Below are 288,358 nucleotides of genomic sequence, written 5' to 3' on the forward strand. Positions count from 1 at the left end.
ACTCTACTTTGTGCATTTCCTCTATAATTCCTCCTGGAAATGTAAGAACTTTACTTTATGCACTTCCTCAGTAATCCCTCCTGGAAATGTAAGAACTTTACTTTGTGCACTTCCTCTGTAAATCCTCCTTTAAATGTAAGAACTTTACTTTATGCACTCACTCTGTAATCCCTCCTGGAAATGTAAGAACTTTACTTTATGCACTTCCTCTGTAATCCCTCCTGGAAATGTAAGAAATCTACTTTGTGCACTTCCTCTGTAATCCCTCCTGGGAATGTAAGAATGTTGTGCATTTCCTCTGTAATTCTTCCTGGAAATGTAAGAACTTTCCTTTATGCACGTCCTCTGTAATCCTTCCTGGAAATGTAAGAACTTTACTTTACGCACTTCCTCTGTAAATCCTTCTGGAAATGTAAGAACTTTACTTTGAGCACTTCCTCTGTAATCCCTCCTGGAAATGTAAGGACTCTACTTTGTGCACTTCCTCTGTAATCCCTCCTGGAAATGTAAGAACTTTACTTTATGCACTTCCTCTGTAATCCCTCCTGGAAATGTAAGAACTCTACTTTGTGCACATCCCATGTAATCCCTCCTGGAAATGTAAGGACTCTACTTTGTGCACTTCCTCTGTAATCCCTCCTGGAAATGTAAGAAATTTACTTCATGCACTTTCTGTGTAATCCCTCCTGGAAATGTAAGGACTCTATTTTGTGCATTTCCTCTATAATTCCTCCTGGAAATGTAAGAACTTTACTTTATGCACTTCCTCTGTAATCTCTCCTGGAAATGTAAGTACTTTACTTTATGCACCTCCTCTGTAATCCCTCCTGGAAATGTAAGAAATCTACTTTGTGCACTTCCTCTGTAATCCCTCCTGGAAATGTAAGAAATCTACTTTGTGCACTTCCTCTGTAATCCCTCCTGGGAATGTAAGAATGTTGTGCATTTCCTCTCTAATTCTTCCTGGAAATGTAAGAACTTTCCTTTATGCACGTCCTCTGTAATCCCTCCTGGAAATGTAAGAACTTTACTTTATGCACTTCCTCTGTAAATCCTTCTGGAAATGTAAGAACTTTAATTTGAGCACTTCCTCTGTAATCCCTCCTGGAAATGTAAGGACTCTACTTTGTGCACTTCCTCTGTAATCCCTCCTGGAAATGTAAGAACTTTACTTTATGCACTTCCTCTGTAATCCCTCTTGGAAATGTAAGAACTTTACTTTATGCACTTTTTCTGTAAATCCTTCTGGAAATGTAAGAACTTTACTTTATGCACTTCTTCTGTAATCCCTCCTGGAAATGTAAGATCTTTACTTTATGCACTTCCTCTGTAAATCGTTGTGGAAATGTAAGAATTTTACTTTGTGCACTTCCTCTGTAATCCCTCCTGGAAATGTAAGGACTCTACTTTGTGCACTTCCTCTGTAATCCCTCCTGGAAATGTAAGGACTCTACTTTGTGCACTTCCTCTGTAATCCCTCCTGGGAATGTAAGAACTTTACTTTCTGCACTTCCTCTTTAATCCCTCCTGGAAATGTAAAAACTCTATTTTGTGCACTTCCTCTGTAATCACTCCTGGAAATGTAATAACTTTGTGCACTTCCTCTGTAATTCCTCCTGGAAATGTAAGAACTCTACTTTATGCAATTCCTCTGTAATTCCTCCTGGAAATGTAAGAAATCTACTTTGTGCATTTCCTCTATAATTCCTCCTGGAAATGTAAGAACTTTACTTTATGCACTTCCTCAGTAATCCCTCCTGGAAATGTAAGAACTTTACTTTGTGCACTTCCTCTGTAAATCCTCCTGAAAATGTAAGAACTTTACTTTATGCACTCACTCTGTAATCACTCCTGGAAATGTAAGAACTTTACTTTATGCACTTCCTCTGTAATCCCTCCTGGAAAAGTAACGACTCTACTTCGTGCATTTCCTCTATAATTCCTCCTGGAAATGTAAGAACTTTACTTTATGCACTTCCTCTGTAAACCCTCCTGGAAATGTAAGAAATCTACTTTGTGCACTTCCTCTGTAATCCCTCCTGGAAATGTAAGAACGTTGTGCATTTCCTCTGTAATTGCTCCTGGAAATGTAAGAACATTACTTTATGCACATCCCCTGTAATCCCTCCTGGAAATGTAAGAACTTTACTTTATGCACTTCCTCTGTAAATCCTCCTGGAAATGTAAGAACTTTACTTTATGCACTTCCTCTGTAATCCCTCCTGGAAATGTAAGAAATCTAATTTGTGCACTTCCTCTGTAATCCCTCCTGGAAATGTAAGAACGTTGTGCATTTCCTCTGTAATCCCTCCTGGAAATGTAAGGACTCTACTTTGTGCACTTCCTCTGTAATCCCTCCTGGAAATGTAAGAACTTTACTTTATGCACTTCCTCTGTAATCCCTCCTGGAAATGTAAGAACTTTACGTTATGCACTTCTTCTGTAATCCCTCCTGGAAATGTAAGAACTCTACTTTGTGCACTTCCTCTGTAATCCCTCCTGGAAATGTAAGAAATTTACTTTCTGCACTTCCTCTTTAATCCCTCCTGGAAATGTAAAAACTCTACTTTGTGCACTTCATCTGTAATCCCTCCTGGAAATGTAAGAACTTTGTGCACTTCCTCTGTAATTCCTCCTGGAAATGTAAGAACTCTACTTTATGCAATTCCTCTGTAATCCCTCCTGGAAATGTAAGAACTCTACTTTGTGCATTTCCTCTATAATTCCTCCTGAAAATGAAAGAACTTTACTTTATGCACTTCTTCAGTAATCCCTCCTGGAAATGTAAGAACTTTACTTTCTGCACTTCCTCTTTAATCCCTCCTAGAAATGTAAGAACGTTGTGCATTTCTTCTGTAATTGCTCCTGGAAATGTAAGAACATTACTTTATGCACATCCCCTGTAATCCCTCCTGGAAATGTAAGAACTTTACTTTATGCACTTTCTCCTGGAAATGTAAGAACTTTACTTTGTGCACATCCCCTGTTATCCCTCCTGGAAATGTAAGAACTTTACTTTATGCACTTCCTCCTGGAAATGTAAGAACTTTACTTTATGCACTTCCTCTGTTATCCCTCCTGGAAATGTAAGAACTCTACTTTGTGAATTTCCTCTATAATTCCTCCTGGTAATGTAAGAACTTTATGCACTTCTTCTGTAATCCCACCTGGAAATGAAAGAACTCTACTTTGTGCACTTCCTCTGTAAATCCTCCTGGAAATGTAAGAACTTTACTTTATGCACTTCCTCTGTAATCCCTCCTGGAAATGTAAGAACTCTACTTTGTGCACTTCCTCTGTAATCCCTCCTGGAAATGTAAGAACTCTACTTTGTGCACATCCCCTGTTATCCCTCCTGGAAATGTAAGGACTCTACTTTGTGCACTTCCTCTGTAATCCCTCCTCGAAATGTAAGGACTCTATTTTGTGCATTTCCTCTATAATTCCTCCTGGAAATGTAAGAACGTTATGCACTTCCTCTGTAATCTCTCCTGGAAATGTAAGTACTTTACTTTATGCACTTCCTCTGTAATCCATCCTGGAAATGTAAGAAATCTACTTTGTGCACTTCCTCTGTAATCCCTCCTGGAAATGTAAGAAATCTACTTTGTGCACTTCCTCTGTAATCCCTCCTGGGAATGTAAGAATGTTGTGCATTTCCTCTGTAATTCTTCCTGGAAATGTAAGAACTTTACTTCATGCACTTCCTCTGTAATCGCTCCTGGAAATGTAAGAACTTTACTTTATGCACTTCCTCAGTAATCCCTCCTGGAAATGTAAGAACTTTACTTTATGTACTTCCTCTGTAAATCCTTCTGGAAATGTAAGAACTTTACTTTGTGCACTTTCTCTGTAATCCCTCCTGGAAATGTAAGAACTTTACTTTATGCACTTCCTCTGTAATCCCTCCTGGAAAAGTAACGACTCTACTTCGTGCATTTCCTCTATAATTCCTCCTGGAAATGTAAGAACTTTACTTTATGCACTTCCTCTGTAATCCCTCCTGGAAATGTAAGAAATCTACTTTGTGCACTTCCTCTGTAATCCCTCCTGGAAATGTAAGAACGTTGTGCATTTCCTCTGTAATTGCTCCTGGAAATGTAAGAACATTACTTTATGCACATCCCCTGTAATCCCTCCTGGAAATGTAAGAACTTTACTTTATGCACTTCCTCTGTAAATCCTTCTGGAAATGTAAGAACTTTACTTTATGCACTTCCTCTGTAATCCCTCTTGGAAATGTAAGAACTTTACTTTATGCACTTCTTCTGTAAATCCTTCTGGAAATGTAAGAACTTTACTTTATGCACTTCTTCTGTAATCCCTCCTGGAAATGTAAGAACTTTACTTTATGCACTTCCTCTGTAAATCCTTCTGGAAATGTAAGAACTTTACTTTGTGCACTTCCTCTGTAATCCCTCCTGGAAATGTAAGGACTCTACTTTGTGCACTTCCTCTGTAATCCCTCCTGGAAATGTAAGGACTCTACTTTGTGCACTTCCTCTGTAATCCCTCCTGGAAATGTAAGAACTTTACGTTCTGCACTTCCTCTTTAATCCCTCCTGGAAATTTAAAAACTCTACTTTGTGCACTTCCTCTGTAATCCCTCCTGGAAATGTAATAACTTTGTGCACTTCCTCTGTAATTCCTCCTGGAAATGTAAGAACTCTACTTTATGCAATTCCTCTGTAATTCCTCCTGGAAATGTAAGAACTCTACTTTGTGCATTTCCTCTATAATTCCTCCTGGAAATGTAAGAACTTTACTTTATGCACTTCCTCAGTAATCCCTCCTGGAAATGTAAGAACTTTACTTTGTGCACTTCCTCTGTAAATCCTCCTGGAAATGTAAGAACTGTACTTTATGCACTCACTCTGTAATCCCTCCTGGAAATGTAAGAACTTTACTTTATGCACTTCCTCTGTAATCCCTCCTGGAAAAGTAACGACTCTACTTCGTGCATTTCCTCTATAATTCCTCCTGGAAATGTAAGAACTTTACTTTATGCACTTCCTCTGTAATCCCTCCTGGAAATGTAAGAAATCTACTTTGTGCACTTCCTCTGTAATCCCTCCTGGAAATGTAAGAACGTTGTGCATTTCCTCTATAATTGCTTCTGGAAATGTAAGAACATTACTTTATGCACATCCCCTGTAATCCCTCCTGGAAATGTAAGAACTTTACTTTATGCACTTCCTCTGTAAATCCTCCTGGAAATGTAAGAACTTTACTTTGTGCACATCCCCTGTAATCCCTCCTGGAAATGTAAGAACTTTACTTTATGCACTTCCTCTGTAAATTCTCCTGGAATGTAAGAACTTTACTTTATGCACTTCCTCTGTAAATCCTCCTGGAAATGTAAGAGCTTTACTTTATGCACTTCCTCTGTAAATCCTCCTGGAAATGTAAGAACTTTACTTTATGCACTTCTTCTGTAATCCCTCCTGGAAATGTAAGAACTCTACTTTGTGCATTTCCTCTATAATTCCTCCTGGAAATGTAAGAACTGTATGCACTTCTTCTGTAATCCCACCTGGAATTGTAAGAACTCTACTTTGTGCACATCCTCTGTAAGTCATCCTGGAAATGTAAGAACTTTACTTTATGCACTTCTTCTGTAATTCCTCATGGAAATGTAAGAACTTTACTTCATGTACTTCCTCTGCAATCACTCCTGGAAATGTAAGAACTCTACTTTGTGCACATCCCCTGTAATCCCTCCTGGAAATGTAAGAACTCTACTTTGTGCACTTCCTCTGTAATCCCTCCTAGAAATGTAAGTACTCTATTTTGTGCATTTCCTCTATAATTCCTCCTGGAAATGTAAGAACTTTACTTTATGCACTTTCTCTGTAATCTCTCCTGGAAATGTAAGTACTTTACTTTATGCACTTCCTCTGTAATCCCTCCTGGGAATGTAAGAATGTTGTGCATTTCCTCTGTAATTCCTCCTGGAAATGTAAGAACTTTTAATTTATGCACTTCCTCTGTAATCCCTCCTGGAAATGTAAGAACTTTACTTTATGCACTTCCTCAGTAATCCCTCCTGGAAATGTAAGAACTCTACTTTGTGCACTTCCTCTGTAATCCCTCCTGGAAATGTAAGAACTTTACTTTACGCACTTCCTCTGTAAATCCTTCTGGAAATGTAAGAAATTTACTTCATGCACTTTCTCTATAATCCCTCCTGGAAATGTAAGGACTCTATTTTGTGCATTTCCTCTATAATTCCTCCTGGAAATGTAAGAACTTTACTTTATGCACTTCCTCTGTAATCTCTCCTAGAAAAGTAAGTACTTTACTTTAGGCACTTCCCCTGTAATCCCTCCTGGAAATGTAAGAAATCTACTTTGTGCACTTCCTCTGTAATCCCTCCTGGGAATGTAAGAATGTTGTGCATTTCCTCTGTAATTTTTCCTGGAAATGTAAGAACTTTACTTTATGCACTTCCTCTGTAATCCCTCGTGGAAATGTAAGAACTTTCCTTTATGCACTTCCTCAGTAATCCCTCCAGGAAATGTAAGAACTCTACTTTGTGCACTTCCTCTGTAATCCCTCCTGGAAATGTAAGAACTCTACTTTATGCAATTCGTCTGTAAATCCTTCTGGAAATGTAAGAACTGTACTTTGTGCACTTCCTCTTTAATCCCTCCTGGAAATGTAAGGACTCTACTTTGTGCACTTCCTCTGTAATCCCTCCTGGAAATGTAAGAACTTTACTTTATGCACTTCCTCTGTAATCCCTCCTGGAAATGTAAGAACTTTACTTTATGCACTTCTTCTGTAATCCCTCCTGGAAATGTAAGAACTCTACTTTCTGCACTTCCTCTTTCATCCCTCCTGGAAATGTAAAAACTCTACTTTGTGCACTTCCTCTGTAATCCCTCCTGGGAATGTAAGAATGTTGTGCATTTCCTCTGTAATTCTTCCTGGAAATGTAAGAACTTTACTTCATGCACTTCCTCTGTAATCGCTCCTGGAAATGTAAGAACTTTACTTTATGCACTTCCTCAGTAATCCCTCCTGGAAATGTAAGAACTTTACTTTATGTACTTCCTCTGTAAATCCTTCTGGAAATGTAAGAACTTTACTTTGTGCACTTTCTCTGTAATCCCTCCTGGAAATGTAAGAACTTTACTTTATGCACTTCCTCTGTAATCCCTCCTGGAAAAGTAACGACTCTACTTCGTGCATTTCCTCTATAATTCCTCCTGGAAATGTAAGAACTTTACTTTATGCACTTCCTCTGTAATCCCTCCTGGAAATGTAAGAAATCTACTTTGTGCACTTCCTCTGTAATCCCTCCTGGAAATGTAAGAACGTTGTGCATTTCCTCTGTAATTGCTCCTGGAAATGTAAGAACATTACTTTATGCACATCCCCTGTAATCCCTCCTGGAAATGTAAGAACTTTACTTTATGCACTTCCTCTTTAATCCCTCTTGGAAATGTAAGAACTTTACTTTATGCACTTCTTCTGTAAATCCTTCTGGAAATGTAAGAACTTTACTTTATGCACTTCTTCTGTAATCCCTCCTGGAAATGTAAGAACTTTACTTTATGCACTTCCTCTGTAAATCCTTCTGGAAATGTAAGAACTTTACTTTGTGCACTTCCTCTGTAATCCCTCCTGGAAATGTAAGGACTCTACTTTGTGCACTTCCTCTGTAATTCCTCCTGGAAATGTAAGGACTCTACTTTGTGCACTTCCTCTGTAATCCCTCCTGGAAATGTAAGAACTTTACGTTCTGCACTTCCTCTTTAATCCCTCCTGGAAATTTAAAAACTCTACTTTGTGCACTTCCTCTGTAATCCCTCCTGGAAATGTAATAACTTTGTGCACTTCCTCTGTAATTCCTCCTGGAAATGTAAGAACTCTACTTTGTGCATTTCCTCTATAATTCCTCCTGGAAATGTAAGAACTTTACTTTATGCACTTCCTCAGTAATCCCTCCTGGAAATGTAAGAACTTTACTTTGTGCACTTCCTCTGTAAATCCTCCTGGAAATGTAAGAACTTTACTTTATGCACTTCCTCTGTAATCCCTCCTGGAAATGTAAGAACTTTACTTTATGCACTTCTTCTGTAATCCCTCCTGGAAATGTAAGAACTCTACTTTCTGCACTTCCTCTTTCATCCCTCCTGGAAATGTAAAAACTCTACTTTGTGCACTTCCTCTGTAATCCCTCCTGGAAATGTAAGAACTTTGTGCACTTCCTTTGTAATTCCTCCTTGAAATGTAAGAACTCTACTTTATGCAATTCCTCTGTATTTCCTCCTGGAAATGTAAGAACTCTACTTTGTGCATTTCCTCTATAATTCCTCCTGGAAATGTAAGAACTTTACTTTATGCACTTCCTCAGTAATCCCTCCTGGAAATGTAAGAACTTTACTTTGTGCACTTCCTCTGTAAATCCTCCTGGAAATGTAAGAACTTTACTTTATGCACTTACTCTGTAATCCCTCCTGGAAATGTGAGAACTTTATTTATGCACTTCCTCTGTAATCCCTCCTGGAAATGTAACGGCTCTACATTGTGCATTTCCTCTATAATTCCTCCTGGAAATGTAAGAACTTTACTTTATGCACTTCCTCTGTAATCCCTCCTGGAAATGTAAGAACGTTGTGCATTTCCTCTGTAATTGCTCCTGGAAATGTAAGAACATTACTTTATGCACATCCCCTGTAATTCCTCCTGGAAATGTAAGTACTTTACTTTATGCACTTCCTCTGTAAATCCTCCTGGAAATGTAAGAACTTTACTTTGTGCACATCCCCTGTAATCCCTCCTGGAAATGTAAGAACTTTACTTTATGCACTTCTTCTGTAATCCCACCTGGAAATGTAAGAACTCTACTTTGTGCACATCCTCTGTAAGTTATCCTGAAAATGTAAGAACTTTACTTTATGCACTTCCTCTGTAATACCTCCTGGAAATGTAAGAACTTTACTTTGTGCACTTCCTCTTTAATTCCTCATGGAAATGTAAGAACTTAATTTATGTACTTCCTCTGCAATCCCTCCTGGAAATGTAAGAACTCTACTTTGTGCACATCCTCTGTAATCCCTCCTGGAAATGTAAGGACTCTATTTTGTGCACTTCCTCTTTAATTCCTCATGGAAATGTGAGAACTTAACTTTATGTACTTCCTCTGCAATCCCTCCTGGAAATGTAAGAACTTTACTTTGTGCACTTCCTCTGTAATCCCTCCTGGAAATGTAAGGACTCTATTTTGTGCATTTCCTCTATAATTCCTCCTGGAAATGTAAGAACTTTAATTTACGCACTTCCTCTGTAATCTCTCCTGGAAATGTAAGTACTTTACTTTATGCACTTCCTCTGTAATCCCTCCTGGAAATGTAAGAAATCTACTTTGTGCACTTCCTATGTAATCCCTCCTGGAAATGTAAGAAATCTACTTTGTGCACTTCCTCTTTAATCCCTCCTGGAAATGTAAGAAATCTACTTTGTGCACTTCCTCTGTAATCCCTCCTGGGAATGTAAGAATGTTGTGCATTTCCTCTGTAATTCCTCCTGGAAATGTAAGAACTTTACTTTATGCACTTCCTCTGTAATCCCTCCTGAAATGTAAGAACATTATTTTATGCACTTCCTCAGTAATCCCTCCTGGAAATGTAAGAACTCTACTTTGTGCACTTCCTCTGTAATCCCTCCTGGAAATGTAAGAACTTTACTTTATGCACTTCCTCTGTAAATCCTTCTGGAAATTAAAGAAATCTACTTTGTGCACTTACTCTGTAATCCCTCCTGGAAATGTAAGAAATCTACTTTGTGTACTTCCTCTGTAATCCCTCCTGGAAATGTAAGAAATCTACTTCATGCACTTCCTCAGTAATCCCTCCTGGAAATGTAAGAACTCTACTTTGTGCACTTCCTCTGTAATCCCTCCTGGAAATGTAAGAACTTTACTTTATGCACTTCCTATGTAATCCCTCCTGGAAATGTAAGAAATCTACTTTGTGCACTTCCTCTGTAATCCCTCCTGGAAATGTAAGAAATCTACTTTGTGCACTTCCTCTGTAATCCCTCCTGGGAATGTAAGAATGTTGTGCATTTCCTCTGTAATTGCTCCTGGAAATGTAAGAACTTTACTTTCTGCACTTCCTCTTTAATCCCTCCTGGAAATGTAAGAACTTTACTTTCTGCACTTCCTCTTTAATCCCTCCTGGAAATGTAAAAACTCTACTTTGTGCACTTCCACTGTAATCCGTCCTGGAAATGTAGGAACTTTGTGCACTTCCTCTGTAATTCCTCCTGGAAATGTAAGAACTCTACTTTATGCAATTCCTCTGTAATTCCTCCTGGAAATGTAAGAACTCTACTTTGTGCATTTCCTCTATAATTCCTCCTGGAAATGTAAGAACTTTACTTTATGCACTTCCTCAGTAATCCCTCCTGGAAATGTAAGAACTTTACTTTCTGCACTTCCTATGTAAATCCTCCTGGAAATGTAAGAACTTTACTTTATGCACTTACTCTGTAATCCCTTCTGGAAATGTAAGAACTTTACTTTATGCACTTCCTCTGTAATCCCTCCTGGAAATGTAAGAAATCTACATTGTGCACTTCCTCTGTAATCCCTCCTGGAAATGTAAGAAGATTACTTTATGCACATCCCCTGTAATCCCTCCTGGAAATGTAAGAACTTTACTTCATGCACTTCCTCTGTAAATCCTCCTGGAAATGTAAGAACTTTACTTTGTGCACATCCCCTGTAATCCCGCCTGGAAATGTAAGAACTTTACTTTATGCACTTCCTCTGTAAATCCTCCTGGAAATGTAAGAACTTTACTTTATGCACTTCATCTGTAAATCCTCCTGGAAATGTAAGAACTTTACTTTATGCACTTCTTCTGCAATCCCTCCTGGAAATGTAAGAACTCTACTTTGTGCATTTCCTCTATAATTCCTCCTGGAAATGTAAGAACTTTATGCACTTCTTCTGTAATCCCACCTGGAAATGTAAGAACTCTACTTTGTGCACATCCTCTGTAAGTCATCCTGGAAATGTAAGAACTTTACTTTATGCACTTCCTCTGTAATGCCTCCTGGAAATGTAAGAACTTTACTTTGTGCACCTCCTCTTTAATTGCTCATGGAAATGTAAGAACTTTACTTTATGTACTTCCTCTGCAATCCCTCCTGGAAATGTAAGAACTCTACTTTGTGCACATCCCCTGTAATCCCTCCTGGAAATGTAAGGACTCTACTTTGTGCACTTCCTCTGTAATCCCTCCTTTAAATGTAAGAACTTTACTTTATGCACTTCCTCTGTAAATCCTCCTGGAAATGTAAGAACTTTACTTTGTGCACATCCCCTGTAATCCCTCCTGGAAATGTAAGAACTTTACTTTATGCACTTCCTCTGTAAATCCTCCTGGAAATGTAAGAACTTTACTTTATGCACTTCATCTGTAATCCCTCCTGGAAATGTAAGAACTTTACTTTATGCACTTCCTATGTAATCCCTCCTGGAAATGTAAGAAATCTACTTTGTGCACTTCCTCTGTAATCCCTCCTGGAAATGTAAGAAATCTACTTTGTGCACTTCCTCTGTAATCCCTCCTGGGAATGTAAGAATGTTGTGCATTTCCTCTGTAATTCCTCCTGGAAATGTAAGAACTTTACTTTCTGCACTTCCTCTTTAATCCCTCCTGGAAATGTAAAAACTCTACTTTGTGCACTTCCTCTGTAATCCGTCCTGGAAATGTAAGAACTTTGTGCACTTCCTCTGTAATTCCTCATGGAAATGTAAGAACTCTACTTTATGCAATTCCTCTGTAATTCCTCCTGGAAATGTAAGAACTCTACTTTGTGCATTTCCTCTATAATTCCTCCTGGAAATGTATGAACTTTACTTTATGCACTTCCTCAGTAATCCCTCCTGGAAATGTAAGAACTTTACTTTGTGCACTTCCTATGTAAATCCTCCTGGAAATGTAAGAACTTTACTTTATGCACTTACTCTGTAATCCCTCCAGGAAATGTAAGAACTTTACTTTATGCACTTCCTCTGTAATCCCTCCTGGAAATGCAAGAAATCTACTTTGTGCACTTCCTCTGTAATCTCTCCTGGAAATATAAGAACGTTGTGCATTTCCTCTGTAATTGCTCCTGGAAATGTAAGAACATTACTTTATGCACATACCCTGTAATCCCTCCTGCAAATGTAAGAACTTTACTTTATGCACTTCCTCTGTAAATCCTCCTGGAAATGTAAGAACTTTCCTTCGTGCTCATCCCCTGTAATCCCTCCTGGAAATGTTAGAACTTTACTTCATGCACTTCCTCTGTAAATCCTCCTGGAAATGTAAGAACTTTACTTTATGCACTTCATCTGTAAATCCTCCTGGAAATGTAAGAACTTTACTTTATGCACTTCTTCTGTAATCCCTCCTGGAAATGTAAGAACTCTACTTTGTGCATTTCCTCTATAATTCCTCCTGGAAATATAAGAACTTTATGCACTTCTTCTGTAATCCCACCTGGAAATGTAAGAACTCTACTTTGTGCACATCCTCTGTAAGTCATCCTGGAAATGTAAGAACTTTACTTTATGCACTTCCTCTGTAATACCTCCTGGAAATGTAAGAACTTTACTTTGTGCACTTCCTCTTTAATTCCTCATGGAAATGTAAGAACTTTACTTGATGTACTTCCTCTGCAATCCCTCCTGGAAATGTAAGAATTCTACTTTGTGCACATCCCCTGTAATCCCTCCTGGAAATGTAAGGACTCTACTTTGTGCACTTCCTCTGTAATCCGTCCTGGAAATGTAAGGACTCTATTTTGTGCATTTCCTCTATAATTCCTCCTGGAAATGTGAGAACTTTACTTCATGCACTTCCTCTGTAATCCCTCCAGGAAATGTAAGAACTTTACTTTATGCACTTACTCTGTAAATACTCCTGGAAATGTAAGAACTCTACTTTCTGCACTTCCTCTTTAATTACTCATGGAAATGTAAGAACTTTACTTTATGCGCTTCCTCTGTAATCCCTCCTGAAAATGTAAGGACTCTATTTTGTGCACTTCCTCTGTAATCCCTCCTGGAAATGTAAGGACTCTACTTTCTGCACTTCCTCTTTAATTCCTCATGGAAATGTAAGAACTTTACTATATGCACTTCCTCTGTAATCCCTCCTGGAAATGTAAGAACTTTACTTTATGCACTTCCTCTGTAATCCCTCCTGGAAATGTAAGAGCTTTACTTTATGCACTTCCTCTTTAATCCCTCCTGGAAATGTAAGAAATCTACTTCGTGCACTTCCTCTGTAATCCCTCCTGGAAATGTAAGAATGTTGTGCATTTCCTCTGTAATTCCTCCTGGAAATTTAAGAACTTTACTTTATGCACTTCCTCTGTAATCCCTCCTGGAAATGTAAGAACTTTACTTTATGCACTTCCTCTGTAATCCCTCCTGTAAATGTAAGAACTTTACTTTATGCACTTCCTCTGTAAATCCTCCTGGAAACGTAAGAACTTTACTTTATGTACTTCCTCTGTAATCTCTTCTGGAAATGTAAGAACTATACTTTGTGCATTTCCACTATAATTCCTCCTGGAAATGTAAGAACTTTACTTTATGCAAGTCCACGTAATCCCTCCTGGAAATGTAAGAACTTTACTTTATGCACTTCCTCTGTAATCCCTCCTGGAAATGTAAGAAATCTACTTTGTGCACTTCCTCTGTAAGTCCTCCTGGAAATGTAAGAACTTTACTTCATGCACTTCCTCTATAATCCCTTCTGGAAATGTAAGAACTTTACTTTATGCACTTCCTCTGTAATCCCTCCTGGAAATGTAAGAACTTTACTTTGTGCACTTCCTCTGTAAGTCCTCCTGGAAATGTAAGAACTTTACTTTATGCACTTCCTCTGTAATCCCTTCTGGAAATGTAAGAACTTTACTTTGTGCACTTCCTCTGTAAGTCCTCCTGGAAATGTAAGAACTTTACTTTATGCACTTCCTCTGTAATCCCTTCTGGAAATGTAAGAACTTTACTTTATGCACTTCCTCTGTAATCCCTCCTGGAAATGTAAGGACTCTACTTTGTGCATTTCCTCTATAATTCCTCCTGGAAATGTAAGAACTTTACTTTATGCACTTCCTCTGTAATCCCTCCTGGAAATGTAAGAACTTTACTTTATGCACTTCCTCTGTAATCCCTCCCGGAAATGTAAGAAATCTTCTTTGTGCACCTCCTCTGTAATCCCTCCTGGAAATGTAAGAAATCTACTTTGTGCACTTCCTCTGTAATCCCTCCTGTATATGTAAAAATGTTGTGCATTTCCTCTGTAATTCCTCCTGGAAATGTAAGAACTTTACTTTATGCACTTCCTCTGTAATCCCTTATGGAAATTTAAGAACTTTACTTTATGCACTTCCTCTGTAATCCCTCCTGGAAATGTAAGAACTTTACTTTATGCACTTCCTCTGTAAATCCTTCTGGAAATCTAAGAACTTTACTTTGTGCACATCCCCTGTAATCCCTCCTGGAAATGTAAGGACTCTACTTTGTGCACTTCCTCTGTAATCCCTCCTGGAAATCTAAGAACTTTACTTTCTGCACTTCCTCTTTAATCCCTCCTGGAAATGTAAAAACTCTACTTTGTGCACTTCCTTTGTAATCCCTGCTGGAAATGTAAGAACTTTACTTTATGCAGTTCCTCTGTAATCCCTCCTGGAAATGTAAGAACTTTACTTTATGCACTTCCTCTGTAATCCCTCCTGGAAATGTAAGAACTTTACTTTATGCACTTCCTCTGTAATCCCTCCTGGAAATGTAAGAAATCTTCTTTGTGCACTTCCTCTGTAATCCCTCCTGGAAATGTAAGAAATCTACTTTGTGCACTTCCTCTGTAATCCCTCCTGGAAATGTAAGAATGTTGTGCATTTCCTCTGTAATCCCTCCTGGAAATGTAAGAACTTTACTTTATGCACTTCCTCTGTAATCCCTCCTGGAAATGTAAGAACTTTACTTTATACACTTCCTCTGTAAATCCTTCTGGAAATGTAAGAACTTTACTTTGTGCACATCCCCTGTAATCCCTCCTGGAAATGTAAGGACTCTACTTTGTGCACTTCCTCTGTAATCCCTCCTGGAAATGTAAGGACTCTACTTTGTGCACTTCCTCTGTAATCCCTCCTGGAAATGTAAGAACTTTACTTTCTGCACTTCCTCTTTAATCCCTCCTGGAAATGTAAAAACTCTACTTCGTGCACTTCTTTTGTAATCCCTCCTGGAAATGTAAGAACTTTGTGTAGTTCCTCTGTAATTTCTCCTGGAAATGTAAGAACTCTACTTTATGCAGTTCCTCTGTAATCCCTCCTGGAAATGTAATAACTTTGTGCACTTCCTCTGTAATTCCTCCTGGAAATGTAAGAACTCTACTTTGTGCATTTCCTCTATAATTCCTCCTGGAAATGTAAGAACTTTACTTTATGCACTTCCTCAGTAATCCCTCCTGGAAATGTAAGAACTTTACTTTGTGCACTTCCTCTGTAAATCCTCCTGGAAATGTAAGAACTGTACTTTATGCACTCACTCTGTAATCCCTCCTGGAAATGTAAGAACTTTACTTTATGCACTTCCTCTGTAATCCCTCCTGGAAAAGTAACGACTCTACTTCGTGCATTTCCTCTATAATTCCTCCTGGAAATGTAAGAACTTTACTTTATGCACTTCCTCTGTAATCCCTCCTGGAAATGTAAGAAATCTACTTTGTGCACTTCCTCTGTAATCCCTCCTGGAAATGTAAGAACGTTGTGCATTTCCTCTATAATTGCTCCTGGAAATGTAAGAACATTACTTTATGCACATCCCCTGTAATCCCTCCTGGAAATGTAAGAACTTTACTTTATGCACTTCCTCTGTAAATCCTCCTGGAAATGTAAGAACTTTACTTTGTGCACATCCCCTGTAATCCCTCCTGGAAATGTAAGAACTTTACTTTATGCACTTCCTCTGTAAATTCTCCTGGAATGTAAGAACTTTACTTTATGCACTTCCTCTGTAAATCCTCCTGGAAATGTAAGAGCTTTACTTTATGCACTTCCTCTGTAAATCCTCCTGGAAATGTAAGAACTTTACTTTATGCACTTCTTCTGTAATCCCTCCTGGAAATGTAAGAACTCTACTTTGTGCATTTCCTCTATAATTCCTCCTGGAAATGTAAGAACTGTATGCACTTCTTCTGTAATCCCACCTGGAATTGTAAGAACTCTACTTTGTGCACATCCTCTGTAAGTCATCCTGGAAATGTAAGAACTTTACTTTATGCACTTCTTCTGTAATTCCTCATGGAAATGTAAGAACTTTACTTCATGTACTTCCTCTGCAATCACTCCTGGAAATGTAAGAACTCTACTTTGTGCACATCCCCTGTAATCCCTCCTGGAAATGTAAGAACTCTGCTTTGTGCACTTCCTCTGTAATCCCTCCTAGAAATGTAAGTACTCTATTTTGTGCATTTCCTCTATAATTCCTCCTGGAAATGTAAGAACTTTACTTTATGCACTTTCTCTGTAATCTCTCCTGGAAATGTAAGTACTTTACTTTATGCACTTCCTCTGTAATCCCTCCTGGGAATGTAAGAATGTTGTGCATTTCCTCTGTAATTCCTCCTGGAAATGTAAGAACTTTTAATTTATGCACTTCCTCTGTAATCCCTCCTGGAAATGTAAGAACTTTACTTTATGCACTTCCTCAGTAATCCCTCCTGGAAATGTAAGAACTCTACTTTGTGCACTTCCTCTGTAATCCCTCCTGGAAATGTAAGAACTTTACTTTACGCACTTCCTCTGTAAATCCTTCTGGAAATGTAAGAAATTTACTTCATGCACTTTCTCTATAATCCCTCCTGGAAATGTAAGGACTCTATTTTGTGCATTTCCTCTATAATTCCTCCTGGAAATGTAAGAACTTTACTTTATGCACTTCCTCTGTAATCTCTCCTAGAAAAGTAAGTACTTTACTTTAGGCACTTCCCCTGTAATCCCTCCTGGAAATGTAAGAAATCTACTTTGTGCACTTCCTCTGTAATCCCTCCTGGGAATGTAAGAATGTTGTGCATTTCCTCTGTAATTTTTCCTTGAAATGTAAGAACTTTACTTTATGCACTTCCTCTGTAATCCCTCCTGGAAATGTAAGAACTTTACTTTATGCACTTCCTCAGTAATCCCTCCAGGAAATGTAAGAACTCTACTTTGTGCACTTCCTCTGTAATCCCTCCTGGAAATGTAAGAACTCTACTTTATGCAATTCGTCTGTAAATCCTTCTGGAAATGTAAGAACTGTACTTTGTGCACTTCCTCTTTAATCAATCCTGGAAATGTAAGGACTCTACTTTGTGCACTTCCTCTGTAATCCCTCCTGGAAATGTAAGAACTTTACTTTATGCACTTCCTCTGTAATCCCTCCTGGAAATGTAAGAACTTTACTTTATGCACTTCTTCTGTAATCCCTCCTGGAAATGTAAGAAATCTACTTTCTGCACTTCCTCTTTCATCCCTCCTGGAAATGTAAAAACTCTACTTTGTGCACTTCCTCTGTAATCCCTCCTGGAAATGTAAGAACTTTGTGCACTTCCTTTGTAATTCCTCCTTGAAATGTAAGAACTCTACTTTATGCAATTCCTCTGTATTTCCTCCTGGAAATGTAAGAACTCTACTTTGTGCATTTCCTCTATAATTCCTCCTGGAAATGTAAGAACTTTACTTTATGCACTTCCTCAGTAATCCCTCCTGGAAATGTAAGAACTTTACTTTGTGCACTTCCTCTGTAAATCCTCCTGGAAATGTAAGAACTTTACTTCATGCACTTACTCTGTAATCCCTCCTGGAAATGTGAGAACTTTATTTATGCACTTCCTCTGTAATCCCTCCTGGAAATGTAACGGCTCTACTTTGTGCATTTCCTCTATAATTCCTCCTGGAAATGTAAGAACTTTACTTTATGCACTTCCTCTGTAATCCCTCCTGGAAATGTAAGAACGTTGTGCATTTCCTCTGTAATTGCTCCTGGAAATGTAAGAACATTACTTTATGCACATCCCCTGTAATTCCTCCTGGAAATGTAAGTACTTTACTTTATGCACTTCCTCTGTAAATCCTCCTGGAAATGTAAGAACTTTACTTTGTGCACATCCCCTGTAATCCCTCCTGGAAATGTAAGAACTTTACTTTATGCACTTCTTCTGTAATCCCACCTGGAAATGTAAGAACTCTACTTTGTGCACATCCTCTGTAAGTTATCCTGAAAATGTAAGAACTTTACTTTATGCACTTCCTCTGTAATACCTCCTGGAAATGTAAGAACTTTACTTTGTGCACTTCCTCTTTAATTCCTCATGGAAATGTAAGAACTTAATTTATGTACTTCCTCTGCAATCCCTCCTGGAAATGTAAGAACTCTACTTTGTGCACATCCTCTGTAATCCCTCCTGGAAATGTAAGGACTCTATTTTGTGCACTTCCTCTTTAATTCCTCATGGAAATGTGAGAACTTAACTTTATGTACTTCCTCTGCAATCCCTCCTGGAAATGTAAGAACTTTACTTTGTGCACTTCCTCTGTAATCCCTCCTGGAAATGTAAGGACTCTATTTTGTGCATTTCCTCTATAATTCCTCCTGGAAATGTAAGAACTTTAATTTACGCACTTCCTCTGTAATCTCTCCTGGAAATGTAAGTACTTTACTTTATGCACTTCCTCTGTAATCCCTCCTGGAAATGTAAGAAATCTACTTTGTGCACTTCCTATGTAATCCCTCCTGGAAATGTAAGAAATCTACTTTGTGCACTTCCTCTTTAATCCCTCCTGGAAATGTAAGAAATCTACTTTGTGCACTTCCTCTGTAATCCCTCCTGGGAATGTAAGAATGTTGTGCATTTCCTCTGTAATTCCTCCTGGAAATGTAAGAACTTTACTTTATGCACTTCCTCTGTAATCCCTCCTGAAATGTAAGAACATTATTTTATGCACTTCCTCAGTAATCCCTCCTGGAAATGTAAGAACTCTACTTTGTGCACTTCCTCTGTAATCCCTCCTGGAAATGTAAGAACTTTACTTTATGCACTTCCTCTGTAAATCCTTCTGGAAATTAAAGAAATCTACTTTGTGCACTTACTCTGTAATCCCTCCTGGAAATGTAAGAAATCTACTTTGTGTACTTCCTCTGTAATCCCTCCTGGAAATGTAAGAAATCTACTTCATGCACTTCCTCAGTAATCCCTCCTGGAAATGTAAGAACTCTACTTTGTGCACTTCCTCTGTAATCCCTCCTGGAAATGTAAGAACTTTACTTTATGCACTTCCTATGTAATCCCTCCTGGAAATGTAAGAAATCTACTTTGTGCACTTCCTCTGTAATCCCTCCCGGAAATGTAAGAAATCTACTTTGTGCACTTCCTCTGTAATCCCTCCTGGGAATGTAAGAATGTTGTGCATTTCCTCTGTAATTCCTCCTAGAAATGTAAGAACTTTACTTTCTGCACTTCCTCTTTAATCCCTCCTGGAAATGTAAGAACTTTACTTTCTGCACTTCCTCTTTAATCCCTCCTGGAAATGTAAAAACTCTACTTTGTGCACTTCCACTGTAATCCGTCCTGGAAATGTAGGAACTTTGTGCACTTCCTCTGTAATTCCTCCTGGAAATGTAAGAACTCTACTTTATGCAATTCCTCTGTAATTCCTCCTGGAAATGTAAGAACTCTACTTTGTGCATTTCCTCTATAATTCCTCCTGGAAATGTAAGAACTTTACTTTATGCACTTCCTCAGTAATCCCTCCTGACAATGTAAGAACTTTACTTTCTGCACTTCCTATGTAAATCCTCCTGGAAATGTAAGAACTTTACTTTATGCACTTACTCTGTAATCCCTTCTGGAAATGTAAGAACTTTACTTTATGCACTTCCTCTGTAATCCCTCCTGGAAATGTAAGAAATCTACATTGTGCACTTCCTCTGTAATCCCTCCTGGAAATGTAAGAAGATTACTTTATGCACATCCCCTGTAATCCCTCCTGGAAATGTAAGAACTTTACTTCATGCACTTCCTCTGTAAATCCTCCTGGAAATGTAGGAACTTTACTTTGTGCACATCCCCTGTAATCCCGCCTGGAAATGTAAGAACTTTACTTTATGCACTTCCTCTGTAAATCCTCCTGGAAATGTAAGAACTTTACTTTATGCACTTCATCTGTAAATCCTCCTGGAAATGTAAGAACTTTACTTTATGCACTTCGTCTGCAATCCCTCCTGGAAATGTAAGAACTCTACTTTGTGCATTTCCTCTATAATTCCTCCTGGAAATGTAAGAACTTTATGCACTTCTTCTGTAATCCCACCTGGAAATGTAAGAACTCTACTTTGTGCACATCCTCTGTAAGTCATCCTGGAAATGTAAGAACTTTACTTTATGCACTTCCTCTGTAATGCCTCCTGGAAATGTAAGAACTTTACTTTGTGCACTTCCTCTTTAATTGCTCATGGAAATGTAAGAACTTTACTTTATGTACTTCCTCTGCAATCCCTCCTGGAAATGTAAGAACTCTACTTTGTGCACATCCCCTGTAATCCCTCCTGGAAATGTAAGGACTCTACTTTGTGCACTTCCTCTGTAATCCCTCCTTTAAATGTAAGAACTTTACTTTATGCACTTCCTCTGTAAATCCTCCTGGAAATGTAAGAACTTTACTTTGTGCACATCCCCTGTAATCCCTCCTGGAAATGTAAGAACTTTACTTTATGCACTTCCTCTGTAAATCCTCCTGGAAATGTAAGAACTTTACTTTATGCACTTTATCTGTAATCCCTCCTGGAAATGTAAGAACTTTACTTTATGCACTTACTATGTAATCCCTCCTGGAAATGTAAGAAATCTACTTTGTGCACTTCCTCTGTAATCCCTCCTGGAAATGTAAGAAATCTACTTTGTGCACTTCCTCTGTAATCCCTCCTGGGAATGTAAGAATGTTGTGCATTTCCTCTGTAATTCCTCCTGGAAATGTAAGAACTTTACTTTCTGCACTTCCTCTTTAATCCCTCCTGGAAATGTAAAAACTCTACTTTGTGCACTTCCTCTGTAATCCGTCCTGGAAATGTAAGAACTTTGTGCACTTCCTCTGTAATTCCTCATGGAAATGTAAGAACTCTACTTTATGCAATTCCTCTGTAATTCCTCCTGGAAATGTAAGAACTCTACTTTGTGCATTTCCTCTATAATTCCTCCTGGAAATGTATGAACTTTACTTTATGCACTTCCTCAGTAATCCCTCCTGGAAATGTAAGAACTTTACTTTGTGCACTTCCTATGTAAATCCTCCTGGAAATGTAAGAACTTTACTTTATGCACTTACTCTGTAATCCCTCCTGGAAATGTAAGAACTTTACTTTATGCACTTCCTCTGTAAACCCTCCTGGAAATGCAAGAAATCTACTTTGTGCACTTCCTCTGTAATCTCTCCTGGAAATATAAGAACGTTGTGCATTTCCTCTGTAATTGCTCCTGGAAATGTAAGAACATTACTTTATGCACATACCCTGTAATCCCTCCTGCAAATGTAAGAACTTTACTTTATGCACTTCCTCTGTAAATCCTCCTGGAAATGTAAGAACTTTACTTCGTGCTCATCCCCTGTAATCCCTCCTGGAAATGTTAGAACTTTACTTTATGCACTTCCTCTGTAAATCCTCCTGGAAATGTAAGAACTTTACTTTATGCACTTCATCTGTAAATCCTCCTGGAAATGTAAGAACTTTACTTTATGCACTTCTTCTGTAATCCCTCCTGGAAATGTAAGAACTCTACTTTGTGCATTTCCTCTATAATTCCTCCTGGAAATATAAGAACTTTATGCACTTCTTCTGTAATCCCACCTGGAAATGTAAGAACTCTACTTTGTGCACATCCTCTGTAAGTCATCCTGGAAATGTAAGAACTTTACTTTATGCACTTCCTCTGTAATACCTCCTGGAAATGTAAGAACTTTACTTTGTGCACTTCCTCTTTAATTCCTCATGGAAATGTAAGAACTTTACTTGATGTACTTCCTCTGCAATCCCTCCTGGAAATGTAAGAATTCTACTTTGTGGACATCCCCTGTAATCCCTCCTGGAAATGTAAGGACTCTACTTTGTGCACTTCCTCTGTAATCCGTCCTGGAAATGTAAGGACTCTATTTTGTGCATTTCCTCTATAATTCCTCCTGGAAATGTGAGAACTTTACTTCATGCACTTCCTCTGTAATCCCTCCAGGAAATGTAAGAACTTTACTTTATGCACTTACTCTGTAAATACTCCTGGAAATGTAAGAACTCTACTTTCTGCACTTCCTCTTTAATTACTCATGGAAATGTAAGAACTTTACTTTATGCGCTTCCTCTGTAATCCCTCCTGAAAATGTAAGGACTCTATTTTGTGCACTTCCTCTGTAATCCCTCCTGGAAATGTAAGGACTCTACTTTCTGCACTTCCTCTTTAATTCCTCATGGAAATGTAAGAACTTTACTATATGCACTTCCTCTGTAATCCCTCCTGGAAATGTAAGAACTTTACTTTATGCACTTCCTCTGTAATCCCTCCTGGAAATGTAAGAGCTTTACTTTATGCACTTCCTCTTTAATCCCTCCTGGAAATGTAAGAAATCTACTTCGTGCACTTCCTCTGTAATCCCTCCTGGAAATGTAAGAATGTTGTGCATTTCCTCTGTAATTCCTCCTGGAAATTTAAGAACTTTACTTTATGCACTTCCTCTGTAATCCCTCCTGGAAATGTAAGAACTTTACTTTATGCACTTCCTCTGTAATCCCTCCTGTAAATGTAAGAACTTTACTTTATGCACTTCCTCTGTAAATCCTCCTGGAAACGTAAGAACTTTACTTTATGCACTTCCTCTGTAATCTCTTCTGGAAATGTAAGAACTATACTTTGTGCATTTCCACTATAATTCCTCCTGGAAATGTAAGAACTTTACTTTATGCACTTCCTCTGTAATCCCTCCTGGAAATGTAAGAAATCTACTTTGTGCACTTCCTCTGTAATCCCTCCTGGAAATGTAAGAACGTTGTGCATTTCCTCTATAATTGCTCCTGGAAATGTAAGAACATTACTTTATGCACATCCCCTGTAATCCCTCCTGGAAATGTAAGAACTTTACTTTATGCACTTCCTCTGTAAATCCTCCTGGAAATGTAAGAACTTTACTTTGTGCACATCCCCTGTAATCCCTCCTGGAAATGTAAGAACTTTACTTTATGCACTTCCTCTGTAAATTCTCCTGGAATGTAAGAACTTTACTTTATGCACTTCCTCTGTAAATCCTCCTGGAAATGTAAGAGCTTTACTTTATGCACTTCCTCTGTAAATCCTCCTGGAAATGTAAGAACTTTACTTTATGCACTTCTTCTGTAATCCCTCCTGGAAATGTAAGAACTCTACTTTGTGCATTTCCTCTATAATTCCTCCTGGAAATGTAAGAACTGTATGCACTTCTTCTGTAATCCCACCTGGAATTGTAAGAACTCTACTTTGTGCACATCCTCTGTAAGTCATCCTGGAAATGTAAGAACTTTACTTTATGCACTTCTTCTGTAATTCCTCATGGAAATGTAAGAACTTTACTTCATGTACTTCCTCTGCAATCACTCCTGGAAATGTAAGAACTCTACTTTGTGCACATCCTCTGTAATCCCTCCTGGAAATGTAAGAACTCTACTTTGTGCACTTCCTCTGTAATCCCTCCTAGAAATGTAAGTACTCTATTTTGTGCATTTCCTCTATAATTCCTCCTGGAAATGTAAGAACTTTACTTTATGCACTTTCTCTGTAATCTCTCCTGGAAATGTAAGTACTTTACTTTATGCACTTCCTCTGTAATCCCTCCTGGGAATGTAAGAATGTTGTGCATTTCCTCTGTAATTCCTCCTGGAAATGTAAGAACTTTTAATTTATGCACTTCCTCTGTAATCCCTCCTGGAAATGTAAGAACTTTACTTTATGCACTTCCTCAGTAATCCCTCCTGGAAATGTAAGAACTCTACTTTGTGCACTTCCTCTGTAATCCCTCCTGGAAATGTAAGAACTTTACTTTACGCACTTCCTCTGTAAATCCTTCTGGAAATGTAAGAAATTTACTTCATGCACTTTCTCTATAATCCCTCCTGGAAATGTAAGGACTCTATTTTGTGCATTTCCTCTATAATTCCTCCTGGAAATGTAAGAACTTTACTTTATGCACTTCCTCTGTAATCTCTCCTAGAAAAGTAAGTACTTTACTTTAGGCACTTCCCCTGTAATCCCTCCTGGAAATGTAAGAAATCTACTTTGTGCACTTCCTCTGTAATCCCTCCTGGGAATGTAAGAATGTTGTGCATTTCCTCTGTAATTTTTCCTGGAAATGTAAGAACTTTACTTTATGCACTTCCTCTGTAATCCCTCCTGGAAATGTAAGAACTTTACTTTATGCACTTCCTCAGTAATCCCTCCAGGAAATGTAAGAACTCTACTTTGTGCACTTCCTCTGTAATCCCTCCTGGAAATGTAAGAACTCTACTTTATGCAATTCGTCTGTAAATCCTTCTGGAAATGTAAGAACTGTACTTTGTGCACTTCCTCTTTAATCCCTCCTGGAAATGTAAGGACTCTACTTTGTGCACTTCCTCTGTAATCCCTCCTGGAAATGTAAGAACTTTACTTTATGCACTTCCTCTGTAATCCCTCCTGGAAATGTAAGAACTTTACTTTATGCACTTCTTCTGTAATCCCTCCTGGAAATGTAAGAACTCTACTTTCTGCACTTCCTCTTTCATCCCTCCTGGAAATGTAAAAACTCTACTTTGTGCACTTCCTCTGTAATCCCTCCTGGAAATGTAAGAACTTTGTGCACTTCCTTTGTAATTCCTCCTTGAAATGTAAGAACTCTACTTTATGCAATTCCTCTGTATTTCCTCCTGGAAATGTAAGAACTCTACTTTGTGCATTTCCTCTATAATTCCTCCTGGAAATGTAAGAACTTTACTTTATGCACTTCCTCAGTAATCCCTCCTGGAAATGTAAGAACTTTACTTTGTGCACTTCCTCTGTAAATCCTCCTGGAAATGTAAGAACTTTACTTTATGCACTTACTCTGTAATCCCTCCTGGAAATGTGAGAACTTTATTTATGCACTTCCTCTGTAATCCCTCCTGGAAATGTAACGGCTCTACTTTGTGCATTTCCTCTATAATTCCTCCTGGAAATGTAAGAACTTTACTTTATGCACTTCCTCTGTAATCCCTCCTGGAAATGTAAGAACGTTGTGCATTTCCTCTGTAATTGCTCCTGGAAATGTAAGAACATTACTTTATGCACATCCCCTGTAATTCCTCCTGGAAATGTAAGTACTTTACTTTATGCACTTCCTCTGTAAATCCTCCTGGAAATGTAAGAACTTTACTTTGTGCACATCCCCTGTAATCCCTCCTGGAAATGTAAGAACTTTACTTTATGCACTTCTTCTGTAATCCCACCTGGAAATGTAAGAACTCTACTTTGTGCACATCCTCTGTAAGTTATCCTGAAAATGTAAGAACTTTACTTTATGCACTTCCTCTGTAATACCTCCTGGAAATGTAAGAACTTTACTTTGTGCACTTCCTCTTTAATTCCTCATGGAAATGTAAGAACTTAATTTATGTACTTCCTCTGCAATCCCTCCTGGAAATGTAAGAACTCTACTTTGTGCACATCCTCTGTAATCCCTCCTGGAAATGTAAGGACTCTATTTTGTGCACTTCCTCTTTAATTCCTCATGGAAATGTGAGAACTTAACTTTATGTACTTCCTCTGCAATCCCTCCTGGAAATGTAAGAACTTTACTTTGTGCACTTCCTCTGTAATCCCTCCTGGAAATGTAAGGACTCTATTTTGTGCATTTCCTCTATAATTCCTCCTGGAAATGTAAGAACTTTAATTTACGCACTTCCTCTGTAATCTCTCCTGGAAATGTAAGTACTTTACTTTATGCACTTCCTCTGTAATCCCTCCTGGAAATGTAAGAAATCTACTTTGTGCACTTCCTATGTAATCCCTCCTGGAAATGTAAGAAATCTACTTTGTGCACTTCCTCTTTAATCCCTCCTGGAAATGTAAGAAATCTACTTTGTGCACTTCCTCTGTAATCCCTCCTGGGAATGTAAGAATGTTGTGCATTTCCTCTGTAATTCCTCCTGGAAATGTAAGAACTTTACTTTATGCACTTCCTCTGTAATCCCTCCTGAAATGTAAGAACATTATTTTATGCACTTCCTCAGTAATCCCTCCTGGAAATGTAAGAACTCTACTTTGTGCACTTCCTCTGTAATCCCTCCTGGAAATGTAAGAACTTTACTTTATGCACTTCCTCTGTAAATCCTTCTGGAAATTAAAGAAATCTACTTTGTGCACTTACTCTGTAATCCCTCCTGGAAATGTAAGAAATCTACTTTGTGTACTTCCTCTGTAATCCCTCCTGGAAATGTAAGAAATCTACTTCATGCACTTCCTCAGTAATCCCTCCTGGAAATGTAAGAACTCTACTTTGTGCACTTCCTCTGTAATCCCTCCTGGAAATGTAAGAACTTTACTTTATGCACTTCCTATGTAATCCCTCCTGGAAATGTAAGAAATCTACTTTGTGCACTTCCTCTGTAATCCCTCCTGGAAATGTAAGAAATCTACTTTGTGCACTTCCTCTGTAATCCCTCCTGGGAATGTAAGAATGTTGTGCATTTCCTCTGTAATTCCTCCTAGAAATGTAAGAACTTTACTTTCTGCACTTCCTCTTTAATCCCTCCTGGAAATGTAAGAACTTTACTTTCTGCACTTCCTCTTTAATCCCTCCTGGAAATGTAAAAACTCTACTTTGTGCACTTCCACTGTAATCCGTCCTGGAAATGTAGGAACTTTGTGCACTTCCTCTGTAATTCCTCCTGGAAATGTAAGAACTCTACTTTATGCAATTCCTCTGTAATTCCTCCTGGAAATGTAAGAACTCTACTTTGTGCATTTCCTCTATAATTCCTCCTGGAAATGTAAGAACTTTACTTTATGCACTTCCTCAGTAATCCCTCCTGGAAATGTAAGAACTTTACTTTCTGCACTTCCTATGTAAATCCTCCTGGAAATGTAAGAACTTTACTTTATGCACTTACTCTGTAATCCCTTCTGGAAATGTAAGAACTTTACTTTATGCACTTCCTCTGTAATCCCTCCTGGAAATGTAAGAAATCTACTTTGTGCACTTCCTCTGTAATCCCTCCTGGAAATGTAAGAAGATTACTTTATGCACATCCCCTGTAATCCCTCCTGGAAATGTAAGAACTTTACTTCATGCACTTCCTCTGTAAATCCTCCTGGAAATGTAAGAACTTTACTTTGTGCACATCCCCTGTAATCCCGCCTGGAAATGTAAGAACTTTACTTTATGCACTTCCTCTGTAAATCCTCCTGGAAATGTAAGAACTTTACTTTATGCACTTCATCTGTAAATCCTCCTGGAAATGTAAGAACTTTACTTTATGCACTTCTTCTGCAATCCCTCCTGGAAATGTAAGAACTCTACTTTGTGCATTTCCTCTATAATTTCTCCTGGAAATGTAAGAACTTTATGCACTTCTTCTGTAATCCCACCTGGAAATGTAAGAACTCTACTTTGTGCACATCCTCTGTAAGTCATCCTGGAAATGTAAGAACTTTACTTTATGCACTTCCTCTGTAATGCCTCCTGGAAATGTAAGAACTTTACTTTGTGCACTTCCTCTTTAATTGCTCATGGAAATGTAAGAACTTTACTTTATGTACTTCCTCTGCAATCCCTCCTGGAAATGTAAGAACTCTACTTTGTGCACATCCCCTGTAATCCCTCCTGGAAATGTAAGGACTCTACTTTGTGCACTTCCTCTGTAATCCCTCCTTTAAATGTAAGAACTTTACTTTATGCACTTCCTCTGTAAATCCTCCTGGAAATGTAAGAACTTTACTTTGCGCACATCCCCTGTAATCCCTCCTGGAAATGTAAGAACTTTACTTTATGCACTTCCTCTGTAAATCCTCCTGGAAATGTAAGAACTTTACTTTATGCACTTCATCTGTAATCCCTCCTGGAAATGTAAGAACTTTACTTTATGCACTTCCTATGTAATCCCTCCTGGAAATGTAAGAAATCTACTTTGTGCACTTCCTCTGTAATCCCTCCTGGAAATGTAAGAAATCTACTTTGTGCACTTCCTCTGTAATCCCTCCTGGGAATGTAAGAATGTTGTGCATTTCCTCTGTAATTCCTCCTGGAAATGTAAGAACTTTACTTTCTGCACTTCCTCTTTAATCCCTCCTGGAAATGTAAAAACTCTACTTTGTGCACTTCCTCTGTAATCCGTCCTGGAAATGTAAGAACTTTGTGCACTTCCTCTGTAATTCCTCATGGAAATGTAAGAACTCTACTTTATGCAATTCCTCTGTAATTCCTCCTGGAAATGTAAGAACTCTACTTTGTGCATTTCCTCTATAATTCCTCCTGGAAATGTATGAACTTTACTTTATGCACTTCCTCAGTAATCCCTCCTGGAAATGTAAGAACTTTACTTTGTGCACTTCCTATGTAAATCCTCCTGGAAATGTAAGAACTTTACTTTATGCACTTACTCTGTAATCCCTCCTGGAAATGTAAGAACTTTACTTTATGCACTTCCTCTGTAAACCCTCCTGGAAATGCAAGAAATCTACTTTGTGCACTTCCTCTGTAATCTCTCCTGGAAATATAAGAACGTTGTGCATTTCCTCTGTAATTGCTCCTGGAAATGTAAGAACATTACTTTATGCACATACCCTGTAATCCCTCCTGCAAATGTAAGAACTTTACTTTATGCACTTCCTCTGTAAATCCTCCTGGAAATGTAAGAACTTTACTTCGTGCTCATCCCCTGTAATCCCTCCTGGAAATGTTAGAACTTTACTTTATGCACTTCCTCTGTAAATCCTCCTGGAAATGTAAGAACTTTACTTTATGCACTTCATCTGTAAATCCTCCTGGAAATGTAAGAACTTTACTTTATGCACTTCTTCTGTAATCCCTCCTGGAAATGTAAGAACTCTACTTTGTGCATTTCCTCTATAATTCCTCCTGGAAATATAAGAACTTTATGCACTTCTTCTGTAATCCCACCTGGAAATGTAAGAACTCTACTTTGTGCACATCCTCTGTAAGTCATCCTGGAAATGTAAGAACTTTACTTTATGCACTTCCTCTGTAATACCTCCTGGAAATGTAAGAACTTTACTTTGTGCACTTCCTCTTTAATTCCTCATGGAAATGTAAGAACTTTACTTGATGTACTTCCTCTGCAATCCCTCCTGGAAATGTAAGAATTCTACTTTGTGCACATCCCCTGTAATCCCTCCTGGAAATGTAAGGACTCTACTTTGTGCACTTCCTCTGTAATCCGTCCTGGAAATGTAAGGACTCTATTTTGTGCATTTCCTCTATAATTCCTCCTGGAAATGTGAGAACTTTACTTCATGCACTTCCTCTGTAATCCCTCCAGGAAATGTAAGAACTTTACTTTATGCACTTACTCTGTAAATACTCCTGGAAATGTAAGAACTCTACTTTCTGCACTTCCTCTTTAATTACTCATGGAAATGTAAGAACTTTACTTTATGCGCTTCCTCTGTAATCCCTCCTGAAAATGTAAGGACTCTATTTTGTGCACTTCCTCTGTAATCCCTCCTGGAAATGTAAGGACTCTACTTTCTGCACTTCCTCTTTAATTCCTCATGGAAATGTAAGAACTTTACTATATGCACTTCCTCTGTAATCCCTCCTGGAAATGTAAGAACTTTACTTTATGCACTTCCTCTGTAATCCCTCCTGGAAATGTAAGAGCTTTACTTTATGCACTTCCTCTTTAATCCCTCCTGGAAATGTAAGAAATCTACTTCGTGCACTTCCTCTGTAATCCCTCCTGGAAATGTAAGAATGTTGTGCATTTCCTCTGTAATTCCTCCTGGAAATTTAAGAACTTTACTTTATGCACTTCCTCTGTAATCCCTCCTGGAAATGTAAGAACTTTACTTTATGCACTTCCTCTGTAATCCCTCCTGTAAATGTAAGAACTTTACTTTATGCACTTCCTCTGTAAATCCTCCTGGAAACGTAAGAACTTTACTTTATGCACTTCCTCTGTAATCTCTTCTGGAAATGTAAGAACTATACTTTGTGCATTTCCACTATAATTCCTCCTGGAAATGTAAGAACTTTACTTTATGCAAGTCCACGTAATCCCTCCTGGAAATGTAAGAACTTTACTTTATGCACTTCCTCTGTAATCCCTCCTGGAAATGTAAGAAATCTACTTTGTGCACTTCCTCTGTAAGTCCTCCTGGAAATGTAAGAACTTTACTTCATGCACTTCCTCTATAATCCCTTCTGGAAATGTAAGAACTTTACTTTATGCACTTCCTCTGTAATCCCTCCTGGAAATGTAAGAACTTTACTTTGTGCACTTCCTCTGTAAGTCCTCCTGGAAATGTAAGAACTTTACTTTATGCACTTCCTCTGTAATCCCTTCTGGAAATGTAAGAACTTTACTTTGTGCACTTCCTCTGTAAGTCCTCCTGGAAATGTAAGAACTTTACTTTATGCACTTCCTCTGTAATCCCTTCTGGAAATGTAAGAACTTTACTTTATGCACTTCCTCTGTAATCCCTCCTGGAAATGTAAGGACTCTACTTTGTGCATTTCCTCTATAATTCCTCCTGGAAATGTAAGAACTTTACTTTATGCACTTCCTCTGTAATCCCTCCTGGAAATGTAAGAACTTTACTTTATGCACTTCCTCTGTAATCCCTCCCGGAAATGTAAGAAATCTTCTTTGTGCACCTCCTCTGTAATCCCTCCTGGAAATGTAAGAAATCTACTTTGTGCACTTCCTCTGTAATCCCTCCTGTATATGTAAAAATGTTGTGCATTTCCTCTGTAATTCCTCCTGGAAATGTAAGAACTTTACTTTATGCACTTCCTCTGTAATCCCTTCTGGAAATTTAAGAACTTTACTTTATGCACTTCCTCTGTAATACCTCCTGGAAATGTAAGAACTTTACTTTGTGCACTTCCTCTTTAATTCCTCATGGAAATGTAAGAACTTAATTTATGTACTTCCTCTGCAATCCCTCCTGGAAATGTAAGAACTCTACTTTGTGCACATCCTCTGTAATCCCTCCTGGAAATGTAAGGACTCTATTTTGTGCACTTCCTCTTTAATTCCTCATGGAAATGTGAGAACTTAACTTTATGTACTTCCTCTGCAATCCCTCCTGGAAATGTAAGAACTTTACTTTGTGCACTTCCTCTGTAATCCCTCCTGGAAATGTAAGGACTCTATTTTGTGCATTTCCTCTATAATTCCTCCTGGAAATGTAAGAACTTTAATTTACGCACTTCCTCTGTAATCTCTCCTGGAAATGTAAGTACTTTACTTTATGCACTTCCTCTGTAATCCCTCCTGGAAATGTAAGAAATCTACTTTGTGCACTTCCTATGTAATCCCTCCTGGAAATGTAAGAAATCTACTTTGTGCACTTCCTCTTTAATCCCTCCTGGAAATGTAAGAAATCTACTTTGTGCACTTCCTCTGTAATCCCTCCTGGGAATGTAAGAATGTTGTGCATTTCCTCTGTAATTCCTCCTGGAAATGTAAGAACTTTACTTTATGCACTTCCTCTGTAATCCCTCCTGAAATGTAAGAACATTATTTTATGCACTTCCTCAGTAATCCCTCCTGGAAATGTAAGAACTCTACTTTGTGCACTTCCTCTGTAATCCCTCCTGGAAATGTAAGAACTTTACTTTATGCACTTCCTCTGTAAATCCTTCTGGAAATTAAAGAAATCTACTTTGTGCACTTACTCTGTAATCCCTCCTGGAAATGTAAGAAATCTACTTTGTGTACTTCCTCTGTAATCCCTCCTGGAAATGTAAGAAATCTACTTCATGCACTTCCTCAGTAATCCCTCCTGGAAATGTAAGAACTCTACTTTGTGCACTTCCTCTGTAATCCCTCCTGGAAATGTAAGAACTTTACTTTATGCACTTCCTATGTAATCCCTCCTGGAAATGTAAGAAATCTACTTTGTGCACTTCCTCTGTAATCCCTCCTGGAAATGTAAGAAATCTACTTTGTGCACTTCCTCTGTAATCCCTCCTGGGAATGTAAGAATGTTGTGCATTTCCTCTGTAATTCCTCCTAGAAATGTAAGAACTTTACTTTCTGCACTTCCTCTTTAATCCCTCCTGGAAATGTAAGAACTTTACTTTCTGCACTTCCTCTTTAATCCCTCCTGGAAATGTAAAAACTCTACTTTGTGCACTTCCACTGTAATCCGTCCTGGAAATGTAGGAACTTTGTGCACTTCCTCTGTAATTCCTCCTGGAAATGTAAGAACTCTACTTTATGCAATTCCTCTGTAATTCCTCCTGGAAATGTAAGAACTCTACTTTGTGCATTTCCTCTATAATTCCTCCTGGAAATGTAAGAACTTTACTTTATGCACTTCCTCAGTAATCCCTCCTGGAAATGTAAGAACTTTACTTTCTGCACTTCCTATGTAAATCCTCCTGGAAATGTAAGAACTTTACTTTATGCACTTACTCTGTAATCCCTTCTGGAAATGTAAGAACTTTACTTTATGCACTTCCTCTGTAATCCCTCCTGGAAATGTAAGAAATCTACATTGTGCACTTCCTCTGTAATCCCTCCTGGAAATGTAAGAAGATTACTTTATGCACATCCCCTGTAATCCCTCCTGGAAATGTAAGAACTTTACTTCATGCACTTCCTCTGTAAATCCTCCTGGAAATGTAAGAACTTTACTTTGTGCACATCCCCTGTAATCCCGCCTGGAAATGTAAGAACTTTACTTTATGCACTTCCTCTGTAAATCCTCCTGGAAATGTAAGAACTTTACTTTATGCACTTCATCTGTAAATCCTCCTGGAAATGTAAGAACTTTACTTTATGCACTTCTTCTGCAATCCCTCCTGGAAATGTAAGAACTCTACTTTGTGCATTTCCTCTATAATTTCTCCTGGAAATGTAAGAACTTTATGCACTTCTTCTGTAATCCCACCTGGAAATGTAAGAACTCTACTTTGTGCACATCCTCTGTAAGTCATCCTGGAAATGTAAGAACTTTACTTTATGCACTTCCTCTGTAATGCCTCCTGGAAATGTAAGAACTTTACTTTGTGCACTTCCTCTTTAATTGCTCATGGAAATGTAAGAACTTTACTTTATGTACTTCCTCTGCAATCCCTCCTGGAAATGTAAGAACTCTACTTTGTGCACATCCCCTGTAATCCCTCCTGGAAATGTAAGGACTCTACTTTGTGCACTTCCTCTGTAATCCCTCCTTTAAATGTAAGAACTTTACTTTATGCACTTCCTCTGTAAATCCTCCTGGAAATGTAAGAACTTTACTTTGTGCACATCCCCTGTAATCCCTCCTGGAAATGTAAGAACTTTACTTTATGCACTTCCTCTGTAAATCCTCCTGGAAATGTAAGAACTTTACTTTATGCACTTCATCTGTAATCCCTCCTGGAAATGTAAGAACTTTACTTTATGCACTTCCTATGTAATCCCTCCTGGAAATGTAAGAAATCTACTTTGTGCACTTCCTCTGTAATCCCTCCTGGAAATGTAAGAAATCTACTTTGTGCACTTCCTCTGTAATCCCTCCTGGGAATGTAAGAATGTTGTGCATTTCCTCTGTAATTCCTCCTGGAAATGTAAGAACTTTACTTTCTGCACTTCCTCTTTAATCCCTCCTGGAAATGTAAAAACTCTACTTTGTGCACTTCCTCTGTAATCCGTCCTGGAAATGTAAGAACTTTGTGCACTTCCTCTGTAATTCCTCATGGAAATGTAAGAACTCTACTTTATGCAATTCCTCTGTAATTCCTCCTGGAAATGTAAGAACTCTACTTTGTGCATTTCCTCTATAATTCCTCCTGGAAATGTATGAACTTTACTTTATGCACTTCCTCAGTAATCCCTCCTGGAAATGTAAGAACTTTACTTTGTGCACTTCCTATGTAAATCCTCCTGGAAATGTAAGAACTTTACTTTATGCACTTACTCTGTAATCCCTCCTGGAAATGTAAGAACTTTACTTTATGCACTTCCTCTGTAAACCCTCCTGGAAATGCAAGAAATCTACTTTGTGCACTTCCTCTGTAATCTCTCCTGGAAATATAAGAACGTTGTGCATTTCCTCTGTAATTGCTCCTGGAAATGTAAGAACATTACTTTATTCACATACCCTGTAATCCCTCCTGCAAATGTAAGAACTTTACTTTATGCACTTCCTCTGTAAATCCTCCTGGAAATGTAAGAACTTTACTTCGTGCTCATCCCCTGTAATCCCTCCTGGAAATGTTAGAACTTTACTTTATGCACTTCCTCTGTAAATCCTCCTGGAAATGTAAGAACTTTACTTTATGCACTTCATCTGTAAATCCTCCTGGAAATGTAAGAACTTTACTTTATGCACTTCTTCTGTAATCCCTCCTGGAAATGTAAGAACTCTACTTTGTGCATTTCCTCTATAATTCCTCCTGGAAATATAAGAACTTTATGCACTTCTTCTGTAATCCCACCTGGAAATGTAAGAACTCTACTTTGTGCACATCCTCTGTAAGTCATCCTGGAAATGTAAGAACTTTACTTTATGCACTTCCTCTGTAATACCTCCTGGAAATGTAAGAACTTTACTTTGTGCACTTCCTCTTTAATTCCTCATGGAAATGTAAGAACTTTACTTGATGTACTTCCTCTGCAATCCCTCCTGGAAATGTAAGAATTCTACTTTGTGCACATCCCCTGTAATCCCTCCTGGAAATGTAAGGACTCTACTTTGTGCACTTCCTCTGTAATCCGTCCTGGAAATGTAAGGACTCTATTTTGTGCATTTCCTCTATAATTCCTCCTGGAAATGTGAGAACTTTACTTCATGCACTTCCTCTGTAATCCCTCCAGGAAATGTAAGAACTTTACTTTATGCACTTACTCTGTAAATACTCCTGGAAATGTAAGAACTCTACTTTCTGCACTTCCTCTTTAATTACTCATGGAAATGTAAGAACTTTACTTTATGCGCTTCCTCTGTAATCCCTCCTGAAAATGTAAGGACTCTATTTTGTGCACTTCCTCTGTAATCCCTCCTGGAAATGTAAGGACTCTACTTTCTGCACTTCCTCTTTAATTCCTCATGGAAATGTAAGAACTTTACTATATGCACTTCCTCTGTAATCCCTCCTGGAAATGTAAGAACTTTACTTTATGCACTTCCTCTGTAATCCCTCCTGGAAATGTAAGAGCTTTACTTTATGCACTTCCTCTTTAATCCCTCCTGGAAATGTAAGAAATCTACTTCGTGCACTTCCTCTGTAATCCCTCCTGGAAATGTAAGAATGTTGTGCATTTCCTCTGTAATTCCTCCTGGAAATTTAAGAACTTTACTTTATGCACTTCCTCTGTAATCCCTCCTGGAAATGTAAGAACTTTACTTTATGCACTTCCTCTGTAATCCCTCCTGTAAATGTAAGAACTTTACTTTATGCACTTCCTCTGTAAATCCTCCTGGAAACGTAAGAACTTTACTTTATGCACTTCCTCTGTAATCTCTTCTGGAAATGTAAGAACTATACTTTGTGCATTTCCACTATAATTCCTCCTGGAAATGTAAGAACTTTACTTTATGCAAGTCCACGTAATCCCTCCTGGAAATGTAAGAACTTTACTTTATGCACTTCCTCTGTAATCCCTCCTGGAAATGTAAGAAATCTACTTTGTGCACTTCCTCTGTAAGTCCTCCTGGAAATGTAAGAACTTTACTTCATGCACTTCCTCTATAATCCCTTCTGGAAATGTAAGAACTTTACTTTATGCACTTCCTCTGTAATCCCTCCTAGAAATGTAAGAACTTTACTTTGTGCACTTCCTCTGTAAGTCCTCCTGGAAATGTAAGAACTTTACTTTATGCACTTCCTCTGTAATCCCTTCTGGAAATGTAAGAACTTTACTTTGTGCACTTCCTCTGTAAGTCCTCCTGGAAATGTAAGAACTTTACTTTATGCACTTCCTCTGTAATCCCTTCTGGAAATGTAAGAACTTTACTTTATGCACTTCCTCTGTAATCCCTCCTGGAAATGTAAGGACTCTACTTTGTGCATTTCCTCTATAATTCCTCCTGGAAATGTAAGAACTTTACTTTATGCACTTCCTCTGTAATCCCTCCTGGAAATGTAAGAACTTTACTTTATGCACTTCCTCTGTAATCCCTCCCGGAAATGTAAGAAATCTTCTTTGTGCACCTCCTCTGTAATCCCTCCTGGAAATGTAAGAAATCTACTTTGTGCACTTCCTCTGTAATCCCTCCTGTATATGTAAAAATGTTGTGCATTTCCTCTGTAATTCCTCCTGGAAATGTAAGAACTTTACTTTATGCACTTCCTCTGTAATCCCTTCTGGAAATTTAAGAACTTTACTTTATGCACTTCCTCTGTAATCCCTCCTGGAAATGTAAGAACTTTACTTTATGCACTTCCTCTGTAAATCCTTCTGGAAATCTAAGAACTTTACTTTGTGCACATCCCCTGTAATCCCTCCTGGAAATGTAAGGACTCTACTTTGTGCACTTCCTCTGTAATCCCTCCTGGAAATGTAAGAACTTTACTTTCTGCACTTCCTCTTTAATCCCTCCTGGAAATGTAAAAACTCTACTTTGTGCACTTCCTTTGTAATCCCTCCTGGAAATGTAAGAACTTTACTTTATGCACTTCCTCTGTAATCCCTCCTGGAAATGTAAGAACTTTACTTTATGCACTTCCTCTGTAATCCCTCCTGGAAATGTAAGAACTTTACTTTATGCACTTCCTCTGTAATCCCTCCTGGAAATGTAAGAAATCTTCTTTGTGCACTTCCTCTGTAATCCCTCCTGGAAATGTAAGAAATCTACTTTGTGCACTTCCTCTGTAATCCCTCCTGGAAATGTAAGAATGTTGTGCATTTCCTCTGTAATCCCTCCTGGAAATGTAAGAACTTTACTTTATGCACTTCCTCCGTAATCCCTCCTGGAAATGTAAGAACTTTACTTTATACACTTCCTCTGTAAATCCTTCTGGAAATGTAAGAACTTTACTTTGTGCACATCCCCTGTAATCCCTCCTGGAAATGTAAGGACTCTACTTTGTGCACTTCCTCTGTAATCCCTCCTGGAAATGTAAGGACTCTACTTTGTGCACTTCCTCTGTAATCCCTCCTGGAAATGTAAGAACTTTACTTTCTGCACTTCCTCTTTAATCCCTCCTGGAAATGTAAAAACTCTACTTCGTGCACTTCTTTTGTAATCCCTCCTGGAAATGTAAGAACTTTGTGTAGTTCCTCTGTAATTTCTCCTGGAAATGTAAGAACTCTACTTTATGCAGTTCCTCTGTAATCCCTCCTGGAAATGTAATAACTTTGTGCACTTCCTCTGTAATTCCTCCTGGAAATGTAAGAACTCTACTTTGTGCATTTCCTCTATAATTCCTCCTGGAAATGTAAGAACTTTACTTTATGCACTTCCTCAGTAATCCCTCCTGGAAATGTAAGAACTTTACTTTGTGCACTTCCTCTGTAAATCCTCCTGGAAATGTAAGAACTGTACTTTATGCACTCACTCTGTAATCCCTCCTGGAAATGTAAGAACTTTACTTTATGCACTTCCTCTGTAATCCCTCCTGGAAAAGTAACGACTCTACTTCGTGCATTTCCTCTATAATTCCTCCTGGAAATGTAAGAACTTTACTTTATGCACTTCCTCTGTAATCCCTCCTGGAAATGTAAGAAATCTACTTTGTGCACTTCCTCTGTAATCCCTCCTGGAAATGTAAGAACGTTGTGCATTTCCTCTATAATTGCTCCTGGAAATGTAAGAACATTACTTTATGCACATCCCCTGTAATCCCTCCTGGAAATGTAAGAACTTTACTTTATGCACTTCCTCTGTAAATCCTCCTGGAAATGTAAGAACTTTACTTTGTGCACATCCCCTGTAATCCCTCCTGGAAATGTAAGAACTTTACTTTATGCACTTCCTCTGTAAATTCTCCTGGAATGTAAGAACTTTACTTTATGCACTTCCTCTGTAAATCCTCCTGGAAATGTAAGAGCTTTACTTTATGCACTTCCTCTGTAAATCCTCCTGGAAATGTAAGAACTTTACTTTATGCACTTCTTCTGTAATCCCTCCTGGAAATGTAAGAACTCTACTTTGTGCATTTCCTCTATAATTCCTCCTGGAAATGTAAGAACTGTATGCACTTCTTCTGTAATCCCACCTGGAATTGTAAGAACTCTACTTTGTGCACATCCTCTGTAAGTCATCCTGGAAATGTAAGAACTTTACTTTATGCACTTCTTCTGTAATTCCTCATGGAAATGTAAGAACTTTACTTCATGTACTTCCTCTGCAATCACTCCTGGAAATGTAAGAACTCTACTTTGTGCACATCCCCTGTAATCCCTCCTGGAAATGTAAGAACTCTACTTTGTGCACTTCCTCTGTAATCCCTCCTAGAAATGTAAGTACTCTATTTTGTGCATTTCCTCTATAATTCCTCCTGGAAATGTAAGAACTTTACTTTATGCACTTTCTCTGTAATCTCTCCTGGAAATGTAAGTACTTTACTTTATGCACTTCCTCTGTAATCCCTCCTGGGAATTTAAGAATGTTGTGCATTTCCTCTGTAATTCCTCCTGGAAATGTAAGAACTTTTAATTTATGCACTTCCTCTGTAATCCCTCCTGGAAATGTAAGAACTTTACTTTATGCACTTCCTCAGTAATCCCTCCTGGAAATGTAAGAACTCTACTTTGTGCACTTCCTCTGTAATCCCTCCTGGAAATGTAAGAACTTTACTTTACGCACTTCCTCTGTAAATCCTTCTGGAAATGTAAGAAATTTACTTCATGCACTTTCTCTATAATCCCTCCTGGAAATGTAAGGACTCTATTTTGTGCATTTCCTCTATAATTCCTCCTGGAAATGTAAGAACTTTACTTTATGCACTTCCTCTGTAATCTCTCCTAGAAAAGTAAGTACTTTACTTTAGGCACTTCCCCTGTAATCCCTCCTGGAAATGTAAGAAATCTACTTTGTGCACTTCCTCTGTAATCCCTCCTGGGAATGTAAGAATGTTGTGCATTTCCTCTGTAATTTTTCCTGGAAATGTAAGAACTTTACTTTATGCACTTCCTCTGTAATCCCTCCTGGAAATGTAAGAACTTTACTTTATGCACTTCCTCAGTAATCCCTCCAGGAAATGTAAGAACTCTACTTTGTGCACTTCCTCTGTAATCCCTCCTGGAAATGTAAGAACTCTACTTTATGCAATTCGTCTGTAAATCCTTCTGGAAATGTAAGAACTGTACTTTGTGCACTTCCTCTTTAATCCCTCCTGGAAATGTAAGGACTCTACTTTGTGCACTTCCTCTGTAATCCCTCCTGGAAATGTAAGAACTTTACTTTATGCACTTCCTCTGTAATCCCTCCTGGAAATGTAAGAACTTTACTTTATGCACTTCTTCTGTAATCCCTCCTGGAAATGTAAGAACTCTACTTTCTGCACTTCCTCTTTCATCCCTCCTGGAAATGTAAAAACTCTACTTTGTGCACTTCCTCTGTAATCCCTCCTGGAAATGTAAGAACTTTGTGCACTTCCTTTGTAATTCCTCCTTGAAATGTAAGAACTCTACTTTATGCAATTCCTCTGTATTTCCTCCTGGAAATGTAAGAACTCTACTTTGTGCATTTCCTCTATAATTCCTCCTGGAAATGTAAGAACTTTACTTTATGCACTTCCTCAGTAATCCCTCCTGGAAATGTAAGAACTTTACTTTGTGCACTTCCTCTGTAAATCCTCCTGGAAATGTAAGAACTTTACTTTATGCACTTACTCTGTAATCCCTCCTGGAAATGTGAGAACTTTATTTATGCACTTCCTCTGTAATCCCTCCTGGAAATGTAACGGCTCTACTTTGTGCATTTCCTCTATAATTCCTCCTGGAAATGTAAGAACTTTACTTTATGCACTTCCTCTGTAATCCCTCCTGGAAATGTAAGAACGTTGTGCATTTCCTCTGTAATTGCTCCTGGAAATGTAAGAACATTACTTTATGCACATCCCCTGTAATTCCTCCTGGAAATGTAAGTACTTTACTTTATGCACTTCCTCTGTAAATCCTCCTGGAAATGTAAGAACTTTACTTTGTGCACATCCCCTGTAATCCCTCCTGGAAATGTAAGAACTTTACTTTATGCACTTCTTCTGTAATCCCACCTGGAAATGTAAGAACTCTACTTTGTGCACATCCTCTGTAAGTTATCCTGAAAATGTAAGAACTTTACTTTATGCACTTCCTCTGTAATACCTCCTGGAAATGTAAGAACTTTACTTTGTGCACTTCCTCTTTAATTCCTCATGGAAATGTAAGAACTTAATTTATGTACTTCCTCTGCAATCCCTCCTGGAAATGTAAGAACTCTACTTTGTGCACATCCTCTGTAATCCCTCCTGGAAATGTAAGGACTCTATTTTGTGCACTTCCTCTTTAATTCCTCATGGAAATGTGAGAACTTAACTTTATGTACTTCCTCTGCAATCCCTCCTGGAAATGTAAGAACTTTACTTTGTGCACTTCCTCTGTAATCCCTCCTGGAAATGTAAGGACTCTATTTTGTGCATTTCCTCTATAATTCCTCCTGGAAATGTAAGAACTTTAATTTACGCACTTCCTCTGTAATCTCTCCTGGAAATGTAAGTACTTTACTTTATGCACTTCCTCTTTAATCCCTCCTGGAAATGTAAGAAATCTACTTTGTGCACTTCCTATGTAATCCCTCCTGGAAATGTAAGAAATCTACTTTGTGCACTTCCTCTTTAATCCCTCCTGGAAATGTAAGAAATCTACTTTGTGCACTTCCTCTGTAATCCCTCCTGGGAATGTAAGAATGTTGTGCATTTCCTCTGTAATTCCTCCTGGAAATGTAAGAACTTTACTTTATGCACTTCCTCTGTAATCCCTCCTGAAATGTAAGAACATTATTTTATGCACTTCCTCAGTAATCCCTCCTGGAAATGTAAGAACTCTACTTTGTGCACTTCCTCTGTAATCCCTCCTGGAAATGTAAGAACTTTACTTTATGCACTTCCTCTGTAAATCCTTCTGGAAATTAAAGAAATCTACTTTGTGCACTTACTCTGTAATCCCTCCTGGAAATGTAAGAAATCTACTTTGTGTACTTCCTCTGTAATCCCTCCTGGAAATGTAAGAAATCTACTTCATGCACTTCCTCAGTAATCCCTCCTGGAAATGTAAGAACTCTACTTTGTGCACTTCCTCTGTAATCCCTCCTGGAAATGTAAGAACTTTACTTTATGCACTTCCTATGTAATCCCTCCTGGAAATGTAAGAAATCTACTTTGTGCACTTCCTCTGTAATCCCTCCTGGAAATGTAAGAAATCTACTTTGTGCACTTCCTCTGTAATCCCTCCTGGGAATGTAAGAATGTTGTGCATTTCCTCTGTAATTCCTCCTGGAAATGTAAGAACTTTACTTTCTGCACTTCCTCTTTAATCCCTCCTGGAAATGTAAGAACTTTACTTTCTGCACTTCCTCTTTAATCCCTCCTGGAAATGTAAAAACTCTACTTTGTGCACTTCCACTGTAATCCGTCCTGGAAATGTAGGAACTTTGTGCACTTCCTCTGTAATTCCTCCTGGAAATGTAAGAACTCTACTTTATGCAATTCCTCTGTAATTCCTCCTGGAAATGTAAGAACTCTACTTTGTGCATTTCCTCTATAATTCCTCCTGGAAATGTAAGAACTTTACTTTATGCACTTCCTCAGTAATCCCTCCTGGAAATGTAAGAACTTTACTTTCTGCACTTCCTATGTAAATCCTCCTGGAAATGTAAGAACTTTACTTTATGCACTTACTCTGTAATCCCTTCTGGAAATGTAAGAACTTTACTTTATGTACTTCCTCTGTAATCCCTCCTGGAAATGTAAGAAATCTACATTGTGCACTTCCTCTGTAATCCCTCCTGGAAATGTAAGAAGATTACTTTATGCACATCCCCTGTAATCCCTCCTGGAAATGTAAGAACTTTACTTCATGCACTTCCTCTGTAAATCCTCCTGGAAATGTAAGAACTTTACTTTGTGCACATCCCCTGTAATCCCGCCTGGAAATGTAAGAACTTTACTTTATGCACTTCCTCTGTAAATCCTCCTGGAAATGTAAGAACTTTACTTTATGCACTTCATCTGTAAATCCTCCTGGAAATGTAAGAACTTTACTTTATGCACTTCTTCTGCAATCCCTCCTGGAAATGTAAGAACTCTACTTTGTGCATTTCCTCTATAATTCCTCCTGGAAATGTAAGAACTTTATGCACTTCTTCTGTAATCCCACCTGGAAATGTAAGAACTCTACTTTGTGCACATCCTCTGTAAGTCATCCTGGAAATGTAAGAACTTTACTTTATGCACTTCCTCTGTAATGCCTCCTGGAAATGTAAGAACTTTACTTTGTGCACTTCCTCTTTAATTGCTCATGGAAATGTAAGAACTTTACTTTATGTACTTCCTCTGCAATCCCTCCTGGAAATGTAAGAACTCTACTTTGTGCACATCCCCTGTAATCCCTCCTGGAAATGTAAGGACTCTACTTTGTGCACTTCCTCTGTAATCCCTCCTTTAAATGTAAGAACTTTACTTTATGCACTTCCTCTGTAAATCCTCCTGGAAATGTAAGAACTTTACTTTGTGCACATCCCCTGTAATCCCTCCTGGAAATGTAAGAACTTTACTTTATGCACTTCCTCTGTAAATCCTCCTGGAAATGTAAGAACTTTACTTTATGCACTTCATCTGTAATCCCTCCTGGAAATGTAAGAACTTTACTTTATGCACTTCCTATGTAATCCCTCCTGGAAATGTAAGAAATCTACTTTGTGCACTTCCTCTGTAATCCCTCCTGGAAATGTAAGAAATCTACTTTGTGCACTTCCTCTGTAATCCCTCCTGGGAATGTAAGAATGTTGTGCATTTCCTCTGTAATTCCTCCTGGAAATGTAAGAACTTTACTTTCTGCACTTCCTCTTTAATCCCTCCTGGAAATGTAAAAACTCTACTTTGTGCACTTCCTCTGTAATCCGTCCTGGAAATGTAAGAACTTTGTGCACTTCCTCTGTAATTCCTCATGGAAATGTAAGAACTCTACTTTATGCAATTCCTCTGTAATTCCTCCTGGAAATGTAAGAACTCTACTTTGTGCATTTCCTCTATAATTCCTCCTGGAAATGTATGAACTTTACTTTATGCACTTCCTCAGTAATCCCTCCTGGAAATGTAAGAACTTTACTTTGTGCACTTCCTATGTAAATCCTCCTGGAAATGTAAGAACTTTACTTTATGCACTTACTCTGTAATCCCTCCTGGAAATGTAAGAACTTTACTTTATGCACTTCCTCTGTAATCCCTCCTGGAAATGCAAGAAATCTACTTTGTGCACTTCCTCTGTAATCTCTCCTGGAAATATAAGAACGTTGTGCATTTCCTCTGTAATTGCTCCTGGAAATGTAAGAACATTACTTTATGCACATACCCTGTAATCCCTCCTGCAAATGTAAGAACTTTACTTTATGCACTTCCTCTGTAAATCCTCCTGGAAATGTAAGAACTTTACTTCGTGCTCATCCCCTGTAATCCCTCCTGGAAATGTTAGAACTTTACTTTATGCACTTCCTCTGTAAATCCTCCTGGAAATGTAAGAACTTTACTTTATGCACTTCATCTGTAAATCCTCCTGGAAATGTAAGAACTTTACTTTATGCACTTCTTCTGTAATCCCTCCTGGAAATGTAAGAACTCTACTTTGTGCATTTCCTCTATAATTCCTCCTGGAAATATAAGAACTTTATGCACTTCTTCTGTAATCCCACCTGGAAATGTAAGAACTCTACTTTGTGCACATCCTCTGTAAGTCATCCTGGAAATGTAAGAACTTTACTTTATGCACTTCCTCTGTAATACCTCCTGGAAATGTAAGAACTTTACTTTGTGCACTTCCTCTTTAGTTCCTCATGGAAATGTAAGAACTTTACTTGATGTACTTCCTCTGCAATCCCTCCTGGAAATGTAAGAATTCTACTTTGTGCACATCCCCTGTAATCCCTCCTGGAAATGTAAGGACTCTACTTTGTGCACTTCCTCTGTAATCCCTCCTGGAAATGTAAGGACTCTATTTTGTGCATTTCCTCTATAATTCCTCCTGGAAATGTGAGAACTTTACTTTATGCACTTCCTCTGTAATCCCTCCAGGAAATGTAAGAACTTTACTTTATGCACTTACTCTGTAAATACTCCTGGAAATGTAAGAACTCTACTTTCTGCACTTCCTCTTTAATTACTCATGGAAATGTAAGAACTTTACTTTATGCGCTTCCTCTGTAATCCCTCCTGAAAATGTAAGGACTCTATTTTGTGCACTTCCTCTGTAATCCCTCCTGGAAATGTAAGGACTCTACTTTCTGCACTTCCTCTTTAATTCCTCATGGAAATGTAAGAACTTTACTATATGCACTTCCTCTGTAATCCCTCCTGGAAATGTAAGAACTTTACTTTATGCACTTCCTCTGTAATCCCTCCTGGAAATGTAAGAGCTTTACTTTATGCACTTCCTCTTTAATCCCTCCTGGAAATGTAAGAAATCTACTTCGTGCACTTCCTCTGTAATCCCTCCTGGAAATGTAAGAATGTTGTGCATTTCCTCTGTAATTCCTCCTGGAAATTTAAGAACTTTACTTTATGCACTTCCTCTGTAATCCCTCCTGGAAATGTAAGAACTTTACTTTATGCACTTCCTCTGTAATCCCTCCTGTAAGTGTAAGAACTTTACTTTATGCACTTCCTCTGTAATCTCTTCTGGAAATGTAAGAACTATACTTTGTGCATTTCCACTATAATTCCTCCTGGAAATGTAAGAACTTTACTTTATGCAAGTCCACGTAATCCCTCCTGGAAATGTAAGAACTTTACTTTATGCACTTCCTCTGTAATCCCTCCTGGAAATGTAAGAAATCTACTTTGTGCACTTCCTCTGTAAGTCCTCCTGGAAATGTAAGAACTTTACTTCATGCACTTCCTCTATAATCCCTTCTGGAAATGTAAGAACTTTACTTTATGCACTTCCTCTGTAATCCCTCCTGGAAATGTAAGAACTTTACTTTGTGCACTTCCTCTGTAAGTCCTCCTGGAAATGTAAGAACTTTACTTTATGCACTTCCTCTGTAATCCCTTCTGGAAATGTAAGAACTTTACTTTGTGCACTTCCTCTGTAAGTCCTCCTGGAAATGTAAGAACTTTACTTTATGCACTTCCTCTGTAATCCCTTCTGGAAATGTAAGAACTTTACTTTATGCACTTCCTCTGTAATCCCTCCTGGAAATGTAAGGACTCTACTTTGTGCATTTCCTCTATAATTCCTCCTGGAAATGTAAGAACTTTACTTTATGCACTTCCTCTGTAATCCCTCCTGGAAATGTAAGAACTTTACTTTATGCACTTCCTCTGTAATCCCTCCCGGAAATGTAAGAAATCTTCTTTGTGCACCTCCTCTGTAATCCCTCCTGGAAATGTAAGAAATCTACTTTGTGCACTTCCTCTGTAATCCCTCCTGTATATGTAAAAATGTTGTGCATTTTCTCTGTAATTCCTCCTGGAAATGTAAGAACTTTACTTTATGCACTTCCTCTGTAATCCCTTCTGGAAATTTAAGAACTTTATTTTATGCACTTCCTCTGTAATCCCTCCTGGAAATGTAAGAACTTTACTTTATGCACTTCCTCTGTAAATCCTTCTGGAAATCTAAGAACTTTACTTTGTGCACATCCCCTGTAATCCCTCCTGGAAATGTAAGGACTCTACTTTGTGCACTTCCTCTGTAATCCCTCCTGGAAATGTAAGAACTTTACTTTCTGCACTTCCTCTTTAATCCCTCCTGGAAATGTAAAAACTCTACTTTGTGCACTTCCTTTGTAATCCCTCCTGGAAATGTAAGAACTTTACTTTATGCACTTCCTCTGTAATCCCTCCTGGAAATGTAAGAACTTTACTTTATGCACTTCCTCTGTAATCCCTCCTGGAAATGTAAGAACTTTACTTTATGCACTTCCTCTGTAATCCCTCCTGGAAATGTAAGAAATCTTCTTTGTGCACTTCCTCTGTAATCCCTCCTGGAAATGTAAGAAATCTACTTTGTGCACTTCCTCTGTAATCCCTCCTGGAAATGTAAGAATGTTGTGCATTTCCTCTGTAATCCCTCCTGGAAATGTAAGAACTTTACTTTATGCACTTCCTCTGTAATCCCTCCTGGAAATGTAAGAACTTTACTTTATACACTTCCTCTGTAAATCCTTCTGGAAATGTAAGAACTTTACTTTGTGCACATCCCCTGTAATCCCTCCTGGAAATGTAAGGACTCTACTTTGTGCACTTTCTCTGTAATCCCTCCTGGAAATGTAAGGACTCTACTTTGTGCACTTCCTCTGTAATCCCTCCTGGAAATGTAAGAACTTTACTTTCTGCACTTCCTCTTTAATCCCTCCTGGAAATGTAAAAACTCTACTTCGTGCACTTCTTTTGTAATCCCTCCTGGAAATGTAAGAACTTTGTGTAGTTCCTCTGTAATTTCTCCTGGAAATGTAAGAACTCTACTTTATGCAGTTCCTCTGTAATCCCTCCTGGAAATGTAAGAACTCTACTTTGTGCATTTCCTCTATAATTCCTCCTGGAAATGTAAGAACTTTACTTTATGCACTTCCTCTGTAATCCCTCCAGGAAATGTAAGAATTTTACTTTATGCACTTCCTCTGTAATCCCTCCTGGAAATGTAAGAACTCTACTTTGCGCATTTCCTCTATAATTCCTCCTGGAAATGTAAGAACTTTACTTTATGCACTTCCTCTGTAATCCCTCCTGGAATTGTAAGAACTTTACTTTATGCCCTTCCTCTGTAAATACTCCTGGAAATGTAAGAACTCTACTTTCTTCACTTCCTCTTTAATTTCTCAAGGAAATGTAAGAACTTTACTTTAGGCACTTCCTCTGTAATCCCTCCTGGAAATGTAAGAACTTTACTTTTTGCACTTCCTCTGTAAATACTCCTGGAAATGTAAGATCTTTGCTATATGCACTTCCTCTGTAATCCCTCCTGGAAATGTAAGAAATCTACTTTGTGCACTTCCTCTGTAATCCCTCCTGGAAATGTAAGAACGTTGTGCATTTCCTCTGTAATTGCTCCTAGAAATGTAATAAATTTACTTTATGCACTTCCTCTGTAAATCCTCCTGGAAATGTAAGAACTTTACTTTATGCACTTCCTCTATAATCCCTCCTGGAAATGTAAGAACTTTACTTTATGCACTTCCTCTGTAAATCCTCCTGGAAATGTAAGAACTTTACTTTATGCACTTCCTCTGTAAATCCTCCTGGAAATGTAAGAACTTTACTTTATGCACTTTCTCTGTAAATCCTCCTGGAAATGTAAGAACTTTACTTTATGCACTTCCTCTCTAATCCCTCCTGGAAATGTAAGAACTCTACTTTGTGCATTTCCTCTATAATTCCTCCTGGAAATGTAAGAACTTTATGCACTTCCTCTGTAATCCCTCCTGGAAATGTAAGAACTTTACTTTATGCACTTCCTCTGTAAATCCTCCTGGAAATGTAAGAACTTTACTTTGTGCACATCCCCTGTAATCTCTCCTGGAAATGTAAGGACTCTACTTTATGCACTTCTTCTGTAATCCCTCCTGGAAATGTAAGAACTTTACTTTATGCACTTCCTCTGTAATCCCTCCTGGAAATGTAAGAACTTTACTTTATGCACTTCTTCTGTAATCCCTCCTGGAAATGTAAGAACTCTACTTTGTACACTTCCTCTGTAATCCCTCCTGGAAATGTAAGAACTTTACTTTCTGCACTTCCTCTTTAATCCCTCCTGGAAATGTAAAAACTCTACTTTGTGCACTTCCTCTGTAATCACTCCTGGAAATGTAAGAACTTTGTGCACTTCCTCTGTAATTCCTCCTGGAAATGTAAGAACTCTACTTCATGCACTTCCTCTGTAATTCCTCCTGGAAATGTAAGAACTCTACTTTGTGTATTTCCTCTATAATTCCTCCTGGAAATGTAAGAACTTTACTTTATGCACTTCCTCTGTAATCTCTCCTGGAAATGTAAGAACTTTACTTTATGCACTTCCTCTGTAATCCCTCCTGGAAATGTAAGAACTCTACTTTGTGCATTTCCTCTATAATTCCTCCTGGAAATGTAAGAACTTTACTTTATGCACTTCCTCTGTAATCCCTCCTGGAAATGTAAGAACTTTACGTTATGCACTTCCTCTGTAAATACTCCTGGAAATGTAAGAACTCTACTTTCTGCACTTCCTCTTTAATTCCTCATACAAATGTAAGAACTTAACTTTATTCTCTTCCTCTGTAATCCATCCTGGAAATGCAAGAACTTAACATTTTGCAATTCCTCTGTAAATACTCCTGGAAATGTAAGAACTTTACTTTATGCACTTCCTCTGTAATCCCTCCTGGAAATGTAAGAACTTTACTTTGTGCACTTCCTCTGTAATCCCTCCTGGAAATGTAAGGACTCTACTTTGTGCACTTCCTCTGTAATCCCTCCTGGAAATGTAAGAACTTTACTTTATGCACTTCCTCTGTAATCCCTCCTGGAAATTTAAGAAATCTACTTTTTGCACTTCCTCTGTAATCCCTCCTGGAAATGTAAGAACGTTGTGCATTTCCTCTGTAATTCCTCCTGGAAATGTAAGAACTTTACTTTATGCACATCCCCAGTAATCCCTCCTGGAATTGTAAGAACTTTACTACATGCACTTCCTCTGTAATCCCTCCTGGAAATGTAAGAACTTTACTTTATGCACTTCCTCTGTAATTCCTCCTGGAAATGTGAGAAATCTACTTTGTGCACTTCCTCTGTAATCCCTCCTGGAAATGTAAGAACGTTGTGCATTTCCTCTGTAATTCCTCCTGGAAAGGTAAGAACTTTACTTTATGCACTTCCTCTGTAATCCTTCCTGGAAATGTAAAAAAAAACATAAAAAATTGACAGCTCTCCTGACAGGTTTATTTTAGTCTATTCCTCAATGAAATACCAATTCAGAAACCTCATTTTTTAAGTAAGGTTTATGCAGTTCCTCTGTTATCCCTCCTGGAAATGTGTGATTAATTTGATTGTTGGTGTTTCCATTCTCCTTGTCAATGGGATGTATCCCTATTCCCTAACCATTCTGTCTTGTCTTTAATGGGGAGGTTTTCCAACCAGTTTTTAATTTATTCATACATTTCCAGGATGGATAACTGAGGAACAGCACAAACCAGTGTTTGATAAAAGATGCTACAGATTTCAGCTCTCCTGACAAGTTTGTTTTAGTGTATTCTTGTCTACCCATTGAAATACCGATTCAGAAACCTCATATTTTAGAAGGTTTTTGCAGTTCCTCCGTTATCCCTTCTGGAAATTTATGACTAAATTGACTGTTGGTGTTATCATTCTCTTCGTCAATGGGTTGTATCCATACATATACTGTCTTTCCTTAATGGGGAGGGTTACACCCAGCTTTCATTTATTCATACATTTCCAGGAGGGCTAACAAGAGGAACAGTATAAAGCAGAGTTAAATAAAAGATATTACAATATTCAGCTATCCAGACATGTTTGTTTTTAATAAATTCCCATATTTCTCATGAAATACCTTTTCAGAAGCCTCATTTCTAAGAACTAAGCTCTATGCAGTTCCTCTGTTATCTCTCCTGGAAATGTGTGAATAAATTGACAGCCAAAGTCCCCATTCTGTTTGTCAATGGGATGTCCAATCAAGTGTGTCAATGGCAGACTGTGTAGAGACATCTCCATGGGGAAAGGCAAAGCCTAGCTGTCAATTTAAAAAAAAAAAAAATTCCAGGAGGGGTAAAAGAGGAAAAGCACAAAACAGAGTTCAATAAAATATTTTATAGAATTATCCTTTCCAGACATATCTGTTTTAGTACACTCCCATATTCTGCATGAAATGACAATTTTAGATTATCTCTACTTTCACCCTCTGTTGTCCCTCCTGGGAATGAATGAGTAATCTGAAAACTGGGTGTTGCCATTCCCTTGTCCATACCCACTGTGCAATCAATGATAAAACTGTGTAGAATAACATCCCATGGAGCACGGTAATACTAAGCTGTCAATTTATTTCTACATTTCCAGGAGGGATAACAGAGGAACGGCACAACAGTGAGTTCTAAAATGCTCAGAAGTATCTACTAAAACAGATGGAATTAAGCCCATAGAGATCGTTTGTAAATTGCCGACTTCTCGGAGTCATTTCTCTACACCTAAAAATGCAAATTTTCCTTTCGTACAACAAATAAAAAAAACATTATTATTCGTTTTATGCAGAACGGAGCGAAAGAAATAAGGGATTATTATTATCGATCTCCTCCGCCCTCCGCGTATATAGCAGGAGGAAAGATCCAAGGATTGTTTTTTAATATGGTTTCACATAAAAGGTTGGATGACAAACATCTTCAAGGAGTTCAACCCCTATTATGTGCGGCATAAAGCAGGATGGAACAGCCACTCGCTCAGTGAGCTCTGCTCGCTCTGCGGCTGCTGCCAGGGGATTATACACAGTGACATATTATTTTTTAGCCAATAGATTACTCATCTAAATGGCGGTAAATAAAGATTACCCAAAATAAGGTGCACGTAAGCCGTCCAGCATTGTTATGGGTGTTTTCTAAAAAATAGAGTGAGGAAGCACATGAATGGTGGAGGGGTGAGGAAGCACAGGAATGGTGGAGGAGTGAGGAAGCACAGGAATGGTGGAGGAGTGAGGAAGCACAGGAATGGTGGAGGAGTGAGGAAGCACAGGAATGGTGGTGGACTGAGGAAGCACAGGAATGGTGGTGGACTGAGGAAGCACACGAACGGTGGAGGGGTAAGGAAGAACAGGAACGGTGGAGGGGTGAGGAAGCACAGGAACGGTGGAGGAGTGAGGAAGCACAGGAATGGTGGTGGACTGAGGAAGCACAGGAATGGTGGAGGAGTGAGGAAGCACAGGAATGGTGGTGGACTGAGGAAGCACAGGAATGGTGGTGGACTGAGGAAGCACAGGAATGGTGGAGGGGTGAGGAAGCACAGGAATGGTGGAGGAGTGAGGAAGCACAGGAATGGTGGGGGAGTAAGGAAGCACAGGAATGGTGGAGGACTGAGGAAGCACAGGAATGGTGGAGGGGTGAGGAAGCACAGGAATGGTGGAGGAGTGAGGAAGCACAGGAATGGTGGAGGGGTGAGGAAGCACAGGAATGGTGGAGGGGTGAGGAAGCACAGGAATGGTGGAGGGGTGAGGAAGCACAGGAATGGTGGAGGAGTGAGGAAGCACAGGAATGGTGAAGGAGTGAGGAAGCACAGGAATGGTGAAGGAGTGAGGAAGCACAGGAATGGCAGAAGACTGAGGAAGCACAGGAATGGTGGAGGGGTCAGGAAGCACAGGAATGGTGGAGGGGTGAGGAAGCACAGGAATGGTGGAGGAGTGAGGAAGCACAGGAATGGCAGAAGACTGAGGAAGCACAGGAATGGCAGAAGACTGAGGAAGCACAGGAATGGCAGAAGACTGAGGAAGCACAGGAATGGCAGAGGACTGAGGAAGCACAGGAATGGCAGAGGACTGAGGAAGCAGAGAAATGGGGGAGGACTGACTGAGGAAGCACAGGAATGGCAGAGGACTAAGGAAGCACAGGAATGGCAGAAGACTGAGGAAGCAGAGGAATGGTGGAGGACTGACTGAGGAAGCACAAGAATGGCGGAGGACTGACTGAAGAAGCACAGGATTGGCGGAGGACTAAGGAAGCACAGGGATGGCAGAAGACTGAGGAAGCACAGGAATGGCAGAAGACTGAGGAAGCACAGGAATGGTGGAGGAGTGAGGAAGCACAGGAATGGTGGAGGAGTGAGGAAGCACAGGAATGGTGGAGGAGTGAGGATGCACAGGAATGGCAGAAGACTGAGGAAGCACAGGAATGGCAGAGGACTGAGGAAGCACAGGAATGGCAGAAGACTGTGGATGCCCAGGAATGGCAGAAGACTGAGGAAGCAAAGTTGTTAGCTAACCATTACTTACAAATTGCAGGGGATCCTTCCACTTGACGCCCCACCAAGAACCTGTCACCTCCTAAAAATGGGGCTCTGGGTCCTGGAAGCCAGGCTCTCAGCCTAAAAGGAGCAGTAGGGCACATGCTTGACCTCAGCTCCATTCATACAGGACTGTTGGAAACGGTGGAGCGCTGTACTGGGCTTTCTCCAGCAGTAGCAGTCCTATAGACAATGATTCACATGGAGGTTGAGCATTCAATATGGGACTGATCCTCAAGATCCATAACCGTCTTCCATGGGGAACCTCAAGTAGCGAGTAAACTACCCCCCCCCCTATCCTGTAATTTTGGGATTACTTTAAATTCTGGGAATCCTCTCTTCGTAAGGTCTGCAGTGGGATCTCTGAAGGTCAAGGAACCTATGGAGTACTCCCTTTTCTATGGCCCCTGCAATAAAACAATTGAAAGGGGAGAATGGTCCAAGGATCAAGGAGGGGCCAGCACCCTTTTCTCTATGTACGCCCCTGAATATGTCACCGCATTTTTATGAAGAACCACAAATCCTGAAATCCTGTAGGTTCTTGAAATTTGCTGGTGGGTAATCGGAGCCCACTTTTACTCAGCTCCCAATTAACCCTTTGCATGCTACACCGTATGTATATATGTGTATATATATATATATATCTGTAGCTTTGTCGCGATAAAAACATGGAGGCTCGGACACATTTCTTGCACTTGGGCGCCAAGCTGTTAATGTCCACCCCAACTTTTTTCAACCTATGTAACTATGTAGAATGCACATTAGGAAAATGCTTGAAATGCAATTCCCAATAATATTATTGGTGTATGGCATTACATGTTAAGCAGTTGTCTTTGGTGTATGGCATTGTCTGTTAAGCAGTTGTCTTTGGTGTATGGCATTGCCTGTTAAGCAGTTGTCTTTAGTTTTTGGCATTGTCTGCTAAGCAGTTGTCTTTAGTTTATGGCGTTGCCTGTTAAGCAGTTGTCTTTGGTGTATGGCATTGCCTGTTAAGCAGTTGTCTTTGGTGTATGGCATTGTCTGTTAAGCAGTTGTCTTTGGTGTATGGCATTGTCTGCTAAGCAGTTGTCTTTAGTTTATGGCGTTGTCTGTTAAGCAGTTGTCTTTGGTGTATGGCATTGTCTGTTAAGCAGTTGTCTTTGGTGTATGGCATTGTCTGTTAAGCAGTTGTGTTTGGTGTATGGCATTGTCTGTTAAGCAGTTGTCTTTGGTGTATGGCATTGTCTGTTAAGCAGTTGTCTTTGGTGTATGGCATTGTCTGTTAAGCAGTTGTCTTTGGTATATGGCATTGCCTGTTAAGCAGTAATCTTTGGTGTATGGCATTGTCTGTTAAGCAGTTGTATTTGGTGTATGGCATTGTCTGTTAAGCAGTTGTATTTGGTGTATGGCATTGTCTGTTAAGCAGTTGTCTTTAGTTTATGGCATTGTCTGTTAAGCAGTTGTCTTTGGTGTATGGCATTGTCTGTTAAGCAGTTGTCTTTAGTTTATGGCGTTGTCTGTTAAGCAGTTGTCTTTGGTGTATGGCATTGTCTGTTAAGCAGTTGTCTTTGGTGTATGGCATTGTCTGTTAAGCAGTTGTCTTTGGTGTATGGCATTACCTGTTAAGCAGTTGTCTTTGATGTATGGCATTGCCTGTTAAGCAGTTGTCTTTGGTGTATGGCAGTGTCTGTTAAGCAGTTGTATTTGGTGTATGGCATTGTCTGTTAAGCAGTTGTATTTGGTGTATGGCATTGTCTGTTAAGCAGTTGTCTTTAGTTTATGGCATTGTCTGTTAAGCAGTTGTCTTTGGTGTATGGCATTGTCTGTTAAGCAGTTGTCTTTAGTTTATGGTGTTGTCTGTTAAGCAGTTGTCTTTGGTGTATGGCATTGTCTGTTAAGCAGTTGTCTTTAGTTTATGGCGTTGTCTGTTAAGCAGTTGTCTTTGGTGTATGGCAGTGTCTGTTAAGCAGTTGTCTTTGGTGTATTGCATTGTCTGTTAAGCAGTTGTCTTTGGTGTATGGCATTACCTGTTAAGCAGTTGTCTTTGGTGTATGGCATTGCCTGTTAAGCAGTTGTCTTTGGTGTATGGCAGTGTCTGTTAAGCAGTTGTATTTGGTGTATGGCATTGTCTGTTAAGCAGTTGTCTTTGGTGTATGGTATTGTCTGTTAAGCAGTTGTCTTTGGTGTATGGCGTTGTCTGTTAAGCAGTTGTCTTTGGTGTATGGCATTGTCTGTTAAGCAGTTGTCTTTGGTGTATAGCATTGCCTGTTAAGCAGTTGTCTTTGGTGTATGGCATTGCCTGTTAAGCAGTAATCTTTGGTGTATGGCATTGTCTGTTAAGCAGTTGTATTTGGTGTATGGCATTGTCTGTTAAGCAGTTGTCTTTAGTTTATGGCGTTGTCTGTTAAGCAGTTGTCTTTGGTGTAAGGCATTGTCTGTTAAGCAGTTGTCTTTAGTTTATGGCGTTGTCTGTTAAGCAGTTGTCTTTGGTGTATGGCATTGTCTGTTAAGCAGTTGTCTTTAGTGTATGGCATTGTCTGTTAAGCAGTTGTCTTTGGTGTATGGCATTGTCTGTTAAGCAGTTGTCTTTAGTTTATGGCGTTGTCTGTTAAGCAGTTGTCTTTGGTGTATGGCATTGTCTGTTAAGCAGTTGTCTTAGGTGTATGGCATTGTCTGTTAAGCAGTTGTCTTTGGTGTATGGCATTGTCTGTTAAGCAGTTGTCTTTGGTGTATGGCATTGTCTGTTAAGCAGTTGTCTTTAGTGTATGGCATTGTCTGTTAAGCAGTTGTCTTTGGTGTATGGCATTGTCTGTTAAGCAGTTGTCTTTAGTTTATGGCGTTGTCTGTTAAGCAGTTGTCTTTAGTTTATGGCATTGTCTGTTAAGCAGTTGTCTTTGGTGTATGGCATTGTCTGTTAAGCAGTTGTCTTTGGTGTATGGCATTGTCTGTTAAGCAGTTGTCTTTGGTGTATGGCATTGTCTGTTAAGCAGTTGTCTTTGGTGTATGGCGTTGTCTGTTAAGCAGTTGTCTTTAGTTTATGGCGTTGTCTGTTAAGCAGTTGTCTTTGGTGTATGGCATTGTCTGTTAAGCAGTTGTCTTTGGTGTATGGCATTTTCTGTTAAGCAGTTGTCTTTGGTGTATGGCATTGTCTGTTAAGCAGTTGTCTTTGGTGTATGGCATTGTCTGTTAAGCAGTTGTCTTTAGTTTATGGCGTTGTCTGTTAAGCAGTTGTCTTTGGTGTATGGCATTGTCTGTTAAGCAGTTGTCTTTGGTGTATGGCATTGTCTGTTAAGCAGTTGTCTTTGGTGTATGGCATTGTCTGTTAAGCAGTTGTCTTTGGTGTATGGCGTTGTCTGTTAAGCAGTTGTCTTTGGTGTATGGCGTTGTCTGTTAAGCAGTTGTCTTTGGTGTATGGCGTTGTCTGTTAAGCAGTTGTCTTCGGTGTATGGCATTGTCTGTTAAGCAGTTGTCTTTGGTGTATGGCATTGTCTGTTAAGCAGTTGTCTTTGGTGTATGGCATTGTCTATTAAGCAGTTGTCTTTGGTGTATGGCATTGTCTGTTAAGCAGTTGTCTTTGGTGTATGGCATTGTCTGTTAAGCAGTTGTCTTTAGTTTATGGCGTTGTCTGTTAAGCAGTTGTCTTTGGTGTATGGCATTGTCTGTTAAGCAGTTGTCTTTGGTGTATGGCATTGTCTGTTAAGCAGTTGTCTTTGGTGTATGGCATTGTGTGTTAAGCAGTTGTCTTTGGTGTATGGCATTGTCTGTTAAGCAGTTGTCTTTGGTGTATGGCGTTGTCTGTTAAGCAGTTGTCTTCGGTGTATGGCATTGTCTGTTAAGCAGTTGTCTTTGGTGTATGGCATTGTCTGTTAAGCAGTTGTCTTTGGTGTATGGCATTGTCTGTTAAGCAGTTGTCTTTGGTGTATGGCAGTGTCTGTTAAGCAGTTGTCTTTAGTTTATGGCGTTGTCTGTTAAGCAGTTGTCTTTGGTGTATGGCATTGCCTTTTAAGCAGTTGTCTTTGGTGTATGGCATTGTCTGTTAAGCAGTTGTCTTTAGTTTATGGCGTTGTCTGTTAAGCAGTTGTCTTTGGTGTATGGCATTGTCTGCTAAGCAGTTGTCTTTAGTTTATGGCGTTGTCTGTTAAGCAGTTGTCTTTGGTGTATGGCATTGTCTGTTAAGCAGTTGTCTTTGGTGTATGGCATTGTCTGTTAAGCAGTTGTCTTTGGTGTATGGCATTACCTGTTAAGCAGTTGTCTTTGGTGTATGGAATTGCCTGTTAAGCAGTTGTCTTTGGTGTATGGCAGTGTCTGTTAAGCAGTTGTATTTGGTGTATGGCATTGTCTGTTAAGCAGTTGTCTTTGGTGTATGGCATTGTCTGTTAAGCAGTTGTCTTTGGTGTATGGCGTTGTCTGTTAAGCAGTTGTCTTTGGTGTATGGCATTGTCTGCTAAGCAGTTGTCTTTAGTTTATGGCGTTGTCTGTTAAACAGTTGTCTTTAGTGTATAGCATTGTCTGTTAAGCAGTTGTCTTCGGTGTATGGCATTGTCTGTTAAGCAGTTGTCTTTGGTGTATGGCATTGTCTGTTAAGCAGTTGTCTTTGGTGTATGGCATTGTCTGTTAAGCAGTTGTCTTTGGTGTATGGCATTGTCTGTTAAGCAGTTGTCTTTGGTGTATGGCAGTGTCTGTTAAGCAGTTGTCTTTAGTTTATGGCGTTGTCTGTTAAGCAGTTGTCTTTGGTGTATGGCATTGCCTTTTAAGCAGTTGTCTTTGGTGTATGGCATTGTCTGTTAAGCAGTTGTCTTTAGTTTATGGCGTTGTCTGTTAAGCAGTTGTCTTTGGTGTATGGCATTGTCTGCTAAGCAGTTGTCTTTAGTTTATGGCGTTGTCTGTTAAGCAGTTGTCTTTGGTGTATGGCATTGTCTGATAAGCAGTTGTCTTTGGTGTATGGCATTGTCTGTTAAGCAGTTGTCTTTGGTGTATGGCATTACCTGTTAAGCAGTTGTCTTTGGTGTATGGAATTGCCTGTTAAGCAGTTGTCTTTGGTGTATGGCAGTGTCTGTTAAGCAGTTGTATTTGGTGTATGGCATTGTCTGTTAAGCAGTTGTCTTTGGTGTATGGCATTGTCTGTTAAGCAGTTGTCTTTGGTGTATGGCGTTGTCTGTTAAGCAGTTGTCTTTGGTGTATGGCATTGTCTGCTAAGCAGTTGTCTTTAGTTTATGGCGTTGTCTGTTAAGCAGTTGACTTTAGTGTATAGCATTGTCTGTTAAGCAGTTGTCTTTGGTGTATAGCATTGTCTGTTAAGCAGTTGTCTTTGGTGTATGGCATTGTCTGTTAAGCAGTTGTCTTTGGTGTATGGCATTGTCTGTTAAGCAGTTGTCTTTGGTGTATGGCATTGTCTGTTAAGCAGTTGTCTTTGGTGTATGGCATTGTCTGTTAAGCAGTTGTCTTTGGTGTATGGCATTGTCTGTTAAGCAGTTGTCTTTAGTTTATGGCGTTGTCTGTTAAGCAGTTGTCTTTGGTGTATGGCATTGTCTGTTAAGCAGTTGTCTTTGGTGTATGGCATTGTCTGTTAAGCAGTTGTCTTTGGTGTATGGCATTGTCTGTTAAGCAGTTGTCTTTGGTGTATGGCATTGTCTGTTAAGCAGTTGTCTTTAGTTTATGGCGTTGTCTGTTAAGCAGTTGTCTTTGGTGTATGGCATTGTCTGTTAAGCAGTTGTCTTTGGTGTATGGCATTGTCTGTTAAGCAGTTGTCTTTGGTGTATGGCATTGTCTGTTAAGCAGTTGTCTTTGGTGTATGGCATTGTCTGTTAAGCAGTTGTCTTTGGTGTATGGCATTGCCTGTTAAGCAGTTGTCTTTAGTTTTTGGCATTGTCTGCTAAGCAGTTGTCTTTACTGTATGGCATTGCCTGTTAAGCAGTTGTCTTTGGTGTATGGCAGTGTCTGTTAAGCAGTTGTCTTTGGTGTATGCCATTGCCTGTTAAGCAGTTGTCTTTAGTTTATGGCATTGTCTGTTAAGCAGTTGTCTTTGGTGTATGGCATTGCTTGTTAAGCAGTTGTCTTTGGTGTATGGCATTGCCTGTTAAGCAGTTGTCTTTGGTGTATGTCATTGTCTGCTAAGCAGTTGTCTTTAGTTTATGGCGTTGTCTGTTAAGCAGTTGTCTTTGGTGTATGGCGTTGTCTGTTAAGCCGTTGTCTTTGGTGTATGGCATTGTCTGTTAAGCAGTTGTCTTTGGTGTATGGCATTGTCTGTTAAGCAGTTGTCTTTGATGTATGGCATTGCATGTTAAGCAGTTGTCTTTGGTGTATGGCAGTGTCTGTTAAGCAGTTGTATTTGGTGTATGGCATTGTCTGTTAAGCAGTTGTCTTTGGTGTATGGCATTGCCTGTTAAGCAGTAATCTTTGGTGTACGGTAGTGTCTGTTAAGCAGTTGTCTTTGGTGTATGGCATTGCCTGTTAAGCAGTTGTCTTTGGTGTATGGCAGTGTCTGTTAAGCAGTTGTCTTTGGTGTATGGCATTGTCTGTTAAGCAGTTGTCTTTGGTGTATGGCATTGTCTGTTAAGCAGTTGTCTTTGGTGTATGGCATTGTCTGTTAAGCAGTTATCTTTGGTGTATGTCATTGTCTGTTAAGCAGTTGTCTTCGGTGTATGGCATTGTCTGTTAAGCAGTTGTCTTTGGTGTATGGCAGTGTCTGTTAAGCAGTTGTCTTTGGTGTATGGCATTGTCTGTTAAGCAGTTGTCTTTGGTGTATGGCATTGTCTGTTAAGCAGTTGTCTTTGGTGTATGGCATTGTCTGTTAAGCAGTTGTCTTTGGTGTATGGCGTTGTCTGTTAAGCAGTTGTCTTTGGTGTATGGCGTTGTCTGTTAAGCAGTTGTCTTTGGTGTATGGCATTGTCTGTTAAGCAGTTGTCTTTGGTGTATGGCATTGTCTGTTAAGCAGTTGTCTTTGGTGTATGGCGTTGTCTGTTAAGCAGTTGTCTTTGGTGTATGGCGTTGTCTGTTAAGCAGTTGTCTTTGGTGTATGGCATTGTCTGTTAAGCAGTTGTCTTTGGTGTATGGCATTGTCTGTTAAGCAGTTGTCTTTGGTGTATGGCATTGTCTGTTAAGCAGTTGTCTTTGGTGTATGGCATTGTCTGTTAAGCAGTTGTCTTTAGTTTATGGCGTTGTCTGTTAAGCAGTTGTCTTTGGTGTATGGCGTTGTCTGTTAAGCAGTTGTCTTTGGTGTATGGCGTTGTCTGTTAAGCAGTTGTCTTTGGTGTATGGCATTGTCTGTTAAGCAGTTGTCTTTGGTGTATGGCATTGTCTGTTAAGCAGTTGTCTTTGGTGTATGGCATTGTCTGTTAAGCAGTTGTCTTTGGTGTATGGCATTGTCTGTTAAGCAGTTGTCTTTGGTGTATGGCAGTGTCTGTTAAGCAGTTGTCTTTAGTTTATGGCGTTGTCTGTTAAGCAGTTGTCTTTGGTGTATGGCATTGTCTGTTAAGCAGTTGTCTTTGGTGTATGGCATTACCTGTTAAGCAGTTGTCTTTGGTGTATGGCATTGCCTGTTAAGCAGTTGTCTTTGGTGTATGGCAGTGTCTGTTAAGCAGTTGTATTTGGTGTATGGCATTGTCTGTTAAGCAGTTGTCTTTGGTGTATGGCATTGCCTGTTAAGCAGTTGTCTTTGGTGTATGGCATTGCCTGTTAAGCAGTTGTCTTTGGTGTATGGCATTGTCCGTTAAGCAGTTGTCTTTGGTGTATGGTATTGTCTGTTAAGCAGTTGTCTTTGGTGTATGGCGTTGTCTGTTAAGCAGTTGTCTTTGGTGTATGGCATTGTCTGTTAAGCAGTTGTCTTTGGTGTATAGCATTGCCTGTTAAGCAGTTGTCTTTGGTGTATGGCATTGCCTGTTAAGCAGTTGTATTTGGTGTATGGCATTGTCTGTTAAGCAGTTGTATTTGGTGTATGGCATTGTCTGTTAAGCAGTTGTCTTTAGTTTATGGCGTTGTCTGTTAAGCAGTTGTCTTTGGTGTAAGGCATTGTCTGTTAAGCAGTTGTCTTTAGTTTATGGCGTTGTCTGTTAAGCAGTTGTCTTTGGTGTATGGCATTGTCTGTTAAGCAGTTGTCTTTAGTGTATGGCATTGTCTGTTAAGCAGTTGTCTTTGGTGTATGGCATTGTCTGTTAAGCAGTTGTCTTTAGTTTATGGCGTTGTCTGTTAAGCAGTTGTCTTTGGTGTATGGCATTGTCTGTTAAGCAGTTGTCTTTGGTGTATGGCATTGTCTGTTAAGCAGTTGTCTTTGGTGTATGGCATTGTCTGTTAAGCAGTTGTCTTTGGTGTATGGCATTGTCTGTTAAGCAGTTGTCTTTAGTGTATGGCATTGTCTGTTAAGCAGTTGTCTTTGGTGTATGGCATTGTCTGTTAAGCAGTTGTCTTTAGTTTATGGCGTTGTCTGTTAAGCAGTTGTCTTTGGTGTATGGCATTGTCTGTTAAGCAGTTGTCTTTGCTGTATGGCATTGTCTGTTAAGCAGTTGTCTTTGGTGTATGGCATTGTCTGTTAAGCAGTTGTCTTTAGTGTATGGCATTGTCTGTTAAGCAGTTGTCTTTGGTGTATGGCATTGTCTGTTAAGCAGTTGTCTTTAGTTTATGGCGTTGTCTGTTAAGCAGTTGTCTTTAGTTTATGGCATTGTCTGTTAAGCAGTTGTCTTTGGTGTATGGCATTGTCTGTTAAGCATTTGTCTTTGGTGTATGGCATTGTCTGTTAAGCAGTTGTCTTTGGTGTATGGCATTGTCTGTTAAGCAGTTGTCTTTGGTGTATGGCGTTGTCTGTTAAGCAGTTGTCTTTAGTTTATGGCGTTGTCTGTTAAGCAGTTGTCTTTGGTGTATGGCATTGTCTGTTAAGCAGTTGTCTTTGGTGTATGGCATTGTCTGTTAAGCAGTTGTCTTTGGTGTATGGCATTGTCTGTTAAGCAGTTGTCTTTGGTGTATGGCATTGTCTGTTAAGCAGTTGTCTTTAGTTTATGGCGTTGTCTGTTAAGCAGTTGTCTTTGGTGTATGGCATTGTCTGTTAAGCAGTTGTCTTTGGTGTATGGCATTGTCTGTTAAGCAGTTGTCTTTGGTGTATGGCATTGTCTGTTAAGCAGTTGTCTTTGGTGTATGGCGTTGTCTGTTAAGCAGTTGTCTTTGGTGTATGGCGTTGTCTGTTAAGCAGTTGTCTTCGGTGTATGGCATTGTCTGTTAAGCAGCTGTCTTTGGTGTATGGCATTTTCTGTTAAGCAGTTGTCTTTGGTGTATGACATTGTCTGTTAAGCAGTTGTCTTTGGTGTATGGCATTGTCTGTTAAGCAGTTGTCTTTGGTGTATGGTATTGTCTGTTAAGCAGTTGTCTTTAGTTTATGGCGTTGTCTGTTAAGCAGTTGTCTTTGGTGTATGGCATTGTCTGTTAAGCAGTTGTCTTTGGTGTATGGCATTGTCTGTTAAGCAGTTGTCTTTGGTGTATGGCATTGTCTGTTAAGCAGTTGTCTTTGGTGTATGGCGTTGTCTGTTAAGCAGTTGTCTTTGGTGTATGGCATTGTCTGTTAAGCAGTTGTCTTTCGTGTATGGCGTTGTCTGTTAAGCAGTTGTCTTTGGTGTATGGCATTGTCTGTTAAGCAGTTGTCTTTGGTGTATGGCATTGTCTGTTAAGCAGTTGTCTTTGGTGTATGGCATTGTCTGTTAAGCAGTTGTCTTTAGTTTATGGCGTTGTCTGTTAAGCAGTTGTCTTTGGTGTATGGCATTGTCTGTTAAGCAGTTGTCTTTGGTGTATGGCATTGTCTGTTAAGCAGTTGTCTTTAGTGTATGGCGTTGTCTGTTAAGCAGTTGTCTTTGGTGTATGGCGTTGTCTGTTAAGCAGTTGTCTTTGGTGTATGGCATTGTCTGTTAAGCAGTTGTCTTTGGTGTATGGCATTGTCTGTTAAGCAGTTGTCTTTGGTGTATGGCATTGTCTGTTAAGCAGTTGTCTTTGGTGTATGGCATTGTCTGTTAAGCAGTTGTCTTTGGTGTATGGCATTGTCTGTTAAGCAGTTGTCTTTGGTGTATGGCATTGTCTGTTAAGCAGTTGTCTTTGGTGTATGGCATTGTCTGTTAAGCAGTTGTCTTTGGTGTATGGCAGTGTCTGTTAAGCAGTTGTCTTTGGTGTATGGCATTGCCTGTTAAGCAGTTGTCTTTGGTGTATGGCAGTGTCTGTTAAGCAGTTGTCTTTGGTGTATGGCATTGTCTGTTAAGCAGTTGTCTTTGCTGTATGGCATTGTCTGTTAAGCAGTTGTCTTTGGTGTATGGCATTGTCTGTTAAGCAGTTGTTTTTGGTGTATGGCGTTGTCTGTTAAGCAGTTGTCTTTGGTGTATGGCATTGTCTGCTAAGCAGTTGTCTTTAGTTTATGGCGTTGTCTGTTAAGCAGTTGTCTTTGGTGTATAGCATTGTCTGTTAAGCAGTTGTCTTTGGTGTATGGCATTGCCTGTTAAGCAGTTGTCTTTAGTGTATGGCATTGTCTGTTAAGCAGTTGTCTTTGGTGTATAGCATTGTCTGTTAAGCAGTTGTCTTTGGTGTATAGCATTGTCTGTTAAGCAGTTGTCTTTGGTGTATGGCATTGTCTGTTAAGCAGTTGTCTTTGGTGTATGGCATTGTCTGTTAAGCAGTTGTCTTTGGTGTATAGCATTGTCTGTTAAGCAGTTGTCTTTGGTGTATGGCATTGTCTGTTAACCAGTTGTCTTTGGTGTATGGCATTGTCTGTTAAGCAGTTGTCTTTGGTGTATAGCATTGTCTGTTAAGCAGTTGTCTTTGGTGTATAGCATTGTCTGTTAAGCAGTTGTCTTTGGTGTATGGCATTGTCTGTTAAGCAGTTGTCTTTGGTGTATGGCATTGTCTGTTAAGCAGTTGTCTTTGGTGTATGGCATTGTCTGTTAAGCAGTTGTCTTTGGTGTATGGCGTTGCCTGTTAAGCAGTTGTCTTTAGTTTTTGGCATTGCCTGTTAAGCAGTTGTCTTTGGGGTATGGCATTGCCTGTTAAGCAGTTGTCTTTGGTGTATGGCGTTGTCTGCTAAGCAGTTGTCTTTAGTTTATGGCATTGCCTGTTAAGCAGTTGTCTTTGGTGTATGGCATTGCCTGTTAAGCAGTTGTCTTTGGTGTATGGCATTGTCTGTTAAGCAGTTGTCTTTGATGTATGGCATTGTCTGTTAAGCAGTTGTCTTTGGTGTATGGCATTGTCTGTTAAGCAGTTGTCTTTGGTGTATGGCATTGCCTGTTAAGCAGTTGTCTTTAGTTTTTGGCATTGTCTGCTAAGCAGTTGTCTTTAGTTTATGGCGTTGCCTGTTAAGCAGTTGTCTTTGGTGTATGGCATTGCCTGTTAAGCAGTTGTCTTTAGTTTATGGCATTGTCTGTTAAGCAGTTGTCTTTGGTGTATGGCATTGCTTGTTAAGCAGTTGTCTTTGGCGTATGGCATTGCCTGTTAAGCAGTTGTCTTTGGTGTATGTCATTGTCTGCTAAGCAGTTGTCTTTAGTTTATGGCGTTGTCTGTTAAGCAGTTGTCTTTGGTGTATGGCGTTGTCTGTTAAGCAGTTGTCTTTGGTGTATGGCATTGTCTGTTAAGCAGTTGTCTTTGGTGTATGGCATTGTCTGTTAAGCAGTTGTCTTTGGTGTATGGCATTGTCTGGTAAGCAGTTGTCTTTGGTGTATGGCATTGTCTGTTAAGCAGTTGTCTTTGGTGTATGGCATTGTCTGTTAAGCAGTTGTCTTTGGTGTATGGCATTGCCTGTTAAGCAGTTGTCTTTGGTGTATGGCATTGTCTGTTAAGCAGTTGTCTTTGGTGTATGGCATTGTCTGTTAAGCAGTTGTCTTTGGTGTATGGCATTGTCTGTTAAGCAGTTGTCTTTGGTGTATAGCATTGTCTGTTAAGCAGTTGTCTTTGGTGTATGGCATTGTCTGTTAAGCAGTTGTCATTGGTGTATGGCATTGTCTGTTAAGCAGTTGTCTTTGGTGTATGGCATTGTCTGTTAAGCAGTTGTCTTTGGTGTACGGTAGTGTCTGTTAAGCAGTTGTCTTTGGTGTATGGCATTGTCTGTTAAGCAGTTGTCTTTGGTGTACGGTAGTGTCTGTTAAGCAGTTGTCTTTGGTGTATGGCATTGCCTGTTAAGCAGTAATCTTTGGTGTACGGTAGTGTCTGTTAAGCAGTTGTCTTTGGTGTATGGCATTGTCTGTTAAGCAGTTGTCTTTGGTGTATGGCATTGCCTGTTAAGCAGTTGTCTTTGGTGTATGGCAGTGTCTATTAAGCAGTTGTCTTTGGTGTATGGCATTGTCTGTTAAGCAGTTGTCTTTGGTGTATGCCATTGTCTGTTAAGCAGTTGTCTTTGGTGTATGGCATTGTCTGTTAAGCAGTTGTCTTTGGTGTATGGCATTGTCTGTTAAGCAGTTGTCTTTGGTGTATGGCATTGTCTGTTAAGCAGTTGTCTTTGGTGTATAGCAGTGTCTGTTAAGCAGTTGTCTTTGGTGTATGGCATTGTCTGTTAAGCAGTTGTCGTTGGTGTATGGCATTGTCTGTTAAGCAGTTGTCTTTGGTGTATGGCAGTGTCTGTTAAGCAGTTGTCTTTGGTGTATGGCATTGTCTGTTAAGCAGTTGTCTTTGGTGTATGGCATTGTCTGTTAAGCAGTTGTCTTTGGTGTATGGCAGTGTCTGTTAAGCAGTTGTCTTTGGTGTATGGCATTGCCTGTTAAGCAGTTGTCTTTGGTGTATGGCAGTGTCTGTTAAGCAGTTGTCTTTGGTGTATGGCATTGTCTGTTAAGCAGTTGTCTTTGATGTATGGCATTGTCTGTTAAGCAGTTGTCTTTGGTGTATGGCAGTGTCTGTTAAGCAGTTGTCTTTAGTTTATGGCGTTGTCTGTTAAGCAGTTGTCTTTGGTGTATGGCATTGCCTGTTAAGCAGTTGTCTTTGATTTATGGCATTGTCTGTTAAGCAGTTGTCTTTAGTTTATGGCGTTGTCTGTTAAGCAGTTGTCTTTGGTGTATGGCATTGTCTGCTAAGCAGTTGTCTTTAGTTTATGGCGTTGTCTGTTAAGCAGTTGTCTTTGGTGTATGGCATTACCTGTTAAGCAGTTGTCTTTGGTGTATGGCATTGCCTGTTAAGCAGTTGTCTTTGGTGTATGGCAGTGTCTGTTAAGCAGTTGTATTTGGTGTATGGCATTGTCTGTTAAGCAGTTGTCTTTGCTGTATGGCATTGTCTGTTAAGCAGTTGTCTTTGGTGTATGGCATTGTCTGTTAAGCAGTTGTCTTTGGTGTATGGCGTTGTCTGTTAAGCAGTTGTCTTTGGTGTATGGCATTGTCTGCTAAGCAGTTGTCTTTAGTTTATGGCGTTGTCTGTTAAGCAGTTGTCTTTGGTGTATAGCATTGTCTGTTAAGCAGTTGTCTTTGGTGTATAGCATTGTCTGTTAAGCAGTTGTCTTTGGTGTATGGCATTGTCTGTTAAGCAGTTGTCTTTGGTGTATGGCATTGTCTGTTAAGCAGTTGTCTTTGGTGTATGGCATTGTCTGTTAAGCAGTTGCCTTTGGTGTATGGCATTGTCTGTTAAGCAGTTGCCTTTGGTGTATGGCATTGTCTGTTAAGCAGTTGTCTTTGGTGTATGGCATTGTCTGTTAAGCAGTTGTCTTTGGTGTATGGCATTGTCTGTTAAGCAGTTGTCTTTGGTGTATAGCATTGTCTGTTAAGCAGTTGTCTTTGGTGTATGGCATTGTCTGTTAAGCAGTTGTCTTTGGTGTATGGCATTGTCTGTTAAGCAGTTGTCTTTGGTGTATGGCATTGTCTGTTAAGCAGTTGTCTTTGGTGTATATCATTGTCTGTTAAGCAGTTGTCTTTGGTGTATAGCATTGTCTGTTAAGCAGTTGTCTTTGGTGTATGGCATTGTCTGTTAAGCAGTTGTCTTTGGTGTATGGCATTGTCTGTTAAGCAGTTGTCTTTGGTGTATAGCATTGTCTGTTAAGCAGTTGTCTTTGGTGTATGGCATTGTCTGTTAAGCAGTTGTCTTTGGTGTATGGCATTGTCTGTTAAGCAGTTGTCTTTGGTGTATAGCATTGTCTGTTAAGCAGTTGTCTTTGGTGTATAGCATTGTCTGTTAAGCAGTTGTCTTTGGTGTATGGCATTGTCTGTTAAGCAGTTGTCTTTGGTGTATGGCATTGTCTGTTAAGCAGTTGTCTTTGGTGTATGGCATTGTCTGTTAAGCAGTTGTCTTTGGTGTATGGCGTTGTCTGCTAAGCAGTTGTCTTTAGTTTATGGCATTGCCTGTTAAGCAGTTGTCTTTGGTGTATGGCATTGCCTGTTAAGCAGTTGTCTTTGGTGTATGGCATTGTCTGTTAAGCAGTTGTCTTTGGTGTATGGCATTGTCTGTTAAGCAGTTGTCTTTGGTGTATGGCAGTGTCTGTTAAGCAGTTGTCTTTAGTTTTTGGCATTGTCTGCTAAGCAGTTGTCTTTGGTGTATGGCATTGCCTGTTAAGCAGTTGTCTTTGGTGTATGGCATTGTCTGTTAAGCAGTTGTCTTTGGTGTATGGCATTGTCTGTTAAGCAGTTGTCTTTGGTGTATGGCATTGCCTGTTAAGCAGTTGTCTTTAGTTTTTGGCATTGTCTGCTAAGCAGTTGTCTTTAGTTTATGGCGTTGCCTGTTAAGCAGTTGTCTTTGGTGTATGGCATTGCCTGTTAAGCAGTTGTCTTTAGTTTATGGCATTGTCTGTTAAGCAGTTGTCTTTGGTGTATGGCATTGCTTGTTAAGCAGTTGTCTTTGGTGTATGGCATTGCCTGTTAAGCAGTTGTCTTTGGTGTATGTCATTGTCTGCTAAGCAGTTGTCTTTAGTTTATGGCGTTGTCTGTTAAGCAGTTGTCTTTGGTGTATGGCGTTGTCTGTTAAGCAGTTGTCTTTGGTGTATGGCATTGTCTGTTAAGCAGTTGTCTTTGATGTATGGCATTGTCTGTTAAGCAGTTGTCTTTGGTGTATGGCATTGTCTGGTAAGCAGTTGTCTTTGGTGTATGGCATTGTCTGTTAAGCAGTTGTCTTTGGTGTATGGCATTGTCTGTTAAGCAGTTGTCTTTGGTGTATGGCATTGTCTGTTAAGCAGTTGTATTTGGTGTATGGCATTGTCTGTTAAGCAGTTGTCTTTGGTGTATGGCATTGTCTGTTAAGCAGTTGTCTTTGGTGTATGGCATTGTCTGTTAAGCAGTTGTCTTTGGTGTATAGCAGTGTCTGTTAAGCAGTTGTCTTTGGTGTATGGCATTGTCTGTTAAGCAGTTGTCATTGGTGTATGGCATTGCCTGTTAAGCAGTTGTTTTTGGTGTATGGCGTTGTCTGTTAAGCAGTTTTCTTTGGTGTATGGCATTGTCTGTTAAGCAGTTGTCTTTGGTGTATGGCATTGTCTGTTAAGCAGTTGTCTTTGGTGTACGGTAGTGTCTGTTAAGCAGTTGTCTTTGGTGTATGGCATTGCCTGTTAAGCAGTAATCTTTGGTGTACGGTAGTGTCTGTTAAGCAGTTGTCTTTGGTGTATGGCATTGTCTGTTAAGCAGTTGTCTTTGGTGTATGGCATTGCCTGTTAAGCAGTTGTCTTTGGTGTATGGCAGTGTCTGTTAAGCAGTTGTCTTTGGTGTATGGCATTGTCTGTTAAGCAGTTGTCTTTGGTGTTTGCCATTGTCTGTTAAGCAGTTGTCTTTGGTGTATGGCATTGTCTGTTAAGCAGTTGTCTTTGGTGTATGGCATTGTCTGTTAAGCAGTTGTCTTTGGTGTATGGCATTGTCTGTTAAGCAGTTGTCTTTGGTGTATAGCAGTGTCTGTTAAGCAGTTGTCTTTGGTGTATGGCATTGTCTGTTAAGCAGTTGTCGTTGGTGTATGGCATTGTCTGTTAAGCAGTTGTCTTTGGTGTATGGCAGTGTCTGTTAAGCAGTTGTCTTTGGTGTATGGCATTGTCTGTTAAGCAGTTGTCTTTGGTGTATGGCATTGTCTGTTAAGCAGTTGTCTTTGGTGTATGGCAGTGTCTGTTAAGCAGTTGTCTTTGGTGTATGGCATTGCCTGTTAAGCAGTTGTCTTTGGTGTATGGCAGTGTCTGTTAAGCAGTTGTCTTTGGTGTATGGCATTGTCTGTTAAGCAGTTGTCTTTGCTGTATGGCATTGTCTGTTAAGCAGTTGTCTTTGGTGTATGGCATTGTCTGTTAAGCAGTTGTTTTTGGTGTATGGCGTTGTCTGTTAAGCAGTTGTCTTTGGTGTATGGCATTGTCTGCTAAGCAGTTGTCTTTAGTTTATGGCGTTGTCTGTTAAGCAGTTGTCTTTGGTGTATAGCATTGTCTGTTAAGCAGTTGTCTTTGGTGTATGGCATTGCCTGTTAAGCAGTTGTCTTTGGTGTATGGCATTGTCTGTTAAGCAGTTGTCTTTGGTGTATGGCATTGTCTGTTAAGCAGTTGTCTTTGGTGTAAGGCGTTGTCTGTTAAGCAGTTGTCTTTGGTATATGGCATTGTCTGCTAAGCAGTTGTCTTTAGTTTATGGCGTTGTCTGTTAAGCAGTTGTCTTTGGTGTATAGCATTGTCTGTTAAGCAGTTGTCTTTGGTGTATGGCATTGTCTGTTAAGCAGTTGTCTTTGGTGTATGGCATTGTCTGTTAAGCAGTTGTCTTTGGTGTATGGCATTGTCTGTTAAGCAGTTGTCTTTGGTGTATGGCATTGTCTGTTAAGCAGTTGCCTTTGGTGTATGGCATTGTCTGTTAAGCAGTTGTCTTTGGTGTATGGCATTGTCTGTTAAGCAGTTATCTTTGGTGTATGGCATTGTCTGTTAAGCAGTTGTCTTTGGTGTATGGCATTGTCTGTTAAGCAGTTGTCTTTGGTGTATAGCATTGTCTGTTAAGCAGTTGTCTTTGGTGTATGGCATTGTCTGTTAAGCAGTTGTCTTTGGTGTATGGCATTGTCTGTTAAGCAGTTGTCTTTGGGGTATGGCATTGCCTGTTAAGCAGTTGTCTTTGGTGTATGGCGTTGTCTGCTAAGCAGTTGTCTTTAGTTTATGGCATTGCCTGTTAAGCAGTTGTCTTTGGTGTATGGCATTGCCTGTTAAGCAGTTGTCTTTGGTGTATGGCATTGTCTGTTAAGCAGTTGTCTTTGGTGTATGGCATTGTCTGTTAAGCAGTTGTCTTTGGTGTATGGAAGTGTCTGTTAAGCAGTTGTCTTTAGTTTTTGGCATTGTCTGCTAAGCAGTTGTCTTTGGTGTATGGCATTGCCTGTTAAGCAGTTGTCTTTGGTGTATGGCATTGTCTGTTAAGCAGTTGTCTTTGGTGTATGGCATTGTCTGTTAAGCAGTTGTCTTTGGTGTATGGCATTGCCTGTTAAGCAGTTGTCTTTAGTTTTTGGCATTGTCTGCTAAGCAGTTGTCTTTAGTTTATGGCGTTGCCTGTTAAGCAGTTGTCTTTGGTGTATGGCATTGCCTGTTAAGCAGTTGTCTTTAGTTTATGGCATTGTCTGTTAAGCAGTTGTCTTTGGTGTATGGCATTGCTTGTTAAGCAGTTGTCTTTGGTGTATGGCATTGCCTGTTAAGCAGTTGTCTTTGGTGTATGTCATTGTCTGCTAAGCAGTTGTCTTTAGTTTATGGCGTTGTCTGTTAAGCAGTTGTCTTTGGTGTATGGCGTTGTCTGTTAAGCAGTTGTCTTTGGTGTATGGCATTGTCTGTTAAGCAGTTGTCTTTGATGTATGGCATTGTCTGTTAAGCAGTTGTCTTTGGTGTATGGCATTGTCTGGTAAGCAGTTGTCTTTGGTGTATGGCATTGTCTGTTAAGCAGTTGTCTTTGGTGTATGGCATTGTCTGTTAAGCAGTTGTCTTTGGTGTATGGCATTGTCTGTTAAGCAGTTGCCTTTGGTGTATGGCATTGTCTGTTAAGCAGTTGTCTTTGGTGTATGGCATTGTCTGTTAAGCAGTTATCTTTGGTGTATGGCATTGTCTGTTAAGCAGTTGTCTTTGGTGTATGGCATTGTCTGTTAAGCAGTTGTCTTTGGTGTATAGCATTGTCTGTTAAGCAGTTGTCTTTGGTGTATGGCATTGTCTGTTAAGCAGTTGTCTTTGGTGTATGGCATTGTCTGTTAAGCAGTTGTCTTTGGTGTATGGCATTGTCTGTTAAGCAGTTGTCTTTGGTGTATAGCATTGTCTGTTAAGCAGTTGTCTTTGGTGTATAGCATTGTCTGTTAAGCAGTTGTCTTTGGTGTATGGCATTGTCTGTTAAGCAGTTGTCTTTGGTGTATGGCATTGTCTGTTAAGCAGTTGTCTTTGGTGTATAGCATTGTCTGTTAAGCAGTTGTCTTTGGTGTATGGCATTGTCTGTTAACCAGTTGTCTTTGGTGTATGGCATTGTCTGTTAAGCAGTTGTCTTTGGTGTATAGCATTGTCTGTTAAGCAGTTGTCTTTGGTGTATAGCATTGTCTGTTAAGCAGTTGTCTTTGGTGTATGGCATTGTCTGTTAAGCAGTTGTCTTTGGTGTATGGCATTGTCTGTTAAGCAGTTGTCTTTGGTGTATGGCATTGTCTGTTAAGCAGTTGTCTTTGGTGTATGGCGTTGCCTGTTAAGCAGTTGTCTTTAGTTTTTGGCATTGCCTGTTAAGCAGTTGTCTTTGGGGTATGGCATTGCCTGTTAAGCAGTTGTCTTTGGTGTATGGCGTTGTCTGCTAAGCAGTTGTCTTTAGTTTATGGCATTGCCTGTTAAGCAGTTGTCTTTGGTGTATGGCATTGCCTGTTAAGCAGTTGTCTTTGGTGTATGGCATTGTCTGTTAAGCAGTTGTCTTTGATGTATGGCATTGTCTGTTAAGCAGTTGTCTTTGGTGTATGGCATTGTCTGTTAAGCAGTTGTCTTTGGTGTATGGCATTGCCTGTTAAGCAGTTGTCTTTAGTTTTTGGCATTGTCTGCTAAGCAGTTGTCTTTAGTTTATGGCGTTGCCTGTTAAGCAGTTGTCTTTGGTGTATGGCATTGCCTGTTAAGCAGTTGTCTTTAGTTTATGGCATTGTCTGTTAAGCAGTTGTCTTTGGTGTATGGCATTGCTTGTTAAGCAGTTGTCTTTGGTGTATGGCATTGCCTGTTAAGCAGTTGTCTTTGGTGTATGTCATTGTCTGCTAAGCAGTTGTCTTTAGTTTATGGCGTTGTCTGTTAAGCAGTTGTCTTTGGTGTATGGCGTTGTCTGTTAAGCAGTTGTCTTTGGTGTATGGCATTGTCTGTTAAGCAGTTGTCTTTGGTGTATGGCATTGTCTGTTAAGCAGTTGTCTTTGGTGTATGGCATTGTCTGGTAAGCAGTTGTCTTTGGTGTATGGCATTGTCTGTTAAGCAGTTGTCTTTGGTGTATGGCATTGTCTGTTAAGCAGTTGTCTTTGGTGTATGGCATTGCCTGTTAAGCAGTTGTCTTTGGTGTATGGCATTGTCTGTTAAGCAGTTGTCTTTGGTGTATGGCATTGTCTGTTAAGCAGTTGTCTTTGGTGTATGGCATTGTCTGTTAAGCAGTTGTCTTTGGTGTATAGCATTGTCTGTTAAGCAGTTGTCTTTGGTGTATGGCATTGTCTGTTAAGCAGTTGTCATTGGTGTATGGCATTGTCTGTTAAGCAGTTGTCTTTGGTGTATGGCATTGTCTGTTAAGCAGTTGTCTTTGGTGTACGGTAGTGTCTGTTAAGCAGTTGTCTTTGGTGTATGGCATTGTCTGTTAAGCAGTTGTCTTTGGTGTACGGTAGTGTCTGTTAAGCAGTTGTCTTTGGTGTATGGCATTGCCTGTTAAGCAGTAATCTTTGGTGTACGGTAGTGTCTGTTAAGCAGTTGTCTTTGGTGTATGGCATTGTCTGTTAAGCAGTTGTCTTTGGTGTATGGCATTGCCTGTTAAGCAGTTGTCTTTGGTGTATGGCAGTGTCTATTAAGCAGTTGTCTTTGGTGTATGGCATTGTCTGTTAAGCAGTTGTCTTTGGTGTATGCCATTGTCTGTTAAGCAGTTGTCTTTGGTGTATGGCATTGTCTGTTAAGCAGTTGTCTTTGGTGTATGGCATTGTCTGTTAAGCAGTTGTCTTTGGTGTATGGCATTGTCTGTTAAGCAGTTGTCTTTGGTGTATAGCAGTGTCTGTTAAGCAGTTGTCTTTGGTGTATGGCATTGTCTGTTAAGCAGTTGTCGTTGGTGTATGGCATTGTCTGTTAAGCAGTTGTCTTTGGTGTATGGCAGTGTCTGTTAAGCAGTTGTCTTTGGTGTATGGCATTGTCTGTTAAGCAGTTGTCTTTGGTGTATGGCATTGTCTGTTAAGCAGTTGTCTTTGGTGTATGGCAGTGTCTGTTAAGCAGTTGTCTTTGGTGTATGGCATTGCCTGTTAAGCAGTTGTCTTTGGTGTATGGCAGTGTCTGTTAAGCAGTTGTCTTTGGTGTATGGCATTGTCTGTTAAGCAGTTGTCTTTGCTGTATGGCATTGTCTGTTAAGCAGTTGTCTTTGGTGTATGGCATTGTCTGTTAAGCAGTTGTCTTTGGTGTATGGCGTTGTCTGTTAAGCAGTTGTCTTTGTTGTATGGCATTGTCTGCTAAGCAGTTGTCTTTAGTTTATGGCGTTGTCTGTTAAGCAGTTGTCTTTGGTGTATAGCATTGTCTGTTAAGCAGTTGTCTTTGGTGTATGGCATTGTCTGTTAAGCAGTTGTCTTTGGTGTATGGCATTGTCTGTTAAGCAGTTGTCTTTCGTGTATGGCATTGTCTGTTAAGCAGTTGTCTTTGGTGTATGGCATTGTCTGTTAAGCAGTTGCCTTTGGTGTATGGCATTGTCTGTTAAGCAGTTGCCTTTGGTGTATGGCATTGTCTGTTAAGCAGTTGTCTTTGGTGTATGGCCTTGTCTGTTAAGCAGTTGTCTTTGGTGTATGGCATTGTCTGTTAAGCAGTTGTCTTTGGTGTATAGCATTGTCTGTTAAGCAGTTGTCTTTGGTGTATGGCATTGTCTGTTAAGCAGTTGTCTTTGGTGTATGGCATTGTCTGTTAAGCAGTTGTCTTTGGTGTATGGCATTGTCTGTTAAGCAGTTGTCTTTGGTGTATGGCAGTGTCTGTTAAGCAGTTGTCTTTGGTGTATGGCATTGTCTGTTAAGCAGTTGTCTTTGCTGTATGGCATTGTCTGTTAAGCAGTTGTCTTTGGTGTATGGCATTGTCTGTTAAGCAGTTGTCTTTGGTGTATGGCGTTGTCTGTTAAGCAGTTGTCTTTGTTGTATGGCATTGTCTGCTAAGCAGTTGTCTTTAGTTTATGGCGTTGTCTGTTAAGCAGTTGTCTTTGGTGTATAGCATTGTCTGTTAAGCAGTTGTCTTTGGTGTATGGCATTGTCTGTTAAGCAGTTGTCTTTGGTGTATGGCATTGTCTGTTAAGCAGTTGTCTTTGGTGTATGGCATTGTCTGTTAAGCAGTTGTCTTTGGTGTATGGCATTGTCTGTTAAGCAGTTGCCTTTGGTGTATGGCATTGTCTGTTAAGCAGTTGCCTTTGGTGTATGGCATTGTCTGTTAAGCAGTTGTCTTTGGTGTATGGCATTGTCTGTTAAGCAGTTGTCTTTGGTGTATGGCATTGTCTGTTAAGCAGTTGTCTTTGGTGTATAGCATTGTCTGTTAAGCAGTTGTCTTTGGTGTATGGCATTGTCTGTTAAGCAGTTGTCTTTGGTGTATGGCATTGTCTGTTAAGCAGTTGTCTTTGGTGTATGGCATTGTCTGTTAAGCAGTTGTCTTTGGTGTATAGCATTGTCTGTTAAGCAGTTGTCTTTGGTGTATAGCATTGTCTGTTAAGCAGTTGTCTTTGGTGTATGGCATTGTCTGTTAAGCAGTTGTCTTTGGTGTATGGCATTGTCTGTTAAGCAGTTGTCTTTGGTGTATAGCATTGTCTGTTAAGCAGTTGTCTTTGGTGTATGGCATTGTCTGTTAACCAGTTGTCTTTGGTGTATGGCATTGTCTGTTAAGCAGTTGTCTTTGGTGTATAGCATTGTCTGTTAAGCAGTTGTCTTTGGTGTATAGCATTGTCTGTTAAGCAGTTGTCTTTGGTGTATGGCATTGTCTGTTAAGCAGTTGTCTTTGGTGTATGGCATTGTCTGTTAAGCAGTTGTCTTTGGTGTATGGCATTGTCTGTTAAGCAGTTGTCTTTGGTGTATGGCGTTGCCTGTTAAGCAGTTGTCTTTAGTTTTTGGCATTGCCTGTTAAGCAGTTGTCTTTGGGGTATGGCATTGCCTGTTAAGCAGTTGTCTTTGGTGTATGGCGTTGTCTGCTAAGCAGTTGTCTTTAGTTTATGGCATTGCCTGTTAAGCAGTTGTCTTTGGTGTATGGCATTGCCTGTTAAGCAGTTGTCTTTGGTGTATGGCATTGTCTGTTAAGCAGTTGTCTTTGGTGTATGGCATTGTCTGTTAAGCAGTTGTCTTTGGTGTATGGCATTGTCTGTTAAGCAGTTGTCTTTGGTGTATGGCATTGCCTGTTAAGCAGTTGTCTTTAGTTTTTGGCATTGTCTGCTAAGCAGTTGTCTTTAGTTTATGGCGTTGCCTGTTAAGCAGTTGTCTTTGGTGTATGGCATTGCCTGTTAAGCAGTTGTCTTTAGTTTATGGCATTGTCTGTTAAGCAGTTGTCTTTGGTGTATGGCATTGCTTGTTAAGCAGTTGTCTTTGGTGTATGGCATTGCCTGTTAAGCAGTTGTCTTTGGTGTATGTCATTGTCTGCTAAGCAGTTGTCTTTAGTTTATGGCGTTGTCTGTTAAGCAGTTGTCTTTGGTGTATGGCGTTGTCTGTTAAGCAGTTGTCTTTGGTGTATGGCATTGTCTGTTAAGCAGTTGTCTTTGGTGTATGGCATTGTCTGTTAAGCAGTTGTCTTTGGTGTATGGCATTGTCTGTTAAGCAGTTGTCTTTGGTGTATGGCATTGTCTGTTAAGCAGTTGTCTTTGGTGTATGGCATTGCCTGTTAAGCAGTTGTCTTTGGTGTATGGCATTGTCTGTTAAGCAGTTGTCTTTGGTGTATGGCATTGTCTGTTAAGCAGTTGTCTTTGGTGTATGGCGTTGTCTGTTAAGCAGTTGTCTTTGGTGTATGGCATTGTCTGCTAAGCAGTTGTCTTTAGTTTATGGCGTTGTCTGTTAAGCAGTTGTCTTTGGTGTATAGCATTGTCTGTTAAGCAGTTGTCTTTGGTGTATGGCATTGTCTGTTAAGCAGTTGTCTTTGGTGTATGGCATTGTCTGTTAAGCAGTTGTCTTTGGTGTATGGCATTGTCTGTTAAGCAGTTGTCTTTGGTGTATGGCATTGTCTGTTAAGCAGTTGCCTTTGGTGTATGGCATTGTCTGTTAAGCAGTTGTCTTTGGTGTATGGCATTGTCTGTTAAGCAGTTATCTTTGGTGTATGGCATTGTCTGTTAAGCAGTTGTCTTTGGTGTATGGCATTGTCTGTTAAGCAGTTGTCTTTGGTGTATAGCATTGTCTGTTAAGCAGTTGTCTTTGGTGAATGGCATTGTCTGTTAAGCAGTTGTCTTTGGTGTATGGCATTGACTGTTAAGCAGTTGTCTTTGGTGTATGGCATTGCCTGTTAAGCAGTTGTCTTTAGTGTATGGCATTGTCTGTTAAGCAGTTGTCTTTGGTGTATAGCATTGTCTGTTAAGCAGTTGTCTTTGGTGTATAGCATTGTCTGTTAAGCAGTTGTCTTTGGTGTATGGCATTGTCTGTTAAGCAGTTGTCTTTGGTGTATGGCATTGTCTGTTAAGCAGTTGTCTTTGGTGTATAGCATTGTCTGTTAAGCAGTTGTCTTTGGTGTATGGCATTGTCTGTTAACCAGTTGTCTTTGGTGTATGGCATTGTCTGTTAAGCAGTTGTCTTTGGTGTATAGCATTGTCTGTTAAGCAGTTGTCTTTGGTGTATAGCATTGTCTGTTAAGCAGTTGTCTTTGGTGTATGGCATTGTCTGTTAAGCAGTTGTCTTTGGTGTATGGCATTGTCTGTTAAGCAGTTGTCTTTGGTGTATGGCATTGTCTGTTAAGCAGTTGTCTTTGGTGTATGGCGTTGCCTGTTAAGCAGTTGTCTTTAGTTTTTGGCATTCCTGTTAAGCAGTTGTCTTTGGGGTATGGCATTGCCTGTTAAGCAGTTGTCTTTGGTGTATGGCGTTGTCTGCTAAGCAGTTGTCTTTAGTTTATGGCATTGCCTGTTAAGCAGTTGTCTTTGGTGTATGGCATTGCCTGTTAAGCAGTTGTCTTTGGTGTATGGCATTGTCTGTTAAGCAGTTGTCTTTGGTGTATGGCATTGTCTGTTAAGCAGTTGTCTTTGGTGTATGGCATTGTCTGTTAAGCAGTTGTCTTTGGTGTATGGCATTGCCTGTTAAGCAGTTGTCTTTAGTTTTTGGCATTGTCTGCTAAGCAGTTGTCTTTAGTTTATGGCGTTGCCTGTTAAGCAGTTGTCTTTGGTGTATGGCATTGCCTGTTAAGCAGTTGTCTTTAGTTTATGGCATTGTCTGTTAAGCAGTTGTCTTTGGTGTATGGCATTGCTTGTTAAGCAGTTGTCTTTGGTGTATGGCATTGCCTGTTAAGCAGTTGTCTTTGGTGTATGTCATTGTCTGCTAAGCAGTTGTCTTTAGTTTATGGCGTTGTCTGTTAAGCAGTTGTCTTTGGTGTATGGCGTTGTCTGTTAAGCAGTTGTCTTTGGTGTATGGCATTGTCTGTTAAGCAGTTGTCTTTGGTGTATGGCATTGTCTGTTAAGCAGTTGTCTTTGGTGTATGGCATTGTCTGGTAAGCAGTTGTCTTTGGTGTATGGCATTGTCTGTTAAGCAGTTGTCTTTGGTGTATGGCATTGTCTGTTAAGCAGTTGTCTTTGGTGTATGGCATTGCCTGTTAAGCAGTTGTCTTTGGTGTATGGCATTGTCTGTTAAGCAGTTGTATTTGGTGTATGGCATTGTCTGTTAAGCAGTTGTCTTTGGTGTATGGCATTGTCTGTTAAGCAGTTGTCTTTGGTGTATGGCATTGTCTGTTAAGCAGTTGTCTTTGGTGTATAGCATTGTCTGTTAAGCAGTTGTCTTTGGTGTATGGCATTGTCTGTTAAGCAGTTGTCATTGGTGTATGGCATTGTCTGTTAAGCAGTTGTCTTTGGTGTATGGCATTGTCTGTTAAGCAGTTGTCTTTGGTGTACAGTAGTGTCTGTTAAGCAGTTGTCTTTGGTGTATGGCATTGTCTGTTAAGCAGTTGTCTTTGGTGTACGGTAGTGTCTGTTAAGCAGTTGTCTTTGGTGTATGGCATTGCCTGTTAAGCAGTAATCTTTGGTGTACGGTAGTGTCTGTTAAGCAGTTGTCTTTGGTGTATGGCATTGTCTGTTAAGCAGTTGTCTTTGGTGTATGGCATTGCCTGTTAAGCAGTTGTCTTTGGTGTATGGCAGTGTCTATTAAGCAGTTGTCTTTCGTGTATGGCATTGTCTGTTAAGCAGTTGTCTTTGGTGTATGCCATTGTCTGTTAAGCAGTTGTCTTTGGTGTATGGCATTGTCTGTTAAGCAGTTGTCTTTGGTGTATGGCATTGTCTGTTAAGCAGTTGTCTTTGGTGTATGGCATTGTCTGTTAAGCAGTTGTCTTTGGTGTATAGCAGTGTCTGTTAAGCAGTTGTCTTTGGTGTATGGCATTGTCTGTTAAGCAGTTGTCGTTGGTGTATGGCATTGTCTGTTAAGCAGTTGTCTTTGGTGTATGGCAGTGTCTGTTAAGCAGTTGTCTTTGGTGTATGGCATTGTCTGTTAAGCAGTTGTCTTTGGTGTATGGCATTGTCTGTTAAGCAGTTGTCTTTGGTGTATGGCAGTGTCTGTTAAGCAGTTGTCTTTGGTGTATGGCATTGCCTGTTAAGCAGTTGTCTTTGGTGTATGGCAGTGTCTGTTAAGCAGTTGTCTTTGGTGTATGGCATTGTCTGTTAAGCAGTTGTCTTTGCTGTATGGCATTGTCTGTTAAGCAGTTGTCTTTGGTGTATGGCGTTGTCTGTTAAGCAGTTGTCTTTGTTGTATGGCATTGTCTGCTAAGCAGTTGTCTTTAGTTTATGGCGTTTTCTGTTAAGCAGTTGTCTTTGGTGTATAGCATTGTCTGTTAAGCAGTTGTCTTTGGTGTATAGCATTGTCTGTTAAGCAGTTGTCTTTGGTGTATGGCATTGTCTGTTAAGCAGTTGTCTTTGGTGTATGGCATTGTCTGTTAAGCAGTTGTCTTTGGTGTATGGCATTGTCTGTTAAGCAGTTGCCTTTGGTGTATGGCATTGTCTGTTAAGCAGTTGCCTTTGGTGTATGGCATTGTCTGTTAAGCAGTTGTCTTTGGTGTATGGCATTGTCTGTTAAGCAGTTGTCTTTGGTGTATGGCATTGTCTGTTAAGCAGTTGTCTTTGGTGTATAGCATTGTCTGTTAAGCAGTTGTCTTTGGTGTATGGCATTGTCTGTTAAGCAGTTGTCTTTGGTGTATGGCATTGTCTGTTAAGCAGTTGTCTTTGGTGTATGGCATTGTCTGTTAAGCAGTTGTCTTTGGTGTATAGCATTGTCTGTTAAGCAGTTGTCTTTGGTGTATAGCATTGTCTGTTAAGCAGTTGTCTTTGGTGTATGGCATTGTCTGTTAAGCAGTTGTCTTTGGTGTATGGCATTGTCTGTTAAGCAGTTGTCTTTGGTGTATAGCATTGTCTGTTAAGCAGTTGTCTTTGGTGTATGGCATTGTCTGTTAACCAGTTGTCTTTGGTGTATGGCATTGTCTGTTAAGCAGTTGTCTTTGGTGTATAGCATTGTCTGTTAAGCAGTTGTCTTTGGTGTATAGCATTGTCTGTTAAGCAGTTGTCTTTGGTGTATGGCATTGTCTGTTAAGCAGTTGTCTTTGGTGTATGGCATTGTCTGTTAAGCAGTTGTCTTTGGTGTATGGCATTGTCTGTTAAGCAGTTGTCTTTGGTGTATGGCGTTGCCTGTTAAGCAGTTGTCTTTAGTTTTTGGCATTGCCTGTTAAGCAGTTGTCTTTGGGGTATGGCATTGCCTGTTAAGCAGTTGTCTTTGGTGTATGGCGTTGTCTGCTAAGCAGTTGTCTTTAGTTTATGGCATTGCCTGTTAAGCAGTTGTCTTTGGTGTATGGCATTGCCTGTTAAGCAGTTGTCTTTGGTGTATGGCATTGTCTGTTAAGCAGTTGTCTTTGGTGTATGGCATTGTCTGTTAAGCAGTTGTCTTTGGTGTATGGCATTGTCTGTTAAGCAGTTGTCTTTGGTGTATGGCATTGCCTGTTAAGCAGTTGTCTTTAGTTTTTGGCATTGTCTGCTAAGCAGTTGTCTTTAGTTTATGGCGTTGCCTGTTAAGCAGTTGTCTTTGGTGTATGGCATTGCCTGTTAAGCAGTTGTCTTTAGTTTATGGCATTGTCTGTTAAGCAGTTGTCTTTGGTGTATGGCATTGCTTGTTAAGCAGTTGTCTTTGGTGTATGGCATTGCCTGTTAAGCAGTTGTCTTTGGTGTATGTCATTGTCTGCTAAGCAGTTGTCTTTAGTTTATGGCGTTGTCTGTTAAGCAGTTGTCTTTGGTGTATGGCGTTGTCTGTTAAGCAGTTGTCTTTGGTGTATGGCATTGTCTGTTAAGCAGTTGTCTTTGGTGTATGGCATTGTCTGTTAAGCAGTTGTCTTTGGTGTATGGCATTGTCTGTTAAGCAGTTGTCTTTGGTGTATGGCATTGTCTGTTAAGCAGTTGTCTTTGGTGTATGGCATTGCCTGTTAAGCAGTTGTCTTTGGTGTATGGCATTGTCTGTTAAGCAGTTGTCTTTGGTGTATGGCGTTGTCTGTTAAGCAGTTGTCTTTGGTGTATGGCATTGTCTGCTAAGCAGTTGTCTTTAGTTTATGGCGTTGTCTGTTAAGCAGTTGTCTTTGGTGTATAGCATTGTCTGTTAAGCAGTTGTCTTTGGTGTATGGCATTGTCTGTTAAGCAGTTGTCTTTGGTGTATGGCATTGTCTGTTAAGCAGTTGTCTTTGGTGTATGGCATTGTCTGTTAAGCAGTTGTCTTTGGTGTATGGCATTGTCTGTTAAGCAGTTGCCTTTGGTGTATGGCATTGTCTGTTAAGCAGTTGTCTTTGGTGTATGGCATTGTCTGTTAAGCAGTTATCTTTGGTGTATGGCATTGTCTGTTAAGCAGTTGTCTTTGGTGTATGGCATTGTCTGTTAAGCAGTTGTCTTTGGTGTATAGCATTGTCTGTTAAGCAGTTGTCTTTGGTGTATGGCATTGTCTGTTAAGCAGTTGTCTTTGGTGTATGGCATTGTCTGTTAAGCAGTTGTCTTTGGTGTATGGCATTGCCTGTTAAGCAGTTGTCTTTAGTGTATGGCATTGTCTGTTAAGCAGTTGTCTTTGGTGTATAGCATTGTCTGTTAAGCAGTTGTCTTTGGTGTATAGCATTGTCTGTTAAGCAGTTGTCTTTGGTGTATGGCATTGTCTGTTAAGCAGTTGTCTTTGGTGTATGGCATTGTCTGTTAAGCAGTTGTCTTTGGTGTATAGCATTGTCTGTTAAGCAGTTGTCTTTGGTGTATGGCATTGTCTGTTAACCAGTTGTCTTTGGTGTATGGCATTGTCTGTTAAGCAGTTGTCTTTGGTGTATAGCATTGTCTGTTAAGCAGTTGTCTTTGGTGTATAGCATTGTCTGTTAAGCAGTTGTCTTTGGTGTATGGCATTGTCTGTTAAGCAGTTGTCTTTGGTGTATGGCATTGTCTGTTAAGCAGTTGTCTTTGGTGTATGGCATTGTCTGTTAAGCAGTTGTCTTTGGTGTATGGCGTTGCCTGTTAAGCAGTTGTCTTTAGTTTTTGGCATTGCCTGTTAAGCAGTTGTCTTTGGGGTATGGCATTGCCTGTTAAGCAGTTGTCTTTGGTGTATGGCGTTGTCTGCTAAGCAGTTGTCTTTAGTTTATGGCATTGCCTGTTAAGCAGTTGTCTTTGGTGTATGGCATTGCCTGTTAAGCAGTTGTCTTTGGTGTATGGCATTGTCTGTTAAGCAGTTGTCTTTGGTGTATGGCATTGTCTGTTAAGCAGTTGTCTTTGGTGTATGGCATTGTCTGTTAAGCAGTTGTCTTTGGTGTATGGCATTGCCTGTTAAGCAGTTGTCTTTAGTTTTTGGCATTGTCTGCTAAGCAGTTGTCTTTAGTTTATGGCGTTGCCTGTTAAGCAGTTGTCTTTGGTGTATGGCATTGCCTGTTAAGCAGTTGTCTTTAGTTTATGGCATTGTCTGTTAAGCAGTTGTCTTTGGTGTATGGCATTGCTTGTTAAGCAGTTGTCTTTGGTGTATGGCATTGCCTGTTAAGCAGTTGTCTTTGGTGTATGTCATTGTCTGCTAAGCAGTTGTCTTTAGTTTATGGCGTTGTCTGTTAAGCAGTTGTCTTTGGTGTATGGCGTTGTCTGTTAAGCAGTTGTCTTTGGTGTATGGCATTGTCTGTTAAGCAGTTGTCGTTGGTGTATGGCATTGTCTGTTAAGCAGTTGTCTTTGGTGTATGGCAGTGTCTGTTAAGCAGTTGTCTTTGGTGTATGGCATTGTCTGTTAAGCAGTTGTCTTTGGTGTATGGCATTGTCTGTTAAGCAGTTGTCTTTGGTGTATGGCAGTGTCTGTTAAGCAGTTGTCTTTGGTGTATGGCATTGCCTGTTAAGCAGTTGTCTTTGGTGTATGGCAGTGTCTGTTAAGCAGTTGTCTTTGGTGTATGGCATTGTCTGTTAAGCAGTTGTCTTTGCTGTATGGCATTGTCTGTTAAGCAGTTGTCTTTGGTGTATGGCGTTGTCTGTTAAGCAGTTGTCTTTGTTGTATGGCATTGTCTGCTAAGCAGTTGTCTTTAGTTTATGGCGTTGTCTGTTAAGCAGTTGTCTTTGGTGTATAGCATTGTCTGTTAAGCAGTTGTCTTTGGTGTATAGCATTGTCTGTTAAGCAGTTGTCTTTGGTGTATGGCATTGTCTGTTAAGCAGTTGTCTTTGGTGTATGGCATTGTCTGTTAAGCAGTTGTCTTTGGTGTATGGCATTGTCTGTTAAGCAGTTGCCTTTGGTGTATGGCATTGTCTGTTAAGCAGTTGCCTTTGGTGTATGGCATTGTCTGTTAAGCAGTTGTCTTTGGTGTATGGCATTGTCTGTTAAGCAGTTGTCTTTGGTGTATGGCATTGTCTGTTAAGCAGTTGTCTTTGGTGTATAGCATTGTCTGTTAAGCAGTTGTCTTTGGTGTATGGCATTGTCTGTTAAGCAGTTGTCTTTGGTGTATGGCATTGTCTGTTAAGCAGTTGTCTTTGGTGTATGGCATTGTCTGTTAAGCAGTTGTCTTTGGTGTATAGCATTGTCTGTTAAGCAGTTGTCTTTGGTGTATAGCATTGTCTGTTAAGCAGTTGTCTTTGGTGTATGGCATTGTCTGTTAAGCAGTTGTCTTTGGTGTATGGCATTGTCTGTTAAGCAGTTGTCTTTGGTGTATAGCATTGTCTGTTAAGCAGTTGTCTTTGGTGTATGGCATTGTCTGTTAAGCAGTTGTCTTTGGTGTATGGCATTGTCTGTTAAGCAGTTGTCTTTGGTGTATGGCATTGTCTGTTAAGCAGTTGTCTTTGGTGTATGGCGTTGCCTGTTAAGCAGTTGTCTTTAGTTTTTGGCATTGCCTGTTAAGCAGTTGTCTTTGGGGTATGGCATTGCCTGTTAAGCAGTTGTCTTTGGTGTATGGCGTTGTCTGCTAAGCAGTTGTCTTTAGTTTATGGCATTGCCTGTTAAGCAGTTGTCTTTGGTGTATGGCATTGCCTGTTAAGCAGTTGTCTTTGGTGTATGGCATTGTCTGTTAAGCAGTTGTCTTTGGTGTATGGCATTGTCTGTTAAGCAGTTGTCTTTGGTGTATGGCATTGTCTGTTAAGCAGTTGTCTTTGGTGTATGGCATTGCCTGTTAAGCAGTTGTCTTTAGTTTTTGGCATTGTCTGCTAAGCAGTTGTCTTTAGTTTATGGCGTTGCCTGTTAAGCAGTTGTCTTTGGTGTATGGCATTGCCTGTTAAGCAGTTGTCTTTAGTTTATGGCATTGTCTGTTAAGCAGTTGTCTTTGGTGTATGGCATTGTCTGTTAAGCAGTTGTCTTTGGTGTATGGCATTGCCTGTTAAGCAGTTGTCTTTGGTGTATGTCATTGTCTGCTAAGCAGTTGTCTTTAGTTTATGGCGTTGTCTGTTAAGCAGTTGTCTTTGGTGTATGGCGTTGTCTGTTAAGCAGTTGTCTTTGGTGTATGGCATTGTCTGTTAAGCAGTTGTCTTTGGTGTATGGCATTGTCTGTTAAGCAGTTGTCTTTGGTGTATGGCATTGTCTGTTAAGCAGTTGTCTTTGGTGTATGGCATTGTCTGTTAAGCAGTTGTCTTTGGTGTATGGCATTGCCTGTTAAGCAGTTGTCTTTGGTGTATGGCATTGTGTGTTAAGCAGTTGTATTTGGTGTATGGCATTGTCTGTTAAGCAGTTGTCTTTGGTGTATGGCATTGTCTGTTAAGCAGTTGTCTTTGGTGTATGGCATTGTCTGTTAAGCAGTTGTCTTTGGTGTATAGCAGTGTCTGTTAAGCAGTTGTCTTTGGTGTATGGCATTGTCTGTTAAGCAGTTGTCGTTGGTGTATGGCATTGTCTGTTAAGCAGTTGTCTTTGGTGTATGGCATTGTCTGTTAAGCAGTTGTCTTTGGTGTATGGCATTGTCTGTTAAGCAGTTGTCTTTGGTGTACGGTAGTGTCTGTTAAGCAGTTGTCTTTGGTGTATGGCATTGTCTGTTAAGCAGTTGTCTTTGGTGTACGGTAGTGTCTGTTAAGCAGTTGTCATTGGTGTATGGCATTGCCTGTTAAGCAGTAATCTTTGGTGTACGGTAGTGTCTGTTAAGCAGTTGTCTTTGGTGTATGGCATTGTCTGTTAAGCAGTTGTCTTTGGTGTATGGCATTGCCTGTTAAGCAGTTGTCTTTGGTGTATGGCAGTGTCTGTTAAGCAGTTGTTTTTGGTGTATGGCATTGTCTGTTAAGCAGTTGTCTTTGGTGTATGCCATTGTCTGTTAAGCAGTTGTCTTTGGTGTATGGCATTGTCTGTTAAGCAGTTGTCTTTGGTGTATGGCATTGTCTGTTAAGCAGTTGTCTTTGATGTATAGCAGTGTCTGTTAAGCAGTTGTCTTTGGTGTATGGCATTGTCTGTTAAGCAGTTGTCGTTGGTGTATGGCATTGTCTGTTAAGCAGTTGTCTTTGGTGTATGGCAGTGTCTGTTAAGCAGTTGTCTTTGGTGTATGGCATTGTCTGTTAAGCAGTTGTCTTTGGTGTATGGCATTGTCTGTTAAGCAGTTGTCTTTGGTGTATGGCAGTGTCTGTTAAGCAGTTGTCTTTGGTGTATGGCATTGCCTGTTAAGCAGTTGTCTTTGGTGTATGGCAGTGTCTGTTAAGCAGTTGTCTTTGGTGTATGGCATTGTCTGTTAAGCAGTTGTCTTTGGTGTATGGCATTGTCTGTTAAGCAGTTGTCTTTGGTGTATGACATTGTCTGTTAAGCAGTTGTCTTTGGTGTATGGCATTGCCTGTTAAGCAGTTGTCTTTTGTTTTTGGCATTGTCTGCTAAGCAGTTGTCTTTAGTTTATGGCGTTGCCTGTTAAGCAGTTGTCTTTGGTGTATGGCATTGCCTGTTAAGCAGTTGTCTTTAGTTTATGGCATTGTCTGTTAAGCAGTTGTCTTTGGTGTATGGCATTGCTTGTTAAGCAGTTGTCTTTGGTGTATGGCATTGCCTGTTAAGCAGTTGTCTTTGGTGTATGTCATTGTCTGCTAAGCAGTTGTCTTTAGTTTATGGCGTTGTCTGTTAAGCAGTTGTCTTTGGTGTATGGCGTTGTCTGTTAAGCAGTTGTCTTTGGTGTATGGCATTGTCTGTTAAGCAGTTGTCTTTGGTGTATGGCATTGTCTGTTAAGCAGTTGTCTTTGGTGTATGGCATTGTCTGGTAAGCAGTTGTCTTTGGTGTATGGCATTGTCTGTTAAGCAGTTGTCTTTGGTGTATGGCATTGTCTGTTATGCAGTTGTCTTTGGTGTATGGCATTGCCTGTTAAGCAGTTGTCTTTGGTGTATGGCATTGTCTGTTAAGCAGTTGTATTTGGTGTATGGCATTGTCTGTTAAGCAGTTGTCTTTGGTGTATGGCATTGTCTGTTAAGCAGTTGTCTTTGGTGTATGGCATTGTCTGTTAAGCAGTTGTCTTTGGTGTATAGCATTGTCTGTTAAGCAGTTGTCTTTGGTGTATGGCATTGTCTGTTAAGCAGTTGTCATTGGTGTATGGCATTGTCTGTTAAGCAGTTGTCTTTGGTGTATGGCATTGTCTGTTAAGCAGTTGTCTTTGGTGTATGGCAGTGTCTGTTAAGCAGTTGTCTTTGGTGTATGGCATTGTCTGTTAAGCAGTTGTCTTTGCTGTATGGCATTGTCTGTTAAGCAGTTGTCTTTGGTGTATGGCATTGTCTGTTAAGCAGTTGTCTTTGGTGTATGGCGTTGTCTGTTAAGCAGATGTCTTTGGTGTATGGCATTGTCTGCTAAGCAGTTGTCTTTAGTTTATGGCGTTGTCTGTTAAGCAGTTGTCTTTGGTGTATAGCATTGTCTGTTAAGCAGTTGTCTTTGGTGTATAGCATTGTCTGTTAAGCAGTTGTCTTTGGTGTATGGCATTGTCTGTTAAGCAGTTGTCTTTGGTGTATGGCATTGTCTGTTAAGCAGTTGTCTTTGGTGTATGGCATTGTCTGTTAAGCAGTTGCCTTTGGTGTATGGCATTGTCTGTTAAGCAGTTGTCTTTGGTGTATGGCAGTGTCTGTTAAGCAGTTGTCTTTGGTGTATGGCATTGTCTGTTAAGCAGTTGTCTTTGGTGTATGGCATTGTCTGTTAAGCAGTTGTCTTTGGTGTATGGCAGTGTCTGTTAAGCAGTTGTCTTTGGTGTATGGCATTGCCTGTTAAGCAGTTGTCTTTGGTGTATGGCAGTGTCTGTTAAGCAGTTGTCTTTGGTGTATGGCATTGTCTGTTAAGCAGTTGTCTTTGGTGTATGGCATTGTCTGTTAAGCAGTTGTCTTTGGTGTATGACATTGTCTGTTAAGCAGTTGTCTTTGGTGTATGGCATTGCCTGTTAAGCAGTTGTCTTTTGTTTTTGGCATTGTCTGCTAAGCAGTTGTCTTTAGTTTATGGCGTTGCCTGTTAAGCAGTTGTCTTTGGTGTATGGCATTGCCTGTTAAGCAGTTGTCTTTAGTTTATGGCATTGTCTGTTAAGCAGTTGTCTTTGGTGTATGGCATTGCTTGTTAAGCAGTTGTCTTTGGTGTATGGCATTGCCTGTTAAGCAGTTGTCTTTGGTGTATGTCATTGTCTGCTAAGCAGTTGTCTTTAGTTTATGGCGTTGTCTGTTAAGCAGTTGTCTTTGGTGTATGGCGTTGTCTGTTAAGCAGTTGTCTTTGGTGTATGGCATTGTCTGTTAAGCAGTTGTCTTTGGTGTATGGCATTGTCTGTTAAGCAGTTGTCTTTGGTGTATGGCATTGTCTGGTAAGCAGTTGTCTTTGGTGTATGGCATTGTCTGTTAAGCAGTTGTCTTTGGTGTATGGCATTGTCTGTTAAGCAGTTGTCTTTGGTGTATGGCATTGCCTGTTAAGCAGTTGTCTTTGGTGTATGGCATTGTCTGTTAAGCAGTTGTATTTGGTGTATGGCATTGTCTGTTAAGCAGTTGTCTTTGGTGTATGGCATTGTCTGTTAAGCAGTTGTCTTTGGTGTATGGCATTGTCTGTTAAGCAGTTGTCTTTGGTGTATAGCATTGTCTGTTAAGCAGTTGTCTTTGGTGTATGGCATTGTCTGTTAAGCAGTTGTCATTGGTGTATGGCATTGTCTGTTAAGCAGTTGTCTTTGGTGTACGGTAGTGTCTGTTAAGCAGTTGTCTTTGGTGTATGGCATTGTCTGTTAAGCAGTTGTCTTTGGTGTACGGTAGTGTCTGTTAAGCAGTTGTCTTTGGTGTATGGCATTGCCTGTTAAGCAGTAATCTTTGGTGTACGGTAGTGTCTGTTAAGCAGTTGTCTTTGGTGTATGGCATTGTCTGTTAAGCAGTTGTCTTTGGTGTATGGCATTGCCTGTTAAGCAGTTGTCTTTGGTGTATGGCAGTGTCTGTTAAGCAGTTGTCTTTGGTGTATGGCATTGTCTGTTAAGCAGTTGTCTTTGGTGTATGCCATTGTCTGTTAAGCAGTTGTCTTTGGTGTATGGCATTGTCTGTTAAGCAGTTGTCTTTGGTGTATGGCATTGTCTGTTAAGCAGTTGTCTTTGGTGTATGGCATTGTCTGTTAAGCAGTTGTCTTTGGTGTATAGCAGTGTCTGTTAAGCAGTTGTCTTTGGTGTATGGCATTGTCTGTTAAGCAGTTGTCTTTGGTGTATGGCAGTGTCTGTTAAGCAGTTGTCTTTGGTGTATGGCATTGTCTGTTAAGCAGTTGTCTTTGGTGTATGGCATTGTCTGTTAAGCAGTTGTCTTTGGTGTATGGCATTGCCTGTTAAGCAGTTGTCTTTGGTGTATGGCAGTGTCTGTTAAGCAGTTGTCTTTGGTGTATGGCATTGTCTGTTAAGCAGTTGTCTTTGGTGTATGGCATTGTCTGTTAAGCAGTTGTCTTTGGTGTATGACATTGTCTGTTAAGCAGTTGTCTTTGGTGTATGGCATTGCCTGTTAAGCAGTTGTCTTTTGTTTTTGGCATTGTCTGCTAAGCAGTTGTCTTTAGTTTATGGCGTTGCCTGTTAAGCAGTTGTCTTTGGTGTATGGCATTGCCTGTTAAGCAGTTGTCTTTAGTTTATGGCATTGTCTGTTAAGCAGTTGTCTTTGGTGTATGGCATTGCTTGTTAAGCAGTTGTCTTTGGTGTATGGCATTGCCTGTTAAGCAGTTGTCTTTGGTGTATGTCATTGTCTGCTAAGCAGTTGTCTTTAGTTTATGGCGTTGTCTGTTAAGCAGTTGTCTTTGGTGTATGGCGTTGTCTGTTAAGCAGTTGTCTTTGGTGTATGGCATTGTCTGTTAAGCAGTTGTCTTTGGTGTATGGCATTGTCTGTTAAGCAGTTGTCTTTGGTGTATGGCATTGTCTGGTAAGCAGTTGTCTTTGGTGTATGGCATTGCCTGTTAAGCAGTTGTCTTTGGTGTATGGCATTGTCTGTTAAGCAGTTGTATTTGGTGTATGGCATTGTCTGTTAAGCAGTTGTCTTTGGTGTATGGCATTGTCTGTTAAGCAGTTGTCTTTGGTGTATGGCATTGTCTGTTAAGCAGTTGTCTTTGGTGTATAGCATTGTCTGTTAAGCAGTTGTCTTTGGTGTATGGCATTGTCTGTTAAGCAGTTGTCATTGGTGTATGGCATTGTCTGTTAAGCAGTTGTCTTTGGTGTACGGTAGTGTCTGTTAAGCAGTTGCCTTTGGTGTATGGCATTGTCTGTTAAGCAGTTGTCTTTGGTGTACGGTAGTGTCTGTTAAGCAGTTGTCTTTGGTGTATGGCATTGCCTGTTAAGCAGTAATCTTTGGTGTACGGTAGTGTCTGTTAAGCAGTTGTCTTTGGTGTATGGCATTGTCTGTTAAGCAGTTGTCTTTGGTGTATGGCATTGCCTGTTAAGCAGTTGTCTTTGGTGTATGGCAGTGTCTGTTAAGCAGTTGTCTTTGGTGTATGGCATTGTCTGTTAAGCAGTTGTCTTTGGTGTATGCCATTGTCTGTTAAGCAGTTGTCTTTGGTGTATGGCATTGTCTGTTAAGCAGTTGTCTTTGGTGTATGGCATTGTCTGTTAAGCAGTTGTCTTTGGTGTATGGCATTGTCTGTTAAGCAGTTGTCTTTGGTGTATAGCAGTGTCTGTTAAGCAGTTGTCTTTGGTGTATGGCATTGTCAGTTAAGCAGTTGTCGTTGGTGTATGGCATTGTCTGTTAAGCAGTTGTCTTTGGTGTATGGCAGTGTCTGTTAAGCAGTTGTCTTTGGTGTATGGCATTGTCTGTTAAGCAGTTGTCTTTGGTGTATGGCATTGTTTGTTAAGCAGTTGTCTTTGGTGTATGGCAGTGTCTGTTAAGCAGTTGTCTTTGGTGTATGGCATTGCCTGTTAAGCAGTTGTCTTTGGTGTATGGCAGTGTCTGTTAAGCAGTTGTCTTTGGTGTATGGCATTGTCTGTTAAGCAGTTGTCTTTGCTGTATGGCATTGTCTGTTAAGCAGTTGTCTTTGGTGTATGGCATTGTCTGTTAAGCAGTTGTCTTTGGTGTATGGCGTTGTCTGTTAAGCAGATGTCTTTGGTGTATGGCATTGTCTGCTAAGCAGTTGTCTTTAGTTTATGGCGTTGTCTGTTAAGCAGTTGTCTTTGGTGTATAGCATTGTCTGTTAAGCAGTTGTCTTTGGTGTATAGCATTGTCTGTTAAGCAGTTGTCTTTGGTGTATGGCATTGTCTGTTAAGCAGTTGTCTTTGGCGTATGGCATTGTCTGTTAAGCAGTTGTCTTTGGTGTATGGCATTGTCTGTTAAGCAGTTGCCTTTGGTGTATGGCATTGTCTGTTAAGCAGTTGCCTTTGGTGTATGGCATTGTCTGTTAAGCAGTTGTCTTTGGTGTATGGCATTGTCTGTTAAGCAGTTGTCTTTGGTGTATGGCATTGTCTGTTAAGCAGTTGTCTTTGGTGTATAGCATTGTCTGTTAAGCAGTTGTCTTTGGTGTATGGCATTGTCTGTTAAGCAGTTGTCTTTGGTGTATGGCATTGTCTGTTAAGCAGTTGTCTTTGGTGTATGGCATTGTCTGTTAAGCAGTTGTCTTTGGTGTATAGCATTGTCTGTTAAGCAGTTGTCTTTGGTGTATAGCATTGTCTGTTAAGCAGTTGTCTTTGGTGTATGGCATTGTCTGTTAAGCAGTTGTCTTTGGTGTATGGCATTGTCTGTTAAGCAGTTGTCTTTGGTGTATAGCATTGTCTGTTAAGCAGTTGTCTTTGGTGTATGGCATTGTCTGTTAACCAGTTGTCTTTGGTGTATGGCATTGTCTGTTAAGCAGTTGTCTTTGGTGTATAGCATTGTCTGTTAAGCAGTTGTCTTTGGTGTATAGCATTGTCTGTTAAGCAGTTGTCTTTGGTGTATGGCATTGTCTGTTAAGCAGTTGTCTTTGGTGTATGGCATTGTCTGTTAAGCAGTTGTCTTTGGTGTATGGCATTGTCTGTTAAGCAGTTGTCTTTGGTGTATGGCGTTGCCTGTTAAGCAGTTGTCTTTAGTTTTTGGCATTGCCTGTTAAGCAGTTGTCTTTGGGGTATGGCATTGCGTGTTAAGCAGTTGTCTTTGGTGTATGGCGTTGTCTGCTAAGCAGTTGTCTTTAGTTTATGGCATTGCCTGTTAAGCAGTTGTCTTTGGTGTATGGCATTGCCTGTTAAGCAGTTGTCTTTGGTGTATGGCATTGTCTGTTAAGCAGTTGTCTTTGGTGTATGGCATTGTCTGTTAAGCAGTTGTCTTTGGTGTATGGCATTGTCTGTTAAGCAGTTGTCTTTGGTGTATGGCATTGCCTGTTAAGCAGTTGTCTTTAGTTTTTGGCATTGTCTGCTAAGCAGTTGTCTTTAGTTTATGGCGTTGCCTGTTAAGCAGTTGTCTTTGGTGTATGGCATTGCCTATTAAGCAGTTGTCTTTAGTTTATGGCATTGTCTGTTAAGCAGTTGTCTTTGGTGTATGGCATTGCTTGTTAAGCAGTTGTCTTTGGTGTATGGCATTGCCTGTTAAGTAGTTGTCTTTGGTGTATGTCATTGTCTGCTAAGCAGTTGTCTTTAGTTTATGGCGTTGTCTGTTAAGCAGTTGTCTTTGGTGTATGGCGTTGTCTGTTAAGCAGTTGTCTTTGGTGTATGGCATTGTCTGTTAAGCAGTTGTCTTTGGTGTATGGCATTGTCTGTTAAGCAGTTGTCTTTGGTGTATGGCATTGTCTGTTAAGCAGTTGTCTTTGGTGTATGGCATTGTCTGTTAAGCAGTTGTCTTTGGTGTATGGCATTGTCTGTTAAGCAGTTGTCTTTGGTGTATGGCATTGCCTGTTAAGCAGTTGTCTTTGGTGTATGGCATTGTGTGTTAAGCAGTTGTATTTGGTGTATGGCATTGTCTGTTAAGCAGTTGTCTTTGGTGTATGGCATTGTCTGTTAAGCAGTTGTCTTTGGTGTATGGCATTGTCTGTTAAGCAGTTGTCTTTGGTGTATAGCAGTGTCTGTTAAGCAGTTGTCTTTGGTGTATGGCATTGTCTGTTAAGCAGTTGTCGTTGCTGTATGGCATTGTCTGTTAAGCAGTTGTCTTTGGTGTATGGCATTGTCTGTTAAGCAGTTGTCTTTGGTGTATGGCATTGTCTGTTAAGCAGTTGTCTTTGGTGTACGGTAGTGTCTGTTAAGCAGTTGTCTTTGGTGTATGGCATTGTCTGTTAAGCAGTTGTCTTTGGTGTACGGTAGTGTCTGTTAAGCAGTTGTCATTGGTGTATGGCATTGCCTGTTAAGCAGTAATCTTTGGTGTACGGTAGTGTCTGTTAAGCAGTTGTCTTTGGTGTATGGCATTGTCTGTTAAGCAGTTGTCTTTGGTGTATGGCATTGCCTGTTAAGCAGTTGTCTTTGGTGTATGGCAGTGTCTGTTAAGCAGTTGTTTTTGGTGTATGGCATTGTCTGTTAAGCAGTTGTCTTTGGTGTATGCCATTGTCTGTTAAGCAGTTGTCTTTGGTGTATGGCATTGTCTGTTAAGCAGTTGTCTTTGGTGTATGGCATTGTCTGTTAAGCAGTTGTCTTTGATGTATAGCAGTGTCTGTTAAGCAGTTGTCTTTGGTGTATGGCATTGTCTGTTAAGCAGTTGTCGTTGGTGTATGGCATTGTCTGTTAAGCAGTTGTCTTTGGTGTATGGCAGTGTCTGTTAAGCAGTTGTCTTTGGTGTATGGCATTGTCTGTTAAGCAGTTGTCTTTGGTGTATGGCATTGTCTGTTAAGCAGTTGTCTTTGGTGTATGGCAGTGTCTGTTAAGCAGTTGTCTTTGGTGTATGGCATTGCCTGTTAAGCAGTTGTCTTTGGTGTATGGCAGTGTCTGTTAAGCAGTTGTCTTTGGTGTATGGCATTGTCTGTTAAGCAGTTGTCTTTGGTGTATGGCATTGTCTGTTAAGCAGTTGTCTTTGGTGTATGACATTGTCTGTTAAGCAGTTGTCTTTGGTGTATGGCATTGCCTGTTAAGCAGTTGTCTTTTGTTTTTGGCATTGTCTGCTAAGCAGTTGTCTTTAGCTTATGGCGTTGCCTGTTAAGCAGTTGTCTTTGGTGTATGGCATTGCCTGTTAAGCAGTTGTCTTTAGTTTATGGCATTGTCTGTTAAGCAGTTGTCTTTGGTGTATGGCATTGCTTGTTAAGCAGTTGTCTTTGGTGTATGGCATTGCCTGTTAAGCAGTTGTCTTTGGTGTATGTCATTGTCTGCTAAGCAGTTGTCTTTAGTTTATGGCGTTGTCTGTTAAGCAGTTGTCTTTGGTGTATGGCGTTGTCTGTTAAGCAGTTGTCTTTGGTGTATGGCATTGTCTGTTAAGCAGTTGTCTTTGGTGTATGGCATTGTCTGTTAAGCAGTTGTCTTTGGTGTATGGCATTGTCTGGTAAGCAGTTGTCTTTGGTGTATGGCATTGTCTGTTAAGCAGTTGTCTTTGGTGTATGGCATTGTCTGTTAAGCAGTTGTCTTTGGTGTATGGCATTGCCTGTTAAGCAGTTGTCTTTGGTGTATGGCATTGTCTGTTAAGCAGTTGTATTTGGTGTATGGCATTGTCTGTTAAGCAGTTGTCTTTGGTGTATGGCATTGTCTGTTAAGCAGTTGTCTTTGGTGTATGGCATTGTCTGTTAAGCAGTTGTCTTTGGTGTATAGCATTGTCTGTTAAGCAGTTGTCTTTGGTGTATGGCATTGTCTGTTAAGCAGTTGTCATTGGTGTATGGCATTGTCTGTTAAGCAGTTGTCTTTGGTGTACGGTAGTGTCTGTTAAGCAGTTGTCTTTGGTGTATGGCATTGTCTGTTAAGCAGTTGTCTTTGGTGTACGGTAGTGTCTGTTAAGCAGTTGTCTTTGGTGTATGGCATTGCCTGTTAAGCAGTAATCTTTGGTGTACGGTAGTGTCTGTTAAGCAGTTGTCTTTGGTGTATGGCATTGTCTGTTAAGCAGTTGTCTTTGGTGTATGGCATTGAATGTTAAGCAGTTGTCTTTGGTGTATGGCAGTGTCTGTTAAGCAGTTGTCTTTGGTGTATGGCATTGTCTGTTAAGCAGTTGTCTTTGGTGCATGCCATTGTCTGTTAAGCAGTTGTCTTTGGTGTATGGCATTGTCTGTTAAGCAGTTGTCTTTGGTGTATGGCATTGTCTGTTAAGCAGTTGTCTTTGGTGTATGGCATTGTCTGTTAAGCAGTTGTCTTTGGTGTATAGCAGTGTCTGTTAAGCAGTTGTCTTTGGTGTATGGCATTGTCTGTTAAGCAGTTGTCTTTGGTGTATGGCAGTGTCTGTTAAGCAGTTGTCTTTGGTGTATGGCATTGTCTGTTAAGCAGTTGTCTTTGGTGTATGGCATTGTCTGTTAAGCAGTTGTCTTTGGTGTATGGCATTGCCTGTTAAGCAGTTGTCTTTAGTTTTTGGCATTGCCTGTTAAGCAGTTGTCTTTGGGGTATGGCATTGCGTGTTAAGCAGTTGTCTTTGGTGTATGGCGTTGTCTGCTAAGCAGTTGTCTTTAGTTTATGGCATTGCCTGTTAAGCAGTTGTCTTTGGTGTATGGCATTGCCTGTTAAGCAGTTGTCTTTGGTGTATGGCATTGTCTGTTAAGCAGTTGTCTTTGGTGTATGGCATTGTCTGTTAAGCAGTTGTCTTTGGTGTATGGCATTGTCTGTTAAGCAGTTGTCTTTGGTGTATGGCATTGCCTGTTAAGCAGTTGTCTTTAGTTTTTGGCATTGTCTGCTAAGCAGTTGTCTTTAGTTTATGGCGTTGCCTGTTAAGCAGTTGTCTTTGGTGTATGGCATTGCCATTTAAGCAGTTGTCTTTAGTTTATGGCATTGTCTGTTAAGCAGTTGTCTTTGGTGTATGGCATTGCTTGTTAAGCAGTTGTCTTTGGTGTATGGCATTGCCTGTTAAGTAGTTGTCTTTGGTGTATGTCATTGTCTGCTAAGCAGTTGTCTTTAGTTTATGGCGTTGTCTGTTAAGCAGTTGTCTTTGGTGTATGGCGTTGTCTGTTAAGCAGTTGTCTTTGGTGTATGGCATTGTCTGTTAAGCAGTTGTCTTTGGTGTATGGCATTGTCTGTTAAGCAGTTGTCTTTGGTGTATGGCATTGTCTGTTAAGCAGTTGTCTTTGGTGTATGGCATTGTCTGTTAAGCAGTTGTCTTTGGTGTATGGCATTGTCTGTTAAGCAGTTGTCTTTGGTGTATGGCATTGCCTGTTAAGCAGTTGTCTTTGGTGTATGGCATTGTGTGTTAAGCAGTTGTATTTGGTGTATGGCATTGTCTGTTAAGCAGTTGTCTTTGGTGTATGGCATTGTCTGTTAAGCAGTTGTCTTTGGTGTATGGCATTGTCTGTTAAGCAGTTGTCTTTGGTGTATAGCAGTGTCTGTTAAGCAGTTGTCTTTGGTGTATGGCATTGTCTGTTAAGCAGTTGTCGTTGCTGTATGGCATTGTCTGTTAAGCAGTTGTCTTTGGTGTATGGCATTGTCTGTTAAGCAGTTGTCTTTGGTGTATGGCATTGTCTGTTAAGCAGTTGTCTTTGGTGTACGGTAGTGTCTGTTAAGCAGTTGTCTTTGGTGTATGGCATTGTCTGTTAAGCAGTTGTCTTTGGTGTACGGTAGTGTCTGTTAAGCAGTTGTCATTGGTGTATGGCATTGCCTGTTAAGCAGTAATCTTTGGTGTACGGTAGTGTCTGTTAAGCAGTTGTCTTTGGTGTATGGCATTGTCTGTTAAGCAGTTGTCTTTGGTGTATGGCATTGCCTGTTAAGCAGTTGTCTTTGGTGTATGGCAGTGTCTGTTAAGCAGTTGTTTTTGGTGTATGGCATTGTCTGTTAAGCAGTTGTCTTTGGTGTATGCCATTGTCTGTTAAGCAGTTGTCTTTGGTGTATGGCATTGTCTGTTAAGCAGTTGTCTTTGGTGTATGGCATTGTCTGTTAAGCAGTTGTCTTTGATGTATAGCAGTGTCTGTTAAGCAGTTGTCTTTGGTGTATGGCATTGTCTGTTAAGCAGTTGTCGTTGGTGTATGGCATTGTCTGTTAAGCAGTTGTCTTTGGTGTATGGCAGTGTCTGTTAAGCAGTTGTCTTTGGTGTATGGCATTGTCTGTTAAGCAGTTGTCTTTGGTGTATGGCATTGTCTGTTAAGCAGTTGTCTTTGGTGTATGGCAGTGTCTGTTAAGCAGTTGTCTTTGGTGTATGGCATTGCCTGTTAAGCAGTTGTCTTTGGTGTATGGCAGTGTCTGTTAAGCAGTTGTCTTTGGTGTATGGCATTGTCTGTTAAGCAGTTGTCTTTGGTGTATGGCATTGTCTGTTAAGCAGTTGTCTTTGGTGTATGACATTGTCTGTTAAGCAGTTGTCTTTGGTGTATGGCATTGCCTGTTAAGCAGTTGTCTTTTGTTTTTGGCATTGTCTGCTAAGCAGTTGTCTTTAGCTTATGGCGTTGCCTGTTAAGCAGTTGTCTTTGGTGTATGGCATTGCCTGTTAAGCAGTTGTCTTTAGTTTATGGCATTGTCTGTTAAGCAGTTGTCTTTGGTGTATGGCATTGCTTGTTAAGCAGTTGTCTTTGGTGTATGGCATTGCCTGTTAAGCAGTTGTCTTTGGTGTATGTCATTGTCTGCTAAGCAGTTGTCTTTAGTTTATGGCGTTGTCTGTTAAGCAGTTGTCTTTGGTGTATGGCGTTGTCTGTTAAGCAGTTGTCTTTGGTGTATGGCATTGTCTGTTAAGCAGTTGTCTTTGGTGTATGGCATTGTCTGTTAAGCAGTTGTCTTTGGTGTATGGCATTGTCTGGTAAGCAGTTGTCTTTGGTGTATGGCATTGTCTGTTAAGCAGTTGTCTTTGGTGTATGGCATTGTCTGTTAAGCAGTTGTCTTTGGTGTATGGCATTGCCTGTTAAGCAGTTGTCTTTGGTGTATGGCATTGTCTGTTAAGCAGTTGTATTTGGTGTATGGCATTGTCTGTTAAGCAGTTGTCTTTGGTGTATGGCATTGTCTGTTAAGCAGTTGTCTTTGGTGTATGGCATTGTCTGTTAAGCAGTTGTCTTTGGTGTATAGCATTGTCTGTTAAGCAGTTGTCTTTGGTGTATGGCATTGTCTGTTAAGCAGTTGTCATTGGTGTATGGCATTGTCTGTTAAGCAGTTGTCTTTGGTGTACGGTAGTGTCTGTTAAGCAGTTGTCTTTGGTGTATGGCATTGTCTGTTAAGCAGTTGTCTTTGGTGTACGGTAGTGTCTGTTAAGCAGTTGTCTTTGGTGTATGGCATTGCCTGTTAAGCAGTAATCTTTGGTGTACGGTAGTGTCTGTTAAGCAGTTGTCTTTGGTGTATGGCATTGTCTGTTAAGCAGTTGTCTTTGGTGTATGGCATTGAATGTTAAGCAGTTGTCTTTGGTGTATGGCAGTGTCTGTTAAGCAGTTGTCTTTGGTGTATGGCATTGTCTGTTAAGCAGTTGTCTTTGGTGCATGCCATTGTCTGTTAAGCAGTTGTCTTTGGTGTATGGCATTGTCTGTTAAGCAGTTGTCTTTGGTGTATGGCATTGTCTGTTAAGCAGTTGTCTTTGGTGTATGGCATTGTCTGTTAAGCAGTTGTCTTTGGTGTATAGCAGTGTCTGTTAAGCAGTTGTCTTTGGTGTATGGCATTGTCTGTTAAGCAGTTGTCTTTGGTGTATGGCAGTGTCTGTTAAGCAGTTGTCTTTGGTGTATGGCATTGTCTGTTAAGCAGTTGTCTTTGGTGTATGGCATTGTCTGTTAAGCAGTTGTCTTTGGTGTATGGCATTGCCTGTTAAGCAGTTGTCTTTGGTGTATGGCAGTGTCTGATAAGCAGTTGTCTTTGGTGTATGGCATTGTCTGTTAAGCAGTTGTCTTTGGTGTATGGCATTGTCTGTTAAGCAGTTGTCTTTGGTGTATGACATTGTCTGTTAAGCAGTTGTCTTTGGTGTATGGCATTGCCTGTTAAGCAGTTGTCTTTTGTTTTTGGCATTGTCTGCTAAGCAGTTGTCTTTAGTTTATGGCGTTGCCTGTTAAGCAGTTGTCTTTGGTGTATGGCATTGCCTGTTAAGCAGTTGTCTTTAGTTTATGGCATTGTCTGTTAAGCAGTTGTCTTTGGTGTATGGCATTGCTTGTTAAGCAGTTGTCTTTGGTGTATGGCATTGCCTGTTAAGCAGTTGTCTTTGGTGTATGTCATTGTCTGCTAAGCAGTTGTCTTTAGTTTATGGCGTTGTCTGTTAAGCAGTTGTCTTTGGTGTATGGCGTTGTCTGTTAAGCAGTTGTCTTTGGTGTATGGCATTGTCTGTTAAGCAGTTGTCTTTGGTGTATGGCATTGTCTGTTAAGCAGTTGTCTTTGGTGTATGGCATTGTCTGGTAAGCAGTTGTCTTTGGTGTATGGCATTGTCTGTTAAGCAGTTGTCTTTGGTGTATGGCATTGTCTGTTAAGTAGTTGTCTTTGGTGTATGGCATTCCTGTTAAGCAGTTGTCTTTGGTGTATGGCATTGTCTGTTAAGCAGTTGTATTTGGTGTATGGCATTGTCTGTTAAGCAGTTGTCTTTGGTGTATGGCATTGTCTGTTAAGCAGTTGTCTTTGGTGTATGGCATTGTCTGTTAAGCAGTTGTCTTTGGTGTATAGCATTGTCTGTTAAGCAGTTGTCTTTGGTGTATGGCATTGTCTGTTAAGCAGTTGTCATTGGTGTATGGCATTGTCTGTTAAGCAGTTGTCTTTGGTGTACGGTAGTGTCTGTTAAGCAGTTGTCTTTGGTGTATGGCATTGTCTGTTAAGCAGTTGTCTTTGGTGTACGGTAGTGTCTGTTAAGCAGTTGTCTTTGGTGTATGGCATTGCCTGTTAAGCAGTAATCTTTGGTGTACGGTAGTGTCTGTTAAGCAGTTGTCTTTGGTGTATGGCATTGTCTTTTAAGCAGTTGTCTTTGGTGTATGGCATTGCCTGTTAAGCAGTTGTCTTTGGTGTATGGCAGTGTCTGTTAAGCAGTTGTCTTTGGTGTATGGCATTGTCTGTTAAGCAGTTGTCTTTGGTGTATGCCATTGTCTGTTAAGCAGTTGTCTTTGGTGTATGGCATTGTCTGTTAAGCAGTTGTCTTTGGTGTATGGCATTGTCTGTTAAGCAGTTGTCTTTGGTGTATGGCATTGTCTGTTAAGCAGTTGTCTTTGGTGTATAGCAGTGTCTGTTAAGCAGTTGTCTTTGGTGTATGGCATTGTCAGTTAAGCAGTTGTCGTTGGTGTATGGCATTGTCTGTTAAGCAGTTGTCTTTGGTGTATGGCAGTGTCTGTTAAGCAGTTGTCTTTGGTGTATGGCATTGTCTGTTAAGCAGTTGTCTTTGGTGTATGGCATTGTTTGTTAAGCAGTTGTCTTTGGTGTATGGCAGTGTCTGTTAAGCAGTTGTCTTTGGTGTATGGCATTGCCTGTTAAGCAGTTGTCTTTGGTGTATGGCAGTGTCTGTTAAGCAGTTGTCTTTGGTGTATGGCATTGTCTGTTAAGCAGTTGTCTTTGCTGTATGGCATTGTCTGTTAAGCAGTTGTCTTTGGTGTATGGCATTGTCTGTTAAGCAGTTGTCTTTGGTGTATGGCGTTGTCTGTTAAGCAGATGTCTTTGGTGTATGGCATTGTCTGCTAAGCAGTTGTCTTTAGTTTATGGCGTTGTCTGTTAAGCAGTTGTCTTTGGTGTATAGCATTGTCTGTTAAGCAGTTGTCTTTGGTGTATAGCATTGTCTGTTAAGCAGTTGTCTTTGGTGTATGGCATTGTCTGTTAAGCAGTTGTCTTTGGTGTATGGCATTGTCTGTTAAGCAGTTGTCTTTGGTGTATGGCATTGTCTGTTAAGCAGTTGCCTTTGGTGTATGGCATTGTCTGTTAAGCAGTTGCCTTTGGTGTATGGCATTGTCTGTTAAGCAGTTGTCTTTGGTGTATGGCATTGTCTGTTAAGCAGTTGTCTTTGGTGTATGGCATTGTCTGTTAAGCAGTTGTCTTTGGTGTATAGCATTGTCTGTTAAGCAGTTGTCTTTGGTGTATGGCATTGTCTGTTAAGCAGTTGTCTTTGGTGTATGGCATTGTCTGTTAAGCAGTTGTCTTTGGTGTATGGCATTGTCTGTTAAGCAGTTGTCTTTGGTGTATAGCATTGTCTGTTAAGCAGTTGTCTTTGGTGTATAGCATTGTCTGTTAAGCAGTTGTCTTTGGTGTATGGCATTGTCTGTTAAGCAGTTGTCTTTGGTGTATGGCATTGTCTGTTAAGCAGTTGTCTTTGGTGTATAGCATTGTCTGTTAAGCAGTTGTCTTTGGTGTATGGCATTGTCTGTTAACCAGTTGTCTTTGGTGTATGGCATTGTCTGTTAAGCAGTTGTCTTTGGTGTATAGCATTGTCTGTTAAGCAGTTGTCTTTGGTGTATAGCATTGTCTGTTAAGCAGTTGTCTTTGGTGTATGGCATTGTCTGTTAAGCAGTTGTCTTTGGTGTATGGCATTGTCTGTTAAGCAGTTGTCTTTGGTGTATGGCATTGTCTGTTAAGCAGTTGTCTTTGGTGTATGGCGTTGCCTGTTAAGCAGTTGTCTTTAGTTTTTGGCATTGCCTGTTAAGCAGTTGTCTTTGGGGTATGGCATTGCGTGTTAAGCAGTTGTCTTTGGTGTATGGCGTTGTCTGCTAAGCAGTTGTCTTTAGTTTATGGCATTGCCTGTTAAGCAGTTGTCTTTGGTGTATGGCATTGCCTGTTAAGCAGTTGTCTTTGGTGTATGGCATTGTCTGTTAAGCAGTTGTCTTTGGTGTATGGCATTGTCTGTTAAGCAGTTGTCTTTGGTGTATGGCATTGTCTGTTAAGCAGTTGTCTTTGGTGTATGGCATTGCCTGTTAAGCAGTTGTCTTTAGTTTTTGGCATTGTCTGCTAAGCAGTTGTCTTTAGTTTATGGCGTTGCCTGTTAAGCAGTTGTCTTTGGTGTATGGCATTGCCTATTAAGCAGTTGTCTTTAGTTTATGGCATTGTCTGTTAAGCAGTTGTCTTTGGTGTATGGCATTGCTTGTTAAGCAGTTGTCTTTGGTGTATGGCATTGCCTGTTAAGCAGTTGTCTTTGGTGTATGTCATTGTCTGCTAAGCAGTTGTCTTTAGTTTATGGCGTTGTCTGTTAAGCAGTTGTCTTTGGTGTATGGCGTTGTCTGTTAAGCAGTTGTCTTTGGTGTATGGCATTGTCTGTTAAGCAGTTGTCTTTGGTGTATGGCATTGTCTGTTAAGCAGTTGTCTTTGGTGTATGGCATTGTCTGTTAAGCAGTTGTCTTTGGTGTATGGCATTGTCTGTTAAGCAGTTGTCTTTGGTGTATGGCATTGTCTGTTAAGCAGTTGTCTTTGGTGTATGGCATTGCCTGTTAAGCAGTTGTCTTTGGTGTATGGCATTGTCTGTTAAGCAGTTGTATTTGGTGTATGGCATTGTCTGTTAAGCAGTTGTCTTTGGTGTATGGCATTGTCTGTTAAGCAGTTGTCTTTGGTGTATGGCATTGTCTGTTAAGCAGTTGTCTTTGGTGTATAGCAGTGTCTGTTAAGCAGTTGTCTTTGGTGTATGGCATTGTCTGTTAAGCAGTTGTCGTTGGTGTATGGCATTGTCTGTTAAGCAGTTGTCTTTGGTGTATGGCATTGTCTGTTAAGCAGTTGTCTTTGGTGTATGGCATTGTCTGTTAAGCAGTTGTCTTTGGTGTACGGTAGTGTCTGTTAAGCAGTTGTCTTTGGTGTATGGCATTGTCTGTTAAGCAGTTGTCTTTGGTGTACGGTAGTGTCTGTTAAGCAGTTGTCATTGGTGTATGGCATTGCCTGTTAAGCAGTAATCTTTGGTGTACGGTAGTGTCTGTTAAGCAGTTGTCTTTGGTGTATGGCATTGTCTGTTAAGCAGTTGTCTTTGGTGTATGGCATTGTCTGTTAAGCAGTTGTCTTTGATGTATAGCAGTGTCTGTTAAGCAGTTGTCTTTGGTGTATGGCATTGTCTGTTAAGCAGTTGTCGTTGGTGTATGGCATTGTCTGTTAAGCAGTTGTCTTTGGTGTATGGCATTGCCTGTTAAGCAGTTGTCTTTGGTGTATGGCATTGTCTGTTAAGCAGTTGTCTTTGGTGTATGGCATTGTCTGTTAAGCAGTTGTCTTTGGTGTATGACATTGTCTGTTAAGCAGTTGTCTGTGGTGCATGGCATTGCCTGTTAAGCAGTTGTCTTTGGTGTATGGCATTGTCTGTTAAGCAGTTGTCTTTTGTGTATGGCATTGCCTGTTAAGCAGTAATCTTTGGTGTATGGCAGTGTCTGTTAAGCAGTTGTATTTGGTGCATGGCATTGTCTGTTAAGCAGTTGTCTTTTGTGTATGGCATTGCCTGTTAAGCAGTTGTCTATAGTGTATGGCATTGCCTGTTAAGCAGTTGTCTTTGGTGTATGGCAGGGTCTGTTAAGCAGTTGTCTTTGGTGTATGGCATTGCCTGTTAAGCAGTTGTCTTTGGTTCATGGCATTGTCTGTTAAGCAGTTGTCTTTGGTGTATGGCACTGTCTGTTAAGCAGTTGTCTTTAGTTTTTGGCATTGTCTGCTAAGCAGTTGTCTTTAGTTTATGGCGTTGCTTGTTAAGCAGTTGTCTTTGGTGTATGGCATTGCCTGTTAAGCAATTGTCTTTGGTGTATGGCATTGTCTGTTAAGCAGTTGTCTTTGGTGTATGGCATTGCCTGTTAAGCAGTTGTCTTTAGTGTATGGCATTGTCTGTTAAGCAGTTGTCTTTGGTGTATGGCATTGTCTGTTAAGCAGTTGTCTTTGGTGTATGGCATTGCCTGTTAAGCAGTTGTCTTTGGTGTATGGCATTGCCTGTTAAGCAGTTGTCTTTGGTGTATGGCATTGTCTGTTAAGCAGTTGTCTTTGGTGTATGGCATTGACTGTTAAGCAGTTGTCTTTAGTGTATGGCATTGTCTGTTAAGCAGTTGTATTTGGTGTATGGCAGTGCCTGTTAAGCAGTTGTCTTTGGTGTATGGCATTGTCTGTTAAGCAGTTGTCTTTGGTGTATGGCATTGCCTGTTAAACAGTTGTCTTTGGTGTATGGCAGTGTCTGTTAAGCAGTTGTCTTTGGTGTATGGCATTGCCTGTTAAGCAGTTGTCTTTGGTGTATGGCATTGTCTGTTAAGCAGTTGTCTTTGGTGTATGGCATTGCCTGTTAAGCAGTTGTCTTTAGTTTTTGGCATTGTCTGCTAAGCAGTTGTCTTTAGTTTATGGCGTTGCCTGTTAAGCAGTTGTCTTTGGTGTATGGCATTGCCTGTTAAGCAGTTGTCTTTGGTGTATGGCATTGTCTGTTAAGCAGTTGTCTTTGGTGTATGACATTGCCTGTTAAGCAGTTGTCTTTAGTGTATGGCATTGTCTGTTAAGCAGTTGTATTTGGTGTATGGCATTGTCTGTTAAGCAGTTGTCTTTGGTGTATGGCATTGCCTGTTAAGCAGTAATCTTTGGTGTACGGTAGTGTCTGTTAAGCAGTTGTCTTTGGTGTATGGCAGTGTCTGTTAAGCACTTGTCTTTGGTGTATGGCATTGCCTGTTAAGCAGTTATCTTTGGTGTATGGCATTGTCTGTTAAGCAGTTGTCTTTGGTGTATAGCATTGTCTGTTAAGCAGTTGTCTTTGGTGTATGGCGTTGTCTGTTAAGCCGTTGTCTTTGGTGTATGGCATTGCCTGTTAAGCAGTTGTCTTTGGTGTATGGCAGTGTCTGTTAAGCAGTTGTCTTTGGTGTATGGCATTGTCTGTTAAGCAGTTGTCTTTGGTGTATGGCATTGTCTGCTAAGCAGTTGTCTTTAGTTTATGGCGTTGCCTGTTAAGCAGTTGTCTATAGTGTATGGCATTGCCTGTTAAGCAGTTGTCTATAGTGTATGGCATTGCCTGTTAAGCAGTTGTCTTTGGTGTATGGCAGTGTCTGTTAAGCAGTTGTCTTTGGTGTATGGCATTGCCTGTTAAGCAGTTGTCTTTGGTGTATGGCATTGCCTGTTAAGCAGATGTCTTTTGTGTATGGCATTGCCTGTTAAGCAGTTGTCTTTGGTGTATGGCATTGTCTGTTAAGCAGCTGTCTTTGGTATATGGCATTGTCTGTTAAGCAGTTGTCTTTGGTGTATGGCATTGTCTGTTAAGCAGTTGTCTTTGGTGTATGGCATTGACTGTTAAGCAGTTGTCTTTAGTGTATGGCATTGCCTGTTAAGCAGTTGTCTTTAGTTTTTGGCATTGTCTGCTAAGCAGTTGTCTTTAGTTTATGGCGTTGCCTGTTAAGCAGTTGTCTTTGGTGTATGGCATTGCCTGTTAAGCGGTTGTCTTTAGTTTATGGCATTGTCTGTTAAGCAGTTGTCTTTGGTGTATGGCGTCGTCTGTTAAGCAGTTGTCTTTGGTGTATGACATTGCCTGTTAAGCAGTTGTCTTTGGTGTATGGCAGTGTCTGTTAAGCAGTTGTATTTGGTGCATGGCATTGTCTGTTAAGCAGTTGTCTTTTGTGTATGGCATTGTCTGTTAAGCAGTTGTCTATAGTGTATGGCATTGCCTGTTAAGCAGTTGTCTTTGGTGTATGGCAGTGTCTGTTAAGCAGTTGTCTTTGGTGTATGGCAGTGTCTGTTAAGCAGTTGTCTTTGGTGTATGGCATTGCCTGTTAAGCAGTAATCTTTGGTGTATGGCAGTGTCTGTTAAGCAGTTGTCTTTGGTGTATGGCATTGTCTGTTAAGCAGTTGTCTTTGGTGTATGGCAGTGTCTGTTAAGCAGTTGTCTTTGGTGTATGGCATTGTCTGTTAAGCAGTTGTCTTTGGTGTATGGCATTGTCTGTTAAGCAGTTGTCTTTGGTGTATGGCAATGCCTGTTAAGCAGTTGTCTTTGGTGTATGGCATTGTCTGTTAAGCAGTTGTCTTTGGTGTATGGCAGTGTCTGTTAAGCAGTTGTCTTCGGTGTATGGCATTGTCTGTTAAGCAGTTGTCTTTGGTGTATGGCATTGCCTATTAAGCAGTTGTCTTTGGTGTATGGCATTGCCTGTTAAGCAGTTGTCTTTGGTGTATGGCATTGTCTGCTAAGCAGTTGTCTTTAGTTTATGGCGTTGTCTGTTAAGCAGTTGTCTTTAGTTCATGGTGTTGTCTGTTAAGCAGTTGTCTTTGGTGTATAGCATTGTCTGTTAAGCAGTTGTCTTTGGTGTATGGCATTGTCTGTTAAGCAGTTGTCTTTGGTGTATGGCATTGTCTGTTAAGCAGTTGTCTTTGGTGTATGGCAGTGTCTGTTAAGCAGTTGTCTTTGGTGTATGGCATTGTCTGTTAAGCAGTTGTCTTTGGTGTATGGCATTGCCTATTAAGCAGTTGTCTTTGGTGTATGGCATTGCCTGTTAAGCAGTTGTCTTTGGTGTATGGCATTGTCTGCTAAGCAGTTGTCTTTAGTTTATGGCGTTGTCTGTTAAGCAGTTGTCTTTAGTTCATGGCGTTGTCTGTTAAGCAGTTGTCTTTGGTGTATAGCATTGTCTGTTAAGCAGTTGTCTTTGGTGTATGGCATTGTCTGTTAAGCAGTTGTCTTTGGTGTATGGCATTGTCTGTTAAGCAGTGGTCTTTGGTGTATGGCACTGTCTGTTAAGCAGTTGTCTTTGGTGCATGGCATTGCCTGTTAAGCAGTTGTCTTTGGTGTATGGCAATGTCTGTTAAGCAGTTGTCTTTGGTGTATGGCATTGTCTGTTAAGCAGTTGTCTTTGGTGTATGGCATTGTCTGTTAAGCAGTTGTCTTTGGTGTATGGCATTGCCTTTTAAGCAGTTGTCTTTTGTGTATGGCATTGCCTGTTAAGCAGTTGTCTTTGGTGTATGGCATTGTCTGTTAAGCAGTTATCTTTGGTGTATGGCATTGTCTGTTAAGCAGTTGTCTTTGGTGCATGGCATTGTCTGTTAAGCAGTTGTCTTTTGTGTATGGCATTGTCTGTTAAGCAGTTGTCTTTGGTGTATGGCATTGTCTGTTAAGCAGTTGTCTTTGGTGTATGGCATTGTCTGTTAAGCAGTTGTCTTTGGTGTATGGCTTTGTCTGCTAAGCAGTTGTCTTTAGTTTATGGCGTTGCTTGTTAAGCAGTTGTCTTTGGTGTATGGCATTGCCTGTTAAGCAGTTGTCTTTGGTGTATGGCATTGTCTGTTAAGCAGTTGTCTTTGGTGTATGGCATTGCCTGTTAAGCAGTTGTCTTTAGTGTATGGCATTGTCTGTTAAGCAGTTGTATTTGGTGTATGGCATTGTCTGTTAAGCAGTTGTCTTTGGTGTATGGCATTGCCTGTTAAGCAGTTGTCTTTGGTGTATGGCAGTGTCTGTTAAGCAGTTGTCTTTGGTGTATGGCATTGCCTGTTAAGCAGTTGTCTTTGGTGTATGGCATTGTCTGTTAAGCAGTTGTCTTTGGTGTATGGCATTGCCTGTTAAGCAGTTGTCTTTAGTTTTTGGCATTGTCTGCTAAGCAGTTGTCTTTATTTTATGGCGTTGCCTGTTAAGCAGTTGTCTTTGGTGTATGGCATTGCCTGTTAAGCAGTTGTCTTTGGTGTATGGCATTGTCTGTTAAGCAGTTGTCTTTGGTGTATGGCATTGCCTGTTAAGCAGTTGTCTTTAGTGTATGGCATTGTCTGTTAAGCAGTTGTATTTGGTGTATGGCATTGTCTGTTAAGCAGTTGTCTTTGGTGTATGGCATTGCCTGTTAAGCAGTTGTCTTTGGTGTATGGCATTGCCTGTTAAGCAGTTGTCTTTGATGTACGGTAGTGTCTGTTAAGCAGTTGTCTTTGGTGTATGGCATTGTCTGTTAAGCAGTTGTCTTTGGTGTATGGCATTGTCTGTTAAGCAGTTGTCTTTGGTGTATGGCATTGCCTGTTAAGCAGTTGTCTTTGGTGTATGGCAGTGTCTGTTAAGCAGTTGTCTTTGGTGTATGGCATTGTCTGTTAACCAATTGTCTTTGGTGTATGGCATTGTCTGTTAAGCAGTTGTCATTGGTGTATGGCATTGTCTGTTAAGCAGTTGTCTTTGGTGTATGGCATTGTCTGTTAAGCAGTTGTCTTTGGTGTACGGTAGTGTCTGTTAAGCAGTTGTCTTTGGTGTATGGCATTGTCTGTTAAGCAGTTGTCTTTGGTGTACGGTAGTGTCTGTTAAGCAGTTGTCTTTGGTGTATGGCATTGCCTGTTAAGCAGTAATCTTTGGTGTACGGTAGTGTCTGTTAAGCAGTTGTCTTTGGTGTATGGCATTGTCTGTTAAGCAGTTGTCTTTGGTGTATGGCATTGCCTGTTAAGCAGTTGTCTTTGGTGTATGGCAGTGTCTATTAAGCAGTTGTCTTTGGTGTATGGCATTGTCTGTTAAGCAGTTGTCTTTGGTGTATGCCATTGTCTGTTAAGCAGTTGTCTTTGGTGTATGGCATTGTCTGTTAAGCAGTTGTCTTTGGTGTATGGCATTGTCTGTTAAGCAGTTGTCTTTGGTGTATGGCATTGTCTGTTAAGCAGTTGTCTTTGGTGTATAGCAGTGTCTGTTAAGCAGTTGTCTTTGGTGTATGGCATTGTCTGTTAAGCAGTTGTCGTTGGTGTATGGCATTGTCTGTTAAGCAGTTGTCTTTGGTGTATGGCAGTGTCTGTTAAGCAGTTGTCTTTGGTGTATGGCATTGTCTGTTAAGCAGTTGTCTTTGGTGTATGGCATTGTCTGTTAAGCAGTTGTCTTTGGTGTATGGCAGTGTCTGTTAAGCAGTTGTCTTTGGTGTATGGCATTGCCTGTTAAGCAGTTGTCTTTGGTGTATGGCAGTGTCTGTTAAGCAGTTGTCTTTGGTGTATGGCATTGTCTGTTAAGCAGTTGTCTTTGCTGTATGGCATTGTCTGTTAAGCAGTTGTCTTTGGTGTATGGCATTGTCTGTTAAGCAGTTGTCTTTGGTGTATGGCGTTGTCTGTTAAGCAGTTGTCTTTGGTGTATGGCATTGTCTGCTAAGCAGTTGTCTTTAGTTTATGGCGTTGTCTGTTAAGCAGTTGTCTTTGGTGTATAGCATTGTCTGTTAAGCAGTTGTCTTTGGTGTATAGCATTGTCTGTTAAGCAGTTGTCTTTGGTGTATGGCATTGTCTGTTAAGCAGTTGTCTTTGGTGTATGGCATTGTCTGTTAAGCAGTTGTCTTTGGTGTATGGCATTGTCTGTTAAGCAGTTGCCTTTGGTGTATGGCATTGTCTGTTAAGCAGTTGCCTTTGGTGTATGGCATTGTCTGTTAAGCAGTTGTCTTTGGTGTATGGCATTGTCTGTTAAGCAGTTGTCTTTGGTGTATGGCATTGTCTGTTAAGCAGTTGTCTTTGGTGTATAGCATTGTCTGTTAAGCAGTTGTCTTTGGTGTATGGCATTGTCTGTTAAGCAGTTGTCTTTGGTGTATGGCATTGTCTGTTAAGCAGTTGTCTTTGGTGTATGGCATTGTCTGTTAAGCAGTTGTCTTTGGTGTATAGCATTGTCTGTTAAGCAGTTGTCTTTGGTGTATAGCATTGTCTGTTAAGCAGTTGTCTTTGGTGTATGGCATTGTCTGTTAAGCAGTTGTCTTTGGTGTATGGCATTGTCTGTTAAGCAGTTGTCTTTGGTGTATAGCATTGTCTGTTAAGCAGTTGTCTTTGGTGTATGGCATTGTCTGTTAACCAGTTGTCTTTGGTGTATGGCATTGTCTGTTAAGCAGTTGTCTTTGGTGTATAGCATTGTCTGTTAAGCAGTTGTCTTTGGTGTATAGCATTGTCTGTTAAGCAGTTGTCTTTGGTGTATGGCATTGTCTGTTAAGCAGTTGTCTTTGGTGTATGGCATTGTCTGTTAAGCAGTTGTCTTTGGTGTATGACATTGTCTGTTAAGCAGTTGTCTTTGGTGTATGGCGTTGCCTGTTAAGCAGTTGTCTTTAGTTTTTGGCATTGCCTGTTAAGCAGTTGTCTTTGGGGTATGGCATTGCCTGTTAAGCAGTTGTCTTTGGTGTATGGCGTTGTCTGCTAAGCAGTTGTCTTTAGTTTATGGCATTGCCTGTTAAGCAGTTGTCTTTGGTGTATGGCATTGCCTGTTAAGCAGTTGTCTTTGGTGTATGGCATTGTCTGTTAAGCAGTTGTCTTTGGTGTATGGCATTGTCTGTTAAGCAGTTGTCTTTGGTGTATGGCATTGTCTGTTAAGCAGTTGTGTTTGGTGTATGGCATTGCCTGTTAAGCAGTTGTCTTTAGTTTTTGGCATTGTCTGCTAAGCAGTTGTCTTTAGTTTATGGCGTTGCCTGTTAAGCAGTTGTCTTTGGTGTATGGCATTGCCTGTTAAGCAGTTGTCTTTAGTTTATGGCATTGTCTGTTAAGCAGTTGTCTTTGGTGTATGGCATTGCTTGTTAAGCAGTTGTCTTTGGTGTATGGCATTGCCTGTTAAGCAGTTGTCTTTGGTGTATGTCATTGTCTGCTAAGCAGTTGTCTTTAGTTTATGGCGTTGTCTGTTAAGCAGTTGTCTTTGGTGTATGGCGTTGTCTGTTAAGCAGTTGTCTTTGGTGTATGGCATTGTCTGTTAAGCAGTTGTCTTTGGTGTATGGCATTGTCTGTTAAGCAGTTGTCTTTGGTGTATGGCATTGTCTGTTAAGCAGTTGTCTTTGGTGTATGGCATTGTCTGTTAAGCAGTTGTCTTTGGTGTATGGCATTGTCTGTTAAGCAGTTGTCTTTGGTGTATGGCATTGCCTGTTAAGCAGTTGTCTTTGGTGTATGGCATTGTGTGTTAAGCAGTTGTATTTGGTGTATGGCATTGTCTGTTAAGCAGTTGTCTTTGGTGTATGGCATTGTCTGTTAAGCAGTTGTCTTTGGTGTATGGCATTGTCTGTTAAGCAGTTGTCTTTGGTGTATAGCAGTGTCTGTTAAGCAGTTGTCTTTGGTGTATGGCATTGTCTGTTAAGCAGTTGTCGTTGGTGTATGGCATTGTCTGTTAAGCAGTTGTCTTTGGTGTATGGCATTGTCTGTTAAGCAGTTGTCTTTGGTGTATGGCATTGTCTGTTAAGCAGTTGTCTTTGGTGTACGGTAGTGTCTGTTAAGCAGTTGTCTTTGGTGTATGGCATTGTCTGTTAAGCAGTTGTCTTTGGTGTACGGTAGTGTCTGTTAAGCAGTTGTCATTGGTGTATGGCATTGCCTGTTAAGCAGTAATCTTTGGTGTACGGTAGTGTCTGTTAAGCAGTTGTCTTTGGTGTATGGCATTGTCTGTTAAGCAGTTGTCTTTGGTGTATGGCATTGCCTGTTAAGCAGTTGTCTTTGGTGTATGGCAGTGTCTGTTAAGCAGTTGTTTTTGGTGTATGGCATTGTCTGTTAAGCAGTTGTCTTTGGTGTATGCCATTGTCTGTTAAGCAGTTGTCTTTGGTGTATGGCATTGTCTGTTAAGCAGTTGTCTTTGGTGTATGGCATTGTCTGTTAAGCAGTTGTCTTTGATGTATAGCAGTGTCTGTTAAGCAGTTGTCTTTGGTGTATGGCATTGTCTGTTAAGCAGTTGTCGTTGGTGTATGGCATTGTCTGTTAAGCAGTTGTCTTTGGTGTATGGCAGTGTCTGTTAAGCAGTTGTCTTTGGTGTATGGCATTGTCTGTTAAGCAGTTGTCTTTGGTGTATGGCATTGTCTGTTAAGCAGTTGTCTTTGGTGTATGGCAGTGTCTGTTAAGCAGTTGTCTTTGGTGTATGGCATTGCCTGTTAAGCAGTTGTCTTTGGTGTATGGCAGTGTCTGTTAAGCAGTTGTCTTTGGTGTATGGCATTGTCTGTTAAGCAGTTGTCTTTGGTGTATGGCATTGTCTGTTAAGCAGTTGTCTTTGGTGTATGACATTGTCTGTTAAGCAGTTGTCTTTGGTGTATGGCATTGCCTGTTAAGCAGTTGTCTTTTGTTTTTGGCATTGTCTGCTAAGCAGTTGTCTTTAGTTTATGGCGTTGCCTGTTAAGCAGTTGTCTTTGGTGTATGGCATTGCCTGTTAAGCAGTTGTCTTTAGTTTATGGCATTGTCTGTTAAGCAGTTGTCTTTGGTGTATGGCATTGCTTGTTAAGCAGTTGTCTTTGGTGTATGGCATTGCCTGTTAAGCAGTTGTCTTTGGTGTATGTCATTGTCTGCTAAGCAGTTGTCTTTAGTTTATGGCGTTGTCTGTTAAGCAGTTGTCTTTGGTGTATGGCGTTCTCTGTTAAGCAGTTGTCTTTGGTGTATGGCATTGTCTGTTAAGCAGTTGTCTTTGGTGTATGGCATTGTCTGTTAAGCAGTTGTCTTTGGTGTATGGCATTGTCTGGTAAGCAGTTGTCTTTGGTGTATGGCATTGTCTGTTAAGCAGTTGTCTTTGGTGTATGGCATTGTCTGTTAAGCAGTTGTCTTTGGTGTATGGCATTGCCTGTTAAGCAGTTGTCTTTGGTGTATGGCATTGTCTGTTAAGCAGTTGTATTTGGTGTATGGCATTGTCTGTCAAGCAGTTGTCTTTGGTGTATGGCATTGTCTGTTAAGCAGTTGTCTTTGGTGTATGGCATTGTCTGTTAAGCAGTTGTCTTTGGTGTATAGCATTGTCTGTTAAGCAGTTGTCTTTGGTGTATGGCATTGTCTGTTAAGCAGTTGTCATTGGTGTATGGCATTGTCTGTTAAGCAGTTGTCTTTGGTGTATGGCATTGTCTGTTAAGCAGTTGTCTTTGGTGTACGGTAGTGTCTGTTAAGCAGTTGTCTTTGGTGTATGGCATTGTCTGTTAAGCAGTTGTCTTTGGTGTACGGTAGTGTCTGTTAAGCAGTTGTCTTTGGTGTATGGCATTGCCTGTTAAGCAGTAATCTTTGGTGTACGGTAGTGTCTGTTAAGCAGTTGTCTTTGGTGTATGGCATTGTCTGTTAAGCAGTTGTCTTTGGTTTATGGCATTGTCTGTTAAGCAGTTGTCTTTGGTGTATGGCATTGTCTGTTAAGCAGTTGTCTTTGGTGTATGGCATTGTCTGTTAAGCAGTTGTCTTTGGTGTATAGCATTGTCTGTTAAGCAGTTGTCTTTGGTGTATAGCATTGTCTGTTAAGCAGTTGTCTTTGGTGTATGGCATTGTCTGTTAAGCAGTTGTCTTTGGTGTATGGCATTGTCTGTTAAGCAGTTGTCTTTGGTGTATAGCATTGTCTGTTAAGCAGTTGTCTTTGGTGTATGGCATTGTCTGTTAACCAGTTGTCTTTGGTGTATGGCATTGTCTGTTAAGCAGTTGTCTTTGGTGTATAGCATTGTCTGTTAAGCAGTTGTCTTTGGTGTATAGCATTGTCTGTTAAGCAGTTGTCTTTGGTGTATGGCATTGTCTGTTAAGCAGTTGTCTTTGGTGTATGGCATTGTCTGTTAAGCAGTTGTCTTTGGTGTATGGCATTGTCTGTTAAGCAGTTGTCTTTGGTGTATGGCGTTGCCTGTTAAGCAGTTGTCTTTAGTTTTTGGCATTGCCTGTTAAGCAGTTGTCTTTGGGGTATGGCATTGCGTGTTAAGCAGTTGTCTTTGGTGTATGGCGTTGTCTGCTAAGCAGTTGTCTTTAGTTTATGGCATTGCCTGTTAAGCAGTTGTCTTTGGTGTATGGCATTGCCTGTTAAGCAGTTGTCTTTGGTGTATGGCATTGTCTGTTAAGCAGTTGTCTTTGGTGTATGGCATTGTCTGTTAAGCAGTTGTCTTTGGTGTATGGCATTGTCTGTTAAGCAGTTGTCTTTGGTGTATGGCATTGCCTGTTAAGCAGTTGTCTTTAGTTTTTGGCATTGTCTGCTAAGCAGTTGTCTTTAGTTTATGGCGTTGCCTGTTAAGCAGTTGTCTTTGGTGTATGGCATTGCCTGTTAAGCAGTTGTCTTTAGTTTATGGCATTGTCTGTTAAGCAGTTGTCTTTGGTGTATGGCATTGCTTGTTAAGCAGTTGTCTTTGGTGTATGGCATTGCCTGTTAAGCAGTTGTCTTTGGTGTATGTCATTGTCTGCTAAGCAGTTGTCTTTAGTTTATGGCGTTGTCTGTTAAGCAGTTGTCTTTGGTGTATGGCGTTGTCTGTTAAGCAGTTGTCTTTGGTGTATGGCATTGTCTGTTAAGCAGTTGTCTTTGGTGTATGGCATTGTCTGTTAAGCAGTTGTCTTTGGTGTATGGCATTGTCTGTTAAGCAGTTGTCTTTGGTGTATGGCATTGTCTGTTAAGCAGTTGTCTTTGGTGTATGGCATTGTCTGTTAAGCAGTTGTCTTTGGTGTATGGCATTGCCTGTTAAGCAGTTGTCTTTGGTGTATGGCATTGTCTGTTAAGCAGTTGTATTTGGTGTATGGCATTGTCTGTTAAGCAGTTGTCTTTGGTGTATGGCATTGTCTGTTAAGCAGTTGTCTTTGGTGTATGGCATTGTCTGTTAAGCAGTTGTCTTTGGTGTATAGCAGTGTCTGTTAAGCAGTTGTCTTTGGTGTATGGCATTGTCTGTTAAGCAGTTGTCGTTGGTGTATGGCATTGTCTGTTAAGCAGTTGTCTTTGGTGTATGGCATTGTCTGTTAAGCAGTTGTCTTTGGTGTATGGCATTGTCTGTTAAGCAGTTGTCTTTGGTGTACGGTAGTGTCTGTTAAGCAGTTGTCTTTGGTGTATGGCATTGTCTGTTAAGCAGTTGTCTTTGGTGTATGGCAGTGTCTGTTAAGCAGTTGTCGTTGGTGTATGGCATTGTCTGTTAAGCAGTTGTCTTTGGTGTATGGCAGTGTCTGTTAAGCAGTTGTCTTTGGTGTATGGCATTGTCTGTTAAGCAGTTGTCTTTGGTGTATGGCATTGTCTGTTAAGCAGTTGTCTTTGGTGTATGGCAGTGTCTGTTAAGCAGTTGTATTTGGTGTATGGCATTGCCTGTTAAGCAGTTGTCTTTGGTGTATGCAATTGTCTGTTAAGCAGTTGTCTTTGGTGTATGGCATTGTCTGTTAAGCAGTTGTCTTTGGTGTATGACATTGTCTGTTAAGCAGTTGTCTGTGGTGCATGGCATTGCCTGTTAAGCAGTTGTCTTTGGTGTATGGCATTGTCTGTTAAGCAGTTGTCTTTTGTGTATGGCATTGCCTGTTAAGCAGTAATCTTTGGTGTATGGCAGTGTCTGTTAAGCAGTTGTATTTGGTGCATGGCATTGTCTGTTAAGCAGTTGTCTTTTGTGTATGGCATTGCCTGTTAAGCAGTTGTCTATAGTGTATGGCATTGCCTGTTAAGCAGTTGTCTTTGGTGTATGGCAGGGTCTGTTAAGCAGTTGTCTTTGGTGTATGGCATTGCCTGTTAAGCAGTTGTCTTTGGTTCATGGCATTGTCTGTTAAGCAGTTGTCTTTGGTGTATGGCACTGTCTGTTAAGCAGTTGTCTTTAGTTTTTGGCATTGTCTGCTAAGCAGTTGTCTTTAGTTTATGGCGTTGCTTGTTAAGCAGTTGTCTTTGGTGTATGGCATTGCCTGTTAAGCAATTGTCTTTGGTGTATGGCATTGTCTGTTAAGCAGTTGTCTTTGGTGTATGGCATTGCCTGTTAAGCAGTTGTCTTTAGTGTATGGCATTGTCTGTTAAGCAGTTGTCTTTGGTGTATGGCATTGTCTGTTAAGCAGTTGTCTTTGGTGTATGGCATTGCCTGTTAAGCAGTTGTCTTTGGTGTATGGCATTGCCTGTTAAGCAGTTGTCTTTGGTGTATGGCATTGTCTGTTAAGCAGTTGTCTTTGGTGTATGGCATTGCCTGTTAAGCAGTTGTCTTTAGTGTATGGCATTGTCTGTTAAGCAGTTGTATTTGGTGTATGGCAGTGCCTGTTAAGCAGTTGTCTTTGGTGTATGGCATTGTCTGTTAAGCAGTTGTCTTTGGTGTATGGCATTGCCTGTTAAACAGTTGTCTTTGGTGTATGGCAGTGTCTGTTAAGCAGTTGTCTTTGGTGTATGGCATTGCCTGTTAAGCAGTTGTCTTTGGTGTATGGCATTGTCTGTTAAGCAGTTGTCTTTGGTGTATGGCATTGCCTGTTAAGCAGTTGTCTTTAGTTTTTGGCATTGTCTGCTAAGCAGTTGTCTTTAGTTTATGGCGTTGCCTGTTAAGCAGTTGTCTTTGGTGTATGGCATTGCCTGTTAAGCAGTTGTCTTTGGTGTATGGCATTGTCTGTTAAGCAGTTGTCTTTGGTGTATGACATTGCCTGTTAAGCAGTTGTCTTTAGTGTATGGCATTGTCTGTTAAGCAGTTGTATTTGGTGTATGGCATTGTCTGTTAAGCAGTTGTCTTTGGTGTATGGCATTGCCTGTTAAGCAGTAATCTTTGGTGTACGGTAGTGTCTGTTAAGCAGTTGTCTTTGGTGTATGGCAGTGTCTGTTAAGCAGTTGTCTTTGGTGTATGGCATTGCCTGTTAAGCAGTTATCTTTGGTGTATGGCATTGTCTGTTAAGCAGTTGTCTTTGGTGTATAGCATTGTCTGTTAAGCAGTTGTCTTTGGTGTATGGCGTTGTCTGTTAAGCCGTTGTCTTTGGTGTATGGCATTGCCTGTTAAGCAGTTGTCTTTGGTGTATGGCAGTGTCTGTTAAGCAGTTGTCTTTGGTGTATGGCATTGTCTGTTAAGCAGTTGTCTTTGGTGTATGGCATTGTCTGCTAAGCAGTTGTCTTTAGTTTATGGCGTTGCCTGTTAAGCAGTTGTCTATAGTGTATGGCATTGCCTGTTAAGCAGTTGTCTATAGTGTATGGCATTGCCTGTTAAGCAGTTGTCTTTGGTGTATGGCAGTGTCTGTTAAGCAGTTGTCTTTGGTGTATGGCATTGCCTGTTAAGCAGTTGTCTTTGGTGTATGGCATTGCCTGTTAAGCAGATGTCTTTTGTGTATGGCATTGCCTGTTAAGCAGTTGTCTTTGGTGTATGGCATTGTCTGTTAAGCAGCTGTCTTTGGTATATGGCATTGTCTGTTAAGCAGTTGTCTTTGGTGTATGGCATTGTCTGTTAAGCAGTTGTCTTTGGTGTATGGCATTGACTGTTAAGCAGTTGTCTTTAGTGTATGGCATTGCCTGTTAAGCAGTTGTCTTTAGTTTTTGGCATTGTCTGCTAAGCAGTTGTCTTTAGTTTATGGCGTTGCCTGTTAAGCAGTTGTCTTTGGTGTATGGCATTGCCTGTTAAGCGGTTGTCTTTAGTTTATGGCATTGTCTGTTAAGCAGTTGTCTTTGGTGTATGGCGTCGTCTGTTAAGCAGTTGTCTTTGGTGTATGGCATTGCCTGTTAAGCAGTTGTCTTTGGTGTATGGCAGTGTCTGTTAAGCAGTTGTATTTGGTGCATGGCATTGTCTGTTAAGCAGTTGTCTTTTGTGTATGGCATTGTCTGTTAAGCAGTTGTCTATAGTGTATGGCATTGCCTGTTAAGCAGTTGTCTTTGGTGTATGGCAGTGTCTGTTAAGCAGTTGTCTTTGGTGTATGGCAGTGTCTGTTAAGCAGTTGTCTTTGGTGTATGGCATTGCCTGTTAAGCAGTAATCTTTGGTGTATGGCAGTGTCTGTTAAGCAGTTGTCTTTGGTGTATGGCATTGTCTGTTAAGCAGTTGTCTTTGGTGTATGGCAGTGTCTGTTAAGCAGTTGTCTTTGGTGTATGGCATTGTCTGTTAAGCAGTTGTCTTTGGTGTATGGCATTGTCTGTTAAGCAGTTGTCTTTGGTGTATGGCAATGCCTGTTAAGCAGTTGTCTTTGGTGTATGGCATTGTCTGTTAAGCAGTTGTCTTTGGTGTATGGCAGTGTCTGTTAAGCAGTTGTCTTTGGTGTATGGCATTGTCTGTTAAGCAGTTGTCTTTGGTGTATGGCATTGCCTATTAAGCAGTTGTCTTTGGTGTATGGCATTGCCTGTTAAGCAGTTGTCTTTGGTGTATGGCATTGTCTGCTAAGCAGTTGTCTTTAGTTTATGGCGTTGTCTGTTAAGCAGTTGTCTTTAGTTCATGGCGTTGTCTGTTAAGCAGTTGTCTTTGGTGTATAGCATTGTCTGTTAAGCAGTTGTCTTTGGTGTATGGCATTGTCTGTTAAGCAGTTGTCTTTGGTGTATGGCATTGTCTGTTAAGCAGTTGTCTTTGGTGTATGGCAGTGTCTGTTAAGCAGTTGTCTTTGGTGTATGGCATTGTCTGTTAAGCAGTTGTCTTTGGTGTATGGCATTGCCTATTAAGCAGTTGTCTTTGGTGTATGGCATTGCCTGTTAAGCAGTTGTCTTTGGTGTATGGCATTGTCTGCTAAGCAGTTGTCTTTAGTTTATGGCGTTGTCTGTTAAGCAGTTGTCTTTAGTTCATGGCGTTGTCTGTTAAGCAGTTGTCTTTGGTGTATAGCATTGTCTGTTAAGCAGTTGTCTTTGGTGTATGGCATTGTCTGTTAAGCAGTTGTCTTTGGTGTATGGCATTGTCTGTTAAGCAGTGGTCTTTGGTGTATGGCACTGTCTGTTAAGCAGTTGTCTTTGGTGCATGGCATTGCCTGTTAAGCAGTTGTCTTTGGTGTATGGCAATGTCTGTTAAGCAGTTGTCTTTGGTGTATGGCATTGTCTGTTAAGCAGTTGTCTTTGGTGTATGGCATTGTCTGTTAAGCAGTTGTCTTTGGTGTATGGCATTGCCTTTTAAGCAGTTGTCTTTTGTGTATGGCATTGCCTGTTAAGCAGTTGTCTTTGGTGTATGGCATTGTCTGTTAAGCAGTTATCTTTGGTGTATGGCATTGTCTGTTAAGCAGTTGTCTTTGGTGCATGGCATTGTCTGTTAAGCAGTTGTCTTTTGTGTATGGCATTGTCTGTTAAGCAGTTGTCTTTGGTGTATGGCATTGTCTGTTAAGCAGTTGTCTTTGGTGTATGGTATTGTCTGTTAAGCAGTTGTCTTTGGTGTATGGCATTGTCTGTTAAGCAGTTGTCTTTGGTGTATGGCTTTGTCTGCTAAGCAGTTGTCTTTAGTTTATGGCGTTGCTTGTTAAGCAGTTGTCTTTGGTGTATGGCATTGCCTGTTAAGCAGTTGTCTTTGGTGTATGGCATTGTCTGTTAAGCAGTTGTCTTTGGTGTATGGCATTGCCTGTTAAGCAGTTGTCTTTAGTGTATGGCATTGTCTGTTAAGCAGTTGTATTTGGTGTATGGCATTGTCTGTTAAGCAGTTGTCTTTGGTGTATGGCATTGCCTGTTAAGCAGTTGTCTTTGGTGTATGGCAGTGTCTGTTAAGCTGTTGTCTTTGGTGTATGGCATTGCCTGTTAAGCAGTTGTCTTTGGTGTATGGCATTGTCTGTTAAGCAGTTGTCTTTGGTGTATGGCATTGCCTGTTAAGCAGTTGTCTTTAGTTTTTGGCATTGTCTGCTAAGCAGTTGTCTTTATTTTATGGCGTTGCCTGTTAAGCAGTTGTCTTTGGTGTATGGCATTGCCTGTTAAGCAGTTGTCTTTGGTGTATGGCATTGTCTGTTAAGCAGTTGTCTTTGGTGTATGGCATTGCCTGTTAAGCAGTTGTCTTTAGTGTATGGCATTGTCTGTTAAGCAGTTGTATTTGGTGTATGGCATTGTCTGTTAAGCAGTTGTCTTTGGTGTATGGCATTGCCTGTTAAGCAGTTGTCTTTGGTGTATGGCATTGCCTGTTAAGCAGTTGTCTTTGATGTACGGTAGTGTCTGTTAAGCAGTTGTCTTTGGTGTATGGCATTGTCTGTTAAGCAGTTGTCTTTGGTGTATGGCATTGTCTGTTAAGCAGTTGTCTTTGGTGTATGGCATTGCCTGTTAATCAGTTGTCTTTGGTGTATGGCAGTGTCTGTTAAGCAGTTGTCTTTGGTGTATGGCATTGTCTGTTAACCAATTGTCTTTGGTGTATGGCATTGTCTGTTAAGCAGTTGTCTTTGGTGTATGGCATTGTCTGTTAAGCAGTTGTCTTTGGTGTATGGCATTGCCTGTTAAGCAGTAATCTTTGGTATATGGCAGTGTCTGTTAAGCAGTTGTATTTGGTGCATGGCATTGTCTGTTAAGCAGTTGTCTTTTGTGTATGGCATTGCCTGTTAAGCAGTTGTCTATAGTGTATGGCAGTGTCTGTTAAGCAGTTGTCTTTGGTGTATGGCATTGTCTGTTAAGCAGTTGTCTTTGGTGTATGGCATTGTCTGTTAAGCAGTTGTCTTTGGTGTATGGCATTGCCTGTTAAGCAGTTGTCTTTAGTTTTTGGCATTGTCTGCTAAGCAGTTGTCTTTAGTTTATGGCGTTGCCTGTTAAGCAGTTGACTTTGGTGTATGGCATTGCCTGTTAAGCAGTTGTCTTTAGTTTATGGCATTGTCTGTTAAGCAGTTGTCTTTGGTGTATGGCATTGCCTGTTAAGCAGTTGTCTTTGGTGTATGGCATTGCCTGTTGAGCAGTTGTCTTCAGTGTATGGCATTGCCTGTTAAGCAGTTGTCTTTAGTGTATGTCATTGCCTGTTAAGCAGTTGTCTTTGGTGTATGGCATTGCCTGTTAAGCAGTTGTCTTTGGTGTATGTCATTGTCTGCTAAGCAGTTGTCTTTAGTTTATGGCGTTGTCTGCTAAGCAGTTGTCTTTGGTGTATGGCGTTGTCTGTTAAGCAGTTGTCTTTGGTGTATGGCATTGTCTGTTAAGCAGTTGTCTTTGGTGTATGGCATTGTCTGTTAAGCAGTTGTCTTTGGTGTATGGCATTGTCTGTTAAGCAGTTGTCTTTGGTGTATGGCATTGCCTGTTAAGCAGTTGTCTTTGGTGTATGGCATTGCCTGTTAAGCAGTTGTCTTTAGTGTATGGCATTGTCTTTTAAGCAGTTGTATTGGGTGTATGGCATTGTCTGTTAAGCAGTTGTCTTTGGTGTATGGCATTAACTGTTAAGCAGTCATCTTTGGTGTACGGTAGTGTCTGTTAAGCAGTTGTCTTTGGTGTATGGCATTGTCTGTTAAGCAGTTGTCTTTGGTGTATGGCATTGCCTGTTAAGCAGTTGTCTTTGGTGTATGGCAGTGTCCGTTAAGCAGTTGTATTTGGTGCATGGCATTGTCTGTTAAGCAGTTGTCTTTTGTGTATGGCATTGCCTGTTAAGCAGTTGTCTGTAGTGTATGGCATTGCCTGTTAAGCAGTTGTCTTTGGTGTATGGCAGTGTCTGTTAAGCAGTTGTCTTTGGTGTATGGCATTGCCTGTTAAGCAGCAATCTTTGGTGTATGGCAGTGTCTGTTAAGCAGTTGTCTTTGGTGTATGGCATTGTCTGTTAAGCAGTTGTCTTTGGTGTATGGCATTGCCTATTAAGCAGTTGTCTTTGGTGTATGGCATTGCCTGTTAAGCAGCTGTCTTTGGTGTATGGCATTGTCTGCTAAGCAGTTGTCTTTAGTTTATGGCGTTGTCTGTTAAGCAGTTGTCTTTAGTTCATGGCATTGTCTGTTAAGCAGTTGTCTTTGGTGTATGGCACTGTCTGTTAAGCAGTTGTCTTTGGTGTATGGCATTGTCTGTTAAGCAGTTGTCTTTGGTGTATGGCATTGTCTGTTAAGCAATGGTCTTTGGTGTATGGCATTGTCTGTTAAGCAGTTGTCTTTGGTGTATGGCATTGTCTGTTAAGCAGTTGTCTTTAGTTTATGGCGTTGCCTGTTAAGCAGTTGTCTTTGGTGTATGGCATTGCCTGTTAAGCAGTTGTCTTTGGTGTATGGCATTGTCTGTTAAGCAGTTGTCTTTGGTGTATGGCATTGCCTGTTAAGCAGTTGTCTTTAGTGTATGGCATTGTCTGTTAAGCAGTTGTATTTGGTGTATGGCATTGTCTGTTAAGCAGTTGTCTTTGGTGTATGGCATTGCCTGTTAAGCAGTTGTCTTTGGTGTATGGCATTGCCTGTTAAGCAGTTGTCTTTGATGTACGGTAGTGTCTGTTAAGCAGTTGTCTTTGGTGTATGGCATTGTCTGTTAAGCAGTTGTCTTTGGTGTATGGCATTGTCTGTTAAGCAGTTGTCTTTGGTGTATGGCATTGCCTGTTAAGCAGTTGTCTTTGGTGTATGGCAGTGTCTGTTAAGCAGTTGTCTTTGGTGTATGGCATTGTCTGTTAACCAATTGTCTTTGGTGTATGGCATTGTCTGTTAAGCAGTTGTCTTTGGTGTATGGCATTGTCTGTTAAGCAGTTGTCTTTGGTGTATGGCATTGCCTGTTAAGCAGTAATCTTTGGTATATGGCAGTGTCTGTTAAGCAGTTGTATTTGGTGCATGGCATTGTCTGTTAAGCAGTTGTCTTTTGTGTATGGCATTGCCTGTTAAGCAGTTGTCTATAGTGTATGGCAGTGTCTGTTAAGCAGTTGTCTTTGGTGTATGGCATTGTCTTTTAAGCAGTTGTCTTTGGTGTATGGCATTGTCTGTTAAGCAGTTGTCTTTGGTGTATGGCATTGCCTGTTAAGCAGTTGTCTTTAGTTTTTGGCATTGTCTGCTAAGCAGTTGTCTTTAGTTTATGGCGTTGCCTGTTAAGCAGTTGTCTTTGGTGTATGGCATTGCCTGTTAAGCAGTTGTCTTTAGTTTATGGCATTGTCTGTTAAGCAGTTGTCTTTGGTGTATGGCATTGCCTGTTAAGCAGTTGTCTTTGGTGTATGGCATTGCCTGTTGAGCAGTTGTCTTCAGTGTATGGCATTGCCTGTTAAGCAGTTGTCTTTAGTGTATGTCATTGCCTGTTAAGCAGTTGTCTTTGGTGTATGGCATTGCCTGTTAAGCAGTTGTCTTTGGTGTATGTCATTGTCTGCTAAGCAGTTGTCTTTAGTTTATGGCGTTGTCTGCTAAGCAGTTGTCTTTGGTGTATGGCGTTGTCTGTTAAGCAGTTGTCTTTGGTGTATGGCATTGTCTGTTAAGCAGTTGTCTTTGGTGTATGGCATTGTCTGTTAAGCAGTTGTCTTTGGTGTATGGCATTGTCTGTTAAGCAGTTGTCTTTGGTGTATGGCATTGCCTGTTAAGCAGTTGTCTTTGGTGTATGGCATTGCCTGTTAAGCAGTTGTCTTTAGTGTATGGCATTGTCTGTTAAGCAGTTGTATTGGGTGTATGGCATTGTCTGTTAAGCAGTTGTCTTTGGTGTATGGCATTGCCTGTTAAGCAGTCATCTTTGGTGTACGGTAGTGTCTGTTAAGCAGTTGTCTTTGGTGTATGGCATTGTCTGTTAAGCAGTTGTCTTTGGTGTATGGCATTGCCTGTTAAGCAGTTGTGTTTGGTGTATGGCAGTGTCTGTTAAGCAGTTGTATTTGGTGCATGGCATTGTCTGTTAAGCAGTTGTCTTTTGTGTATGGCATTGCCTGTTAAGCAGTTGTCTGTAGTGTATGGCATTGCCTGTTAAGCAGTTGTCTTTGGTGTATGGCAGTGTCTGTTAAGCAGTTGTCTTTGGTGTATGGCATTGCCTGTTAAGCAGCAATCTTTGGTGTATGGCAGTGTCTGTTAAGCAGTTGTCTTTGGTGTATGGCATTGTCTGTTAAGCAGTTGTCTTTGGTGTATGGCATTGCCTATTAAGCAGTTGTCTTTGGTGTATGGCATTGCCTGTTAAGCAGCTGTCTTTGGTGTATGGCATTGTCTGCTAAGCAGTTGTCTTTAGTTTATGGCGTTGTCTGTTAAGCAGTTGTCTTTAGTTCATGGCATTGTCTGTTAAGCAGTTGTCTTTGGTGTATGGCACTGTCTGTTAAGCAGTTGTCTTTGGTGTATGGCATTGTCTGTTAAGCAGTTGTCTTTGGTGTATGGCATTGTCTGTTAAGCAATGGTCTTTGGTGTATGGCATTGTCTGTTAAGCAGTTGTCTTTGGTGTATGGCATTGTCTGTTAAGCAGTTGTCTTTGGTGTATGGCATTGTCTGTTAAGCAGTTGTCTTTGGTGTATGGCATTGCCTGTTAAGCAGTTGTCTTTGGTGTATGGCATTGTCTGTTAAGCAGTTGTCTTTAGTGTATGGCATTGTCTGTTAAGCAGTTGTATTGGGTGTATGGCATTGTCTGTTAAGCAGTTGTCTTTGGTGTATGGCATTGCCTGTTAAGCAGTCATCTTTGGTGTACGGTAGTGTCTGTTAAGCAGTTGTCTTTGGTGTATGGCATTGCCTGTTAAGCAGTTGTCTTTGGTGTATGGCAGTGTCTGTTAAGCAGTTGTATTTGGTGCATGGCATTGTCTGTTAAGCAGTTGTCTTTTGTGTATGGCATTGCCTGTTAAGCAGTTGTCTATAGTGTATGGCATTGCCTGTTAAGCAGTTGTCTTTGGTGTATGGCAGTGTCTGTTAAGCAGTTGTCTTTGGTGTATGGCATTGCCTGTTAAGCAGTAATCTTTGGTGTATGGCAGTGTCTGTTAAGCAGTTGTCTTTGGTGTATGGCATTGTCTGTTAAGCAGTTGTCTTTGGTGTATGGCATTGCCTATTAAGCAGTTGTCTTTGGTGTATGGCATTGCCTGTTAAGCAGTTGTCTTTGGTGTATGGCATTGTCTGCTAAGCAGTTGTCTTTAGTTTATGGCGTTGTCTGTTAAGCAGTTGTCTTTAGTTCATGGCATTGTCTGTTAAGCAGTTGTCTTTGGTGTATGGCACTGTCTGTTAAGCAGTTGTCTTTGGTGTATGGCATTGTCTGTTAAGCAGTTGTCTTTGGTGTATGGCATTGTCTGTTAAGCAATGATCTTTGGTGTATGGCATTGTCTGTTAAGCAGTTGTCTTTGGTGTATGGCATTGTCTGTTAAGCAGTTGTCTTTGGTGTATGGCATTGTCTGTTAAGCAGTGGTCTTTGGTGTATGGCACTGTCTGTTAAGCAGTTGTCTTTGGTGCATGGCATTGCCTGTTAAGCAGTTGTCTTTGGTGTATGGCAATGTCTGTTAAGCAGTTGTCTTTGGTGTATGGCATTGTCTGTTAAGCAGTTGTCTTTGGTGTATGGCATTGTCTGTTAAGCAGTTGTCTTTGGTGTATGGCATTGCCTTTTAAGCAGTTGTCTTTTGTGTATGGCATTGCCTGTTAAGCAGTTGTCTTTGGTGTATGGCATTGCCTGTTAAGCAGTTGTCTTTGGTGTATGGCATTGTCTGTTAAGCAGTTGTCTTTGGTGTATGGCATTGCCTGTTAAGCAGTTGTCTTTGGTGTATGGCATTGTCTGTTAAGCAGTTGTCTTTGGTGTATGGCAGTGTCTGTTAAGCAGTTGTCTTTAGTTTATGGCGTTGTCTGTTAAGCAGTTGTCTTTGGTGTATGGCATTGTCTGTTAAGCATTTGTCTTTAGTGTATGGCGTTGTCTGTTAAGCAGTTGTCTTTGGTGTATGCCATTGCCTGTTAAGCAGTTGTCTTTGGTGTATGGCATTGTCTGTTAAGCAGTTATCTTTGGTGTATGGCATTGTCTGTTAAGCAGTTGTCTTTGGTGCATGGCATTGTCTGTTAAGCAGTTGTCTTTTGTGTATGGCATTGTCTGTTAAGCAGTTGTCTTTGGTGTATGGCATTGTCTGTTAAGCAGTTGTCTTTGGTGTATGGCATTGTCTGTTAAGCAGTTGTCTTTGGTGTATGGCATTGTCTGTTAAGCAGTTGTCTTTGGTGTATGGCTTTGTCTGTTAAGCAGTTGTCTTTAGTTTTTGGCATTGTCTGCTAAGCAGTTGTCTTTAGTTTATGGCGTTGCTTGTTAAGCAGTTGTCTTTGGTGTATGGCATTGCCTGTTAAGCAGTTGTCTTTGGTGTATGGCATTGTCTGTTAAGCAGTTGTCTTTGGTGTATGGCATTGCCTGTTAAGCAGTTGTCTTTAGTGTATGGCATTGTCTGTTAAGCAGTTGTATTTGGTGTATGGCATTGTCTGTTAAGCAGTTGTCTTTGGTGTATGGCATTGCCTGTTAAGCAGTTGTCTTTGGTGTATGGCAGTGTCTGTTAAGCAGTTGTCTTTGGTGTATGGCATTGCCTGTTAAGCAGTTGTCTTTGGTGTATGGCATTGTCTGTTAAGCAGTTGTCTTTGGTGTATGGCATTGCCTGTTAAGCAGTTGTCTTTAGTTTTTGGCATTGTCTGCTAAGCAGTTGTCTTTAGTTTATGGCGTTGCCTGTTAAGCAGTTGTCTTTGGTGTATGGCATTGCCTGTTAAGCAGTTGTCTTTGGTGTATGGCATTGTCTGTTAAGCAGTTGTCTTTGGTGTATGGCATTGCCTGTTAAGCAGTTGTCTTTAGTGTATGGCATTGTCTGTTAAGCAGTTGTATTTGGTGTATGGCATTGTCTGTTAAGCAGTTGTCTTTGGTGTATGGCATTGCCTGTTAAGCAGTTGTCTTTGGTGTATGGCATTGCCTGTTAAGCAGTTGTCTTTGCTGTACGGTAGTGTTTGTTAAGCAGTTGTCTTTGGTGTATGGCATTGTCTGTTAAGCAGTTGTCTTTGGTGTATGGCATTGTCTGTTAAGCAGTTGTCTTTGGTGTATGGCATTGCCTGTTAAGCAGTTGTCTTTGGTGTATGGCAGTGTCTGTTAAGCAGTTGTCTTTGGTGTATGGCATTGTCTGTTAACCAATTGTCTTTGGTGTATGGCATTGTCTGTTAAGCAGTTGTCTTTGGTGTATGGCATTGTGTGTTAAGCAGTTGTCTTTGGTGTATGGCATTGCCTGTTAAGCAGTAATCTTTGATATATGGCAGTGTCTGTTAAGCAGTTGTATTTGGTGCATGGCATTGTCTGTTAAGCAGTTGTCTTTTGTGTATGGCATTGCCTGTTAAGCAGTTGTCTATAGTGTATGGCAGTGTCTGTTAAGCAGTTGTCTTTGGTGTATGGCATTGCCTGTTAAGCAGTTGTCTTTGGTGTATGGCATTGTCTGTTAAGCAGTTGTCTTTGGTGTATGGTATTATCTGTTAAGCAGTTGTCTTTGGTGTATGGCATTGCCTGTTAAGCAGTTGTCTTTAGTTTTTGGCATTGTCTGCTAAGCAGTTGTCTTTAGTTTATGGCGTTGCCTGTTAAGCAGTTGTCTTTGGTGTATGGCATTGCCTGTTAAGCAGTTGTCTTTAGTTTATGGCATTGTCTGTTAAGCAGTTGTCTTTGGTGTATGGCATTGCCTGTTAAGCAGTTGTCTTTGGTGTATGGCATTGCCTGTTGAGCAGTTGTCTTCAGTGTATGGCATTGCCTGTTAAGCAGTTGTCTTTAGTGTATGTCATTGCCTGTTAAGCAGTTGTCTTTGGTGTATGGCATTGCCTGTTAAGCAGTTGTCTTTGGTGTATGTCATTGTCTGCTAAGCAGTTGTCTTTAGTTTATGGCGTTGTCTGCTAAGCAGTTGTCTTTGGTGTATGGCGTTGTCTGTTAAGCAGTTGTCTTTGGTGTATGGCATTGTCTGTTAAGCAGTTGTCTTTGGTGTATGGCATTGTCTGTTAAGTAGTTGTCTTTGGTGTATGGCATTGTCTGTTAAGCAGTTGTCTTTGGTGTATGGCATTGCCTGTTAAGCAGTTGTCTTTGGTGTATGGCATTGCCTGTTAAGCAGTTGTCTTTAGTGTATGGCATTGTCTGTTAAGCAGTTGTATTGGGTGTATGGCATTGTCTGTTAAGCAGTTGTCTTTGGTGTATGGCATTGCCTGTTAAGCAGTTGTCTTTGGTGTATGGCAGTGTCTGTTAAGCAGTTGTATTTGGTGCATGGCATTGTCTGTTAAGCAGTTGTCTATAGTGTATGGCATTGCCTGTTAAGCAGTTGTCTATAGTGTATGGCATTGCCTGTTAAGCAGTTGTCTTTGGTGTATGGCAGTGTCTGTTAAGCAGTTGTCTTTGGTGTATGGCATTGCCTGTTAAGCAGCAATCTTTGGTGTATGGCAGTGTCTGTTAAGCAGTTGTCTTTGGTGTATGGCATTGTCTGTTAAGCAGTTGTCTTTGGTGTATGGCATTGCCTATTAAGCAGTTGTCTTTGGTGTATGGCATTGCCTGTTAAGCAGTTGTCTTTGGTGTATGGCATTGTCTGCTAAGCAGTTGTCTTTAGTTTATGGCGTTGTCTGTTAAGCAGTTGTCTTTGGTGTATGGCATTGTCTGTTAAGCAGTTGTCTTTGGTGTATGGCATTGTCTGTTAAGCAGTTGTCTTTGGTGTATGGCATTGCCTGTTAAGCAGTTGTCTTTGGTGTATGGCATTGCCTGTTAAGCAGTTGTCTTTGGTGTATGGCATTGCCTGTTAAGCAGTTGTCTTTGGAGTATGGCATTGTCTGTTAAGCAGTTGTCTTTGGTGTATGGCATTGTCTGTTAAGCAGTTGTCTTTGGTGTATGGCATTGCCTGTTAAGCAGTTGTCTTTGGTGTATGTCATTGTCTGTTAAGCAGTTGTCTTTAGTTTATGGCGTTGTCTGTTAAGCAGTTGTCTTTGGTGTATGGCGTTGTCTGTTAAGCAGCTGTCTTCAGTGTATGTCATTGCCTGTTAAGCAGTTGTCTTTGGTGTATGGCATTGCCTGTTAAGCAGTTGTCTTTAGTGTATGTCATTGCCTGTTAAGCAGTTGTCTTCAGTGTATGGCATTGCCTGTTAAGCAGTTGTCTTTAGTGTATGTCATTGCCTGTTAAGCAGTTGTCTTTGGTGTATGGCATTGCCTGTTAAGCAGTTGTCTTTGGTGTATGTCATTGTCTGCTAAGCAGTTGTCTTTAGTTTATGGCGTTGTCTGTTAAGCAGTTGTCTTTGGTGTATGGCGTTGTCTGTTAAGCAGTTGTCTTTGGTGTACGGCATTGTCTGTTAAGCAGTTGTCTTTGGTGTATGGCATTGTCTGTTAAGCAGTTGTCTTTGGTGTATGGCATTGTCTGTTAAGCAGTTGTCTTTGGTGTATGGCATTGTCTGTTAAGCAGTTGTCTTTGGTGTATGGCATTGCCTGTTAAGCAGTTGTCTTTGGTGTATGGCATTGCCTGTTAAGCAGTTGTCTTTAGTGTATGGCATTGTCTGTTAAGCAGTTGTCTTTGGTGTATGGCAGTGTCTGTTAAGCAGTTGTCTTTGGTGTATGGCATTGCCTGTTAAGCAGTAATCTTTGGTGTATGGCAGTGTCTGTTAAGCAGTTGTCTTTGGTGTATGGCAGTGTCTGTTAAGCAGTTGTCTTTGGTGTATGGCAGAGTCTGTTAAGCAGTTGTCTTTGGTGTATGGCATTGCCTGTTAAGCAGTAATCTTTGGTGTATGGCATTGTCTGTTAAGCAGTTGTCTTTAGTGTATGGCGTTGTCTGTTAAGCAGTTGTCTTTGGTGTATTGCATTGTCTGTTAAGCAGTTGTCTTTGGTGTATGGCATTGCCTATTAAGCAGTTGTCTTTGGTGTATGGCATTGTCTGTTAAGCAGTTGTCTTTGGTGTATGGCAGTGTCTGCTAAGCAGTTGTCTTTAGTTTATGGCGTTGTCTGTTAAGCAGTTGTCTAGTTCATGGCGTTGTCTGTTAAGCAGTTGTCTTTGGTGTATAGCATTGTCTGTTAAGCAGTTGTCTTTGGTGTATGGCATTGTCTGTTAAGCAGTGGTCTTTGGTGTATGGCATTGTCTGTTAAGCAGTTGTCTTTGGTGTATGGCATTGTCTGTTAAGCAGTTGTCTTTGGTGTATGGCATTGTCTGTTAAGCAGTGGTCTTTGGTGTATGGCATTGTCTGTTAAGCAGTGGTCTTTGGTGTATGGCATTGTCTGTTAAGCAGTTGTCTTTGGTGTATGGCATTGCCTGTTAAGCAGTTGTCTTTGGTGTATGGCATTGCCTGTTAAGCAGTTGTCTTTGGTGTATGGCAATGTCTGTTAAGCACTTGTCTTTGGTGTATGGCATTGTCTGTTAAGCAGTGTCTTTGGTGTATGGCATTGTCTGTTAAGCAGTTGTCTTTGGTGTATGGCATTGCCTTTTAAGCAGTTGTCTTTTGTGTATGGCATTGCCTGTTAAGCAGTTGTCTTTGGTGTATGGCATTGTCTGTTAAGCAGTTGTCTTTGGTGTATGGCATTGTCTGTTAAGCAGTTGTCTTTGGTGTATGGCATTGCCTGTTAAGCAGTTGTCTTTGGTGTATGGCATTGTCTGTTAAGCAGTTCTCTTTGGTGTATGGCATTGTCTGTTAAGCAGTTGTCTTTTGTTTATGGCGTTGTCTGTTAAGCAGTTCTCTTTGGTGTATGGCATTGTCTGTTAAGCAGTTGTCTTTGGTGCATGGCATTGTCTGTTAAGCAGTTGTCTTTGGTGTATGGCATTGTCTGTTAAGCAGTTGTCTTTGGTGTATGGCATTGTCTGTTAAGCAGTTGTCTTTGGTGTGTGGCATTGTCTGTTAAGCAGTTGTCTTTGGTGTATGGCATTGTCTGTTAAGCAGTTGTCTTTAGTTTTTGGCATTGTCTGCTAAGCAGTTGTCTTTAGTTTATGGCGTTGCTTGTTAAGCAGTTGTCTTTGGTGTATGGCATTGCCTGTTAAGCAGTTGTCTTTGGTGTATGGCATTGTCTGCTAAGCAGTTGTCTTTGGTGTATGGCATTGCCGGTTAAGCAGTTGTCTTTAGTGTATGGCATTGTCTGTTAAGCAGTTGTATTTGGTGTATGGCATTGTCTGTTAAGCAGTTGTCTTTGGTGTATGGCATTGCCGGTTAAGCAGTTGTCTTTGGTGTATGGCTGTGTCTGTTAAGCAGTTGTCTTTGGTGTATGGCATTGTCTGTTAAGCAGTTGTCTTTGGTGTATGGCATTGCCTGTTAAGCAGTTGTCTTTGGTGTATGGCATTGCCTGTTAAGCAGTTGTCTTTGGTGTATGGCATTGTCTGTTAAGCAGTTGTCTTTGGTGTATGGCATTGCCTGTTAAGCAGTTGTCTTTAGTGTATGGCATTGTCTGTTAAGCAGTTGTATTTGGTGTATGGCATTGTCTGTTAAGCAGTTGTCTTTGGTGTATGGCATTGCCTGTTAAGCAGTTGTCTTTGGTGTATGGCATTGTCTGTTAAGCAGTTGTCTTTGGTGTATGGCGTTGTCTGTTAAGCCGTTGTCTTTGGTGTATGGCATTGCCTGTTAAGCAGTTGTCTTTGGTGTATGGCATTGTCTGGTAAGCAGTTGCCTTTGGTGTATGGCATTGCCTGTTAAGCAGTTGTCTTTAGTGTATGGCATTGTCTGTTAAGCAGTTGTCTTTGGTGTATGGCATTGCCTGTTAAGCAGTAATCTTTGGTGTACGGTAGTGTCTGTTAAGCAGTTGTCTTTGGTGTATGGCATTGTCTGTTAAGCAGTTGTCTTTGGTGTATGGCATTGTCTGTTAAGCAGTTGTCTTTGGTGTATGGCATTGCCTGTTAAGCAGTTGTCTTTGGTGTATGGCAGTGTCTGTTAAGCAGTTGTCTTTGGTGTATGGCATTGTCTGTTAAGCAGTTGTCTTTGGTGTATGGCATTGTCTGTTAAGCAGTTGTCTTTGGTGTATGGCATTGTATCTTAAGCAGTTGTCTTTGGTGTATGGCATTGTCTGTTAAGCAGTTGTCTTTGGTGTATGGCATTGTCTGTTAAGCAGTTGTCTTTGGTGTATGGCATTGTCTGTTAAGCAGTTGTCTTTGGTGTATGGCATTGTATGTTAAGCAGTTGTCTTTGGTGTATGGCATTGCCTGTTAAGCAGTAATCTTTGGTATATGGCAGTGTCTGTTAAGCAGTTGTATTTGGTGCATGGCATTGCCTGTTAAGCAGTTGTCTATAGTGTATGGCATTGCCTGTTAAGCAGTTGTCTATAGTGTATGGCATTGCCTGTTAAGCAGTTGTCTTTGGTGTATGGCAGTGTCTGTTAAGCAGTTGTCTTTTGTGTATGGCATTGCCTGTTAAGCAGTTGTCTATAGTGTATGGCATTGCCTGTTAAGCAGTTGTCTTTGGTGTATGGCAGTGTCTGTTAAGCAGTTGTCTTTTGTGTATGGCATTGTCTGTTAAGCAGTTGTCTTTGCTGTATGGCATTGTCTGTTAAGCAGTTGTCTTTGGTGCATGGCATTGCCTGTTAAGCAGTTGTCTTTGGTGTATGGCATTGCCTGTTAAGCAGTTGTCTTTGGTGCATGGCGTTGCCTGTTAAGCTGTTGTCTTTGGTGTATGGCATTGTCTGTTAAGCAGTTGTCTTTGGTGTATGGCATTGTCTGTTAAGCAGTTGTCCTTGGTGTATGGCAGTGTCTGTTAAGCAGTTGTCTTTGGTGTATGGCATTGTCTGTTAAGCAGTTGTCTTTGTTGCATGGCGTTACGTGTTAAGCAGTTGTCTTTGGTGTATGGCATTGCCTGTTAAGCAGTTGTCTTTGGTGTATGGCAGTGTCTGTTAAGCAGTTGTCTTTGGTGTATGGCATTGTCTCTTAAGCAGTTGTCTTTGGTGTATGGCATTGCCTGTTAAGCAGTTGTCTTTGGTGTATGGCATTGCCTGTTAAGCAGTTGTCTTTAGTGTATGGCATTGCCTGTTAAGCAGTTGTCTTTGGTGTATGGCATTGCCTGTTAAGCAGTTGTCTTTGGTGTATAGCATTGTCTGTTAAGCAGTTGTCTTTAGTGTATGGCATTGCCTGTTAAGCAGTTGTCTTTGGTGTATGGCATTGCCTGTTAAGCAGTTGTCTTTAGTGTATGGCATTGCCTGTTAAGCAGTTGTCTTTGGTGTATGGCATTGCTTGTTAAGCAGTTGTCTTTGGTGTATAGCATTGTCTGTTAAGCAGTTGTCTTTGGTGTATGGCATTGTCTTTTAAGCAGTTGTCTTTGATGTATGGCATTGTCTCTTAAGCAGTTGTCTTTGGTATATGGCATTGCCTGTTAAGCAGTTGTCTTTGGTGTATGGCATTGTCTGTTAAGCAGTTGTCTTTGGTGTATGGCAGTGTCTGTTAATCAGTTGTCTTTGGTGTATGGCATTGTCTCTTAAGCAGTTGTCTTTGGTATATGGCATTGCCTGTTAAGCAGTTGTCTTTGGTGTATGGCATTGTCTGTTAAGCAGTTGTCTTTGGTGTATGGCATTGTCTGTTAAGCAGTTATCTTTGGTGTATGGCATTGCCTGTTAAGCAGTTGTCTTTGGTGTATGGCATTGCCTGTTAAGCAGTTGTCTTTGGTGTATGGCATTGTTTGTTAAGCAGTTGTCTTTGGTGTATGGCATTGCCTGTTAAGCAGTTGTCTTTGGTGTATGGCATTGTTTGTTAAGCAGTTGTCTTTGGTGTATGGCACTGCCTGTTAAGCAGTTGTCTTTGGTGTATGGCAGTGTCTGTTAAGCAGTTGTCTTTGGTGTATGGCATTGTTTGTTAAGCAGTTGTCTTTGGTGTATGGCATTGCCTGTTAAGCAGTTGTCTTTGGTATATGGTATTGCCTATTAAGCAGTTGTCTTTGGTGTATGGCATTGTCTGTTAAGCAGTTATCTTTGGTGTATGGCATTGCCTGTTAAGCAGTTGTCTTTGGTGTATGGCATTGCCTGCTAAGCAGTTGTCTTTGGTGTATGGCATTGTTTGTTAAGCAGTTGTCTTTGGTGTATGGCATTGCCTGTTAAGCAGTTGTCTTTGGTGTATGGCAGTGTCTGTTAAGCAGTTGTCTTTGGTGTATGGCATTGTCTGTTAAGCAGTTGTCTTTGGTGTATGGCAGTGTCTCTTAAGCAGTTGTCTTTGGTGTATGGCAGTGTCTGTTAAGCAGTTGTCTTTGGTGTATGGCATTGCCTGTTAAGCAGTAATCTTTGGTGTATGGCAGTGTCTGTTAAGCAGTTGTCTTTGGTGTATGGCATTGTCTGTTAAGCTGTTGTCTTTGGTGTATGGCATTGTCTGTTAAGCAGTTGTCTTTGGTGTATGGCAGTGTCTGTTAAGCAGTTGTCTTTGGTGTATGGCATTGTCTGTTAAGCAGTTGTCTTTGGTGTATGGCATTGCCTATTAAGCAGTTGTCATTGGTGTATGGCACTGCCTGTTAAGCAGTTGTCTTTGGTGTATGGCATTGTCTGCTAAGCAGTTGTCTTTAGTTTATGGCATTGTCTGTTAAGCAGTTGTCTTTAGTTTATGGCGTTGTCTGTTAAGCAGTTGTCTTTGGTGTATAGCATTGTCTGTTAAGCAGTTGTCTTTGGTGTATGGCATTGTCTGTTAAGCAGTTGTCTTTGGTGTATGGCATTGTCTGTTAAGCAGTGGTCTTTGGTGTATGGCATTGCCTGTTAAGCAGTTGTCTTTGGTGTATGGCATTGCCTGTTAAGCAGTTGTCTTTGGTGTATGGCATTGCCTGTTAAGCAGTTGTCTTTGGTGTATGGCATTGTCTGTTAAGCAGTTGTCTTTGGTGTATGGCATTGTCTGTTAAGCAGTTGTCTTTGGTGTATGGCATTGTCTGTTAAGCAGTTGTCTTTGGTGTATGGCATTGCCTGTTAAGCAGTTGTCTTTGGTGTATGGCATTGCCTGTTAAGCAGTTGTCTTTGGTGTATGGCATTGCCTGTTAAGCAGTTGTCTTTGGTGTATGGCATTGTCTGTTAAGCAGTTGTCTTTGGTGTATGGCATTGTCTGTTAAGCAGTTGTCTTTGGTGTATGGCATTGTCTGTTAAGCAGTTGTCTTTGGTGTATGGCATTGTCTGTTAAGCAGTTGTCTTTGGTGTATGGCATTGTCTGTTAAGCAGTTGCCTGTGGTGTATGGCATTGCCTGTTAAGCAGTTGTCTTTGGTGTATGGCATTGTCTGTTAAGCAGTTGTCTTTGGTGTATGGCATTGTCTGTTAAGCAGTTGTCTTTGGTGTATGGCATTGTCTGTTAAGCAGTTGTCTTTGGTGTATGGCGTTGCCTGTTAAGCAGTTGTCTTTGGTGTATGGCATTGTCTGTTAAGCAGTTGTCTTTGGTGTATGGCATTCTCTGTTAAGCAGTTGTCTTTAGTGTATGGCGTTGTCTGTTAAGCAGTTGTCTTTAGTGTATGCCATTGCCTGTTAAGCAGTTGTCTTTGGTGTATGGCATTGTCTGTTAAGCAGTTATCTTTGGTGTATGGCATTGTCTGTTAAGCAGTTGTCTTTGGTACATGGCATTGTCTGTTAAGCAGTTGTCTTTTGTGTATGGCATTGTCTGTTAAGCAGTTGTCTTTGGTTTATGGCATTGCCTGTTAAGCAGTTGTCTTTGGTGTATGGCATTGTCTTAAGCAGTTGTCTTTGGTGTATGGCGTTGCCTGGTAAGCAGTTGTCTTTGGTGTATGGCGTTGCCTGTTAAGCAGTTGTCTTTGGTGTATGGCATTGTCTGTTAAGCAGTTGTCTTTGGTGTATGGCATTGTCTGTTAAGCAGTTGTCTTTGGTGCATGGCATTGCCTGTTAAGCAGTTGTCTTTGGTGTATGGCATTGCCTGTTAAGCAGTTGTCTTTGGTGCATGGCGTTGCCTGTTAAGCAGTTGTCTTTGGTGTATGGCATTGCCTGTTAAGCAGTTGTCCTTGGTGTATGGCAGTGTCTGTTAAGCAGTTGTCTTTGGTGTATGGCATTGTCTGTTAAGCAGTTGTCTTTGGTGTATGGCTGTGTCTGTTAAACAGTTGTCTTTGGTGTATGGCATTGTCTGTTAAGCAGTTGTCTTTGGTGTATGGCATTGCCTGTTAAGCAGTTGTCCTTGGTGTATGGCAGTGTCTGTTAAGCAGTTGTCTTTGGTGTATGGCATTGTCTGTTAAGCAGTTGTCTTTGTTGCATGGCGTTACGTGTTAAGCAGTTGTCTTTGGTGTATGGCATTGCCTGTTAAGCAGTTGTCTTTGGTGTATGGCATTGCCTGTTAAGCAGTTGTCTTTGGTGTATGGCAGTGTCTGTTAAGCAGTTGTCTTTGGTGTATGGCATTGTCTGTTAAGCAGTTGTCTTTGGTGTATGGCATTGTCTCTTAAGCAGTTGTCTTTGGTGTATGGCATTGCCTGTTAAGCAGTTGTCTTTGGTATATGGCATTGTCTGTTAAGCAGTTGTCTTTGGTGTATGGCAGTGTCTGTTAAGCAGTTGTCTTTGGTGTATGGCATTGTCTGTTAAGCAGTTGTCCTTGGTGTATGGCAGTGTCTGTTATCAGTTGTCTTTGGTGTATGGCATTGTCTGTTAAGCAGTTGTCTTTGTTGCATGGCGTTACGTGATAATCAGTTGTCTTTGGTGTATGGCATTGCCTGTTAAGCAGTTGTCTTTGGTGTATGGCATTGCCTGTTAAGCAGTTGTCTTTGGTGTATGGCAGTGTCTGTTAAGCAGTTGTCTTTGGTGTATGGCATTGTCTCTTAAGCAGTTGTCTTTGGTGTATGGCATTGCCTGTTAAGCAGTTGTCTTTGGTGTATGGCATTGCCTGTTAAGCAGTTGTCTTTAGTGTATGGCATTGTCTCTTAAGCAGTTGTCTTTGGTATATGGCATTGCATGTTAAGCAGTTGTCTTTGGTGTATGGCATTGTCTGTTAAGCAGTTGTCTTTGGTGTTTGGCATTGTCTGTTAAGCAGTTGTCTTTGGTGCATGGCATTGCCTGTTAAGCAGTTGTCTTTGGTGTATGGCATTGCCTGTTAAGCAGTTGTCTTTGGTGCATGGCGTTGCCTGTTAAGCTGTTGTCTTTGGTGTATGGCTGTGTCTGTTAAGCAGTTGTCTTTGGTGTATGGCATTGTCTGTTAAGCAGTTGTCCTTGGTGTATGGCAGTGTCTGTTATGCAGTTGTGTTTGGTGTATGGCATTGTCTGTTAAGCAGTTGTCTTTGTTGCATGGCGTTACGTGTTAAGCAGTTGTCTTTGGTGTATGGCATTGCCTGTTAAGCAGTTGTCTTTGGTGTATGGCATTGCCTGTTAAGCATTTGTCTTTGGTGTATGGCAGTGTCTGTTAAGCAGTTGTCTTTGGTGTATGGCATTGTCTGTTAAGCAGTTGTCTTTGGTGTATGGCATTGTCTGTTAAGCAGTTGTCTTTGGTGTATGGCATTGTCTGTTAAGCAGTGGTCTTTGGTGTATGGCATTGCCTGTTAAGCAGTTGTCTTTGGTGTATGGCATTGCCTGTTAAGCAGTTGTCTTTGGTGTATGGCATTGCCTGTTAAGCAGTTGTCTTTGGTGTATGGCATTGTCTGTTAAGCAGTTGTCTTTGGTGTATGGCATTGTCTGTTAAGCAGTTGTCTTTGGTGTATGGCATTGTCTGTTAAGCAGTTGTCTTTGGTGTATGGCATTGCCTGTTAAGCAGTTGTCTTTGGTGTATGGCATTGCCTGTTAAGCAGTTGTCTTTGGTGTATGGCATTGCCTGTTAAGCAGTTGTCTTTGGTGTATGGCATTGTCTGTTAAGCAGTTGTCTTTGGTGTATGGCATTGTCTGTTAAGCAGTTGTCTTTGGTGTATGGCATTGCCTGTTAAGCAGTTGTCTTTGGTGTATGGCATTGTCTGTTAAGCAGTTGTCTTTGGTGTATGGCATTCTCTGTTAAGCAGTTGTCTTTAGTGTATGGCGTTGTCTGTTAAGCAGTTGTCTTTAGTGTATGCCATTGCCTGTTAAGCAGTTGTCTTTGGTGTATGGCATTGTCTGTTAAGCAGTTATCTTTGGTGTATGGCATTGTCTGTTAAGCAGTTGTCTTTGGTGCATGGCATTGTCTGTTAAGCAGTTGTCTTTTGTGTATGGCATTGTCTGTTAAGCAGTTGTCTTTGGTGTATGGCATTGCCTGTTAAGCAGTTGTCTTTGGTGTATGGCATTGTCTTAAGCAGTTGTCTTTGGTGTATGGCGTTGCCTGTTAAGCAGTTGTCTTTGGTGTATGGCGTTGCCTGTTAAGCAGTTGTCTTTGGTGTATGGCATTGTCTGTTAAGCAGTTGTCTTTGGTGTATGGCATTGTCTGTTAAGCAGTTGTCTTTGGTGTATGGCATTGTCTGTTAAGCAGTTGTCTTTGGTGTATGGCAGTGTCTGTTAAGCAGTTGTCTTTGGTGTATGGCATTGTCTGTTAAGCAGTTGTCTTTGGTGTATGGCTGTGTCTGTTAAACAGTTGTCTTTGGTGTATGGCATTGTCTGTTAAGCAGTTGTCTTTGGTGTATGGCATTGCCTGTTAAGCAGTTGTCCTTGGTGTATGGCAGTGTCTGTTAAGCAGTTGTCTTTGGTGTATGGCATTGTCTGTTAAGCAGTTGTCTTTGTTGCATGGCGTTACTTGTTAAGCAGTTGTCTTTGGTGTATGGCATTGCCTGTTAAGCAGTTGTCTTTGATGTATGGCATTGCCTGTTAAGCAGTTGTCTTTGGTGTATGGCAGTGTCTGTTAAGCAGTTGTCTTTGGTGTATGGCATTGTCTGTTAAGCAGTTGTCTTTGGTGTATGGCATTGTCTCTTAAGCAGTTGTCTTTGGTGTATGGCATTGCCTGTTAAGCAGTTGTCTTTGTTGTATGGCATTGTCTGTTAAGCAGTTGTCTTTGGTGTATGGCATTGTCTGTTAAGCAGTTGTCTTTGGTGTATGGCAGTGTCTGTTAAGCAGTTGTCTTTGGTGTATGGCATTGTCTGTTAAGCAGTTGTCCTTGGTGTATGGCAGTGTCTGTTAAGCAGTTGTCTTTGGTGTATGGCATTGTCTGTTAAGCAGTTGTCTTTGTTGCATGGCGTTACGTGTTAAGCAGTTGTCTTTGGTGTATGGCATTGCCTGTTAAGCAGTTGTCTTTGGTGTATGGCATTGCCTGTTAAGCAGTTGTCTTTGGTGTATGGCAGTGTCTGTTAAGCAGTTGTCTTTGGTGTATGGCATTGTCTCTTAAGCAGTTGTCTTTGGTGTATGGCATTGCCTGTTAAGCAGTTGTCTTTGGTGTATGGCATTGCCTGTTAAGCAGTTGTCTTTAGTGTATGGCATTGTCTCTTAAGCAGTTGTCTTTGGTATATGGCATTGCATGTTAAGCAGTTGTCTTTGGTGTATGGCATTGTCTGTTAAGCAGTTGTCTTTGGTGTTTGGCATTGTCTGTTAAGCAGTTGTCTTTGGTGCATGGCATTGCCTGTTAAGCAGTTGTCTTTGGTGTATGGCATTGCCTGTTAAGCAGTTGTCTTTGGTGCATGGCGTTGCCTGTTAAGCTGTTGTCTTTGGTGTATGGTTGTGTCTGTTAAGCAGTTGTCTTTGGTGTATGGCATTGTCTGTTAAGCAGTTGTCCTTGGTGTATGGCAGTGTCTGTTAAGCAGTTGTCTTTGGTGTATGGCATTGTCTGTTAAGCAGTTGTCTTTGTTGCATGGCGTTACGTGTTAAGCAGTTGTCTTTGGTGTATGGCATTGCCTGTTAAGCAGTTGTCTTTGGTGTATGGCATTGCCTGTTAAGCATTTGTCTTTGGTGCATGGCAGTGTCTGTTAAGCAGTTGTCTTTGGTGTATGGCATTGTCTCTTAAGCAGTTGTCTTTGGTGTATGGCATTGCCTGTTAAGCAGTTGTCTTTGGTGTATGGCATTGCCTGTTAAGCAGTTGTCTTTGGTGTATGGCATTGTCTGTTAAGAATTTGTCTTTGGTATATGGCATTGCATGTTAAGCAGTTGTCTTTGGTGTATGGCATTGTCTGTTAAGAAGTTGTCTTTGGTGTATGGCATTGTCTGTTAAGCAATGGTCTTTGGTGTATGGCATTGTCTGTTAAGCAGTTGTCTTTGGTGTATGGCATTGCCTGTTAAGCAGTTGTCTTTGGTGTATGGCATTGCCTGTTAAGCAGTTGTCTTTGGTGTATGGCATTGTCTGTTAAGCAGTTGTCTTTGGTGTATGGCATTGCCTGTTAAGCAGTTGTCTTTGGTGTATGGCATTGCCTGTTAAGCAGTTGTCTTTGGTGTATGGCATTGTCTGTTAAGCAGTTGTCTTTGGTGTATGGCATTGTCTGTTAAGCAGTTGTCTTTGGTGTATGGCATTGCCTGTTAAGCAGTTGTCTTTGGTGTATGGCATTGCCTGTTAAGCAGTTGTCTTTGGTGTATGGCATTGCCTGTTAAGCAGTTGTCTTTAGTGTATGGCATTGTCTGTTAAGCAGTTGTCTTTGGTGTATGGCATTGTCTGTTAAGCAGTTGTCTTTGGTGTATGGCATTGCCTGTTAAGCAGTTGTCTTTGGTCTATGGCATTGTCTGTTAAGCAGTTGTCTTTGGTGTATGGCATTGTCTGTTAAGCATTTGTCTTTAGTGTATGGCGTTGTCTGTTAAGCAGTTGTCTTTGGTGTATGCCATTGCCTGTTAAGCAGTTGTCTTTGGTGTATGGCATTGTCTTTTAAGTAGTTATCTTTGGTGTATGGCATTGTCTGTTAAGCAGTTGTCTTTGGTGCATGGCATTGTCTGTTAAGCAGTTGTCTTTTGTGTATGGCATTGTCTGTTAAGCAGTTGTCTTTGGTGTATGGCATTGTCTGTTAAGCAGTTGTCTTTGGTGTATGGCATCGTCTGTTAAGCAGTTGTCTTTGGTGTATGGCATTGTCTGTTAAGCAGTTGTCTTTGGTGTATGGCATTGCCTGTTAAGCAGTTGTCTTTGGTGTATGGCAATGCCTGTTAAGCAGTTGTCTTTGGTGTATGGCATTGCCTGTTAAGCAGTTGTCTTTGGTGTATGGCATTGTCTGTTAAGCAGTTGTCTTTGTTGTATGGCATTGTCTGTTAAGCAGTTGTCTTTGGTGTATGGCATTGTCTGTTAAGCAGTTGTCTTTGGTGTATGGCATTGCCTGTTAAGCAGTTGTCTTTGGTGTATGGCATTGCCTGTTAAGCAGTTGTCTTTGGTGTATGGCATTGTCTGTTAAGCAGTTGTCTTTGGTGTATGGCATTGTCTGTTAAGCAGTTGTCTTTGGTGTATGGCATTGCCTGTTAAGCAGTTGTCTTTGGTGTATGGCTTTGTCTGTTAAGCAGTTGTCTTTGGTGTATGGCATTGTCTGTTAAGCAGTTGTCTTTAGTGTATGGCGTTGTCTGTTAAGCAGTTGTCTTTAGTGTATGGCATTGTCTGTTAAGCAGTTATCTTTGGTGTATGGCATTGTCTCTTAAGCAGTTATCTTTGGTGTATGGCATTGTCTGTTAAGCAGTTGTCTTTGGTGCATGGCATTGTCTGTTAAGCAGTTGTCTTTTGTGTATGGCATTGTCTGTTAAGCAGTTGTCTTTGGTGTATGGCATTGTCTGTTAAGCAGTTGTCTTTGGTGTATGGCATTGTCTGTTAAGCAGTTGTCTTTGGTGCATGGCATTGTCTGTTAAGCAGTTGTCTTTTGTGTATGGCATTGTCTGTTAAGCAGTTGTCTTTGGTGTATGGCATTGTCTGTTAAGCAGTTGTCTTTGGTGTATGGCATTGTCTGTTAAGCAGTTGTCTTTGGTGCATGGCTTTGTCTGTTAAGCAGTTGTCTTTGGTGTATGGCATTGTCTGTTAAGCAGTTGTCTTTGGTGCATGGCATTGTCTGTTAAGCAGTTGTCTTTTGTGTATGGCATTGTCTGTTAAGCAGTTGTCTTTGGTGTATGGCATTGTCTGTTAAGCAGTTGTCTTTGGTGTATGGCATTGTCTGTTAAGCAGTTGTCTTTGGTGCATGGCTTTGTCTGTTAAGCAGTTGTCTTTGGTGTATGGCATTGTCTGTTAAGCAGTTGTCTTTGGTGTATGGCATTGTCTGTTAAGCAGTTGTCTTTGGTGCATGGCATTGTCTGTTAAGCAGTTGTCTTTGGTGTATGGCATTGTCTGTTAAGCAGTTGTCTTTGGTGCATGGCATTGCCTGTTAAGCAGTTGTCTTTGGTGTATGGCATTGCCTGTTAAGCAGTTGTCTTTTGTGTATGGCATTGTCTGTTAAGCAGTTGTCTTTGGTGTATGGCATTGTCTGTTAAGCAGTTGTCTTTGGTGTATGGCATTGTCTGTTAAGCAGTTGTCTTTGGTGCATGGCATTGCCTGTTAAGCAGTTGTCTTTGGTGTATGGCATTGTCTGTTAAGCAGTTGTCTTTTGTGTATGGCATTGTCTGTTAAGCAGTTGTCTTTGGTGTATGGCATTGTCTGTTAAGCAGTTGTCTTTTGTGTATGGCATTGTCTGTTAAGCAGTTGTCTTTGGTGTATGGCGTTGCCTGTTAAGCAGTTGTCTTTGGTGTATGACATTGTCTGTTAAGCAGTTGTCTTTGGTGTATGGCATTGCCTGTTAAGCAGTTGTCTTTGGTGCATGGCATTGTCTGTTAAGCAGTTGTCTTTGGTGTATGGCATTGTCTGTTAAGCAGTTGTCTTCGGTGTATGGCATTGCCTGTTAAGCAGTTGTCTTTGGTGTATGGCATTGTCTGTTAAGCAGTTGTCTTTGGTGTATGGCATTGCCTGTTAAGCAGTTGTCTTTGGTGCATGGCATTGTCTGTTAAGCAGTTGTCTTTAGTGTATGGCATTGTCTGTTAAGCAGTTATCTTTGGTGTATGGCATTGTCTCTTAAGCAGTTATCTTTGGTGTATGGCATTGTCTGTTAAGCAGTTGTCTTTGGTGTATGGCATTGTCTGTTAAGCAGTTGTCTTCGGTGTATGGCATTGCCTGTTAAGCAGTTGTCTTTGGTGTATGGCAATGCCTGTTAAGCAGTTGTCTTTGGTGTATGGCATTGTCTGTTAAGCAGTTGTCTTTAGTGTATGGCGTTGTCTGTTAAGCAGTTGTCTTTAGTGTATGGCATTGTCTGTTAAGCAGTTATCTTTGGTGTATGGCATTGTCTCTTAAGCAGTTATCTTTGGTGTATGGCATTGTCTGTTAAGCAGTTGTCTTTGGTGCATGGCATTGTCTGTTAAGCAGTTGTCTTTTGTGTATGGCATTGTCTGTTAAGCAGTTGTCTTTGGTGTATGGCATTGTCTGTTAAGCAGTTGTCTTTGGTGTATGGCATTGTCTGTTAAGCAGTTGTCTTTGGTGCATGGCATTGTCTGTTAAGCAGTTGTCTTTTGTGTATGGCATTGTCTGTTAAGCAGTTGTCTTTGGTGTATGGCATTGTCTGTTAAGCAGTTGTCTTTGGTGTATGGCATTGTCTGTTAAGCAGTTGTCTTTGGTGCATGGCTTTGTCTGTTAAGCAGTTGTCTTTGGTGTATGGCATTGTCTGTTAAGCAGTTGTCTTTGGTGCATGGCATTGTCTGTTAAGCAGTTGTCTTTTGTGTATGGCATTGTCTGTTAAGCAGTTGTCTTTGGTGTATGGCATTGTCTGTTAAGCAGTTGTCTTTGGTGTATGGCATTGTCTGTTAAGCAGTTGTCTTTGGTGCATGGCTTTGTCTGTTAAGCAGTTGTCTTTGGTGTATGGCATTGTCTGTTAAGCAGTTGTCTTTGGTGTATGGCATTGTCTGTTAAGCAGTTGTCTTTGGTGCATGGCATTGTCTGTTAAGCAGTTGTCTTTGGTGTATGGCATTGTCTGTTAAGCAGTTGTCTTTGGTGCATGGCATTGCCTGTTAAGCAGTTGTCTTTGGTGTATGGCATTGCCTGTTAAGCAGTTGTCTTTTGTGTATGGCATTGTCTGTTAAGCAGTTGTCTTTGGTGTATGGCATTGTCTGTTAAGCAGTTGTCTTTGGTGTATGGCATTGTCTGTTAAGCAGTTGTCTTTGGTGCATGGCATTGCCTGTTAAGCAGTTGTCTTTGGTGTATGGCATTGTCTGTTAAGCAGTTGTCTTTTGTGTATGGCATTGTCTGTTAAGCAGTTGTCTTTGGTGTATGGCATTGTCTGTTAAGCAGTTGTCTTTTGTGTATGGCATTGTCTGTTAAGCAGTTGTCTTTGGTGTATGGCGTTGCCTGTTAAGCAGTTGTCTTTGGTGTATGACATTGTCTGTTAAGCAGTTGTCTTTGGTGTATGGCATTGCCTGTTAAGCAGTTGTCTTTGGTGCATGGCATTGTCTGTTAAGCAGTTGTCTTTGGTGTATGGCATTGTCTGTTAAGCAGTTGTCTTCGGTGTATGGCATTGCCTGTTAAGCAGTTGTCTTTGGTGTATGGCATTGTCTGTTAAGCAGTTGTCTTTGGTGTATGGCATTGCCTGTTAAGCAGTTGTCTTTGGTGCATGGCATTGTCTGTTAAGCAGTTGTCTTTGGTGTATGGCATTGTCTGTTAAGCAGTTGTCTTCGGTGTATGGCAGTGTCTGTTAAGCAGTTGTCTTTGGTGTATGGCATTGTCTGTTAAGCAGTTGTCTTTGGTGTATGGCATTGTCTGTTAAGCAGTTGTCTTTGGTGTATGGCATTGTCTGTTAAGCAGTAATCTTTGGTGTATGGCATTGTCTGTTAAGCAGTTGTCTTTGGTGTATGGCATTGTCTGTTAAGCAGTTGTCTTTGGTGTATGGCGTAAACTAAAGACAACTGCTGAACAGGCAATGCCATACAGATTACTAAATTACAGGCCTATTATTTAATACCATGGTTCTCTGTCAGACATATCACCTATAACAGTGTTCCAAAATCAGCCATTTCTGCCTTCCATTTCATTGCAGTGTGTCGGTCAAGCTATTCACACTAGTTGTCTGTGTAGAATAGTATTAGTAAATTACAGGCCTATTATTTAAAACCGTGGTTCTTTATCAGACGTATCACATATAACTGCGTTCCTAAATCAGCCATTTCTAGTGAACATGGAAAATATTGTCCTCCATTTAAAATGGGCAAGGTGCGTGGCAAGGGACAGGGAAGTGGACGTGATGGTGATGGTGCATGCAGAGGCCGAGGACGTGGCCGTGGGAAGCTGAAATTGTGCCACAACAAACACCCACATCTTGTCGCTCGACCTTCCATTCCCAATTAATAGGGGACCGCAGAACACCACTATTGAACATAGAGCAGTGTCAAAAGGTTGTTGGTTGGATAGCAGATAATGCTTCCAGTCATTTATCCGCCACCACCATCCTGTCTTCCACACTGTCAAGTCTCAGTAGCCGTGAGTCTGGACTGCATATTCCTCACCCTGATCCTCCTTCCTTCCACCATGCCGAGTGCCCGGAGACAACTGATCCCACACTTGGACCCTCAGAAGAGCTGTTCACTTTTCCTTTTGTAGATTCGGGGCTCTCGCCCAGCCAGCTTCAAGCGAGTCAAGAAGAGAACGCGTGTAGCGATGCCCAAATATTTGAGCAGCCACGGTCACACGAAGGTGACGCGCCCCCTGGGCCGTGGGGTACTCGGTAGCCGGGCCGATGCTGGGGGATGTCACAGTGGCAGTGACCCGGTCCGTGACCCAGGGCGGTCAATAAAATGGGAAAAGTAAAAGGTAATAAAGTTTTTATAGAGATAATGTTCGTGACGACACCTGTGGTATGTGGCTATATGGGGCTGCCGCTGAGGTGCAGATCCCCTGGAGCTGATGGTGACGCAGCAGAGTTGGTTCAGCTCTCCACAGGCAGAGCTTAGCTCCAGGGCAGGATGTAGTGATACTATAGGGTAGATGTGGTTAGTGCAGTGTAATGCAGGTGATGGCACAGATAATGACCAGTCCATAGCTTAATGGCAGTTTCCTCTTATCTTTACTTGCCGTTTGTTAAGCAGACCAGGACAAGGGAACTAGCTGGTAGTAGAGGTCCGGGCGGCCTGGAAGCAAGTTGGGAATCCACCTCGCCAGGTGAAGTTGTAGGCATTCCCTCTGCGCTAATCTCTTTGGCCCTGCTGCTTGTAGATATGCTGCGGCCTTCGTCCCTGAGTAAAACGTCTGTTCCTCACCCGTATGGCAGGCAGCTCGGGCCTTCTTGGAGTGTCACTCCCATGTGGTGGTGCTGGGTCCTATGGTCCTGCTGAGCCTCGGGGCATCTGATGGGGCCAGGAGACCTGCAGTCTCCTGCCCTCCGGTTTCTGATGCTGGGCCTTCAGTGCCCCACAACCTCTGACTGCGGTGTCCGGTTCTTCTGCGCTTCCCTCTGGGGTGAGCTGGTTTACAGCTCCACTCCCCAGGTCCTTCCTCGTCGCTGTCCTATCTTCCACTCCTCTCAACTCACTACTACTAACCCCGCCTCCAGATTCCAGTTGCTAAGGGGTAGAGCTCCCCTTCCTGGTCTGGAGCCAGGAAAGTGTTGTATGCCGGTAAACATGATTAGGGGACCCCCCCTTGCTTCAAGGCATGGCATCACCCCTTGTGAGGGAGGCAATGCAACCGGACCCCTGGCGTGCCACAAAGGCAATGGTGGGAAAGTGCAATTACTGTCACAAGAGGTGAATGATGATGAGACACAATTGCCAGAAAGTCAGGAGGAGGACCAGGGAGGGGAAGTGGAAGACGAGGTGGTGGATGATATAGTAACTGACCCAACCTGGCAGAGGGACATGCAGAGCAAGGACAGAAGCACACAGGGGGAGGAAGGCATAGCACCACAACAGGCAGGAAGAAGCAGTGTGGTGGCCGTAGACACAAGGCGAGAAAGCGTTCCTCGCAAACGCCAACACGACGAAAGTTGCCAGTACAACTGTTAGGTCTTCCCGAGTCTAGTTGGTTTTTAAAGACTCTGCGGATAACCCCAAAAGGCCATTTGCACCACCTGCCAGGCCAGCATCAGCAGGGGTAGCAAAACTAGCAGCCTGACCACCACTAGAATGATCAAGCACATGGCAGCAAAGCACCCGACTAAGTGGGACGAACCCCAGGGTCCATAAACAGTGTCTGTGGGTGACACCACTGCTTTTTCCGCTGTTGTTCGTGCACGCCAATCCCCTGACCATGGCGAATGCGAGATGCCTCACGCCCTGCACGTATCATTGCACACTCTCAACTAGCACCATCAGCAAGCACATCCACGTCCTTGTCCCAGCGCAGTGTTCAGTTGTCCCTACTCCAGTCCTTGGAATGCAAGCGCAAATATGCAGTCAACGCCCCACAGGCCACAGTACTAAATTCACACATTTTGCAAATGCTTGCACTCAATATATTGCCTTTTAGGCTTGTGGAGACGGAAGCTTTCCGCAACCTGATGGCGGCGGCTGTCTCTCGTTACTCTGTTCCCAGCCACCACTATTTCTCCAGGTGTGCCGTCCCCGCATTACACGAGCACGTGTCCCACAACATTGGCCATGCCCTCAACAACGCAGTTACAGGGAAAGTCCACCTAACCACGGACACGTCGACAAGTGCTTGTGGGCAGGGACAGTACATCTCGCTGACGGCACACTGGGTTAATATAGTGGAAGCCGGGACCCAGTCGGACCTTGGGACGGAGCACGTCCTCCTGACGCTGAGGATTGCGGGCCCTGGGTCAATCAGGGTTGCTCCCACTTTCTACAGCTCCTGCACCTCCTCCTCCTCTTCAGCCTCTATCTCCAAAATGACCACATCAGTTAGAAGCTGGAAGCACTGCAACACTGCCTCAGTCAAGCGCCAACAGGTTGTGCTGAAGCTAATATGCTTAGGTGACAAACCGCACACCACTTTAGAGTTGTGGACAGCTCTGAAAGAGCAGGCATATCTGTGGCTGACACCGCTGAACCTACAGCCAGGCATGGTCATGTGTGACAATGGCCGGAACCTGGTGGTGGCTCTGAAGCAAGGCGAGCTCACACACGTACCATGCCTGGCCCATGTGCTTAACCTCATGGTTCAGCGGTTTCTCAAACCTACCAAGATCTGTCACATCTGCTTGTCAAAGTGCGCCGCATGTGTGCTCATTTTAGAAAGTCAGCTACAGCTTCCGCCACACTTGCCGTGCTTCAGCAGAGTTTGCAGCTTCCTGCTCACCGACTTGTCCGCGTTCAGTTTGGCCTGCAGCAGCAGGTCTTTTCCAGGGGCACCACGAGGAGGAACGGACTCACCCCCATACACTGCTTAGTCTTCTCCTGCTTATAATTTAGATAATATATTTTGCTCTGATTTTTAGTCTTATGCTTAATGTTCTGCTTTTTGTTCTGCATCTTCTTGTTCTTCTGCTTCTTGGTCTTCTGTTTCTTGCTCTTCTGTATCTTGGTGGTTGTCTTCTTGTTCTATGTCGTCTTGGTCATCTTCTTCAGGGTCATCTTCATGGTCTTCTTTGGGGTGGTCTTCAGGGTCATCGTCTTCGGGGTCCTCGTCTTCTTCGGGGTGGTCTTCAGGGTCGTCGTCTTCAGGGTCATTGTCTTCGGGGTCCTCGCCTTCTTCGGGGTGGTCTTCAGGGTCGTCGTCTTCAGGGTCGTCGTCTTCAGGGTCGTCATCTTCAGGCTCGTTGTCTTCTTCGGGGTGGTCTTCAGGGTCGTCGTCTTCGGGGTCCTCGTCTTCTTCGGGGTGGTCTTCAGGGTCGTCGTCTTCAGACTCATCGTCTTCTTCGGGGTGGTCTTCAGGGTCGTCGTCTTCAGGGTCGTTGTCTTCGGAGTCCTCGTCTTCTTCGGGGTGGTCTTCAGGGTCGTCGTCTTCAGGGTCATCGTCTTCGGGGTCCTCGTCTTCTTTGGGGTGGTCTTCAGGGTCGTCGTCTTCAGGGTCCTTGTCTTCTTCGAGGTGGTCTTCAGGGTCGTCGTCTTCAGGGTCGTCGTCAGCGAGATCCAGAGTGATTACCAAAAACCATTTCAAAAAGCTTGAACTTGGAAATGTAGCAGAAGGTACAAGAAGGCTGAGGAACTGCCGAGAACCAGCTGATGGTACTGGAACCCGGATGGGTAGCAGAAGGTACAAGAGCCAATGGAACTACCGAAGACCAGCTGACGGTACTGGAACTCGGTTACTAAGCAGGAGGTACCTGTGCCAGAAAGCACTACCAAGGACCAGCAGACGTTGGTGGAACTTGGATACCGCGAAGGAGGCACCTAAGCCAAAGGCACTGCCGAGAACCAGCTGACGGTACTGGAAAGCGGATGGGTAGCAGAAGGTACCCATGTAAAAAAAAGTTGCAAGGCCGCGAGCCCGAAACCCACAGTCCTACAGGGGGTACTTGTCCTATTGGCACTATGGAACCAGCTTTCATTGCTAGATCCCGCATCCCACATAGGAGTCACCTAAACTGCAGGCACCATAGAGTCGGCTAACCCGACCGCAACACAACAGGACAACGTATTGGAGGCAAAGTGACGTTGACACTACCTGGAAACAGATGGCGTGCTGGAACCAGGCTGGGCAGGAGGGAGTACCCGTGCCAAAGACACTGCTGGGAAACAGCTGGCGGTGCTGGAACCCAGGGTAAATACTAAAAACAAAGTGGAGCCAGAGGCCTAATTGGAGCAACTTTAAAATCAGTAGTAGTGACAATGTGGACAGAGCAGGAGAATTTGCCAGACACACAGCAGGGGATCAGCCGACGTTACTGAACCCCAATAGCACTGGACCAAGCGTTGACTGTGCAGACGGCACTTCTGAGCAGCAACTGGCGGTGTTGGAGCTCAGGGATAATACTGAAAACAGAGGAGCCAGAGGTGTAATTGGAGCAAGTTTTAAATTAGTAGCAGAGTGGATGTGGACAGAGCAGGAGAAATTGCCGGACACACAGCAGGGGATCATCTGACGTTACTGAACCCCAATAACACTGGACCAAGCGTTGACTGTGCAGACGGCACTTCTGAGCTGCAACTGGCGGTGTTGGAGCCCAGGGTAAATACTGAAAACAGAGAGGAGCCAGAAAGAGGCCTAATTGGAGCAACTTTAAAATCAGTAGTAGTGACAATGTGGACAGAGCAGGAGAAATTGCCGGACACACAGCAGGGGATCAGCTGACGTTACTGAACCCCAATAACACTGGACCAAGTGTTGACTGTGCAGACGGCACTTCTGAGCAGCAACTGGCGGTATTGGAGCCCAGGGTAAATAATGAAAACAGAGAGGAGCCAGACAGAGGCCTAATTGGAGCAACTTTAAAATCAGTAGTAGTGACAATGTGGACAGAGCAGGAGAATTTGCCAGACACACAGCAGGGGATCAGCCGACGTTACTGAACCCCAATAGCACTGGACCAAGCGTTGACTGTGCAGACGGCACTTCTGAGCAGCAACTGGCGGTGTTGGAGCTCAGGGATAATACTGAAAACAGAGGAGCCAGAGGTGTAATTGGAGCAAGTTTTAAATTAGTAGCAGAGTGGATGTGGACAGAGCAGGAGAATTTGCCGGACACACAGCAGGGGATCAGCTGACGTTACTGAACCCCAATAACACTGGACCAAGTATTGACTGTGCAGACGGCACTTCTGAGCAGCAACAGGCGGTGTTGGAGCTCAGGGATTACAGTTCAGGTGGTAGAAACATGAACACAACAGATGACCTGGATACTGTTGCCAACCAATTATTTATTCTGGAAGGGGACTGGCAAATTCATGCGAGATCCAGGCCTTGCTCATTTTCAGAAAAGTAAGCCGGTCAACGTTATCGGAGGATAGGCGCATGTGACGGTCTGTTAGTACACCACTAAAGACGCGTTCCGATAATACACTAGCAGCAGGGCAAGCCAGCACCTCCAATGCATACTGGCTAAGCTCTGGCCATGTATCCAGCTTAGAGACCCAAAACTTGAAGGGGGAAGAGCCGTCTGGGAGTACACTGAGAGGGCAAGACATGTAGTCTGTCACCATCTGACGGAAACGTTGCCTCCTGCTGACTGGAGCCGTCTGTGATGGTGTAGACATTTGTGGCGGCGGGGACACAAAACTTTGCCACATTTGGGCCATACTGGTCTTGCCTTGTGCTGAGGCGCTGCTTCTGCTCCCTCTTTGTGCAGAGCTTCCTCCACTGCCTCGATGCACTGAGCTGCTTTGTAAACCACTAGCAGCACTGCTCTCGGTTGGAATGGAGAACATGATGGAATGCACCAGTGTGTCTTGGTACTCCCGCATTTTACGGTCCCGGTTCAACGGTGTTATGAGGCTTTGTAAGTTGTCCCGGTAGCGAGGATCTAGGAGGGTGGACACCCAATAATCAGCCGTGTTGAGAATATGGGCGATGCTTCGGTTGTTTCTCAGGCACTGCAGCATGAAATCAACCATGTGCTGCAGACTGCCAACTGGCCAAGAAACGCTGTCCCCTGCTTGAGACGTGATCTCTGCCTGCTCTGCATCACCCCACCCTCGCTCTAGATACTGACTACTAGAGCATTGTGTTCCTCTCTCCTCTGGACAGATGTCTTCTTCCTCCATTGACTCCTCCTCATCCTCCTCACAAAGTGTCCCCTGCCTAGGCCTTTGTGAGGCATCACGTTGCGCAGAATGTACAGAAGTAGATGGCATTTGTGACTCCTCATCCTCCACCTCTTCCAAAACCTCCTCCCTTACTGCTTGCAGTGTTTTTTCAAGCAGGCAGATAATGGGGATAGTCATGCTCACTAGTGCATCGTCTGCACTCGCCATCCGCGTGGAATAATCGAAGGCACGCAAAACGTGGCAGATGTCCTTCATAGAGGCCCACTCAGTGGTGGTGAAGTGTGAACAGCGCGCACTGCGACTTGTTTGCGCCTGCTGCAACTGGTACTCCATTACTGATGCCTGCTGCTTACACAACCTCTCCAACATATGTAATGTGAATTCCACCTGGTGGGTAGGTCACATATGATGCGATGTTCCGGAAGGCGTAATCGGCGCTGCAGAGCTGCAATGCGCGATCTTGCGTTGCTGGAACGCCGCAAGTGAGCGCACTCTATGCGGACCTTGTGCAGCAGTGCATCAAGATCCGGATAGTCCCTCAAAAAACTCTGCACGACCAAGTTGAGCACATGTGCCACACATGGGATGTGAGTGAGGTTGCCTAGGCCCAGAGCTGCCACCAGATTTCGGCCATTGTCACACACTACCATGCCTGGCTGGAGAATCGCTGGCACAAACCACACGTCGCTCTGCTGCTTGATGGCATTCCAGAGCTCCTGCGCTGTGTGGCTTTGATTCCCCAAAGAAATTAATTTCAATACGGCCTGTTGACGTTTGGCCAACCGTTCATGGGTCGATGTGGAGGTAGACCGTGACGGCTCCTGCAGCGCTGATTCAGAGGAACTGGAGTATGAGGAGGAGTCAATGTGTACAGACTGGATTCCTGCAATCCTTGGAGTTGGCAGAACACGTACAGCGCCACTCTCAAGATCTGTACCCGGCTCCACAACATTTACCCAATGGACAGAGAGGGAAAGGTATCGTCCCTGTCCATGCTTACTGGTCCACGCATCGGTGGTCAGGTGGACCTTGCTACTGACGGCATTTTGTAGCGCATGTTTAATTTTTCCCTCCACATTCTGTTGCAGGGCAGGGACGGCTTGCCTGCTGAAATAAAAGCGGCTGAGCACTTTGTATTGTGGGACTGCCAATGCCATGAAGTTACGGAAGGTGTCAGTCTCCACCAGCCTGAATGATAGCATTTCAAGGGCCAGTAGTTTTGCAATGCCAGCATTCAGAGCCTGTGCTCGGGGGTGGTTTGCCGAGTATGGGCGCCTTTTCTCCCATGCCTGTGCTAACGATGGCTGTAGACTGGCCTGGGAGTGTGAGGATGACAGGGAACGTGGTGCTGTGGGTGGAATGACACTGTGTCTCTGTACAACAGTGCCAGAGGTTCTTCCATGGCGCCCCTTTGAGGAAGCCGAACCAGCTGTGTGTGAGCTGGAGGAAGAGGCTACAACACGAGCTGAAGAGGTAGTAGGTGGCGCTGTAGGTTGGCCTAGGTCTTCAGTGTGTTTTTGTAACTCCACCACGTGCTTGGTCCGCACATGTTTCCACATATTTATGGTATTGAAGTTGCTGACACTTTTCCCTCTTTTCACCTTCTGATTACACAGCTTGCATTTGACAAAGCAAATGTCATCTGCAACTGTGTCAAAAAAGGACCAGGCACTGCAAGTCTTGGGAGCGCCCATTTTGCATTTTGGAAGAGGCATGCTCCTAATGGGTGCCGAAGTGGAGGCTACAGGCAACCAAGTCTGCCCCCTCCCTCTCCCTCCTTTTTGGGCCGTTAGGGGAATCTCTTCCTCAGAATTGCTCCCACCACCTTCCTGTCCCTCACGCCATGATGGGTCAAGGACCTCATCATCTACACCACCCTCTTCAGACAACTGCTTCTCATGGGTAGTCTCGACAGCACAGTACGCACCTGTTAGAACCTTGCTGTTAGGTTTTTTTTCCTTTGCTGGTCACATGACCTTGTTGGCCTATTTAGTCCTGCTCCGCCCTTCTGGCTTTGCTGGACTTCATTGTATATCTACTTTCTAGCTAGCCTGTGCTCTGTATCTTACTCTGTTAGTTTGCTTGGTCTACGGACCTCTATGTTCTATCTATTTTGTTTGTTCGTCTGTCTGCTACTATTTCTGTTAGGAGGTGTCCCATATTCCTCCCAGTCCTTAGTACTTGTAGGGATTCCCTCCCCACATCTATAGGTCTTCGTACAGACTAGATTAGGACTTTAGCAGGTCTGATCGCAGGATCAGGTTCCCTGTTACATCGTAGGGATTCAGCTGAGTCTCATAGTAGGGACAGATCTCCTCTCTTTCCTTAGCTTTGGTAGCAGAACATAACAGTAAGTCCAGCCAGCAAATTCTCTAAGGAAAGATTTTTCTGTTCCATCATGGTGTCGGTTCAGGATTTGGCTCATCGCCTGCAGGGACTCTCTCTGGAGGTGGCCGAGCTCCGTCAGCACGTGAGTAACTGTCCTGGAGCACATTTCTTGGAGCCTAAGGTATGTTTGCCGGATTTGTTTTTTGGTGAACACCGAGAATTTTTTTCATTTAAAAATGCTTGCTTATTGTATTTTCGTTTGAGACCTAAGTCCTCTGGGGATGAATCCCAGCGCGTAGGGTTCATAATGTCACTTTTGCGCAAAGAGCCTCAGGAGTGGGCCTTTTCTTTGCAACCTAGTGATTCATGCTTCAGATCAGTGGATAGTTTTTTTTTCTGCTTTGGGACTATTATATGATGATCCTGACCGTGTCGCATCAGCTGAGACTGAGTTGAGACGTCTAAAACAAGGATCGGGTAATGTGGAAAAATATTGTACACATTTTCGTCGTTGGTCCACTCAAACAGGGTGGAACGATTCTGCTCTGAAAAGTCTATTTCTTGCTGGGCTCAGTGAAAGGGTTAAAGACCTGCTAATTGCTTATCCTACACCTGAAGATTTGCAACAGGCTATGCAATTAGCTATACGGGTGGATAGAAGACTGCGTGCTAGGGTTAATGAGAGCAAATCCTCTGCTATGTCAGTTTCTGGTTATGATAATGTGTGTACTAACAGTGGTGAACCGATGGAGATTGGATCGGTGGCACCTCGCTCTCAAGAAAAAGACCGTCATTTTTCGCAAGGCTTGTGTTTCTACTGCGGAAAATCTGGTCATTTGATTAAAGGCTGTGAGCTTCGTATGAAGAAAGAAAAAAAAATGGTCAGTCACGCCCGTATTGCCTGTTTAAATTCCAAGGGTATATTTTTAGCTGCTTCCACGATTGCTCAGGAAAAATTAATGGAATTTCGGGTGTTTGTTGATTGTGGGTCTACACTGAATGTAATTGATGGGGGATTCGTGGAAAAACTCAATTTAAAACCTGAACCTTTATCATCCCCCATTGCTGTGGTTTCTGTGGATGGCTCCCCTTTGAAGAATATTACTCTCAAGGTCAGTGAATTTCCTCTCACTATTAATGGTGTTCACCATGAGAAATTGGATTTGGTAGTGTTGAATAACTTGCCTTCTCCAGTAATATTGGGTTTGCCCTGGTTAAAATTTCACAATCCTGTACTGGATTGGTCTACCAGTGAAATTAAATCCTGGAGCCATAAATGTTATGACAAGTGTTGTAACGGGCGTATTGCAGCTTTGGATAGGGGAGAATTGCCTGTTCCTATTCAGGATTTTTGGAGAGTTTTTTCTGAGAAGGAATCGCAGGTTTTGCCTCCCCATAGAGACTATGATTGTTCTATTGAATTTGTCCCTGGAGCGACTCTTCCTAAGAGTCGTTTATTTAACCTTACTATTCCTGAGAGGAAGGCTTTGGAGGAATACATACAGACAAGCTTGGCCGCCGGTCACATTAGGCCCTCTAAGTCTCCTGTGGCGGTTGGATTTTTTTTTGTAAAAAAAAAGGACGGCGGTTTACGTCCTTGTCTGGATTTTCGTGAGATTAACAAAATTACGGTACGCAATCCTTACCCACTGCCATTGATTCCTGATCTGTTTAACCAGTTATTGGGGGCCAAGTGGTTCTCTAAAATTGACCTTAAGGGGGCATACAATCTGTTGCGCATGAAGGAGGGTGATGAATGGATGACTGCTTTTAACACTCCTGTGGGTCATTTTGAGAATCTGGTTATGCCTTTTGGTCTCACTAATGCTCCTGCATTTTTTCAGAATCTGATTAATGACATCCTTAGACCTTTGATCGGTAAAAATGTGGTTGTGTATTTGGATGACATTTTGATTTATTCGCCAGATCTGGAGTCTCATTGGCGGAGCGTGCGTGAGGTATTACAGTTATTAATGGACAATTCGCTTTTTGCTAAGCTGGAGAAATGTGAGTTCGCTGTACAGAGAATTAGTTTTTTGGGCTACATTATCTCCAGCAAAGGTTTTGAGATGGATCCGGTTAAGGTTCAGGCTGTGCAGGAATGGCCTAGGCCTATTGGTTTGAAATCGATACAGAGGTTTTTGGGTTTCGCCAATTACTATAGAAAGTTCATAAAAAATTTTTCTAGTATTGTCAAACCTCTGACTGATCTCACCAGGAAAGGTGCTGATGCGGTTCAGTGGTCTTCTGAGGCCATTGAAGCTTTTGTGTATCTCAAGGAGAGGTTCACCTCTGCTCCCATCCTTATGCAGCCTGATGTTACTAGGCCGTTTTTGGTTGAGGTTGATGCTTCCTCTGTGGGGGTTGGCGCAGTATTGTCTCAGGATAACGGGGATGGATTACATCCCTGTGCCTTTTTTTCAAAAAAATTTTCGGAGACTGAATTGAATTACGATATTGGTAATCGGGAATTATTGGCTATTAAACTCGCATTTGAACACTGGCGCCACTTCTTGGAAGGTGCGGAATTTCCCGTTCAGGTTCTTACGGATCATAAAAATCTGATATATCTTGATGCTGCCAAGCGCCTGAATGCCCGTCAGGCTAGGTGGGCACTGTTTTTCTCGCGGTTTAATTTCTCCGTTACTTACATCCCTGGTACTAAGAATGTTAAGGCGGATGCCTTGTCTCGCAGTTTTTCTCCCATAGTCGGTGCTGAGAAAGAGGAAAACATTTTACAAGAAGGTGTTGTGATAGCTGCTTTAGACTCCGTTTTGGAAGATGAGATTCTTAAAGCTCAGGAGAATGCCCCATCTAACACTCCTCATGGGAGGTTGTTTGTGCCTGAGACCTTTAGGAGAGATTTGTTTGTTGAGTGTCACGAATCTCGGTTGGCAGGTCATCCCGGAATCTCTGAGACCAAGAGACTGGTGGGTCGCAGTTTTTGGTGGCCTGGATGGCAGAAGGAAGTCATTAAGTGGGTGCGCCAATGTACTATATGTGCTAGATCTAAGTCCTCACATACTCCTGCTGCGGGGTTGCTTTGTCCTTTGGAGGTCCCCAGTGCTCCTTGGACACATTTGGCTATGGACTTTATAACTGACCTTCCCCCCTCTGAGGGTTTTACTGTCATCTGGGTGGTCGTGGACCGCTTTAGCAAGATGTGTCACTTGGTTCCCTTCGTCAAACTGCCCTGCGCTAAAACTCTCGCTAAGGCCTTTGTCAAGGAAATTGTCAGACTTCATGGCGTTCCTACTGACATTGTTTCTGATAGGGGTCCTCAGTTCGTGGCTCGTTTTTGGCGTGCCTTTTGTGACAGGTTGGGAATTCATTTGTCGTTTTCGTCCGGATATCATCCTGAATCTAATGGCCAGACAGAAAGGAAAAACCAGGATGTTGAGCAGTTCTTGCGTTGTTTTGTGGCAGACAATCAAGAGGGGTGGTCTGAGTTTCTGCCACTTGCCGAATTTGCTCTGAACAATCATACATCTTCTTCTGCTGGTTGTTCGCCTTTTTTTTGTTGTTCTGGGAGACATCCGTCGTTTGGGTCGTTCTCCAAGTTGGGATCTGCCGTGCCTGAGGAGGAGAATTTTTCCGGTGATTTGGAAAGAGTTTGGACGGATGTGCGTGGTAATCTTCAGGAGGCCAACAGAAAATCTAAAGACTACTTTGATAGGAAACGACAGGAGGTTTTGTTCGCTGTTGGTGACATGGTTTGGTTGTCCTCTAGGAATCTGCGGTTGAGGATTCCTTCTAAGAAATTGGGTCCCAAGTTTGTAGGGCCCTTTAAGGTGCTTCAGGTTGTCAACCAATCTGCTGTTAGGTTGGAGGTTCCTACCTCCTGGAGAATTAATCCGGTCTTTCATGTCTCTCTGTTAAAAAAAGCTGTTGTGTCGGATGGTGACGCCTCTGCCTCTGTTCCTCCGGTGGTGGAGGACGGGGAATATGAAATTTCTCGCATCCTTGACTCTAGACGGTATAGAGGTAGTTTGCAGTATCTTGTGGCCTGGAAAGGTTTCGGACCCGAGGATAACTCTTGGGTGAGGTCAGATGATGTTTCCGCGTCCAGACTTATCAGAGCGTTTCACAGGAGATTTCCTGATAAGCCTGGTCCTAGGGGATCCGGAGGATCCTCTTAGAAGGGGGGGTACTGTTAGAACCTTGCTGTTAGGTTTTTTTTCCTTTGCTGGTCACATGACCTTGTTGGCCTATTTAGTCCTGCTCCGCCCTTCTGGCTTTGCTGGACTTCATTGTATATCTACTTTCTAGCTAGCCTGTGCTCTGTATCTTACTCTGTTAGTTTGCTTGGTCTACGGACCTCTATGTTCTATCTATTTTGTTTGTTCGTCTGTCTGCTACTATTTCTGTTAGGAGGTGTCCCATATTCCTCCCAGTCCTTAGTACTTGTAGGGATTCCCTCCCCACATCTATAGGTCTTCGTACAGACTAGATTAGGACTTTAGCAGGTCTGATCGCAGGATCAGGTTCCCTGTTACATCGTAGGGATTCAGCTGAGTCTCATAGTAGGGACAGATCTCCTCTCTTTCCTTAGCTTTGGTAGCAGAACATAACAGCACCAGAAAGTGGCACCTGAGTCTCATCATCAGATGCGTACTGAGGTGTGCTGACCATAGGCACTGGCCTACCCGCCTCTTCAGATTCAGAGAGACAAAGCTTCATACTACCTCTTCTTCTAATTCTAGAATTCTGCTTGGCTGGCCCCCTCTTTCCAAGCCAAGAGATTCAGAGAACAGAAGTAGAGATGGCTCCTGTCCAGGGCTCTCTGACTGCCTGGGCAATTTGGCAGGTGGTGAAGAGACAGATGGGTGCTCTTCAGTGCTCAGGACCTGAGAGGATCTGGAACTAATTGAAGTCAATGCGTTAGCTGCTATCCATCCGAAAACTGCTTCAATTTGGTCCTCCCGCAGCAGTGGAGTAGAGCGACCTCCTACAAAGCTGCGCATAAAGGACTGTTGCCTGGTAAAACTGGGGGATGCTGAGTCACTGGTGCCCGCAGCAGGCACAGAATCCCCACGTCCTCTCCCTGCAGGCACAGAATCCTCACGTCCTCTCCCTGCAGAAACTGCACGCCCACGACCACATGCCTTACTCCCTGCCTTCTTCATCTTGGTAGACTGATAAAGATAGGCAGAAAAGTACTAAGGGCTTAGTGTGCTTATTTCTGAACAGCTGCTAACAGGTATAAGAAACACTAATTTTATAAAGTGTGGACTAGACTTTAATATGAGCTAATGTGGCCTACACAACTGTAAAGTGGAGTGTTTGGTGAACTTTATTTAGGTTTTTTTGTCACAAAAAGACACTGGATGTGCCCAAAGATGTAATACCGATAGTATCACAAACTTTTTGTAGCTATTACAATGCAGGAAGGTAACCTACAATGCAATAGATGAGGCTACAAAAAATAGGTATTAGTATTAGCTAATCTGGCTGGGGCTGCAGGGCACAAGGCAGCAGAAAGGCTCCTCTATCTACTCCTATATATTGTGTTTGGAACCAATCTAGCTGGATACGGATGGAACCACCACACTAATAGGAGAAATAAGGAAAAATTAGCAATTAGCAAAAAAGGACAATGTATGAGGCAGTGACGCACGCTGAGCAGACTACAACCGGACGTGGCTGCAGCACACACTACAGCGTGAGATGCACTCACACACAGAGACCTTGCAGACAGCCGTGAACAGTACAGAGCACTGTGAACAGTACAGAGCACTGTGCACTAGCGCTGCAAGGCACAGCGATTTATAAAGTAGCTTGGGTAAAGCAGAATAGACCAAATAGGTAGCTAAAACTGTCCCTCAGAACAACAGCGTCCTATCCCTAACTGAATTCACAGCAGAGTGAGCCCAAAACAGCGGCGGCAGCTTTTATAGTGCATCATGACATCATTTCAGCAGCCAATCACAGCCATGCCATTAGTTAACATGCCTAACATGCCACAGGATGAGCCCACACTTCTTAGGATCCTCATTGGCTGAATAAAATCACACTGGCTCATTGCATTATTGGAACTTCCGATTCCGGTATCCGATATTGTAAAAGTATCGGAACTCAGTAACCGAATTCCGATACCGCGAATATCGGTCGATACCCGATATTTCAGTATCGAAATGCTCAACACTAGTCAGTATGCTTTCAATTTTGAATAAATCCCCAACAGTGTCACCAGCAAAGCACCCCCACACCATCACACCTCCTCCTCCATGCTTCACGGTGGGAACCAGGCATGTAGAGTCCATCCGTTCACCTTTTCTGCGTCGCACAAAGACACGGTGGTTGGAACCAAAGATCTCAAATTTGGACTCATCAGACCAGAGCACAGATTTCCACTGGTCTAATGTCCATTCCGTGTGTTCTTTAGCCCAAACAAGTCTCTTCTGCTTGTTGCCTGTCCTTAGCAGTGGTTTCCTAGCAGCTATTTTACCATGAAGGCCTGCTGCACAAAGTCTCCTCTTAACAGTTGTTGTAGAGATGTGTCTGCTGCTAGAACTTTGTGTGGCATTGACCTGGTCTCTAATCTGAGCTGCTGTTAACCTGCGATTTCTGAGGCAGGTGACTCGGATAAACTTATCCTCAGAAGCAGAGGTGACTCTTGGTCTTCCTTTTCTGGGGCAGTCCTCATGTGCGGCAGTTTCTTTGTAGCGCTTGATGGTTTTTGCAACTTCACTTGGGGACACTTTCAAAGTTTTCCCAATTTTTCGCACTGACTGACCTTCATTTCTTAAAGTAATGAAGGGCACTAGTTTTTCTTTACTTAGCTGCTTTTTTCTTGCCGTAGCACAAATTCTAACAGTCTATTCAGTAGGACTATCAGCTGTGTATCCACCAGACTTCTGCACAACACAACTGATGGTCCCAACCCCATTTATAAGGCAAGAAATCCCACTTATTAAACCTGACAGGGCACACCTGTGAAGTGAAAACCATTTCCGGTGACTACCTCTTGAAGCTCATCAAGAGAATGCCAAAAGTGTGCAAAGCAGTCATCAAAGCAAAAGGTGGCTACTTTGAAGAACCTAGAATATAAGACATATTTTCAGTTGTTTCACACTTTTTTGTTAAGTATATAATTCCACATGTGTTAATTCATAGTTTTGATGCCTTCAGTGTGAATGTACAATTTTCATATTCATGAAAATACAGAAAAATCTTTAAATGAGAAGGTGTGTCCAAACTTTTGGTCTGTACTGTACCTTCTGCACAGCTTTTCTCTGTAGATGAACAGCCGGCTTCTCTCATTCCACACATGTTTGGCTTGTAGAGGAGCATCCTTCTCCAGGTGAGAACCTTCTTGGATTGTCAGTCCTTTGATGAGGCTGACAACCGGGTCACTGTCCTGGGTCTCCTTCCAGCTGTGATGAGGTAAAGGATTTAGCGTCTTACCATGACGTCTTCTGGAGGCGTGTTGCTCGTGGACCATTCTGCTTCTGTGGAAAGCAGGTAATTCAATTTCTTCTAGGTCATCCACTTTATCCTCGGTGTCCGACTGGTGGGACATTCTTGACAGGGCATCAGCATTGGTGTTCTTGTGACCTGCCCGGTAATTGATTGTGAACTATTAATTCGACAACCTGGCTACCCAACGCTGTTCCATGGCTCCCAACCTGGCTGTCTCCAGGTGTGTCAAGGGGTTATTGTCGGTAAAGGCTGTGAATTTAGTTGAGGCTAGGTAATGCTTGAATCTTTCAGTGATTTCCCAGACCAAGGCCAGGAACTCCAGCTTGAAGGAACTGTAATTCTCAGTAGGGCGAAGCTTCCTACTGGCATAGGCAATGACCTTTTCTCTGCCGTTTTACTTCTGGGACAACACAGCTCCCAGTCCCTCGTTGCTGGTGTCGGTGTACAACAGGAAAGTTTGGCTGTAGTCAGGGAAAGCCAGGATTTCCTCACCGGTTAGGACTTCCTTCATTGATGCAAAGGACTCAGTCTGCTCTTTGCCCCACTGGAATGTGTACTTTTACCTATTTTGGACTGTCCTACCAGGAGATCTTGTAGAGGTGCTGCCTTTTTGGTATAGTCCTTAATGAACTTCCTGTAGTACCCGACCAGTCCCAGAAATTGACTTGCCTCTTTGATGTTCCTTGGTTCAGGCCACTTCTGGATGGCAGTGACCTTTTCCGGGTCTGATGCTACTCCCTCTGAGCTGACTACGTGTCCCAGGCACTGAACCTTCTGTTTGAGCAGGTGGCACTTAGAAGGTTTTAGTTTCATCCCATGCCGGGACAATGCCTTAAATACCTCCGCCAGGTGCTTTAGATGGTTTTCATACGTCCTCGAGTACACGATAACGTCATCCACGTATAGCAGCACTGTCTCAAAGTTCCGGTGTCCCAAGCAACACTCCATCAACCTCTGGAACGTTCTGGGTGCGTTGCAGAGTCCAAATGGCATGCTGTTGAATTCGCATAATCCCATCGGGGTGGTGAAGGCTGTCTTCTCCTGGTCTTCCTCAGCAACAGAGACTTGCCAGTACCCACTGCTCTGCTGACTGATTGCGCCCAGTCGGCCGCATACATATTCTAGAATACCCGATGCGTTAGAATCGGGCCACCATCTAGTATATATATATATATATATATATATATAAGTTATATACACGGTGGGGGAAATAATTATTTGATCCCTTGCTGTCTTTGTTAATTTGTCCACTGACAAAGACAGGAACAGTCTATAATTTTAAGGGTAGGTTAATTTTAACATTGAGAAATAGAATATCCAAAAAAAAAATCAATAAAATCCCATATTATAAATTAGATAAATTTTTTGGCATTTTGCTGTGAGAAATAAGTATTTCATTCCCTCTGGAAAACCACACTTAATACTTGGTGGTAAAACACATGTTGGCAAGCACAGTAGTCAGACGGTTTTTGTAGTTGATGATGAGGTTTGCGCACATGTCGGGAGAAATTTTGGTCCACTCCTCTTTGCAGATCATCTCTAAATCATTAAGATTTTGAGCTCGTCGCTTGGCAAATCGGAGCTTTAACTCCCTCCATAAGTTTTCTATGGGATTAAGGTCTGGAGACTGGCTAGGCCACTCCATGACCTTACTGTGCTTCTTTTTGATCCACTCCTTTGTTGCTTTGGCTGTATGTTTTGGGTCATTGCCTTGCTGGAAGACCTAGCCACGACCCATCTTCAATGCTCTTACTGAGGGAAGGAGGTTGTTGGCCAAAATCTCGCGATACATGATGCCAGCCATCTTCCCTTCAATTCGGTGCAGTCGTCATGTCCCCTTTGCAGAAAAGCACCCCCAAAGTATGTTTCCCCCACCATGCTTCACAGTTGGAATGATGTTCTTAGGCTTGTACTTCCTTCTTCTTCCTCCAAACACGGCAAGTTGAGTTAATGCCAAAGAGCTCAATTTTTGTCTCATCTGACCACAGCACCTTCTCCCAATAACTCACAGAATCATCCAGGTGTTCATTGGTAAACTTCAGATGGGCCTGCACATGTGCCTTCTTGAGCAGTGGGACCTTGCGGGCACTGCAGGATTTTAAACCTTTAAAGCGTAATGTGTTACCAATGGTTTCCTTGGTGACTGTGGTCCCAGCTGCCTGGAGATCATTAACAAGTTCCCCCCGTGTAGTTTTAGGCTGATCTCTTACCTTCCTCATGATCAGAGATAACTCACGAGGTTAGATTTTGCATGGTGCCCCAGATCGATGCCGATTGACAGTCATTTTGTATTTCTTTCATTTTCTTACAATTGCACCAACAGTTTTCTCCTTCTCACCCAGCGTTTTACTTATGGTTTTGTAGCCCATTCCAGCTTTGTGCAGGTCTATGATCTTGTCCCTTACATCCTTAGAAATCTCTTTGGTCTTGCCCATGTTGTAGAGGTTAGAGTCTGACTGATTAATGGAGTCTGTGGACAAGAGTCTTTTATACAGGTGACTATGTAAGACAGCTGTCTTTAATGCAGGTAACGAGTTGATTAGGAGCGTCAAACTGGTCTGTAGCAGACAGAACTCATAATGGTTTGTAGGGGATGAAATACTTATTTCTCACTGCGAAATGCAAAAAAAATTATCAAATTTATACAATGTGATTTTCTTGATTTTTTTTTGGGGGGGGATATTCTATCTCTCAATGTTAAAATTAACCTACCCTTAAAATTATAGACTGTTCATGTCTTTGTCAGTGGGCAAAATTACAAAAACAGCAAGGGATCAAATACTTATTTCCCCCACTGTGTGAGTATATATATATATATGTGTATATATATATATATATATATATATATATATATATATATATGTGTATATATATATATATATATATATTTATATATATATATATACTGTATATCTGTAGCTTTGTCGCCATAATAAGATGGGGGCTCGGACACATTTCTTGCACTTGGGCCCCAAGCTGTTAATGTCCCCCCCCATACTTTTTTCAACCTATGTAACTATGTAGAATGCACATTAGGAAAATGCTTGAAATGCAATTCCCAATAATATTATTTTACAAGTAATTTCCTCTTTTTTTTTCTTTGTAACGTGCTAGTTATAAGCCCAATCTATGGATCTAGAAAGTGCAAAACACTCATGACAAACTTGCACATTTAATTTGTAATCTGTATTTCTTATGGTGCCTAAGGGAAGCCATAATGATAAGGCCCCTACTTGGTAACAAGTGCAGTTATCTGCCTCTATAACAAAAGCAAATTACCAAATGATGAAAGGGTTAATACTTGTGCCCTGCATCAGTAATAGACCCTGTAGTCACCATGACAACTGTTATGAGGTCATAAACAAGTGTCATAAAGAAGATTCCATAAAAGAATGCCGCGCTACCACGATCAGTGCCATTACTGATGCACCTGAGGACCTTGAGCTTGACCATCCCACGTAATGTGCCGACCTTGGTGTAATTTGGAGGTTCTAGCAGGGAAAGGGGTTGTCTGCTTTAGACACCCCTAGGGCATGGGAAGGTAATAAAGGGGGGTCCCTAGACCAGGATCCCCTTCTGTTACCCTCTATATAGAGCAGCTCTCCTTTGGGAGCTCATGGACTGATCTATGACTTTAATGGGTGATAAATTGGGAGGGATTATTTATCCTATTAGGGATTAGGCATAACGAACTGTAACCAAATGTCCAATTTTTTGAGAGGCGGACCTGGATGTGTAAGGGAGAAATTATACATCCACCTGGCCAATCAGATGAACCAAATTCGCTCCATCAATCAATGTGGTGACAGATATCGCAGCCAGATCTCTCCCACATCCGGTTTATCACATTTATAGTCTGTATTCATGTTGTTCTCTATAAATCCGGTAAAATGTACAAATTGTAAAATTCTGCAGTTACATCTGTTATATATTGGCACTAACTCTCTAAGCCCAAGGGATGGGCAGCCCTCCAGCCATGGTTCCCAAGAGGTTTCCTCCACAGGGGGTTTTTCCTCTCCTAAGTGCTGGAGGGTGACTCTTCGTGAGTCGGGGGTTGTGCTATTTTCGGTGTCATGTAAATTTAAATAAAATTTTGACCATTTGACACCTAATTACAATGCTTCGTGCATTTATTTTGTGTGCTTCTGTCTGATTAACTTTGTTTGGGGGTCGGGGTCTATCACATAAGACTGGACATCTGCCAGCTACACAGAACCCAGTAAGCACATTTTTCCCCAGGGGTCGCCCCTGCTCTGATGATGATGGTGAAGAGGAGACAAACATTACAGCACAACTCCTGGACGCATGCTCTCATCATTGGATAAAAGAATTGTATTACAGCAGTATAAGCAGATTACTCATCTATTCCTGTAATTTCTGTAGTCTTCAATGGATGGAGGAGCAAGATGGTCTATAGGAACAGAGGCTACACAGAATCTTCTTTATCCTGATAGGTGATGGTTCGATGTCATGTAAATTTAAATAAAGTTGAGAACGTTTGACACCTAATTGCAATGCTTTGTGTATTTATTTTGTATGCTTCTGTCTGATTCATTTTGTTTGGGAGTCGGGCTCCATCACATATCACTGAGTGATACGTCTGACATCTGCCGGCCGCAGTTTAGCCCCAGGGGTTGCCCCTGCTCTGGGGAGTATGATGGAGCAGAGAAGATAAGCATTACAGCACAGCACCTGCAAGTGAGCGCTCATCCTCAGAATAAGGACTTATATTACAGTATTACAAGCAGCTTCCTCGCCTCATTCACACAGTGAGTATTTTGGGCAGTAATTTACATTAATATTTGTAAGCTAAAAACCAGAGAGGAACAAACACAGAGAAAAATAATAACTGAATCACTCTCACCTCTTCTGTGTCCTGGATCCACTCCTGGCGTCTGTTAACAAATACTGATGCAAAATATCGCCATGTAAAAGGGCCCTAAATCCTTACTGACTGATTTGACAATTCTTTAGAAAAAAACAATATATGCCTGACCATGCATTTAATCCATCCTGCTGCTCATATCTTCTGGGCTCAGACCCACAATGCCGTGACTCTCGGCCAGTGTACATAAGGAGAAAGATGGGAAAAGTCTCCAATAAGAAATAATTCTCACTTTATTGGTGCAAAATATTAGAATATATAAAAGTCCATGATAGCGGAGATGCAATCTCGACGCGTTTCTGGCTTACGCCCTTAGTCAGTGATCCTGTTGTCATGACAACCCGCGCCTCCAGGTATCCCAGCGACGGTGGCCTGCTTAGACCAAGCTAGGAGCATGGTCTCAGAGGCTTCTATCAATGTAACACTGACAGGTATAATTCATTGCAATGCTGGTGCATTGCAATGCTTTATAACAGCGATTATACTAATAAAAGCTAGTCCCATAGAGGGACTAAATGAAAAAGTAAAAAAAAGAATGTGAAAAAATATTTAAAAAAAAATAATCAAAAAATAAACAGAAAAATTTTTTAAATAATGTTATATCAATAAATGGGTATATTCATATGAAAACTAAAATAAACCAAAAAGGTCCACATATTTGTTATCATCACGTCCACGGCCTATAAAACGGTCACACTAGTTAACGCCTTCAGTGAACACTGTAAAATAAAACTATTCTTTTTCATCTTACCACCAAACAAAGAGTGGAATAAAACACGATCAAAAAGTCGAATGGAATTAAAAATGGTATAGCTGAAAACTAGTGACGAGCGAGCACTAAAATGCTCGGGTGCTCGTTGCTCGAGTCGAGCAAATTGGAATACTCGGGTGCTCGGTCCAAGTAACGAGCCCAATGTAAGTCTATGGGAAACTCGAGCATTTTTCCGGTCCCCCCCCGTCGGTCTGCAGAAGGCCTAAAAATTGCCCAAATCGATGGGAACAGTACTCAAACGACAATGGGAACAGCATGGGGAAGACTCCTCGAAGCATCTCTGACTCCCAGGTCAATGATGTCAACAATGTTGTCAGAGGTATTACGCTACTTTTACGGACTCACAATAAAACATCCAAAAACTAAACCAAAATGGATTTTCCTGGGAAATATGTTAAGGAACATTTTGCACTTTTGCATTGCTTTCAACCGTGACAAATGCATTCACCGGGAAATGGCATTTCAACATTTTACAACCTTATCTGGCCATGTGGTGTGTGAAATATCATCAGACACATCCTGTTTCATTTATGAAGGAGGGATTGTGAAAGTCACAAACACTGTTTTTACTGCCTTACTATTCTTAAAGGGCCAGCAGTTGGCTATGCTTTGTTGTTCCCATTATTAAAGAGTGGGTCTCCTATACTGTTATTGCGTATGCAGTGACTGCAAGGGCTGCCAAAAGTTTGTACGCAACCCAATACCCCTTTGAAGAGACATAGAGGAGGGTCTCAGTTAAAAAAATGTTCCCATTATAAAGGAGTGGGTCTCCTATAGTGGTAATGCCCATGCTGTGACTGCCAGGGCTGCCAAAAGTTGGGAAAAACCCCACTAACAATTTAAAGACACATAGAGCTGGGCCACAGTAATGACATGTTCCCATTAGAAAGGATAAGGATCTGCTATACAGTTATAGGGTATGCAGTGAGTCCAACAGCTGCCAAAATTTAGGAAAAACCGCACTAACAATTTAAAGACACATAGAGCTGGGCACAGTAACGACATGTTGCCATTAGAAAGGAGAGGGCCTGCTATCCAGTTATAGGGTATGCAGTGAATGTAACGGCTGCCAAAAATTACGAGGCACTCCAATGCCCCTTGCAAGAGATGTAGAGGTTGGAGGGCCTCCTGAAATCAATGTTCCTATGATTAGGAAGTGGGTCTCCCATACTGTTTGCCTATGCAGTGAATGCAACGGCTGCCAAAAATGTGGAGGAACTCCAGTGTCCCTTTGTAAGAGACATAGAGGTTGGAGGGCCTCCTGAAAACAATGTTCCCATTATTAGGAAGTGGGTCTCCCATACTGAAAGCCTACGCAGTGAATGCAACGGCTGCCAAAAATTTGGAGGCACTCCAATGCCCCTTGCAAGAGACGTAGAGGTTGGAGGGCCTCCTGAAAACAATGTTCCCATTATTAGGAATTGGGTCTCCCATACTGTTTGCCTATGCAGTGAATGCAACATCTGCCAAAAATTTGGAGGAACTCCAATGCCCCTTGCAAGAGACGTAGATATGGTGATATGGTAGTGATATAAAGGAGGATGTGAACGATGAGGAGAAGGAGGAGAACAAGAGCAAATAGACAAAATCAAGAAGCGTATACCCATGTCTGGGTGTGAAGACAGAGGTGCATGGGAATACAGTTAGACCTCCCAAAAAAAAGACACTGTATTTGAGTTTATGTTACGCTGCTATCATTCAGTGGTGTTGAGACGTCTGGCCCAAACCAGCCTTTGATCATTTTTAGAAGAGTCAGCCTGTCAGCATTTTCAGTTGACAGCGGCAGGGCAGGCCAGGACCTCCAAGGTGTAGAGAGTCAGTTCATGCCACGTGTCCAGCTTGGATACCCAATAATTATAAGGCACAGAGGAATCAAGGACTACGTTGGCACGGTCGGCAAGGTACTCCCTCACCATCTTCCGAAACTTTTCCCTCTTTGGGAGAGTACCCCGCGCCTCAGGACCTGTGAGATGGGAGGGTCTGGGAAAACTGTCCCAGAACTTTGACAGTGTTCCCCTGCCTCTGCTGGATTGAATTTGTTTCTCTCTTGCTTGTACTCCTTGGCTGTCCAACGAACTGTGACCTCTGCCGCCAGCGTTTTCAGATGGGAATTTTTTAAATAATTCCGCAACAAGAGCCTTCTCGGACTGCACCATTTCATTAGGCCTGTCCTGCAAGGGAATAAGAGACAGAAAGTTCTCCTTGTAGCGTGGGTCTAGAAGTGTCACCAACCAGTAAGGGCTGTCTCTCAAAATTTGGACAACGCAAGGATCACGGGAAAGGCAGCGTAGCATAAACTCAGCCATGTGTGCCAGATTGCTAACAGGCAAGACTTCCATGTCCTCACCAAGAGGATGACTGACCAATTATGGCGTCATCGCCGCTCACCATCTTGGTGGAGTCCTCAAAGTTTTGGAGGATGGTACATATGTCTGACATCCATGTCCACTCCTGAGGTCTTATGTGTGGAGTCTGAACTGAATACTGACGGCCTTGTTGATGCTGGTAGTTAACAACTGCCCTCGTCTGCTCACAAATACTTCCCAACATCTGCAATGTAGAGTTCCAACGTGTGGGGACATCACAGATCAGTAGGTGAGCAGGAAGCTGCAAACGCTGCTGAAGTACGGCAAGGGCGGTGGAAGCTGTAGCTGACTTTCTAAAACTGGCACATGGGTGACGCATTTTAAAAAGCAGATCCGGCATATTTGGGTACGTTTTGAGAAACCGCTGAACCACGAGGTTAAGCACATAGGCCAAGCATGGTACGCGTGTGTGAGCTCGCCTCGCCTCAGAGCTGCCACCAGGTTCCGACCATTGTCACACACGACCATGCCTGGCTGTAGGGCCAGCGGTGTCAGCCACAGATCTGCCTGCTCTTTCAGAGCTGTCCACAACTCTTCAGCGTTGTGCGGTTTGTCACCTACGCATATTAGCTTCAGCACAGCCTGTTGCCGCTTGGCCGAGGCAGTACTGCAGTGTTTCCAGCTTGCGACTGATGTGGTCATTTCAGAGATGGAGGCTGAAGAGGAGAAGGAGGAGGTGGCGCAGGAGCTGTAGAATGTGGGGGCAACCCTGATTGACCCAGGTCCCGCAATCCTCGGCATCGGGAAGATGTGTTCTGTACAAAGGGTCAACTGGGTCCCGGCTTCCACTATATTAACCCAGTGTACTGTCAGTGAGATGTACCATCCTTGCCCACAAGCACTTGTCCAAGTCTTCGTGGTTAGGGGAACTTTCCCAGTAACTGCGTTGCTGAGGGCACGGCTAATGTTGTGGGACACATGCTCATGTAATGTGGGGACGGCACACCAGGAGAAATAGCGGCGGCTGGGGACCGAGTACCAAGGAATGGCCGCCACCATCAGGTTGCGGAAAGCTTCCATCTACACGAGCTTAAAAGGCAACATTTCTAGAGTAAGCATTCGTGAAATGTGTGAATTTAGCAGTGTGGCCTATGGGGCGTACGCTGCTTATTTGTGCTTGCATTCCATGGATTGGGGTAGGGACAACTGAACGCTGCGCTGGGACAAGGAAGTGGACATGCTTGCTGATGGTGCTAGTTGAGAGTGTGCACCTACACGTGCAGGGCGGGAGGCATCATTGCATGCCCCATGGACAGGGGATTGGCGTGCACGCACAACAGCGGAAGAAGCAGTGGTGTCACCCGTAGACACTGTTTCTGGACCCTGGGGTTCGGCCCACTTAGTCGTGTGCTTTGCTGTCATGTGCCTGATCATGCTGGTGGTGGTCAGGTTGCTAGTTTTGCTATCCCTGTTGATGCTGGTCTGGCAGGTGGTGCAAATGGCTTTTTTGGAGTTATCTGCAGAGTCTTTAAAAAACAACCAAACTCAGGAAGACCTAACAGTTGTACTGGCAACTTCCGTCATGCTGGCGTTACGAGGAGTTCTCTGCCGCCTTGTGTCTGCGGCCACCACACTGCTTCTTTCTGTCTGTTGTCGTGCTACTCCTCCCTCCCCCTGTGTGCTGCTGTCCTCGCTCTGTATGTCCCCCTGCCAGATTGGGTCAGTTACTATATCATCAACCACCTTGTCTTCCACTTCCGCACCCTGGTCCTCCTCCTGACTTTCTGGCAATTTCTGGCATCATCATCATCCACCTCTTGCGACAGTAATTGCACTTTCCCACCATTGCCTGTGTTTGACCGTGGCTGCTCCAATATTTGGGTATTACTACACCCTTCTCCTCTTGACTCGCTTGAAGCTGGCCAAGCGATAGGCCCGAATCTGCAAATGGAAAAGTGAACAACTCTTCTGAGTGTCCAAGTGTGGGATCCATTCGGCATGGAGGAAGGATGGAGGATCAGGATGAGGAATATGCGTTCCAGACTTACGGCTACTGAGACTTGACTGTGTGGAAGACAGGATGGTGGTGGTGGCAAAGTGACTGGAAGCATTATCTGCTATCCAACCAACAACCTTTTGACACTGCTCTGGGTTCAATAGTGGTGTTCTGCGGTCCCTTAGCAATTGGGACAGGAAGGTGGAGCGACAAGATGTGGGTGTTTGTTGTGGCACAATTTCAGCTTCCCACGGCCACGTCCTCGGCCTGTGCATGCACCATTACCATCACGTCCACTTCCCCATCCCTTGCCACGCACCTTGCCCATTTTAAATGGAGGACAATATTTTCCACGTTCACGAGAAATGGCTGATTTAGGAACGCAGTTATACATGATATGTCTGATAAAGAACCACGGTTTTAAATAGCAGGCCTGTAATTTACTAATATTATTCTACACAGAGACCTAGTGTGAATAGCTTGACCAACACACGGCAACAAAATGGAAGGCAGAAATGGCTGATTTTGGAACACTGTTATAGGTGATATGTCTGACAGAGAACCACGGTTTTAAATAGCAGGCCTGTAATTTACTAATATTATTCTACACAGAGACCTAGTGTGAATAGCTTGACCGACACACTGCAACGAAATGAAAATGGAAGAAATAGCTGATTTTGGAACACTGTTATAGGTGATACGTCTGACAGAGAACCACGGTTTTAAATAATAGGCCTGTAATTTACTAATATTATTCTACACAGAGACCTAGTGTGAATAGCTTGACCGACACACTACAGCAAAATGAAAATGGAAGAAATGGCTGATTTTGGAACACTGTTATAGATGATATGTCTGACAGAAAACCACAGTTTTAAATAGCAGGCCTGTAATTTACTAATACTATTCTTCACAGACACCTACTGTGAATATCTTGACCAAAACACTGCAACAGAATGTAAAAGGAGGCCGATATTTTCCATGTTCAGTTCAAATTTCTGGATTTTTATCGCTGAAATATGGAACGGATCTGGCTGTATTCTGCAGGGCTAACAAGCAAATGGAGCAGAAAAATAGTGTACTCTGGATTGCTTTTTAAGCAAATAACCAGGATTAAGATAAAAAAAAAAATAGCCCTGGCCCCTGATATCTGGGGCAATGTCTACAAATATCTGTAATTATTACAGCAGCAGCAGACAGGACGTTCAATAGACCCTCTTGCGCTATATGCTCTGCAGTCTGCCACATACACTGCCTGCCTGCCTAACTCCTGTCTAGCACTGATTATATGCAGCTGGATTAGTCCTCAGAAGGACTGTTAGTTTAGGTGGATATGTACAGTACAGACCAAAAGTTTGGACACACCTTCTCATTTAAAGATTTTTCTGTATTTACTTGACTATGAAAATTGTACATTCACACCGAAGGCATCAAAACTATGAATTAACACGTGGAATTATATACTTAACAAAAAAAGTGTGAAACAACTGAAAATATGTCTTATATTCTAGGTTCTTCAAAATAGCCACCTTTTGCTTTGATGACTGCTTTGCACACTCTTGGCATTCTCTAGATGAGCTTCAAGAGGTAGTCACCGGAAATGGTCTTCCAACAATCTTGAAGGAGTTCCCAGAGATGCTTAGCACTTGTTTGCCCTTTTGCCTTCACTCTGCAGTCCTCCTCACCCCAAACCATCTCGATTGGGTTCAGGTCTGGTGACTGTGGAGGCCAGGTCATCTGGCGTAGCACCCCATCACTCTCCTTCTTGGTCAAATAGCCCTTACACAGCCTGGATGTGTGTTTGGGATCATTGTCCTGTTGAAAACTAAATGATGGTCCAACTAAACGCAAACCGGATGGAATAGCATGCCGCTGCAAGATGCTGTGGTAGCCATGCTGGTTCAGTATGCCTTCAATTTTGAATAAATCCCCAACAGTGTCACCAGCAAAGCACCCCCACACCATCACACCTCCTCCTCTATACTTCACGTTGGGAACTAGGCATGTAGAGTCCATCCGTTCACCTTTTCTGCGTCGCACAAAGACACGGTGGTTGGAACCAAAGATCTCAAATTTGGACTCATCAGACCAAAGCACAGATTTCCACTGGTCTAATGTCCATTGCTTGTGTTCTTTAGCCCAAACAAGTCTCTTCTGCTTGTTGCCTGTCCTTAACAGTGGTTTCCTAGCAGCTATTTTACCATGAAGGCCTGCTGCACAAAGTCTCCTCTTAACAGTTGTTGTAGAGATGTGTCTGCTGCTAGAACTCTGTGTGGCATTGACCTGGTCTCTAATCTGAGCTGCTGTTAACCTGCGATTTCTGAGACTGGTGAGTCGGATAAACTTATCCTCAGAAGCAGAGGTGACTCTTGGTCTTCCTTTCCTGGGGCGGTCCTCATGTGAGCCAGTTTCTTTGTAGCGCTTGATGGTTTTTGCAACTGCACTTGGGGACACTTTCAAAGTTTTCCCAATTTTTCGGACTGACTAACCTTCATTTCTTAAAGTAATGATGACCACTTGTTTTTCTTTACTTAGAATTTGTATTATGGCAAGAAAAAAGCAGCTAACAGTCTATTCAGTAGGACTATCAGCTGTGTATCCACCAGACTTCTGCACAACACAACTGATGATCCCAACCCCATTTATAAGGCAAGAAATCCCACTTATTAAACCTGACAGGACACACCTGTGAAGTGAAAACCATTTCCGGTGACTACCTCTTGAAGCTCATCAAGAGAATACCAAGAGTGTGCAAAGCAGTCATCAAAGCAAAAGGTGGCTACTTTGAAGAACCTAGAATATAAGACACATTTTCAGTTGTTTCACACTTTTTTGTTAAGTATATAATTCCACATGTGTTAATTCATAGTTTTGATGCCTTCAGTGTGAATGTACAATTTTCAAAGTCATGAAAATACAGAAAAATCTTTAAATGAGAAGGTGTGTCCAAACTTTTGGTCTGTACTGTATATATATGTTGTGTAATACCTATACTAACAGGATGTTTAATGGACCCTCTTGCACTATATGCACTGCAGTCTGCCACATACACTGTCTGCCTCCTGCCTAACTCCTGCTATCACCTTCACCACTGAAAATATGCAGCTGGATTAGTCCTCAGAAGGACTGTTAGTTCAGATAGATATATATACAGCTCTGGCAAAAATTAAGAGGCCACTGAAAAATTTTCAGTTTCTCTGATTTTTCTCTTTATAGGTATATTTTTGAGTAAAATGTACATTGTTGTTTTAGTCTATAAACCAGGGGTCCCCAACCACCGGTCCGCGGACCAGGACCGGGCCGTTGGGGTTTTTCAGCTGGTCCGCGGCACCGCCACAGACAATCACTAAACATTGACAGTGTGCTCTGGTCTGCGGTGGCTCAGAGCACACTGTGTGGGGTGGATGCTGCCCGCTGTTCTAGACTCCCGCAGGGTAGACCTGTAGAGGACCTGTGATGACATCAAGGTACATAACTGTGATGTCACCACAGGTCCTGAAGCAGGATGAAGCAGGGGCGGAACTACCGCCCGTGCAGCCGGTTCATTGAACGGGGGCCCCGAGGGAGAGGGGGCCCCTCCAGCAGGGCCGCCATCAGGGCATGACTGCCCTGACTCCAGTATGGGGCCCGGCCGGTAGGAGCCCCCTCGGAGCCCCCCTCTTGTGCGTCTCTCTCCTCATGGGGCCCCCGGCCCCATGCAAAGTGCCGGGTCCAGGACATCTCATAATTCCTCTGACTTCCGGTCATGTGACGGCGCCGTCACATGACCGGAAGGCAGGAGAACCTGGTGTCAGCGATTTGGACGAGCGCCAGGATTCTGCAGGGATCGCATGGGGGTAAGTATAACAAGTTTTATTTTTTTTTAAATACAATTAACTAAGAGTGGGGGGAATGGGAGATGCACATGGGGGGAGGGGAGAGATGAGAGATGCACATGGGGGAGGGGAGAGATGAGAGATCCACATGGGGGGAGGGGAGAGATGAGAGATGCACATGGGGGGAGGGGAGATATGAGAGATGCACATGGGGGGAGGGGAGAGATTAGAGATGCACATGGGGGAGGGGAGAGATGAGAGATGCACATGGGGGGGGAGAGATGAGAGATGCACGGGGGGGTGAGAGATGCACGGGGGGGATGAGAGATGAACGAGGGGGATCAGAGATGCACGGAGGGGATGAGAGATGCACGGAGCGGATGAGAGATGCACGGGGGGTGGATGAGAGATGCACGGAGGGGATGAGAGATTCATGGGGGGATGAGAGATGCACGGGGGGTGGATGAGAGATGCACGGGGGGTGGATGAGAGATGCACGGGGGGGATGAGAGATGCACGGGGGGTGGATGAGAGATGCACGGGGGGGATTAGAGATGCACGGGGGGGATGAGAGATGCACGGGGGGTGGATGAGAGATGCACGGGGGGTGGATGAGAGATGCACGGGGGGTGGATGAGAGATGCACGGGGGGGTGAGAGATGCACGGAGGGGGATGAGAGATGCACGGGGGGTGAGCTGCACATGGGGGGGTGAGAGATGCACATGGGGGGGTTATGTCTACATAACTTTGTTGCCTTATGAAGGGCGGGGGGGGCCCCCAAAAATTTCTTGCACAGGGGCCCACTACAGTCTGTGATGAAGTAAATGCAGCTGAACAGCAGCTGTCAGGACAGCTGCCCTGTCCTGCTGCAGGGTGTGATGGGGCCTCAGTGATGCGGCTCCTGGCACAGCACATTATGTGGGGCTCCTGGCATAGCTCCTGGCGGGGACCTGGTCTACACTATATGATAAGTATGCACTAAACTCCAAATCCCTCCATTATCCCGCCCCCATATGACCAAAGCCCCGCCCACCCCACCCCCTCCTTGCTGGGCCATGGAAAAATGATCTTGCTTCGAGCCGGTCCCTGGTGCAAAAAAGGTTGGGGACCACTGCTATAAACAACTGACAACATGTCTCCGAAATTCAAAGCTAAAAATGTTAGTATTTATTTGCAGAAAATGATAAAGCGTCAAAATACTAAAAAAGAAACAGTGCTTTCAGACCTCAAATTACTCATGTTTTAACTGAGGAACAGTTCAGAAATCAATATTTGGTGGACTAACCATGATTTTTAATCACAGCTTTCATGCTTCTTGCCATGCTTTCCACCAGTCTTTACATGCTTTCCAATAGAAAACTGTTCAATCGCTGTAATCACACCGACCCGAAGAAAAAATCCGTCTAAACACTTATACCGCACGAGGAACAGCGTAAAAATAGATAAAAAGAATTATTGAATTGCTGTTTATTTGTTTATTCTGCCTCCCAAAGATCACACTATGGCTCGGCTCACATTAAGGCCGGTTTCACATGTCCGCATGTCTCTGGTACCGGAAAAAACGGTACCGGAGATATTCGTGTGTCACACGTGTGCCGCATCACGTTCACATAGACAGGCGCCTGGAAATCAGCGCTAAAGGTAGCGCTATTCCCAAGCGACAGTGCTGAACACTGCCCTCATCATGGATACCTGCCGGCGCTGCAATCAGCACCAGCAGGGACTATGATGAGGTTAGTGTTAGTCTGCTCCTGGTGTCCACCTGTGTAAAAATAAGAATAAAATAATAAAATCCATGTACTCACCTCTCCTAGGTGTACCCCGCTGTATCCAAGCGACTGCTGCTGCAGAGGATCCGGGGAGAATGAGCCGCTCCAGAGCTGCAATTCAGGAGCGGTGTTCTGTCACTCACTGAGCGCAGCTCCGGAGCCGCTCATTCTCCCCGGCTCCTCTGCAGCAGCGGTCACATGAATTACAGTGGGGGACACAAAGAAGAGGTGAGTACATGGATTTTATTATTTTATTCTTATTTTTACACAGGTGGACACAGGGAGAAGACTACCACTACCCTCATCACTGCCCTTGCTGGTGCTGATCGCAGCACTGGCAGGGAACCATGGTGAGGGCAGTGTTCAGCACCGGCACTTGGGAACAGCGCTAACTGTAGTGCTGATTCCCAGGCGCCAGTACGTGTCACACGGATGACACACGGATGTCATCCGTGTGGTACTTTTTGCGGACCGTGTATCCGCAAAGTAATAGACTTGTCTCCATGTAGAGCACACGAACACACGGTCCATGAAAACACACTGATGTGTGCACAGTGTGTCAGTGTCTCCGGTACGTGTGGAAAATGTTACCACTCTTACCAGGCATACTGACGTGTGAAAGAGCCCTTATCCTGCGCTCTATGCTGAGCGCTTACACCGGGGTTTCCATGTAAATCTCTGAAGTACATGACTCAGACGGAGCCTCTGGCAGAAGATTCCCTGTAATGAGGCAGATGGAGACACTGTGGATGCCGTCTGGCCTATGATCCGGTGGTGTCCATATTTTTAATAATTAAAGTGAAGACGGCCACAGATTTGTGCACCTCTGAAAAGGACACTGCTGAACAGAGGCAAGACTAAGTCCAGAGTAACTCTCCTGCCTCATTATAGTCTGCATTTGCATCATGTCATTTGGAGATTTAGATGGAAACTCTGATGTTAGTGCTCAACGTAGAGCACAGGATAAATGTGGTCCAACATATTATGAAAAAAGGTTCCCAAAAAAAGCTTCAACTCCATCCACAAAAAAGCCCCCATTCAGGTTCATCATCTGTCAATGAAAATATAGGGGCTTCCATGTTACTAGTAGCGCACAGGCTCTGGAAAAGTGCTATGGCTCCTTGCCCTCCAAAAGAAATCCATCGAATTCGACGCTCCAAAACCTAAATGTCCCTCTCCCTTCTGAGCCCCAGTGTACCTAAACCACATTTAGCATCCACATTTTTGGCATTTCTGTAGCAATGAGAGCCTGCATAATTTATGGGGTCCATGTCTCCAGAAGCACGAGCTGTGCACAATGTATGTGCAATACAATGTATGGGCACTGCAACATACTGGTCACTACAATGGAAAATTTGCAATTTTCACTCAGCGACAATCATTGCTGCTTTTTGAAAAACTTTCATAGAGCCAAAATCTTCACTACACCTGTAGATAAATTCCCAAAGGGGTGCAATTTCCAAAATGGGGTCACTTGAGGAGGGATTCTGCTCTTTTGGCACTTAGGGTCTCTGTATATGCAGTCTGCAAACTATTCTATGATAATTTGTTCTCCAAGAGTCAAATAGTGCTCCTTCAATACTGAGTCTCACCGTGTGGCTGAGCAGTACTGTACAGCCGCATATGGGGTATTTCCACGTTCAGCAGAAATTGATTGACAAATTTTGGTGCCGTTTTTACCCATTTTCCCATGTGAAAATGTAAAATCTGGAGCTAAAACAACATTTTTGTGGTAAAAATTGAATATTTTTTGTTCACCACCCAATGGTACAAAATTCAGTGATACATCTGTCTTGTCAATATGATCTCTGCACCCCTAGATGACTTAATTGAGAGATGTAGTTTGTACAATGAAGTCACTTATGGAGGGGTTCTGGCACCTTAGGGGCTCTGCCAATGTGACACGGCACCCTCAAACCAGTCCAGTAAAATGGTACTTCTTCCCTTCTGAGCTTTTCACTGTGCCTCAAAAGTGGTTTTTGATCACATATGGTTTATTGGGGTACTCAGGAGAAATTGAGCAACAAATTGTATGGTGCTTTTTCTCCTATTATCCCTGATGAAAATTGAAAACTTGGGACCAAAGCAACATTTTAGTGCGAAAAATTGTTGCGGTGGCGGAGTGGGGCACATGCAGTAGCCGTCTGCTGCAGCTACCACGTGTGGCTGCTGCTGAAGGGAAATGAATAGAAGAGGGAATATTCATTCTCTTTAGTAGCGGGCACAGAGGAGCGCTGAGCCATGGCTCCTGCTGACAGTGCTCGCTACTGAAGAGAATGCATATTCATTCTTCTCCACGCCTATAGTCCCGGCGTGGAGAGGAGTGAGTATGCCGGCATCAGCTCACATCAGCGTCTGAGAGTGCATGGCTGTGATGCCATGCCCTCTCAGATGCTGACATGAGCTGCAGCAGGAGAACAGGACGCAGCACTGGAGCAGAGGTGAGGAAGGAAGGTGAGTATAAGTGTTTATTTTTTTTATGTGTGCGGTTATGGGGCCATACATACAAGGATTGGGGGATGAAGGGGCCATACATACCAGGATTGGGGGATGAGGGGGTCATACATACTAGGATTGGGGGATGAGGAGGCCATACATACTAGGATTGGGGGATGAGGGGTCCTATACATACCAGGATTGGGGGATATGAGGTGCCATACATACCAGGATTTGGGTATGAGGGGTGCCATACATACCAGGATTGAGGGATGAGGAGGCCATACATACCAGGATTGGGGGATGAGGAGGCCATGCATATCAGGATTGGGGGATGAGGGGGCCATACATACCAGGATTTGGGAATGAGGGGTCCTATACATACCAGAATTGGAGGATGAGGGGTGCCATATATACCCGAATCGGGGGATCGGGGGATGAGGCGGGCCATGCATACCAGGATTGGGGGATGAGGGGTCCTATGCATACCAGGATTGGGGGATGAGGGGTCCTATACATATCAGGATTGGGGGATGAGGAGGCCATGCATACCAGGATTGGGGGATGAAGGGGCCATGCATACCAGGATTGGGGGATGAGTAGGCCATGCATATCAGGATTGGGGGATATGCATACCAGGATTGGCGATGAGCGGACAATGCATACCAGGATTGGGGAGGAGGGAACCATGCATACCAGAATTGGAGATGAGGGGACCATGCATACCAGCATTGGGGGATGAGGGGTCCTATACATACCAGGAATGGGGGATGAGGAGGCCATACAAACCAGGATTTGGGGATGAGGAGGCCATACATACCAGGATTGGGGGATGAGAGGGCCATACATACTAGGATTGGGGGATGAGGAGGCCATACATACTAGAATTGGTGAATGAGGGGTCCTATACATACCAGGATTGGGGGATATGAGGTGCCATACATACCAGGATTTGGGTATGAGAGGTGCCATACATACCAGGATTGAGGGATGAGGAGGCCATACATACAAGGATTGGGGGATGAGGAGGCCATGCATATCAGTATTGGGGGATGAGGGGGACATGCATACCAGGATTTGGGAATGAGGGGTCCTATACATACCAGAATTGGAGGATGAGGGGTGCCATACATACCCGGATCGGGGGATGAGGAGGCCATGCATACCAGGATTGGGGCATGAGGGGTCCTATGCATACCAGGATTGGGGGATGAGGGGTCCTATACATACCAGGATTGGGGGATGAGGAGGCCATGCATACCAGGATTGGGGGATGAGGAGGCCATACATACCAGGATTTGGGTATGAGGGGTGCCATACATACCAGGATTGAGGGATGAGAAGGCCATACATACCAGGATTGGGGGATGAGGGGGCCATGCATACCAGGATTTTGGAATGAGGGGTCCTATACATACCAGAATTGGAGGATGAGGAGTGCCATACATACTAGGATTGGGGGATGAGGAGGCCATACATACCAGGATTTGGGTATGAGGAGTGCCATACATACCAGGATTGAGGGATGAGAAGGCCATACATACCAGGATTGGGGGATGAGGGGGCCATGCATACCAGGATTTTGGAATGAGGGGTCCTATACATACCAGAATTGGAGGATGAGGGGTGCCATACATACCAGGATTGGGGTATGAGGAGGGCCATGCATACCAGGATTGGGGGATGAGGGGTCCTATGCATACCAGGATTGGGGGATGAGGGGTCCTGTACATACCAGGATTGGGGGATGAGGAGGCCATGCATACCAGGATTGGGGGATGAAGGGGCCATGCATACCAGGATTTGTGTATGAGGAGGCCATGCATATCAGGATTGGGGGATATGCATACCAGGATTGGGGATGAGGAGACCATGCATACCAGGATTGGGGATGAGGGGACCATGCATACCAGGATTGGGGATGAGGGGACCATGCATACCAGGATTGGGGGATGAGGGGTCCTATGCATACCAGGATTGGGGGATGAGGGGTCCTATACATACCAGGATTGGGGGATGAGGAGGCCATGCATACCAGGATTGGGGGATATGCATACCAGGATTGGGGATGAGGGGACCATGCATACCAGGATTGGAGATGAGGGGACCATGCATACCAGGATTGGGGATGAGGGGACCATGCATAGCAGGATTGGGGGATGAGGGGTCCTATACATACCAGGATTAGGGGATGAGGAGGCCATACAAACCAGGATTGGGGGATGAGGAGGCCATGCATACCAGGATTGGGGGATATGCATACCAGGATTGGGGATGAGGGACTATGCATACCAGGATTGGGGATTAGGGGGCCATGCATATCAGGATTGGGGATGATGGGGCCATGCGTACCAGGATTGGAGATGAGGGGGCCATGCATACCAGGATTGGGGATGAGGGAGCAATGAGCACCAGGATGGGGAAATTTACCAGTAGCTGCTGCATTTCCCTCCCTAGGCTTATACTCGAGTCAATAAGTTTTCCCAGTTTTTTTGTGGTAAAATTAGGTACCTCGGCTTATACTCGGATCGGCTTATACTCGAGTATATACGGTAATTTTCCAATGACTCAGCCAAATGTTATACAATTCTGTGAATCACCTGAGGGTTAAAATTCTCACTACACCCCTAGATGAATTCTACAAGAAGTGTAGTTTTCAAAATGACGTCACTTTGGGGAGGGGGGGGTGTTTCTGTTTTGGCAAGTTTGGGGTCTTCAAATGTGACATGGCATCTGCAATCTATTCCAGCCAAAATTGTGCTCCAGAATACAATTGGTGCTCCTTCCCTTCTGAGCCCTATCGTATGCCCAAATAGTAATTTTCCACCACATATGGGGTATGAACGTACTCAAAAGAAATTGCAAAATAGATTTTGGGGGCCATTTTTTCCTGTTACCCATGTGAAAAGGAAAAATTTTAGGCTAAAGCAACAATTTTGTGGGAAAAATGTGTTTTTTATTTTTCACAGCTAAACGTTATAAAATTCAATGAAGCACCTACGGGTTCAAGGTGCTTAACACACCTCTAGATAAGTTTCTCGAAGGGTGTAGTTTCCAAAATGGGTTCACTTGTGGGTCGGTTTCCACTGATTAGGCACATCAGGGGCTTTGCAAATGCAAAATGGCATCCATTATCTTTTGCAGCCAATTTTGTGCTAGAAAAGTCAAATGGTGCTCTTTCCCTTCCAAGTCCTGCCATGCGTGCAAACAGTAGTTTTCCACCACATATGGGGTATTTGTGTACCCAGGAGAAATTGCAAAACAAATTGTACAGTCTACTTTCTCCTGTTACCTTTGTGAAAATGAAAAATTTGAGGCTAAAGCAACATTTTTGTAGAAAAAATGTCATTTTTCATTTTCACATTTTAATGTTATAAAATTCTATGAAACACTTATGGGTTCAATATGCTGTCCACATTCCTAGGTGAATTCCTTGATTGGTTTATATTGCAAAATGGGGACACTTGTCAGGGGGTTCCTGCTGTTTTGGCATATCAGGGGCACTTTAAAGGTGATATGGTATCTACAATCTATTCCAGACAAAATTGAGTTCCAAAATTAAAATAGCGCTTCTTTCCTTCCTAGCCATGTCGTGTGACCAAATAGTAGTTTCTGACCACATATGGGGTATTGTCATGCTTAGGAGAAATTGCACAACAAATTGTGGACTCTATTTTTTCCTGTTAACCTTATGAAAATGTAAAATTTGAGGCTAAAACATTTGTGGGGAAAATACAAATTTTTAATTTTTGGCTTCCAATTTGTGTTAATTCCTGCGAGTCACCTAAAGAGTTAAACTTTGTAAATACCTTGACGGGTGCAGTTTTTATAATGGGGTCACTTTTGGGCGTTTTCTGACATAAAAGCCCCTAAAAGTACCTTCAAAATGAGAAATGGTCCCTAACAAAAAAGGATTTGTAAAAAATTTTGAAAAAACGAAAAAATTCAGCTAATCTTTTAGAGAAAAGGTATAATAGAAACAAGTGCAACAATTCTGCATTTATCACCAACTCCTGGATTTGGCTCCCACTCCTGAGAAAAAATACTGACCGAATACTGACCAAATACTTTTAGTGGGGCCGTGGCCTAAGACCGGACAACCCCTTTAATTTAATAATTAGAATCATTTTTCTAATATACATGAATTAAAAATTCCCTAGTGACCGCAGCCAAGCCCCCTGATAACGTCCCGTTTGAGTATCCCAGCATGCACTTGGGATTTGGACTTTGGAATGGAAGTAAAAAATTTTTTAAAAAAGCAGGAGTTACAGTAGAGAATGAGCAGTAGGACATTTTTATTGAAAGTATGTTAGAAAAGTGATTCAATTATTACATTAAAGAGATAGACATTTAGGATGAAATTCAACCCCTTCACGCCATGGACCTTTTCCGTTTTCGTTTTTTTCTCCCCTTCTTCCAAGTGCCCTATTTTTTTATTTTTCCGTCCCCATAGCCGTATGAAGGCTTGTTTTTTGTGGGACGAGTTGTACTTTTGAATGGCAGCATTGATTTTACGACATAGTGTACTGGAAAACGGGAAAAAAATTCTAAGTGCAGTGAAATTGCAAAAAAAATGCAGTTCCACAATTTTTTGGGTTTTTTATTTACCATTTTTTTTATATGGTAAAACTAACCTGGCGATATGATTCCCCAGGTAAGTACGAGTATGCAGATACCAAACATGTATAGTTTATTTTTTATTAAAGTGGTGAAAAAAAAAGTGAAATTTGTATGAAAACTTTTTTGGGCATTTACCTATCTGATTAATTTATTTAATTAAGAGTCCCATCCAAATGGAGCCGAGGTCAAGCACGCGCACCTCCACTCTATTCATTCTCAATTTTAAAAAAATTCTTTGTGCCTTGATAAGTGACCAAGTAAAACAGAAATGTTTTTGCAGCGCACTTTGTAAAAGGGCTCGCTCCCACAAGCATATAACACGGCCGAGCGCTATGTGATGTGTTATCAGACAGCACTCAGCCCAGTGTTATTCTATGGGGCAGTGCAGATCAGCCATTATTTTCTCATGCCGCCGATTCAGTATGAGAAAACAATTACACCATGCTGCGAGTGCATCCGAGAATGGGATCACGCACACATACAAGTCTATGGGTGCGTGTGAAACATCGGACTGCACTCGGATGCCATCGCAGTGCAGTCCGATATACGCCGAGACAGGCAATGGAGGAGATGAAGGAATGACTTTCTTCTTCTCCTCCGCACCTGTGCTGCGATCCTCTGATGCGAGCGATAGGAGCACAGAGCACTGACGCTCGGCTCCCGCTCGCAGCAGAGTTGTCATTGGCATAATCGCCCCGATTCTCTCCCAGGAGAGGACATACGCTCGTGTCACCCCAGGGTGATATTGTATGGGGACTGTTGTGAGTTTGTGTGCTAGAGGCGGTGGACTCCAACCTTGCATTGTATAAATGTGTTTGCAGCTGTGCTGAATGACACGAAGGCCTACGTTTCTATTCACACACTAGAAAAACCTACACGTTTCATCAGTGATTTTCATCAGTTTTCTCCACCTTCTCCTATCAGTCAGTGATGGGATCCGAGTGCCGTCCCATTTTCTTTTTTTCTTCGCTGACCCACAGATTTATTTTGCCCATTTTAATCCGACACTTGGATCAATATCGGACATGTCTCCATGATTTTGTACAGACTGCTCGGTCCACAAGAAATCACTGACATGTGAACAGCGCCATAGACTATCACAGGTACGAGTAATATCCGTGAAGAAGAATGATAGCACTCGTAGGTGAAAAACTGACATCTGAATGAGCTCTTACTGACACAAGTAAAAGCAGAGGGGTCCAGCGTTTTGCACATCAGTTCCACGCGTCTCTTCCTAAAATAGATGAGAAGGTCAGACATTATGGTCTGGCTTTGGCCGATCGTGATCATTTGAAAAATGACAAATGATGTAATCAGAGGCGCGGTGAGCCATGATGGTGAGCCATGGACTGTTGTGGGCACAGTACGCCCTGCTTGTGTTTCACCATATTCATGCCAGGTAGACGGTTATTTTTAAAAGTATAGTGAAGCAAAACATACTGTACAGTATACCTGGCAAATATGATAGATTGATAGTTTGTATGTAAGTATTATTGGTGTGATGGAGTCAGTCTGCGGAGCGCTACCTTTGAAGACTTTTTTGTGTATTTTTCTAAATGTCTTCACTTGGCTGATGCTACGATTGTAATGTGGAGAATCCTTTATTCTAGATTCCTGCCATGTTTTTAAATATATCCAAGTTCCTTACAAACCAGGATCTGCGCTTTATATAAACCACTAGATGGTGGCCCGATTCTAACGCATCGGGTATTCTAGAATATGTATGCGGCCGACCGGGCGCAATCAGTAGAACATTGTTTAAATTTGCCGCCAAAATCGCTGATTGGTCGCGGCCGGCAACCGCGACCAAACAGCAAAATGGTGTTTAAATTTGGCGGCAATATCGGTGATTAGTCGCGGGTGGCGGCCGCGACCAACCAGCGAACTGTGTTAGTGAGGGCCGGAGAGCTTGTTTAAATTTGGCGATAAAATCGCAAAACGGTATTTAAATTTGGCGCTAATATCGCCGATTGGTCGCGGCCGGTGTTAGCGACCAATCAGCAGAGCAGGATTTTAAATTTGGCGCCAATAATGCTGATTGGTTGCGGCCGGCAACCGCGACCAACCAGCAGAGCGGTGTTTAAATTTGGCGCCAATGTCACTGATTGGTCGCAGATAGCGGTCGCGACCAATCACCAGAGCGGTGTTTAAATTTGGCGCCAATATCGCTGATTGTTTGAAGCTGGCGGTCGCGACCAATCAGCAGAGCGGTGTTTAAATTTGGCGCCAATATCGCTGATTGGTCGCAGCTGGCGGTCGCGACCAATCAGCAGAGCTTGGTTTAAATTTGGCGCCAATAATGCTGATTGGTCGCGGCCAGCGACTGCAACCAATGAGCAGAGCGGCGTTTTAATTTTCCGCTGATTGGTCGCGGGCGTCGACCGCGACCAATCAGCGTCGTATTAGTGAGGACCGGGGAGCGGCGCTGCTTGTGCGGCTCCTTCTGCTGCGAGAAGCCGGGAGATGAGCGGCTACTCGCAGCAGAAGCATCCCGACCGGCGGCACCTCTCCCCGGTCCTCTGTTCACACTTGCCCTCCGGAGATCAGCGGGCCAAGCCGCTGATCTCCCGACGTTAGCAGTATGGAGGTGAGCGGCGCCGCCTGTCGGGGTACTTGGGCTGCCAGCAGCGGGGAGATGAGCACCTCGCGCCGCCTCATCTCCCTGCTGCATAGCCGCTGACCTCCGTCCGTCAGATGAGCCGCTAACGGCCGCCATCTTTTTCTGAAATCCCGCGTCGCTGATTGGCCGCGGCCGGACCACTCAGCAACGCTGGATTTCCTGGACAGACAACTCAGCAACGCTGGATTTCCTGGACAGACAGAAAGAAAGACAGACAGACGGATAAGACGATTATATATATAGATAGGATGTTTCAGTGGACTGTTTTCTTATGTTTTACAATGGTGGTGGATATATTTTTCTCTTGACTGTGCAATGTTGGCTCTGAGGTTGGTTGTGTGAGACATTTATTAGATGTGACACTGATTCTAAGGGGTCCTGCACACCAACGCATGTTCTGTCCGAGTACTGTCCGTGAAAAAGCAGATCACGCTCCGACCAATGTTATTCAATGGGGCAGGGCAAATGAACGATGTTTTTTCACTAACAGATTCTGCATGTGAAAAAAATGGCAGCGTGCACTAGTTTAGTATATCGGATGAGACTCGCCCATTCAAGTCTATGGTTGCAAAAAAAAAAAAAAAAAATCTGATTTTTACGGATACATTGCAATCATGTAACATCACAAACCAAGTGAGAAAGAAATCGTCCCACTTTTCTGGATGAAACAGCTCGGTTCTGTTCCCATATTTATGTAGTAAGCTCGGTTCTGTTCCCATATTTATGTAGTAAGCTCTGTTCTGTTCCCATATTTATGTAGTAAGCTCGGTTCTGTTCCCATATTTATGTAGTAAGCTCGGTTCTGTTCCCATATTTATGTAGTAAGCTCGGCTCTGTTCCCATATTTATGTAGTAAGCTCTGTTCTGTTCCCATATTTATGTAGTAAGCTCGGTTCTGTTCCCATATTTATGTAGTAAGCTCGGTTCTGTTCCCATATTTATGTAGTAAGCTCGGTTCTGTTCCCATATTTATGTAGTAAGCTCGGTTCTGTTCCCATATTTATGTAGTAAGCTCGGTTCTGTTCCCATATTCATGTAGTAAGCTCGGTTCTGTTCCCATATTTATGTAGTAAGCTCGGTTCTGTTCCCATATTTATGTAGTAAGCTCGGTTCTGTTCCCATATTTATGTAGTAAGCTCGGTTCTGTTCCCATATTTATGTAGTAAGCTCGGTTCTGTTCCCATATTCATGTAGTAAGCTCGGCTCTGTTCCCATATTTATGTAGTAAGCTCGGTTCTGTTCCCATATTTATGTAGTAAGCTCGGTTCTGTTCCCATATTCATGTAGTAAGCTCGATTCTGTTCCCATATTCATGTAGTAAGCTCGGCTCTGTTCCCATATTTATGTAGTAAGCTCGGTTCTGTTCCCATATTTATGTAGTAAGCTCGGTTCTGTTCCCATATTCATGTAGTAAGCTCGGTTCTGTTCCCATATTCATGTAGTAAGCTCGGTTCTGTTCCCATATTCATGTGGTAAGCTCGGTTCTGTTCCCATATTTATGTAGTAAGCTCGGTTCTGTTCCCATATTTATGTAGTAATCTCGGCTCTGTTCCCATATTTATGTAGTAATCTCGGTTCTGTTCCCATATTTATGTAGTAAGCTCGGCTCTGTTCCCATATTTATGTAGTAAGCTCGGTTCTGTTCCCATATTCATGTGGTAAGCTCGGTTCTGTTCCCATATTTATGTAGTAAGCTCGGTTCTGTTCCCATATTTATGTAGTAATCTCGGCTCTGTTCCCATATTTATGTAGTAATCTCGGTTCTGTTCCCATATTTATGTAGTAAGCTCGGCTCTGTTCCCATATTTATGTAGTAAGCTCGGTTCTGTTCCCATATTTATGTAGTAAGCTCGGCTCTGTTCCCATATTTATGTAGTAAGCTCGGCTCTGTTCCCATATTTATGTAGTAAGCTCGGCTCTGTTCCCATATTTATGTAGTAAGCTCGGTTCTGTTCCCATATTTATGTAGTAAGCTCGGTCCTGTTCCCATATTTATGTAGTAATCTCGGTTCTGTTCCCATATTTATGTAGTAAGCTCGGCTCTGTTCCCATATTTATGTAGTAATCTCGGTTCTGTTCCCATATTTATGTAGTAATCTCGGTTCTGTTCCCATATTTGTGTAGTAATCTCGGTTCTGTTCCCATATTTATGTAGTAAGCTCGGTTCTGTTCCCATATTTATGTAGTAATCTCGGTTCTGTTCCCATATTTATGTAGTAAGCTCGGTTCTGTTCCCATATTTGTGTAGTAATCTCGGTTCTGTTCCCATATTTATGTAGTAAGCTCGGTTCTGTTCCCATATTTATGTAGTAAGCTCGGTTCTGTTCCCATATTTATGTAGTAAGCTCGGTTCTGTTCCCATATTTATGTAGTAAGCTCGGTTCTGTTCCCATATTTATGTAGTAAGCTCGGTTCTGTTCCCATATTTATGTAGTAATCTCGGTTCTGTTCCCATATTTATGTAGTAAGCTCGGTTCTGTTCCCATATTCATGTAGTAAGCTCGGTTCTGTTCCCATATTTATGTAGTAAGCTCGGTTCTGTTCCCATATTTATGTAGTAAGCTCGGTTCTGTTCCCATATTTATGTAGTAATCTCGGTTCTGTTCCCATATTTATTTAGTAAGCTCGGTTCTGTTCCCATATTTATGTAGTAAGCTCGGTTCTGTTCCCATATTTATGTAGTAATCTCGGTTCTGTTTCCATATTTATGTAGTAAGCTCGGTTCTGTTCCCATATTTATGTAGTAATCTCGGTTCTGTTCCCATATTTATGTAGTAATCTCGGTTCTGTTTCCATATTTGTGTAGTAAGCTCGGTTCTGTTCCCATATTTATGTAGTAAGCTCGGTTCTGTTCCCATATTTGTGTAGTAAGCTCGGTTCTATTCCCATATTTATGTAGTAAGCTCGGTTCTGTTCCCATATTTATGTAGTAAGCTCGGTTCTGTTCCCATATTTATGTAGTAAGCTCGGTTCTGTTCCCATATTTATGTAGTAAGCTCGGTTCTGTTCCCATATTTATGTAGTAAGTTCGGTTCTTTTCCCATATTTGTGTATTAAGCTCGGTTCTGTTCCCATATTTATGTAGTAAGCTCGGTTCTGTTCCCATATTTGTGTAGTAAGCTCGGTTCTATTCCCATATTTATGTAGTAAGCTCGGTTCTGTTCCCATATTTATGTAGTAAGCTCGGTTCTGTTCCCAAATTTATGTAGTAAGCTCGGTTCTGTTCCCATATTTATGTAGTAAGCTCGGTTCTGTTCCCATATTTATGTAGTAAGCTCGGTTCTGTTCCCATATTTGTGTAGTAAACTCGGTTCTGTTCCCATAATTATGTAGTAAGCTCAGTTCTGTTCCCATAATTATGTAGTAAGCTCGGTTCTGTTCCCATATTTATGTAGTAATCTCGGTTCTGTTCCCATATTTATGTAGTAAGCTCGGTTCTGTTCTCATATTTGTGTAGTAAGCTCGGTTCTGTTCCAATAATTATGTAGTAAGCTCGGTTCTATTCCCATATTTATGTAGTAAGCTCGGTTCTGTTCCCATATTTATGTAGTAAGCTCGGTTCTGTTCCCATATTTATGCAGTAAGCTCGGTTCTGTTCCCATATTTATGTAGTAATCTCGGTTCTGTTCCCATATTTATGTAGCAAGCTCGGTTCTGTTCCCATATTTATGTAGTAATGTCGGTTCTGTTCCCATATTTATGTAGTAATCTCGGTTCTGTTCCCATATTTATGTAGTAAGCTCGGTTCTGTTCCCATATTTATGTATAAGCTCGGTTCTGTTCCCATATTTATGTAGAAAGCTCGGTTCTGTTCCCATATTTGTGTAGAGAGCTCGGTTCTGTTCCAATAATTATGTAGTAAGCTCGGTTCTGTTCCCATATTTATGTAGTAAGCTCGGTTCTGTTCCCATATTTATGTAGTAAGCTCGGTTCTGTTCCCATATTTGTGTAGTAAGCTCGGTTCTGTTCCCATATTTATGTAGTAAGCTCGGTTCTGTTCCCATATTTGTGTAGTAAGCTCGGTTCTGTTCCCATAATTATGTAGTAAGCTCGGTTCTGTTCCCATATTTATGTAGTAAGCTCGGTTCTGTTCCCATATTTATGTAGTAATCTCGGTTCTATTCCCATATTTATGTAGTAAGCTCGGTCCTGTTCCCATATTTGTATAGTAAGCTCGGTTCTGTTCCCATATTTATGTAGTAAGCTCGGTTCTGTTCCCATATTTATGTAGTAAGCTCGGTTCTGTTCCCATATTTGTGTAGTAAGCTCGGTTCTGTTCCCATATTTATGTAGTAAGCTCGGTTCTGTTCCCATATTTATGTAGTAAGCTCGGTTCTGTTCCCATATTTATGTAGTAAGCTCGGTTCTGTTCCCATATTTATGTAGTAAGCTCGGTTCTATTCCCATATTTATGTAGTAAGCTCGGTTTTGTTCCCATATTTATGTAGTAAGCTCGGTTCTGTTCCCATATTTATGTAGTAATCTCGGTTCTGTTCCCATATTTATGTAGTAATCTCGGTTCTGTTTCCATATTTATGTAGTAAGCTCGGTTCTGTTCCCATATTTATGTAGTAAGCTCGGTTCTGTTCCCATATTCATGTAGTAAGCTCGGTTCTGTTCCCATATTTATGTAGTAAGCTCGGTTCTGTTCCCATATTTGTGTAGTAAGCTCGGTTCTGTTCCCATATTTATGTAGTAATCTCGGTTCTGTTCCCATATTTATGTAGTAAGCTCGGTTCTGTTCCCATATTTGTGTAGTAAGCTCGGTTCTATTCCCATATTTATGTAGTAAGCTCGGTTCTGTTCCCATATTTATGTAGTAAGCTCGGTTCTGTTCCCATATTTATGTAGTAAGTTCGGTTCTTTTCCCATATTTGTGTATTAAGCTCGGTTCTGTTCCCATATTTATGTAGTAAGCTCGGCTCTGTTCCCATATTTATGTAGTAAGCTCGGTTCTGTTCCCATATTTATGTAGTAAGCTCGGTTCTGTTCCCATATTTATGTAGTAAGCTCGGTTTTGTTCCCATATTTATGTAGTAAGCTCGGTTCTGTTCCCATATTTATGTAGTAATCTCGGTTCTGTTCCCATATTTATGTAGTAATCTCGGTTCTGTTCCCATATTTATGTAGTAAGCTCGGTTCTGTTCCCATATTTGTGTAGTAAGCTCGGTTCTGTTCCCATATTTATGTAGTAAACTCGGTTCTGTTCCCATATTTATGTAGTAAGCTCGGTTCTGTTCCCATATTTATGTAGTAATCTCGGTTCTGTTCCCATATTTATGTAGTAAGCTCGGTTCTGTTCCCATATTTATGTAGTAAGCTCGGTTCTGTTCCCATATTTATGTAGTAAGCTCGGTTCTGTTCCCATATTTGTGTAGTAAGCTCGGTTCTATTCCCATATTTATGTAGTAATCTCGGTTCTGTTCCCATATTTATGTAGTAAGCTTGGTTCTGTTCCCATATTTGTGTAGTAAGCTCGGTTCTGTTCCCATATTTATGTAGTAAGCTCGGTTCTGTTCCCATATTTATGTAGTAAGCTCGGTTCTGTTCCCATATTTATGTAGTAAGCTCGGTTCTGTTCCCATATTTATGTAGTAAGCTCGGTTCTGTTCCCATATTTATGTAGTAAGTTCGGTTCTTTTCCCATATTTGTGTATTAAGCTCGGTTCTGTTCCCATATTTATGTAGTAAGCTCGGTTCTGTTCCCATATTTGTGTAGTAAGCTCGGTTCTATTCCCATATTTATGTAGTAAGCTCGGTTCTGTTCCCATATTTATGTAGTAAGCTCGGTTCTGTTCCCAAATTTATGTAGTAAGCTCGGTTCTGTTCCCATATTTATGTAGTAAGCTCGGTTCTGTTCCCATATTTATGTAGTAAGCTCGGTTCTGTTCCCATATTTGTGTAGTAAACTCGGTTCTGTTCCCATAATTATGTAGTAAGCTCAGTTCTGTTCCCATAATTATGTAGTAAGCTCGGTTCTGTTCCCATATTTATGTAGTAATCTCGGTTCTGTTCCCATATTTATGTAGTAAGCTCGGTTCTGTTCTCATATTTGTGTAGTAAGCTCGGTTCTGTTCCAATAATTATGTAGTAAGCTCGGTTCTATTCCCATATTTATGTAGTAAGCTCGGTTCTGTTCCCATATTTATGTAGTAAGCTCGGTTCTGTTCCCATATTTATGCAGTAAGCTCGGTTCTGTTCCCATATTTATGTAGTAATCTCGGTTCTGTTCCCATATTTATGTAGTAAGCTCGGTTCTGTTCCCATATTTATGTAGTAAGCTCGGTTCTGTTCCCAAATTTATGTAGTAAGCTCGGTTCTGTTCCCATATTTATGTAGTAAGCTCGGTTCTGTTCCCATATTTGTGTAGTAAACTCGGTTCTGTTCCCATAATTATGTAGTAAGCTCAGTTCTGTTCCCATAATTATGTAGTAAGCTCGGTTCTGTTCCCATATTTATGTAGTAATCTCGGTTCTGTTCCCATATTTATGTAGTAAGCTCGGTTCTGTTCTCATATTTGTGTAGTAAGCTCGGTTCTGTTCCAATAATTATGTAGTAAGCTCGGTTCTATTCCCATATTTATGTAGTAAGCTCGGTTCTGTTCCCATATTTATGTAGTAAGCTCGGTTCTGTTCCCATATTTATGCAGTAAGCTCGGTTCTGTTCCCATATTTATGTAGTAATCTCGGTTCTGTTCCCATATTTATGTAGCAAGCTCGGTTCTGTTCCCATATTTATGTAGTAATGTCGGTTCTGTTCCCATATTTATGTAGTAATCTCGGTTCTGTTCCCATATTTATGTAGTAAGCTCGGTTCTGTTCCCATATTTATGTATAAGCTCGGTTCTGTTCCCATATTTATGTAGAAGCTCGGTTCTGTTCCCATATTTGTGTAGAGAGCTCGGTTCTGTTCCAATAATTATGTAGTAAGCTCGGTTCTGTTCCCATATTTATGTAGTAAGCTCGGTTCTGTTCCCATATTTATGTAGTAAGCTCGGTTCTGTTCCCATATTTGTGTAGTAAGCTCGGTTCTGTTCCCATATTTATGTAGTAAGCTCGGTTCTGTTCCCATATTTATGTAGTAAGCTCGGTTCTGTTCCCATAATTATGTAGTAAGCTCGGTTCTTTTCCCATATTTATGTAGTAAGCTCGGTTCTGTTCCCATATTTATGTAGTAATCTCGGTTCTATTCCCATATTTATGTAGTAAGCTCGGTCCTGTTCCCATATTTGTATAGTAAGCTCGGTTCTGTTCCCATATTTATGTAGTAAGCTCGGTTCTGTTCCCATATTTATGTAGTAAGCTCGGTTCTGTTCCCATATTTGTGTAGTAAGCTCGGTTCTGTTCCCATATTTATGTAGTAAGCTCGGTTCTGTTCCCATATTTATGTAGTAAGCTCGGTTCTGTTCCCATATTTATGTAGTAAGCTCGGTTCTGTTCCCATATTTATGTAGTAAGCTCGGTTCTATTCCCATATTTATGTAGTAAGCTCGGTTTTGTTCCCATATTTATGTAGTAAGCTCGGTTCTGTTCCCATATTTATGTAGTAATCTCGGTTCTGTTCCCATATTTATGTAGTAATCTCGGTTCTGTTTCCATATTTATGTAGTAAGCTCGGTTCTGTTCCCATATTTATGTAGTAAGCTCGGTTCTGTTCCCATATTCATGTAGTAAGCTCGGTTCTGTTCCCATATTTATGTAGTAAGCTCGGTTCTGTTCCCATATTTGTGTAGTAAGCTCGGTTCTGTTCCCATATTTATGTAGTAATCTCGGTTCTGTTCCCATATTTATGTAGTAAGCTCGGTTCTGTTCCCATATTTGTGTAGTAAGCTCGGTTCTATTCCCATATTTATGTAGTAAGCTCGGTTCTGTTCCCATATTTATGTAGTAAGCTCGGTTCTGTTCCCATATTTATGTAGTAAGTTCGGTTCTTTTCCCATATTTGTGTATTAAGCTCGGTTCTGTTCCCATATTTATGTAGTAAGCTCGGCTCTGTTCCCATATTTATGTAGTAAGCTCGGTTCTGTTCCCATATTTATGTAGTAAGCTCGGTTCTGTTCCCATATTTATGTAGTAAGCTCGGTTTTGTTCCCATATTTATGTAGTAAGCTCGGTTCTGTTCCCATATTTATGTAGTAATCTCGGTTCTGTTCCCATATTTATGTAGTAATCTCGGTTCTGTTCCCATATTTATGTAGTAAGCTCGGTTCTGTTCCCATATTTGTGTAGTAAGCTCGGTTCTGTTCCCATATTTATGTAGTAAACTCGGTTCTGTTCCCATATTTATGTAGTAAGCTCGGTTCTGTTCCCATATTTATGTAGTAATCTCGGTTCTGTTCCCATATTTATGTAGTAAGCTCGGTTCTGTTCCCATATTTATGTAGTAAGCTCGGTTCTGTTCCCATATTTATGTAGTAAGCTCGGTTCTGTTCCCATATTTGTGTAGTAAGCTCGGTTCTATTCCCATATTTATGTAGTAATCTCGGTTCTGTTCCCATATTTATGTAGTAAGCTTGGTTCTGTTCCCATATTTGTGTAGTAAGCTCGGTTCTGTTCCCATATTTATGTAGTAAGCTCGGTTCTGTTCCCATATTTATGTAGTAAGCTCGGTTCTGTTCCCATATTTATGTAGTAAGCTCGGTTCTGTTCCCATATTTATGTAGTAAGCTCGGTTCTGTTCCCATATTTATGTAGTAAGTTCGGTTCTTTTCCCATATTTGTGTATTAAGCTCGGTTCTGTTCCCATATTTATGTAGTAAGCTCGGTTCTGTTCCCATATTTGTGTAGTAAGCTCGGTTCTATTCCCATATTTATGTAGTAAGCTCGGTTCTGTTCCCATATTTATGTAGTAAGCTCGGTTCTGTTCCCAAATTTATGTAGTAAGCTCGGTTCTGTTCCCATATTTATGTAGTAAGCTCGGTTCTGTTCCCATATTTATGTAGTAAGCTCGGTTCTGTTCCCATATTTGTGTAGTAAACTCGGTTCTGTTCCCATAATTATGTAGTAAGCTCAGTTCTGTTCCCATAATTATGTAGTAAGCTCGGTTCTGTTCCCATATTTATGTAGTAATCTCGGTTCTGTTCCCATATTTATGTAGTAAGCTCGGTTCTGTTCTCATATTTGTGTAGTAAGCTCGGTTCTGTTCCAATAATTATGTAGTAAGCTCGGTTCTATTCCCATATTTATGTAGTAAGCTCGGTTCTGTTCCCATATTTATGTAGTAAGCTCGGTTCTGTTCCCATATTTATGCAGTAAGCTCGGTTCTGTTCCCATATTTATGTAGTAATCTCGGTTCTGTTCCCATATTTATGTAGCAAGCTCGGTTCTGTTCCCATATTTATGTAGTAATGTCGGTTCTGTTCCCATATTTATGTAGTAATCTCGGTTCTGTTCCCATATTTATGTAGTAAGCTCGGTTCTGTTCCCATATTTATGTATAAGCTCGGTTCTGTTCCCATATTTATGTAGTAAGCTCGGTTCTGTTCCCATATTTGTGTAGAGAGCTCGGTTCTGTTCCAATAATTATGTAGTAAGCTCGGTTCTATTCCCATATTTATGTAGTAAGCTCGGTTCTGTTCCCATATTTATGTAGTAAGCTCGGTTCTGTTCCCATATTTATGTAGTAAGCTCGGTTCTGTTCCCATAATTATGTAGTATGCTCGGTTCTGTTCCCATATTTATGTAGTAAGCTCGGTTCTGTTCCCATATTTATGTAGTAAGCTCGGTTCTGTTCCCATAATTATGTAGTAAGCTCGGTTCTGTTCCCATATTTATGTAGTAAGCTCGGTTCTGTTCCCATATTTATGTAGTAACCTCGGTTCTGTTCCCATATTTATGTAGTAAGCTCGGTTCTGTTCCCATATTTATGTAGTAAGCTCGGTTCTGTTTCCATATTTATGTAGTAAGATCGGTTCTGTTCCCATATTTATGTAGTAAGCTCGGTTCTGTTCCCATATTTGTATAGTAAGCTCGGTTCTGTTCCCATATTTATGTAGTAAGCTCGGTTCTGTTCCCATATTTATGTAGTAAGCTCGGTTCTGTTCCCATAATTATGTAGTAAGCTCAGTTCTGTTCCCATAATTATGTAGTAAGCTCGGTTCTGTTCCCATATTTATGTAGTAAGTTCGGTTCTGTTTCCATATTTATGTAGTAAGCTCGGTTCTGTTCCCATATTTATGTAGTAAGCTCGGTTCTGTTCCCATATTTATGTAGTAAGCTCGGTTCTGTTCCCATATTTATGTAGTAATCTCGGTTCTGTTCCCATATTTATGTAGTAAGCTCGGTCCTGTTCCCATATTTATGTAGTAAGCTCGGTTCTGTTCCCATATTTATGTAGTAAGCTCGGTTCTGTTCCCATATTTGTGTAGTAATCTCGGTTCTGTTCCCATATTTATGTAGTAATCTCGGTTCTGTTCCCATATTTATGTAGTAAGCTAGGTTCTGTTCCCATATTTATGTAGTAAGTTCGGTTCTGTTCCCATATTTATGGTGAGCCACAGTGTAGTGTCCCCATATAGTGCTCTACAGCGTAATGGCCCCATATATGCCCCACAGTATATGCCCTCCCCATACTTGTATATGGCCACATCTTGGTATATGGTCCCCATCCTGGTTAGATGTATATGCCCCCCAATCCATCCATTCGGGGTAGGTATATATGCCCTTCCATCCATCCATCCTGGGTAGGTGTATATGCCCCTCCATCCATCCATCCATACTTGGTAGGCTTATATGCCCCCTCATCCATCCATCCTGGGTAGGTTTATATGCCCCTCCATCCATCCATGCTGGGTAGGTTCATATGCCCCCCCCCTCCATCCATCCTGGTGGGTATATGCCCTTCCTCTATTCTGTTGGGTTTATGCCCCCTCAATCCTGGTGGGTATATGCCCCCTCCATCCTGGTGGGTATATGCCCCCTCCATCCTGGTGGGTATATGCCTCCTCCTCCATCCTGGTGGGTTTATGCCCCCATATATTCAACGCAAAGGAAGAAAAAAACAAAACAATAAACGCTTCTACTCACCTTCCATGTTCCCACGCAGCGCTGTGTCTGTGTTGCCTGAAGATGTCGGCGGTGATAACAGCTGAGAGGCTGAGATCACCGCACGGCGCCGCCGCAGATACTCACTCGGGACGTCCACTCCCAGGCATTTCCTCCCCGGCAGCTCCTGTCATGGCACGCTCTGACTGAGCAGTGCGTGCGATGACAGGGGGAATGTACAGCTTACACTGCAGGCTCCACAAAGATGGCTGCAATCTCCTCCCACGGCTGCGACCTGAACAGCCAAGGGGGCGTGACCAGGTCACAGCTAGAGGCAGGAGGAGCGGCCTCTAATATTAGAGATAGGGTCGGTGACAGACTACTGTCTCTTATGGCCAGGGCTGCCGTAAATGAGGTGTGTAAGAGCGCTTCTTACACACACCCCAAATAAAAATGGCAGCCCCCGGTGGCCAATGTAAAAATAAATAACTAAAAAACTAATAAAGTGGGACATTTAATTTTGTATTAAAAATAATTGATTACATATTTATTAATACAAAACATAAAATGGTGGCCCCTTCCCTGTAAGAATAGCACATGGCTCTTTTCACGTCTGGTTATTTCTCTAACAGGTAGAATATGCTCCGTTATAGACCGGGGACAGGTTTACAGCTCTATTTTTTGTGGACGATTGCCACACTGAGGAGAAAAACTGCCACACTGAGCAAAATCAGATGAAAATGAGAAAAAAAACACTGATTAAAACCTGACATGTGAACGGGGCCTTAGGCCTTAATCAGATGTCAGTGACTTATCGTATATGCAAAAAATGTCTGAAAGTGGTCAGTTTTTATCTTCAGCGTTTCATCAGCTTTTCTTGTATGCAAAATAAATCCATAAATTGAGAAGCTTCTCCTCTGGTAACAGTGTTATCACAGACAGCACATGGATGGCAATGCCAGCTGTCAGCGATGTCATGGACCCATAGATCTGACTGGAGAATTTTCATCAACCACTAGGATAAAAAACGGACACTACGCGGTTTTCAAAAAAAAAATGACATGTGGACGACTCCACAGATTATATTGTGTATGTGATCTATCCGTAACAAATATGGAGAGGACACAAACATGAAAAACAGACGTCTGAATGAGGCCAAAGATAAATGTTTCCACCCTGATAAGGGAGCGAGAAATATCTATTTCAGATTTGCCAATGAGTCCATGGCAGAAAATTCCAGTTAACCCCTTTATCACCTCAGGGTTTTCCGTTTTTGCGCTTTCATTTTTTGCTCCCTTCTTCCCAGAGCCATAACTTTTTTATTTTTCCGTCAATATGGCCATGTGAGGGCTTGTTTTATTGTGGGATGAGTTATTCTTTTGAACACCACCATTGATTTTACCATATTGTGCACCGGAAAATGGGAAAAATATCCAAGTGCAGTGAAATGGCAAAAAAGTGCAATTCCACAAAAGGTTTTTTTTTACCATGTTCAGTAAATGCTAACACTGACCGGCCATTATGATTCTCCAGGTCATTACGAGTTCGTAGTTACCAAACATGTGGAGCTTCTATTTTATTTAAGTGGTGAAATCAAAATTCAAAGCTTGTTAAAAAAAATAATCATTTTTCCGAGACCCGTAGCGTCTCCATTTTTCGTGATCTAGAGCCGGGTCAGGGGTTATTTTTTGCGCACTGAGCTGACATTTTTATTGATACCATTTTGGTGTAGATATGATTTTATGATCGCCTGTTATTACATTTTAATGCAATGTTGCGGCGACGAAAACAACTTAATTTTGGAGTTTTGTTTTTTTTCTCGTTATACAGTTTACTGATCGAAGTCATTCTTTTTATATATTGATAGATCGGGCGATTCTAAATGCGGCGATACCAAACGTGTATTTTTGATTGTTTTATTTTGAATGGGGCAAAAGGGGGGTGATTTGAACTTTTAAATATTTTTTTTTTCCTTTTTACATGCTTCAATAGTCTCCTTAGCAGACTAGAAGCTGTGATCTTCCGATCGCTTGTGTTACACAAATGGCCGCCTGAGGCAGCAGATGCGCAATTGAGACCTCAGTAGCCGAGATCTCAGGAGACATTTACTTGGTTTGGCTTTCTACTTCTTTATCTAACTGTATTGCCCTCTATATCATCCATTCTGTATGGACTGCTCTGTACTCATATTGGACATTTATGCATTTAGTAGGGCTTAAGGGGATTATTGTGCTTGTTACCCATCAAATCTGTAGATGCGCTCACTAATTAGACTTTGTTTAGGGCAATTTTAAAGTATAATATTGATAACGGTCCTGCACAGTGACAAGATTATGTTACAGGATTCTGGACAAATGTACAGTGCCAGTCATTCAAGGGTTAATTCTTTGGAACACTGAGAGAGACTTTCTAGCCAGTGAAACACCAGTAATGAACCTGTGGTAACTACGGCAACTGTGCTGATGTCATAAACACATACATCTATGATATAAAAGATGATTCCGGAACCACAGGTCATTCAGCCGTATGAAGCACCGTACTTGATGTGTCTGGAGACCTGGAGCTTCATCACTCCACAACCTGTAAGGGAGGAAGGGGATACGGCCTAGCCAGCCAGATCAACCATACCGCCTAGCCAGCCAGACCAGCCATACCGCCTAGCCAGCCAGATCAGCCATACCGCCTAGCCAGCCAGATCAGCCATATCTCCTAGCCAGCCAGATCAAACTAACCCTAGCGATCAATGGGGTGACAGATGTTGCAGCCAGATCTCCCTCACGTCCGGTACTAGTTGCCTTCACCTTTATGTGTACGGCCTGGAGATGTCGCATTAGACTTCTCCATATGGTGCTCGCACAGGGCACCTACTTTGACCTTCTCCATTACTGTCTGTTTTCTGATGATGTAATGTGTAACTTGTGTGACTATGTGATGTCACTGCTATCATATCTATAGTGGATGTATATTATGTCTCACTGTAAATATGATACAATGTACAAATTCTAGTACAATTTGCTGTTACTTGTTGGCACTATCCTTCTAAGCCCAAGGGATGGGCAAGTCCTCCAGCCATGGTTCCCTAGAGGTTTCCTCCACAGGGGGTTTTCCTCTCCTGAGTGCTGACGGATGATTCTTCGTGAGTCGGAGGTTTGCCATTTTCAGTGTCTTTTTCATAGCAATTGGCTTATTCTAAATTTCAGACACTGAATGAAATAATATGATTTGTAATAAAATTTGGTCTACTTAACATTCACTAAAAGTGTTTTGTGCATTTCTTTCACAATCTTGGGTTGGTGGGATTTTCTTGGGAATCAGGATCCAGCATCTATGATCAAGCCATGAAGAAGGATATGGAGTCAGAGCTTTGTTAACCCTGTGCTTGAAGACAGAATGGAGCAGAAATGAAAAAGTGTTACTGCACAAGTAGCACAAGTTCACAATCTTCCTTGCATTCAGATAATGGAGGTGGCTGCTGCAGAAAAACATACCCACAGCATGATACTGCAACCACCATGTTTCACTGTGGGGATGGTGTTCTTGGGGTGATGAGCTGTTGGTTTGGTGCCAGACATAGCATTTACCTTGGTGGCCAAAAACTTCAATTTTGGTCTCATCTGACCACAGCACATTCCTCCATATATTTTGGGAGTCTCCAACATGTCTTTTGGCAAACTCAAATCAAGCCTTACAATTTTTAAGCAAAAGCTTTTTTTCTGCCCACTGAAAGAGACAACTGTAGACTGGACAAGGGGATCAGAGGATGCCCGCAAGCTCGGACACTGAGTTTTCAGCTCCTGCAGTGTCAGTGTGTGCAGGGCTGAGGATTCAATATAGGCAGTGCTGTCAATCATCGTAAGGGGCAGGGCAGAGGATGGAAAGTAAGGGAGGGGTGTAAATGGTTTGTTTGCATAAAAATATAATCTGTACCTAAAGTAGAATTTTTTTTATAGGGGCCAAGATTCCTATACAAATCCATAAATGATTTGAGTATTGGGGGTGACAGACTCCCTTTAAGAAACTGAGACCACCCCATTAACTGGTTGTAGAAAAAACATGAAAGGTGTGAATTAACCAGACAGGTAAAATACAAAAAGGAGATAAACACCAATGGAAATTCTTTGAAAATGTGATCAGTTTATTTTTATTAAGCATAAAACACGTTTTCCTGGAATAGCCCTGTGTTTCCAAATAAATACCAGTAGCGCAGTGAAGGATGGACATGGTGGAACAGGTTTCTATTAAAGTGCTTGAGCATATATTATGGATGCACCAAAATTCTGTAGTATAATAAAGCCTGCATCTTGGAGGGTTTCGTTCATATCTGGAGTAATATTAATAAAAATGTGGAGTTGGTGCATCCCTAGTATACTGCTATATCACTAGTAACACAATGGGACACACACAAAGCACTGTGTGCTGCCACTTAGACAGGGTAGCTGCTCAGCAGTGAGGGGTGCGGATTCGGCACAGATTCTCTATGATGACAGATATGTTGAGCTGTCCTCCACATTTATCTGATCGAAACTAGAGGGCTCCACAGCAAACAGTCTTAGCATATCCAGTTCTAGGGGATGCATGCAGCCGCTGATCACCAGGGAATGAAGAGGACCTCCAAAGTCAACAGTGCTGAGTTGCTGCAGAGTGCCCGCCGCTATATGTTGGCCAGATGCCCCCCACTCGGCCCAGTCCCACGCAGATGGTGTTCTCAGATAGAGCTGAGGATCGCAACAGAAACATTTGTATCTCAATGATATCGCAATACGGTCTTCTATTTAAAAACATTATAAGAAAACTCACATGCAAAAATACTTATTTTATATATATATATTTAATATATATATATATATACACACAGTTGAAACCAGAAGTTTACATACACTATATAAAAAAGTAAAGAAAACCTTTAAGCACAATGGATATTGATGCAAATCAAGGTATTTATTCAGACAATAAATTGTTCATGAGACAGATGTATGACCAACACTTCGGCCTCAGCCTTTATCAAGGTTTATCTAAAACAATACAAAAATGGGAAGAACTGTATAAAAAACGAAAATCCATCGTCTCATGATAAATCAAATTACAATCATATCTGAGAAAAAGAGGGGGGGTAACAAATAAGCCGACACTCAGCACATGAAAATATCTCATATAAATGAATACAAAGCGGTGCTTCATTCCGGAGTTAACCACTAAAGAGGAAAAATAAAAAATATACACGATTTAGTTATGGATTGTAACACATATATGCTTCAAGTGTAAAACAGCCTCCTTCAAAAGAGTAAAAAGGGGGGGACATACTATGAGGTCAGACGTATCACAGGTATCAAAAGAGCCAAAGCGTAATGACACCATATGGTGAGCCACAGCGCAATGGCCCTATATATTGCATTACAGCTAGTGTTGAGCGATACCTTCCGATATCAGGAAATATCGTATCGGATTGGATCGGGCCGATACCCAAAAAGTATCGGATATCGCCGATTCCGATACCGGAAACCAATGCAAGTCAATGGGACACAAATATCGGAATGAAAATAAACCCTTTCTTTCCTTGTAGGTTAATTCTACATGAAGTAAAACAACTAAGAATAATGTAGAATGACATGAAAAGCCGGCAATTCATCAGCGGCATTCACCGGTACCCGACAATTTACAACAGAAAGAATAGAGCTTCACACATAGATTAGATAGATAGAAACATGTCAGTCACATATATATGAAGTACAGTGACAGTGTTGCTTACTGTACTTGTCATTTAGTGTAAAGGATTTATTAAAAAAAATATTAGTGTTTTCGTGCACCGTCTCTTTAAAAAAGCCGGCCGGCAATTCAGCATCTGTACCCGACAATTTATAACAGACAGAATAGAGCTTCACACATAGATTAGATAGATAGAAACATGTCAGTCACATATATATGAAGTACAGTGACAGTGTTGCTTACAGAACTTGTCATTTAGTGTAAAGGATTTATTTAAAAAAATAATAGTGTTTTCATGCACCGTCTCTTTAAGAAAGCCGGCCGGCAATTCAGCATCTGTACCCGACAATTTAGAATAGAAGGAATAGAGAATCACACATAGATTAGATAGATAGAAACATGTCAGTCACATATATATGAAGTACAGTGACAGTGTTGATTACTGTACTTGTCATTTAGTGTTAAAATAAAGGATTTATTTAAAAAAAAATTGGCGTGGGGTTCCCCTTAATTTTAGGCTCTAGCGGAGGTTAAGCAGACAGCTGGGGCAAATGTTTGAAGCCTGGGAAGGGGGTAATACCCACGGAGCTTCCCAGGCTACTAATATCAGCCCCCAGCTGAATACCTAGCCTTTACTAGCTATTAAAATGGGGGACCCCCCCAAAAAAATGACGTGGGGTCCCCCCTAATTTAATAGCTAGCACAGGCTAGGCAGACAGCTGGGGGCTGATATTAATAGCCCAGGAAGGGTGCCATGAATATTGGCCCCCTCCCAGGCTAGAAACACCAGCCGTCAGCCGCCCCAGAAATGGCGCATCCATAGGATGCGCCAATTCTGGCACTTAGCCTCGCTCTTCCACGCTGCCCTGGTGCGGTGGCAGGGGGTAATAGGGTTGGGGTTGATGTCAGCTTATAATGCCAGCTGACATCAAGCCCAGGTTAGTAATGGAGAGGCGTCTACAAGACACCCCCATTACTAACCCCATAGTCAAAGTTAAAAGAAAACACAAACACCCAGAGTAAAGTCCTTTAATTGAAATAAAGACACAATTCTTTATTGTTCTAAATTAAACCATACTTACCATCACGCCCATTCCAGCTGAAGCCAACGATCTCCTGCAATAAAAGAAAAATAATAAAGCAACCTCATCCTTACCTTTCGATGGTTCCCAGGACAGCTCCAGCTCTGCTACATCGAGATGACAGGCTGGACCGCAGCAGAAAGCTGCCATCCAGCCTGTCATCCCGCAGACACTGAGAAGCGCAGGCATGCTTGCGCTCCTCAGTGTCTCTCTGTGACGTCATCCAGATGAGCCGAGTTCATGTCCAATGAACTCAGCTCACCTCATGCACGTCACTGACAGCGTGGGAAAATTCTCCTGCACTCAGCGCTTCAGCGTGAGAATTCTCCCACGCTGTCAGTGACATACATGAGGTGAGGTCATGTCCAATGAACTCAGCTCACCTCATGCACGTCACTGACAGCGTGGGAAAATTCTCACGCTGAAGTGCTGAGTGCAGGAGAATTTTCCCACGCTGTCAGTGACGTACATGAAGTGAGCGGAGTTCATTGGACATGACCTCGGCTCATCTGGATGCCGTCACAGCCAGACACTGAGGAGTGGAAGTATGCCTGCGCTTCTCAGTGTCTGCGGGATGACAGGATGGATGGCAGCGTTCTGCTGCGGTCCAGCCTGTCATCTCGATGTAGCAGAGCTGAAGCTGTCGTGGGAGCCATGGAAAGGTAAGGATGAGGTTGCTTTATTATTTTACTTTTATTGCAGGAGATCGTTGGCTTCAGCTGGAATGGGCGTGATGGTAAGTATGGTTTAATTTAGAACAATAAAGAATTGTGTGTTTATTTCAATTAAAGGACTTTTTTCTGGGTGTTGTGTTTTTTTAAATACTTTACTAGAAATTCATGGTGGTCATGTCTAATATTGGCGTGACCCCATGAATTTTGGGCTTAGGGCCAGCTGATAATGCCAAGCTGGCCTTAACCCCTTTATTACCCAGTGAGCCACCGCACCAGGGCCCTGGATGAGTTGGGTACAGCGCCAGAAGATGGCGCTTCTATGAACGCGCCATTTTCTGGGGCGGCTGCGGACTGCAATTTGCAGCGGGGGTGGCCCAGAAAGCTTGGGTCTCCCTGCGCTGCGGATTCCAGCCCCCAGCTGCCTAGTTGTATCTGGCTGGGCACAAAAATAGGGCGAAGCCCCACGCATTTTTTTTTTAAATTATTTCATGAAATTCATGGAATAATTAAGAAAAAAAGGGCTTCCCTATATTGTTGTGTCCAACCAGGTACAAATAGGCAGCTGGTGGTTGGGGGCAGCCCATTCCTGCCTGCTGTACCTGGCTGGACACAAATATAGTGCGAAGCCCCACGTCAATTTTTTTTTAATTATTTCATGAAATAATTTTTTTAAAAAAGGGCTTCCCTATATTGTTGTGTCCGGCCAGGTACAAATAGGCAGCTGGTGGTTGGGGGCAGCCTGTTCCTGCCTGCTGTACCTGGCTGGACACAAATATAGGGCGAAGCCCCACGTCAATTTTTTTTAAAATAAGTCCTTTATTTTAACACTAAATGACATTTGAGGAGTTAATAAAGATGCAGTCCCTAAATTATTATTTATTTTTTAATTAATTTTTCCCAAAACTTTTGACGTGGGCTTCGCCATATTTTTGTATGCCAGCCAGGTACAGCATCCAGCTTCTATGAACGCGCCATTTTCCGGGGTGGCTGCGCACTGCAATTTTCAGCGGGGGGAGGGGGGGGGCAGAAAGCTTGGGCCTCCCTGCGCTGCAGATTCCATCCCCCAGCTGCCTAGTTGTACCTGGCTGGACACAAAAATAGGGAGAAGCTTCACATATTTTTTTTTTTTAATTATTTCATGAAATTCATGAAATAATTAAGAAAAAAAGGGCTTCCCTATATTGTTGTGTCCAACCAGGTACAAATAGGCAGCTGGTGGTTGGGGGCAGCCCGTTCCTGCCTGCTGTACCTGGCTGGACACAAATATAGTGCGAAGCCCCACGTCAATTTTTTTTAAATCATTTCAGGAAATTCATGAAATAATTTAAAAAAATTTATGTGGGGCTTCGCCCTATATTTGTGTCCAGTCAGGTACAGCAGGCAGGAACGGGCTGCCCCCAACCACCAGCAGCCTATTTGTACCTAGCCGGACACAACAATATAGGGAAGCCCTTTTTTTCTGAATTATTCCATGAATTTCATGAATTTAAAAAAAAAAAAACGTGGAGCTTCGCCCTATTTTTGTGTCCAGCCAGGTACAACTAGGCAGCTGGGGGCTGGAATCTGCAGCGCAGGGAGGCCCAAGCTTTCTGGGCCCCACCCGCTGCAAATTGCAGTCCGCAGCCGCCCCGGAAAATGGCGCGTTCATAGAAGCGCCATCTTCTGGCGCTGTACCCAACTCATCCAGGGCCCTGATGCGGTGGCTCACTGGGTAATAAAGGGGTTAAGGCCAGCTTGGCATTATCAGCTGGCCCTAAGCCCGAAATTCATGGGGTCACGCCAATATTAGACATGACCACCATGAATTTCTAGTAAAGTATTTAAAAAAAACACAAACACCCAGAAAAAAGTCCTTTAATTGAAATAAACACACAATTCTTTATTGTTCTAAATTAAACCATACTTACCATCACGCCCATTCCAGCTGAAGCCAACGATCTCCTGCAATAAAAGAAAAATAATAAAGCAACCTCATCCTTACCTTTCCATGGCTCCCACGACGGCTCCAGCTCTGCTACATCGAGATGACAGGCTGGACCGCAGCAGAACGCTGCCATCCAGCCTGTCATCCCGCAGACACTGAGAAGCGCAGGCATACTTCCACTCCTCAGTGTCTGGCTGTGACGGCATCCAGATGAGCCGACAATGAACTCGGCTCACCTCATGTACGTCACTGACAGCGTGGGAGAATTCTCCTGCACTCAGCGCTTCAGCGTGAGAATTTTCCCACGCTGTCAGTGACGTGCATGAGGTGAGGTCATGTCCCATGAACTCGGCGCACCTCATGCACGTCACTGACAGCGTGGGAGAATTCTCACGCTGAAGCGCTGAGTGCAGGAGAATTTTCCCACGCTGTCAGTGACGTGCATGAGGTGAGCTGAGTTCATTGGACATGACCTCGGCTCATCTGGATGACGTCACAGAAAGACACTGAGGAGCGCAAGCATGCCTGCGCTTCTCAGTGTCCGCGGGATGACAGGCTGGATGGCAGCGTTCTGCTGCGGTCCAGCCTGTCATCTCGATGTAGCAGAGCTGAAGCTGTCCTGGGAACCATGGAAAGGTAAGGATGAGGTTGCTTTATTATTTTACTTTTATTGCAGGAGATCGTTGGCTTCAGCTGGAATGGGTGTGGCGGTAAGTATGGTTTAATTTAGAACAATAAAGAATTGTGTCTTTATTTCAATTAAAGGACTTTTTTCTGGGTGTTTGTGTTTTTTTTAAATACTTTACTAGAAATTCATGGCGGTCATGTCTAATATTGGCGTGACCCCATGAATTTCGGGCTTAGGGCCAGCTGATAATGCCAAGCTGGCCTTAACCCCTTTATTACCCAGTGAGCCACCGCACCAGGGCCCTGGATGAGTTGGGTACAGCGCCAGAAGATGGCGCTTCTATGAACGCGCCATTTTCCGGGGCGGCTGCGGACTGCAATTTGCAGCGGGTGGGACCCAGAAAGCTTGGGTCTCCCTGCGCTGCAGATTCCAGCCCCCAGCTGCCTAGTTGTACCTGGCTGGACACAAAAATAGGGCGAAGCGCCACACATTTTTTTTTTTAATTATTTCATGAAATTCATGGAATAATTAAGAAAAAAAGGGCTTCCCTATATTGTTGTGTCCGGCTAGGTACAAATAGGCAGCTGGTGGTTGGGGGCAGCCCGTTCCTGCCTGCTGTACCTGGCTGGACACAATTATAGGGCGAAGCCCCACATAATTTTTTTTTAATTATTTCATGAATTTCCTGAAATAATTAAAAAAAAATTGACGTGGGGCTTCACACTATATTTGTGTCCAGCCAGGTACAGCAGGCAGGAATGGGCTGCCCCCAACCACCAGCTGCCTATTTGTACCTAGCCGGACACAACAATATAGGGAAGCCCTTTTTTTCTTAATTATTCCATGAATTTCATGAAATAATTAAAAAAAAAAAAACGTGGAGCTTCTCCTTATTTTTGTGTCCAGCCAGGTACAACTAGGCAGCTGGGGGATGGAATCTGCAGCGCAGGGAGGCCCAAGCTTTTTGCCCTCCCCCCCCCGCTGAAAATTGCAGTCCGCGGCCGCCCCGGAAAATGGCGCGTTCATAGAAGCTGGATGCTGTACCTGGCTGGCATACAAAAATATGGCGAAGCCCACGTCAAAAGTTTTGGGAAAAATTTATTAAAAAATAAATAATAATTTAGGGACTGCATCTTTATTAAGTCCTCAAATGTCATTTAGTGTTAAAATAAAGGATTTATTTAAAAAAAAAATGGCGTGGGATCCCCCATAATTTTAGTCTCTAGCGGAGGTTAAGCAGACGGCTGGGGCAGATGTTTGAAGCCTGGGAAGGGGGTAAAACCCACGGAGCTTCCCAGGCTACTAATATCAGCCCCCAGCTGAATACCTAGCCTTTACTAGCTATTAAAATGGGGGACCCCCCAAAAAAAAATGACGTGGGGTCCCCTCTATTTTAATAGCTAGCAAAGGCTAGGCAGACAGCTGGGGGCTGATATTAATAGCTCAGGAAGGGTGCCATGAATATTGGCCCCCTCCCAGGCTAGAAACACCAGCCGTCAGCCGCCCCAGAAATGGCGCATCCATAGGATGCGCCAATTCTGGCACTTAGCCTCGCTCTTCCACGCTGCCCTGGTGCGGTGGCAGGGGGTAATAGTGGTGGGGTTCATGTCAGCGCCAGCTGCCATGAAGCCCAGGTTAGTAATGATGGCCGTCTATATGACACCCCCATTACTAACCTACAAAGTGTTAAAAAGAAAAAACACACTACACCCAGAAAAAAATAATTTATTTGAAATAAAACACCATTTTATTTAATTCTTAGTTTACTAAAAAAAAAATAGTTACCTGTCCACGTTCCTGCGCTGATCTCCCATGCACAGCTGTCACATCTGGAGATGGTGACAGCTGTGCATGGCTGCTGTAAGCTCACGCTGCCGGGAACACGTCCGCTCCCGGCAGCGGGAGCCACTGACTGAGGTCACCGGAGTGCATTCAGGCAGCGCAGCTCCGGAGACCTCCTTTACGGCAGTGCTGTACCGTGGGAATTTCTCACGATACAGCAGTGCCGTAAAGGAGCTAACCGGAGCAGCGCTGCCTGAACTCCGGTGAACCCTTACGGCCCCGTCATTCTAGCGGCGGCAGCGGTTCAGAGCGGTCACATTCTATGTGGCTGCTCTGAACTGGAGATCTTCGTGGGACACTCGTGGACTGCTACGGAGGGGTAAGGATAAGGTTGTGGTTTATTATTTTATATTTTATTACAGGAGATCGATGGCTTCGGGGAATTAGGTGTCTTGGTGAGTATAGGTGTAGTTTTTTATTTTTTACTTTATTTTAGGTGGCGATCGGCGGGGACAGGTAATGTATGAACTAATTTCTTTTAGGTAACCACTGGCCACCAATGACATGTATCTAACATTTATTGGGGACACAGTAGGGCAATTTAAATAGCAGGATCAGGCTGATGGGAACTACTGCTCCCATCGAGCTGATCCTGCTGGCAGGAGTGGACGGGGGACAGACATAGGCCGATGGGAGTAGTAGTGTCACATCGGCCTATGTCTGCCCGCACACACACCCGCACACATCGCACAGACACCCCGCACACACACCCCGCACACATCGCACAGACACCCCGCACACACACCCCGCACACACACCCGCACACATCGCACAGACACCCCGCACACACACCCCGCACACATCGCACAGACACCCCGCACACACACCCCGCACACACACCCCGCACACACACCCGCACACACACACACCCGCACACACACACACCCGCACACACACCCGCACACATCGCACAGACACCCCGCACACACACCCCGCACACATCGCACAGACACCCCGCACACACACCCCGCACACACACACACCCGCACACACACACCCCGCACACACACACCCCGCACACACACTAATCATGACGGGTCCGGGAGGTGAGGCTGACCTGTGCGGCCGTGGGAAAGTTGATGTGAGTTCATGCAGTCAAGCATGAACTCACATGAACCCTCTGAGGGCACCGCGGCTACTTCAAATGAACAGCTGATCGGCATCACCTGATACCTCAGCTGTTCATTTGAAATAACCGGCGGGAAAGCGCAGCACAGAACGGGAAAGCCGGCGGTGAAGTCTTTTCACTGCCGGCTTCCCCGCCCGGGTCCTTCGCTCCTTGGTGCTGTGCTCCCCGCCCGGTCCTAATTTACGATCGGGATGGGAGGTGGCGAGGGGAGCGGAGGATCGGGGTGGGAGGCTGCGGGGAAGCAGTATGGGGCTGCGTGATTGTTTAAAAGCCGGCGGCTTTTTACCGCGCGCCGGCTTTTAAACAATCAGGAGAATTCTCCCACGCTGGGATGGCATTCTGATGACAAGCTGGATCGCAGCTGAGCGCTGCCATCCAGCTTGTCATCCTTCAGAGACACTGCAGAGCGCAGGCATTATGGGAACTTCCGATTCCGGTATTCGATATTATAAAAGTATCGGAATTAAGTATCGGAATTCCGATACAGTGAATATCGGCCGATACCCGATATTTCAGTATCGGAATGCTCAACACTAATTACAGCGTAATGGCCCAATATATGCCCTACAGAATATGCCCCTCATCCTTGTATATGCCCCATCCTGGTATATGGAATATGGTCTCCATCTTGGGTGGGTGTATATGCACCTCCATCCATCCATCCATGCATCCTAGCTAGGTGTAAATGCCCCTCCAGCCATGCATCCTGGATAGATGTATATTCTTTTCCATTCATCCATCCATCCATCCTCGGTAGGTGTATATTCCCCTCTATCCATCCATCCATCCATCCTGGGTAGGTGTATATGCCCCTCCATCCATCCATCCTGGGTAGGTGTATATGCCCCTCCATCCATCCATCCTGGGTAGGTGTATATGCCTCTCCATCCATCCATCCTGGGTAGGTGTAGATGCCTCTCCATCCATCAATTCTGGGTAGTTGTAGATGCCCCTCCATCCATCAATCCATCCTGGGTAGGTGTATCGGCCCCTCCATCCATCCTGGGTAGGTGTATATGCCCCTCCATCCATCCTGGGTAGGTGTATATGCCCCTCCATCCATCTTTTCTGGGTAGGCGTAGATGACCCTCCATCCATCCTGGGTAGTTTATTCTAGTATGTGTTTATGCCCCTCCATCCATCCTGGTTAGGTGTAGATGACCCTCCATACATCTATGCTGGGTAGGAGTATATGCCCCTCCATGCATCCATGCAGGGTAGAAGTATATGCCTCTCCATCCATCCTTGGTAGGAGAATATGCCCCTCCATTCATCCAACCTGGGTAGGTGTATATGCCCCTCCTTCCATCCATCCTGGGTAGGTGTATATGCCCCTCCATCCATCCATCCTGGGTAGGTGTATATGCCCCTCCATCCATCCATCCTGGGTAGGTGTATATGCCCCTCCATCCATCCATCCTGGATAGGTGTTTATTCCCCTACATCCATCCTGGGTAGGTGTATACGCCCCCCCCCATCCATCCAGGGTAGGTGTATATGCCCCTCCATCCATCCTGGGTAGCTGTAAATGCCCCTCCATCCATCCATCCTGAGTAGGTGTATATGCCCCTCCATCCATCCATCCTGAGTAGGTGTATAAGCCTCTCCATCCTCCCATCCTGAGTAGGTGTATATGCCCCTCCATCCATCCATCCTGGGTAGGTGTAAATGCCCCTCCATCCATCCATCCTGGGTAGGTGTATATGCCCCTCCATCCATCCATCCTGGGTAGGTGTATATGCCTCTCCATCCATCCATTCTAGGTAGGTGTAGATGCCCCTCCATTCATCCATTCTGGGTAGGTGTAGATGCCCCTCCATCCATCAATCCATCCTTGGTAGGTGTAAATGCCCCTCCATCCATCCATGATGGATGTGGATACCCCTCCATCCTTCCTTCCATCCATTATGGGTAGGTGTATATGCCCCTCCATCCATCCATCCATCCTGGGTAGCAGTATTTGCCCCTCCATCAATCCTGGGCAGGTGTATATGCCCCTCCATCCATCCATCCTGGGTAGCTGTATATACCCTTCCATCCATTCATCCTGGGTAGGTGTATATACCCTTCCATCCATCCATCCTGGGTAGGTGTATATCCCCCTCCATCCATCCATCCTGGGTAGGTGTATATCCCCCTCCATCCATCCATCCTGGGTAGGTGTATATGCTCCTCCATCCATCCTGGGTAGGTGTAAATGCCCCTTCATCCATCCTAGGCAGGTGTATATGCCCCTTCATTCATCCATCCTGGGTAACTGTATATGCCCCTCCATCCATCCTGGGTAGCTGTATATGCCCCTTCATCCATCCATCCTGGTTAGTTGTATATGCCCATCCATCCATCCTGGGTAGGTGTATATATGCCCCTCCATCCATCCATCCATCCAGGGTAGTCTATTCTGGTAGGTGTATATGCCCCTCCATCCATCCTGGTCAGGTGAAAATGCCCCTCCATCCATCCATCCTGGTAAGGTATAGATGCCGCTCCATCCATCCATCCACCCTGGGTAGGTGTAGATGCCCCTCCATCCATCCATCCATCCTGGGTAGGTGTATATTCCCCTTCATCCATCCATCCTGGGTAGTTGTATATTCCCCTCCATCGATCCTGGGTAGGTGTATATTCCCCTCCATCCATCCATTCTGAGTAGGTGTATATGCCCCTCAATCCATCCATCCTGCGTAGGTGTATATACTCTTCCATCCATCCATCCTGGGTAGGTGTATATCCCCCTCCATCCATCCATCCTGGGTAGGTGTATATGCCCCTCCATCCATCCACATTGGGTAGGTGTATATGCCCCTCCATCCATCCATCCATCCTGGGTAGGTGTATATGCCCCTCCATCCATCCATCCTGGGTAGGTGTATATGCCCCTCCATCCATCCATCCTGGGTAGGTGTATATGCCCCTCCATCCATCCTGGATAGGTGTTTATTCCCCTACATCCATCCTGGGTAGGTGTATACGCCCCCCCCATCCATCCAGGGTAGGTGTATATGCCCCTCCATCCATCCTGGATAGCTGTAAATGCCCCTCCATCCATCCATCCTGAGTAGGTGTATATGCCCCTCCATCCATCCATCCTGAGTAGGTGTATAAGCCTCTCCATCCTTCCATCCTGAGTAGGTGTATATGCGCCTCCATCCATCCATCCTGGGTAGTTGTAAATGCCCCTCCATCCATCCATCCTGGGTAGGTGTATATGCCCCTCCATCCATCCATCCTGGGTAGGTGTATATGCCCCTCCATTCATCCATTCTGGGTAGGTTTAGATGCCCCTCCATCCATCAATCCATCCTTGGTAGGTGTAAATGCCCCTCCATCCATCCATGATGGATGTGGATACCCCTCCATCCATCCATCCTGAGTAGGTGTATAAGCCTCTCCATCCTTCCACCCTGAGAAGGTGTATATGCGCCTCCATCCATCCATCCTGGGTAGTTGTAAATGCCCCTCCATCCATCCATCCTGGGTAGGTGTATATGCCTCTCCATCCATCCATTCTAGGTAGGTGTAGATGCCCCTCCACTCATCCATTCTGGGTAGGTGTAGATGCCCCTCCATCCATCAATCCATCCTTGGTAGGTGTAAATGCCGATCCATCCATCCATGATGGATGTGGATACCCCTCCATCCATCCTTCCATCCATTATGGGTAGGTGTATATGCCCCTCCATCCATCCATCCATCCTGGGTAGCAGTATTTACCCCTCCATCCATCCTAGGCAGGTGTATATGCCCCTCCATCCATCCATCCTGGGTAGCTGTATATACCCTTCCATCCATTCATCCTGGGTAGGTGTATATACCCTTCCATCCATCCATCCTGGGTAGGTGTATATCCCCCTCCATCCATCCATCCTGGGTAGGTGTATATCCCCCTCCATCCATCCATCCTGGGTAGGTGTATATGCTCCTCCATCCATACTGGGTAGGTGTAAATGCCCCTTCATCCATCCTAGGCAGGTGTATATGCCCCTTCATCCATCCATCCTGGGTAACTGTATATGCCCCTCCATCCATCCTGGGTAGCTGTATATGCCCCTTCATCCATCCATCCTGGTTAGTTGTATATGCCCATCCATCCATCCTGGGTAGGTGTATATATGCCCCTCCATCCATCCATCCATCCATCCAGGGTAGTCTATTCTGGTAGGTGTATATGCCCCTCCATCCATCCTGGTCAGGTGAAAATGCCCCTCCATCCATCCATCCTGGTAAGGTATAGATGCCCCTCCATCCATCCATCCACCCTGGGTAGGTGTAGATGCCCCTCCATCCATCCATCCATCCTGGGTAGGTGTATATTCCCCTCCATCCATCCATCCTGGGTAGTTGTATATTCCCCTCCATCGATCCTGGGTAGGTGTATATTCCCCTCCATCCATCCATTCTGAGTAGGTGTATATGCCCCTCCATCCATCCATCCTGCGTAGGTGTATATACTCTTCCATCCATCCATCCTGGGTAGGTGTATATCCCCCTCCATCCATCCATCCTGGGTAGGTGTATATGCCCCTCCATCCATCCACATTGGGTAGGTGTATATGCCCCTCCATCCATCCATCCATCCTGGGTAGGTGTATATGCCCCTCCATCCATCCATCCTGGGTAGGTGTATATGCCCCTCCATCCATCCATCCTGGGTAGGTGTATATGCCCCTCCATCCATCCATCCATCCTGGATATGTGTTTATTCCCCTACATCCATCCTGGGTAGGTGTATACGCCCCCCCCCATCCATCCAGGGTAGGTGTATATGCCCCTCCATCCATCCTGGGTAGCTGTAAATGCCCCTCCATCCATCCACCCTGAGTAGGTGTATATGCCCCTCCATCCATCCATCCTGAGTAGGTGTATAAGCCTCTCCATCCTTCCATCCTGAGTAGGTGTATATGTGCCTCCATCCATCCATCCTGGGTAGTTGTAAATGCCCCTCCATCCATCCATCCTGGGTAGGTGTATATGCCCCTCCATCCATCCATCCTGGGTAGGTGTATATGCCTCTCCATCCATCCATTCTAGGTAGGTGTAGATGCCCCTCCATTCATCCATTCTGGGTAGGTGTAGATGCCCCTCCATCCATCAATCCATCCTTGGTAGGTGTAAATGCCCCTCCATCCATCCATGATGGATGTGGATACCCCTCCATCCATCCTTCCATCCATTATGGGTAGGTGTATATGCCCCTCCATCCATCCATCCATCCTGGGTAGCAGTATTTACCCCTCCATCCATCCTGGGCAGGTGTATATGCCCCTCCATCCATCCATCCTGGGTAGGTGTATATACCCTTCCATCCATCCATCCTCGGTAGGTGTATATACCCTTCCATACATCCATCCTGGGTAGGTGTATATCCCCCTCCATCCATCCATCCTGGGTAGGTGTATATCCCCCTCCATCCATCCATCCTGGGTAGGTGTATATGCTCCTCCATCCATCCTGGGTAGGTGTATATGCCCCTTCATCCATCCTAGGCAGGTGTATATGCCCCTTCATCCATCCATCCTGGGTAGCTGTATATGCCCCTCCATCCATCCTGGGTAGCTGTATATGCCCCTTCATCCATCCATCCTGGATAGCTGTATATGCCCATCCATCCATCCTGGGTAGGTGTATATATGCCCCTTCATCCATCCATACTGGGTAGACGTAGATGCCCCTCCATCCATCCATCCATCCAGGGTAGTCTATTCTGGTAGGTGCATATGCCCCTCCATCCATCCTGGTTAGGTGAAAATGCATCCATCCATCCATCCACCCTGGGTAGGTGTAGATGCCCCTCCATCCATCCATCCATCCTGGGTAGGTGTATATTCCCCTCCATCCATCCATCCTGGGTAGGTGTATATTCCCCTCCATCGATCCTGGGTAGGTGTATATTCCCCTCCATCCATCCATCCTGGGTAGGTGTATATGACCCTCCATCCATCCATTCTGAGTAGGTGTATATGCCCCTCCATCCATCCATCCTGCGTAGGTGTATATACTCTTCCATCCATCCATCCTGGGTAGGTGTATATCCCCCTCCATCCATCCATCCTGGGTAGGTGTATATCCCCCTCCATCCATCCATCCTGGGTAGGTGTACGTGCCCCTCCATCCGTTTATCCTGGGTAGGTGTACGTGCCCCTCCATCCATCCATCCTGGGTAGGTGTACGTGCCCCTCCTTCCATCCATCCAGGGTAGGTGTAGATGCCCATCCATCAATCCATCCTGGGTAGGTGTAGATGCCCATCCATCCATCCATCCTTGGTAGGTGTAGATACCCCTCCATCCATCCTTCCATTCTGGATAGTTGTATATGCCCCTCCCTCCATCCAACCATTCTGGGTAGGTGTATATGCCCCTCCATCTATCCTGGGTAGTTGTATGTGCCCCTCCATCCATCCTGGGTAGGTGTATGTGCCCCTCCATCCATCCTGGGTAGGTGTATGTGCCCCTCCATCCATCCTGGGTAGGTGTATGTGCCCCTCCATCCATCCTGCGTAGTTGTATATTCCCCTCCATCCATCCTGGGTAGGTGTATATGCCCCTCCATCCATCCTGGGTAGGTGTATGTGCCCCTCCATCCATCCTGGGTAGGTGTATGTGCCCCTCCATCCATCCTGCGTAGTTGTATATTCCCCTCCATCCATCCTGGGTAGGTGTATGTGCGCCTCCATCCATCCTGGGTAGGTGTATGTGCCCCTCCATCCATCCTGGGTAGGTGTATGTGCCCCTCCATCCATCCTGCGTAGTTGTATATTCCCCTCCATCCATCCTGGGTAGGTGTATATGCCCCTCCATCCATCCTGGGTAGGTGTATATGCCCCTCCATCCATCCTAGGTAGGTGTATATGCCCCTCCATCCATCCTAGGTAGGTGTATCGGCCCCTCCATCCATCCATCCTGGGTAGCTGTATATACCCATCCAGCCATCCATCCATCCTGGGTAGGTGTATATGCCCCTTCATCCATTCTGGGTAGGCGTAGATGCCCCTCCATCCATCCATCCATCCTGGGTAGTCTATTCTGGTAGGTGTATATGCCCCTCCATCCATCCTGGTTAGGTGTAGATGCCCCTCCATTAATCCATCCTGGTTAGGTGTAGATGCCCCTCCATCCATCCATCATGGGTAGTCTATTCTGGTAGGTGTATATGCCCCTCCATCCATCCTGGTTAGGTGTAGATGCCCCTCCATCCATCCATCCTGGTTAGGTGTAGATGCCCCTCCATCCATCCATGCTGGGTAGGTTTATATATCCCCCCATCCATCCATCCTTGGTAGATGTATATGCCCCTCCATCAATCCATCCATTCTGAGTAGGCGTATATGCCCCACCATCGATCCATCCATTCTGAGTAGGCGTAGATGCCCATCCATCCATCCTGGGCAGGTGTAGATGCCCCTCCATCCATCCTGGGTAGGTGTATATGCCCCTCCATCCATCCATCCTGGGTAAATGCATATGCCCCTTCATCCATCCATCCATCCTGGGTAGGAGTAAATGCCCCTCTATCCATCCATCCATCCATCCTGGGTAGGTGTAAATGCCCCTCCATCCATCCATCCCTCCTGGGTAGGTGTAAATGCCCCTCCAACCATCCATCCATCCTGGGTAGGTGTAAATGCCCCTCCATCCATCCATGCTGGGTAGGTTTATATGTCCCCCCATCCATCCATCCTTGGTAGATGTATATGCCCCTCCATCAATCCATCCATTCTGAGTAGGCGTATATGCCCCAACATCGATCCATCCATTCTGAGTAGGCGTAGATGCCCATCCATCCATCCTGGGCAGGTGTAGATGCCCCTCCATCCATCCTGGGTAGGTGTATATGCCCCTCCATCCATCCATCCTGGGTAAATGCATATGCCCCTTCATCCATCCATCCATCCTGGGTAGGAGTAAATGCCCCTCTATTCATCCATCCATCCATCCTGGGTAGGTGTAAATGCCCCTCCATCCATCCATCCCTCCTGGGTAGGTGTAAATGCCCCTCCATCCATCCATCCATCCTGGGTAGGTGTAAATGCCCCTCCATCCATCCATCCTGGGTAGGTGTAAATGCCCCTCCATCCATCCATCCTGGGTAGGTGTAAATGTCCCTCCATCCATCCATCCATCCTGGGTAGGTGTAAATGCCCCTCCATCCATCCATCCTGGGTAGGTGTAAATGCCCCTCCATCCATCCATCCATCCTGGGTAGGTGTACATGCCTCTAAATCCATCCATCCATCCATGGTAGGTGTAAATGCCCCTCCACCCATCCATCCTGGGTAGGTGTAAATGCCCCTCCATCCATCCATCCTGGGTAGGTGTAAATGCCCCTCCATCCATCCATACAGGGTAGGTGTGAATGCCCCTCCATCCATCCATCCATCCTGGGTAGGTGTATATGCCCCTCCATCCATCCATCCATTCATCCAGGGTAGGTGTAAATGCCCCTCCATCCATCCATCCATCCTGGGTAGGTGTAAATGCTCCTCCATCCATCCATCCCTCCTGGGTAGGAGTAAATGCGCCTCCATCCATCCATCCATCCTGGGTAGGTGTAAATGCCCCTCCATCCATCCATCCCTCCTGGGTAGGTGTAAATGCCCCTCCATCCATCCATCCTGGGTAGGTGTAAATGCCCCTCCATTCATCCATCCATCCATGGTAGGTGTAAATGCCCTCCATCCATCCATCCATCCTGGGTAGGTGTAAATGCCCCTCCATCCATCCATCCAGGGTAGGTGTAAATGCCCCTCCATCCATCCATCCTGGGTAGGTGTATATGCCCCTCCATCCATCCATCCTGGGTAGGTGTATATGCCCCTCCATCCATCCATCCTGGGTAGGTGTACATGCCCCTCCTCCATCCATCTATCCTGGGTAGGTGTATATGCCTCTCCATACATCCATTCTGGGTAGGTGTATATGCCCCTCCATCCATCCATCCATCCTGGGTAGTCTATTCTGGTAGGTGTATATGCCCCTCCATCCATCCTGGTTAGGTGTAGATGCCCCTCCATTAATCCATCCTGGTTAGGTGTAGATGCCCCTCCATCCATCCATCCATCATGGGTAGTCTATTCTGGTAGGTGTATATGCCCCTCCATCCATCCTGGTTAGGTGTAGATGCCCCTCCATCCATCCATCCTGGTTAGGTGTAGATGCCCCTCCATCCATCCATGCTGGGTAGGTTTATATATCCCCCCATCCATCCATCCTTGGTAGATGTATATGCCCCTCCATCAATCCATCCATTCTGAGTAGGCGTATATGCCCCACCATCGATCCATCCATTCTGAGTAGGCGTAGATGCCCATCCATCCATCCTGGGCAGGTGTAGATGCCCCTCCATCCATCCTGGGTAGGTGTATATGCCCCTCCATCCATCCATCCTGGGTAAATGCATATGCCCCTTCATCCATCCATCCATCCTGGGTAGGAGTAAATGCCCCTCTATCCATCCATCCATCCATCCTGGGTAGGTGTAAATGCCCCTCCATCCATCCATCCCTCCTGGGTAGGTGTAAATGCCCCTCCATCCATCCATCCATCCTGGGTAGGTGTAAATGCCCCTCCATCCATCCATGCTGGGTAGGTTTATATGTCCCCCCATCCATCCATCCTTGGTAGATGTATATGCCCCTCCATCAATCCATCCATTCTGATTAGGCGTATATGCCCCAACATCGATCCATCCACTCTGAGTAGGCGTAGATGCCCATCCATCCATCCTGGGCAGGTGTAGATGCCCCTCCATCCATCCTGGGTAGGTGTATATGTGACGCGCCCCTGGGCCTGTGTCGCGCTGCGTTGCGCACGCGGGAGCTTACCCGGAGCCGGATCTCTTGAGGGTTGTAGTCTCGTGGCGGTGATCCGGTCCGTGCCCAGGGAGTCAAACTGAGCGGCGCTGTTTTAGCAGTAGATGTAGGACGACTACGCCACCCGTTGAATGCAGCTATGGAGCTGCCGCTGCAGGGCAGACCGCTGAGGCCGGTGGTAGGATAGTGCAGCGTAGATGGTATAACCCCCAACGGGAGGGGTATGGCCTCAGGGCAGCCGACGTGGATGATGGGAGTAGCAGGAACCACTCAGAGATGGGTGCGGTGTAATTCAGGGTCTTTACTGGTAACAACGATAGACCCTCCCGGAGTACTTGCTAGCGAACGGGGCCTGGTCAGTCCTTGAGCAGATGGGATCTCCCCTGGCCAGGCGGAGTTGTAGGCCTCCCAAACTGACTGTACTCTTCTGGCTACCTTGCTAGAAGCGGATATAAGTAGCCCACGTCCCTGAGTGTACCGTGTGGTGCTCACCCGTATGGCCGGTGACTCGGGGCCTTCTAATGGCTTCCGCCCCACGATGGCGGTCCTGGTCCCACTCGTGTGACCGTGCCTTCGGGTTTCTGGGCCTGGGGACCTGAAATCCCCTGGCGGTCGGCTTCAGCTGCTGGGTAAGAGTTAGTCCCCACAGCCTCGGACGCCGGGTCCGGTAAGAAATCTTCTCAGTCAGGGCGAGCTCTGCAGCTGCCAGCCCCTGACTCTTAGTAATATTGCTCCCACTGAGCTTCTGCTGTTTCTTCCTATGCTGCTTCTTGTCTCTACACTCCTTGACTGACTAACCCTGCTTCAGCCCCGGGTTTATATAGGGGAAGTTCTTCCCCTCCCAAGACTGGGCAGGAGGTGTGGCATGCACAGGATCCCTGACCAAAGGACCTCCCACCTGCTCTCAGACATAACATTACATTACTGTGGGAACCAGACCCCTGGGGTGCCACATTCCCCCCTAGTAAAATTTAGTACTCCGGGACTAAACACATTTTAGAAAAACATAACAAGGTAAAAACAATAATAATACAATAAAGAAACACATAAAGGTGGTCACGGCATGTCCGTAACCGGGTGCAGTCTTTGAAGGGAAGCAAGGTGTCCATTTCACCAAAACAGGGAGACGTAACCAGGTAGGGGTCTGTCCTACCCCGAGTCCTTAACAGTCTCTAGTCCATCCTGGGTTACGCTCCAACTATGTACAAGGATTCCCGGTAATCCACCAAGGATTCCTAAAAGTAACTGGAAACACAAAATTATACACAAGCAACAATACACAGATAAACATAAATAAAACAATTTATACACTTTAAATCCTCCAGCGTGCGGGTAACTGGCCTCTAGTGGCCCTAGTGGACCTACGGAGCTGACTGTCTGGCCCTGAACTACAGGGTGTAGGAGCTGTCAAGGGTAAACTGGGCAGCTGTCTACCGGCTCTTTGTCTCACTAGGGGTACGGCAGGCTCACTATAAGCAGAGGGTTGATCCTCCTGTTCTGCTTGTGTGGAGTCTTCTGCCTCCTGGACCGGCTGTTCTTCCAGCTCTACCTGTTGCTCCGTAGGTGCTTGGGATGCTGGTTGGAGGAAGGTGAGTACGGGTACCACAACTGCACCATTGACTTGAGTCCAAGACCGAGGGAAGTCCCCGAGCACAGTACTAACCATATCTTCCCTTTCCTCTACGGGTCGATGATCTTCTTGTTCCTCTTCAGGGTTCCTCAGTTGTTCGGGACACTTCTTCAGGTGGTCCCGGGATACAATGGCTGTGGTTTCCCCTCCGTCTTTACTGATGGTACAAACCTTCGTGTTCTCGTGGCTTGAGGGCAGTACGGTGTACGGGTCCTTCTCCCACTGGTCGTCCAACTTGTGGAGCCGTCTCTTCCTCTTCAAGACCTGCTCTCCGGGTACCAGGGGAACAGCAGGAGCATACTGGTTGTAAGTTTTCTCTTGTCTTTCCCTAGCCTGACAGAGACTTCGCTCCACGCTCTCCTGTACTCTCCGGTACTGCTGCTGCCTCTCTGTGTCCCAGTCTGTTTCTGGTGAAGTGTCCTCGGGTGTCAGGACTCCCATTTCCAGGTCAACAGGTAACTTACCAGGTCTTGCCCTCATTAGGTAAGCCGGGGTACAGTTGGTGGAACCTACCGGGATGTGGTTGTATAGGTCCACTAGATCGGGCAACTTCTCAGGCCACAGACTGCGTTCTTCCAGGGGCAACGTTTTTAGAAGATCCATTACCACCTGGTTCATTTTCTCACAAAGTCCATTAGTTTGCGGATGGTAGGGTGTCGTCCTTATCTTCCGGCAGCCATACAGGTTGCAGAATTCCTGGAAGACCTCCGCTTCAAAGGCAGGTCCCTGGTCCGTCAGCACTTGGTCCGGGTACCCGTGTGGACGGCAAAAGTGCTGCTGGAAGGCTCTAGCTGCTGTTTGAGCCGTTAAGTCCTTGACGGGGACGACAACCAGAAACCGGGAGTAATGATCCACGATGGTTAACGCGTAGACGTAGCCACTTCTGCTTGGGGTCAGTTTTACATGATCCAAGGCTACCAGTTCCAACGGTTGCCGGGTGACGATGGACTGCAGGGGAGTCTTCTGGCTGGCACGGTCCTTCCTTCTCAGGTTGCACGGGCCACAGTCTCTGCACCACTTCTCAATGGTTCCCCTCATGCCTATCCAGTGGAACCGCTCGCGCAGCAGGAACTCCAGCTTCTTCCACCCGAAGTGCCCAGCTCCGTCGTGGTATGCCTCCATCACCATGGCTGCGTCCCTTCGTGGCACCACTACTTGCCAGAGTAATTCATGCGTCCGGGAGTTAACCATTCTGCGGCACAACTTTCCTTTGTAAAGGAACAGTCGACTCTCCTCTGCCCATAGTTGTTTGGCTTCCTCCGGAGCGTCTGGTTCAAGGCGAGCCTCCGGCCGAGTCAGCATCTCCTTCACCAGTCGGACGGCAGGGTCGCTGTCTTGCGTTTCCGCCCAGTTGTAGTGGGGTAAGGGGTTCAACGTAGCAGCCTGCTTACTCCTTACCCGGTGGGAATACTGGATAGTCCCATGACGGTGGAACGCAGGGAGTTCAACTTCTTCCAGTCCCTCCAGATCTTCTCCTCCGTCCGGCAGGTTAGGCATCCTGGACAGGGCGTCCGCGTTGGTATTGGAACGTCCTGCCCGGTATTTGATTGTGAACTCGTAGTTGGACAGACGGGCCATCCACCTCTGCTCCAGGGCACCGAGTCTTGCCGTGTCCAGGTGTGTCAACGGGTTGTTATCCGTGTACACGGTGAACCGGGAAGAAGCGAGGTAATGCTTAAAGCGCTCGGTGACTGCCCATACTACGGCCAGGAACTCTAGCTTAAATGAGCTGTAATTCTCGGGGTTCCTTTCGGTGGGTCGCAGTTTTCGGCTGGCGTAGGCGATTACTCGTTCCTTCCCCTGCTGGATCTGGGACAGTACGGCTCCTAGCCCGATGTTACTGGCGTCGGTGTAGAGGATAAAGGGCTGGCTATAATCCGGGTACGCCAGGATTTCGTCCCCCGTGAGGGCCATCTTCAGCTGGCGGAAGGACTCTTCTTCCAGCTCCTCCCATTTGAAGGGCGGCTTCTGGTTCTTGGCCTTCCGGGACTGGCCTATCAGGAGGTCCTGCATAGGTGCTGCCTTTTTGGTGAAACCGGGAATAAACCTTCGGTAGTAGCCTACCAACCCGAGGAACTGCCGCACTTCTTTTACGCTGGAGGGGCTTGGCCATTCCTTAATTGCGGTGATCTTATCAGGGTCGGGAGCCACTCCGTCAGCGCTCACCACGTGTCCCAGGTACTGCACCTTTGGTTTCAGGAGGTGACACTTGGAGGGTTTCACCTTTAGGCCGTAACTCGCCAGAGCCTCGAACACTTCCGCCAGGTGTTTCAGGTGGTCCTCATACGTCTTGGAATATACGATGACATCGTCCAGGTACAACAGGACCGTCTCGAAGTTTTTGTGTCCCAGACAGCACTCCATTAATCGTTGGAAGGTTCCTGGTGCGTTACAAAGTCCAAACGGCATGCAGGTAAACTCACTAAGTCCCATCGGGGTGGTGAATGCGGTCTTCTCCCGGTCCGCCTCTGCTACAGGAACCTGCCAGTACCCGCTAGTGAGATCCAAGGTGGAGAAGAAGTTAGCAGATCTTAAAGCAGCCAAAGACTCCTCTATCCTTGGTAAAGGGTACGCATCCTTGTGTGTGATACGGTTGATTTTCCGGTAATCTACACACATCCTCATAGTGTTGTCTTTCTTTTTGACTAAAACTAGTGGGGCTGCCCAGGGGCTACAGCTATCCCGGATTACCCCAGCCTCCTTCATGTCTCTAAGCATCCCCTTGGCGTGTTGGTAATGTGCAGGGGGTACGGGTCGATACCTCTCTTTTATGGGAGGATGATCTCCCGTGGGGATGCGGTGTTCTACCCCCTTGACTCGCCCGAAGTCTAACGGGTGTTTACTAAACACTCTCTCATACTCTTGAACCACCCGGTAGACTCCCTGTTTCTGGTGGGAGGGAGTGGAGTCAGTTCCCAAGTGTAGTTGCTGACACCAATCCTCCATTACTTTCTTAGAGCCGTTACCTTCCTCCGGGTGAGATGGAGGCAAGGGTTCCACAGACTGTATAGAGTTTTGGTTGATGGTATATAATTTGGCTAGCGTGGCATACCGGGGCAGGTACACTTCCCTCTCCCCGATATTGATTATGCGAACGGGCACCCTCCCATGGCGTACATTGACCACCCCCCGTGCTGTCAAAATGGTGGGCCTACTGTCTGAGTAAACTGGTTCTACCATTGCCTGGTAATCTCTACCTCTCAGACCAATAGCTGCCCGGCACCAAATCATCATTTCACTTTTTGGGGGCATGGCAATAGGAAAAGGGTCACACATTCTTACGCTACCAATCTCACCGCCGGAGAGTTCCACCTGTTGCCGTCGCATCAGTGCCCGGATCTCTTTCTGGAGCACCCGCTGCTCGCCGGAGCTGGCGTTCTTGGCAACCTGCTGTAAAAGGAAAATCACCTCTGCAAGACAATTTTCAATTACATTAGTTCCTAGAGTTATTTTTGGGTGACTCTCATGTTTGTCAATATCTACAATGATCAGTCCCTGTGCTGCCAGTTCGACTCTACCGATTTTGATGGTCACCTCTTTAAATCCGATCTGTGGCACGGGCTGGCCATTGCTGGCGATGATACTCAAGTCGTCGTCAGGGTAGCGGGTAATATCCGAGTCATTCCAGTACTGCTTAAAGAGCACGTACGGGATGGTGGTGACCTGTGACCCGGTGTCCAGTAGGGCACTCATGGGAATGCCATCCAGTACAACAGGCAAGACTGGACGTCCTCCCACATATCTGTCGCGCCAGTTCGATGGGCCTGGTGATCTTTTTCCTGGGGGTTGGCCCTCTACCCCAGGTTGTGCCCGTTTAAAGAACAGTACCTTGCCATATGTCCGGGTTGATTGCAGCGGCGGCAGATGGGTCGTCCGTCCTCGCTGTATCGGTCACTGGGTCTTCCTCTGGCCGGTGGGGTCCTCCTTGGTCGACGCCACGGGATGTCCTCCGGTCCGGATGCCAGCTGGATCTTCCCTGGGGTGGAAGCCTGTAAAGACTGCACAGTTCGGGTTAGCGCAGCAATGCTCTTAGCTAGCTCTTGGACCTGATGGTGTAGGTCTGGAGCCGGGTCATTGTCCAAAGCCTGCGCATCAGCTCCCACAGGCCCTGCCGACAAGGGCGCCGCCTCCTGGTGGTAAGTGATAGCAGGGCGCTTGTGGGTCACAACGCCACCCGGTGCCGGTTCTCGGAGCACCCGGATGGCTCTGTCCTTGAACTGTGCAAAGCCCAGATGGGGATCCTGTAAGGCCATTGCCCGCAACTGGGTTCGGTGGGTATTACAATACAGTCCCTCTATAAACTGTTCGGTCAACAGCCTGTCCTCGTTTCCCACTCCATCAGGGTCGGTCTGCTTAATGGCCCTCAGGGCCTCTTGTAGGTTTAGTGCATAGTCCCTTATACTCTCATGCGCTCGCTGCTTGCACCCGTAGAATCTAAGCTTAATCTCGGCAGAGGTGCGGGTATCAAAGGTGTCCTTCAGCCGGGTTAGTATCCCTGCGACAGTCTTCCTCCCAGGTGGCCAGGATTTTACTTCCCTTTTGGCTGCCCCGGTTAGTTGGGCCACCAGGATGCTCACTTTTTGCTCCTCTGTGAGGGGGTACACCTGGAAGAGGCTATCCAGCTTTTCTCTAAAGTCATGCAGGGTATGTGACTCCCCTGAGTACTGGGGTAGCCAAGCTGCTCCCGGGATATAGGGCATGGTGAAGGGCATAACTGCAGCAGCGGTAGCGCTGGCGGGGGTTGAAGCGGTGAAGCTCTCCTCCGTATCCGACATCTTCCTCCCCCCTAGTGGACCGTGGCCTACCTTGCGATGATCCTCTTCCGTAGGCCGCGGCTCCGCAGTGGATCGTCAGGGTTGAGGACCTTCCGTCGCGCTCCTGTGACGTCGGCGTCTGCTGGGCTCCTTCCAGGACCTTACGCAACGTCCGGACGTGAGGCGGGGCTTCAGTTCTCGCGCGCTTTCGGAGTCCACGCCCCTCTTCTTCCCGCGTGGCGTCCTCAAGATGGCGTCCAATGGCGGGAAAACTCCACGGATGGCGGGAAGAAGGCAGAAGATGGCGCCGGATGGCGGGAAACTTCACCGATGGCGGGAAGAAGGCTGAATATGGCGCCGGATGGCGGGAATCTTCACCACAGGTAAGTTTGGAAAGTCTCTTTTTCAGGCACGCAGTACCCGGTGGTTGCGGGCACGAGATCCTGCCGACTACGCCAAAGTTGACGCGCCCCTGGGCCTGTGTCGCGCTGCGTTGCGCACGCGGGAGCTTACCCGGAGCCGGATCTCTTGAGGGTTGTAGTCTCGTGGCGGTGATCCGGTCCGTGCCCAGGGAGTCAAACTGAGCGGCGCTGTTTTAGCAGTAGATGTAGGACGACTACGCCACCCGTTGAATGCAGCTATGGAGCTGCCGCTGCAGGGCAGACCGCTGAGGCCGGTGGTAGGATAGTGCAGCGTAGATGGTATAACCCCCAACGGGAGGGGTATGGCCTCAGGGCAGCCGACGTGGATGATGGGGGTAGCAGGAACCACTCAGAGATGGTGCGGTGTAATTCAGGGTCTTTACTGGTAACAACGATAGACCCTCCCGGAGTACTTGCTAGCGAACGGGGCCTGGTCAGTCCTTGAGCAGATGGGATCTCCCCTGGCCAGGCGGAGTTGTAGGCCTCCCAAACTGACTGTACTCTTCTGGCTACCTTGCTAGAAGCGGATATAAGTAGCCCACGTCCCTGAGTGTACCGTGTGGTGCTCACCCGTATGGCCGGTGACTCGGGGCCTTCTAATGGCTTCCGCCCCACGATGGCGGTCCTGGTCCCACGCGTGTGACCGTGCCTTCGGGTTTCTGGGCCTGGGGACCTGAAATCCCCTGGCGGTCGGCTTCAGCTGCTGGGTAAGAGTTAGTCCCCACAGCCTCGGACGCCGGGTCCGGTAAGAAATCTTCTCAGTCAGGGCGAGCTCTGCAGCTGCCAGCCCCTGACTCTTAGTAATATTGCTCCCACTGAGCTTCTGCTGTTTCTTCCTATGCTGCTTCTTGTCTCTACTCTCCTTGACTGACTAACCCTGCTTCAGCCCCGGGTTTATATAGGGGAAGTTCTTCCCCTCCCAAGACTGGGCAGGAGGTGTGGCATGCACAGGATCCCTGACCAAAGGACCTCCCACCTGCTCTCAGACATAACATTACATTACTGTGGGAACCAGACCCCTGGGGTGCCACATATGCCCCTCCATCCATCCATCCTGGGTAAATGCATATGCCCCTTCATCCATCCATCCATCCTGGGTAGGAGTAAATGCCCCTCTATCCATCCATCCATCCATCCTGGGTAGGTGTAAATGCCTCTCCATCCATCCATCCCTCCTGGGTAGGTGTAAATGCCCCTCCATCCATCCATCCATCCTGGGTAGGTGTAAATGCCCCTCCATCCATCCATCCATCCATCCTGGGTAGGTGTAAATGCCCCTCCATCCATCCATCCTGGGTAGGTGTAAATGTCCCTCCATCCATCCATCCATCCTGGGTAGGTGTAAATGCCCCTCCATCCATCCATCCTGGGTAGGTGTAAATGCCCCTCCATCCATCCATCCATCCTGGGTAGGTGTATATGCCACTCCATCCATCCATCCATCCAGGGTAGGTGTAAATGCCCCTCCATCCATCCATCCATCCTGGGTAGGTGTAAATGCTCCTCCATCCATCCATCCCTCCTGGGTAGGAGTAAATGCGCCTCCATCCATCCATCCATCCTGGGTAGGTGTAAATGCCCCTCCATCCATCCATCCCTCCTGGGTAGGTGTAAATGCCCCTCCATCCATCCATCCTGGGTAGGTGTAAATGCCCCTCCATTCATCCATCCATCCATGGTAGGTGTAAATGCCCTCCATCCATCCATCCATCCTGGGTAGGTGTAAATGCCCCTCCATCCATCCATCCTGGGTAGGTGTAAATGCCCCTCCATCCATCCATCCTGGGTAGGTGTATATGCCCCTCCATCCATCCATCCTGGGTAGGTGTATACGCCCCTCCATCCATCCATCCTGGGTAGGTGTACATGCCCCTCCTCCATCCATCTATCCTGGGTAGGTGTATATGCCTCTCCATACATCCATTCTGGGTAGGTGTATATGCCCCTCCATCCATCCTGGATAGGTGTATATGCCCCTCCATCCATCCTGGGTAGGATTATCTGCCCCTCCATCTTTCCTGGGTAGGTGTATATGCCCCTCCATCCATCCATCCTGGGTAGGTGTAAATGCACCTCCATCCCTCCATCCATCCTGGGTAGGTGTAAATGCCCATCCATCCTGGGTAGGTGTAAATGCCCCTCCATCCATCCATCCTTCGTAGGTGTAAATGCCCCTCCATCCATCCATCCTGGGTATGTGTATATGCCCCTCAATCCATCCTGGTTAGGTGTATATGCCTCTCCATCCATCCAGTCTGGGTAGGTGTATATGCCCCTCCATCCATCCATCCTGGGTAAGTGTATATGCCCCTCCATCCATCCATCCTGAGTAGGTGTATATGTACCTCCATCCATCCTGGTTAGGTGTATATGCCCTTCCATCCATCCCGGTCAGTAGATGCCCCCCTCCATCCATCCATCCTGGTGGGTATATCCCCCACTCCATACTGGCTTGTATATGGTCCCCCTACATCCATCATGGTGGGTATATGCCCCCCCTCCCTCCATCCTGGTGGGTATATGCCCCCCCATACTAGTGGGTATATGCCCCCCCCATCCATCCTGGTGGGTATATGCCCTTCCTCCATCCTGGTGGGTATATGTCCCCTCCATCCTGGTGGGTATATGCCTCCTCCTCCATCCTGGTGGGTATATGCCCCCCTCCATACTGGTGGGCTTATGCCCCCCCCATCCATCCTGGTTGGTATACACCCATCCTCCATCCTGGTGGGTATATGCCCCCTCTATCCTGGTGGGTATATGCCTCCGCCTCCATCCTGGTGGGTTTATGACTCCACCTCCATCCTGGTGGGTATATACCCCCCTCCATACTGGTCGGTATATGCCCCCCCTCCATCCATCCTGGTGGGTATATGCCCTTCCTCCATCCTGGTGGGTATATGCCCCCTCCATCCTGGTGAGTTTATGACTCCTCCTCCATCCTGGTGGGTTTATGCTCCCATATATTAAATGCAAAGGAAAAAAAAGCAAAACAATAAACGCTTCTACTCACCTTCCACGTTCCCACGCAGCGCTGTCTGTGTTGCCTGAAGATGTCGGCAGTGATAACAGCAGAGAAGCTGAGATCACCGCACGGCGCCGCCGCAGATACTCACTCGGGGCCTCCACTCCCAGGCATTTCCTCCCCGGCAGCTCCTGTCATGGCACGCTCTGACTGAGCAGTGCGTGCGACAACAGGGGGAATGTACAGCTTACACTGCAGGCTCCACAAAGATGGCTGCAATCTTCTCCCACGGCTGCGACCTGAACAGCCAAGGGGGCGTGCCCAGGTCACAGCTAGAGGCAGGAGGAGCTGCCTCTAATGTTAGAGATAGGGTCGGTGACAGACTACTCTCTCTTATGGCCAGGGCTGCCGTAAATGAGGTGTGTAAGAGCGCTTCTTACACACCCCCCAAATAAAAATGGCAGCCCCCAGTGGCCAATGTCAACATAAATAGCTAAAAAACTAATAAAGTGGGACATTTAATTTTGTATTAAAAATAATTGATTACATAATTATTAATACAAAACATAAAATGGTGGCCCCTTCCCTGTAAGAATAGCACACGGCTCTTTTCACGTCTGGTTATTTCTCTAACAGGTAGAATATGCTCCGTTATAGACCGGGGACAGGTTTACAGCTCTATTTTTTGTGGACGATTGATCTGTAAATCAGAACTGAGACCGGTCCGATTTTCATCCGATTTGTAGATAAAGATCATCTATTGAAGTCAATGAGTCTGTCAGAAAAATGCCCAGAACCAACCATGTTGCCTGTAGTGCCTGTTTTCCAGTGTCTATAGGCCGGGCAAGCGAGGCTAGGAAACCTTTAGCTTTTTACTTTACATATAAAAAAATATGCCCCACTGAGGAGAAAAACTGCCACACTGACCAAAATCAGATGAAAATGAGAAAAAAACACTGATTAAAACCTGACATGTGAACGGGGCCTTAGGCCTTAATCAGATGTCAGTGACTTATCGTATATGCAAAAAATGTCTGAAAGTGGTCAGTTTTTTCTTCAGCGTTTCATCAGCTTTTCTTGTATGCAAAATAAATCCATAAATTGAGAAGCTTCTCCTCTGGTAACAGTGTTATCACAGACAGCACATGGATGGCAATGCCAGCTGTCAGCGATGTCATGGACCCATAGATCTGACTGGAGAATTTTCATCAACCACTAGGATAAAAAACGGACACTACACGGTTTTCAAAAAAAAAATGACATGTGGACGACTCCACAGATTATATTGTGTATGTGATCTATCCGTAACAAATATGGAGAGGACACAAACATGAAAAACAGACGTCTGAATGAGGCCAAAGATATATGTTTACACACTGATAAGGGAGCGAGAAATATCTATTTCAGATTTGCCAATGAGTCCATGGCAGAAAATTCCAGTTAACCCCTTTATTACCTCAGGTTTTTCCGTTTTTGCGCTTTCATTTTTTGCTCCCCTTCTTCCCAGAGCCATAACTTTTTTATTTTTCCGTCAATATGGCCATGTGAGGGCTTGTTTTATTGTGGGATGAGTTATTCTTTTGAACACCACCATTGATTTTACCATATTGTGCACTGGAAAATGGGAAAAATATCCACGTGCAGTGAAATGGCAAAAAAAGTGCAATTCCACAAAAGTTTTTTTTTACCATGTTCAGTAAATGCTAACACTGACCTGCCATTATGATTCTCCAGGTCATTACGAGTTCGTAGTTACCAAACATGTGGAGCTTCTACTTTATTTAAGTGGTGAAATCAAAATTCAAAGCTTGTAAAAAAAAATAATCATTTTTCCGAGACCCGTAGCGTCTCCATTTTTCGTGATCTAGAGCCGGGTCAGGGGTTATTTTTTGCGCACTGAGCTGACATTTTTATTGATACCGTTTTGGTGTAGATATGATGTTATGATCGCCTGTTATTACATTTTAATGCAATGTTGCGGTGACCAAAACAACTTAATTTTGGAGTTTTGTTTTTTTTCTCGTTATACAGTTTACTGATCGAAGTCATTCTTATTATATATTGATAGATCGGGCGATTCTAAATGCGGCGATACCAAACGTGTATTTTTGATTGTTTTATTTTGAATGGGGTAAAAGGGGGGTGATTTGAACTTTTAAATATTTTTTTTTTACTTTTTCAATGCTTCAATAGTCTCCTTAGCAGACTAGAAGCTGTGATCTTCCGATCGCTTGTGTTACACAAATGGCCGCCTGAGGCAGCAGATGAGCAATTGAGACCTCAGTAGCCAAGATCTCAGGAGACATTTACTTGGTTTGGCTTTCTACTTCTTTATCTAACTGTATTGCCCTCTATATCATCCATTCTGTATGGACTGCTCTGTACTCATATTGGACATTTATGCATTTAGTAGGGCTTAAGGGGATTATTGTGCTTGTTACCCATCAAATCTGTAGATGCGCTCACTAATTAGACTTTGTTTAGGGCAATTTTAAAGTATAATATTGATAACGGTCCTGCATAGTGACAAGATTATGTTACAGGATTCCGGACAAATGTACAGTGCCAGTCATTCAAGGGTTAATTCTTTGGAACACTGAGAGAGACTTTCTAGCCAGTGAAGCACCAGTAATAAACACCTGTGGTAACTACGGCAACTGTGCTGATGTCATAAACACATACATCTATGATATAAAAGATGATTCCGGAACCACAGGTCATTCAGCCGTATGAAGCACCGTACTTGATGTGTCTGGAGACCTGGAGCTTCATCACTCCACAACCTGTAAGGGAGGAAGGGGATACGGCCTAGCCAGCCAGATCAGCCATACCGCCTAGCCAGCCAGATCAGCCATACCGCTTAGCCAGCCAGATCAGCCATACCGCCTAGCCAGCCAGATCAGCCATATCGCCTAGCCAGCCAGATCAAACTAACCCTAGCGATCAATGGGGTGACAGATGTTGCAGCCAGATCTCCCTCACGTCCGGTACTAGTTGCCTTCACCTTTATGTGTACGGCCTGGAGATGTCGCATTAGACTTCTCCATATGGTGCTCGCACAGGGCACCTACTTTGACCTTCTCCATTACTGTCTGTTTTCTGATGATGTAATGTGTAACTTGTGTGACTATGTGATGTCACTGCTATCATATCTATAGTGGATGTATATCATGTCTCACTGTAAATATGATACAATGTACAAATTCTAGTACAATTTGCTGTTACTTGTTGGCACTATCCTTCTAAGCCCGAGGGATGGGCAACTCCTCCAGCCATGGTTCCCTAGAGGTTTCCTCCACAGGGGGTTTTCCTCTCCTGAGTGCTGACGGATGATTCTTCGTGAGTCGGAGGTTTGCCATTTTCAGTGTCTTTTTCATAGCAATTGGCTGATTCTAAATTTCAGACACTGAATGAAATAATATGATTTGTAATAAAATTTGGTCTATTTAACATTCACTAAAAGTGTTTTGTGCATTTCTTTCACAATCTTGGGTTGGTGGGATTTTCTTGGGAATCAGGATCCAGCATCTATGATCAAGCCATGAAGCTGGATATGAAGTCAGAGCATTGTTAACCCTGTGCTTGAAGACAGAATGGAGCAGAAATGACAAAGTGTTACTGCACAAGTAGCACAAGTTCACAATCTTCCTTGCATTCAGATAATGGAGGTGGCTGCTGCAGAAAAACATACCCACAGCATGATACTGCAACCACCATGTTTCACTGTGGGGATGGTGTTCTTGGAGTGATGAGCTGTTGGTTTGGTGCCAGACATAGCGTTTACCTTGGTGGCCAAAAAGTTCAATTTTGGTCTCATCTGACCACAGCACATTCCTCCATATATTTTGGGAGTCTCCCACATGTTTTTTGGCAAACTCAAATCGAGACTTACAATTTTTAAGTAAAAGCTTTTTTCTGCCCACTGAACAAGACAACTGTAGACTGGACAAGGGGATCAGAGGATGCCCACAAGCTCGTGACACTGAGTTTTCAGCTCCTGCAGTGTCAGTGTGTGCAGGGATGAGGATTCAATATAGGTTGTGCTGTCAATCATCGTAAGGGGCAGAGGATGGTAATTAAGCGTGGGGTGTAAATGCTGTTTTTGCATAAAAATATCATCTGTACCTAAAGTATATTTTTTTTTATAGGGGCCAAGATTCCTATACAAATCCATAAATGATTTGAGTATTGGGGTGACAGACTCCCTTTAAGAAACTGAGACCACCCCATTAACTGGTTGTACAAAAAAACATGAAAAATGTGAATTAACCAGACAGGTAAATTACAAAAAGGAGATAAACACCAATGGAAATTCTTTGAAAATGTTATCAGTTTATTTCTATTAAGCATAAAACACGTTTTCCTGGAATATCCCTGTGTTTCCAAATAAATACCAGTAGCGCAGTGAAGGATGGACATGGTGGAACAGGTTTCTATTAAAGTGCTTGAGCATATATTATGGATGCACCAAAATTCTGTAGTATAATAAAGCCTGCATCTTGGAGGGTTTCGTCCATATCTGGAGTAATATTAATAAAAATGTGGAGTTGGTGCATCCCTAGTATACTGCTATATCACTAGTAACACAATGGGACACACACAAAGCACTGTGTGCTGCCACCTAGACAGGGTAGCTGCTCAGCAGTGAGGGGTGCGGATTCGGCACAGATTGTCTATGATGACAGATATGTTGAGCTGTCCTCCACATTTATCTGATCGAAACTAGAGGGCTCCACAGCAAACAGTCTTAGCATATCCAGTTCTAGGGGATGCATGCAGCCGCTGATCACCAGGGAATGAAGAGGACCTCCAAAGTCAACAGTGCTGAGTTGCTGCAGAGTGCCCGCCGCTATATGTTGGCCAGATGCCCCCCACGCAGATTGTGTTCTCAGGTAGAGCTGAGGATCGCAACAGAAACATTTGTATCTTAATGATATCGCAATACGGTCTTCTATTTAAAACCATTATAAGAAAACTCACATGCAAAAATACTTATTTTATATATATATAAACCTTTAGGCACAATGGATATTGATGCAAATCAAGGTATTTATTCAGACAATAAATTGTTCATGATACAGATGTTTGACCAACATTTCGGCCTCAGCCTTTATCAAGGTTTATCTAAAACAATACAAAAATGGGAAGAACTGTATAAAAAACGAAAATCCATCGTCTCATGATAAATCAAATTACAATCATATCTGAGAAAAAGAGGGGGGGGTAACAAATAATCCGACACTCAGCACATGAAAATATCTCATATAAATGAATACAAAGCGGTGCTTCATTCCAGAGTTAACCACTAAAGAGGAAAAATAAAAAATATACACAATTTAGTTATGGATTGTAACACATATATGCTTCAAGTGTAAAACAGCCTCCTTCAAAAGAGTAAAAAGGGGGGGACATACTATGAGGTCAGACGTATCACAGGTATCAAAAGAGCCTAAGTGTAATGACACCATATACGCCCTACAGTATATGCCCCTCATCCTTCTATATGCCCCATCCTGGTATATGGAATATGGTCCCCATCCTGGGTATGTGTATATGCCCCTCCATCCATCCATCCTGAGTAAGTGTATATGCCCCTCCATCCATCCATCCTGGGTAGGTGTATATGCCCCTCCATCCATCCATCCTGGGTAGGTGAATATGCCTCTCCATCCATCCATCCTGGGTAGGTGAATATGCCTCTCCATCCATCAATCCTGGGTAGGTGTATATGCCCCTCCATCCATCAATCCTGGGTAGGTGTATATGCCCCTCCATCCATCCATCCTGGGTAGGTGAATATGCCTCTCCATCCATCAATCCTGGGTAGGCGTATATGCCTCTCCATCCATCAATTCTGGGTAGTTGTAGATGCCCCTCCATCCATCAATCCATCCTGGGTAGGTGTTTCGGCCCCTCCATCCATCCTGGGTAGGTGTATTTGCCCGTCCATCCATCCTGGGTAGGTGTATATGCCTCTCCATCCATCCATCCTGGGTAGCAGTATATGTCCCTTCCTCCATCCATCCTGGGTAGGTGTATATGCCCCTCCATCCATCCTGGGTAGGTGTATATGCCTCTCCATCCATCCAACCTGGGTAGGTGTATATGCTTCTCACTCCATCCAACCTGGGTAGGTGTATATGCCTCTCCATCCATCCATCCTGGGTAGGTGTATATGCCTCTCCATCCATCCATCCTGGGTAGGTGTATATGCCTCTCCATCCATCAATTCTGGGTAGTTGTAGATGCCCCTTCATCCATCAATCCATCCTGGGTAGGTGTTTCGGCCCATCCATCCATCATGGGTAGGTGTAGATGACCCTCCATCCATCCATTCTGGGTAGGCGTAGATGACCCTCCATCCATCCATCCTGGGTAGTCTATTCTAGTATGTGTTTATGCCCCTCCATCCATCCATACTGGGTAGGCGTAGATGGCCCTCCATCCATCCATTCTGGGTAGGCGTAGATGACCCTCCATCCATCCATGCTGGGTAGTCTATTCTAGTATGTGTTTATGCCCCTCCATCCATCCATCCTGGGTAGCAGTATATGTCCCTTCCTCCATCCATGCTGGGTAGGAGTATATGCCCCTCCATCCATCCTTGGTAGGAGAATATGCCCCTCCATCCATCCATTCTGGGTAGGTGTATATGCCCCTCCATCCATCCATCCTGGGTAGGTGTATATACCCCTCCATCTATCCATCCTGGGTAGGTGTATATGCCCCTCCATCCATCCATCCTGGGTAGGTGTATATGCGCCTCCATCCATCCATCCTGGGTAGGTGTATATGCCCCTCCATCCATCCATCCTGGGTAGGTGTATATGCGCCTCCATCCATCCATCCTGGGTAGGTGTATACGCCCCCCCCATCCATACTGGATAGGTGTATATGCCCCTCCATCCATCCTGGGTAGGTGTATATGCCCCTCCATCCATCCATCCTGGGTAGGTGAATATGCCTCTCCATCCATCAATCCTGGGTAGGTGTATCGGCCCATCCATCCATCATGGGTAGGTGTATATGCCCCTCCATCCATCCATTCTGGGTAGGCGTAGATGACCTTCCATCCATCCATTCTGGGTAGGTGTAGATGACCCTCCATCCATCCATCCTGGGTAGTCTATTCTAGTATGTGTTTATGCCCCTCCATCCATCCTGGTTAGGTGTAGATGACCCTCCATCCATCCATGCTGGGTAGGAGCATATGCCCCTCCATGCATCCTTGGTAGGAGAATATGCCCCTCCATCCATCCATCCTGGGTAGGTGTATATACCCCTCCATCTATCCATCCTGGGCAGGTGTATATGCCCCTCCATCCATCCATCCTGGGTAGGTGTATATGCGCCTCCATCCATCCATCTTGGGTAGGTGTATATGCCCCTCCATCCATCCATCCTGGGTAGGTGTATATGCCCCTCCATCCATCCATCCTGGGTAGGTGTATATGCCCCTCCATCCATCCATCCTGGGTAGGTGTATATGCCCCTCCATCCATCCATCCTGGGTAGGTGTATATGCCCCTTCATCCATCCATCCATCATGGGTAGGTGTATATGCCCCTTCATCCATCCATTCTGGGTAGGTGTATATGCCCCTCCATCCATCCATCCTGCGTAGGTGTATATTCCCCTCCATCCATCCATCCTGGGTAGGTGTATATGCCCCTCCATCCATCCAGCCTGGGTAGGTGTATATGCATCTCCATCCATCCATCCTGGGTAGGTGTATATGCCCCTCCATCCATCCATCCTGGGTAGGTGTAGATGCCCCTCCATCCATAAATCCATCCTGGATAGGTGTATCGGCCCCTCCATCTATCCTGGGTAGGTGTATATGCCCCTCCATCCATCCTGGGTAGGTGTATATGCCCCTCCATCCATCCTAGGTAGGTGTATATGCCCCTCCATCCATCCTGGGTAGGTGTATATGCCCCTCCATCCATCCTGGGTAGGTGTATATGCCCCTCCATCCATCCTGGGTAGGTGTATATGCCCCTCCATCCATCCTGGGTAGGTGTATATGCCCCTCCATCCATCCTGGGTAGGTGTATATGCCCCTCCCTCCATCCTGGGTAAGTATATATGCTCCATCATCTATCCATCCTCGTTAGGTGTAGATGCCCCTTTATCAATCCATCCATCCTGGGTAGGAGTATATGCCCCTCCTTCCATCCTTGGTAGGAGAATATGCCCCTCCATCCATCCTTGGTAGGAGAATATGCCCCTCCATCCATCCATCCTGGGTAGGTGTATATGCCCCTCCATCCATCCATCCTGGGGAGGTGTATATGCCCCTCCATCCATCCATCCTGGGTAGGTGTATATGCCCTTCCATCCATCCATCTTGGGTAGGTGTATATGCCCCTCCATCCATCTATCCTGGGTAGGTGTATATGCCCCTCCACCCATCCATCCTGGGAAGGTGTATATGCCCTTCCATCCATCCATCTTGGGTAGGTGTATATGCCCCTCCATCCATCTATCCTGGGTAGGTGTATATGCCCCTCCATCCATCCATCCTGGGTAGGTGTATATGCCCCCTCCCTCTATTCTGGTGAGTATATGCCACCTCTCCATCCTGGTGGGTATATGCCACCTCTCCATCCTGGTGGGTATATGCCCCCCTCCATCCTGGTGGGTATATGCCCCCCCTCCATCCATCCTGGTGGGTATATGCCTCCCTCCATCCATCCTGGTGGGTATATGCCCCCCTACATCCATCCTGGTGGGTATATGCCCCCCCTCCATCCATCCTGATGGGTATATGCCCCCCTCCATCCATCCTGATGGGTATATGCCCCCCTCCATCCATCCTGATGGGTATATGCCCCCCTCCATCCTTGTCGGCATAAGCCCCACCTTCATCCTTGTGGATATATGCCCCCCCTCCATCCATCCTGGTGGATATATGCCCCCTTCATCCATCCTGGTGGGTAAATGCCCCCCTTCATTGGTGGGTATATGCACACTCCCTACATCCTGGTGGGTATATGCCCCTTCCATCCATCCTGGTGGGTATATGCCCCCCCCTCCACCCTGGTGGGTATATGCCTCCAACTACACCCTTGTGTGTATATGCCCCCATATATTCAATGCAAAGGAAAAAAAACAAACAAAACAATAAACGCTTCTACTCACCTTCCACGTTCCCACGCAGCGCTGTGTCTGTGTTGCCTGAAGATGTCGGCAGTGATAACAGCAGAGAAGCTGAGATCACCGCACGGCGCCGCCGCAGATACTCCCTCGGGACGTCCACTCCCAGGCATTTCCTCCCCGGCAGCTCCTGTCATGGCACGCTCTGACTGAGCAGTGCGTGCGACGACAGGGGGAATGTACAGCTTACACTGCAGGCTCCACAAAGATGGCTGCAATCTCCTCCCACGGCTGCGACCTGAACAGCCAAGGGGGCGTGCCCAGGTCACAGCTAGAGGCAGGAGGAGCGGCCTCTAGTGTTAGAGATAGGGTCGGTGACAGACTACTGTCTCTTATGGCCAGGGCTGCCGTAAATTAGGTGTGTAAGAGCGCTTCTTACACCCCCCCCCCCCCAAATAAAAATGGCAGCCCCTAGTGGCCAATGTAAAAATAAATAACTAAAAAACTAATAAAGTGGTACATTTAATTTTTGTATTAAAAATAATTGATTACATAATTATTAATACAAAACATAAAATGGTGGCCCCTTCCCTGTAAGAATAGCACACGGCTCTTTTCACGTCTGGTTATTTCTCTAGCAGGTAGAATATGCTCCGTTATAGACCGGGGACAGGTTTACAGCTCTATTTTTTGTGGACGATTGATCTGCAAATCAGAACTGAGACCGGTCCGATTTTCATGCGATTTGTAGATAAAGATCATCTATTGAAGTCAATGAGTCTGTCAGAAAAATGGCCAGAACCAACCATGTTGCCTGTACTGCCTGTTCTCCAGTGTCTATAGGCCGGGCAAGCGAGGCTAGGAAACCTTTAGCTTTTTACTTTACATATAAAAAATATGCCCCACTGAGGAGAAAAACTGCCACACTGACCAAAATCAGATGAAAATGAGAAAAAAACACTGATTAAAACCTGACATGTGAACGGGGCCTTAGGCCTTAATCAGATGTCAGCAGGGTCGGACTGGGGTGTCTGGGGCCCACAGGGGACATTGACTCTAGGGGCCACCTCCAGCAATATGCAGATCTCTTTTCTCTGCTCTCCCTGTTATAGTGGAGCAGTGACCGGCGGCTCCTCACATCTACTGTGCACAGACTAGAACAGGGATGGACAATTTCTGGAGTTTGCATGAAAGAGCTTCTTTGGTTAAAACAAGTGATCACAGATTCATGGGCTGCACAGGATAGGTGATCACTTATTGATTGGAAGAATGGGGAAGTTTTATCCCTGACAGGACACTTATCACCATTTTAAAATGCAGCGACAGGTGGGACGTCTGACCACAGCCTCATTCGTTCTCTTGGGGGCTTCCAAAAAAGAGCAGCGCTCGCAGCCTCTGAGGGAATGAATGGATCAGTGGTCGAGTCGCACATGAGCTCCAGTCTAATGGGGAGAAAAGCTCCACATTCTGCCGATCGGTGCAGGTCCCAGTAGTCAGACCCCCGCCAACCAATAAGTTATCACTGATCCTGTGGAGAGGGGATTACTTGTTTTCCCCGGAGAACCCCTGTAAGTGCATCTCTGACGCTCTGCTCCAAGTATTTCATCTCTAAGGCCACGGCCCCACTATCAGTATTCAGTCAGGATTATTCTCAGGAGTGGGAGCCAAAACCAGGTGAGGAACAATCAGAGAAAAGGTAGAATAGAAACAAGTCACCAATTCTGGATTTATCACCCACTCCTGCTTTTGCCTCTCACTACTGAGAAAAAATACTGACCAAATACTGATAGTGAAGCCGTGGCCTCATGGAAAAAAATATTTTCCTAGTTAATCTCAGCGAGAACAAATGACCGCCATACCCAACATAATCCACTATAATAACACCAATAATACCACATACAAAAGGGAGAAATATCGCCACACCATGACCAGACCACATATTACCACCACATAGTGACCAAATAATACAATACTGATCAGGAATACAAACCACAATACTAACAACACTGTCACTATACATATGAGCTCTGTATATAGTGTCAGTGTACATGCAATACAGTGATCCCCAGTGACATTATAAACAGGATCTCTGTATATAGTGTCAGTGTACAGGTAATACAGTAATCACCGGTTACATTATACACAGGAGCTCTGTATATAGTGTACAGGTAATACAGTTATCACGAGTGACATTATACACAGGAGCTCTGTATATAGTGTATAGGTAATACACTGGTCACGAGTGACATACACAGGAGCTCTGTATATACTATATAGTGTAAGTGTACAGTAATACACTGACTCACTAGTGATGTCTCTAGGTGAAGTTCTTCATCTTCGCTTTTCTTCATCTGGCACAGTCCGCCATCACTTCTTCCAGCCAGGAATCATCTCTGCAGAAAATAACACACAGTTATCAATAACTGATCTCTTTTAGAGCACATTCCCACTTTTCCCCAGGCTTCTACACTACACCAGTTGAAGAAATAAAGCGACATAGTGGCGCCCTGCACAGTAACAGGACCCCCCTTTTGTCCCCTCTTATGGAAAACAGTTTCCTAAAAAGTAAATTATATTACAGAAGTAATAATGTCTCTAATTGGACTCTAAAGTAATAATGTTCCCCACTCGCCATCATAAACTAATAAAGTTCCTCAATCTGGCCCCTAAACAGTAATAAAGTCCCTTGTCCAGCGTGGCCACCCATCTATCCAACCTGACCCCCCCCCCCATATATCCATTCTGGTCTCCATGTGTCCAGCCTGCCCCTCCCATATATCCATCTGGGCCTCCATGTGTCCAGCCCGCCCCCCTCATATATGCATCCCACCCCACCCCATATATCTATCCAGGTCCCCATGTGTCCAGCTTGCCGCCCTTCACCTCCATGTGTCCATCCAGGTCTCCAACTTGGCCACCTTCACCTCCATATGTCCGATCATGCGTCCATCCAGCCCCCCCCTTCAGCCCCATGCCTCAATCCATGTCTCCCCATGTATCCAGCCAGCCCCCCCTTCAGCCCCCTGCCTCCATCCATATGTCCCCCCATGCGTCCACCCAGCCCCCCCTTCAGCCCCATGCCTCCATCCATATGTCCCCCCATGCGTCCAGCCAGCCCCCCCCTTCAGCCCAATGTCCCCATCCATGTCCCCATGGGTCCATCCAGCCCCCCCTTCAGCCCCATGTCCCCATGGGTCCATCCAGCCCCCCCTTCCGCCCCATGTCCCCCTCCATGTCCCCATGGGTCCAGCCAGCCTCCCCTTCCGCCCCATGTCCCCCTCCATGTCCCCATGGGTCCAGCCAGCCCCCCCTTCAGCCCCATGTCCCCCTCCATGTCCCCATGGGTCCAGCCAGCCCCCCCTTCAGCCCCATGTCCCCCTCCATGTCCCCCCCTTCAGCCCCATGTCCCCCTCCTTGTCCCCATGGGTCCAGTCAGCCCCCGCTTTAGCCCCATGTCCCCCTCCATGTCCCCATGGGTCCAGCCAGCCCCCCCTTCAGCCCCATGTCTCCATCCATGTCCCCATGTGACCAGCCTGCGACCCCTCCATATATGGATGATGACCAATGCTGGGAACACTCACCCAGAAAAACGTGGCTATTGCACTAGACTTGAAGTTGAAGCAGGGAGAGCTGTAGCCAGGCCTGCAGCCTTGTTTCCAGGGTGATAGTGAGAGAGCAGAGTGCAGGTCACCGCATACTCAGCCCAGGAGCCGGCTTAAAAGGCCAAGAGAGCAGGAGAGAAGAGGGCGGTGCGCGGTGCTGGTGCGGTGTTACATACCCGGACGGGAGCCGGTGTTACAAGGCCAATTCCAAGGGAGCAGGAGCCGGGACTGGAGAGCAGAGCGCGGCGTCGGCGTATCAAAAACCGGCAGGGGAGCAGGGAGAGGAGAGCGTGACGTCAGCGTGTCACCTGACACCACACAACTGCCAGCCACCAGCGGGAAAGCAGAGCGCGGTGCGTGTCACCGCCCACCAAGAACACGTCCTCCTGTCATGTGACTATGCGCGTCACCCGCTGTCACCACTGAATAGTAGGAGCGCCGCACGCGACGCTACATTTCCTTCGGCTGCGCTTTTAAAGGGCCCGTACTTTTTAAGAGCCCCCGTTACCAATTCTCTCACTCTCTCATCGGGGCCCACCGGGAATTTTTCCCGCTATCACACCAGGCCAGTCCGACCCTGCATGGGCCCATCAGGTAAAGTGATGGAATGAAGTTTTCTCTCCTCATGTTGAAAAATGACATTTTCTGCCACCTATTGATGAGAGAAAAAAAGTGATGAAGGTTCACAAACTTCTAACATTAGTCAGTGAAAAACATACAGAACAAGGATGCAAATGGATCTTTTTTTGGCAATCCAATCATTTGAATAGGCCAGTTTTATCTGCAAATCAGATTACAATCAAACATGTCTCAAATTTCTTTTGTGAGCCATCAGCATCAGAAAAGGTCCATAGACTATAATTATTATGTTTTTATAAGCAAAGAAAGGGAACACAATGCAAACTCTAAAATCAGACATTTAAATGGATGAGTTTGGTGGGCAAACAGGGTCTGACTGGAGCACCGGGACACTGGACGATTATCCGGTGGGCCAGGGTCCTTGGCAGGACCGTGAGCAGGACGTAGAGGGCGCCCACTGGTTTCAACTGAATGTGCGTCCGAGGACATTTCATTAATGATCAGTATTGTAATATTCGGTCACTATGTTGTAATATCTGGTCCGGTCATGGTGTGGTATTTATCCCTGTATGTGTTATTATTTGGTCACTATGTGGTGTGGACATGGTGTGGTGGTATTTCTCCCTTGTATGTGGAATTATTTGGTCACTATATGTTGGTAATATCTGGTTTGGTCATGGTGTGGCGATATTTCTCCCTTTTACAGTATGAGGTATTGTTCGGTCACTATGTGGTGGTCATATGTGGTCTGCTCACGGTGTGACGGTAGTTCTCCCTTCTATGTGGAATAATTTGGTCGCTATATGCTGCTAAAATCTGGTCTGGTCATGGTGTGGCGATATTTGTCCCTTATACAATATGTGGTATTATTGGGTCACTATGTGGTGGTAATATGTGGTCTGGTCACGGTGTGGCTGTATTTCTCCCTTCTACATGGGATTATTCGGTCGCTTTATGCAGGTAATGTAACGGGTCTGGGAGGCGGAACCTCTGAGCTACTATACAAGGGGGCGGCCCTTGTAAGGGAGCGGGTGGCGACCAGGAAAGACGGGCTGGAAGTCACAGCAGGAGAACGGGATAGTCTCTGAGTGAACGGGCTGGAGGTCACGGCAAGTGACCGAGGCAGTCTCTGGATGAACGGGCTGGTGGTCACGGCAGGTGAACGGGACAGTCTCTGAGTGAACGGGCTGGAGGTCACAGTAAGTGACCGAGGCAGTCTCTGGATGAACGGGCTGGTGGTCACGGCAAGTGACCGGGACAGTCTCTAGGTAAAGGGTTGGTACGACCTGTGGCGGCTGAAGATAGACGTGAGCTCCCAGGTGAGCAGGCGAGAGTCTCTGGATGAACGGGTGGTCACAGCATGTGACGGCGGAGCCTCCAGGAAGACCAACAGACAGGCGGCAGATGAGCGCTCCCAGGTGAGCGGACAGAAGTCTCTGGACAGGCGGGTGGTCACAGCACGTGACGGCGGAGCCTCCAGGTAGGCTAGCAGACAGGTAGCAGATGAGCGCTCCCAGGTGAGCGGGCAGGAGTCACTGGACAGGCAGGTGGTCACAGCACGTGACGGCGGAGCCTCCAGGTAGGCTAGCAGGCAGGTAGCAGATGTGCGCTCCCAGGTGAGCGGGCAAGCTGGTCCATAGACAGACTGACAGGAGTTTGGAAGGCAGACCGTCGGACCTCAGACTAGCAGGCAGGTAACAAGAAATCAGGCAGGAATCTGGCAGGTAACTGGCAGGTATCTGGCAACGGGACCTGAGGGCTGAAGCACAGGTGAGACACTGGTGCAAACAACATTGCTCGGGCACCTCCATTTTGGAGGAGGTGCCTTATATATGGTGAAGTCCTCCGGCCATTGGCCGGGGACTCCTTAGGACGGCGCGCGCGGCCCCTTTAAGAGGGAGGGAGAGCGCGCGCGCGCGCCCTAAGCACAGTGGCCGGGAAGGAGCGCGCGCTGCCAGTAGAGCGGGAGAGGGACGCCGGGCACGGAGCAGAGCGGTGAGGGGAACAGCGTCCCTGCCTAGCAGAGGGCAGGGACGCCGGCGCTACAGTACCCCCCCCTTTAGGCCCCCCCTTTTTTAGGCCAGACAGAAATTTAGCTAAGATGAGAGGGGCATGGATGTTCTCCCGGGGCTCCCACGTTCTCTCCTCAGGACCAAACCCCTTCCAATCTACTAGAAAAAAGGTCTTTCCTCTTACCCTTTTGGTGGCAAGAATGTTCTCTACCTCAAACTCGTCCTCAGCAGAAACCGGAGCAGGAGGCGTACCTGTAGACTTGGAAAAAGAGTTAAGTACCACAGGTTTGAGGAGAGATACATGGAAAGAGTTAGGGATCCGTAAGTTGGCCGGGAGTTTCAATTTATAGGCCACCGAGTTGATCTGGCTGATGACCTCCAGAGGACCGATGAACCGAGGCCCTAACTTGTAAGAAGGTATCTTGAGTCGGACATATTTAGATGAGAGCCAGACTTTATCTCCAGGACGAAATTGTGGAGGATCCAGGCGTTTTTTGTCAGCGTGTCTTTTCATCCGTTCGGACGACTGAAGGAGTGCGGATCGGGTACTCTCCCAAATGGAGGAAAATTTGCTAACGAGAGATTCCGCAGCCGGGTTGTCCACAGAGGTGGAGACAGGAAAAGGAATCCGAGGATGTTGACCGAAGACTACAAAAAACGGGGATTTGGAGGAGGATTCGCTCTGGTGGTTATTATAAGAGAACTCGGCCCATGGTAGGAGATCCACCCAGTCTGAATGATGGGCATTAACGAAGTGCCGGAGGTAACTGGTCAGGTTCTGATTGATCCGCTCCACTTGACCATTGGACTGTGGGTGGTAAGCGGAAGAGAAGTCCAGGGTGACGTCTAGCAGTTTACAGGTGGCTCTCCAGAAACGTGAGGTGAACTGTACCCCACGATCCGACACGATGTGGAGGGGCAGGCCATGAAGACGGAAGATGTGGCGGATAAAGTCTTTAGCCAGCTCGGGTGCAGACGGGAGGCCTGGCAGAGGAATAAAGTGAGCCATCTTGGAAAAGCGGTCAGCGACCACCCAAATGACCGTACAACCGGCAGAGACTGGGAGATCAGTTATGAAGTCCATAGCAATATGCTGCCAGGGGGCAGCAGGCACAGGAAGCGGAAGGAGGCGACCGGCTGGCAGGTGTCTCGGGACTTTGCTGCGGGCGCAGGACACACAGGCAGAAACGAAGTCTATTACGTCCTTGTGCAGGGTAGGCCACCAGTAGTGCCGGGCAATAAGCTGGAGGGTCTTTTTCTGACCGGCGTGGCCAGCTAGTTTAGACGAATGGCCCCAGTGTAGGATCTTCTCCCGATCAGGTACTGAAACAAACGTCTTACCGGGAGGGAGACGATTTAGACTCACGGGAGCCACCTGCATTACTCTGGCGGGATCGATGATATGTTTAGGTTCATCCTCGAGATCTGACACTAGAAAGGATCGGGACAAGGCGTCTGCTTTGACGTTTTTGTCAGCCGGGCGAAAATGAAGAACAAAATCAAAGCGAGCAAAAAACAAGGACCACCGGGCTTGGCGCGGGTTAAGTCTCTGGGCATGCTGGAGGTAAGCCAAGTTCTTGTGGTCAGTGTAAATTATTACCGGGTGAAGAGCCCCCTCGAGCAGGTAACGCCACTCCTCCAATGCCAGTTTGATGGCCAATAACTCTCGGTCTCCTATGGAATAATTGCGCTCTGAGGAGGAGAAGAGTTTTGAGAAGAAGCCACAAGTTACCATCCTCCCGGAAGATGATTTTTGAGTAAGTACCGCTCCGGCTCCAGAGGAGGAGGCGTCAACTTCCAGGAAGAACTGCTTGTTGCCATCTGGGCGATGCAGCACCGGGGCGGAAGAGAAGGCCTGTTTTAGGGAAAGAAAGGCCTCCTCTGCTTCGGGTGGCCACTCTTTGGGATTAGTACCTTTACGGGTGAGCGCGGAAATTGGGGCCGTCCGGGAAGAGAAGTGTGGTATGAAGAGGCGGTAGTAGTTGGCGAAGCCCAGGAATCGCTGAATGGCCTTCAACCCCTCCGGTCGGGGCCATTTCTCGATGGCAGACAGTTTCTCAGGATCCATTTGTAGGCCGGTCTGAGAGATAATGTAGCCCAGAAACGGAAGCGAGGTCTGCTCAAAGAGGCACTTCTCAAATTTAGCGTAGAGATGGTTCTGCCTGAGCCTGAGCAGGACCTGACGAACGTCCCTCCGGTGAGTCTGGAGATCCGGAGAGAAGACCAAGATGTCGTCCAGGTACACCACTACGCAGGAGTAGAGAAGGTCCCGGAAGATGTCATTGACCAACTCTTGAAAGACGGCAGGAGCGTTACAGAGGCCAAAGGGCATTACCAGATATTCATAGTGGCCGTCCCGGGTGTTGAATGCCGTCTTCCATTCATCCCCCTGACGGATACGAACCAGGTTGTATGCCCCACGGAGGTCCAGTTTGGTGAAGATTCTAGCCCCCCTCAGACGATCAAATAACTCCGGAATGAGCGGAAGGGGGTACTTATTCTTCACCGTGATCTGGTTAAGGCCTGTATAGTCTATACAGGGACGGAGGGAGCCGTCCTTCTTTTTGACGAAAAAGAAGCCTGCTCCCGCCGGGGAGGTAGATTTCCGGATGAATCCCCTGGCCAGATTCTCCTCAATATATTTGGACATCGAGCGGGTCTCAGCAGCGGATAATGGATAAATACGCCCACGGGGAGGAGAAGTACCAGGTAACAGGTCGATAGGGCAGTCGTATGGTCTATGAGGGGGTAGTGTCTCTGCTTCCTTTTCATTAAAGACATCAGCATAAGACCAATACGGGATCGGAAGTCCAGGTAGATTAGCTGGGGTAGGAGAAGGACGGACGGGATGAACGGGAACCAGACAGGTCTTATGGCAGCCCTGTCCCCAGCGAAGGACCTCTCCGGTCTGCCAGTCAAGAACGGGTGCATGTCTCTGGAGCCAAGGTAGACCTAGCAAGAGGGCGTGAGAGAGTCCAGGCAGAACATGGAAGGAGATACTTTCAGAATGCAGCATTCCCACCTGCAGAGTAATGGATTCGGTGATGAGTTGGATGGGGCGTGGTAAGAGCCCCCCATCCACGGCAGCAACGGACAAGGGTACAGCCAGAGGATTGGTGGGGATGCGGTATTTCTCTACCAGGGACTGTGAAATAAGATTCCCGGCTGCTCCAGAGTCAAGTTGGGCTAGTTCGAAATAACGGTTCTCCCCGTAGACGATTGAAACTGACAACAGCAGGGATGGAGAGGATTTATTCTTGTCTAGGTGGACCTCTCTGAGCGAACCTAGACACAGGCGTTTCCCGACCTCTCCGGGCAGGCACGGATCCGGTGCTCCTTACTGCCGCAGTAGAAGCAGGTCCCCTCAGCACGGCGTAAGTCCTGACGGGTCTTGACCATCTTGGTCTGGTCGACCTGCATAGGCTCAGGAGAGTGTACCTGGTAAGAGACAGAAGGAGTGACGGGTTTCTGAAAAGTAGGAGCTAGACGGGGTAATCTCCTCTCACGGGTGACCTCTCTGGCACTTTCCTGGAACCGTAGGTCAATCCGGGTGGCAAGAGTTATTAAGTCATCGAGAGTGGTAGGAATGTCCCGGCCGGCAAGCTCATCTTTAATACGGCCGGACAGACCCTCCCAGAAGACGGATACCAGAGCGTCGTTATCCCAGGCCAGCTCCGAGGCAAGGGTACGGAACCGTATGGCATATTGGCCCACGGTGAGACTTTCCTGACGGAGGCGTAGCAGAGATGATGCGGATGAGGTCTTCCGTCCGGGTTCGTCAAAGACTTTCCGGAAAGCCGTGAGAAAAGCAGGCAAGTTGGATACCAGGGGGTCTCCTCTCTCCCATAGAGGATTTAGCCAGGCCAGGGCCTCCCCGGTGAGATGGGACATGATGAATGCAATTTTGGCCCGGTCGGAGTTAAACTGGTGAGATAATAGTTCAAAGTGCAGGGTGCACTGATTTATGAAGCCCCGAGCCTGGGCGGAGTCGCCTCCGAAGCGAGGAGGTGCAGAAAGCCGGGGTCCGGGGTAAGGTACCATGGTATTGGTGGGCAGCGGGGCTGCCGGGTTGCGAGTCATGGCACTGGCGGAGGTTGCTGGTGGAGCAGTCAGAGTGTCCAGGCGAGTATTGACATTCCGCAGGTGACCCAGGATGGACTCCTGTTGGGACCTTTGACGGGACAGTTCATGACACAAGTCCGAGAGCGAGGGAGCTTGGGTGCCACCGGGTTCCATGGACCGAGCAAACTGTAACGCTTTATGCAGGTAATGTAACGGGTCTGGGAGGCGGAACCTCTGAGCTACTATACAAGGGGGCGGCCCTTGTAAGGGAGCGGGTGGCGACCAGGAAAGACGGGCTGGAAGTCACAGCAGGAGAACGGGATAGTCTCTGAGTGAACGGGCTGGAGGTCACGGCAAGTGACCGAGGCAGTCTCTGGATGAACGGGTTGGTGGTCACGGCAGGTGAACGGGACAGTCTCTGAGTGAACGGGCTGGAGGTCACGGTAAGTGACCGAGGCAGTCTCTGGATGAACGGGCTGGTGGTCACGGCAAGTGACCGGGACAGTCTCTAGGTAAAGGGTTGGTACGACCTGTGGCGGCTGAAGATAGACGTGAGCTCCCAGGTGAGCAGGCGAGAGTCTCTGGATGAACAGGTGGTCACAGCATGTGACGGCGGAGCCTCCAGGAAGACCAACAGACAGGCGGCAGATGAGCGCTCCCAGGTGAGCGGACAGAAGTCTCTGGACAGGCGGGTGGTCACAGCACGTGACGGCGGAGCCTCCAGGTAGGCTAGCAGACAGGTAGCAGATGAGCGCTCCCAGGTGAGCGGGCAGGAGTCACTGGACAGGCAGGTGGTCACAGCACGTGACGGCGGAGCCTCCAGGTAGGCTAGCAGGCAGGTAGCAGATGTGCGCTCCCAGGTGAGCGGGCAAGCTGGTCCATAGACAGACTGACAGGAGTTTGGAAGGCAGACCGTCGGACCTCAGACTAGCAGGCAGGTAACAAGAAATCAGGCAGGAATCTGGCAGGTAACTGGCAGGTATCTGGCAACGGGACCTGAGGGCTGAAGCACAGGTGAGACACTGGTGCAAACAACATTGCTCGGGCACCTCCATTTTGGAGGAGGTGCCTTATATATGGTGAAGTCCTCCGGCCATTGGCCGGGGACTCCTTAGGACGGCGCGCGCGGCCCCTTTAAGAGGGAGGGAGAGCGCGCGCGCCCTAAGCACAGTGGCCGGGAAGGAGCGCGCGCTGCCAGCAGAGCGGGAGAGGGACGCCGGGCACGGAGCAGAGCGGTGAGCGGAACAGCGTCCCTGCCTAGCAGAGGGCAGGGACGCCGGCGCTACAGGTAATAAGTGGTCTGGTAACAGTGTCACGTTAGTTCTCCCTTGAATGTGGTATTATTGGTCTTGAAAAAGTGGAGTGTGTTGTGTATAGCAGTCAATTGTTCTCTCTGATATTAATTAGGAGAATAATCTTTATTTAGATTTGTGATTAAATACTTGGAACAAGATGCACTTACAGTAATTCTACTGTGAAAACAAGTAATCACCTTTCCAAAGGATAAGTGATATGGTTTTGATTGGTGGGGGTCTGACTGCTGGGACCCGCACCGATTGGTAGAATGTGGAGCTTTTATCCCCACTAGACTGGAGCAGCATGTGCGACTTCACCACTGATCCATTCATTCCCTCAATGGCTGCGAGCGCTGCTCTTGTTTTTTTCTGGAAGCCCCAAAGAGAATGAATGGATCTGCGGTCAGACATCCCACCTGCCGCTGCATTTTAAAATGGGGATAAAAGTGTCCTGTCAGGGATAAAACTTCCCAATTCTGATCAGTGCGGTTTCCAATGGTCGGACCCAAACGATCATTAAGTTATCACCAATCCTGAGGAGCCCATGGATCGGTGATAACTTGCTTTCACCAAAGAAGCCCTTTAATGCAAACGACCGTAATTGTCCATCCCAGTTGTGCTGTGCGCACAGTAGATGTGCAGGAGCCGCCTGTGTTTTACAGTCGAGGTCCCACTATAACGGGGATAAAGGCTGACAGGTATCTGCATCTAGCTGTAGGGTGGGCCCCAGTCTCCCCAGTCCCACGCTGTGGGCAAATATAACCTGTCTGGGCAATTGTAGCCAATTTTGCTGCAAAAAAAGAAAAGTCTTTTTACCTTTTTAACCATAACTTTCAATGTCTTGGATAAATGTGTAACCCTTTATTAAATTCTGCCTTTATTATGGGGATCTCATGGTAGTAGAGCATACCAGAGGTTGACTATATTTTATTTTTTATAGAAAGATCCACGTAAAGAAAAAAAAAAAAAAAGGAAAAAAAAAAGGAAACCAAAAGAAAATAAACAGACCACACCTTTTTGGTAAATTGTTATACTTTGAGCAGCCCCATGATATAAGCTGGTGCAGGTCACTAATCAGACAAATCCACATGAATGAGTGTAAGAAGTGAATGCAGCACTCACCGCTATAATAAAACATTGTATTCCATCATTAATAACCATCAGCTTCTCACAGAGGGAGGTCAGCGAGTGGTAGATACACTGCATTGTGAAAGGATTTGGCCCCCTTGAACTTATCCTCCTTTTGCCACATTTCTGGCTTCAAACATAAAGATATAAAATTCAAATTTTTTTGGGAAGAATCAACAAGTGGGAATGAAATTTATTGAATATTTTAAACTTAAAAATAAAAAATGAAAAGTGGGGCGTGCAATATTATTCGGCCCCTTTACTTTCAGTGCAGCAAACTCACTCCAGAAGTTCAGTGAGGATCTCTGAATGATCCAATGTTGTCCTAAATGACTGGTAATGATAAATAGAATCCACCTGTGTGTAATCAAGTCTCCGTATAAATGCACCTGCTCTGTGATAGTCTCAGGGTTCTGTTTCAAGAGCAGAGAGCACCATGAAGACCAAGGAACACACCAGGCAAGTCCGAGATACTGTTGTGGCGAAGTTCAAAGCCGGATTTGGATACAAAAAGATTTCCCAAGTTTTAAACATCTCAAGGAGCACTGTGTGTAGCACCCTGAGGACTCGGCTGCTACAGGGGTATTGCACCTCACTCCAGAGGTGTGGTATTCCACTCCCGGGTAAGGATGGAGTGTGGGACTGAGCTCGGTAGGCTGCATGCACTACATACATCCCATTTCCGGGGGACAGAACTACGGTACTCCCACCAAGTATATGTGCAGGTACGACAGCGTCTGTCCCTGGCTGGAGTGGGAGGGGGGTGGAACATCCCAGTAGTGTAGGGGCAGATAGGGGGAGTACTCTGGGTAAAGCTAGGAGCTCATTGGGTGCTAGTCACCAGGGCTCACACATAGAGGGAGTATATAAGGTGGGCACCATCTTTGGACAGGGTCTTGTCATGTAGTAGGGGAGTGGAGTGCAGAGGAGTTCAGCCAGGAGGGCTGACAGGGAGCTGTGGCTCCGGCTGGGCCCAGCTCCAGAGCCAAGCCTGCAGAGGAGAGAGGAGAAAGAAAGGCCCAGAGTGGAAGACCAGAGGGAACCCTAAGAACACAGAATCAGACCAAAAAGGGTGAAGGGTTGGCGGACACGGGTACCGGAACCCGAACTGGTGGAGGCCACTTATCCTCAGCCAGGAACCGGAGGTCGTGGTCAAGATTTGCCACGACCCTCACCAAATCCACCAGAAAGGCACACCAAGTATAGGGTCAGGGAACCCAGAGGAGGTTTGACCACCAAGAGACCCGAGGGAGCCGGCCAAAGGTGGATCCCTGGTGGGAACGGCCAGAGACAGAGAGAGAGAGAGAAGGGAGCTCAGGACCACGCTCCGGAACTGCCTGGGGGTTAGCCGAGTCCAGGACCTGGTGGACGCAGCACGGATCGGGTGGTCGCTCAAGGCCAGAGTGACTGAGAGAACACCCGTGAGTAAAAACCCTGAAACTGCATCTCCTGACTCTGACTCTCCTTCCTGCATCATCACAACCCCCATCATCTACACCTGCTGCCCTGAGGCCATACCCCTCCCGTTGGGGGTTATACCACCACGCTGCACATCCTTATACACCTGGCCTCAGTGGACTGTTCTGCAGCGGCGGCTTCAAAGCCGCACTCAACGGGTGGCGTAGTCGATCAAGTTCACATCTACTGCCATAGACTGCCACTTAGTTTGACTCCCTGGGCACTGACCAGGTCACGGCCACAAGGACTACTACCCCTATCCAGATCCGGCTCCGGGTAAGCCCCCGTGCGCGCGATGCCGCACGGCACAGAAGGCCCAGGGGCGCGTCACTGTGCAAGCGATCATATTGAAATGGAAGGAGTATCAGACCAATGCTAATCTACCAAGACCCGGCCGTCCCTCTAAACCAGTGTTTCCCAAACTCCAGTCCTCACGGACCACCACAGGTCATGTTTTCAGGATTTCCTTAGTATTGCATAGGTGATGGAAGTATCATCAAGGCATCAGGAATTTTCTCACCTGTGCAATACTATGGAAATCCTGAAAACATGACCTGTGGGGTCTGTGAGGACTGGAGTATGGGAAACACTGCTCTAAACTTTCATCTCGAACAAGGAGAAGACTGATCAGAGATGCCGCCAAAAGGCCCATGATCACTCTGGATGAACTGCAGAGATCTAGAGCTGAGGTGGGTTAGTCTGTCCATAGGACAACAATCAGTTATACACTGCACAAATCTGGGCTTTATGGAAGAATGGCAAGAAGAAAGCCATTTCTCAAAGATATCTATAAAAAGTCTCGTTTGAAGTTTGCCACAAGCCATCTGGGAGACACACCAAACATGTGGAATAAGGTGCTCTGGTCAGATGAAACCAAAATCAAACTTTTTGGCCACAATGCAAAACGATATGTTTGGCGTAAAAGCAACACAGCTCATCACCCTCAAAACACCATCCCCACTGTCGAACATGGTGGTGGCAGCATCATGGTTTGGGCCTGCTTTTCTTCAGCAGGGACAGAGAAGATGCTTAAAATTGATGGGAAGATGGATGGAGCCAAATACAGGACCATTCTGGAAGAAAACCTGTTGGAGTCTGCAAAAGACCTGAGACTGGGATGGAAATTTATCTTCCAACAAGACAATGATCCCAAACATAAAGCAAAATCTACAATGGAATGGTTCAAAAATAAACATATCCAGGTGTTAGAATGGCCAAGTCAAAGTCCAGACCTGAATCCAATCGAGAATCTGTGGAAAGAGCTGAAAACTGCTGTTCACAAACGCCCTCCATCCAACCTCAATGAGCTCGAGCTGTTTTGCAAGGAAGTATGGGCAAGAATTTCAGCCACTCAATGTGCAAAACTGATAGAGGCATACCCCAAGCGATTGCAGCTGTAATCGCAGCAAAAGGTGGCGCTACAAAGTATTAACTCAAGGGGGCCGAATAATATTGCACGCCCCACTTTTCAGTTTTTAATTTGTTAAAAAAGTTTAAAATAGCAAATAAATTTCATTCCACTTCACGATTGTGTCCCACTTGTTGTTGATTCTTCCCCCAAAAAATAGAATTTTATATCTTTATGTTTAAAGCCAGAAATATGGCAAAAGGTAGAAAAGTTCAAGGGGGCCAAATCCTTTCACAATGCAGTGTATAGGCGACGGCAGTGCTGTGTATCTGCAGGATTCCAGGCCAGTATCTGCCACCCGCTGGATTTCCCATGGGAGAAGCTCTGGGATTTTATTACAGGGAAACTGTCATCAGGTTTTTGCTATGTAATCTAAAAGCAACAAGTCGGGCAGAGGACCTTATCCCAGCGATGTGTCACTTGCTGGTCTGCATGATGGCATTTTGATATAATCCCTCTTTTATCTGCTGCAGATCTAGCAGTTCCCTGAATTCACAGATTATGTAGAGACCAATGCGGGGAAGTTAACCCAAATGTTCTAGAAGTCAGCATTGGATTTTCTGCTTTCAGATCACCTCACAGACCAATGTAAGTTAAGGGACAAGTTCAGATCACTGTTTATCCCACTGTTTTTTGATAGAAAATCGCCATTAAAACTCATGCATACAGTACAAAAAGAAATAGATGCCACAACCAGGGCCGGCTCCAGGATTTCATGGGCCCCGGGCAAAAGTCTCAGTGGGCCCCTTTCACACCTACCACGATTCATGATGCACAGAAATATAGGTATAGTACAATGCTAAAGATTTCACTGACTTCTCACATTACATGAGTGATATCTATTGTAAATTCTACAATAGCTCAGAAACCGGCGAATCCTCCCAGCGCACAGTTCAGACCGGACAATATAGTCCTCTATACAGTATTATGGGCCCCACGTAGTCCTCCATATACAGTATTATGGGCCCCACGTAGTCCTCCACATACAGTATTATGGGCACCACGTGGTCCTCCATATACAGTATTATGGGCCCCATGTAGTCCTCCATATACAGTATTATGGGCCCCACGTAGTCCTCCATATACAGTATTATGGGCACCACGTGGTCCTCCACATACAGTATTATGGGCACCACGTGGTCCTCCATATACAGTATTATGGGCACCACATGGTCCTGCATCCAGTACTATGGGCACCATATATTGCTCCATACAGAATAACGGACCGTATATAATGCTCCATACAGTATGATCCCCATATATTGCTCCATTCAGTATAATGGATCCCATATATTGCTCCATAAAGTAAAATGAGCCCCATATATTGCTCCATACATAATGGGTACCATATAATGCTCCATACAGAATAATGGAGCCCAAATATTGCTCCATACAGTATGGGCCCTATATATTGCTCCATAAATAGTGGGACCAACATATTGCTCCATAAAGAATAGGCCCCATATAATACTCCATACATAATGGGCCCTATATAATACTCCATACATAATGGGCCCCATATATTGTTCAATAGATAATGAGCCCCATATAATACTACATACATAATGAGCCCCATATATTGTTCAATAGATAATGAGCCCCATATAATACTCATAACATAAAAAAAAAAAATCAAATACTCACCGCTCCTTGCTGGAAGCAGGCCTGTCTCATCAGCGTCTTCTGACTCTCTGCACTGGGACTGCTCAGCAGAGGGCGCTCTGTAGTGACGTCACTGCGCCCTCTGCCCTGAGATGTCACAGAGTAAGAAGACGCAGAAGACAGAGGAGCAGCAGAGGAACAGGGAGAGGTAAGTATTGCAAACAGTTTAAAGCACTGGGGAAGGCCCAGTGCAAGTGCCCATTCGCTGGCATCAGGCCCCGCTGACTCATGGGCCCCATAGCGCGCTGGTGTCCCAGAGGGTGAGTGGGCCCCCTGCTCGCTCAGGGCCCAGGCACTTGCCCGGGTGGTGATGCCGGCCCTGGGTACAACACATACGGCACCCGTTTTTAACTGATCCGCTGCAATGATTATGTAGGAAACTGTATTCATTTACAATCATCCACAGCGTGAGAGAAAACAGCTACAACATTACTGAATAAACAGAAACCCTGCAAGTATAAGAAAATGATTTTATTAAAAATATTTTGCATATCAATCTAGTTTGAAAAAAAATAACTTATTAAGCATTTTTTGCAACGTAGCAGTCCCCATCTGACAGAGTCCTGTAACTCTGGACACAGTATAATAGTGTGGCCGCTGTTCTCTAGCAGGACCCTCTAATGATAGAAGCAGGACGGCATACTGGATCTCGCACAACGCTACCTGCATGCCATCTGATTGGCTACTGTAAGTGCTCCAGCCGTATAAAGATCACTATGTGTACAATATACTCCGAAAAGATGTCAGTGATTACTGTGAAGTCAAAATATTGTGGCCCCCATTGAGCAGGAATGATTAGAGATGGACAAGCTCCAGTCTGCAGACAGTCAGTGATGGCGGAGAGCTGACCATCTTTACTCGCTGCTCATTAGGAAAGTGCTCGCTTTCTGAAACCATTTGACTCTGAACTCGGCGTCAGACGGCATTATGTAAGAGGCCAATGTCTGAGTGGTTTTTGTGTCCGTTTGTCCTTCCTCTGTTCTTTCTGCCAAAAGATCCTCACCCATAACCTAAGGATTAAAATAAAGTTGAATTGTTCCTAATATTATTTTAAATTTATCACATGAATTGAATTTCATAAATTAAAAGAAAACTTTCCCTCCGATGTCCACAAAACTGAGCGCCACTACATAAGCCCCAAATAGTCTCCCCTCTCTCTCCCAGTCTGTGCAGCGGACGGGAACCATTTAAATGGGTGCAGGGCCGATTTTAGATAAAGTGGGGCCCTGGGGAAAAGTTTAAAGTGGGGTCCCAAATGCTGACATACAGCACCACACAAACATTTAGCTTGTATTTACATGCGCTGAGATCAGGCCGCTAAACGAGCGCAATCCACAATACTGAAGCCGTTCGACGCTTGTTTCCCGACCTCTTTACACCAGCTGAGGAAGAATGATGGATACAGAACAATCACTAATAGATCAATCTGTCCCCATACAGCATCATGTTATCAGCAGCACATCTGCAGGTTACACCGGCCGATGTGCTGCTGAGAACAAGGATTTTTGTTCTGGCATAAACAATCCAATTACTCGATGAATAGGCAGCATTTTGCTTGTTTAGTATAATACATGCCATAGTCCTCCATATTTTATAATGTGCCCCACAGCCCCCCATATTGTATAATGAGGCCCATAGTCCTCTATATAGTATAATACACTCTCGATAGCCCTCCATATAGTATAATGCACTCCCCATAACCCTCTATATAGTATAATATACTCCCCATAGTCCTCCATATTGTATAATGTGCCCCACAGCCCTCCATATTGTATAATGCACTCCCCATAGCCCTCAATATTGTATAATGCACTCCCCATAGTCCTCCATATAGTATAATACACTCCCGATAGCCCTCCATATAGTATAATGCACTCCCCATAACCCTCTATATAGTATAATATACTCCCCATAGTCCTCCATATTGTATAATGCACTCCCCATAACCCTCTATATAGTATAATATACTCCCCATAGTCCTCCATATTGTATAATGTGCCCCACAGCCCTCCATATTGTATAATGCACTCCCCATAGTCCTCCATATTGTATAATGCACTCCCCATAGCCCTCCATATTGTATAATGTGGCCCATATTCCTCCAAATAGTATAATACACTCCCCATAGCTCTCTATATAGTTTAATGCACCTCATAGTTCTCCATATAGTATAATGCACCTCATAGTTCTCCATATAGTATAATGCACCTCATAGCCCTCCATATAGTATAATGCACCTCATAGCCCTCCATATAGTATAATATACTCCCCATAGTCCTTCATATAGCATAATGCACTCCCCATAGTCTTTCATATTGTATAATGTGCCCCACAGCCCTCCATATTGTATAATGTGGCCCATTTTCCTCAATATAGTAAATACATTCCCCATAGCCCTCCATATAGTATAATGCACCTCACAGTCCTCCATATAGTATAGTACACTCCCCATAGCCCTCCATATAGTATAATGCACTCCCCATAGCCCTCCATATAGTATAATACACTCCCCATAGCCCTCCATATAGTATAATGCACCTCATAGTCCTCCATATAGTATAATACACTCCCCATAGCCCTCCATATAGTATAATGCACCTCATAGTCCTCCATATAGTATAATACACTCCCCATAGCCCTCCATATAGTATAATATACTCCCCATAGTCCTCCATATAATGGAATGCACCTCATAGTCCTCCATATAGCATAATGCACTCCCTATAGCCCTCCATATAGTATAATGCACTCCCTATAGCCCTCCCTATAGTATAATGCACTCCCCATAGCCCTCCCTATAGTATAATGCACTCTCCATAGTCCTTCATAGTGTATAATGCACTCCCCATAGTCCTTCATATAGTATAATGCATTCTCCTCAGTCCTTAATAGAGTATAATGCAGCCTCCCTATAGTATAATGCAGCCAAACATATAGTACATATAATATAATGCAACCCATAGTCCTCGTAAAGTATAATTCGGCCCCAACCATAGAGTATAATTCAGCCACTCCATACAGTATAATGCAGCCCCCCAGTTCTGCAGTATTATGGTCACCACGTATAAAAAACAAATACATACAATACTCACCTCTCCTCGTTCTCCAGCTGCTCCATGCTCTGCAGAGCGTCTCAGCAGCTCCACTCTGCAGGCACAGTCATTCCCCCGCTACCGATACAGTTCAATGCGCGATGCGGGGGGACGAACTCACGGACCCTATAGAGGCACGCCACGGGCTGGAGGCCCCAGGCAGATGCCTAGTCTGCTTGCCATTACGCCGGCCCTGAATGGGTGTCTCATGCTGGGGACATGTTTTTCTGCTTTTTTTCTTGCCATAGTACAAATTCTATTCAGTAGGACTATCAGCTGTGTATCCACCAGACTTTTTAAACCTGACAGGGCACACCTGTGAAGTGAAAACCATTTCCGGTGACTACCTCTTGAAGCTCATCAAGAGAATGCCAAGAGTGTGCAAAGCAGTCATCAAAGCAAAAGGTGGCTACTTTGAAGAACCTAGAATATAAGACATATTTTCAGTTGTTTCACACTTTTTTTGTTAAGTATATAATTCCACATGTGTTAATTCATAGTTTTGATGCCTTCAGTGTGAATGTACAATTTTCATAGTCATGAAAATACAGAAAAACCTTTAAATGAGAAGGTGTGTCCAAACTTTTGGTCTGTTACTGTATATATCCAGGATGTGTGATCACGGGGTGCCATACATACCAGAATGGGAGATCAAGGGGTGTCATGCATACCAGGATGGGTGATCAAGGGATGCCATGCATACCAGGATGGGGGATCAAGGGGTGCCATGAAAACTAGGATGGGGATCAGGGGGTGCCATGCATACCAGGATGGTTGATCAAAGGGGTGCCATGAATACCGGGGGCTCAAGGGGTGCCATGCATTCCAGGATGGGGATGAGGGTCACGTATACCAAGATGTGATGGGGGCCACATATACCAGGAAGGAGGGACCATACATACCAGGATGGAGGATAGTAACAGAATTGGGGGACATTACCCCAATACCAATGTCAGCAGCAGACTCCTATTAGACAAAGATAGCACAAGTATACACAAAATGCAGTTTTTAAAAGGAAGGTTTTTATGATTAAGGGAAAAGGAAATCCAAACCTAAAGGGCCCTGTGTGAAAAAGTGATGCCCCTCCCTCCTTAAAACATAAATTAACTGTGATTTGTCACATCTTTGGGAAGCTGAGTTCAATTTCCGTAGCCCCACACAGCCCTGTTTACTGCCACACGTGTTCTCAATCAAGAAATCACTTAAATAGGACATACCTGACAAAGTGAAGTAGAACAAAAGATCCTCTAAAGCTAGACATCATGCTGCGATCCAAAGAAATTCAGGACCAAATGAGAAACAAAGTAATTGAGATCTATCAGTCTGGAAAAAGTTCTAAACCCATTTCTAAAGATTTGGGACTCCAGCGAATCACAGTGGAAGTCATTATCCACAATAGGCAAAAATATGGAACAATGGTGAACTTTCCTAGGCGTCGCCGGCTGATCAAAATTACCCCAAGAGCGCAGCAACGACTCATCCAAGAGGTCACAAAAGACCTCACAACAACATCCAGAGAACTGCAGGTCTCACTTGCCTCAGTTAAGGACAGTGTTCATGACTACACCTAAAGAAAGAGACTGGGCAAAAATGACACGCATAGCAGAGTTCCAAGACGAAAACCATTGCTGAGCAATAAGAACAAAGGCTCATCTCAGTTTTCTCAGAAAACATCTTGATGATCGCCAAGACTTTTGGGAGAATACTCTGTGGACTGACAAGACAAAAGTTGAACTTTTTGAAAGGTGTATGTCCCATTACATCTGGCGTAGAAGTAACACTGCATTTTAAAAAAGGAACATCATACCAACAGTAAAATATGGTGGCGGTAGCGTGATGGTCTGGGACTGTTATGCTGCTTCAGGACCTGGAAGATTTGCTGTCGAAATGGAACCAAGAATTCTGCTGGTTAACCAAAAAATCCTGAAAGAGAATGTCTGGCCTTCTGTTCATGACCTCAAGTTGAAGTGCACTTGGGTTATGCAGCAGGACAATGATCCAAAACACACCATTAAGTCCACCTCTGAATGGCTTAAGGAAAACAAAATTAAGACTTTGCAGTGGCTTAGTCAAAGTCCTGACCTTAAGAAAGAGGTTCATGCTCGGAAACCCTCCAATGTGGCTAAATTACAACAATTTTGCAAAGATGAGTGGGCAAAAATTCCTCCAGAGTGTTGTAAAAGACTCATTGCCAATTATCCCAAACACTTGATTGTAGTTGTTGTTGCTGAGGGTGCTTCAACCAGTTATTAGGTTTAGAGGGCAATCACTTTTTCACACAGGGCCCTGTAGGTTTGGATTTCTTTTTCCCTTAATAATTAGGATCTTCATTTAAAAACTGCATTTTGTGGTTACTTGTGTTATCTTTGTCTAATATTAAAATTTGTTTTGACATCTGAAATATTTAAGTATGACAAACATGCAAAAGAATGAGAAATCAGGAAGGGGCAAACAACTTTTCACACATACACATATACATATATATATATATATATTCATCCCACAATGTCACATTCATGGTAGAAGAAAGGGATTGGTAAGATGGGACAACCATTACAAACCAGCCACCTGATCAGACGTTATTGAACACCTTTCCAGAAGCTTTAATCAATCTTATCTGCTGTTATTTTCTGAAGAGAGGAAACAAATGTCCTAAAAATAAAAAAATATAAAAAAAAGTTAAAAAATAAAAATAAAAAAAAATAATAGGCTCACCTCCACTATGAGCATTTTTTGCTCTTCTAATAATCCAAGCTTTCCTAATTGTTCTTCTATTTGCTCCTGCGTCTTCATATTCCTCTCCAGCACAAATGATGCATGCTGGGGCTGTAAGAGCTGTAATAGAAGCCTAGAAGAACCATCAGAGGTCAGGCCCATCTGGTTACAGAAAGAACACAGATACACGCTGTATAAGACAATGGGATGGAAACAAGATTTTAAAAGGAGTAATCAAACACTTTTATACTCCACTGGATAGGTCATTAATATAAGATAGGTGGGGGTCCAACCATCGGCCCCCCGATGATCAGCTGTCATCACCTCTGGCAAGATGCAGGCAATGTTCAAAGTGGAACAAAACCGCTCCGTACACTGCGGCCGCTGCCGGGTGCAGACCAGCTATTGAGGAGTACCGGAGGTGATCTGCAGCACCAGGCAGTGGCCACTGGGGTGCGCTCTGTTCAAAAGTTACATCCGGCCGTTGCCAGAGCTATAAACAGCTTATTGGTGGGGAGCCAAGAGTCGGACCTACAACGATCTGATATAGACCACCTATTTTATGCATAAATCATCTGCATTAAAGCATTAGAGAACGTCTTTAAGAGCCCTGCATTTTCAGAGCCAAACTTCAGTCAACATCTAATAACCAATTCCAATGTCTTTCTTAGGACTCGTTCACACGAATGTATTTTCAGTAGGAAAGTTGTCTGTGGAACAAATGGACGGCACTCAGACCAATGGGATTCAATGGGAAAGTGCAGAGGAGTCATTTTTCTTTTTTGTCACTGATCGAATCTGTGTGTGAGCAAAAAATAAAGAAAGAAAATGGCAGCATGTCCTCGTTTCATCCGTCAGACAAGATTCACCCATTCAAGTCTATGGGTACAGAAAAAAATCTGCTTTTTACAGATACATTGCAATCCTGTAGCCCTGGAAACTGTAAATGGTTAAAAAGCCAGATTAGATCTGGACTGCACATGGACGACAAGTGAGGAAAGAATTCTCCCACTTTTCTGGATGAAACTCTGAATGATATTTTATCTGCTTGTGTGAACAGGCCCTTAGAGGTCTCGACAAGACGGAGGAGCTGATCCAGAGTGTCCAGGTAAAGCTAGCAGTCCAGGTAATGGCGGATACGGAGGCAACCATCCACATCGTGCTCCATGCCCTTCTAATCTGACCTCCGTGACAGTGATGCTCAGTGTAAAGCCTGAGCTCAGGAGATGTGGGCTCGGACCCTGTTCAGACACACTGCAACTGATCAATCTCCATTCAACATTATGAAGGTAAAACTGGAGCACTGGCCCCACTCAAATATATTGTATTATGGTCAAATCATTCCCTTTAGGAGCTGAGTGCTGTGTAATAGAGGAGGATAAGGCCCCCCGTATACAGTAATCTATTCTCTGATAGGCGAGAGGGCAGAGACGTCATCTCCTCCTTTCTGATAATGTCCCCTGTATCCTGCTGACAGTGATTGTGCCATCCCAGCCGGTGACACTAGAGCCGCTCCCCGCTCTTAGGCTATGTGCCCATGTAAAACCGTCTGCCATGCAAAGCAATGTGAATTGGGATGTGCTGTGCACATGATGCGCTAATTAGCGCGCCAAATTCGCATTGCGTTGCAAAACGCAGCATGACCATTTCTACCGCGATTACGCGGCCATTGAAAAGCAGCAAACCCGCAGGTATATGTGGATTTGCTGCGTTTCAATTAAATTCAATGGGCGAGAATTTGCAGCGTAATCGGGGTGCGTGTGGTACCCAGGATGAAGAAGAGACTACAACTCCTCTTCATCCCGGCTACCAAGCGGTGAAAAAAAGAAATAAATAAGTTAAAAATAAAAAACCCTGTATACTCCCCTCTCCGGTCTGCTCCCGGCGGCGTCCTCTCTCCTCGGCGTCCAGCGGTGTACTGGCAGGACCTGCGGTGACGTCATCTAGTCAGCTGATGGTCACGCGACCGATGATGTCAGAGGTCAGGTGATGGTCGCGTGACCATCAGCTGACTAGATGACGTCACCACAGGTCCTGCCAGTATACCGCGGGACGCTGAAGAGAGAGAACGCTGCTGGGAGGAGACCGGAGAGGTGAGTATACAGGGTTTATTTTATTTTTAACTTTTTAATTCTTTTTTTTTTTACTATAGATGCAGCATTTAAAGCATCTAAGTTGGTCACACAATATAAGTCTATGCCGGTTGCATGGATTTATATTGTGTGACCAACTTGTCAAGCACTTTCCAGGTGATGCTCAAAATCACTTGGAAAAGTGCTTGAAAAAACGCTGAAAAAATGCTGAAAAAATGCTGAAAAAACACTTCTCTCTGGCAGAAAAAATGCATGTAAATCTGCTACGTGGGCACATAGCCTTAGCGTGTATGTGCTGTACTTATCATTCAGGACTGTGCAAAGACCTGCCTGTGACCAAAAGAACAACAAGGCTGTGTGCACACACTGCAGATTTGGTGCGTTTTTCAATGGAACAGGCTGCCACGAGAGGTGGTGAATTCTCCTTCAATGGAAGTCTTCAAACAGAGGCTGGACAGACATTTGTCTGAGATGGTTTAGTGAATCCTGCATTGAGCAGGGGTTGGACACTAGGACCCTGGAGGTTCCTCCAATTCTAATGTTCTAGGATTCTATGTATAAACACCAGCTGCAATCTTCCATGGAGAAGTAACTGTGGTTTCAGGAGAACTTGCAGCAGAAGGTCTGTGCCTTCCGCTAGCTCCTCCCCCTTCCACTAGCTCCTCCCCTTCCTTCTGTAAAGAGTATTAATAGCACTAACTGTCATCTATCTCACTAATAGGAAAGTTTGTCTTCACTGAATACAGATTTTACAGATGTTTCCGCGAATTGAGACTGAAAGATCAATCCAGCAGGAAAAAGAAGACTTCTCTGATAAGATGATAAAATTACTTATTTTCATGTGTAATATTAATTTACAAAACAAAAATTAAAACAACGGTTATTCTTTAACTAATAAAGCACTTAGGACACGGATTCATTAAGACTGGCCATATTCAAGCTGCTCTTGATGAGGGAGCGTGCTGGAGTCAGACGGTCCAGATTCATTAAGTGGCGCATGAATTATGCGCTTCTGACAAGTGGTGTGTGCACCTTGCCACAAATCTTACTCCAGTCACGGACTGGAGTAAGATTTCTGGTGTAAGGGAAGCCACAGTTCGCTATGAATTCGACAAGCTGTGGTGCCACACTTCCATCCTGCCCCAACTCTGCCCATTTTGGTGAAGCTGGGCAAAACTGACGTGAAAACACCAAACGACACAACATTTTTGATCAACTCAACAATGTACGAGGTGTATGAAGCGGAGCCGCGCGTGGACGGGGTGTGCGGAGCGGAGCCACGCGTGTACGAGGTGTGCGGAGCAGAGCCCCGCGTGTACGAGGTGTACGGAGCGGAGCCGCGCGTGTGCTAGGTGTGCGGAGCGGAGCCGCGGGTGTACGAGGTGTACAGAGCAGATCCGCGCATGTATGAGGTGTGCGGAGCGGAGTCGAGCGTGTACGAGGTGTGCGGAGCAGAGCCACACGTGTACGAGGTGTGCGGAGCGGAGCCGCACGTGTACGAGGTGTCCAGAGCAGAGCAGCGCATGTACGACGTGTAAGGAGTGGAGACGCGCGTGTACGAGGTGTGCAGAGCAGAGCCGCGAATGTACGAGGTGTTCGGAGCGGAGCCGCACGTGTCCGAGGTGTGCGGAGCGGAGTGGAGCCGCACGTGTACAATGTGTACGGAGCGAGGCCGCGCAAGTACGAGGTGTACGGAGCGAAACTGCGGAAGTACGAGGTGTACGGAGCGGAGCCGCGTGTGTACGAGATGTAAGAGCAGAGCCGCACGTGTACGAGTTTGCGGAGCGGAGTCGCGAGTGTACGAGGTGTACGGAGCAGAGTCACGCGTGTACAAAGCAGAGCTGCACGTGTACGAGGTGTACGAAGCAGAGCCGCGCGTGTACGAGTGTGTGGAGCGGAGCCGCCCGTGTACGAGGTGTACCGAGCGGAGCCGCACGTTTACGAGGTGTACGGAGCGGAGCCGCACATGTACGAATTGTACGGAGCTGAGCCGCGTGTGTACAAGGCGTACGGAGCGGCGTCGCACGTGTACGATGTGTGCGGAGCAGAGCCGCCCGTGTACGAGATGTGCAGAGCGGAGCCGCGCATGTTCGAGGTGTACAGAGCAGAGCAGCACGTGTACGAGTGTGCCGAGCTGGAGAGGGGCCGCACGTGTACAAGGTGTATGGAGCGAGACCGCACAAGTACGAGGTGTGCGGAGCCGCCCGTGTTCGAGGTGTACAGAGCAGAGCGTGTACAAGTGTGCAGAGCTGGAGCGGAGCACGGCGTGTACGAAATGTACAGAGTGAAGCCACATGTGTACGAGGTGTATGGAGCAGAGCCGCAGGTGTACGAGTGTGCGGAGCGGATCCGCTTGTGTACAAGGAGTACGAAGTGGATTCGCATGTGTACAAGGTGTACAGAGCGAAGCCACGCGTGTACGAGGTGTACGGAGTGGTGCCACATGTGTACGAGGTGTACGGAGCAGAGCCGCGAATGTACGAGTGTGCGGAGCGGATCATCATGTGTACAAGGTGTACGGAGCGGCGTCGCGCGTGTACAATGTGTGCGGAGCAGAGCAGCGCTTGTACGATGTGTGCGGAGCTGGAGCGGAGCCGAGCGTGTACAAGATGTACGGAGCGAAGCCACACGTGTATGAGTTGTACAGAGCGGAGCCACATGTGTACGAGGTGTACGGAGCAGAGCCGAGCGTGTACGAGGTGTTCGGAGCAGAGCCGCGCGTGTACGAGGTGTACAGAGCAGAGCAGCGCGTGTACAAAGTGTACGGAGCGGAGCCGCGCATGGACGAGCTGTACGGAGAGGAGCCGCGCGTGTACGATCTGTACGGAGCGGAGCCGAGCGTGTACGAGGTGTATGGAGCGGAGTCGCGCGTGTACGAGTGTGTGAAGTGTACAGAGTAGTTTGCACGAGTTGTACGGAGCGGAGTCGCGCTTGAATGATGTGTGCGGAGCGGAGTCGCGCGTGTACGAGGTGTATGGAGCAGAGCCGCGCAATTACGAGTCTGCGGAGCGAAGCTGCGCGTGTACGAGGTGTGCGGAGCCACACGTGTACGGGGTGTACAGAGCAGAGCAGTGCCTGTACGAGTGTGCGGAGCGGAGTCGCACGTGTACGAGGTGTACGGAGCGGAGCTGCATGTGTACTAGGTGTACAGAGTGGAGCCGCACATGTACGAGTTGTATGGAGCTGAGTCGCGCGTGTACGATGTGTGCGGAGCAGAGCCGCGCGTGTACGATGTGTGCAGAGCAGAGCCACGCGTGTACGAGATGTGCAGAGCGGAGCCGCGGGTGTACGAAGTGTACAGAGCAGAGCAGCGCGTGTACGAGTGTGCGGAGCTGGAGCGGAGCCGCGCGTGTACGAGATGTACGGAGCGGAGCCACGCGTGTGCAAGGTGTGTGGAGGAGAGCCGCATGTGTACGAGGTGTACAGAGCAGAGCAGCGTGTGTACGAGTGTGTAGAGCGGAGTTGCACGTGTACGAGGTGTAAGGAGGGGAACCGCACGTGTACAAGGTGTGCGGAGCCACGCGCGTATGAAGTGTATGGAGCAGAGCTGCGTGAGTGTGCAGAGCCGCGTGTGTACGAGGTGTGAGGAGCGGAGCTGCGCATGTACGACGTATAAGAAGCGAAGCCGCGCGTGTATGAGATGTATGGAACGGAGCCATGCGTGTACGAGGTGTGCGGAGCGGATCCATGCGTGTACAAGGTGTACGGAGCGGAGCAGCGCGTGTATGAGGTGTGCGGAGTGGAGCCACACGTGGACGAGGTGTACGGAGCAGAGCCGCGTGTGTACGATGTGTGCGGAGCGGAGCCACGCGTGTACGAGGTGTACGGAGCGGAGCGGATCCACTTGTGTACAAGGTGTACGGAGCGGATCCGCACGTGTACGAGGTGTGCGGAGCAGAGCCGCGCGTATAACAGGTGTGCAGAGCGTAGCTGTGCGTTACGAGGCTTATGGAGCGGAAACACGCGTGTACGAGGTGTACGGAGCGGAGCTGCGCATGTACGAGGTGTGCGGAGCGGAGCGGATCCGCGTGTGTACAAAGTGTACGGAGCGGAGCCGCGCGTGTACGAGCAGTACAGAGCGGAGCCGCGCGTGTACGAGCTGTATGGAGTGGAGCCGCGCGTGTACAAGCTGTACGGAGCAGAGCCGTGCATGTACGAGGTATGCAGAGCGGAGCTGCGCGTGTACAAAGTGTATGGAGCGGAACCGTACGTGTATGAGGTGTGCGGAGCAGAGCTGCGCATGTACGAGTGTGCGGAGCGGAGCCGCGCGTGTACAAGCTGTGCGGAGCAGAGCCGCACGTGTACGAGTGTGCGGAGTGGAGCCGCTCATGTACGGAGCGTAGCCGCGCGTGTACGAGGTGTATGGAGCAGAGACACGCGTGTATGAGGTGTGCAGAGCGGAGTGGATCCATGCGTGTACAAGGTGTACGGAGCGGAGCCGCGCGTGTACGAGCTGTACGGAACAGAGCCGCGCGTGTACGAGTTGTACGGAATGGAGCCTGCGTGTACGAGCTGTACGGAGCGGAGCCGCGCGTGTACGAGCTGTACGGAACAGAGCCGCGCGTGTACGAGCTGTACGGAATGGAGCCTGCGTGTACGAGCTGTACGGAGCGGAGCTGCGCGTGTACAAAGTGTATGGAGCGGAGCAGTGCGTGTACGAGGTGTGCAGAGCGGAGCTGTGCGTGTACGAGGTGTGCAGAGCGGAGCCGCGCGTGTACGAGGTGTGTGGAGCAGAGCCGCACGTGTACGAGGTGTCTCTGCATACAGCTGAATTTTACCACCACAAAAGTACTAGGTGGACTCTGGCTAGCAACAGATAAAAAATTATATTTTTTTTACTGTGCATACAAATCAATTTCACCCCCAAAAACTGATAAGGTGGGCTACTATTGCTTGCGCTATCACACTGGCCAATTATAAAAATATATTTTTGTGTTCTGCACTCAGCTCTGTATAACAGCTGAATTTCAATCCCACAAAATGAAAAGGTATGCTAGTCTTTATTAAAGCCATAAAAATTAAATAAAAAGTTGAATAAAATGTAACACTAAAGCCATGTTCACACAACATGAAGACTGCATTTTTTTATGCAGGTGTCCGCACCATACAACAAAATAACAATCTTATTATTGTGTGTTTGCTGAGTTTCTTTTGAGTTTTCCCCCTTAAAATGTGTTTTGGTGAAGCTGTGAATCTACATTTTTAATACTACAGAAAAACTTAGATTTTTGAGCTTAAAAATGTTTTTTTTTTTACAGGCTCCACAGAGGCTTATATATAAAAAATAAAAAAAATGCATGAAATCCGCACAGTTCAGCAGCGTCTTTAGACTCACTGCAGGCGTAGATTTCATTAAATCACATCCACTGCACTTGCACATTTAGGCCGTGTTCAGATGTAGCATAAGTGCTGTGTTTTTTCAGCTGCTTTTTTGGAACAGTCATTTTGCAGCATTTAAATGGCCAAGAAAAGTGAATGTGATTTCATGAAAACGGCTCTGTGGTCTAAAGACGCTGCTGATCTGTACGGTTATGGTTTATTTTACGTCTGGAGACTTCTATGTGGAAAAAGAGAGAAAACGCAGGTAAAAAGACTGCAGGTACCTTAAGAGCAGAATCAAAGCCATTCTGTATTATAACAAAAAATGAACAATGCGGCTTCACATCTGCACCAAAAAACATCAAATAAGGGGGAAAAGGCATAAAAAAATGCAGCAAGTACGCAATAATCAGAGAAGATTGTTATTGTGTAGTTTGGTGCGGACATCTGCAGAAAACAAAAAAAAAATACAGTATTTATTCAACATGTGAACACGGCCTTGCAGACACAAAAAAGCCAATGTCAAATAGTGAAGCTACATAAAGATGAGAAAGTTGAATGGACAGAAAATAAATCCATAGATCCCAAGTGAAAGAAGCACGACGCACAGATGACACCATGCCAGCCTCATCAAAAGTCACGCCGGATGAGGCAAGGTTAGTAGTGACGCATGAGCGTGTTCTCTTAACCCTCTCACAGAGCACGCTCAGGTGCTGCCTGAGTATTTTCGGCATCTATGCTCGAGCCGCCGCGGCTGCATGTGTCGCGGCTGTTAGACAGCTGTGACACATGCAGGGATTGCATGTTTGTTAGGCAATCCCTGCATGTGTCACAGCTGTCTAACAGCCCCAGCGGCCCGAGCATAGATACCGAGCACGCCGAAAATACTCGGGCAGCACCTGAGCGTGCTCGGTGAAAGGGTAAACCGAGCATGCTCGTGCAACACTATAGGTAAGAGATTCGTGGCCTCCTATCCAGCGTCCCAAGAATTGATCCTCTCAGCTCTAGTTCCAACTGTCCCGGATACGGTGAACAGCCCCGTATAAATAAACTAGCTACTGTGAGCGAAATACGCTCTCTTCTACGCCTTCCGAACTCCAAATTAATATTTGTTTTACGAGCGCTCAGGAAATCAATACAGCACAGCCTTGTATGGTGACTAGAAAAGACTTCTGCTTTATTAGCACATGTGGCACTTTAAATAGGGTCAGAGACAAAGGAATAGTTCCCTCTGACCTATGAACCAATAGTAACCTTAAGGGAGTGAATAGTAATGTGAAACCTCACTGCCCATCAGTGTTACCTGATGACCATTACATAAGAGTGAAAACAAAATGGATACCACAGACAAACAAGATGGATTCTTTTCTCTCACACTACTGAATCCGTTCTACACCCGGGTGGCGAGCATCTTTATTGGTATATGGTCTCCCATACTGGTATGTGCTGCCCCCCTCCTGGTATTTGTGCTGCCCCCATCATCCTATACTGGGATGCATGGCACCACTCATCCCCATTGCTGGTATGCGTGGCACCCCTCATCCCCATTGCTGGTATGCTTGGCACCCCTCACCCTCCAATCCTAGTATGTGTGGCACCCCTCATCCCTATTCTGGTATGTATGGAGCCCCTCATCCCCCAATCCTGGTATGTATGGCGTCCCTCATCCCCCAATCCTGGTATGCATGGGGCCCCCTCATCCCCCAATCCTGGTATGCATGGGGCCCCTCATCCCCCAATCCTGGTATGTATAGGCCCCTCACCCCGCAATCCTGGTATGCGTGGTACCCCTCATCCCCCAATCCTGGTATGCGTGGTACCCCTCATTCCCCAATCCTGGTATGCGTGGCCCCCCTCATCGCCCAATGCTGGTATGCGTGGCCCCCCTCATCGCCCAATCCTGGTATGCATGGCGTCCCTCATCCCCCAATCCTGGTATGTATGGGGCCCCTCATCCCCCAATCCTGGTATGCATGGGGCCCCTCATCCCCCAATCCTGGTATGCATGTGGCCCCTCATCCCCCAATCCTGGTATGTAGGGGCCCCGTATCCCCCAATCCTGGTATGTAGGGGCCCCGTATCCCCCAATCCTGGTATGTATGGCGTCCCTCACCCCCCCAATCCTGGTATGCATGGCGTCCCTCACCCCCCAATCCTGGTATGCATGGGGCCCCTCACCCCCCAATCCTGGTATGCATTGGGCCACTCACCCCCCAATCCTGGTATGCATGGGGCCTCTCACCCCCCAATCCTGGTATGCATGGCGTCCCTCACCCCCCCAATCCTGGTATGCATGGCGTCCCTCACCCCCCCAATCCTGGTATGCATGGCGTCCCTCACCCCCCAATCCTGGTATGCATGGCGTCCCTCACCACCCAATCCTGGTATGCATGGCGTCCCTCACCCCCCAATCCTGGTATGCATTGGGCCCCTCACCCCCCCAATCCTGGTATGCATGGGGCCCCTCACCCTCCAATCCTTGTATGCATGGTGCCCCTCACCCCCCAATCCTGGTATGCATGGCGTCCCTCACCCCCCAATCCTGGTATGCATGGCGTCCCTCACCCCCCAATCCTGGTATGCATGGCGTCCCTCACCCCCCAATCCTGGTATGCATGGCGTCCCTCACCCCCCAATTCTGGTATGCATGGCGTCCCTCACCCCCCAATCCTGGTATGCATGGCGTCCCTCACCCCCCAATCCTGGCATGCATGGCGTCCCTCACCCCCCAATCCTGGTATGCATGGCGTCCCTCACCCCCCAATCCTGGTATGTGTGTCCCCCTCATCTCTTTCACACTGCACACACATACAAAAAAATAAACACTTATACTCACCTTTCTTCCCTGTGCTCCAGCGCTGCTGTGTCCTGTTCTGCCGGGGGAGGAGTGCGGCGCCGGAGTACGCGCGTGCTCATACTGCGCTGTCCGGCGCCACTTTGCTGAAGAGACACTGCAAATGTGTCTTCAGTAAAATGGCGCCGGATAGCGCTATGCACATGAGCTGATCCGACGCCTCACTCCTGCCCCGGTCTCCGGCGAGAAGAGAAGCGCCGCTGCAACGCTCCTCCCGGTCAAGTAAGTATATAAGTATGGCGCCGGAGAACGCGGTATGCGTTCAGTGTCTAGGCATACCGCGATCTCCGGCGCCATACACTGCTCTTACCTGTAACGGCTCCATGCGTTCTTCTGTCTAGAGCCAGACTACGCGTCGCACATGCGCAGTCTATCGAGGCTTCAGACAGAGGGACGCTTAGCCGATTATATTATAGATATAATTATAACACTGTTTATCAATGAACTATATTTTGTTGCTGTGGTGCTCTTTCAGTCATATTTTGATTTATTTTTTTTATCTGCAGCATGTGGTCTGAGGCACGGCAGGCACTATCTAGTACCGTCCTCCCGTGTGGTCAGAAGAGCGGCAGGCACTATCTAGTACCGTCCTCCCGTGTGCTCTGAGGCACGGCAGGCACTATCTAGTACCGTCCTCCCGTGTGGTCTGAAGAGCGGCAGGCACTATCTAGTACCGTCCTCTCGTGTGGTCTGAAGCACGGCAGGCACAATCTAGTACAGTCCTCCCGTGTGGTCTGAAGCACGGCAGGCACTATCTAGTACCGTCCTCTCGTGTGGTCTGAAGCACGGCAGGCACTATCTAGTACCGTCCTCTCGTGTGGTCTGAAGCACGGCAGGCACTATCTAGTACCGTCCTCTCGTGTGGTCTGAGGCACGGCAGGCACTATCTAGTACAGTCCTCTCGTGTGGTCTGAGGCACGGCAGGCACTATCTAGTACCGTCCTCCCGTGTAGTCTGAGGCACGGCAGGCACTATCTAGTACCGTCCGACTTCTTTACAGCACTCTAGGGCATACAGGTGGTGGTCGTACTTTATATGGGGAAAAACAGGTGACAGGTTCCCTTAAGGCTGTGTGCCCACGATGCATTTTTTAAGCAAAAACGCTGCAGAAACGCTTAAAAAACGCATGATAGAAGGTCTGCCATGTTCCCCAATGATAATCCGCATGTGCTGTGCACATGCTGCGGAAATTTCCGCTGCGGATTATCATTGCGGAAAAAAACACAGCACTACCAATTATTTTGCGGAAGTGCTGCGTTTTCGCCGCCACTTACTTGCATTAGATCGCATGGATTACGCATCACTGTATATGTAGATGCGCATTCCATGCGTTCTAGTGTGTGGATGGTTCCCATGTATAGAGGAGAGGAGACTCCTCCGGACCAGGGTACCATAGAAAACTGTAAACAAAAAAAAAAGAATAAAATAAAAAATAAATATATATTTACCTTCTGGCGGCCCCCGCTGCACTCCTCCTCTCATGCCGGCAGTTCACGATGTACTGAAGGACCTGCGCTGACGTCATAGTCATGTGACGGGTCACGCGACGCTGACGCCGGCAGGTCCTTCAGTACATCGCTGCCGGCAAGGGAGAACGGAGGGAAAGCAGGACACCGGGGGCCATCAGAGGGTAAGTATATATTTATTTTTTGACATTCTCTAGGGTCACAGTATATAAATCCATGCCGGTTGCATGGATTTATATAGTGTGACCAAGTTGACAAGCACTTTCCAAGTGATGCTAAAATCGCTTGGAAAGCGCTTGACAACCCGCATGCGGAAATGCAAGTGAAGAACGCTTAAGGCTGAGTGCCCACGTAGCGTTTTTCAAGCGTTTATGCTGTGGAATTTCCGCAGTGGAAACGCTTGTAAAACGCTAGGTAATCCGCACCCCATGGTCCCCAAGGGGATTCCGCATGTTCTATGCACATGCTGGTACAAAAATACGCAGTATGTCATTTAATTTTGCGGAAGCGCAGCGGAACTCCCGCCATTGACTTGCATTGAGACGCATAGAAACCGCGACTGTACATTTTTACAAGCGGCTTCTATGCGTCTCTATGTGCGGATGGTACCCAGTTCTGGAGGAGAGGAGACTCTCATCCAGGCCTGGGTACCATTGTACCTGTGAAAAAAAGAATAAAATAACAAATAAAGTTTATACTCACCTTTCCGAAGGCTTCTCTCTGAATGCCGACATCGCTGAAGGACCTGCGGTGACGTCACAGTCATGTGACCGCAGGCCCTTCACCGCTCTGTCTCGCGATATGCCGGCAGCCGGGAGCCAGACAGGAACGAGCGCTGCAGCCACGCCGGGGCCTCGGGGGTGAGTATAGCTTTATTTGTTTTAATTTTTACGGTTCACACTGTATAAATCCATGCTGTTTGCATGGATTTATACAGTGTTACCTAGTTGTCAAGCACTTTCCAAGTGATGCTATCACCTGGAAAGCGCTTGTCAATCTGCATGCAGAAACGCATGTGAAGCCGCATGTGGATCCGCATGTATTCTGCAGGAAAAACGCATGCACAATCTGCATGCGTTTTTTTCTGCCAGGGAGATGCAGAAATGCTGCAGACATTTTCTGCTTCATTTCTGCATCGTGGGCACATAGCCTTACATCAGCAAGTCCCTAGCAGGAAAACGCATGTATAATCCGCATGCACAATCCGCATGGACAATCCGCATGGACAATCCGCATGTACAATCCGCATGCATTTTTTTTCTGCCAGGGAGATGCAGAAACGCTCAGGAAAAAATCCTGAGCATTTCTGCATCGTGGGCACACAGCCTAAAGCAGGTTTTCATCTATGCAGCTTGTACAAGTGAACTTCATTGTTTCAAAAGTGGGTTACCTGTCTAAGCCATGTTATTATAGTACCTTTTATATGGTTTACACAGGTGCATCATGGGCTTTTCCTGCCCTATGAGTAAAATGAAAGGCTAAAATACAATGTGGAAACTTAATCAGAGAAATGTTTTATTTACATTCAGAACAGGTTTAAAAGAAACAAAATAACCATTACCAAAGAAATCTCAAACGTTTAATTGTAGAAATATTATAGAAATAACATTTTACCATTATGTATAGAAATAATTCTAATTTTATAAAAGTGCATTTATGGGAGGATTGTGGGTAAGGTCTTTGGCTTTGTCCCGACCCCTCGGCCTGCCTCCGGTGTCTGATGTCTCAGCGTCCTGGAACTGAGATCATGATGCTGCTTTGGATAGCAAATCAATAGCCTTGAAAAACCCAGGAATAAGGGAAGGGGGTCTTTAGGGAAAGTGGTCTCGAAAACAAGGCAGCGTGGAAAAATCTATTTTGTGGCTGTAGTCGACAACGTCTCAGACCCAAGAGTTGTTGACTACCGAGAGCCACTCATCCCGGAACCAAAGGAGACGGCCGCCCACCCTGAGAAACATCCCAGGTGGGAATCTTCTAGATCCGGGCCTGGCAGACCAGCGCTGGTGGGTTCGTTGATGCCAGGAGGGGGCTAGCCTAAAGGAAGGTCTCTTCTTTTCCTGGTAGGCTGGAGAGTTGTCCTTTTGGTTGCTTTTCTACACTGAAAATTTCCGAAAGGACCATAACTGCACTGTGCGTCTCTTGGGAGGAGGGCATTTGGCCCTCTGTTGCAGAAGCAAAATACTCTTACTCCCCATGGCATTAAAGATCATCTTATCTAGCTCTTCGAAAAGGCGGGAGCCCTGGAAGGTGAGGCTGGTGGACTTTTTGGAAGCTGAATCTACGTTCCATGATTTCAGCTATGAGGCCATGTGGATGGTGATGTTGCCGGCTGCCAGGGCTGAATAGGGGGCTGCAGGGGGGCGGGCACACTCTCCTTATGGGGTCTCTGGGGGGATATAATGTTTGCAGGGGGACGTCTGCTGGGACGCGCCCCCACCACAAGCGTGTGACGCGCCCCTGGGCCTTCGTCGCGCTGCATCGCGCGCACGGGGGCTTACCCGGAGCCGGATCTGATGGGAGTAGTAGTCTCGTGGCGGTGACCCGGTCCGTGCCCAGGGAGTCAAGCTGGACGGCAGTGTTTTGAACGGTAGATGTTGGACGACTACGCCACCCGTTGAATGCAGCTATGGAGCTGCCGCTGCAGGGCAGACCGCTGAGGCCGGTGGAAGGATTGTGCAGCGTGGATGGTATAACCCCCAACGGGAGGGGTATGGCCTCAGGGCAGCCGACGTGTAGATGATGGTGGTAGCGATGGTGCAGCAAGAAAGCTCAGAGACATGTGATGCAGTTTCAGGGTTTTTACTCACAGGTGTTGCCCGGTCACTCCGGCCTTGAGTGACCACCCGAGTCGTGCTGCGTCCACCAGGTGTGGGACTCGGCCAACCCCCAGGCAGTTCCAGAGCGTGGTCCTGAGCTCCCCTCTCTTCCTTTCTACTGGCCGTTCCCACCAGGGACCCACCTTTGTCCGGCTCCCTCGGGCCTCTTGGTGGTAAAACCTTCTCTGGCTTTCCTGACCCTATTCGTGGTATGCCTTCCTGGTGAGTGTGGTGAGGGTCGTGCCAAAGCTTGACCACGACCTCCGGTTCCTGGTTAAGGATATCTTGCCTCTGCCAGCTTGGGATCCGGTACCCTTTTCTGCCAACCCTTCACCCGTCCACTTGTGGGATCTCAGGGTTCCCTCTTGTCCTGCGTCTCTGGGCCTTTCTTCCTCCTCCTCTCCACTACAGGCCTGGCCCTGGAGCTGGGCCCAGCCGGAGCCACAGCTCCCTGTAGCTCTCTCTCTGAACAGACCTGGACTCTCCCTGTCCTAAGATGGTGCCCACCTTATATACTCCCTCTATGTGTGAGCCCAGGTGACTAGCACCCAATGGGCTCCTACTTCTATGCCCAGAGTCCCTCCCCTATCTGCCCCTACACTACTGGGATGTTCCTCCCCCCCTCCCACTCCAGCCAGGGACAGACGCTGTCGTACCTGCACATCTACCTAGTGGGAGTACCGTTGTTCTGTCCCCCGGAAATGGGATGAGTGTAGTGCATGCAGCTTTCTGAGCTCAGTCCCACACTCCATCCTTACCCGGGAGTGGAATACCACACCTCTGGTTTGAGGTGCAATACCCCTGTAGCAGCCGAGTCCTCGGGGTGCTACATTCCCCCCTGGTAAATCACAGCACGTCCTCGGGCTGTAAAAGAATAAAACATACCAAAACATACAAACTTTTTTAAAATATACACTAACATATAAAACATATTAACTTTCAATATAAAACTCTTGCATATAAAACATTCTCATATAAAACACATTCTTGATCTTCTGGCCATGGGGCAACTTGTGACCAGGTAAAGTGCAACAGTCACTAAAAGAAAAAACAGTTCCTTTTAAAACCAGTAGGGGGCGCCTTAGGAAGCGCAACTATTTACAGGAGTACGGCCGCTCTCAGTCCTCGGCCAGTGGGGATAAGGGATGGCTGCTCACAGTCCTCAGCCTGGTAAGGGATTAGGACACACGGGGAACAGTTCACACTAGTCCCAACGGGGACCACTTAAATTGGCAACAGTTCTCATACCCCTACGGGTAACTATATACAGTTTCAGTTTAGGCTACTTCCCTTCAGCAGCGGTGTCCTCTCCTTGTCTCCTCGTGAGGGTAAGCTTCAGACCCGTCCGGGTCCTCTTGTTCCTCCTCATACCGCAGCTCTTCCTCCGTCAGCCGGTGCACATGAAGGGCGTATGGTCCTTTTGCACACTGATGCCGGGTGAAGGTGACCTCGTCACCCAGGTAAAGGTCACGTCCACGGTGTCCCTCTGGCAGGTGGGACTCGACATCCCTGCGGGTAACAAAGACGTTGCCGGGGGTTCTGTGATCCCTGATAAAGCCCCAGCCGTGCTCCATTTGAAATTTTATTACAGTCCCGGTGGCGCGGGGACCGTGGGCTGCACGGGGGTTTCGTCGGGTCCGGCTTTTCTGCTCCGCACATTGGACCTGCAGCCGCTCCTCGCAGACCCGCCTCTCTCGCCTTTCCCTCTGAAAGACTTCCAGTTGTTGTCGGCAGCACTCCGCACGCTGGGCTGCGGCCGCCCGGGTCTCTTGGGTGAACCCCATGAGGTTTTCACCGGTGGGGTCCCATGCGAACTGCGCCTCCTCCAACGGGAGTGGGGTGATCTTGGCGGGCGCCGGAGCCGGGATCAGGGGCTCACACAGGGGCCTTTCCCTCCGGAGTCGGGGACTGAGGTACTCCGGTGGCCACTCAAAGGGCTGCCCATCCGGGCAAGTATGTTGCGCAAATAGGTCTTCGCCTAGGGGCAGCACTGTGGAGGTTGAGGGCGCTGTGTTGGTAGCGGCGCCCGAATTCACCAGGCCTTGCGACCAGGCCGGTGGCATTCTAAAAGTGAAGGGCACGGTGGAAACGGTGGCGCCCGAGGGTACTCGACCTTGCGACCAGGCCGGTGGCGTTTCCTGCTTGGCCGCGCTCTGGATTGAGGCGCGTGACGTCACAGGGGGCGTGGCCGCGGCTCCTGCCGCTTGAGGCCTAGTTTGGAGCGGTGGTGGTGCAGTAACGGGCACGGTCGGTGGGTTTTCGGGCTCTGCGACGGGGAGCTGGAGCAGGCTTACGGCTACTAGGCTTGGGGTGGTGACGTCCCCTTTACCTGCTTCCGTCTCTTCAGCTCCTTCCACGGCGTCGTCTCCGGCCTTCGTCCCTCCTACACCATCCTCAGAGGCAGACAGACTCCTCGTCCCGGGTGGCGTCCTTTGCTGGCGGGTTCCAGCCTGCAGGGCCATTTCTCTGCTCCACTCGGCCAGCACTTCTTGCTGCACTCGGGCCATCCTCCGAGCCAAGCCCTCCAGCGCGGTCTGTGCATGCTCCCGATCTTTGGGGAGCTGTGCCAGGATCTCCACCAGGCCTTCTGGGGTGGCGGCCTGCAACAGGCTCCTGACCACAGGGTCAGTGCTGCCTGACTCTCCCTCCATCTCCGGGTGCGATCTCTCCAGACTCCTCCAGGCTGCACCCATCCTCTCTCTTTTGTTCTTGATCCGCCCATCCTGAGGGTGGTCCCCTGGCCACTTGGTGATTGTCAGTTCCAGGGGCAAACCCCTCGCTCTGATGGACATCTCTATCATTGCAGTCTCTGCGGGTGGGGGCAGTCTCCGCTTTTGGCGCTCTTCTGGGACCAGGCCCACGATGGGAGGTGGTCTCTTGCCACCCTCTGGCACGCCCATAATGGCGTCCGCTCTGCCAGGGCGGGAAATCGTCTCAGATGGCGGGAATCGTCTCCTAATGGCGGGAAACTCCGTGGATGGCGGGAAAAGGCTGCAGATGGCGGGCAAACGGCGGGAAACGACCCGAGATGGCGTCCGATGGCGGGGACCCTCTGGAATTGGCGGGAGACTTCTTCTGACGGTAAATATAAACTTTTCTTCAGGCACGCAGTACCCGGTAGTTGCGGGCACGAGATCCTGCCGACTACGCCAAAGTTGACGCGCCCCTGGACCTTCGTCGCGCGGCATCGCGCGCACGGGGGCTTACCCGGAGCCGGATCTGATGGGAGTAGTAGTCTCGTGGCGGTGACCCGGTCCGTGCCCAGGGAGTCAAGCTGGACGGCAGTGTTTTGAACGGTAGATGTTGGACGACTACGCCACCCGTTGAATGCAGCTATGGAGCTGCCGCTGCAGGGCAGACCGCTGAGGCCGGTGGAAGGATTGTGCAGCGTGGATGGTATAACCCCCAACGGGAGGGGTATGGCCTCAGGGCAGCCGACGTGTAGATGATGGTGGTAGCGATGGTGCAGCAAGAAAGCTCAGAGACATGTGATGCAGTTTCAGGGTTTTTACTCACAGGTGTTGCCCGGTCACTCCGGCCTTGAGTGACCACCCGAGTCGTGCTGCGTCCACCAGGTGTGGGACTCGGCCAACCCCCAGGCAGTTCCAGAGCGTGGTCCTGAGCTCCCCTCTCTTCCTTTCTACTGGCCGTTCCCACCAGGGACCCACCTTTGTCCGGCTCCCTCGGGCCTCTTGGTGGTAAAACCTTCTCTGGCTTTCCTGACCCTATTCGTGGTATGCCTTCCTGGTGAGTGTGGTGAGGGTCGTGCCAAAGCTTGACCACGACCTCCGGTTCCTGGTTAACGATATCTTGCCTCTGCCAGCTTGGGATCCGGTACCCTTTTCTGCCAACCCTTCACCCGTCCACTTGTGGGATCTCAGGGTTCCCTCTTGTCTGGCGTCTCTGGGCCTTTCTTCCTCCTCCTCTCCACTACAGGCCTGGCCCTGGAGCTGGGCCCAGCCGGAGCCACAGCTCCCTGTAGCTCTCTCTCTGAACAGACCTGGACTCTCCCTGTCCTAAGATGGTGCCCACCTTATATACTCCCTCTATGTGTGAGCCTAGGTGACTAGCACCCAATGGGCTCCTACTTCTATGCCCAGAGTCCCTCCCCTATCTGCCCCTACACTACTGGGATGTTCCTCCCCCCCTCCCACTCCAGCCAGGGACAGACGCTGTCGTACCTGCACATCTACCTAGTGGGAGTACCGTTGTTCTGTCCCCCGGAAATGGGATGAGTGTAGTGCATGCAGCTTTCTGAGCTCAGTCCCACACTCCATCCTTACCCGGGAGTGGAATACCACACCTCTGGTTTGAGGTGCAATACCCCTGTAGCAGCCGAGTCCTCGGGGTGCTACACGTGCATCCTCCGCCACCCCCCCACCACAAGCGTGCATCCTCCGCCGCCCCCCCACCACAAGCGTGCATCATCCGCCGCCCCCCCACCACAAGCGTGCATCATCCGCCGCCCCCCCACCACAAGCGTGCATCATCCGCCGCCCCCCCACCACAAGCGTGCATCATCCGCCGCCCCCCACCACAAGCGTGCATCATCCGCCGCCCCCCCACCACAAGCGTGCATCATCCGCCGCCCCCCCACCACAAGCGTGCATCATCCGCCGCCCCCCACCACAAGCGTGCATCATCCGCCGCCCCCCCACCACAAGCGTGCATCATCCTCCGCCCCCCCACCACAAGCGTGCATCATCCGCCGCCCCCCCACCACAAGCGTGCATCATCCCCCCCCACCACAAGCGTGCATCATCTGCCCCCCCCACAAGCGTGCATCATCAAGCCCGCAGCATCCCCCCAGAGCCCCCACAAGCTCGCAGCATCCCCCCAGAATGCTTCCAGAGCCCGCAGCATGCCCCCAGCATCCCCACAGAGCACCCAGAGCCCACAGCATGCACCCAGAGCCCCCACAAGCCTGCAGCATCCCTCCAGAGCAACCACCAGCCCGCAGCATGCCCCCACCAGAGCCATAGACATACCACCACAGCCAGCAGCATCCCCACAGAGCCCCCACACGCGTGCATCATCCGACCCCCCCCCACCAGAGCCCCCACACGGGTGCATCATCCCCCCCCAGATTACCTCCAGAGCCAGCAGCATGCTCCCACACAACCCGCACCAGCCCCCCAGAGCCACCACGAGCCCGCAGCATCCCCCCACAGACCCGCAGCATCCCTCCAGAGCCCCCACCAGCATCCCCACGAAGCCCCCACAAGCCCGCAGCATCCATCCAGAGCCACCACCAGCCCGTAGCATGCCCACAAAGCCCCCACCAGAGGCATAGACATGCCACCACAGCCTGCAGTATCCCCAGAGCCCCACACGCGTGCATCATCAGCCCCCCCCACACGCATGCATCACCCCCCCCCACATAGCCCCCACCAGCCCGCAGCATGCCCCAAGCGTCCCCACAAGCCCGCAGCATCCCTCCAGAGCCATCAACAGCCCGCAGCATGCCCACACAGCCCCCACCAGAGCAATAGACATGCCACCACAGCCCGCAGCATGCCCCCAGCATCCCTCCAGAGCCACCACCAGTCCGCAGCATTCCCACAGAGCTCCCAGAGCCCCCACACGCGTGCATCATCATCACGCACGCTCGTCGTCATCATCATCATCATCATCAATCACACGCGCGCATCTGAGTGCAGTCCCATTTTTCACGGATTGACGTAACGGAGAAGATGGAGAATTTTTTTTGACCTATGTCTTGTATCTTGTTTTGTGTCACTTTATGTACAGTTCTGGCCAAAAGTCTTGTGACTGATACAAATTTTGGTGTTCACTTCAGTGTTTTTAGATCTTTTAGTCAGATGTTTCTGTGGTTACTGTAGTACAATTATCAGCATTTTATAAGTTTTACACTTTTATTGACAAATACATCAAGTTTATGGAAAGATTCAATATTCACAGTGTTGACCCTTATTTTTCAAGACTCGTTCCCTTCGCCTTGGCAGCTGGATATCGGCTGCTGGGCCAAATCCTGATTGACGACGGACAATTTTTGTCTAATCAGTGCTAGGAGCTCACTACATACATTTCTGTTTGTCCACCCGCTTTTTGAGGAGTGACCACAATCTAATTGAGATCTGGAGAGTTTACTGGCCATGAACCCAAAATGTCAATGTTACCCAGACACTTAGTTGTCACTTTTGCCTTGTGACATATTCTCCGTCATGCTGGTATATGCATTGTTAATCACCAAAAATGCTCCTGCTGTGTTCTTAGGTATAATTGTGAGTGAGCCCACTCCCTTTTGATGATGGATAACTCCACACATGACTCGTCTCGGGTGCTTTACTGTTGGCATAACACAGGACTCAAAGTAGCACTCGGCTTTTCTTCTCCGGACATTCATTCTTCCATATGTCCCTAACAGTTTGAAGGGGGCCTTCATCAGGGAAATAACTTTACCCCAGTCCTCTGTAATCCAATCACTGTAGTTTACTGCATTTTATAATCCTGTTCTTAATCTTTTTCATGGAGAAAAGTGGTTTCTTTGCTGCCCTACTTGACACCAGCACAGCCTCCAAAATCCTTCTCCTCACGGTGTGTACAGATGCACTGACGCCTGCCTGCTGCCATTCTTGAGCAAGCTCTGCACTGATGTTGAACCAATTCCATAGCTGAATCCTATGTAGGAGGTGATACAGGGACTTGCTGGACTTTCTTCGGAGTCATGAAGTCTTCACAGCAAATTAACCTCCCCCTATTAAGTTATTATTTTTTATAGTGCCATTTATTACATGGAGCTTTACATGTGAAAAGGGATATACATAGCAAAAAACAAGTACAATAACCTTGAACAAAAACGAATCACCGACTGGTACAGGAGGAGCGAGGACCCTGCCCGCGAGGGCTTACAGTCTACAATGAATGGTGAGGATACAGTAGGTGAGGGTAGAGCTGGTCGTGCAGTGGTATGATGGAGCGGTGGTTACTGCAGATTGTAGGCTTGTTAGAAGAGGTGGATCTTCAGCTTCATTTTGAAGGTTTCCATGGTTGGCAACAGTCTGATATATTGGGGTAGCGAGTTCTAGAGTAGGGGGATGCATGGGAGAAATCTTGCGTGCGATTGTGGGAAGAGGAGATAAGAGGGGAGTAGAGAAGGAGATCTTGTGAGGATTGGAGGTTGCGTGCAGGTAAGTACCGGGACACTAAGTCACAGTTATATGGAGGAGACAGGTTGTGGATGGCTTGGTATGTCATGGTTAGGGTTTTCAACTGGAGTCTCTGGATAATGGGGAGCCAGTGAAGGGATTGACAGAGGGGAGAGGCCAGGGAATAGCGGCGGGGACAGCTGGATTAGTCGGGCAGCAGAGTACAGTTATCTGACAGGAGAAAACAAACTCCTTTGCCATGCTTGCCGATGGGGCGAGGGGTGTGGGAAAGGTGGAATCCAACGTATTAAAGAGCAGCTGGAGAGGCCATGTCAGAGGGGGTGAGTCAGGTACCATTGATGCCAAGGAAGGAAAGTTTGTTAGTAATGAAAAGGTCATGGATGTTTGTTGCAGACGGAGAGAGCATTCCATAGAGCTCCTGTTAGTGGGATTGGGGAAGCGGGGGATGGGCAATGGGTATAGGGTTAGGAAGGTTGTGGAAATTTGATAGATTGTGGATGAGAGGTAGAAGTGACTGTGGGGATGTGGTGAGGAGGGCCATGATTTGGAGAGATATCGCCAGCAGTGAGGAGCAGCAGGAGAGAGCGTGAGGTGGCTGTATGTGTTTGGAGACAGAGGATTGTATGTTGAGGAACAGATCTGAGGAGGAGGTGAGATGGAGGGAAAGATGACCAGTTCATTACTAGGTGTAGGGATGAGAAGGGTTAGTAGAACGTGTAGGACTATAGGGGTGAGAGTGAAAACAAAGAGAAACATTTTTTACTCTGGCTGTGCAGTTACCTTCAGTTATCTTCTGGTTCAATTCTGGTCTAACTCAGTGCAACACAATGTAAGGTGGCTGCCAGACAGGTCGTGGACGGGAGGTATGTGTCCCCGAAGTACCAAACTTCGGTGATGTAGGACATGGAGAAGCAGGCTCCAGAACACATAGTGCTGAGAGGGAGTTAATGGGCCTGGATTAAAGGGCTGGGTTTCAAGAGCAGCTGAAAGAGTTGGGGGGGAAACAGCTGCTCACTCACCTCCAGTCCAGGTCTTGGAAGGCCTGATTTAAGACAGCTGCGCCTGTCTCAGTGGTGCTGTGTGTTGTGCAAGGTGAGCAAACTTTGCATGTGCTGCTCAGACTGCTGGAGGCCGAGAAAAGCACTACATTTAAACGGCTGATGCCGTGCTGTATGGACTGGTTATTTTTAGTTTTGTTCTGTTATAGCAGTGTTTCCCAAACCCCATCCTCACGGACCCCCATAGGTCATGTTTTCAGAATCTCCTTAGTATTACACAGGTGAGAGAATTCCTGATGCCTTGATGATTCTTCAATCACCTGTGTAATACTAAGGAGATCCTGAAAACATGACCTGTGGGGTCTGTGAGGATGGGGTTTGGGAAACACTGCGTTACACAAAAGGTATATCTATTGTATGGTGGCAGAAGGTGCCAAGCCCCCCCTGCTTTGGGCAGAGGGGGGGTATGTAAGATTGCTGCCGGACAGGTCGTGGACGGGAGGTATGTGTCCCCGAAGTGCCAAGCTTTGGTGATGTAGGACCCGGAGAAGCAGGCTCCAGCACACATAGTGTAGTGATAGGGTTTTGTGGTTAAGTAATTTCCTTGGGAAAAAATTAATATGCATTTTTTTTTTTTAACAATTCATCTGATCATTCTTCATAACAATCTACAGTTAATGCAAATTGACACTATAAAAACTGAAGCAGCAAACTTTATGAAAGCCAGAATGTGTTTCAGTCTCCAAACTTGACGACTGTGTATTATTGTGTTCCCTCTTTTGTATATTATTGTGTCACCTCTTATCTTGTGTATCGCTTCTCTCTTCAGTTTGTTAGCCACATGCTGCCAGGCGAGAGCTTGTGGGCACAATCATGCGGCTGGTGATTCTTGATGACTATGCCCTGGCCAGCGAATGGGCAGCAAAATACATAAGTAATCGCATCGCCCAGTTCAATCCTGGACCTGACAATTACTTCACACTTGGGCTACCCACAGGTAATGTGCCTTTTATCTATCTTTATCCAGTTTTCCACGAGTTGGTTCAAGCATTTTAGTTGTGGATTGAACTATTTTTGCACATGTGAATTACGAGAAGTCCTCACGAGTAAGTCAGATGTGTACGGCAAAGCTTCATAGAGGAGGGAGACTCCAAGTTCACTGCTGAACATCTGCTCTATCCATGTTTCGTTGCGATCTACCAGTGTCTCCGTAAGATTTGGCCATTCTCTACTGTTATATGCAAGAGTGTGCCAATTTTCCAAAGGAACAAGGAGATTGAGTAGCTCAACAGCCTCTTGCCACTGATCGGCAAACAAATTTGGAGAAAATTATTGGACAAAGCCTGAAGGACGCTGTAATGCAGGGCTGTGTTCTGGGGGATCGATTAAGACATAAGAAGCATGATCTGTGCTGAACAGTATGGATGGTAATCCAAAGCCTCCATAACCAAGCTTGGCGTGGAAGGCACTCGGGAAATAGGAGTGTGAGTTCGGGGGTCTCCCAGTGGTAATACAGTTGGAATCACTGCCTTATTAATACAACAGGGAACTGTTTTGATTTCAATTAACAATTTAAAGAGGTTGTCCGAAACCAACACTGATTTAATCCTAAATCTCTATTTAATTTAATAATCTACCGTATTTTTCGGACTATAAGACGCACTTTTTTCCTCCAAAATTTTGGCGGAAAATGGGGGGTGCGTCTTATAGTCCAAATGTTGGGGGGGGGGGGGTGTATATATATGTGGGAGGAGCGGGGCACAGGAGGCAGCGGCCGCCCGCTGCAGCCTACACTGTCCCCGCTGCTAAAGAAAATGAATATTCACTGCTCCTCACGCCCATGGGGCATGGGGAGCACTGAATATTCATGCTCCTTAATAGCAGCACACAGTGTAGCCGCGCTGCTGCTCCTGCTGCTGCCGGAATCGCCTATGCCCGCTGTTAAAGGGCATGAATATTCAAACTCTCTCCACGCCCATGGGTGTGGGGAGGGGGTGAATATTCATGCCTTTTAACAAGCGGGCACACGCTATAGCCCGGCAGCAGCAGGAGCCGCAGCGCGGCTAAGCTGTGTGCCGGCTATGAAGGAGAGTGAAGTCACTGCTCCCCGCGCACACAGACCCGGTGTGGGGAGCAGTGACTTCCGGCAGCTGATCTCTCCATGTGAACCGCGCATGGCCGTGACGTGCGGCTCACATGGAGAGATCAGTGCGGGCAGACAGGAGGAGAGAGAAGAAAGGTGAGTATAAGTGTTTATTTATTTTTTTTTATGTGCAGCCTGATGGGGATTAGGGGGACCATGAATATTAGGGTATGGATGAGGGGGCCATACAAAACAGGATAAAGATGAGGGGGCCATACATACCAGGATAGGGATGAGGGGTGCCGTGCGTACCTGGACGGGGATGATGGCCACGTATAAAAGGAAGGGGGTTGGGCATATATACCGGGATAGGGGATATTGTCAGAATTGGGTATTACTCCTATACCAGTGTCAGCAGAAGACCCCCCTCCCCCTTAAAAGTGCATCATGAACAATTTTTTGCTTAATTTTTTTTTTTATTTTCCTCTTCTAAAACCTAGGTGCGTCTTATGGTCCGGTGCGTCTTATAGTCCGAAAAATACGGTAATTGCTTTTCTAATATACTTTAATTAAAAGTTAATCTAAATTTATCTAACTGGGGTGTGTTTGTATGTGTGTATATATTTGTTTTTTTTTACCAACTTCCTGTTTGATAACATTTAGTTTGAAAATCCCCAGTGCATCCTGGGATATGAAGACGGACGTGATCAGGGAGCAGAGGCTGCGGTCACTGCTGCTGCCTCTTTCCCCACCCTGAATGAAGCGTCATCAGTGATGCCTGTTTCAGGGGCTGGGCTAGTCCCTGCTACTCTGCGCATGTGTCGGTTGTCAATTCTAACTCTCAGTTGCTCAGCAGGATCTTGTCACTGTGCAATATTCTTTTTAATGCACAGCGTCAGGGATTCCTCAGAGCCGACACCGGGGAGATCACGCAATATCTCACCCCGCCATCACTGTGTCACGGATTTCGTCCGGAATCGCGAGTACACGATTCAGATTACTCGACAGTTCAGCAGTTTTTGTGGATTGCGAATGTCAAGAATGCTACCTCCCGGAAGCTAAAATACAATAAATGAGGGGCCCGGTGAAGAAAGCCATAGCAAATTCGGTCATGTCCCTTGGAGGTGCAATGTACCCTGATATCGTGAGCACAATACAATTCCAGCGTTTTACAGTGGGATCTGCTACATAATGAAGTTTCTCTTAAGGGGCACTTGGAAGGGAAGATGTCCTTATCACCCCGGTCAGTAAAATCTTTATAGAGGTTAGGCTCATCCTGCCACCAATCTCAAGGGGTTCCCTGGGTACTTGGGGTCACAAGCACAATTACCACAGATGCGAGTCCCAGAGGGTGGGGAGCCCACAGGACCTGGTCAGATATCGAAAAGGGTCTCTCCTCCAATGCAAAAGAACTTTTGTCGGTCCGAGCTCTGCTGTGCCTATTTGGGGTGAAGTTCGGGTCCTAGGAGGCATCGACTATGCAGCCTGCACAGCAGATCACAGCCCGGGCAAAGCGTCTCCGGGTAAATCTCCACCTTGTGAGTTGCTTCTTGTGCAGCAGCCCCATGCAAGTTGCTCCGCTCTCCTCGGCCAGCTCCTGCTGAAGACTGAGCTCCTCTGCCCAATCTAGGAGCTCAATAGCCCTGATCACGTCAGTGGTAGCCCAGCGCTGCTGGATCAGATTTACAAATGGCAAACTAATCAGCCCTAGGCATTTCTAATATGTGCAGAGCAGGCGACATAAGTCTGACCGGTGTCCTCATAGACCTTTCCTCAGCCGGGGTCTAATAGGAGCAGTAAGATGGCCGTCATGGGGTCCATTGTTAGATCTCGGCTGCCATAGAAACTCATCAGCACCATGATCGCGCCTCCCTCTCCTGTCTAAAGTGCCTAAATGCTGTGGAAGCCCCCTACTGTGTCATACAGTGGATTAAACTGCCAGGATCAGGGTTGGCTCCACTGTTGGTGGCTGAGGCAGGAGCAGGACTGGGTTATACAGCCACACTTCTGCCGCAGATCTTGTAAGAGCCCTGACAGGACCTGCCTGATGATAATGTGTCCTATAGAGCGGGTCCTGGTACCAGACTGCCCTGTACATATTCACCACTAGCTGGGAACCAGTTACTTACAAGGTCTAGTTTCGGATGTGTTTCCAAGATCTGTAGTTATCAGCATTTTATCCTTAAGGCCGAGTTATAATATCACTGTAACACTCTCGCCTTGTACTTGTATACCTGCCCTGTGTGCTGCACAAAATTATATAACAAAGTGTGTGTACACAGATATCTATCTCCTGAATGGTATTACTGCTAGATCTCCTGTACATAGAAATATGAGGTTCTTAGCGCACATTTTGAGCAAATTGTGCGAGCCCATCTGCCAACGTCAAGGCGACCTCTTCGGATGGGTCCCTACACTAACACTACACTAACTTAGTAACTGGGACTAGTTTTTTGTATTATTATTACCACCATTTTTACTATTTATTATTATTGCAATAATGCAATTAATTGTAACTGTTATAACACTAATTAAAAAAATTTAATTCAATTTTTTTTATTATACTTGTGATTCTAATAATGGTATTACTAAAATCCCTATGCCTAAAGCTGTTGATCCAGAAGTAGGCAAAAACCCCAGGACACCTAACGCCAATTTATTTCATAGGGGAAAAAATTCCTTCTTGACCCCTGGAAAAGGCGAACAGTCCTAGGACCCTGGATCAAAACTAATAATGTTATTACAAGTTATATAATATTACGCTAATTATTGTACTACTGGAGTTATTTTAATTTGTTTTTATAAATCTAACTATTTGATATGGTTATTATTAACATTGTGCTATCTTATTACAGTATTATTCTTCTTTCCTATCACTACTAATACTGCCCTATACCTACAGTGTTGATCCAGAAGAAGGCAAAAACCCCAGGACACCTTCAGCCAATTTGTGTTACAGGGGAAAAATTCCTTCTTGACCCTGAGAAAAGACTATCAGTCCTAGAACCCTGGATCAAACCTAATTATGTTACTAGTTATGTAATTACTATTACTGTACTAAATGTACTACTACAGTTTTTAATATAAATTTTTTTTTATATATTTTGTCTTATGTCCTGCTTTCTTATTAAAGTACTACTCTAACTTTTCTATAACTATTTAATATTACAGTATTGATTGAACTACGTCTATAACTATTTTTATTTACTTTGTTCTTTCTATAGATATAAGTAGTTTATATTATTATCCTGCTATCTTATTACAGTATTATTCTTCTTTCCTATTACTACTAATACTACCTTATACCTACAGTGTTGATCCAAAAGAAGGCAAAAACCTCAGGACACCTTCAGCCAATTTGTGTCACAGCGGAAAAATTCCTTCTTGACCCCGAGAAAAGGCGATCAGTCCTAGAACCCTGGATCACACTGTTATTCTACCTACTACTATTACTACTGTTATTTTATTACTTTCTTACTATTATCACTAGTATTAATACTCAAATGACACTAATAATGATATACTACCACTAGATTACTACTATCCTGCGATTATTACTTTGGTGGATTTCTACTTACCAGCCGGTATTGCCGTATGATGTTATCGGCAGAGAGGTCCCAGCAGGATGGTCCACATGATGTTCCTCTTTCCTCTCAAATACCGGTTGATGTAATGGCGGATGTTGTTCTGCTTCTTCCTTTATGTTGTAGGATCTCCTCTTCTGTCCTCTTCTGTCCTCTTCTGTCCTCTTCTGTCCTCTTCTCAGGAAACGTAACCAGACATTAGGAGCAATCCTCAACTGACAGAGCGCCATTACTGACCTCATCCCGCTAAGTAAAAGTGTTTTTCCTGTTTTACACAGAATGCAGACTACTGTGCAGCAACGTATACTCCCGAGGGGCCGCAGGAAACTGGAGTGAATAATGTCCTCCTCTTCCTTTGGATTACGCTTATGCCGTGTTCTCACTGGTGCTATTGGCTTCCATTGGAGATTTAAGCTTTTTGGTATTTTTGATGCTGTATAGTTAGTCACAAAGTTACCTGAGACGTAATAAATAGCATTAAAGCTGCAGTAATTTTTTTATGTAGACTGCTCAAAAAATAAAGGGAACACTTAAACAACAGAATATAACTCCAAGTAAATCAAACTTC

This window comes from Phyllobates terribilis, unplaced genomic scaffold (assembly GCF_046119375.1).
Source record: "Phyllobates terribilis strain yellow unplaced genomic scaffold, ASM4611937v1 Scaffold_254__1_contigs__length_2825407, whole genome shotgun sequence".
NCBI lineage: Eukaryota > Metazoa > Chordata > Amphibia > Anura > Dendrobatidae > Phyllobates > Phyllobates terribilis.